Source organism: Eleginops maclovinus, chromosome 12 (genome assembly GCF_036324505.1).
Source record: "Eleginops maclovinus isolate JMC-PN-2008 ecotype Puerto Natales chromosome 12, JC_Emac_rtc_rv5, whole genome shotgun sequence".
In the NCBI taxonomy this organism is placed as follows: Eukaryota; Metazoa; Chordata; class Actinopteri; order Perciformes; family Eleginopidae; genus Eleginops; species Eleginops maclovinus.
Window position 1 is genome coordinate 19,700,413 of NC_086360.1, and position 283,443 is coordinate 19,983,855.

A 283,443-nucleotide genomic window follows, 5' to 3' on the forward strand; every position below is an offset into this window, starting at 1 on the left:
TTCCTTAAATGAAGGGAGAAAAGGGAAACCTAGAGATCAGTTAAAGTAAAATAAAGTAAAACAAAATGTAATTAAATAAAAACAGCAGCCTTCCTCTCTTACCCCTCACACATTTTCTGTATTTCATTTCAGCCTTCAACACTTAATTATAGATACTATATATATATATATTTATTGTTAAATATTCTAGCACAATGCATATATTTCTAACTCAGATATAAGTGATTGCTGACATATCAATCTATCTCTTGGCACCCATATGAATGAGCATACAATACACACTGTATATATTTGTTTCATTAACTACATAATTATCCAACCCATCTCAACAGTGCCAACCCTCTCTGCTAAGGGACATAATCATGGAAACCTGTTTGCATTTTACTTCATCAATTCATACAAACTGTAATTTAAAATGCAAACATTTGATTGGAAATAATAACTGAACAGACACAAAACACTGATCACTGAATAAAACAGGGCCAAGTGCAAAATGAGAAAGTGGAACATTTTCCAGGTTCTAAATAAATGTAAAAAATGTTACCTGTTTCACCGTAACTTGTTTTTTTAGTTTTAGAGAAGAGCCGTTATAGGCACAACTGGGAACACTTTTTGATAAAGAAATCTCTTTGCCCTGTGGTACAGTGCTGTGCCATAGTGATGCATTATGAATGAGGAAATGTCCAACTGAAAATAAAATAAACAGAGTTGCAAAAAAAAATGAACCTTTACATTTGTGATGCATGCAGGAGAACGCTCATTTGGAAGGAACTATCAAGTGGCTTCTTGACGCAGGATATGAATGCAGAAGCCCATTATCATCATCTCTATAATGCATTACCAGCTGATCCTCACGGGGTTCTTCACAGAACTGTGTTTTCTTATGCATGAGAGCACTATTTGAAAAGTTAAACCTGCTCTAACCTACTTTTATCGGTTAACCTAGTTTAACTTTGTTCACCTTTGTTTAACCTGTGCTACATTTAACCTGTTTTTAATTTGGTTTACCTGTGTTTTACCTGTGCTAGGTGCAACCTGGGAGGCTGAGGCGCAGTGAGATGGTGCACTGATCTTCAGGGGAGAGCAGGTTTGAGTCCCACTGTCAGCATGTCGTTGTGTGCCTGGGCAAGACACTTCACCCCAAATGGCTCCTGTGGGGATTGTCCACTGTATTCAATGTATCCATGTCGCTTTGGATAAAAGTGTCCAACGAATGACATGTAATGTAACCTGGTTTGACTTAGTCTATCTGTGTTTAATTTGGTTTACCTGTGTTTGAACCTGTAGTTAACTTGGTTTAATCCGGTTTACTCTATGCTTAATCTTGTTTATCTGTTGAATTTGTGTTTAACATAGTTTAACCTGTGTTTAACCATGTTTCTCTAATTAAATGTATTAATTGTGTTCCACTTCAATGTGAGTTTGTCTTAAAAGAGGGGATACTTTTGACACATACTGAGAAAATAACTTGATGTAATGAAACCGGATATGAATCCAACTTTTAGTTTTCAGTCTTGAGAAAACTTCCTCCTGCACTTTAGGTTTTCTGAGGAACTAAAAAAACACACATAGAGACATCATCAGTGATTGCTAAAGAAAATTCATACAGACAATAGGATGCAAGAGCAAAGTCAATATACAGTCCTTGGTTTTTTCAAATAACGAGTGTGTGAAGTATTTTTCATTCGACTCTTTGAAGCAGCAGGGGATTAAGTGGCAGATGTGTTGGGACTAACCCTCTGTCTCCGAAATACTTACCTGCTGCTTGAACACTTTGTAGGTGTTATTATTTGTGAGTAATTAAGGCAAGTTACATATTAAGGAGTCAGGGTCAGGGTAAATAAACCTGCTTCAACATGCTTTTAAGTCTTTCTTTATTCTAATTATTTTACAAATACGTTTCTTCATTCTGTTTCAGTGGGAGTCATTATGCTGCAAAAAAGCAGGTGCTTTGCTTGCTCTATTATTCAGGGCTCAGTCAGTCACAGACAGTCATTAAAGTTTCATAGGAAGCAATTTGGTTGCAGTATTATTTGCAAAGTGAGGTGAGTGCATATGGTGGCACCATACCTTTACCGTTTACGGCTGGGGTTTCCATGCTTTTCATGTGAAGAGAGCGGCATGCTGTTCTCTTGAGTGGAATTTTACTTGATGACGCCTGTGGGAACATTACAAAAACCGACAGATGATCATCAAGGAGTCAGCGGGGCGACAAAACACAACACATTTTATTTGAGGAATGTTTTGACAAGCAGTCAAATTTCAGCTGTACGGCAGATAAAAAGTACGAAATATTACACTTGTCAGAGCTTTAAAAAAGTCGTGTCAGTGCTTCTATTTGACTGTTAATAATTTAATTATTGATCCATACAGTTCTGAGTTGTTCACATATGCTGGGAGAAAGCAAAAGATGAATTGTAAAAGTGAAAGTGGGTCATGTCAGATTTGTTTGACAACACAAATAGGAATTGATACACAGACCACAGGGAATAAAAAGAAAACTGAGCATAGGAGGATTGCACAACAGCGACGTGATGTGAAGTGATTATGAATGGAGATAAAAGGCAATACATCGCTTACAAATGTGACAATATTCAGACCAACAGCTATCACACTCTGAACAACAGACAAGAATCTTATAGAATATTTGTACAAAATATAGACAGGTTTTCTCAACCATAAATACTGTATACCAGGGATATGTGCATTTCTGCTGTAAAGGCAATACGTGTTTAGTACAATATTACACTTTCTACATTGTGTGTATGGCACAATTTAATGTAAGCAACAATAGGGTGAGACCATTTGAGATGATATATTTCTTTGTTACTGTACGATTTTCTGATATATTTTCTGATTATATTAGGACTTTTCTGCTGTTTCCTTCTTATATGATGTTTACACATGTATGGTCATTTCTGGAAATGTTTGTGGTACCTTATGGAAATATCTATCTAAAAGTATGTATTTTAATTGTAAGTATTGTAATACTCTATGCTGCCTATTAAAATCATTAATCATGGAGCTGTAGTGGGGTGTGTGAATTTTTTATTAATAAGCCCCAGAGGATTTAAGGTGCACCTGAGGGCAATCAAGCACAAACGCAGTTCTGATTAAGCAACAAGTGAAACGTGACGTTTTTAAAAATAAGTCTCTGTACAAGTGTCATTGTGTCTGCTGGAACTGAAACTCCTTTGGTTCACCTCAAAAATAAATCTGAGGACACTATTCATAATCCTCTGCATGTGAAATCAATCGCCGTCTTGAGAGCCGACAGTGTTTTTTTTTGTTGCGTAAAATCGTGACAAACTAAGAACGTCACAATTGACACAAATCCTGACATAGATGAGGAAAATCTGGTAAAATGAAACTTTTATTTCAAGCAATAATGCAGCTTAAAACTCTCTGTGAAATATGTTGGTTTAAGTTGAATTAATGTAGTCTACTGTTTATTTCTTAAAATGTCACACATCATTTTTTGTCTTTATCTTTTGTACCATATTTAGTCACACTTGAGCATCATCAGACCGTATTTACCAATGTGAATTCACTGAAGGACATTCCAATTTCAAACCTGTGCTTAATGTATGGTAATGCATATGCCATACTTCCAGTCACCTTGGTGTATGTGAGTGGGAGAGTGTGTGTGTAAGGTACATGCTCTGTCCTTCAACTCCAGTTAGCTTATTGATCTAACAATGGAAATTAAATCAGTGACTGACGCTAAAGTGCTAAATGGATCAGTTTTATTTTTGTTGCCACTGATTTCACGTCAAAAACTGTCTTCACTCTGAGCTCATTAATGTCCATCACCCGTAATTAGGCTACTCATTAAGTAGGAGCGCAGAGGAACCCATTAGAAGTGATGACTTTGATCCTGACTGAAAGTCCCATCATCAGGTCTTGAGAGCACCCTTTGTTTACACGTGACGCATTTCAGTGTCAATAACATCAGCAACGATGAGCTGTGAAAAAATACCAGCTGAGCTTTCTTAGCTTATTTTCTTGGCAAGAATTAAAAAATGGCTTTCAAAACCAAATAAATGAGATAAAAATACACATGCTTTGCAACCCATCTGTTGTTTTCCTTGGTTTGTTAAATCTACAACTGCCAGTCAAAAGTTGAGTTTTTTTAAAGCATTTCTAATTAAATGACAAACAATGTGCCTATTGTCAGAAAATATATGAAAGCAACATAAGAAATGTGGTATAGTTTAATTAGCTTACATGTTGTTCCTACCTGTAGAAGATAATTTACATTATTAGTCTTGCTTGTTACTCTGTTCAATGGCGAAACAAATTTGGACTTAGCTGACATTTTCATTAGAGTGTACCTATGAAACACTGAAGAATCGTAACAGCTGCTACCACTCTAACCAACACTGTAACTTTGCAGACAGGTGAGATAATCATAATTATACACTCCTGATAAAGTGTCAGGTACATTTAGGGTATACAGTTATAGTTGTGAATGCATTAAACCATGTTAAACCACAACAGCAAATACAGTGGAGGAAATAAGTATTTGATCTCACACCAATTTAGTTAGTTTACCCTCTTAAAAATAAATGAACAGTCTGTCATTTTTATGAAAGGTTTATTTTGACATTGAGAGACAGAATATAAACAACAAAAAATCCAGAAATGTAGATTAAAAAAAAGATATCAATTAATTTGCATTTAATTGGGGGAAATAAGTATTTGATCCCCTTGCAAAACACAACTTAGATCTTGGTGGAGAAACCCTTGTCGGGCAGCACAGAGGTCAGACGTTTCTTGTGGTTAGACACCATGTTAGAGCGGCACATCTCAGGAGGGATTTTGGTCCACTCCCCTCTGCAGATTCTCTCAAAATCCTTCAGGTTTCAAGGCTGATGCTTGGCAACTGGGAGCTTCAGCTCCCTCCACAGATTTTCTATTGGATGAAGGTCCGGAGACTGGCTAGGCCCGTCCATCACCTTAACGGGTTTCTTATTTAGCCACTCCTTTGTTACCTTGGCCGTATGTTTTGGGTCATTGTCATGCTGGAAGACATGTCCCATTTTCAGTGTCCTGGCTGAGAGAAGGAGGTTATCAGCCAATATTGTATGATACATGGCCCCGTCCATCATCCCCTTGATGTGGTGAATCGCCCTGTCCCCCCCAAAGCATAATGTTTCCACCTCCATGTTTGACGCTGGGGATGGTGTTCTTGGGGTCATAGGCAGCATTTCTCTTCCTCCAAACATGAGATGTCGAGTTGATGCCAACGATCTTGATTTTGGTCTCATCTGACCACTTCACCTTCTCATAAGCCTTCTCTGAATCATACAGAGGTTCATTGGCAGACTTCAGACAGCCTGTACATGTGCCTTCTTGAGCAGGGGACCCTTGCGGGCGCTGCAGGATTTTAATCCATTACAGCGCAGTGTGTTACCAATAGTTTTCTTGGTGACTGTGGTCCCAGCTGCCTTCAGATCATTAACAAGTCCCTCCTGTGTAGTTCTTGGCTGACTCCTCACTATGGTTGGGTATCGTTTGAAATGTATCAATTCCGATTCCGATTCTGCTTATCGATTCCGGTTCTTATCGATTCCCCGTTTCGATTCCAAAATGGTAAAAAAAGAGGTCAAATGTTTAGATAACAAAAATATCTTTATTCTTTTAAGCGTGAACTGAAAATTTCACAAACTAAATAGTATATACTAAATGCATATAATACAAATGTGGACAACACAATGGAAAGCAGAAGCGGTTGAACCATTTATGGATAATAATGTTTTGAGCTGCATGTTGTGTGTTTATAGGAAACCTACTGACATAAATCATACAAGTCACATTCGAAGAAAATAAAAGTCCGTCCGAGCAGCAATAGGGGCCAAATGCTAGAACTAAAGTGCATTCGGTGCACAGTAGGGCTTTGACTTTTGCCCAAAAATCATATTCGAAGTTCGTTTGTTTATTAATATTAAAGTTCGAATGTATTCGAATATTTATTAATAATATTTTGACCATTAAATGTCTTCAGTAAGACCAATATTAGTATCACACTTCAGTTCGATGTTCTGTCCACCAGAGGGCAAAGTATCAGTCAATGGCGGGTGTCCGTAATATGTACAACATTAGTGTGGGTCCCACATATGACAGTTAACGCTCCATCGGAAATACACGAGCCTACAGGAACCTTTCGTGACGTGCACCTAGTCAGTCAATGATGCTTTCGGAAGAAAAACACAGTCACTTGTTTTGGTTTTTTAAATTGTATTATTATCAGACTCTGGATTAAACACAAACAGTTTTATCCACTGTTCTCATCAAAAATAAATAAAAAAATAAGCCAGTCAGGCTAAGTAGGTTAAGGCTTACTCCTCGTCAGGCGTAGTTGTCGTTGGCGCGGCCATTGTTTTAGAATATTGTTTTAAAATAAGCGCGATTGCGCGAACCAGGAGGATGCCAACGTCATAGGTCTACAGGAGCCCAGATGACCAATAATAGCCTTGATAATGAGCTCGCGGTTTTACTTCACCAGGCGTGAAAAAAACCTTGGAATCTGAATTGAAAACAACACTAATAAAAAATAATTCCCATATAGGTTCGAATATTAAGGGCTCCCTAAAATTCGTTCGAATTTCTTTATTTTTTTAAACAATCGAATTATATTCGAACAACGAAGTTCGAGGTCAAAGCCCTAGTGCACAGCACCTAGCTGCCAGCAACCAAATAAACAAAGTCAATAAAACAGAGGGTATGTTAAAAATGTATGCAACTCAACAGTTCTTGTTAAGAAAAATCAGCATATCAGCCTTTTCTGGTAGTATAAGTGATCTTTCTGGGCAAATAGTGTCTCCAGCATTGTGTGTTTTTGAGCCTTGTCAAATATATATTATATATATTTATATTGGTTTGTAGACAATAAAGTTATCTTGTCTTATCTATATAAGAAGATCCAGTTTTCATATGGTGTAGTTACATAAGACATACTAAGATTTATGTTATGTTACTTGCGTTGTGTTAACAAATCAAGACCTTCAAAATGTACATAATGCAGTAATGAGCTGTCCTATAAAAGGGTCAAATGAAGTAAACTGAGGGATGCTTACTTAGGACTTGTTGCTTCTCCCGGAGCACAGTCTTTCCCATGGATGAACGCTTCATCCAGACAACAACATCCCTGATCTTGGCGGTCCATTTTGCCACTGATGCCAGAGAATAGACACTTTGTGCCCCGAGATTGAGTGTGTGTGCAAAACAGCCTAGCTTTATGAAATGTAGCCTTTTTATGGCCACATCCATGTTCGCTGCGTTATCAACAGTGACCGCCACTATTTCATTGACTATGCCAAATTCCTGCAGAATTTCACCAATTTCTTCAGCCACCACTTGTCCTGTTTGTGCTTTGTAGGGTGCTTTTGTTTTGAGAACTTTTTGTCTCATCTTTCCCTGAATTATATAGTGTGCAGTCACTGTTAGGTAAAGGTCTTGCAACATGCTTGTCCAGCCGTCGCTGGTTAAAGCAACTTTGCTTACACCACTTAGCTCAGATACAATGTTTGATTTTTCCACCTCGTACCAGGCAGGAATCAACTCATTGGTTAAGCTATCTCTGGAGGGAGGCGTGTACTTCGGATTTAGGGCCTTGGTCATTTCCCTGCAAAAAACGATACAACATAACAGTATCTGTTATTGTACAAGTACCCTACAATCCCACAAACATTTTTTTTTAACCTTGCATACCTAAACGACGGAGTTTCAACCACAGAGAAGGGATGAAGCCCTTTTACTACAAATGCCGTTACCGCTCTGTGACACTCCGTTTTTTCTTTGGTTAGCTTTCCTTTCAATGCTAAAGAGAACGGTGTGTCGCGGTCAGCTCTACCTGTCTCTACTGGACATAGCGGGGTGCTACTAGTGCTAGCTGTTGATAGCATACTCGGGCTCGGAGACCGCAAGACATCAAAGACGGTACATTCTTTGATATCGATGCCGTGCTGTCTTAAATGTTTGCTCAAATTCCTAGTGCAACCCGACGAACACCTAATTAACTTCCCACAGGCATTGCACTGTACCTTGTTGTCTTTTTTAGGGCAGTGAAGCCACACTTTGGAGCGCTTACCGCGTTCCATTTTTGATAGTATTGTTGTGACTGGGCCATGCTGCATGCTGGTATCTAAACAAATCACACGTTGCGTTGATGCATGACGTAGTCACGTTAAGTATACAAGTCCTGTCAGATAGCCTATGTCCGTGCATATATGTAGCCTTTCTTTGTAATACTAACGGGTTTACCGCGTTTAAGAACCGTTAAGCAGAACCGAAATTATATTTTTTTTATGGGTACCCGGTACCCAGCATTTTGTTATAGGTTCTCATTTGGAACCGAGTTTCGGTTCCCAACCCTACTCCTCACCTTTCTCATGATCATGGATGCCCCAAGAGGCAAGATCTTAGATGGTGGAGACCCAGATTGAGGGTGAATGATGGTCATTTTGTGCTTCTTCCATTTTCTAATAATCAAACCAGTAGTCTCTTTCTCACCAAGCTGCTTGTTCCAGCCTTGTGCAGGTCTACCATTTTGTCCCTGATGTCCTTAGACATTAGTTCCACCATGATCACAAGACCTGTCTCTGGTCTTGCCATTGGGGAGAGGTTGTAATCTGATTTATTGACTGTGGACAGGTGTCTTTTATCCAGGTAACGAGTTGACATCAGGAGTACTTTCTTAAAGTGAGAGGACTTATTTAACCGGTCCGTGGGAGCCAGAACTCTTGTTGGTTGCAAGGGGATCAAATACTTATTTCCCCTAATTAAATGCAAATCAATTTATATATGTTTTTTAATGTACATTTCTGGATTTGTTTTAATATTCTGTCTCTCACTGTTAAAATACACCTACCATAAAAAATACAGACTGTTCATTTCTTTGTAAGTGGGTAAACTAATTAAATTGGCAGGGGATCAAATACTTATTTCCTCCGCTGTATATGTCTGATTAAAGTTATTATCAATAGCAAAAGTAGTTTACAGAAAGTAACTGTACTATACTGTAATGTAATTAAATTCCTTCTTAATGAACTTTTGGTTTATGTTACTTCTGTTTCACTACATTAAAATGAACGAGATTGCTTATTTTAATCCCCTGTTAGCATTTAGTTATTTGTAGTTAAGTTGTGACAACAAATATAATGAACTTCTGAAGAGTAATGCATTCTTATATAGTCTACCACCCAATAGTATGACGACATACATTAAGGCAAGGCAAGTGTATTTATGTAGCATATACAAATAACAAGGCAATTGTTGTGTGCTTGACACAAAACATGAAAAGTCTCAGACAAAGTGAAAAAAGATACACACTATAAAAGAAGAATAAATTGAGATGGTTGAAAAGCCTGTACAGAATGTAGAAAATTAAAACAAGCTGAGATAAAATGAAACAGATACATTCTAGAATAAAAGCTATGTGCAGTGTGAGAAATCAATAATTGTATATACTGGAAGGGAGCTGCATACAGAAAAGTCGTATGGACAACAAATGGACAATAACCAGTGGCTGCATTCAAATTAAATGTTGATGCATTAGTAATTATATTCCAACAACATATTGTATGTATAGAAACATTAAAAGGTCATTTACAGCAGCATTAAAAAGGGCCATTCGGTATAATGAGTACTTATACTCTTGATGCTTCAGTGGTCATGTGTATAATCACAATTAAGATCATAAAAATGTAACGACCATTCACCAGTCATTTGTTTTTGTACCTTCTATTTAAGCATGAGATCACATTCATATGAAACTGCTCAGATATAGGCTGTTCAGAGGCGTTTGACTGGCAGCTCCTCACTAACACACAGACTACCCCCCTGCTTTAATTGATATGCAGGCTCTGCTCACGAGGACAATGAGGTGTACTTTAGAAAGGGCTGCGGAGTGTCACACATTGACCAGGAGATGGCATCTCAAGTCCTGAAAAGAGCAGCATTGAGCTCAGTATAATCCTACACCAACATCATTCCTGTTGCTATACTACTGATGTATTCTTGATGCCACGGTCACCGGGTGAAATCCACAGGAGACGGCGCCTTCTCCTCCACATATCCATCTGGATACATCCACTTGGGTTTGGACTTGAGTTTATTCCTCTCTGATTTCTTCACTTGGTTCGGTTTCTGGTATCTTACCTGGCACTTAACCTTAGCAATTGGCGACTCAAAATGTATCTAACCTCCCAAAGCATGCGCTCAACAGTGTGATTCTCATGAGGCTATGTCAAGCTTGAGTGCATCCACCTAAACGTCTTTGAAAGGTGGCAGGATGAAATATGCATTATCCAGCTGATGTTGTTCGGTAACGTGGGAAACTATAGACGGGGGTTGATGCGCACCTCTTGGAGCGACTCACATCTCCGACAGGTGTGCGGCTGTGCGCAAAACGGATTTGGCTGCGGTGCAAAGTGCTAATATTCTCCGGGCAGACATTCGTCCTGGGTGCGTGTCCAAATGTTTGGACTAAACGCCGAGTGCATCTAACATGTGGACCTGGGACGCATGCAACAGAGAGCCCTAACCATGAGGAGGAGCAGACACCGCGCAAATATGGGTATGTTCACCGTTCCGCAAGGTACTTGTGCATTTCAAAGTCGTTTTCCTAATTACAATTCACTTAAAGCCAATGTCGCTGGTGTCTTTGCCCCCTGTGGTGTACGAGTGATGACTGCAGGCTGGGGGATCTGACGGAGGTTTTTCTCTCAGCAACTATTTTACGGACAATGCCTGATGCATGTGGTTATCAATCTCCTTTCCAATGTTCAAGAGCATGACTTTGACTGTGCTCGTGAATGTAAGTGTGTGTCTAGATGCAAATGAAGTATATGCTGCAAATAACCCTTCTGATAAAAAAAAATCATCCAAGTATGGGGTTATAATGTTTGGTCCCCTGATACAGATAACATTTTATTTTATGTATTCTCTTCTTGTTTCTTGTATCATATATATTTGTGCTCCTAAGTCTATCACTTCTCTGTGTGTCTGCAGGACTTCTCTTGCTATTCAGATGGCTTGTATTCACGGTGGTGGTGCCCGCCTGGCTGCTTGCTGCTCCAAGTGGCATCCGTGAGCGTCCCTGCCCCCAGAGCTGTAGATGTGATGGGAAAATAATATACTGTGAATCCAATGCCTTCCGTGATGTGCCAAACAATGTGTCTGTAAGCACCCAGGGCCTCTCCCTACGTTACAACAGCCTGGTAAACCTCAGAACACACCAGTTTGCGGGCTTGAGTCAACTAGTGTGGCTCTACCTCGACCACAATTACATCAATGATGTGGATGGCCAGGCTTTCCATGGGATACGGAGGCTGAAAGAACTGATTCTCAGCTCAAATAAGATCACTCTGCTCAAAAACAACACTTTTCATGATGTTCCGAATTTACGCAATCTAGACCTCTCCTATAATAAACTGCAGGTTCTCCAGCCGAATCAGTTTGTTGGTCTTAGAAAACTGCTCAGTTTACACTTGAGGTCAAACTCCTTAAAAACTGTCCCGATGCGAGTTTTCCTTGACTGTCGCAACCTGGAGTTTCTTGATATTGGCTACAACAGGCTACGGAGCCTCACACGTAATGCCTTTGCAGGACTCCTTAAACTCATCGAGCTTCATCTGGAGCACAACCAGTTCTCAAAGATAAACTTTGCTCATTTCCCCCGCCTGACTAACCTGCGGGCTCTGTATTTGCAGTGGAACCGTATCAAAGTGCTAACCCAGGGACTGCCGTGGATGTGGACCTCCTTGCAAAAGTTGGATGTCTCTGGGAATGAGCTCCAAGTGTTGGACCCGAGTACATTTCAATGCCTTCCTAATCTGCAGACTCTTAACCTGGACTCCAACAAGCTCAGCAATGTGTCTCAGCAGGCAGTGGAGGCTTGGATCTCCCTCACCACCATCAGTCTTGCTGGTAATTTGTGGTACTGTAACCCCAATATTTGTCCCCTAGTGGCCTGGCTCAAGGCCTTTAAGGGTAACAAGGAGACCGCTTTGATTTGTGCCGGCCCAAAGGAGGCACAAGGAGAGAAAGTGACAGATGTGGTGGACACTTATAACATTTGCACAGCAACACCGGCTCCCATCCCATTAACAACATCGGCCCTCACTGCTGCAGTTCAACCTGAGCTGCTGCCTCTTCCCACAGAGCCTGTGGTGGATAAGAAGCAGATCTGGAACAGGACAGCTTCCCCTACTCCCTCCGAGGCCTCCCCCACCCTCCCTTTGCCAGACACTGAGTATGTTTCCTTCCACAAGATCATAGCTGGTAGTGTGGCACTCCTCTTATCCGTGGCTATAATTCTGCTGGTAATCTATGTCTCGTGGAAGCGCTATCCCAGCAGCTTGAAACAGCTTCAGCAGCGCTCTGCGGTCAAAAAGCGCCAGAAAAATGCACGGGAGACCGAGCGCTCCCTTAATTCACCACTGCAAGAGTACTATGTGGACTACAAGCCTTCACACTCAGAGACTATGGATGTGCTGGTTAATGGGACAGGACCTTACACATACACCATCTCAGGCTCCAGAGAATGCGAGGTATGACCGTTGCCCTCCAAAAATCCATTTCCACTGCGAGGCATGAGAGGTAAATTTTCTAACAATCTGTGGAGAAAAACACTTTCTTTTTTCTCCTCTGCACTTGTCTGTTTTGGGATAAGGAAGCAAAGGTCAGTGCATGGTGACTTGTTTTACAATATGCTAGGTTTGTTCGGTTCCTTATGATTACCCAGTTGTTGTCCTGAATCATACAGTTTTGCTTCTAAAATATGATTCTCATTAGCTCAAACTGCAGAGCCAGCTTTTCTCCCTGGAGAACTTACAGTAAGATGCATTAGGCACAAAGTAGACCCATCTTTTATTTTTGACATATAACAGCTCATTGATGAATCTCTGTATTATCAGCCAGCCTATTATTTATTCACAAATGGCTTGCTGTCCACACAGGAATGATAAAAAAAAACAAGTCACTCTGCAGGTGGTCCTTTCCTCTCCTGTGTGTTTGCTACAACAACTGTAGTGGCAAAAACATGAGTGGTGTGAATTTGTTTCTTGCTGTATTAAATATGTTAATATTTACTATCATACCAGCCGATCATACGTTCCGTTCTCTTTGTCTGCCCTCAGCAAGCATGTATTTAAGATTTTACTTAATCTACAAAGTTCAAACAGTCACCGCAGGCTAGAGAACACTATAAAGGCCTGCAGCCAAATACAAGATTAATTATGCATTTGGGCTCGATTCCTGTCTGGCTTTAGCGTACTAATGCAGTTTCAAACTTCAATATGCTGCTTTTGTTAATCTCAAAAAGATAACGACAATATTCGGCATCACTCGTGAAACTTTTGTCCAAAAAGTTTAAATTGAAAAGTCATACTCCTTCACACAGCAGACTCTGAACCACTGTATGAAACAGAGGGATTAAGACAAAAAGCCTTGACAGAAGGACTAATCAATCTGCTCATGCTTAATTAGGCACTTTTTCGCCTGTGTAGTCTTTTTTCCCTCAATGCTACGCATCTGTCTTCCTCTGTCCAGTATCTTTTTTTAAATTGGCAGTATGGTTAAAGTGTGATTAACAAGACACGTTGTGTTGAGTGAAGATAATGTGTCACTGGAATCTTAGTTGAACCTTTTGTCGGACTAACCCAACACATTGTAAAGTCCAGAAGACATCTTTCTTCTTAGTGGTATCTGTCAGTGCAGCTCAGGGACAACGTTTTATCTCCCACTCCCACACAGCTCATTAAATATATTCCATGTGAATCATTTCATTATATGTTTTAAGTCAGTGGATTTCACTGCAGCCTGACACACATTCTTGTCTTGTCCTATACTGAAGACACTGGAGAGACCAGCTGAAATGTGTCATTGTTTCTAGTAATGTCAGATGCTTTGAGGTACACAGCTAGCTAAATCAGCTCTTTGTCAGATTATCTGTGGCAGGGCATTTCTCAAACACAAAAGCGGCTTTAGGTGAGATGGTCAGCTCATCAATCTTATTGCTTTCATGTGAGAATGTGGCATGGGAGCATTAAATGGCAGACCTAATGGGGCTTCTGCTAGCTAGAATAACTAATAGCCCATCAGAGGTAAGGAGCTGAAACTTCTCTTAGCTTTGTTATTCCTTGTCCTCTACAGTTCAAGGGAGCAGCCTTAGTTGTGAAAAATGTAATGGGATTTTTCTACCCCTCTCTGTGTTTGTGCATATTGGGCCAAACATTGCAAGGACACATAGTACAGCAGGAGACTTTCCAGACCAACGCCAGATTTTTTCATGGAGGTAGAAACACTTTCAAACTCTTTGATGAGCTGCATTGTTTTATCTAATACAGTGTAATGTTTATTAGCCATGAAACCTCATCAGAATTATCAAGTCGCAGTACGGGAAGCCCATAAGTGATAGAGCGTTATTAGCATCACAAAACAGGCAATGTCGCACGATCTGTGCATATATGAAATGAGGGTGCTCCTCAGTTGAATTGAATGGCACACAGTAGATAGTGTAGAGAAAGATGGAAGAGATAAAGATATATCTGAAAAATGCTTCTTTAGAGTTTAAACCCCACAGTCAATGTAGTAATAGCCCCAACATAGTGAGCCCCCTGCAATTTTTTTTTTAGCTATCCCAGATAGCAAGCACTTAAGCTATTAGCTGCATTTTCAATTAGGAGAAAGAGCTTTATAATTGAAGTCTGTTATCTTCTGCACATGCCCACTCCAACAAACTTGTATTAAATTTGTTTCTATAGATTTCCTCCAGGACAGCTTAGCAGGTTGATTTTGCGCTGCAATACAAACCCGACAAGTGTGAATTTCTATGAACACTTCGAACTGTGCGGTTACACGGCCTTCCTGTGGCTCATTATTTAAACAAAAAAAAAGCCCTCTTTTCCTGTGAATGCCATCCACTTCTGAGCTCACAGAGCAGCTGCAGTCGTTGACGTCCGCCCACGGATCATCCCCAGCAAAGTTAGCTCAGAAAATATCACGGTGCAAATCCTACTGTCTTACCCAAAGGCGATTCTTGTACTTGGGCAGAATTTGCAAGCATTAATAAGGTGAGGAGTTCTTACTCACAGATAATTTAAGTGTTCTGTGAGATCAGATGAAGTGGGGAGAATTGAAGGTGTGCCACTGCTGATACATCTACTGACTGATACAAAGCTGTCTGAACTGGACTTAATATTATTACAATTTTCAACTATACTAATTTGTAAGGGTCAGGAGCTTTGTAAGGTTAACACTGTGATGCACAAACTAGTATTTAAAGAAACAACTTAAGCCAGCACAAGCCTTAATCATGCATTAAGTGGTTATCATTTTTCATTGCTCTCTGAAATGTGGCACCCCACAACTTCCTCGTGGTTATATTTCAAACTAATGGGCTTCTCTGGATCTATCCTGCAGCTGTGGGTACATTTCATTCAACAAACATTTATTTAATTTTTAGGATTTAGAAGCTGATCCCTGTCTTGAAAATGTCACGAATAAGAAACAAAGATGATAAGCGATCAAAATATACTGCTTTGTCTTGCCAACATGGCAGCTTGCATTTCATCTTTGCGTAAATGCACAGACGGCAGGCTTTCATCCTGTGAAGGGAGTTTGACAGCCTTCAACATTTCTTCTTCACTTGCCAAATAAATGTTAACCACATGAGTAGAACAGCCTCTTAAAAAAGACGTGTCATTTCCTGACACATCTGTTTTTGCGTATGTTGTGGGAAGCACGTTGGTGTAATTTATTCATGCTGTGATGAAAGGTAACACACTTACTGTATGATAAATGACACATCATTTGTGCTTTAGTCATTCTATAAAAAAGCAATATCTTATGCCATTAATTCTAATTTTTCTTGGTTGCCTCTTGTTTGGTGGATTTGAAAATGACTGTAACAGCAAGAGCGTATGGCAATGATCCATGGGTCTACAGAAGTAGAGTACTTAGCTTTTATCATACCTGATGATTTTCTGAAAAATGGGCTTTGGCCATCTTGACTCGATTCAAACTCAACTGCAGCTAAATACAGGGAGAAACCGCCTTTTAAGTGAATTGGCTGTAATGGCTCTTACAAAACATCATTTTTTAATGTCATGTATTATTTTTCATCAGTTGGATCAGTGTTCACATGTATACACTCACTGTATGGAAGCTTTACAGCAACAGGATAATGTCCAAATCCTATTTTTTTTAGATGTTGAAATCAATAGTTTGATACTTTGGTAAATACTCTTTATCGCTTTTTGTTAAGAGTCAGATTTATACTGCTTTAATACTTCATTTGAATCCAATCAGCATAGCACAAAGACAAAACACTTAAACAGCTGACCCGGTTCTGTACAAAAGTAACTAAAGCCATATTCTGTACTAAAATGGCTCAGTTTACTAACATGCTAAAGGCTTATCTTGTTTTCATCTCGGCAAACGTGTAAACCAGCATGCCCGTGGTGTTATGGGGCGTTATGTGCCAGACTTGCCTGGATTCCTTAACAGTCATAACAAAAACGGAATAAATGACTCCTTTTTTCAATTCAAATTGAATGTTGAACTTCTCCTCGAATGAACTATCCCTTCTTATCTGCTTTAAGTTTAAAACATTAAGCATTTACTTAATCAATAGAAATTCTAAGTCAGTCTTTGAATGTAGCATGTAAAAATGTCTAAGGCTGTGAGTCAAAACACTGCAGTGGGATTCATTAGCTCCAATGATCATAATCAAAACTGAGGCCTATCTTTGGTGTTAAGCACCTCTCAGGTTGCTCTGTGTGTGGGGTGAGATCAACTTTAAATAAACATACACTGCTATATTTATGATTCTGACTTTTGGCAGACGTTCTCTTTTAGAGGTGTGATGTCTGCTGTGGTGAGGAGGTGGAATACATTTCACAAAGCTAGCAGCAGGAAGAGGAGACACGAGCCTGTAATCCAACATGGTTTGTTTAAATGAAGACGGCAGTTCTGTTGCTTCATAATAATTAATCTTAGCATCTCCTCTTTCATCCAATTGATGTTTTCAGGATTTTATTATTCTCATTATGATGTACTAATAGAGCATGCCCCAGCCTGCTAATAGCTTGATCTGGCACAGGCGGAAAATGTGATGTTCTTCCTCCCCGCTTCGACACAGACAATATTGAATTTCACTCCGGGTTAGATGTACTTATTTACAGAACATGTACAATGAACTGCTTTTTGTGTCTCTGACTGAACATCAGAGGCTCTCACAGAGGCTTAAAGCCAGATGAGTGATAGTCGCAGGTAGATATCTGAGAAAACATTTTGCCGCTGAGGAAAAATAAATGGAAGTTATTGCTTTGTTGACCTCCAAACCTCCAATTTAAATTGAGGTCAGCATTGATTGACAGCATCATTAACTCCGATATGCACTTGATATTACACAATAACCGGGCCCTTCACTTTAAGCCCAAGATCAAATTAACTTGTCTGTTATAAACAAATCAGGTGAGTCTGACATTTACTACACTGTCAAATACATCGTAACAATGAATTGTTAAAATTACCAAATGGAATTAGATGACCCATTTTTACCAAAAGTAATTTGTGGGAAAATGACAAAGACCACTGAGATAAATCAAACTAATTCAAACATTCCCATCACACAATCTGCAGTGGTCCTTTCCTCCTACAGCCACGCATAAACCATGATGAATATTTAATGGGATATTAAACTTCTCTTCTCTTTTGTGTTCATGGCCATTTTGTTCTGGCGATTGTGAATGAGCTAAAATCAATTTTGTGTTAATTAAAAGTATGTTTTAATGGAAACCCTCTCTGATACTGAACATCTCACATTCGACTTAGTGAAGACAGCTGATGTCAATAATTAACTGGATACATTACTGAAAACTACAATGGCATGCGAAGAGTGCAGACACTCCGCCAAGACACTGGTGCATTCACTTACAGCTCTGATGGTCCAATTTTCCTAATTGTGAATTCTTACTTAAGATGTTGGTGTGTTGATGGACTTTAAGTCATAATGAGGAAATAACATAGACCTTTAAAAAAAGGTCACAACATTTTCCAAGTCAGGGACTCGTTTTCCCACATATTCTGACACCAAATGAATACAGCACAACCAAAGAGAGTATTAGATATTTCTGATGAACCAGCCAACAGTCTGACATTGACATCCATTATAGTCATTTTTGCTATCACAGCTAAAAGTGTGCTTAACATTTGCAACTGCTTTTCAGAATTTAACAGACTATAATCTTCCTGGCTTGAACTCTCCCAATGTATAGGCCAGTTAAAAAAACCCTGTAACTAATAACTGTAAATAAAAATAAAAGTTTTCTTAGATCTATCTATTTATGTAAGGCAGCATAAGTTATATTCATGTATATAAACTATAGATGTTTTCACTCACTTATGACCAACTAGCCTACATGTCTGTACCCACAGAGAATCTGCCCTCTAGCTAACATTTTCCTATTTTGCAGTTTTTGGGACATTTCTTGTTGTCAACTTCTAAGATCATAAGAGTAATATTGCTGAGAACTCACAAACATAACGAGGTGAAACCTGTTACAAAAAGAGAGTGAATCTTTGGCTTTCACAGTCGGGGGCGAGCACTGCTGGTGTTGTTGTCCCAGGTAGGGGGTCTTTTTGTTGCGTTAACAATGCACAATCAACATATCCTTATTTTATTTTTTAAGGTTTGGTTAGGTTTAGACATAAAACAACTAAGGTTAGGGAAACATTTGTGTTTCTGTTGAAATCAATTATTCGTAATAAAAGGGGACCTTGGCCAAGTTAAAGTAAAAACCAGCTGGTAAAGGTTATTGCAACAATAGTGGTCATTGTTAACCATCTTTGAGTGTTGATAAGCGACATATGAAATGTTATAGACCAAGCTAACCTCTATAACTTCTCCACTGTGGTATTGGTGGCAAAGTCCATAGGGAGTCCATAGGGACTTGGCCTCGGAACTGGAAGGTCACCAGTTCAAGTCCCAGAAAGACCAAGTGCTACCGTGTTGTCCCTGAGTAAGGCACCGTTCCTTACACTGCTCCCCAGGTGCTGTACATATGGCAGCCCACTGCTCCTAACACTAGGATGGGTCAAATGCAGAATGTAAAATTTCTCCTCTGTCTTCTGACTTCGTGGAGCTTTAATTGTGGAGCTTTGTCCCATGACAAATACTGTTGCTAAATGTTGTGTAATGCTTTTATGGGGGCATTTTTCAAAACAACTGATGCTGTATTTCTCTTTCGCTGTTGGGACGACAGTCTTATATTTTTTTCTTGGGAGGACAGTCTAAAAAAAGCTGAAGTCTAAAGCCTTAAATTGTCTATTTGGTCTTATCTGAGCAATAATTACAAATGCCTTAAAGGAACTGCCTTATCAAACAGTTTTAATATTCTGCTATCGGGCTTGTACCTTGCTAGTGGATGGAGTTTGTTGTTTGAAGATGTAATCCACTGCAACATTATAACTTCAGGGGTGAACATCTCGTTTTGTTGTCAGACACTCTGAAAGATTGGCTCACAATTTCACTCCGGCATTCACCACTCCATCATAAAAGAGAAATGTATTATAGAAGAGGCACAGAAACCAATTTCTCTGCTGACAGCAGCCTTAACACACCACAATGCAATAAAGCCTGGTGATATGCCGTGGTTTGAGTGAGTGTTGTGACTATTTTGACTCTCACTATATGTTATCGCTCAACACATACGGCAGAATGCAACAAGCTCAAGCTCTCTTCCCTGGCAGTTGTCGAAAGGCATTTAGGGGAATGCAAGGAAATCACTAACTGAAGTCGAAGCAGGTGTGGCGAGTTGGGGGAAGTTGCGTATCCGAAAAAATAATTTATGTCACCTCAATGCTAAATCACTTCTGGCATGCACCAAGCACCACAGTTGATAACAATGTAAGTGTATCCAAGGGAGGATTTTTCCATCAGGTCTTCAGTGAGAGTTAGAGCCGAGGAACAAAGGCACTATTTCAATTCCCAGGGAGTCGAGACCAATGTTTCCCTTGAACAAAGTATTTGGCACAATCTGTAATTTTCAAAAAAATCGGACTCCCATATTGCGTGTCCTATTATTATGGCATATCTATCAGTGATCACATGCCCTGGATTCCCTCAGTTTAAGTTTCTGCTCACTCTGTCAGTGATACTTCTGCTTTAATGGGATTTGACAGCTTATCTACCACTTTATGAAACGTCGGGCAGCACTGACAGTATTAATACTATAACATGAAAACGTTAGACATAACATTTAATGCTGTTTTATGGTCACAGCGTCCGCGTTCATTTTTCCTCTCAGCTTGAAGCAGTTGCAGCTTAGTTAGGCCTTTATTGTATTATGATTCATTTAATTAGGGTTATTAAGTTCATTTCAGTGAGATGCTGTAGTTTTGTCTACTGTGTCACTTTCATTCCCTGCAAAAGAACTTGAAAGTGAAACTTATAATGTTGAGTTGGCACATTTTAACAAATGCCAGTAAGTTGGCGGATTGCAATTTGTATCTTCTCCCTTCTCCGCATAAAGACAGGACAGTTTCTCTTTCTCTGTTTCCGCTGGGAAGGATTTTGATGTAAGTCTACCTCAAGAATAGTATTGTGATTTCCCCAGAAACTAAAACCCCTTCATCATATACCAATGTCTCAGTGTGTCTGATGGGACAAAATGGTGAGTCAGTGAGCACCAACTGAGAATGGTGCATCTCTGTCAACTTTTCCTCCTCCTTGTTGCGAAATGCCTGTCAGGCAGCTGCATGTGTAGGTGGAGATTTTTTCCAGAATAAGCACAAATACAGTGCAAGGCATCTTTCTCTTACAATCTATTGAGCTGTGTTCTTACTTTTGTGTGGTCTGTATAGACACTGCTAACACAAAAACTGATATTTACTTAAACATTTAAACAAGACCAGGCGTCGAAAGCCCTGCTCACAGCTCTGTGAGACTGCATAGGGCAAGGCATGTTTTGTATTAAATTAAAATGTCCACATGCGATCGTTTTTACAATTAGCCTGTTTACACCTCCTGTTTTTGTGCATAAGTTCAATTTTCATTAAAACAAAACAAGCGAAACACTGGAAATTGGAGAATTTCAGTTCTCTATGGTCGCAAAATATTTGTATTGCTTGGATGAGGTGAAAAAAATGGCCACAGTGTGGGCCAATGACTCTTGATTTACTCATTTTTTGTCCGTCATACTTCTGCTTTACTAGAGAGATGAAAACATCTGTGTGGAGCATTTAGAAATACAGAGCTTAAATGTATTTATTATATAATACATGTTTTTCCATTGTCTGAGGTTCTGGTTGGCAATCCTTTAATTAAGTCACCTCACTGCACTCTTCTGTTCTGCAATTATTTAATGGCACTTAACTCTAGAAGTATTGAAACCAACTCTTTATCTTGTTGGGTCCAAACTTTGCATTTCGCTTTGACTGATCTTCAGTAATTTCATAAAAAATCCCTACTATGATTGGATGCAAACTCTAATACTGACAATGCTAACATACTAATGTTTAGCAGGAACAATGTTTACAACACAGTTTTAGATCAGTCCATTAGCATTCTAACTTTAGGTAATAAACACAAGTACACAAAATACAACTGACTCTTAACGGGAATGTCCTTTTGGAAGTGTTTGGTATTACATTATTTAACAAATTAATAAGTTGGCTTGATAAATAAAAAGTTAAGAGTTTACACAAGTTGATCGGAACATGAATGCCTGAAACACATTTCAAGGCAATGCATCAACATTGCATATCATTGACAAGATATTACACTCAAAAAATAAGGAACTTCATCTTATAGTGGTGATAGAGAAAAAGTCAGGGGATATGGAAAGCCATTAGAATTCAATATCTGGCAACATGAACACTGGAAGGAAGTGCATTTTGTCAATATTGAGATATTTCACTGGATGAGTGAGAACTTTGCCTACTGGTGGCATTAGATAAAGAGTGGAGAATCCCCATTTTCCTCTGAGTACTATCTGTAGTGCATTGTATATCTACTGGCGCATAATTTGTTGTGACATGTATTGTGCACAGGTGGAAAAAGAGAAGGGAATCATCTCTCCATTTTCCCTCCTTATGCCAATGTATCCTTTTCAAATCACACAAATGGGTCAGCCCTTTGTTCCAGCAGAACGTTTTTACTGCACGAACTGAAAGACATGTAATGTTCTCTGAACGGCGAGGGCAATATAAATCTAAAATGCTTTCTGGATTTGAGTGGATATCGACCTACAATTTAATTTCCATGGTGGGTGAAATTATAGCAAATTTGGTCAGTCTCAGAAAAGACAAACAACGCTATCTTCACAACACAGCGGGACAAATAAGGGATTTCTGAATCTGATTCAGTGGTTGAGGCAGATCATCCTGTCAGGATTATATGTTCTCCGAATGAGCAGAATTTAAACACACCTCTGCTGATGTCTTTTCCCTCAATTATCCATTTCCCCGGGTACCATTTGCTACCATTAGCTACTTCTAGTCATGTTCTTTTACTCAATGACGAAAACACACAGGCCAACAAAGCGAGTATCCTGCCGTCTGAAGACATGACAGAGACAAGAATACAGAAAGCTGGTAACAGCAGGATTTCAAATGTGAGGTTTTCTCGACGGTACAATGTGCTGGGGGAAAAAAATCCCTTTTACAGGTAATCATATCAACATTCATATTAAAATAAATAAGAGAGCAACAGAATTTTCCAATTTTTTTGGAAATGAGCTCATTTTGTTCTTCCAATAAACTCTCCAATCAAATACGTTTCAGAGTGACATATTGAGATAACAGTCTAATTTGGTTTTAATGTTGGTAGATGGGCCAGATCATATTGAGATTACTGAGTGCCAGTGTAGAGGGAAGTTAGTCATGAGGTGAAATTATATATCCATGTCATCCAATAATTCATTCTCATCAAAACCATGCCATGCATATTAGTTTTTGCGATATGAGCCACATGCTGAAAGATCACTTAGAATCTGAAAAGTCACATCTTCTAAAGTAACGCTAAAGAGTTATTATCCAAACATGGTGGTAGTGTGTAGTGTATTATAGGGAATAGCTTTAAGGTGCTTCCACTCACAACCGGTTATGTTCAGCTCAGGAGCATTTGCAGTTTGTTTGGGCTGCAGTGAAAGCTGTCCATCAAACTCTGGTGCAGACAAAACAGTAATCCCTAAGAAAAAAAAAGGGTCTCAGTCGACTGTTTTCATTTGGACTCTGGTGCAGTTCATTTTGGGTCTCAAACAAAACATACCAACATGATAAAAAAGAGGAAGATATAGGACTTCAGTATAAACTCTGGGAAGCAAGTTAAAGTCATAGGACAATCAACAGTAGTTAAAATGGTCGTATTGCACTTCTGACAAACTGTGCATTTTTGTAGTTCATCAAGTTCTTTGAAAAGTGTGCAATGTAGCAACCTCACTGACAAGAGTCTTTCTAATACTAATAATGTTCATAATCACTTATTTATGAGCTTTTTGTGACATCAAAGAACATAAATACTGTATACACATTAGAAGTGTCACAAGAGTGTGGAGCAAAAGTGCACCCGAATGCTATATGTTATGTGTCCGAAAAGCTTCAATTAACTTGTCAAATGAGAAAAAGGTGTGAAATTGCCGTGAGTGCTTCAGTACTGCACACATGTTGTTCTCCAAACTAAAACTGAATACACCATTTGTCATTGCCTTTAAAATTATTTCAAACTCTCCCGCCCCTGTATTCATAACATCAGAGTGTCTCATAAATGTCATAAATCACAGTTACTTTATAACGTTATAATGTCTTTTCAGACCACATTCAAATATTTAACTGTGCTTCGTTCCCTGGTGGGGTCACCAGTCAGTGTTCTCTAAAGAAAGCAGAGCGGAGTTTAACTTAAACAAACCTTTGAATGTGATAATGGTAACATATTGTTTAAAATCCTCATCCAGTAACAGTTGCTGGTAGGCATGGCTCAAATCCAGCTTTGTGAATGTCCTCAAAAAAGAGAAGATCATGGTTTAGATTTAAATAACTACATTGTAACTTTCATGTAAACCAGCTTGTTTAGGGTAAAGCAATGATCGTTGTCAAAGCTTTTTTCTTAAATTCATAAGTCTGTTTGTATCTCATGGGATCTAATCCCAATGGAACAAAACAATTTGAAACAAGAGAAGACCAGTCAGGGATACTGCATGTTCTGCAGAGTATTGCCACAGATAAATCAGTGGATGAGATTATCCCTGGAGCCAGGAGAAGAGGCATTTCATCAATTGGAGATCAGGACTTTGTATTGATCTCATAGCTTATGCATGTTTGACATTACTGAAACATCTCCCTGTTTTTCTGTGACGCTTGGATCTCAGTCAATCCCCATTTCCATAGAGCGCAGAGGTGTTACCTCGCTGCAGTGGCAGAACGTGTAGGTTTTGTGCTTCTGAAGTGGCGTGTGGCCTTTTTTCTAGTGTCTTGATTTTGTTGTGTAATAGTTTCTATTGCATAGACAATGTCCATGTATGCCGAGGAATTGTATACACTCCTAATTTTTTGGTTGACTGTAAAAAAACAACAACAACAATTAAACTTTTTAAATGCAGATTTAATCCTGAATTATGAATGCATAATCTGTACTTTTTGGCACTATATGGATCTCTCAATGAAAACAATGACAAGTTTGGTTCCGTTGCAAAGTGACGTGGGTTATATTATCATCATGGGAGATATTGCAGTTTTCTTCTGTAACAAAGTGACATCACTGTGTAACACTCACAGTCAAACACATTGCAAGTGATAGGCTATGGGGCGGGACATCTCTAATCGGTTGACCAATCACAACAAAGCTTGCCAGCTAACCAATCAGAGCAGAATGGGCTCTGGTTTCAGACGGAGGGTGAAAAGAGGTGCCGCAGTACAGGCAGTCAGAGAAAAATAAAGACCTTTCTGAACATTAATGCATGTAAACATGTCACAGTAGAGGCAAGAAATACAAAATATGAAAAGGAAAATAAGCATGGTAGGGCCACGTTAAAGTAGCTTAACAAAGAAAGAAAAAAAGATTTTTTGGAATCAATGATAGAAGCTGTTTTCCCCCTGCAGAACTATTAATGGCCCACATTGGATTTGGTAGCAATGTTTTTCCAGCATTTGATACAGCAATACAGCAGCATTCATTGTAAGATATCTGTTTTTGCTCTAACTTTACATTTCTGTGCCAGGACACGCTTGAAAGGGCCTTCATGCATTCAAATGTCTCAAGTGAACAGAAAACGAGGCTGTTGATGTGAATCGTTATGAGCAGCAACATTTAGTTCAATCTGAATCATGTCAACCATCAACCATCGATTGAAAGTGAGGCACATTCGCACATACTGCTGGAGTCATGCAAGGCTTGACATCTCTCTTACACTCTCACAGACACACACACACACACACACACACACACACACACACACACACACACACAGACACACACACACACACACACACAGACACACACAGACACACACACACAGACACACAGACACACACACACACACACACACACACACACACACACACACACACACACACACACACACACACACACACACACACACACACACACACACACACACACACAGTGCCATTCATTATCAAAAAGTGGTGTGAAGAACATGGTGGCGGTTACGTTCTCCAGCAAAGTGAGGAAAACAAGTTTCAATGTAGAAATTATGAATAAATCATCATCTGTTTGTCAACAATTTACAAGTCTGGCAGCTTTTAATGCCTTTTCCCAATTCAGTGAAAATTACAGCAACAAATACTGGAAACCCATGACAGGGACGCTAAAGCGTGTGTGTGATGGCTGAGAGCCTGTCATGTTCCTGTTAACGTACTTGAAAGATTATGAATGGGGAAGTTTTCAGTCCCATGAATTCTTCTCTTAGTTAAATATGTATTCATATTACTACAGGTCTCATACAGTGAAAGGTTTCTCCCATTTTATTATTAGTCATTTTACAGTCAATGCAGCAAAAGCCCATTCATGGTGGAATTAGTTTTGTGGTAATGATAGAACTTTTGCATAATGTACGGGAATTAATTGCATCCTGATTTTTTAGGACTATAAGTAAAAGAAAAACCCTGACTGTAGTGATATGACAGTACAATTGGAGAAAAGCAAAATCCTTAAGTTGAACTTCCTGGCATCTCAAAATTACCTCCATTAATCATAGCTTATGGAAGCCAACAACCATGGGACTATTTACAGGAATCAATGATGCGGACCTCAGCCGACCCTCTCAACATGGCGGAGAGGCGGCAGGACACTGGGCTTCACTAAGATCAATGAACTTCTCACCCTGTTATGCAAAGTGAGTCGCGCCGCTCTGTGAAGGAATCTCATTTGACTGCTAGTGCCGGTAATGACGACATTTCAGGCTCTCATAGCTCCGGGTGGAACAAAAATCCACCAGTGAATCCGGAGCTTTGCTTTGCAGCTCAGATATTTATTCAAGTCAGTGTCATTCTAGGTAATGTGAACTCAACATACCTTTCCCTTCTTGCTTTTTATGCAATACAAGCAAGAATGCAAAAACAATGTGTGGATTTTCCTACCTTTTGTAGCTAAGGCGCACTCACTTTGGGTACAAATACTATCTGACGCAGTGTTATCTGTATATGGCTCAGTAACAGAAAGGAGTTTTCAAATAGGTGGGAAAAAAAAGTGGATAACTTGATTTTGAGACGACTGTGTCCGAAATAATCGCCCTTGTTCAGTCAGCCACGATACTGTGTGGTATTGTTTTCGCCTTGTGAGTTTGGTTGTTTGTCATCATGGCAAAATATGGTCAAGTAGACACCTACTGTGGTGAGAACTACCACAGAGGCAGTTTTGAGTCATTTTTCAGTTGTTATTACTATATTTCTGTCTGTTGGTCTGTGTTGAGTGCAATGTTCCCCTTTTTTGTGACTGATTGCAATCAGCCATGTGGAAAAGTGTAAATGTTGCAATGCTAAGAACACAGTTGGCGCAAAACTGGAGGGGAGAAAGCTACAGGTCCTGACTAAAGAAGTGAAGACCCTTTCCTCAAAACTTCAGGCAAGGAATTTAAACGTGACAGAGAAAAAAACTTTTTGGGGGATTAAATATCCCAGTCTTTCAAACACACACATTTGGACTTTGAGTAATGAATATAATATTGAGAAAATTGCTTTTCAAATCAAACCATCAAGCTATATTATGGATCACTTCATAAAGGTAAAGTTACTTATTCAAAGAAGATGTCATATTTGAAGTGGAGAAAAGTGTGGGGGTGTTGATTTGCATTTTGCTTGTTTTTGTTACTAGACTGTTGTTGCAATGATGCTACTTTGCATAAAAAAAGTGCCAAAAGCAATCCGTTTGTAAATAATAATTGTAATAGTGAGCAGTAAATTAATATTTCTGACACATTAATCACATTCATTTTCCATCCTCACTGACAGATGCAGTGTTACAACACTGTCATTTTTGCATCTACGTTGTAACACATATTTTGAGAGTCCTTCATCATATTTACATTTTACGCTCAGTCATTGCTTAACTGTTTCATATAAGCCTAACATGTTGTTATATCTACTGTGTTACCAAACAGCTGCCTACCCACTCATCTCCAAAATACAAACAAAGCTGCATGTGTTTCCTATTACAGTTCTCCCTCACACTATAGTTGAAATCAATCCAATGCATTTTCATCTACAGTTGCAACAAATGTGTGGTTAAAGATATATGCATTGTGGAGAATTACACTTTTAATAGTTAAGTTTATCAAGATATTTACATTAAACACTATTAACATAGAAAATATGTTGAAAACCATATAGAGGCAGCAGTAACTAATATCCTGTACAGCCATATACATAACACACAAAAGCCAACCAAGGAGCTGTATCCACATTGTGGGTGCTTTGTTCTCTCTTTTCTCACTGAACGTTGACATGCAACTGCTTAAGAGTGGCAACATTACTGAACTGTACCTCGTTTAGGAAAAACATGTCACTCGAAATAGGGTATAGCAAAAAAAAGGATCCAATTGTATTCCATGTTGCTGTACAAACACATGAGTGATATTAAAGACTACATACACACCACCCACACCAAGCCAGGTGCATTGATGACTCAAAATTGCTTCAACAGTAGGTGTGTGTGTGTGCGTGCGTGCGTGCGTGCGTGCGTGCGTGCGTGCGTGCGTGCGTGCGTCTGTTCTTCTGCCTTCCACTTAATGCACACTTGGATTGGCTCCAGCTATTGGACATGAATGAGATGTACATGCAGAACAAACAAAACAGATGTTTACTGCCATTGTGGTTAGGTAGTTCTGTCCAAGTAACATGTATTTGTACACATATGACATGGACTAGATGCATCTGAATACAACCCTGATTATGTATTAATCAAAATTGGCTTAATAGAAATGGAAAATGCCAGTGTGAACATAATTCGAAGATAAAGCATTCCGTGAAATGGAAGCCAAATGTCTGCAACGTCTAACAAGGCTAGGATGAAAACAGCCCTCAACTAACTGTGTTCACACCTCCTGTTGTCCACACACTTTCATCACACAGCTCGGTCATGAAAGTGAAGTCACACACTTGCAGGCGGTGGTATTCTTTTTAAAAAAAAAGAAAACACAAGCTGGATGGCCATCAAACACTGTTGGTGGTGTCTGCTTCTCGCAGGCAAGTGAGAGTTCATGTCCTTGTCGACACAATGCCTAATTCTTGTTGTTCTGTGCAAAAGCGGCCTTATCTAAGGATATAGCTCAAACTCCCAATGCTTATATCCTCCTGCTGACAGGAAACAAAAAAAAGAGGCAACAACATTGAATACATTGAGAGAAACACCTGGTTTTCTACAGTTTGTTTGAAAAAGGCTCATAACTAGGAAACAGCCCATTGGTTAATTTTCTATACTCACACTGGGCTGGCCAGATCACATCTCTGACTTGCCCACGCCCCTCCCCCCTTTGCCCACTCTGTTTCTTGTGTAAGATGCCGAGGCACAGAGCCAAAAATCTGTGGATGGATAAGGCCATCAAAAGGGATAAACCAAAGCACAAGGGCGGTCTGGAAAAGCTGCAGGCCAAGAAAGTGACGCAGATGCTGCGAAATGTGCAAAAAAAAAAACTAACAAGTTCAAAATCCACAGTGCCTGACTTTGAGAAGCAACAGGTTGATCTTCAAAGAGTAGAGATTGGTGACCGTGCCCACTGACAGGCAGAGGAGCAGGCTTGTGATTAAGAACTATTGAATTAATGATAATTCTATACCGTAAAAATATAGAAAATACTATATAAAAAAACTTGTATTCAGTCAAATTAAAATATATTTAAATCAAATCGAATCAATTAAATTGTATTTATGTAGCCCAAAATAAAAAATACACAATTGTCTGAGAGGGCTGTACAGCCTGTATAACATACCAAGCCTTATGTCCTTAGACCCTCCCAGAGTAAAAATACTACCAAAAGAAACCTGACAATAATAATGGGGAAAATAAAGAAGAAACCTCGGGGAGAGCAAATGAGGGCAGATACCTCTCCTTGGATAATCAGATGTGAAATAAATGTCAGGTGCAAGAATATAAAACATGAAATTAAAACTTACACAATCAAAGTGTAGAAAGTAATAATCTGTTGCCAAAAAAACAATTTTAAATGAAGTTACAGTAAAAGCTTTTCTTTAGTGTTTGTACTTGAGTATGTAGATGGTGTGTTCCATGGCCACCATATGATTAGGGAGTCAGTCAGAGATAAAGAGCACACTGGTCCACTTGTCCAGAGCTTTGTAGTGGATTGGGGGAATAGTACAGTCTCGCATATTAAGGAGGATGGAAAAAGATGTTGTTCTTGAGGATTGTGACCGACTGCAAGTCGGTCAGGGCCGGAAAATGCCAGGGGCAATTTTTTTGCGCAAGTCCAAACCTGCTTTTTGGATTGTGTAAGTGGTGACTAGAGGAAAGATAAGTCAGTTCACATCTTTTGAAGGCTACTATTCACCTTTGCTGATTAAAATGTAGCTAAGAGAGCGCCAAGACCACAGGGCTAATTAGTCTTTCTTCAGTGATTGATATCAAGGATGTAAAGACACGCTGAATGAGTAAAGCCTGTGATGAGTCATGATGCAGGATTAAGCAATAAAGTCTGAGGAATAGTTTTTGGAGTACAAAGATGTCAGATATGTTGGCAGAAAATGTTTTGATATCTTCTTTTTTCTTGATGACGGACACAGCTTATGATGGATATGGAGAGAATGATAGCATGTGTATGAATTATAAATGATACACCTTTCTGCAATGTTCATAGTTTGATTTAAGTCAAATGAAGACAACAGGGATGCTGGCGTTCTCAGATTTACAATGACTGGCTTACGTGATTGGTATTTAAAAAATGACACCGAGGATGTGTCATGTTGAGAGCTTTATTTGTGACACTGCTGCCATCACTCACAAAAATACATTTCTTATTCAAAGCAGCACATGTTCCCAACAGCAGGAAATCAATTGAATTGTGGGTGACCTATGACCCCATGATTCACCTTAGTGCCACTTAACCTTTGTCTTGAACAAAGAAAATCTTAATCTGTTTACTGTTTTCCACAGAGCACAGTATTGACTATGAGAGAAATGGTTAACAGGGGAAACTATTGGACCTCGTCGAAGATCTGCTCTCTCAGTATTTGATTACATATTGGCTTAAAAAGGAGGATGCATCTCATCATTGATGAAACATCCTGAAGCGATGTAAATGATCTGTTCTCTCATATAGTTGCGAATCGCTTCACTGATCCAGACCCAGGGAAATTATTTCCTCTCTCTGTCGAAAATCAGCATTTCAGATAACACTTATTCAAAGAAGAAAATCATAACAATCTTACTTGCAATTTTGTTTCACTTGCACTATTTTACCTCCCTATTTTGTATGTTGCATTGTTGGTGTAGCCTGGGACATAATATTTTCATTTCCAACATCTATTAGTGTTGCGCTCGACAATAAAGCCTAAAAATCTATATAACCCATACAGTAGCTTTGAGAAATTCTGTATTTTTTCTACAGCATAGATGAACAATAGTTAAGCCTATACTTAATGAAGATGACCAACAGAAAAAGGTGGGATATGTGTTTTCTGTAACATAGTATGAGGGTACAAGAAACCTATAGGAGCCATTTTCCTATTCTAAAGGTGAGCAAAGGATATGCTACTGGGTTTGTTGTTATTGTACTGGTAGTCCTCTTGAGGCAATTGCATCTCCTTCACTTGTCATTGTTCTAGGTCTATATTTAGTAACACCAGCACTGGCTCTGGATGGAGCCCATTACAGGCTTACATTACTATCCCACCTGTATGGGATTAGTGTCAGTGGTAACCATTCATCTTTGTCCATTCTCCCCTTTCTAATGTGGAAATGAGGTGTGTAGGGGTCACAACATCACTGAAGTTTGCTGCTGTTTCTTTCAACTGGGCAATGACGAAGGTATCGCTTGTAGTGAGTAACCCACAGATAACAAGAATGGTGATTGGACAGCTCTGCCAAGACCAATGGTGCATAAACATTCTCCTCTGATGGTCTCATTTCATTTCATTCTTCCAGTTATTTTTCATAAACTTGGAGTCATAATGTTTTCCACAGCAGCACGCTGCAAGGAAGATGTTGTATTTTTATTATTGGAGAGTTTAAACATTACATTGATACTTCTTTTTCGGAATATTATGAAACCACATTAAGCACAAATGCCTTGTTTGAGAGTTACAACAAAAGACAAACATTTTGCGTATCCAAACCAGTGCCAGATTTGTTCCATAATTTCATAGGTCCTTCCTCCGGCCCATGCTAAACCCCTTTAAAAGATTTTGAAAATCTGACTTGTTGTTTTTTTTGTGATCCTGATGACAAAAACGACCCAAAATGTCACTTTACTGTTGCCTCTTTTTAAAAAACGATACTACCGACTGTATGCTGATTGTTCAGCACCCAACAAGTCTCCTCAAGTAGTAGCCATTCTGTCAACTTTCTACCATACTGCACGTTCACGTTTCAGACAACCTTATTTGTGTTTATTATTCAGCTTTGGATCCTGGAGGGAGTGTGGCTTTAAGACATAAATATGCCAGCACTTGTACAGTGTAACATCTGGCTGCAAAGTCTCAGACCACTTCCTGCAGTAATTGGATTTCAAACTGTTCTTAATATGTCTTAAGTGTTTTTGCACTGTTTTTTTCAGTGTTAATCCCCATCCAGATATAATTTGATTGCTCAAGATGCATGAAAACATTAACTGAACGGGGGGAATTGCTGTATAGTCGATATGTTAGTTTCACAGTCAACACTGTGTAGTGGAGATGACAGAATAATTAAGGGACTGCGCAGTCTGCCTCAGTGATAGTGCTGCAGGAAAGGTCAACAGCCATCAAAATCAATAGATTTCTTTCTGTTTGCTTCGTGTAAATATTCATTTCAATCCAGCCTCTTTTTTTGAGAACAATGAGTTGGTCAGAGGATAAACCACAAAAACAAACAGATTGAACAATGGGGTCCCTTCTCTGCAGAAACAGTACATTATCAGGTCAAATATTCATCTTTAATTCATTGCATCTTTATCTGATTCGCAGTCGCTTTCATTTCCTGGTGCATGATATTTGAGATTAACACCCACATGTCTCCCATCTGCAGCTACACAATTAGTTTGTGTGCTTATCGTCTGTTATAAAATTTCCAAAATTCACTTATTTGAACAATTTAAAGACACAAAAAAGGTTTTCATCACATCATTCCTTCATTTTTCAAAGCTAATTAAACTCTCCAATGTCGCATTTTCTCCTCTTTCTAACCCCTTTACTGGGGACCAAAGGCATGTGATAAGCATTTCAAAAACCCTTGTGGCATGGATATATACTAAACATCCCCTTGCCCCATCAAATGAGATCTGTGCCCTTATTTGCACCAAGGTCCTGAAGCTCCATTTCCCTCACAATGAGGGGAAACGGCCACAAGGCTGGCCCTTCTCGTCCATGGGCAAGAGAGGTTCAATTACTTCAGTTGTCATGGAGCAATAAATGACAAATTAAGTGGCTGGCACCGAACACTGCTTGAAGGGGGCTGTATCAGAATACTAATGTCAGCTGTGTTTGACAGTGGGTAAAGAGAGAGACAGCTGAAAAAAAGTTTAGCAAAGGAAATTCAAACAACTTTTTTCAGTAGGATATGTACTCCCTGACCTCGTAGCAGAATACTTATGCCTGTTTGTTCCCTGAATGACAGTACGGAGATATTTAATTGCAAAGAACGTATTTAGATGTACCATAGACAGCTGTGTTCATTGTTTAGTTGTGTATAAATAAACTGTGCAGTCCATGATCTCGCTGCAACAGACTGTAACAGGCATTGTAATCCTGTAATTAGTGTTGTATGTACTGTGCACACACAATTTAAACACTGGCTAATGGAAGTGCTCTGTTGTGCCAGTTTTCATCACAATAAAAAGCCAAAAGTCTATAGCTACACTTAAGACTTTAATGCTTGTTACACACTAGACAACAAAATCATTAGATAAAGCATGAAGTCATTTTGCTACAATCAGATCCTTACGACTAGTTGGATAAGATAAATCAAGTTGGACCTTATTGTAGTGCTAAAGGCAACACCAGGTACGGAAAGCCTTTAAGATAGGGCTCTTATTCTCCGACTTAAAGATGTATTAGAACTAAATCTCTGTTCTGGTACTATTAGCAAACGTTTACTATTTTCTTTAACTTGGGTGACCTAATAAACATACTTATAAAAAAGCCAAACTGCGGTTTCTTATTTTGAATTCAATTTAAAAAACCTGTTACAATGAAGCTCATCTGGGAGAAAAAATACATTTAGATGGAAACATACAGTCATTAAGAATGCAGTAGTTGGATGGGAACGTAATTTTAACTCTAGATGACTCTAAGCTTTTCACCCACACCTTCCTCACCCGCCTCATTAGATCAGGAGGAGGAGGACAAGAGAGAGATGAATAATGTACGCCTCAGACACGCTTTTGCCAACAGAGAACCAAACACACACCTCCTATCCCTCTGCCAGCTATGACCCACAAGCTAACGGTCAAATATGGTTATGATGGGGTTTGCTATTGCTCCAAATTACATTTAATTACATAATTGTATGAATAAACCCCAAATTCAATATGACTCATCCACCTTTTTTCATTTTACATAAAGAGACGAAAGAAAGGACTTTAAATATATACATTTAGAAAGATATACAGAATAAACTGGGACACAGGATTAGAGGTCTGTTAATATATTTTTCATTTCATCTGAAATGGATTTCTTGTTAAGAGGACTACAGCCAGGTCACTAGCATTGATAAAAGCCCCAGCAATGTTTCAAGCAAGTTTTTGAGTTAATGTGATTGTTGAGCATAGTAGATTAATAGTCAACCCTGACCTGCTTGTTGTTTATTCCCTACGTTATGCACCGACCTAAAAAAAACAAAGTGAACCTTTATATCATGTTGTCAATTATATTTGCTCTATCCAATCCTGCAGGCCGTAAAGAACAGATGTAGGGTTGTGCTTTTTCCCAAAAGTCATGAAATATCACTGCATGAGGCCGACATCTTCTATGCCTCCCCATCCTTCATAATATCAATGAATGCAAATGCATGTTGTTCAGAAAACATTGGGGTTGCTGACCTCGAATCCCCTGCTCCGTTCATTTTCTCCCCTTGTTTTTCTTACGTGATTTATCACCGTGCTTTCTCAGCTGGGTACATTTCACCCTGTTCAGCAAACAGACAGTGTAACTGAGTCATGCCGCTGCAGCTTTGTGAGGGTAACAAAACGTTTGCACTGGCACTGTGAACTTACATCCCAAGGTCATCTCCAGGGAGATCCTGTCAGGCTATCCAAGGTGACAGCTGAGCACCTACAGTACAGTCAGCCACGCACACGGGAATGTTGTGCGGTAAAATGAAGGAAGGCGTCACACAGATGAGATTCATTCATCTTAATAAAGTTGACCATCAAACTGATGTGTCTGCAGCAGTGCTGGTTAGACAGAGGAGGAAATGCAGGAAGACAGAGAGAGGAGAGGAGAGAAGCAGACAGGCTATAGGAGAGGCTTTTCCGCTGTAAACACAATGTTCTTTTCCCACCATCAGTCCTCTGAATAGAAAACGTACCCGTCTACCTGTTGGCAACATCCTAACAGAAAAGCTAATTTTGTATAAATGCTGCAAAGCAAGCGTTTGGGCGGCGTTTTAATTTGACACTCAAATGCTCGAAAATTAATCTTTTGAGTAAAAATCAATCACACGTTCATATAAAAAAAAAATGTTTTGGCACTTCAAATCATTGGCTGACCTCATAGTGTAGTACAACAACGGTTCAAGGTATAGTCATTTCACAACAGCTTTTATAATGCTGTTTTAAAAACTGTCTGTGGGGCTTTACCGTGTAATGGAATAATGCAGCAATTTCTCTGTAATAAATTCTAGGCAGGTAGTTCCCGAAAGAAGCAAACCAAAAGAGGCTAAAATGTCATTAACTTTAACAGAAAATAACCAGAGAAACACGGATGTTTGATTGACAAGTAATATCGTGCGGGAATACCACAGCAGTGACAGCTAATGCCTAATGCCGATATGGCATTGTCGGCCTGCAGAAGTGGAAATAGGTATACTGCAGAAAATCTTTATCCTACCAGCTGCTTTCTTCTCTGTGATATTTAAAAATCTAACTAAATAGTACCAACCAAACTGAGATTTGAATAAGCAGTCAGTCACTAACCTTGGCGATTGCAGTCAAAGGTGAAGGAACTTGTTGTAATTTACTCTTTTTGTGTCTCAACTTGGAGAAATATACTACTTTTGATAGTAAATGTAAGAAGAAATAATACCATATTTACGATAGTACTGTTGTCAGTCATTTGGTCCTCTAGCCATGTGGACAGTTGTAATGCTATTCCAGCAGTTTTAACATTGTTATGTGTGTCTGTAACCACCAATGATTTCATTACAGTTACTATGGCACACATACAAGTGAGCAGTGATGATATTACCTTTAAGATTAAAGATCAAAAACAAAGGAATTAAACCAAGCCACAGAACCATATGTCATTGCTGCCTTAAGCTTCCTGTATCGCATCATAGTGAGATTTATAACAGCTATCGCATGACCTCACATGTTAAGCAGGTGGAATCAGTATTGTCCTGCTCCTAATAAAATATAGAAGCACAGATGTTACCACTGCGACAGGGGTGCAACTGCCCACATGGACTGCATGATGTAGGTGTGCTTTATATCATGCCTTTAGGAACAGCCTGGTGTACAAGGATGATCCCATACAACAAAATGCATTATTTTCCAACAAATGTATTATCCCTGGATTATGACTGTATTCGACATATTAGAAATGTTTGATCGCTGGTAATCAAAGGTATTTTTGCCTTCTTTTTCTTTGCTTTCTTTTGTTTCAGTTCACAACGATAGCCACGTGTTTAAAACTGAGACCGTATTCCAGGAAACACATTTCCCTCCAAACGTTACCAAGGTTGTAGTTTAGTTGTGAAGGAATGCCTTTTTTTAGAATACATATTTGGTGGCGAGGAGGCAGACTGCATGAGCAGCAAAATTACATTTAGTAAAACTATAATAAAAACATAAATCAGTTCCAAGAAGTTTGAGACAACCTAAAGTAGGTCAACACAGTTTCATCACCATCAGTCCATTTGTTTGACAGAGGGAAGAATAACAAGGTAATGCATGGGTCAATGCAGCAGCAGTGTGAAAGAAATCACTGGCCTCATGCAATTTCACTTGGGTTGAACTGCAATATTCACATCTCATCACCACAGATTAGATTAGTGCAGATCGTCCCTCTGTGGAAAATCATGGCATGGCCAACAGCTGGCAGCGGTTCATCTCTTGTCGCCTTATATCTTCAGCCACATCAATATTGGACAAGTCTGTTCAAGTTTGGAGGCTGTTTGAGATTGTAGCACTCAAACAGATGGCTGATCTACTTTAAAGGCGGACATACAGAACATCGATAAATTATATTAGATTTTTCCCGCTGCAGATCATTGTCTTAAATATCTAGTGCAATCAGTGTTTTCCTGATAGATATGTTCAACCAATCATGAATGGAGCAAATCCTGAGTAGGAAAATGATGTGGGTGCGAGTTTCTCTCTCTGAGTCCATGAGATTTCTGGTCAATGTATTTAAAGATTTAATATCAGAGCAGAGACTAAAGTAGATATTCATAATGACAGAGCACATAAAATATCATGTGGCACACACACACACACACACACACACACACACACACACACACACACACACACACACACACACACACACACACACACACACACACACACACACACACACACACACACACACACACACACACACACACACACACACAATCTTCCCCGGCATTAAGAGTTAGACATACAGCCCATTCTGTAGAGTTATCACCATGGAAACTGGACAGGAGTGAAAAGCCTGTAGTGTGTTGGATGAAGCAATGGCGCGACAGCATCCTGAGTCTTACACTCTGACATTTATATGAAATGGTTTAGCACCGTATATAAACTTCATCTGTCAACTCCTATGAAACACAAAAATGTATAGATTAATTTTACTACATCTTTTGTTTTGCTGTAGCGACACTGAGTTAATGCAGCTCTGATTCACTGGATGGGGTCAGCGGTGTATCAGAAACCAGTGACAGTGATGACAGTAATACAAATTCCTCAGCCACAATATTCAGTACATCAGTAGCCTAACAGTTTCACAAGTTGCTTCAACTCTGAGCTTTAGCATGGATTAAAGCCACTCCCATGGGCAGCGGTGGCCTCAAAGGTTAAACAAGCGGGTTTGAAAGGTTTTCAACAGATTAATTCCCAGGACCGCCCAGATAAATAATCTGGGTGGTAAATGTGAAAGAGGGAAAGACACTTGCAGCTGCTCCACTATAGCTGCGCAGTGGCTGGCAGATTAGATTGTAATGTATTGGGAAGTTTGAGTGAATGTGATAAGGGTGTTCCTCCAAAAGAGAGAAATGCTCCTTTAGAAATTTCCCTGAATAAAGGTCATAAAACACACAACGAAATGTATCCTGCTTCATAAAGTTATCCTCCTCGCCAGACATGTTTTAGGAAACAAGCTGTAAACACTCATTGACACAATAAGCAGTCACGTTGTTAGCAGAGTCCTGACTGATCCAAACTACCATCACAAAACAAGGCTTGTATAAGTTGTTTCTCATCTTGCTGAAAATCCTGACAAAACATTATACAACGTTTGTCCAAATTGGTATCATGATGTAGTTTTGAATTCTTTATTGTAATTAAATAACAGCATATTGTGTTTATTTAGATATAACAATCTCTGATTAAAATTGTCGGATATGTCCCCTTTATTTGTGATTGTCCAATGCTCTTATTCAATTAACAGGCACAAAGTAATAACTAATGCTGTTCAAAGACAAATTTCAGTTTGCGTTATTCGTTTCAGTTTGTTTCTGTTTATTCTCGCCCCTGTACTCACTTTAGCGTAATGAACCCAAAATAAACACATTTTGCTGTAATTTAATTAGGAAAAAACTACATAAACTACATCATGATGCCAATTTGTAAAACTCTGAATTAATGTTTTGTCATGTCAGATCAAGAAGAGAAGGAAACAACTTATTGTTGTTTCGTGATTGGAGTTTGGATCAGCCAGGGCTGTGACGTAATGATGTCATGTGTTATTCGTGTTTTCGGTTTGTGTCCTCTGCACACAAGTGGCCAAATAATCTCTACATGAGCCTTTTGTGTGCATTAGGAGAAATGTATGTACTGTATGTTTGGATCTCATTTTTGATTGACAGGAATCCAACCATTATCAACAGTTGCTTATCACCTTACAATTCTACCATTTTTTTTTTTACAAACTAAGTTCCTTTTTTGGTTGGCTTCCATAACTGAAAAAAGTTTGCAAGAAGTTGTAAACACCCCCCCTCAAAAAAAAAAACAGTTAAGAAAAGGCTGCCTCAATCCCAAACATTCAGATGTGAAAAGTTATTTCAATTACAGATTCTTCAAATGCAGAACGTTTTGGAGTGCTTATTATCTTAAGACAGTACTGGAGTAGAAATGTTACCGAGGGAAAGTTTATATATAACTAATTATCTGCCTTTTGCGGAATCCAGGCTGTGGTCAGAGTTTTCCTTAATTAGCAGATCGCTTGCATAGCTTGGCTAATTCATGTTGTTGTGTCTCTCAGACAATTGCAACCGAGACTGGAAATAGGAGTGGAAGGAAACAGAATAAAGTGAAAAAGCCAGCAGGGAGGATTATAACGGCGGCGCCTCTTGAGTTAAACCGATGTGTCCCCCAAAGCTGAGTTAGGTTTATCCCAACCCAATGTTTAATCCTAGACCCCAATCCTTAGCCTCTCCTTATTTTCCAATTGAACTGTAATCCTCTATTTAACCCCTACAACAAACAAGCACTTATCCTATTTACATTTGAAGTTATGGCAGACGTGTTTCTAATAAATCTCTTAATTGGACTCAAACTAATAAACTGTGGGCAGATTAACATATCTCAGATATTTTAGAGGACTGCATATCCACCCGGATTTAAGTTGTATTCTTAAATTGAGCCCAACTCGACACTCTATCTGTAAAATCTTCCTATCAAACAAAATATTTTCTGAAGCAGTCATCCGCAAAATCAATGAGCATTCAATCTGAACCAAGGTGAATGTATTTATTACAATTTCCCTTAAACACACGTCTGTCCGTCTAGTTTTCCTATCCCTTTTTACCTTACAGCACTAAATTATCTGTGATTTGCAACATTAGCTTGGTATCTCATCTGGACAAAGCAGGGCTGATAAACTCTGGAGATCCATTACAGAATGAAATAGCTTGGCCTTAGATCACTGAACTCCTTTAGGTATTTCTTTTAGTGCAACCAACTATGTCTCTCTTGACAAACCTCTTTTATTTGGAGAGAAAAATGAGTCTAAGAAAACCTCTCATGTAAAATGATAATTACTATTATAATTTTTTCCTTTATGAATATTACGTTGTATTTCTATTATGAGGGGTGGGCTGCTCATTCCGGCTTAACTTCCAGTGCATGCTGGGCTAGGCGCCATCCATCTGAGGTGACGGCATTATCACCTTTTAAGTTGATATGTCTCAGTTGTTAGCAAACACCGCTTACTGTACAGAATTACTACCTCAAGCTGATACGGAGAAACATTAGCCGTCATTTGGTGTGTGTTTCTGGCGACCTGATGAATATAATTCCAATATCCACTCGGCTTTTATCTTTTAATCTCTACCAACTCCTGAGGGAAATATCTGCCTCTAGCTGCTAAATCATCCACAGTGTTTGTCAAAGGTGCTTTGTGGAGAGTAACTAAGTCCATTCACTGAAGTACTATAAAGTACAATTTTAGGTACTTAACTTGAGTATTTCCCTTTTCTGGCACTTTATATATCTCTATACCATAAAAATGTAGAATACAATTTGATAACTTTCAGGGTAATATTACAACATATAAGCAACATATATTTTGATGTGTTATAAGTTGAGATAAGACTTTATTCATCCCTTTGGGAAATCACAAGCTACCTGAAAGTACAGATGCCATAGTCAAAAACTAAAGATATCGTACTGCAAAATGTATGTGATGAACAAATCAATGCATACATCTTCATAATCCAATTATATAGTATTCTGAAATGGGCCTTTGACAGTATTTTGATGCTGACACTTTATACTTCTATTTAAAAATCGTTTTGAATGCAAAGACTATTTTTTTTTACTGTGGTATTGTTATTTAGACTGAAGTAAAGGATATTTGCACTTCACTCAGTTCTGTCAGTTTGGCTGCTTACCGTTTGGTGATGGGAAAGTAGAGTACACTTGAGTTGTTTCCCCTAAAAACAAATAAGCTGCAGCTAAAAAGATTACAAGCAGTGAGTGTTAACCGAACAACAATGAACTGAAAAGCTCCACAGAGCTAATGGGGACTGCAGGGTCAGGCAATTGATTTCTTTGTGTTATCATTTAAAGTGGTCATGTGATGTATTTTAAATATCCACATTTTTTATATTCAAAGATGTTTTTAAAATACATCGGAAAACAAATGATATTTTCCTAATAAAGCAATTGGTTTGCATGCAACCATAGCCCAAATGAAATCATACCGTCATATAGCATTACAAGGCATGTTACCTGTTGTACACTGTGGGCATGTAAGCAGGAGCTCTATTCAATTTAATTACTTAAGGTCTCAGAATGAAAAGCAGATTTATTTTTCTTATCATTATATTATTGGAATTGCATTAAGGACGGCAATTTCAGTCCTCAGTACAATGTATGTTACAGAGTAAAAGCAGCGTTTAGAATAGATTTGAAAGAATAATTACATGATACCTTCACAGCTCCAAGTAAACAGCTGTAGAAGCGACATATATATATATAGGTTTTTTTTTTAAGGATTGGGGCATTTAATGGCTGTTTTGAAAAGCAGCACAAGGACACATTGTATATGTGTGTGTGTGTGTGTGTGTGTGTGTGTGTGTGTGTGTGTGTGTGTGTGTGTGTGTGTGTGTGTGTGTGTGTGTGTGTGTGTGTGTGTGTGTGTGTGTGTGTGTGTGTGTGTGTGTGTGTATGTGTGTGTGTGTGTGTGTGTGTCCGGGTCTGTGCACTCAGGGACGTGTGTGGGAGTGTAAAAAGAGAGAAAAACAGTCAACGAGGGAGAATGAAGCAACGCTGTAGCGCACATCTCTTCTCATATAGGAATTCCTCATGCATCTCTATTTTCTGGTAACCATATTCAGGTTACTTATATACATACATGTGGAAAGACTCATAAACTGCCGATCCAGTAAATAACATAATCTCAGCGTGCATTGCCAACATTGATGAGCAGAAAATGGGATGAGCTGCATTAGGAGAAGATAAATCCCCACATCTGAAGGATTATGGTTATTTTGACAAATGCAAAGAGCTTTTCAAATAGAAATGTAATTACATGGTGAATATTAAAGTCAGCGAAAAGATGATCTTTTTAGAGTCCCATCCCATGCGGTCTTACAATGAAAAACTTCGAGTTTTAGTTCAGATACAAGTCAGTTATTTCACTTCTTATTTCTGACGGCATGCTGTGCGTAATATTTGTTCAAAGATGTATTTAACATTAGGAGGAGGACAGACTACAGGGGAAACGTTTTATCTTGTGAAATCACCAGGAAAGTTGAACACACTTTTGTTTCATTTAAAATTTTCGGAAATGGTTTTTAGAAATATGCAAAAGGGACCTTATCTTATTAAATTTGCTCTAATTTGCAGACATTTCCAGAACAGAAATCTGAATATTAGATAAAGCCAGGTTTGAAACTCATCATTCATCCTTTCTTTTCAATATGCAAATAGGGGATTTTCTTATCCTTACTTAATCTACATACACAAAAGTGTAATAAAAAAACACCTAATTTGTATTTTAGACTTCATTATTCTGAAGTAAGACATGTTATTGAAGTAATTGGGCCAACAGTGCAATACAAAATTATTCCAGGCTTTTATGTGTGCATGAACTCAACTTAATAATTAACATGTATAATAAACCATGTCTGATTGTATATTCACCTACAGTGCAGTATGCCTCGCTTTATTAAGCTAAGTTGTTATCAGCTTCATCTCTGTGTCATTCAACCTGAAATCATTTCTTAATTTATCCATACCAAGCAACAATCAGGCAAGAGTGTCTTGTTGCCATTAGCATGCTATTGAGCATCCGTGTGTGTAGTCTAATAGACAGCAATGATAATAGAGGCTTGTCTGTGCTCTCCCGCCGCAGCGCTGACCACTGAGTGAATTATCTAGCTGACAGAGAGCAGCAGCACAGCGCAGGCGGAGGATGTTGTTAATATGCCAATGAGAGCTCATGCCTCCCTTGCCAGTCTGAGGCATGCTGGCATGGTGCAGCTGCCTATAACCTAATTGTGAATCATTTAGCAGCAGCTTGACCTACATTCAGAGCAGTGCAAAGGGGGACCACCCATGTGAATGTTTTTATTAGCAATCGAAAGCTAATAGCTTGGGAATTAGAATTAATTGCTGTGTGCTGTGTCACACAAGTTTATATCATTGTCCTTTTCTACAAGTGCTTCAGAGTGGATCAGTGGAGTGCTTTGAAGATATGTGCCTTTTGTTATAAAACACTGGGATTACCAAAGAGCCAGCTTCAGTTCAAATTGAATGTTTCTGATATATGGGCATTGCAAAGTGTCTGGAATAATCAGTTTTATTATTTTTCAATGACCAATTTAGAATATTTACGTTTTTGAACTTTCATGTTTGTAGAGTGAATTCGGAGCTGCTTAACTTAGCATAAAAACTGGAAACGGGGGAAGAGCTAGCCAGAAGTAACAACAACCTACCAGTATCTCTAGGCTCTGTGGGTGTTACGGTGTGGTACAGCATAGCTTTATATTTACGTTAAGAGTGGTAGCCTATAATCCCATCTAGCTCTCTGCAAAAATTAAAGTGCACATGTGAAAAATATCAACTATTCTTTTAAAATTGTTTTCATTTAGTACTGTGTAGCTCTGTTTCACCGGTTTCATTGATGTCGAAATAGCTTAGAAATGTTGGGCAGAAATGTTGACTGCACCCAGAGGTGAATAATGTTTTTGTTTCATTGCCTGGGGTAAGGATTTCATATGTTTTGCTGAGGCTGAAAATCTTATAAAACCACACTCTCCTTTTCTTGAACTTTCTGTCAATGCTTCAGGCTTGCTTTTTTTGTCATGACATTCTTACTCACTATTAACACAATTGTGTATTATACATATTACCAACGAACCAACATTAGAGTAGAAATTTTAAAAAAAGAGAAGTAATAATAGCAGTTTAATAAGCTGTCACCACTCAAAGCCTGAAACCCTTTGCGGACCAATTAAGAAGATCACTTCTTAACACTTTAAACTCTTGAGGTTTCCTGAATGAGTCATTCTAGTTGAGAAGAAGATCCAAAGTGTTTCATGAAATCAACATGGGATCTCTTAACCTGAGATATAAATTACACACAGTTACAACACAGCACCTGAAGTGTGGTTTCAAAAGGTAACAGCCTTTGTACTCAGATCACTTTGTTCTCTTTAAATTAATTTCAGGATAAACACATTGAGCTGCAATTTAAACAGTTAACATAAAGTGAGGACAAGATCAGGCTGATGCCAGATGCCCGCTTTATTACTTTGGCTTGACGCCAGTGACTCACTGAATACCGACTTACACTTGTCAAGAGGAAACAACACTATTCTTGGAAAGCTTTTGTAATCAAGAGATTTGAATTCATTTGATATTTATCCGCTTAGGTTGCACACAACTAGATTGTAAAGGACTTCCTGAGTCATTAAAGTCGAGGAAAGATGGTGATCATGCCTCAGGCAGAATCCCACTGTTTGCAGCACTAAGCAGCTCGGTTGGCCACAGTCCAAGATCTGCTAGCCAATGACTCACCTCTCTAAGAGCTCCAACCATACCAGCCAACGTTTCCTCAATATTCCTGATTAAACCTGAATGCTCACTCAGCTCAGTTGGCCAAAAAGGATTTCTTCTATTCATCTGTGCTAATACATGAAACTGATCCTTTTTTCTAGTTTACTGACTCTGAAATGCAGATATATTTAAACTCCCCCTCAGACATGAAGAAAAGAAAATTCTGCATCTGCACAGTATGAATTGAAGATGTTATAGGATATTTGGTTAAAATAATGAGAAGTACTGCCAACTTAAAAAACAACATTACCATTAAATCAATTAAATGACTCTCAACTGCATCAAACCTTCATCAGACTTATAAAGAGAGCTGGCATTAGGTTAATGGACTTTCTTTTGACATTTCGTATTTTAGTAATTAGCTGATGCTTGTTTCCACAAGGACTGACAGTGAGTTGGAGAAGTTTTTTTTAATTTTAAACAAAAACACCGGAGCTGTGGTAATGATCTGTCAGCTAATTGAAAGACATAAGGATGTTGTTGTAATTAAAAAATGTGACCTTTTGGTTCCAAGAAAGTTTTAATTTTTTCCTAATAACTAGAGCAATATGCTATCCGTAACACACTGCCTGGCAAAAAAAAAAGGTCACACTCTAATATTCGTTGGACCGCCTTTAGCTTTGATTATGGCATGCATCCGCTGTGGCATCGTTTCCACAAGCTTCTGCAATGTCCCAACATTTATTTCTGTCTTGCATTAATCTTTCGCCAAGATCTTGTATTGATGACGGGAGATTCGGATTACTGCGCAAAGTCTTCTCCAACATATCCCAAAGAGTCTCAATCGGGTTCAGGTCTGGACTCTTTGGTGGCCAATCCGTGTGTGAAAATGATGTCTCATGCTCCCTGAACCACTCTTTCACAATTTGAGCCAGATGGATCCTGGCATTGTCATCTTGGAACATGCCCGTGCCATCAGGGAAGAAAAAATCCATTGATAGAATAACCTGGTCCTTCAGTATATTCAGGTAGTCAGCTGACCTCCCTCTTTGGGCACACAACGTTGCTGAACCTAGACCAGAACAACTACAGCAACCCCAGATCATAGCACTGCCCCCACAGGCTTGTGACCTTTTTTTTGGCCGGGCAGCGTATAAAAAAACAAGCATGTTAGTTTGCAATATCAGTGCAGATTCAATCGTCCTATAGTTACAGTTTATAGTTTTTTTCAGCCTGACTCTGTTGATGGCAATGTTGGCTTTTTTGTTGTCCAGTTCATCTCTTTGGCCTCAGCTATAAGAGAGATTGCAGAGGAATTCGGTTCAGATATTTATGGGTGAACTCTACTGACTTTGTTGTTTCCTCTGGCTTTTCCTCGAGCACTACCACGACGTTCACATTTGTTCTTTGGACTAAAATGTCACCGGATGGATGTATCGTCATAAAACATGGTGCACACATTGATGTTGTCCTCGGAATGAATTGTTATCACTTTGGTAGTCTACTGACTCTTCTTTTAACCCCAACATCAAGTCAACTTGTATTTGTCCAATATGTTTACCACCTGCATACTCAACCCCTGCTAAGCATCTGCATTTTAGCATTGTCTTTGTGAGCATGTTAGCATGCTAGTATTAGCATTTAATTCAAAGCACTGCAGTGCCTCAACACAGCTTCATACAGTCACTTGATGGCATGGCATTGGACAAAACATGATGTTAGCAAATCAAAAGAATATATTATGAACTACAACAAGCAGTAGGCCTATACTTTTTTATTAGTCGATCAAACGAAAGTTATTCGCTATCCCTGCTTGTACTGTATCTGTGTAAATCATATTACAATTTAAATCTAGATACATTGTAACTTTGTCAAAGTCTTCATTGCTGTATAACAAAACTACAGTGCATCGTGTTGGCCTTTAAATTACCGAGTCATACTCAAACTGGACTTCCTGGATCGTATTTAATTGTCCTAACAGTACCTCCAAATCTCCACTTTCGCAGCCCATTGCTTTGTTTTCAGGAAGGGCTGATTTCTATCTCTCCGCATGGTTTGTCTTGGTAAATTGAATGAATATATGGAAGAGAACAGATTAACTCAATATTACATAGAGCAGAGGAGATGACATAAAACGAATGCCATTAGAACAACTTGTACTGTAAGTGTGAAATCCCAGTTTCCCTCACTTGCTGTTTCACATCCCGATGCTTCACTCACAGAAACTCAGTCTCTATGACGTGTGTTAAAGAGTTACACATTAAGTGATGTTTCTGTCTCTCTTCAAATCATATTTGTGAAATGCTTGAGAGAACTAATCTGGAGCAAGTCATATGGGCTTAAATGTTTCTGTTCTACTTTACGATAGTTTCAGAGAAAAAGTTGCATGTATCCCCCTGATATCAATGAAAACATTTTGAGGAGGACCTTACTAAAAGATGATAGACCCAATGCAATGGAAATGATAGGTTTTTCCATGGTAAGCAGCTCCATAATAGTGATACAAAATGTTGTGAACTGCAGGCTAAGAGTGCACTTTATGTAAGCTATACAATAGGGGACAGTTTAGGCAAAGTGGTGGGAAAGGCAGCAGCTGACTAAAGTGTTTGAGGAGGAGGCAATAGAAACAAACTGAAAAAGGTCATGATGCAGTGAGGTTGTTTTTAAACCAAACTTGCTCGGGGGGATATTATGTGTTCATTTGCGTGTATGAGTGTATCTCTGAATATTGGTGTGCTTTTTCAATTTCTAAAAATGTGCATAAATGCGCTTATGAAAATTAGCTTTCAGTGCATTCACTTTTTCCTTAGAGATGTCACTGCGTTACAGCATTATGTCTAAGCAGAGGCATTACCACACTAGTTGCATCACAATTTACCTCCTGGGCCAGCAGAAAAATGAGGTGGACATTGGTACATTTAGAAACTGTGATCCATTATTAGTCCTTGTTAAAGTTAATGTATGGAACATACAGTATATAAAGTAATGTCCCTTCTTTTGAGTCTAAAATGGTCCAATTTAAAACACAAATTGCAGACACAGATGAAAGCTTTAACATAAATGCATTAGCCACAGACTTGACATTGATAAAGAAACAAGGGTCTTGTTGTGGCACCTTCTTTGAGCCGGTTTAAAGGCATTGGTAGCCTCATAGCATATTCAAGTCATATTTTGGCCAAATGAGATATCTGCCTAAATCTGCTCCTCTTACACTGCTGATTCCCCGTGCATTATTGCCTATGCCATCAGCCTGCTTGTTACGTTCCAAAATCACTATCTGCCCAATTCATCTCTTGTAAAACATGGCTCTTCTGACCATAAGTGAAGCATAAGCTCTTCTCTTTGATTCAAGAGAGAAAGAAAACCAGTCAGGAAGTGACATGGACACCGGGCGACAGATTGAAAAAGAAATGGGAGTTAAAGCCTCCAGAGCAGCGACTCATTTGTGGTCAGAAATTGACAAACTGAATTACCTTAAACTATGACTTAATAATGCTATGAGGCTAACGATATAGAGCACATAAATGGTGTTTTTGGCCATCAGCAGAAATAACCTGACACAACTGGCAGTCACTATGAAAAGCTTTTCATTGCTGTTAAACTATTTCACACTCTCTTTCGATGATTTTGAACCACACAAATCCTTCGAAGAACAACATCCTATTTTAGTCCAAAACAAAGGCTCAATGTTTCCTCATAACTATTTAAGAGGTTATACTCTTTCTATTTTAAGTTTATTTATCCTTTCTGGACTTTTCATGCAGTGAGGAGACCTATTTAATAACAGCACCTCGCCTTTTTTAAAGGTGTATTTATTTATGTATTGAATGATCTGTGGAGGGAAGGCAAAACATGCTTTTATTGTCTCAGTAACTGCAGCTCGGTTTATTTTATGGCACCTTTGGCTTTCAGCCGTGATAAACTGGCAGTGTGGAAGTTAAATAGAGGATGCAAGAGATGTTGAAGAGACAAAGGTTGCAAGTGCTCTGCCAACTACTTCTGTACACACAGAGAGAGGGCTATTGGTTCAACCAGCCAACCGACCAAATTAATATGGACTGCGCGTACATGTTGGACTCTTCCTATTGCAATAATTGGAGAAAATAAATCCTTCCCCCTGACAATTTGCACAGAGAACTCAGGGATTCAGATCGACCCTCCCTTCCTTTTTAAGCTCATTTTGCATCCTGAGCATTGTTTAGTATATGAATCTTTTATTAAGGTCTCTGAAGTAGTGTGCAAAGTTCATCTGTTGAAAAAAACAACAGCCTGTGTTCAATTAATCATCTTTCTTAAAGTGAAAAGCAAATAGATCCTGGAAAACATAACCTTTTGAAAGAGGTGACTTCAATTGTAAGGTTCCAAAGGGTGAGATGTTACCTAACCAGAAACAGAGAAAACATTCAATCTGACAACCATTTTTGCAACAAATCAGTTTTTAAGTGTAATCCTTTTGTGGCATAATAACATAATCCAACATATTATACAATAGTTCTGTCCAAAACACATGACGGATTTTCAAGCTGGCACTGAGTACTGTTATATATTCTTGTATAATTGTCTTTCATGCTTTTAAAGGGGCCCTATTATGCTAAATTTCAGGTTTCATAATTGTATTTTGTGCCTCTCCTGTTTGTATGCTTTAATATTTCAAAGGTGCTTTATTTTTCTCATACTGCCTGAGTTGCAGCACCCTTTTTCACCTGTCTGAAACCAGGGCCTAGTCTGCTCTGATTGGTTAGCTGGCCGGCTCTGTTGTGATTAGTCAATTGCTTAGAGATGTCTCGCCCCTTAGCAATTCACGTACAATGTGTTGGAACAATAGAAGCACGAGTGTCACATAGTGATGTCCCTATCTTACCAAAGTAAACCAAGGAGTCCAATGGAGGCAGGGTGGGGAGTGTGTGGGAGATAAAGTATTGCCTATCCAGCCCATTAACATGCACACAAACATATATAGCACACTAAAGAAAAGGGAAAACAACAAAAAAGCATAATATGGCCTTTTTAAGTTGTAGAAAGTCTACTTTACAAATACAGACGTTATTTTGTATGTAGGATTTGTTTTGTACATTGAGATCAAAACGCTGTTCAATGGTACAACCCATCTGACCAAAAAACTATAACGTTATCATGATGTGTTCAAATGTACACAGCAATATCAAATAGATATTACAGATGAAATTATGTTTGATTTAACTTCAAACAATAACAGTATGCAAACGCAATCAAGCAGTGTTAGTTGAAGCTTTCCACATAGGATTTATTGTTTTTTTAAATATTATTATCAAATAGGTACAAAGAGAGGAATTTTACTTGAACTGATATCGTCTACTAACTGTATGGTATCATGACATCTTAACTATTGACTGACAAATCAGAGTTTAAACCTATTCTATACAGCCACTGAGAAAATTGCAGAGGGCTTGAATACAAACAGCTTCCAACAAATATATAAAGCCCAACAAAAATGTTTCCATATGAATATAAAGTGTAAAGAAGAAAAATGTTAATACAACAGATAATTCAAGTTTCTGAACAGCAGTGTTAATGTACAGTATATCTCCTTGTGGAGGTGAACTCTACATAGTGCACTCAAGTCCTGCATGTGTCCTGCATTATCTCTCATATATGAATGTTTGTATGCACTGTATAACGTTGCTTTGTGAATTTCAAGAAGCATGAGTGCATTCATATATTGTTTGAAAGCCTCTACAAACAGAAGGATATTAATATCAATATTGCACAGGCCATGATGCAGCTATATTCCTTTTAATTGACATAATTCAGACCACACTAACACGTAAAACCAAGAGGGGTCTTTGAATCAGCAAAGTGCTTGTAATGTAATAAGCACTCTCTTTCTAAATGGAGCCTTGACTCCATTTAAAAGAGGGCAGAAAATATGTGTGCACTCTTGCTTAAGGCTTTCATCTTGCATATAAATCACTCCCGCCGAAAGTGGGTGTTTGAGCACCACAGATTTCAGGTCTTGGGGCGCGCCAATGCTGTATTAATGACAGCACTGAGCCACAACTGCATGAAGTAAATTAAACCAGTTCCAAATATTCTGAGAGCTGATAAAAATGTTGAAACTAAGGCTTTTGGGATGATTTTGAAAGCTTACTTGTGGTTCTCTCCTTTCCTTTTCCTGCTTCCTGTTTGTCATAGATACCGCGGCAGCTGAGTGCTCTTACGTTGTATAGGTGCGAGCAGTCGGCCCTGGATTACTGCCATGCCCACCTGTCGCTGCAACTCAACATGGGCATGGAGCCCCCAACTCAGGCGTTTGGAGATCCAAGGCCAGCCAAGTACCACCCCGGCCTAATGCCTCCCCTCCCCTCCGAGCCTGTGCTGCCTTGCCCCCAGACCCGCTCCCTCCGCCAGTGAGCTGTGCACACTGTGAGGCTCTGTGTCCGAAATACTGTCTGCTTCACAGAATCAGTGCACACATGAAACACCAGGCTGTGTGGGAGGGGACTGGTAAAGAAGCAAACGAGACTATTAATCTACTGCAGAGCATCCTGGACCCAGGGTAATGAAAATGAAAATATTTCTCAGTGGAAATAAAGGGATGCTGCCATATTGATTAGTAAAGGTTCTGACCTACCTGACCCTCAATGTCCTCAATTAGAAAAGGAGGCTGAACAGCAGCATGACTTTCCGCGTTCTGCTCTGCCTCCCAAGGAGTATTAAGGCTAATAATTTAATGATTTTGTTAATCTTATTAAACGTGTTTCCTCGGCTGCTCCTCATCTGGACACCTCTCTGCTGCATCAGGGCAAATTATCAAATCCAAAATGCTATTAACAGAGCAGAGAAACAGTATGAGAAGCATTTGAGAAGCAGAACAAATGAAAGATCAGCCAAGCTAAAAGATTTTCTGATGCTTTCTTCTGATCATGCTGTCAGTCAGAGGTCTCTCCCTCATTCAGTCCCTGTGGCGTTTTTCATCTGGAGAAATGAACCAGCCAAATAAAATTAAACAAGACAAGAGAAAAGAGAAAATAACGGACAGTAATTGTCATAATGTACAGCCTACACATCTTGCCGGCAGTAAGTATAATTTACATGGTGACTTTTGATTTCCCTAATGATTTTGGGTGTTGATCACATTCAAGTTAATTGAATCGCGCTGAGAAATAAACTGATGAAAAATAACACCAGACCTCTGTGCACTCGGATGTTCGGATATTTACTTTTCATCATCCATTTAAATCACTCTTGTAGTTAATGTTTATTTTTGGTTTTTGAAATGTGTTCTACAACCAATAATCTGATCGTGCTTTTTACAAAATGTTGCATTATAATATATAGTAAATAAACTGTGGTAAATGACCAATAACAGTGTCTTTCATCAAGATCAGTGGTGTCAACCCAACACACTCTCTGCTGTATTTAAACAGCTGTGTAATTGGTTAAGAATGGAAAGCACAGCTCTTAAGGAAAGCCTGATTAAGAATCATGTGTCTGGTTTTTGCCTTAGTGATCAAAACCCTGATGGGAACTTTCACTTGCTTTTTCCTCTTCCTGTGACTGTATGTGAAAGTTATCTGACGTAATACAGTATACTACACTCTCTGAACCTTGTGGTCTTTTATGTTGCTTCCTAAGGAAAACGTGTGTGCAAAATAATACCCAATTAAGGTCTTGGGGAATAATTCCCAGGAGTTACATGTTCTTTGCACACAATACGTGTGCCTGTTACATAACGGGGGGAAATGCTAAATGTAATATAATTGAAAACTTTGTCAGAAATTGACTGTTAGGTATACCTTGCTATCCACAGCATTATTTCCGATGGAGCATCAATTAGTAAACTACATTTTGTGGGGTTACTGGTTATATAAGACAAAACTTCCTTTTTTAAACCTCACATGCACACTGTGCACTATGTCCCCAGAACCGACTGTATTGGGATCCTATACTAAGAGTTTAGGGTTATATAATTGTTGGATTTGGGGATATTTACACACAAAAAACATGATTAGTTATCATGTTAGTGCCATTGCATTATTAAGAGGCGACAGGGGACACTTAAAAACTCATTTTTCTAGTGCTTTTTAACATACATGAGGTTATCTGGAGTGCCTACCAACCCACAAGCTGTGACATAAAACATAATTAGACCTTCGGAGGCACTCTGTCAGAAACCATGGGATCAAAAAGCAATCAGATTTTCTACCTTATATGTCAAAAGTAGGAGGATCAAAATATAGCGGCATCTTTTAAGTATCTTCACCGGGGCTAGTGAACTTTCTTTGCAAAGGTGCACCATATTTTCCTCTGAGTGTTTTTTTAACATTAAAGCTTGTGAACGTTTTGTTGCAGAATCCCAATATACCATATGAACATAAAAATAAGTACGATATGTCCCCTTTAACATGTTTTTTTAAATAATTTGTTGGAAACCGTTACATTTTAGCTGGACACAATGTTTTTTTATCACTTCATGAGGTCAAATTTGAAGGCTTCTGAGCTAGCTGTAGGTGAAACAATCTGCCTGGAACAGTTGCCATTTAAGCTGGGAAAATCAATAATCACCGGATAGGAATGAGAAGCTTCTTTTGAGTACTACTGCATTTTCAAATACAATTACTAAGAATTTCGAGTGGTAAATTGTCCCTGGTTTTAGAGTGCTGTGCGTCAACACAGAGCTTAACAGACATAGCAACTGTAACTAAGGGGCAGGATTTAGTAAGCTGTCAATGTTGCTGAGTGACTTTTTATTTGATAATCAAACTAAAAGCTTTTGGAAATGTAACACAAATGAAACTGTCCTCAAAAAATGTTAGAGTCCAATTGTATTTGCTTTTTATGTTTTAGATTTTTTTAGATTTCATTTATTTAAGTTATCCTTTCATAATTCTACATATCCAGTAATGCAAAAAAAGCTGTAATCTGAATACTTTCCAAACTAAAAAATCAGCAATCAAACACCATGATTACAAATCAATAACACACTGTGCTCTATAATTCCTGAATAACAGACATTTTGTAAAGGCTCCACCTGGTGTTTTCCTCTGTAAAAAAAGTAAGGCAGTGCAGAAGATATATCTCCTTATGACAACACGTTGTGACACATGACAGATTCACGCTGCTCAAGGATTTACTGCTCTGCAGCCGCACACACGTAACAGTTTAACGACACTGATAGATTGCATACAGTGCACTCACTTCAAGTGTTCAGATGGTTGTTCGGGAAGAGCGCTGCCCGAGAGAATAAGGACATGGAGGAGCAGGCAAATGCAACGGAATCATTCATACTTACGTGTTCACATATGTTTTCACTAACAGGCTGATGATTCATGATGCTTCAATCAATAACCACTTCTGGAGCAGTGACGTCCCTACAACTTTATATACTGGGAAAATAATAAGCACCTCCAGCACGTCTTGAATCTGTGACTCTGTGACTCATAGAAACACAACAGAAGTTACAGAAACCAAGAAAGTTAAAGCGAAATCATTTTTGGGATGTCATAAAAACTTTGTGAATTTAGAAATGCTATAATCTGAAGCCTTGAAATGAGTCAACATGTAATACATATATATATATAAATATATATATATATACACAGTGGAGGAAATAAGTATTTGATCCCCTGCCAATGTAGTTAGTTTACCCACTTACAAAGAAATTAACAGTCTGTAATTGTTATGGTAGGTTTATTTACAGTGAGAGACAGAATATAACAAAAATAATCCAGAAATGTACATTAAAAAACATCTAAAATTGATTTGCATTTAATTGGGGGAAATAAGTATTTGATCCACTTGCAAAACATGCCTTAGGGGAATGAGGTTATCAGCAAATATGTTACGATACATGGCCCCCTCCATCCTCCCCTCGATGCAGTGAAGTCGTCCTGTCCCCTTAGCAGAGAAACCCCCCCAAAGCATCATGTTTCCACCTCCATGCTTGATGCTGGGGATGGTGTTCTTGGGGTCATAGGCAGCATTTCTCTTCCTCCAAACATGACATGTCGAGTTGATGCCAAAGATCTTGATTTTTGTCTCATCTGACCACTTCACCTTCTCATAAGCCTTCTCTGAATCATACAGAGGTTCATTGGCAGACTTCAGATGACCTGTACATGTACCTTCTTGAGCAGGGGACCTTGCGGGCGCTGCAGGATTTTAATCCATTACAGCGCAGTGTGTTACCAATAGTTTTCTTGGTGACTGTGGTCCCAGCTGCTTGCTGGTGGTCTTGTAGCCTATGCCAGCCTTGTGCAGGTCTAAAATTGTGTCCCTGATGTTGGACATTAGTTCCACCATGACCACAAGACCTGTCTTTGGTCTTGCCGTCGGTGGAGAGGTTGTAATCTGATTTATTGTGTCTTTTATCCAGGTAACGAGTTGACATCAGGAGTAATTTCTTAAAGCGAGAGGACTTATTTAACCGGTCCGTGGGAGCCAGAACTCTTGTTGGTTACAAGGGGATCAAATACTTATTTCCCCCAATTAAATGCAAATCAATGTATATCTTTTTTTAAAGTACATTTCTGGATTTTTTGGGGGATATTCTGTCTCTCACTGTTAAAATAAACCTACCATACAAATTGCAGACTGTTCATTCCCCTTAAGTGGGTAAACTAACTAAATAGGCAGGGGGTCAGCTTATTTCCTCTACTGTATGTATGTATAAATATATATATATAATATATATTCATACATACAGTAGAGGAAATAAGTTGTATTTGCACTTTGCATGTGTGCACTTTAAGCCATTAAAATGGTCTTTGAATTTAAATATATACTTTCTCTGTGTTTATTCTACATTAATTTGATGATTCTGCATAAATAAATATTCATTATAAGCTTCAGTCTTAAATAGAAAAAATGCAATTAATTTATGGATAGATTAATCGCGATTAATTAGAGAAATTTGTGCGATTAATTAGTTAATTTTTTTTAATCGATTGACAGCCCTAATATATATATTATATATATATATATATATATATATATATATATATACATATACATGAATTGTTTAAGGCTGGTGTCCAAGCTTGCACAGTGTCTATTAACAAGCTCTGTGCTCCTGACTGACTGTACTTCATATCCTCTTCCATCACAGGCCTATTTTACAGGGATTTAAAATGTGTAAAGTGATAAGGTAGTAGCACCAGATTTTTTGGTTGGTTATTCCCATGGCATTTTATCTATTTGGACAACGTATTGGTCTCTCTGACAATCTGTTGGCACTACTTTGGAAAGCAGAGACAAGCTATTTCCTCCATCTCGGGAGCTGTCAAAGAAAGCCAGACAATGGAACATGTTTTTTATTATGTTGGCTTAAAATCGTCTCATCCCTCACTTTGTTCCATTGATTTCTTTCAGTGATGTTATTCAGGATGTCATCAAGAGAGCTCTCTACATTTGACAAAACTCATAAAAGCAGAATAAACTAGTAGAAGTGTAAAGAGACACCATAGCTCCAAACAACTATTTCACTTGGAATACCCTGTATTCCTGTTTGCCTATCCCAAATCCAATAAAATTGGGCCAGATGTTTTTGCTCTTGGCATCTTGTAACCTATATTTCTCGTCTGAATGCAGAGCAGATGGCATAACAAAAAACAAGTGGGAATGTTTACTTTTTATTTAAAAGGAAACAGATGTACGTTTCATTTCAAACTTTAAGGGTGAATGCTATACACGCTTTCATTTTCAGCTGCACTTCAGGCAGCAGAATATTTATCTGGAAACACGCGGCTTTGTCTCACCCACAGGTTCATGTTGTATTTGAAGTATTTCGATAGAAGGTCAAGCTCAAGTTTCTGTCTGTCTTCGTCTGCTAGCCGTGTCATTTCAGAGTTGTGTTGCCACTGCTGGCGGGCAGGGCAGCTGTGAAAGCTCCTGATTTCCCCGGGGGGGTACACTGCTGCTATGCCCACACTTTGAGATTACTTACCATCTCACAAGCTCTCTGTGACACTGGTGCTGCTTGTTTATTTTTAAACTGTCTCTTGAATCACAAGCCAATCAACTACCTTCGTAATACATTTCAGGTTCAAAGATGTGAACCCTTTTTTAAAGCTACCAATGACTCATAACTCTGTTTGTCTCGTTATAAAGTTGCATTCATCAGGCATCCTTTTGAAGTGAAAAGTTTTATGACTCCCACGGGCTGTGGCTCAGGATGTTAGGCGGGTCGTCTTCGAATCAGCAGAGGCGGAAGAAGTACTCAGATCTTTTACTTAAGCAGAAGTAGCAATAAAAAGTGTAGAAATACTGTATACACGTAAAATTCCTCCAGTAAAAGTACAAAAGTATTAGCTTTTGGATTATAATTACTGATGCATCATTGTTTTCATTACTTCAATGTAGCACCTGGTAAAAGTAGGATTTATTGAAATAACCTTACATACTGCCAAGTAACTAAAGCTATACTATTGTATCATAATGTATTCATTGATTTATATGTTGTATTAATAATCTGAATCTGCAAATAGTTTTTTTTAAAAAGGTGTAAAGTAAGGTAGCATAATGTGAAAAAAAGTAAGTGCATTGTTGTTGTTTTCTTTCTCTTTTTCTCTTGTAAAGCATCCTTGAGCAGTGGGAAAAGCGCTTTATCAATATTATGTATCGTTATTATTACTATTATTATTATAAAATAAGTAAAGTACCTCAAATTTCAGTACAGTACTTTAGTAAATGTACTTAGTTACATTCCACCGCTGCTAATCAGAAGATATAAGTCCCTTACCCATTGTCTTCTGCTAATGCGGAAAGAAAATCTTAATCAAAATTACATCTTTATAACTTAAAGTCATAAGCAGCAATTCACAGTAGGATTTCAGCATTATGGATGAAGTTTTAAAACCTAAATCCAATAAGCAACACAGGCTTTTCCTTGATTCCACAGATTTACTGTGCACAATTGGACTCCAACAAAACACAATAGGGAAAAGAAATGTTGATGCACAAAAACAGGGTTAATGCAGGATAATGCTTAAATGAGAGCATATTTGGTTGCAGTGTGGAAGGGAATTCACGACTGTCTGTCACAAAATAAACAATGAACTGAAGTTTAAAAACCATGGGCTGAAGCCGCAGCTGTGTCAGCCACCGTCGCTGCTCTGATAGCTGAGGACTGAAAGCCAGGATAATGCATAGTCAATTGCAGCTATTTAAATAGAATCCATTTCTCTCAATGCTGCATTCAGCGTTAAAAACACAAATCAATTATGATAAATAGAGAGCCAGTTAAGCTGGTATTGTTCTGTGTGTTTTTTATTAAAGACTGAATGCCACTCACTTTACTAGACATTTGTTCGCTTCCGGATTATGGTTGTGGAGCGTGCTATATAATGTGGAAATTCTCCATCCAGCACTTAATGTAGTTAATCTAGTTCACATTCAGCTGCAGTTTAGATGACAGGCAATTTGGTTGGCTTGCTTTAAGGATGAACTACAAAATATATATTTTCCCCAGTGGCCTCTATGCAGACTCACAAACACTATATTCAAGATGTGAAGTTTATGTTCACACATCATTTATTTCCTTCAAAGCTATAACACAAGGAGGAAACATGTTGCATACAGCTTAATGGCCTAAAATGAAGCAAAAATAACGTCATTCTCTAAAAATATCAACATTTAATGTGTTGATTAATGCGGCATATGTCTTCGAAGATTACTTTAACCAGATTGTTTCGTAAGGTGCTACATGTCTGGTAATCCGCCCTTGCATAATAAATGCATGGGTCTTCATGAGCTGCTGGGAGCACAGATTGGTGTTTGTACTGAGGAAAAAGGTTGCTAGGCAATCCATTGAGATCTAAGAAAAGGTCTGTATGAGATGTGGAGAAGACAGAGAGCTGGCAGTTGCTGGGTAAATTGCAAGTAGACAATCAAAGTCATATCACACTGAGCTGGGGAAACAAGACGGGAGGAGCAAGATGCTGAATGAAGCTGTTTACCTCCTGTCCTCATCTGCGGCAGCAAGTGGTTGGGATCAACAGTTGTGTGAACAATCGAGTACACCCTATAAATTAGTCAGTGATTGTTTATTTTGGAGGAAAAAAGAAAAGAGAAACATGCCTGACAGTCTTTGCAGGATATTACATGCTTGTATCTGTGACCGACATAGTTAGGAAAGCCTGGGATGTGGCTTTGAGCAAGACGCTTTGATTAGGAGTGAGACTCGTGAAGGAGGTGGCATAATTGGGTTCACACTCTGTGGAGACTTAGTGACTCTAAACCCCCCCTCCCTCTCCTGAGATTCTGAAGAAAAAAGAAAAAGAAGCCACCTATAATAAATAATGTGCTGTTGATGAAACAGCACAAATGTCGTACACCCGACCGAGTTCACCCACTGACATGGCACGACGGGGCAGATTGAATTTAGCTGTCTTTCAACTTAATACACAGGTGCGGCTGTGTGCCCTGCGGAGTGTGGGGGGATTTATGGCTTGGAAGACTGTAGCTGTCATGTCCCTGCAGCAGCAGCACCACCACCACTGCTCAGCATCTCTGCCAAGGCGCAGTTTACTCTGCCAGCACTGCCCCTTGCATCCCAATGAGTCTGCATGCAGGAAACGGCTAATGTTACAGCCTCTCGTCATGTATCCTGGGATGTGAGCTCAATTAACTAAACATAAGCACTGTCAATGGGGAGCTAAACAGATGCAGGCCTTGTATTTAGCTGTGTCCATATTTACAGTTAAAAGAACAAACCAAGAGTCACAAAAAAAGGAGGATAGGACCAATGTGATTTATAGCGTTTATGGCAGATTTCTTTGTTTCACTCCCCTTGTTTTTGTCTGTAATCCATCTTTTAGTGTCGGCAAGCAACAGGCGGGGCATTAGGTGAACTCCGGGGCCGGGAATAAACCAGAAGATGCTCCATCAATTTTACTTGCTATGCTGATTTACATCTCCCTGGCAGAAGTCAATTCATGACTTGCGGAAAATCCAGCATTTTTCCCCTATTTTTCCACATGGCTGGAAATCTATCAAGGCAGATCTAATCAAGAACTTCAAGAAAGGATACTGGAAGGATCGCTTTGCATCATGTTTAATCAGTGAGCTCGGATACTTAATCAGGAATGAATCAGAATACTGAACCTACATGTCAATCTTTAGGTCTGAGACAGTTAAAGAAATAAAAGTTATCCAATAGCTCAAATCCCTCCAAAATGGTGTGGTAACACTCAAACTTGTAATATCATCAGGTGACAACCTTCAGTGCTGGAAAAAGAAGCCAATGCTCTGCCAGTTCAAGTGTCTGAACTTGATTTCTAAATGCCAGCAGGGGGCAACAAGTAAGTCAGATTGTGTAAAAATTGATGGAAAAATGACCCCAATTCTCACCTTTTTTTTTATCTCGGTTTACAACTTCCTAACATTTCTGCTATTGTCCACTAGTTCAAAGCCCTCTTGAATACATTTGACATTCATTTTGTAAATGTTAGTCTCACTTAGAGTAAAATAGACGCTAACGCATATATTTAGGGTGGGAGTACTTTATGACCGGCAAGGCGCTGCCAAGGCGTTGCACGGGTCTGGGGGGTATTCGTGTTTCCATGTCAGCACTTAAATAATATCACAGTGTGTTTTTAGGTTCATGATTTTTGTAGCCTATGAATGACTTCTTCAGCAAATGGTTGTACTAAACTCCATACTCAAAACATCCAAAATCCAACATTGCAACGATCTAAATCGGTGTTCAAAACCGTAGTCCACAGACCAAGGTGTGGCTTCACTTTGACTAAAATCACTTTTTATACAGTTACAGGTTTTGGCTTGGAATAGATTATGTTCACGCATTTTGACGGAGCTTTCCTCAGCCAAAGAAATAGCATAATTTAATTCCAATTAAGGTGGTATTCCCCTTTAAGTAAAAGAAAGCTCTGTTTCGTTTGGAGCTTGTATGAGTGACAACAAGAGGAGCATGAAAAACTCTTTGTTACTGGCAGGGTTTCACTCGTGAGTAGTGTTTTTAGGTTAAACACAAACACCTGGCAGGAGGGAAAATCCATCCGATAGCTCTGAGCTGGGTGCACAGCGCTCCTGTCTCTCTGTATCATTTCGTGCAGCTCTATTCTTTTATCCCTCTGAAAGCAGGTCCATGTTTCAGTTGTTGTTGTATTCATAACAGCCTGATGACACATTTCATAACTCATTCAGGAATTAATTGTTAGTGTCACGTGTTTTATATTATCTAACTGACTACATAGAAAAAGGTTCAGGATAAAAGCCTTTGTATACAAATGAATGAGAACTGTATTCAGCAACCAACATGTTTTTCTGTATGTACATCACTCTTCTCTTGTATAATGAAAGTGTAATAAAGCTTTTAAACATGACTATTGTCCCATTATAAATAAGCCTCAAGCCTTAAAAAGACTATTTTAAATATATAAAAAAGATTGTAAATGAGCAAATGCTGCAGGAAATTATAGTTACAATTATAATTGTTGTTGAGTCTAGCCAATATCACAGCTATAAGTAAATATTTCTTCAAAACCATCCCAGGAATACAAGTGTCATGATTTGCTGTGGAGTTAGAAATCAGCTTTCCTTACAGAGAGTGTTTTCTCATTTGCCGCTTTGAGTCTTGAGATGTTATAGTATGTTTTTTGGTGTGTAAACCCAAGGGGCACTGTGTGTTCTGCAATGATTTAATAAGCTGTTCGCCTCTCAGTAACATCAAATGTCAAATTACAGGAGGGCTGGAAGATCTTGAATGGTGTATTTGTGCTGCAAAGGGATGAATTACATCTAGAGTAGCCTTGTACACACACACACACACACACACACACACACACACACACACACACACACACACACACACACACACACACACACACACACACACACACACACACACACACACACACACACACACACACACACACACACACACACACACACACACACACACACACACACAGTCTGACGGAGGAACACTGACTTTAACTTTTGCACCCACCTGAACAAACAGGACTTTAAGAGTTTCCAAGATAACACCAAATAGAGCAGTCCAAATCCTGTTGTTCATGATAATACATTTTTGATTTTTTTATTTGAAAAGGAAAATCATAGTGTGAGAACCGCAATATTCAAAGGCGTGTCGATGCAGCTCCGTGTGCCGGTCTGTTTGGACGGTGGATCAGTCCATAAAAAAAATAACTGGGTTATAAGAAGACTAAAGGGTAACTTTTCTCGATTCCGCAAATTATTAGATGTTAGGTTAGTGGTAGAAATTGTTGACTATTTATGTGCTATTTTAAACAGAATAGAAATTTCCCTCTGTACCACTTTTTTATACAAACTCATTTAATTTGTAATTAATGAGTAAGTTTACTTGTTAGGTATATTCAGCCTACAATATTTACAAACTTGTGACACTTTTAAGCCTTACTTGCAATGGTGTTTTTTTCATATATATATAATTGTAATATAAAGGCTTAATTAAACAACATTAAATAATACATATAATAAATAAATAATAATTCAATATGTCTTTTTATACTTGATTTAATTAACACTAGGCACATGAATTGATCATCTCCATTCAACCAAGCCATCTTTATGACTGCGTAGAAAAATAAAGAATGAAAAGCAAGCAGTGATTTTCCAAAAGCGCTTTATTTAAATGTGGGTGGAAGAATTTGGAGGAGACATATGTTGGTGTTGCTCTACGGTGCGAAGACAAAGACACATCTGCTGTATGTGAAATGCAGAGATACTGTCAGCGTGCCCCAATTCCATCCCACATACTTATTGTACATAAAATGTCCTTGGATGTTGTTTTTGCTGTAGTATACAATAGATCAACACACTTAACCGTTTCATACTAACAGGAAGGGACACAGAAGCATGTCAATCAACCTTCAGAAAGTTACCACGCATCAAATAAACATATTTTTCCATGGATTTCATATTTATGTTTTCATTTCTGGGGCATTCACAAAGCTGTTTCACAATCATCCTCAATTTCCTTTTTATTTTTCACAGTCTGTGGGAAGCTCCACAACTGTCTTTGTGCATTGCACAGTGGGAGAATAATGTCAATCAACAGCACACTTGGAAAAATAGGCCTCCTGTAAACTTAATGAATTATTCTGCTGCAGTGTGAACACAGCACAGGGGTAGATATAAAGTGGTGTAGATTTTGGGGACAGCTTGGGACTGGGTTTCTGTTTTTTTGGCATCACAACACCTGAGACCAACAGGCACTAACGAGGGATTAAGTGAGATGAAGCATTCATTTTTAAACTACGGTTTGGCTCAGCACTTGTTTTCTAATGTTATTGAAAGATTAAAATACAATGATCAGGGACAATTTGTTTTTCTGCATCTGTACATGCAGTTAATAATGAATTGATAAGGCGTCATTTAGCAAGAAATGACGTATTAATAAAACATTTTGGTGAGTGAATTGAAGACCGGGAAAGTTGGCATAAGCAGCAGCGTTCATCTTGGCTGAACGGAGGAATCAAAGAGCGACATCTCCAGAAAACTAAACTCGACAAGAGATCTTTGGATGTGCAATGCATAAACGCCACAGGAGTCAGCATCAAAGATGAAGCTAAATCTGAAGGATTACCACTCTGTGTCCATACCAAACCCAATAACTGTGAAATGCTTTGATGTTTGCTCAGGTGGCTGTTAAAACAATGTGCTCCTCTCATACTGTTTGGTTTTGTCTGACACTGTGTACCAGAAAATGGCTGTTTAAATTGAAATGTAGCACTAAAAAGAGACATTTTCAAGATATTAATTCAAATTGTAATACTTTATTCAAGCACCTTCAACATGTTCACTCAAAAACAACGTTTGTTCCCTTTTTAGTCACACACATCAATATCTTACAAGGATGGCGTCATGCACAACGCAAACACATAATAAAGTCGCAGCTGTGCATGCCCACACTGCTAAGAGGCACGAATGAAGAAAAATGCATTGTACACTGTCAAAGAAAGAAGATCTAAATTGTCAATCCTCTCCTCTGCTGACATTTTCTATTATCTTGAATCTATTAAAAACGCTGCTGCACAAAAAAAATCACAGAACCTCTCACACCTGTCAGCTCCAGAGATCACCCACAAACTCTGCCTTGTTTGTCTGTGTGCCCTGAACAGCTCATCAGCTACCAGGCTCTGTGGACATCTACAACACACACACACACACACACACACACACACACACACACACACACACACACACACACACACACACACACACACACACACACACACACACACACACACACACACACACACACACACACACACACACACACACACACACACACACACACACACACACACACACACACACACACACACACACACACACACACACCACCTCCAATGCCACCCAGACCTATTCACATCCATCATAATTATGCACAGCAGGAATTCAAATAGCTCTTCGTACTTGAGAGCAGAGGAACATTGCACCAATTTCCTCCACATTATACAGCACAAACAAAACAAGAACCATAAAAATCTATTTTTGTTTACCGGCTATGACATTGTAAATGCTTCAGCTAATTTCAGCATAAATATGAGGGGAAAAAATCAATTTGTGCTTCCTGTGGTGACTTTATCCCCCATATACGCATCACTTTTGAAGTTGGTGCACACAAATTTTGAAATACCCAGAGGCTATATCGTGTTACTATGCAAAGCCTTCCCCACCGCTATAACCTGTGTCGGATGTGTCACATTTTCTGTGACATTTTTCACTCGTATAAAAAACGGCATCAAACTGTGCTTCCTTCCAAGCATCTTTTCCACTTTCACAATTGCATCTGAGACTGAGTTGACCTATGAGCGGTCTACATTAATCTCTACCGCTGCCACACGGGCTTGTGCGGCCTTTGGTGTTACAGGGGTAAAAGGTAAAGACAAAGCAGAGACAGATAAGGAAAACAGATGGGGGGCACTAGAGGAATAAATGGTGGATCAGCATTGCTGTGCACTCTCTGCACTCAAGCAAGTCTGTTTTTGTTGAACAATTTCATTTATGTTAGAATCCATTTACTTAATTATATATCCCCTTTGAAGTAATATCATTTGGAACGAAAATGAACAAATGATTTGATTTACAGGCTTCACAGACCAACGTCTCCGGTTGTTTAAGGAACCCTTGGATCTGTGGGTGGTTGTGCGTGTCTTCTCTCTTTATATCGTATGTGTGCTGTACATGGCCTTGAATATATGACGCTGTTTAGTGCAGGGGATAACAGGATCATTCTAGTGTCGACTAAATGCAGCTCTGTGAGATTCAATCAGCTTGAATCGTGCTGTGTATGTGCAGAGTTTGGCTACTGCTACTACAGTTATGTCTTCAAGTCTTAGGGTGATATTTCGGTCATGGGGCATCACACAAAACACCCAGTGATGAAAAAAGATGCGATTATTTCTGTTGAAGATGGGATTATTTTCAATCTAATTTACTGCTTATTCATTTGAATTTTCCTTTAGCGAGACCAAAGTGTTACATGAGATTCAATAATTAAGAAAGTGATTTCCATGTAGGCCATGTTGCAGCATGTCGATAAATAGAAAAGGAAAATGCACACTTCAGGTCACCTTAAGGGAAGGAAAATTAAAGAAGGGAAGATGAGAATCGTGAACAAGTATCACAAATCATAAAGTTTTAACTTTTTCAAAGGGGAAGGTTGGTTGAAACTCGTGGGAGATTAAGTGAGATTAAAAATGCCTAATACCTGGCAGCTCAACGTTGGGCAGCTTTCCATGAAGCTGTGACACGAAAGGTGACTTTGACACAAAGAGCAGAGCTGTGGATGACATGTTGGAGCGAGGCTATTTTTTCAATTTCAGTGCCTCAGCGTCTAAGAAACTGGAAAATATGTGGCTATTTGACTGTTTTTGGACTCAAACATGGATCCTAAAATCTTTGTTGAAGTAGTATTTTGATTATAAACCCTGCTGTCCAAACACTGCGATGTAATCTTCCTCATTATAATAGATACTGTGCGTTATTGAACATTTTAGGCTTGTACTATTAACACCAGGGAGGTTTTCTCCACTGTTTTTCTAAAATTGAATTTATGAAAGCAGCAATCTTCCTTTGTGAACCAAGCCACCCTCTATTTTTTTGTTCTTTTATTAATACCCTCTGAAACCTACAATACCTGCTATATGCTAAAAGTGTCGCTGATCACAGGGGCTGCGGAATATTTCCACACACTGTCTATTTCTTAAGGTTTCATTCAACTGGGCGCAGCGAGTCCATGTTCAATTTCCCCCCACAGTAATGTTCCCCTGAATTAAATGGGTTTGTCAAATTGAGAATATAGGAAACTCTTTTGGAGAGATATAAAATATTTTTGGTACAGGGAGAGCAAAGCGTATATCCTCCTCTAAGTGATTTCAGGGCTACGAAAATCAATAGCTCTCTAGTTGCATTTCTGCCAAGTTGATGGAGGTGGTTGAGTACAGGTGGAAAGATAGATCAAGTTGGAAATCAATCAAATCCGAAACATTCCATTTGAAAGGCGAGAAATGTAGGGCACTGAAGTGAGCAGGAGTCAATTTTCCAACTCTAAAGGTTCAGTTATGTTGGAAAAGCATACAGCACCCCCACTATGAGGAGAGAGGGGTTAGTTTTACAGTGTCACTGGTTTAATTGCTTAAAAGCCTAATCATGTTACCCTTTTTGTTTCCTAAAAACTGTAATCTTTGGATTACTCTCCTGCAGAAAATGTGAAATTAAAGCATTTTAAGGCAATAATACATTTAATCTACTTAACTGGTGGGCTGATATTAGTTTCAAAGGTTCAAAGGTTCAGTGTTTTAGTGTGTAATTTAACATCCAGAGCACTTAAACTGTCTCAAGTGGAAATGGAAGGTTTTTTTTGTTATTGTTTCAGTCTCGAGTGCAAGAAAGTTTCCTTTTCTCGAGGCTTTTCCCCTTTGTTTTGATGTATTTCAGACAAGAAAAATGCCTTACGCTGTGCTGATACCTTTATCACTAGATGTGACCTTTGGTGGGTTGAGAAAAAGACCAACACTTACCTGTGAAATGTCACAATACTATCCTGGATGTCTTTGTAATTGTATTTTGGGGGGGAAAAACAAAGAAATAATAACAAAAAAGAATAGTGTATAGCGAGACCAGATGTGGTAACTTGGAGGGAGGAAGTCATCTCTTCTGTGTGATAATTGCAAACATTGACATATGAGATCCTTTCTGTTAATAGGCAATTGTTTTAATATATGATGTATGAAGACATGTTAAAATGTTGGTATTTTGTTACATTCTTCCAGTAAGAGATCAGTTCTATATTATTCTCTCCTGATCGTCATCCTGGGACAAAACACTTTACTGTAAGTTCTCTGGTGGCTTTTGATAGAATCAGTGATGTTTTATGACTGAATTCACAGGGTTTGATGGGATGCTGCTGTTTTATGTGAGCAGAGAGGCTTATCACTACACAAACAACCACAAACACCTTATACATTTGGAAAATATGCTCGGAATAATATCATGTAATTAACCAAAAAAGATGCATGTTGGTATTTATTATGGAGCTACCAGGCAAAATTGATCTGTCACATTTTAGTTATGTGAAAGCAATGACGTAGTTAATGACGCTGAGAAAATTGGTGCCAAAAGAGTTTTTTTAATGTCAATGAGCTCTGTTTAAAGCAATCTTACTGCTAAAAGTCACAGAGACAACAAATAACAGCAGATGAACACTAAGGGAAAAGGCATGATTTATAAAATGATGCACAATTATGTAAAATGCCTTACACAACAATTACCGGAAAGGTAAAACAAGGATCGCAGCGGAATATGATGAAGCTGTTAAAAGAAATATCATGCTGCCCTCAGCATGATAGTCAGTTGTAATAGAATAAAAACAGGATGTTATTTAACCTACAAGTGCTGTTTAAAATGTGCATGACTGGAGCTACAGTATGTGGAGAGGGTTTTCTAAAATACTGGGAGTAACCTGAAAGTGTTTTGTGACTGTGCCCCCAGGTCTGCGCCAGATGTCAAGCTCCACCACTTAGCTCCCGAGGTCAGAGAAATTGAGCAGATATGTACATGACAAGTACGAATAGCTGTTTGTGTGAGCAGCCATAATTGCGCCGATAGGAACCATTACCTGTCCTTCCCAGGTGAGATTATCAAGTCAATGGTCTTGAACTAATGACCAGAACATTGAGCCCAGACCTGTGCGAGCTGCTCAGTGCCTGAGTGGCAGAGAGGAAATCTGTTTGAGATGAAGCACCAATCAGTCTTTTTACTGCTGGGAAACCTATGACAAATGAAATGCATTCATAACAGCAGGAAGTGAAGAGTCATACACTGCAAGAATAATGATTCACAGCTCCACTTGAATCATGTTATTAAATATTGCTGGTGACATAATCCCTCTAAAAACCGTCATACGCGCTTGTTGATATTCCTTGAAATGTTTCTGCATTCTCTGAAGTTTGAGCGTAAAGGATATTTGAGAAATACAATGTTAAAGGAATACATTCAAATGTTTCCGCAGACTAGCTCTACTTTTATACTAGATAATGTTTGCTGCCATGTTGGCCGTATGAGTATAATAATAATAATAAATACTTTTTGTTAAATGTATGAATGTGTCAGGATGAATGAAAGTGACAAAATGTATGGAATGAAATCCTGACAATGAAGTAGTAACAATTAGAAATAAATACATCTATGGAGATTCCATGTCACTATGTTATGTTTCCATCTTAATATCAAGGTGAGTAATAAAAAAGGTGTATTTGTAAAATCATTTAACCTTTTAGGTCTTAAGGATTAAGAATTATTAAGTATATTGAAGCTAAAACCTTCTTTATTTGTAAAAATGTTTCAACATGAGTTACCTAGCTTAGAGACAGGATGTAGTACTTGCCGTTTCCATCTTAATGTGGTGTCCTCGGGGACATACAGTAGCAATGCTAAGCACTTAGCAATGTATGCGCAAAAACAAAGAAGACTGCTTAGTGATAATAACTTTTAAAACTACATTCATAATATAGTATAGAAAATTGTGTGTGTCCCATTACAAAGATATTCAGTATATTACTCAAATGTTCCCCAACACTAGCTCTGGCTTTTTATTAAATATTGTTTGTTGAAATGTTAGTAAAGATAGTAAGCAAATTCACATTTCAACCATGTTACTTAAGGTATTTTGTTAGCTAAAAGACAGGGTGCCATTCTTGCAGCTCTCCCTATAGATTGTCCACCAGTGACATAATAATGCTTAGCACAAAAAACACAGAAGACTGCATGCTTAGTGATAGTGAACTGTTAATCAAAGTCCTTCATAAGGATGTCCTTAAATGCCATCATATATGTGAGTAATACGGTTTAAGATCTGCCTTTACAAAACAAAGCTGCCATCCCAGCTGCCTCATCTCATGCTCCAGTCCTATACGTGATTAGAGGGATGATAAGAATGATACAAAAGAGCAGCTTTTGTATTCGGTAAGGATTTAATAGCAGCACATCTGCTCACCTCAAAATGAGAGCGAACCATAATCTCACACCTGCTGTTAGCTTTCGCTCAAGAGCACCGCGGATAAATCTAACAGACTGGCACACAAATGCAAGCGTGCAGACACTCACCCGCACCCGGTCTGTCAGTGTGAATCCAAACGTCTGAGGCCAAACATCTGGAACTAATGCTAAAGGAGAGTCTCTCTGATTTTATTGAATCATTTTCCTTCTGAGGAGGGACTCAATTTCGACGACACTTTAGTGGGGGGAGGGTGCATCGCCTTGAAGCTGAAATATAGCCGTCCTGTTTATCGGGACTAAAATGAAGATCTAGTTTCCAAAGCAATCCTGTTAACACTGTGTAATCCATCTCAGATTGACAGACTTGAAGACTGGTCTCAGAGGCAGTTTGAGGATTACCCAGATCGAGTTTTATAGACCCCACACTTACTGGTTGCTATGTTTCAGCTATGATTACAGATTCAGAGAGGGAAAAACTACTTTGGACAGTGACATTTTCATTTTTACGATTTTTGCTATTTACACCACCACACATGAAGAGGAAAACAATGAAGAAAAACAACAGAAAGTGAGCAATCAATTCCACACAAGTAACATGTGTCATCCATCTGTAGACAACACTCTCGGGGCCCCCAGTCTCACATGGCTTCTGAAGGCTGTCAGTGTTGTTATTTACTTGTAATTCTACATTTCCTCCTCTTGTTTTTGCAAAGTCGGTTCCTTTGATGTTTAGATTTCATTTTGCCATCATTTTTTCCATGACACTCCGTTATAGTACATGCATAATCACTGCTATAGACACTGCTGTGTCACTTCTCTTCAATGCATTACCAATCATTATGTATACGTTTGGATTTATTGAAATACCTTACTGGTTTATTCCTTTTGTTGTTTTCCATTAAGACGTGGATTCATAAGCACTCAACTTAAAGGATTACCCAAAGCAAACCGGGAGATTAGTTCAAAAATACTTGTTGGTTTATTTGTGCCCGTGTAATAAGTGTTTTGTGCTGTGACTGGAGTTTCACTTTTCACTCTCCAGCTTTGCCAACTTGTCTTTCTGTCTAGCTTCCTGTTCTCCATTTTCACCTCCCAGAGGAACAACAGTCTGTATCATGTCCGAGTCTAAGGTTGACACAAAATGAAAAAAAGTTGGTCCGCCAGCACTGCTGAACATTCCATTTTAGGTTAAGTCATTATAGGTAAAACGCTGCAGATAAATTACTTCTTCCTCATCCACTTACACAGCATTCATCAGAGAGCAGAATACATTAAAGCTAATTGAGCATTTCTGCCATTTGGGCTGTATTAATTGAAAAGCCATCACTGCCAGCCATGCACCAAATGACCACATTAACTGTCAACATTATGTTTGACATCCTACTAGATGAAGTAGTGCTTGGGGAGCTCTCAGTGGGCTCTTAGAAGCACCAGACAAGAAATAGAGAGAGAGAGGAGCCTTGCAAGGTTTTTGTGTAGGTGGTCGGGCCTAAAGTCAAAGAACAAATTGCCATCTCTTTGCGTCACTGGTGCTAATCACTGATGGATTGATTTGCCGTGTCATCCAGGATTTGTGTCTGCTGAGATGAAACAGTACAAACTTTTCACAGAAACGAAACAGAAAAGAGAAAACGAGCCCTGCAGTCTATTTAGAGACGAGCACTTACAAGTTGTTTTTCTCGATTTGCACCTCATTCTGTTCGTTGAGCATCTATCATGTCATATTTTCCGCCTGCAATATATTTTCACCCTTGTTGCTCCTTGGGTCTCACCCTGTTTGAGTCTCTGAGCCTGTGTTCACAGTAGGCAGCCTAGGGATAAAATGCAGATTCCTGTCTCCTTTGGTACTCCCTGCACGGCACTCAGTCATGCACAGCCCTGTGTTGCTTGAGAGATGACAACAGTGCTTAATTTTAACATAAAAGGTATATGCTAGATCCCTCTAGATATTCTTCGACTTGCGTATTCGCTCAAGGATTATGTGGCATTGTTCTATGTAAAGAATGTACTGCGGACAAAAAATAGCTGAAGCATTACATTTAAAATTGCTTAGCTTTTTTGAAAAACAAATCCAGATGAATAAGCACTCTAACCCATTTTACTGACATAGACAAGCAAATAGGGCTTTCTGAATAAAATGCAAATGTGTACCCGTCAATCATACTACATACAACAGCTACATACATAATGTGATGATCGTTTTTTAACAAAACATTACATACAAATAACTCATGAATGCAATGACGCATTTTGAAAAATCATATGTTTAATAATAGATTGTGAGGTTGTCTTATATTCATAATGCTGCACATGGTGCCCTGCGTGATTGTACCCCTGATGTGCAAAAGAAGTTGTCCTTAATCGCACCGTGAGGACATTCCTGAAGCTGCCAAAACTCTCAAAGGATTCTTTTATCTGAATATACCTCGGGGACATAAGCCTCTGATGAGACTTTGTCTACTGGACTTCATTTGCATACTGGATTCATGGGCAACGAAGTGGTCACTGCTAGAGAGACAGACGGTGCTAACATGGGAAATCATAGTGCAGGATGCACATTGGAGTTGTATCACAGTACATTATCAGTAATTATCGGTGGGTAAGTAAGGCTGGGAAAAAATGATGGCCAACATACTCAACCAAAAGAACATCTCCCAGGAGGAAACCTGAGTGAATGTCTCTACCTGAACTATTTCCAGCCTATTAAAGTCCTCGTCATGTCTTTGTGTGAAATAGCTTCAAAAGAAATAAAATAACTTATTATGTATATTATAACCTGTCTTTCTTTTTTTCAATATTTCAAATAATTATGTGTTACGTAAATGCTAATTATGACCCTTGTCCGATAAATGCCTGGTACTAATTGGCACCCAGGGAATCAAAGCTTTTATGATTTTTTATTTTGCAGGTTGCCATGGATCATGGCTGCATCCGTATCATGAATCATTCTCTATCAACCCAAGGCAGATGTCGATCCACCCTGATCCCGGTTCTACTCAAGGTTTATTTTTGACATTAAAGGACTTTTTCTTCACACTTTTGCTCATGAGAGAATGCTTTGTTTGATCTCTATACATTATAATCAGTCAAGACCTGCTTCTGTTTTGATTTGGTGCAATAAAAAGTTGCATTTTTTTCAGCTTTACGTATCTTTTTTGAGCTCATTTTTCTTCCAAATAAATTCAGATGAAAAAAAGCTAACTGTGCAAAACCCTAAAGCTGACAGACAAAGTTGCAACTACTAATTACAGCTGAGCATTTGGCATCTAAGGTTTGAATAAGAACCCTTTGACTCAACTTGGAATGGATAATCCAAGTCAATAACAGATGATTAGTGACACAGTTCAAAATCCCTGTCTTAAAAATGTTAATTCATGCGTATAGGCTAACATGCATGATTTAATGTACAGTTTACTTTCAGGCCACATTAATCCCTGGAACCGAAAACATGATGATGCCACCATGGGCTTAGTGACCTGCTCAAACCTTCTGAAACACAGAGGTCCACAGACAATTTTACAACAGCCAGATTGTAATCCTATTACATCAGGCACTCTGCTCAGACAAATGAAATCATCTGCTGAAACTGGAGGGAGGCCAAGTTTACATAAATAAATTAGGAAACAGATTCACTTCCACCCCCTTCGGTGATTGCACCTGGATTCCCTAAACAGAAAAACAGTATAATTTCACTGATAAGGGCCTCTAAATAAATTGCACTCAAATTGTATTTGATTCAAAGGGGTATTCATATGTTGCCCTTTAAAATTTGAGATGCATTTGGCATTGTCTGCATATAATCTATTCCTTCAAAGTAAATACCGGCAGAAAGCAAATACTGTTTGAACTCGAGGATAAATCTGTTTTGTGAGTGAAATTATTCCAACAGTTTCATTGTTGAGAACCTTTCACAGATACAGTAGATAGTAATAACCAATAGTAGGAGCAAAAAGTAATGGATAAATAAATAGCTTAATTGAACTAATAATCTGTTTGAAAAGTTAGGTAAAAGTTTTGAATAAACATTTATAATCAACTTAAAGCAATATATAAACTAGAGCTTTAATAGTGAGCTAAAAGAAGTGAATTGATAAATAGCGATAAGTAGCTTAGTAACATTATTGGCTAAAGTTTGCTACGTAATAAATAAACAATTGAAGTATTTAGTGGGACGATTTAATAGCAATAGTTAACTCATTACTCACTCTATTCTATTCTATTAAAATACAAATACCTATTAGCTAGCAAGGGATAAACAGTTGAAATAAATGGATTAAAGAAAAGGATAAATGTTGAAATACAAATGGGTGGCTTGAATAATTAGCTGTATTGAATGGAAGTTCAACAGTAGGAAAAGATATATTGAAACAGCAGTGTTATATAACATTCAGTTTCAAATCAATTTAAATTAGCAGGATGGCTGGTGCCAGTAGACAGGTCCTTGAATTAATCTGACAGGGATGTAGCGATATAGCCTATGTTCGGAAAAAAAAAAGACCCATGTTAATGGCATGGTATTAATGCGTGAACACACTCACACTTGCAAAGTATCAAAGAGGGAGTATATAGCAATGTGTGAAAGAGTTAATGAGCTTGAGCTTCAAGGTAGCAGCCTGTTACAACAGTCGAGTGTGGATGGATGGGGCTGTTTGATCACTTGTTATCCAGGTGCGCTGCTTCAAGGTTGCAGTGTTATTGCATCTTGGCTAATTATGTAAAGTCAATACCAAAGTCTTTTCACATCCACATTCATTAGGCCTGGCAAGGCCCCTTCCCCACTGCTCCAGTCGCTTAAGCTAGACTATAAAAAAAAAAGTTGGGACTTTATTACAATCACATTCACTCTGTCTGATCTTTGTTCAAAGTCCTTGTCAGTGAGTGTCCCTTAATGGCAGGATATCAGGACAGCTTTGAATGAAAATACATTTTACTCTGTTTGTTTTGTTGGGAAAGAATTTGTTTCAATCAAAAGTTGAACAAACTAAGACTGAAGTCACATTACTTCTGTGTGTGTGGAAGTCAGTGTGCACGTGTTTTGGGGGATAAATAGGTGTGCAATGCTAGCCTTTGTTTTCTAATATCAAGTCAGTTTCATCTGCCCAAATGACCCAAGACCCCTAAAAACATGATGAATATTGTGGCAATATGTCATTATCCTGGCCCTGCAGAAATGAGAATGAATGCAGAGATGAATGAATTAAAAGCGGGAATTGAAATGAGGACTTCGCTGCCCCTTTGAGAATTGCCATTAGTGGCCAAGAAAATGAAAGATATTTCATCAAAGCCTGAGATGACAGCACTGTATCATTCACTTCGAGCAGCTGTGTCTTTTTTCCCCACACGAACCTCGGATTAATGCTTATCTGTAGTTCTTCAACATAATACTTGAGTTTTCTCCCTCTTTTTAATCTGAAGAAAATCACACCTTCCTTATTCCTCTGAGAGAGATGGTTTTTCCTGATTTGAAAAGAGGATTTCAGCTCGAGCGTAAACATTGTTGGAACGGAAGCACTTCTTTTTGTTCTCTGTTCTACAACACTCAAAATATATCAAATGTGAAGTAATGATCCCAAGTGTATTACATTTTAATGATGTTATTTAAGCATACGAGAACAATTAGTTCATCAGCAGAAAGAGGAGATAATTTCCAATGGCTCAGCTCCATTTAATAGCAGTCCCAGGGATGCTGGCATAGCAGAATAAGACCCTGTACAAGAGGACTGCAACAGTGGATGACATTTAGAACCATAAACAGCTACTTTAAGTTGTGATTGTGTAGGCAATTTACCTGAAGAGCCACTACACTTACAAAAAAATTGGTGTGAGAACACTTAAACGAAATATTGCGATTGGTTAATTTATTCATAGAAAATATGTTAACATGCCATGCTAAATCACCCTTAAATTTAATGTATATTTTACAGCATAATTCACAATAACAGCAGGCATTTCTACAAACAAGCTGACGTTGGATGCTGATGCTTAATTATATCCTGTAATGTAACATCATTAAAGAAAAAGGTATCGTTTGTATGATGTATAGCTTCAGTGAAACCTATCCCATGGCATCAATTACTCTTTGACAGTGTCACGGTTGCAGGGCCACCCATAACGATATCCGATGGGTCAGCTTGAAATTGGACAGGTGGGACGGTATGTCATCTTGACATAAGGACAATGGGAGCAGCATGAACGTTGATAGCCAGAAAAAAGAAAATGATCAGAAATGATAGATTTTTGTAAAACAAGCTTCAAGGGATTATACTATCTATCTTTTTGTCTCAGATATTATTATGGGAGAAATATTTGTTAAAACCTTCACATAGTGGAAGAACCTCTGTGTTTGAATATAATAATGTAAAAAAGTAATACATGTAATAAATGTGATGCTGTTCTAAAAAAAAAAAAGCCAACCTCCAACTGAGAGAAGCTTGACACTCAAAACAGTCATACACATGCCTGAGAGAGATTGCCGTCAATGACTGAGTTGCCATGGCTGCATAGCATCCCTCATATTTATTTTCCCTCAATGCTTTGAAAAACGGCAAGACAGGAGATACTAATCATACTCAAAGTTACTTTATTACCGTGAAGCATCATGTAGCCTTTGCTGCCGCTGCCATGTTCTTGTCACTCTTTAAAAATGATTAATGATTTTGCGATGTGTTAAATAAATTACCTTGAGCGCTGCAAGACAAGGAGAGTTCAGGTCTATAGGTAGGAGCTGATAAAGGTGTCCTTGGCATATTTCATACAAGAAAAAATCACAGTGGATTAAAAAAAGAAAGGTAGACTATTGCAAATAGCTCTGTTCTGTGAAGCTGAAAATGCTTCCCATGATTTGCCTGCAGTATATTTTTTTGCCACGTCTACAGATACCTTGCCCACAAAAGATGTGTTTAAATAACTATAACTTTACTTTATGAGACCCATATCTCCCCTATGAGCGTGCAGACATGTTTGTCTTTTGTGAAGGGATGAATGCATTTGGCAGCCGTTATGGAGATAACCAGCTGGATCCCAAATGGAAACCCCCAGGTATAAATAATCATTTTACTAATGAATACATTTATGATCTCAATCGCTGGTTTAAGTTAAAACAGCAGGAATTAAATGAGGGTCCCATTAAGAGGTAAAATAGACAATTGACAGGTCATTACCTGCTTAGTGTCTTCACTTACATATAGCACACATATCTGATTTATAGTCCCAATGCACATTTTTATACCGTTACGATGACAGATTTTTATCCTGTACAGCATTCTGCTCAACATTTCATTTACAGTTTTCATTTCCACTTTTATTATTGCATTATTTTTTTTCTTTATTTCTTTTAAAGTACCCCAATGTCACCTTGTTGGAGGTCCTTGGGATTTTTCATTGCTAACGTATGACAATAAAACCTTTGAATTTTCCAAGGTTATATCTGGTTTGGGTTCTTATTGTGTTCTCATCCTCAAACATAAACCCTTTAACAGTAGCTTTGCAACAAAATATCTGTTTCCACGTTTGGTTGTACTTAACCATGTTGTTCTCTTTTTGGCAGCACTTGGATCTCACTTTGACTTTGTTTTGCTTTTGAAGCTTAGTCTATAGTCTGAGCTCTTATCTAAAGTTAGTTCAGTTGCATTTTATTTACAATGATAGCAGAGACGAGAAGAAAAACAGAACGTCGCTTCACACAACAGCGTATTTAAGACAAGTGTCCCTTCGCTCTTTGATGAAACAACCAACCTTAACAGATAGTTATTTAAATAATACAATATTTGGTTTTATTACTTTAAAAGGCTACTCAGATCCTCTCTGTGGGGATTAAACCTGTACAACAGAGTGTTTAAGGATGTGTACATTTCTTTTTTGGATGTTATGGCGTTATGTAATAATTCAGATTTAGAAAACCATTTGAACAGCTTAAAACCAGATAAAAATGTCTTTAGTTTAACTTTAATGTCTGTACTTGAAGTTGAAAACTTTTCTAAGTATTGTATTGAAGCAGTTTGGTATATGACTCTGTCAGGACCCAAAGCTACAGTTTCAAGTTATTTTTGTGGTATAAAAACACCCTCACACACACACACACACACACACACACACACACACACACACACACACACACACACACACACACACACACACACACACACACACACACACACACACACACAAGCAAAAGTAAACAGGCTCAGTAAACCAAACACTTTTCAGAGGGAAGGAAATCCATGAATACACATAGACAACTGACATGTTTCTCTCTGTGGATACTTAATGTGATGAAATCGGACCAAATGCACTGTCAGACTTCATTCTATACTAAAGTGTTTACAATCCCAGCACTATGGACAGTACTTCAGTACCATGGATAGAGGTAATCAGGGTCTATTCAAAGTGATTGAATTCCTGCAAAGAGGCTGAAATGGGCGTTTATTGCATACATTTAGAGGTGGGTGTCATTTATGCTCCAATGATCTCTGTGTCCTCTAGCTTAAGGTCAATAAGCTTCTGGTCGGTTTCGTGTCTCTTCCCAAATCTATTAAGTCCTCAAGAGTCTGCTGTGTTTCTTTTACACTCTTATCTACCTTTTTTGTTATGATGATTTTGATTTAGTGGAAACCATGGTGGAAACAACATAACATGATGAAGTTAGGCAAGGTAGGCCCTGTTAAGAGCTGGTATTAACATGTTACTTGTGTGATCCAATCACAAGTGGACATCTTATTATGCACCAAAGATGTTTTGAGGCGGCAAAGAGATGTGACTGCTCAAAACCAACTTCAGAGGGTGTCTGGGCAACAATTGACCATCTTATTTTCAGCAAAGTTTACGGATAAGGGCCTTTAATGTTGCCGGAGATTGGATTCGCAATAACATATGAGTCTTTGGCTTTTGGCCATCTCTTTTGTTGAAATTAGCATTTTGAAAGTATTTTTCATGTCAGAAACTTAAGAGTCATTCTCCTGTTTTGGATGTTATGATCAAAGTGAGGGTAATTTAGTTTGTTGCTCTAAATATTTGACACCCACCTAAATGCTCTTAGACCCAGATTTTTGGAGGTCTTTGCACTTATGGAAAAGGAGATTGTGTTGGTTCCTGGAAATCGTCAATAGACAATATTCAAATATCAAGGTTTATAAAATATATCAGGAAAATCATCACTTAATAATGTATTTTCTATGTGAGTGTAAGAACTAAAGTGTATACATACACACAACAAACCAATACCAAAACTACTTTTCAGTATGTGTTATATGCAAACCGAAACGATGTTCATGTATATTTTCATAGAGCAGGGAAGTGAGATTCGATCAAGTGGTCACTTAAACAATGTGGAGCACAAATATGCATGTTTGTGCGATGTTTGAACCAGGGTGTAGAAGCGGTCATGATTTCTCTACCACACATACGATGCAATACATTTAAACTATAAAACATAATATTCACTATGGAGTTCAAGGAATATATTTTTATTCATCTCTTCAATGTGTTATTAATGTAAAAGTGAAAAACCCTCAAGGAATCATAGAGGGCATGACCATATCTTAAATGAGAAAAGGAGCAGAGAGAGAGAAAGTTGCAATAAAACCGAGGCTAATCCCTCTGATACCATTTGGCAGACGGTTGCTTGATATACCTCAGGCTGGATATTAAAAATCTCAGATGGGCTGTCCAACTGACAACTTAATCCATTTAGGGACATTGAGTAAGCAGCAGGAAGCTGAGTCAGGGTCAGTGTACACACAGGTCTGTCATTTCTCACACAAGGCACAATAAGTTTATCTCTGGTAATCTATTTGGAAAGAAGTCAGACAGAAACAGCAGAGAGGCAGGAGAAAAATGCAATCATCCACTTTGATATGATGATGATTAAACGGTGTCACATCATTAAAGCCTAATCAGACAGCAGCTACACAAGTACTTCAAAAAAGAAAACCTGTGCTGTTTATTCTGGCACTGTCAAATAGGAAAAGAAAAAGACTGTAAGAACACCATTGTCAGGTGTGAAGATATGTTATGCAAAATCCTTCAATAGCGAAGGGTACTGAAAATGACCTTTTGAAAACAGAGCAGTTCAATATGTTAATTAATAAGGCCATGATTCAAGGTAGAGCAAGATTGGCTGGGGGCAAAGCAGTCTCATAGACTTTCCTATTAGTATCTGCAGAAAAAGTATAGAAGAGATTTGGTCAAATAAAAACAGAATATAAGCCGAGTGTGGTGGCTTACGTAACAAAGACGTTATGAGTTCTTGAGAGACAGAAAACGTTAACATAAAAAAAAGTGATGTAGAGACTTGTAATGTGTACTGGCTATTTAAGAAAGGTGCTATGATTGAGTTTCACAAGAACAGTTCTAGACAGAAAATATAAAACTTTATATGACTTTACATAATCTTGATATAGCATCTTCAATTTTTGTTATGAATATATATATATATATATATATATATATATATATATATATATATATATATCTTAATAGCCTATATTTTAATATTAGATAATTAGCTAATAGCTACACAGGAGTTTCTAGTCTTTATGCTAAGCTAAGCTAGCTGTCTGCTGGTTGTAGGTTATCAATCTTCCCGTCTTACTCTCTGCAAGAAATGCATATTTCTTTTAAAGGTCAAAACCATTTTTTCAAAGAAAATACTGAGAAATCAATCATGGTAAGTATTTGGGGCTGATGATGTGCCAGCTTGTAAGCAGAGCAATTACTGAACCTACTCAATATTTTTTAAAGAATATTTTTTATGAAGATCCAGGTAGAAAAGAGCTGATTCTGAAATGCAATATCCTCATTTAAGTGGCATCTATTGAAGTGATAGCAGGTAATACAAATACATGGCGCGGGGGGTCAATTCATTGAACTGGGGGCACTTAAATCTGTTTTTGAATAAATATGTTTTCCTATATGGTAGCTGTGCAATGTTGTGAATAAAGGTTTGGATGGAATTATTTACATCAAATTCAAACTCTTTGTAGCCATTGCTCACGAAACCTAGAAAATAAAGACAGGCGCATGAGACGAAAGACACAAAACAAAAGTTTGTACTGATTCTTTAAATATCAACAAACTGTGCAGTCATGCAGTGACTCATGCATTGACACAAGCATTTACAGTCAATTTATTCAAGCTTTTCAAAAATATCAACTCTGACAGGTGTCATTGTGCACAATCTACCAAATTCACATCACCAAGCAATAGAGTGAGAGAGAGGGTGTTGTGGGCAGAGGGGGCTCATTGTTTGTCTCCTGAGCCTCTCAAACCTGTTCCTGATGAGATCAAATTTTAAACCAGACTGCATGAGCTGCTGGTTCAATACTGCCATCTTCTGGATTAAGTTGTTTATTGTACCATGAAATGGGTCCTCTACCTCTTTCCTAAGAACCTGTTTAACATCCTTAGTCCATCCAATAATGATGTTTCCGGTCCCCAATCATAAACCAATAACAAACACACTGTGGATACTATTCAAAGGATAGACAAAGGATTTGTGTTTGGACTACAGGAAAGGATTATCTAATTTATTGAATCCCTGTTTAACTCTAATCCAATTAACCCTCCAATTAGTAAAGTCTTATTTCTATTGCTGCTGATGGAGACACACTGCATGTGAACTACAACATGTTATGTTAGAAATCTTAAAGTTTCCTCACAAAAATACATCAGATTCCAAATGAGTGAGCAACACTAAACTCCTCAGAAAGAGGGCTTTGTATGGAGTGTATCATATCCACACCATACAATATATGTTATTGTAATAGCAGAAGTGTCTCCTCTGCATCCTTAAAGGTTGTTTTCCTTCAGAAAACGTATGTGAAAACATAATCAAAATATCAGCATTGATTCGTTAATGTGCAATAAACCCACACCATATTTCTCGATTAAAAATGATTTGGTGAAAGGTAACCTGCAAAGATGTGGGCTAACCTGCTATTGCTAAACAGCTATGCAAAGGATATCTTATTATTTTATAATAAGATGTATTATTTTATAATAAGATGACAGGATATCTTACTATTTTATAATAAAATATCAGATGACAGGATATCTTAATATTTAATAATAAGATATCCCGTCTTATTATTTTATTTCATGATGTACTATATACAGGGATTAGCAGCTGCAAACAACTTTGTAATTGTGGAATATTCAGACAGAAGAAAAGTCTACTGTAGTAAATGTGCACATATTCACCGGAAGTACTGTATGCCTGCCACTCGTTATCTTGTGTCTACCTTGACACTGACGGATTCAACAATTGGCTTGGAGTTTGTTTAAATAATAACGACTTTTTGCTTTCTATCTGCCATAATCGTGAGCATGATGATAGATGTGCTCCAGTTCTGCACAATATTTTGCTTCCAGAGTCAAGCTTAGATAAGATCATATAACCACTTCCGGTTAATACCTTCAAAATAAATGTGTACTTACTGTGACAAGCCAGGGTAAAGGGTCATCTTAAATCCTTCTAGTGCCTCAGTATTGACCTTTGAAAGCAGAATATCCCCTCCGGCCCATTTTGATTTCTTTGTTCTTCTTGCTGTTGTTATCCCAGCGTTGCTTGATACCTGCAAATAAAGTTTTATGAAAAACAGTCGGTTAGTGACGTATAATTAAGGGGACAGAGGGAGGGCTGTTTGAAAGCAAAGAGGCACTTCTTTCAACATGTTTTAAATAAAAGGAATTACCTGACACACGGAAGAGAGCGTTCAGAGTCAGTAAGATGCCTTATCTTCAAATGAGATGATACAATGTTGAAACATTATTGCATTTCTGAGACGTTTAATCTGGGGGTAAACAAACTTGAGTTGCTAGCTTACTGTTAGCCAGCTGCTGCTCTGTTTAGCTTATTGGACTTTTCTTTCCGCTAAATGTTGACCCAGTGTGCCTCAAAATAGGGTTATTTCTTACAGCAGCTTAACACGACCTGACAACATGGCGAGCGTGCATGAGAGTTTGTATTTCAATCCTATGATGACGAACGGAGTGGTCCACGCTAACGTATTTGGGATCAAAGACTGGGTGACTCCGTATAAAATATCTGTCCTGGCGCTGCTGTACGACATGACTGCGTCCAAAATCAGTCTACCGGAGAGAAGGAGACTTAACAAACTCATCCTACCCTTGCAGCAGGTTGGTTTTTATCAATGTGTTATCTTGCATACTTCTGTGTTGTGACCAGAGGTGGGAGAAGAACTCAGATCTTGTGTAAGAAATACTAGAGTGTACTCTGTTACAAGTAAAAGATCTGCATTCAAATGTTACTCGAGTGAAAATACGAATGTATTGGCATTTACGTATACTTAAAGTACCACAAGTTAAAGTAGTCATTGTGCAGATTGGCCCATTTCTCAATCATATATTGTATGTTTTAATTATAATTAGTGATGTGTGGTAAAGGTGGAACACATCTGAACTACTTTATTTACTATTGGGTAGCTTGTGGATTTAATCCAGTTGGAACTAAAGTCTTATTTAAGTGTTGACCATATTGTTTATCAGTAATCCATATCTGCATATGAACTAAAGGTACTACATAAATGTAATGGAGTAAAAGTACAATATTTACCTCTGAATTGTGTTGGAGTAGAAGTACAACATAGCATTAAATGGAAACACTCAAGTAAAAGACAGGTAGCTCGAAATTGCTCTTAAGTAGTTACTTGAGCTAATGTACTTAGTTACTCACTCAGTGAGTGTAATGTGTATTATCTAGCATACACTGTGTTTTGGAGCAGGTGTTTCATAGTTGTTTACATTTTAATACTGGCTGCTTTTTCGTTTTGCACTAACCAAGACCTGTAACAAGAATGTTGTATACATAAATCTATGCCAAATATAGTATTTACTAGTGTCATTCTGCAGTTACTTCAGTACTTTCTATTTTCTTCATTCATTGCTTTCACCTGGTTTTGTATAATGCTGCTACTTACCTTTTACTTGAAATTTGTAATTATTTTATTTTACATTTTTTATGTTTTATTTTAAATGTTATGTGTGTGCACTTTACTAAATGTAGTTTTTATACAGTTTTCATTTGTCTCTGTCAGTCCTGTAACTATGTACATATCCCCTGTGTGGAACTAATAAAGGGATTCTGATTCTTTACCTTATTTCATGTGATCAGGGTCCAGACCTGAGTCTTGGCCAATTCCTGAAGACTGTGGAGGAGTGTTGTCCTCAGACCGCTTATGCTGTCAAACAAAGGTATGCTGCTTCCATCTGAAACACTGGGACTTTATTTAATTACTTAAGTAACAGACAATGCCGTAGCTCTGCATACAGTGGGGCAAAAAAGTATTTAGTCAGCCACCAATTGTGCAAGTTCTCCCATTTAAAAAGATGAGAGGCCTGTAATTTTTATCATAGGTATACCTCAACTATGAGAGACAGAATGAGAAAAAAAAATCCAGAAAATCACATTGTCTGATTTTTAATGAATTTATTTTCAAACGATTGTGGAAAATAAGTATTTGGTCAATAACAAAAGTTCATCTCAATACTTTGTTATATACCCTTTGTTGGCAATGACAGAGGTCCAACGTTTTCTGTAAGTCTTCACAAGGTTTTCACACACTGTTGCTGGTATTTTGGCCCATTCCTCCATGCAGATCTCCTCTAAAGCACTGATGTTTTGGGGCTGTCGCTGGGCAACACGGACTTTCAACTCCCTCCAAAGATTTTCTATGGGGTTGAGATCTGGAGACTGGCTAGGCCACTCCAGGACCTTGAAATGCTTCTTACGAAGCCACTCCTTCGTTGCCCTGGCGGTGTGTTTGGGATCATGGTCATGCTGAAAGACCCAGCCACGCTTCATCTTCAGTGCCCTTGCTGATGGAAGGAGGTTTTCACTCAAAATCTCACGATACATGGCCCCATTCATTCTTTCCTTTACACGGATCAGTCGTCCTGGTCCCTTTGCAGAAAAACAGCCCCAAAGCATGATGTTTCCACCCCCATGCTTCACAGTAGGTATGGTGTTCTTTGGATGCAACTCTGCATTCTTTCTCCTCCAAACACGACGACTTGAGTTTTTACCAAAAAGTTCTATTTTGGTTTCATCTGACCATATGACATTCTCCCAATCCTCTTCTGGATCATCCAAATGCCCTCTAGCAAACTTCAGACGGGCCTGGACATGTACTGGCTTAAGCAGGGGGACACGTCTGGAACTGCAGGATTTAAGTCCCTGGTGGCGTAGTGTGTTACTGATGGTAGCCTCTGTTACTTTGGTCCCAGCTCTCTGCAGGTCATTCACTAGGTCCCCCCGTGTGGTTCTGGGATTTTTGCTCACCGTTCTTGTGATCATTTTGACCCCACGGGGTGAGATCTTGCGTGGAGCCCCAGATGGAGGGAGATTAGCAGTGGTCTTGTATGTCTTCCATTTTCTAATAATTGCTCCCACAGCTGATTTCTTCACACCAAGCTGCTTACCTATTGCAGATTCAGTTTTCCCAGCCTGGTGCAGGTCTACAATTTTGTCTCTGGTCTCCTTTGACAGCTCTTTGGTCTTGGCCATAGTGGAGTTTGGAGTATGACTGTTTGAGGTTGTGGACAGGTGTCTTTTATACTGATAACGAGTTCAAAAAGGTGCCATTAATACAGGTAACGAGTGGAGGACAGAGGAGCCTCTTAAAGAAGAAGTTACAGGTCTGTGAGAGCCAGAAATCTTGCTTGTTTGTAGGTGACCAAATACTTATTTTACCGAGGAATTTACCAATTAATTCATTAAAAATCCTACAATGTGATTTCCTGGATTTTTTTTCTCATTTTGTCTCTCATAGTTGAAGTGTACCTATGATAAAAATTACAGGCCTCTCTCATCTTTTTAAATGGGAGAACTTGCACAATTGGTGGCTGACTAAATACTTTTTTGCCCCACTGTATAAAGGCTCACCATTGGGTGGCATTTGGTATGGCATTTAAGTGACATAATAACCGACAATAATGTTAAAGTTTGGATATGTGTAGTTGCTGAGTCCATTGTTTTTTTCCTTCAAAGGCTGCAGGAAATGGCAGACGGAGAGCTGAAAGACATGGAGTACTTCTTTTCCACTCTTCCCACTCCATTCACTGCTTTTGATTCAGAGGCTTATAAAACCAGTGTTGTAGGTGAGAAGCACACTTTCTCAGCTTTTAAAAGGTTACTTTGGTTTTGTTGAAATGGGGTTGTATAACGTACATTTTTTATTATTGTGACTGTAACCTGCATTGGATGTAGTGGAGAAGCAGGAAGGAGTTTCTTTTAAGTGTGTGTTTTATTTAGATATCTTCACTGATCTGCCTTACGCTCTTTTCAAACACAAAAGCAGTCATTGGCAATAAGACAGTAAACATTGTTCTAAATATAGCATACTTTTAAACTGATATGATATGTGGTTAAAATACTTTTTGCTACTGCCCCTGTCCCCAACAGTACATTGCTTAGCCTCCAGGCCATTACACCTTTCTGTTTCTCTAAACTGGGGGCATGTCCACCCATCTATTGTAGATTCTCTGGATCTCATACAACATTCATTACATTTAGATTGTCCCTTTTTACAGTCTTGTATTCATTTATTTCCCTCCTATTTCTTAGGTCTTTTTATGAGACACATGCTTCTGGCCTACAACAAGCTGTCTTTCAGTCAGGTTTACAAGCTGTACAAGTCCCTGCAGCTCTACTACCACAGTCACTACGCCAAGCCTGCTGACGGGCAGTCTAGTTTGCCAGCGCTGGTCGCTGACGATTCCGACATGGACCTCACCAGCACTGAGGATACTGTGGGAGACAGGATCGACAGAGAGGAGCTGGACACCCCGATGCATGAGTCGGAGCTCCGGTAAGTGAATTATATATTTGGGTTTTTCTGATCATTGGCACCTACTAATTAAAATGTATTCAATGTGTGTATGCCCAAGGTGTTCAGATACTAACTGGTCAAACTTTTGATTTGATGTTGCGATCAGAGGGATTTAAAAAAGCTGATCTTGTGTTATTTTTGCCCCACTGTAGGAGTGACAATGCGCCAAGCAGAGGCCCCCTGTCACAGAAACAAGCTGAGTACTTTCTTGCAAGACAGGTGAGATGTTAAATCAAGAAACTTTATCTGACTGTATTGATGCATTTTTTGTTTTCATTTGTAGATTTGCTGCCACAATAAATAACAAATGAACCAGGCATCCACATCCTGTGTCTAACCTAGATATGGTCATATAGAACCTTAGGGCTCTTAACAGTGTTTTAAAAAATCTTTCTGCAGGCTTATCTTCTGAAGAACGATGAGAACAAAGCTCTAAAGCCAGCTGCGCTGCAGGAAGAGCTCAACAACATGCTGAAATTTAACCCAGATTTTGCTGAGGCTGTGAGCTCCGTCCTCTAACCTTTTTCTACTTTGTCAAAAATGTTCCATAGCAGGAATATCTTCTTCATCAACTCTGTGATTTTCACTCTTTCCTCAGCATTATTTAAACTACCTGAACAGCATGAGAGTCCAGGACATCTTTCTCTCCGCCCACTGTCTCTTACATTATTTTGACCGGCTCATCTTGTCTGGTAATGAAGGAAAGAGCAATGGGGACGAGGGCTACGGCCGAAGTCTCCGCTACGCAGCTCTTAACCTGGCAAGCCTGCATTGTCGCTTCGGCCACTAGTGAGTACAAGACCTGGTCAACAGTGAACATGTTCCACAAACAGAGTAACTGTATAAAACATGGCTAAAATATCTGATCTCCATCAGTCAGCAGGCTGATCTGGCTCTACAGGAAGCCATCCGCATTGCCCAGGAGTCCAATGATCACGTGTGCTTGCAGCACTGTCTGGTAAAATACTTTATTCTCTACAACTATACGATAATACTTTATTGTGAGATCGAGTCTCATTTTTTTATTTCTTGCATTACCATTTTAATGTAGGTTTGATCTGGAATTAATATCTATTAAACTTCAGAAATGAGTAGTGCATAAAGAGTGCTTCAGTCTAAATTAAACGTGGCGCCCTGCACAACACTTTACATTTGCTGTTCAGGTGGGGTCAAATATTTTAACTTTAACAGGCTTCAACATAATATGACATTTGCTATGTTATTATTTGACTTCATGTCACTGATGAACTAAATGGTTCATTATGTCTGAATTTGAAATAAGTGTGCCTTATTGTATTCCTCCCTGTCTCTGTGTCAGAGTTGGCTGTACACCCTGGAGCAAATGAAGGGATCTGACAGCACTGTGCTGACGGAGGACTCCGTGAAAATGGCCGCCCATTTCTGCCTGCCAGTGAGTGCCACATAAGGTCTTTAATAAGAATACCTATATTAAAGTGGCTGGCAGTTAATTTCATTATGTTTTAATTGCTTTGGCTCACTTTTTTCAAAGACACCTGTACTAAATTGCTTTGTAAATTGGGATAAAAACGTTGTTTATGTTCATCTCTCATTGCATTTTTAATGAAAGGTTATTATTAAATAATTTGCTTAACCAGATCCTTTCATAGGTTTTATTTTGACATGTGTTGTCCAACACACTGATGATAATCCTCTCTGCTGTAGTACCTGGCATCTCTGGGCAATCAGTCTCTGGTCCAGCAGGGGGCGACGCAGGGGGAGACGGCCCACAAACTGATGGATGCTCTGAAGGACACAGACATCCTGCACTGGAAGCACAGCCTGTCGGAGCTGATCGAGATCAGTCTGGCTCAGACTACGTCCATATGGAGGATGTACGGCAAGAGGTCAGGCTCTTCAACTCGCTTCCCCCCCATTTGTCAGTTGTGTTCACTTACAGTGAACTGCATGCTCGCAGGCAACCGTCCCTTTACTCACATCAAATCATGTCTGTGTGAAATGTCTCATGTTTTGACGCATGGATTAACATTTCTCACACCTAATGTATAAGACAAATTTGTCTTGAGTATAAAAATACTATTACAGGTTAAGGTGTATAAATACATGATTCAGGACCAGCCCTTTTATCTGCCTGTGTGTCCTGCAGCACCATGGCTCTGCAGCAGGCCCAGCTGCTTCTCAACATGAGCAGTCTGGAGCCAGTCAACTTCGGAGTCCAGCAGAACAACACGGAGGCATTCGCTGTGGCTCTGTGCCACCTGGCCGAGCTCCACGCTGAGCAGGTAACACATTTAATTTGATGTCGTCAGTCTGCTTTCTGCCCCGCTCCAGCACATCCATTAGTCAGGTGACCCAGCATTGAGGGAAAGGTGGTAAACATGGATCAGGTGTTCTTTACAGCTCCTTGACTTCAACATGTCTGTCTGCTTCTGTTGCAGGGCCTGTACTGTGCAGTTTCACACATTCTCCAGCATCTGAAAGAACAGTTTCCTCCTCACTCCCAGCACGCAAAGGTGCGTTCTCTTAACCCTAATGTAATATTCAGGGCAGACAGCAGAATCTGCAGACGTTGAGAAAGGTTTTAAGGCTGGTTGGCAAATTGTAACAAACAAAAAGTTCTCCATTTTGTCCATTTTACCTAGTGTGTTACACTACATGGTTCATGGGGATTTCATATTTTCCAGTTTTCAAGTTGTCTGTCTGCTATTAACATTTGTATTAAAACGAGTTCAATGTTTTAATGTACTATATTTAAATATATCATTAAAAAAAAAAGGTTAAAGCACACTAAATAACGGGAATTCCCCTTTAGTCAGAAGCTTACTAACGAGGACAGGTACCGCCATGCTAAGCTTAAGCAGCGAAATATCTCAATTCAAAGTGTTTTCAATAAATGTTACGGCGTAACAATATGTGTATGGTAAAACAGGTGTCAAAAGTCCGATTTATTTACTCGGGTCTTAAGACAGGTGGGAGACTTTGCTTGATTCTTGAATGCATGATAAGAAATCTACAAAATACTGATATTTGTTTACGTTTACCTCAATCTTTAATTCAGCTCTGGATGCTGTGTAATCTGAAAATCCAGTTTGAGAGACACATGAACGAAGGAAAATACCAAATGGCTGAGCCACTAGTCACGGCCATTTCTGCCTTAAACAAAACAGAAGGTCTCTACAGGTAACAACAAGATGCTTTATTCTAACAATGGCTGTCTCTAACGTGTGTATTTTGTGTCAGAGCTCTAACAGTGTTTTTTTCTGACAGGAAAGCTCAAGTTCTGAAGGCTCTCAACCGCAGCACTGAGGCGTACAGCGTCTTACAGCGGCTGCAGGTGCACTGTGAGACGACTAAATGCACAGAGGTGGTCATCAGGTAGACAAATGATTCATTCTGATGTTTCCTGGAGTGTAGAGGACTTCGAACTTACTTCAACTTAGCTGACATTCTCTTGTTATTTGTGGAATTGAATTGACTCACTTATTTTAGTGCTACCATAAATATTTTATGTATGACGTTCAAGCTTCAGTATGAGCTTCATTTTTTTCTTGTCTGCGTCATTGCCCATTTCTCTCTCGTACAGAGTTATGCTTTCCACCGCTGAGCTCCACTGGGAGTCGTCTGGCTTCTCCACAGCTCTTCCTCTCCTCCTGCAGGCCCTGGCTCTGGCTAGGAAGCACCACCTCCAATCCCTGGCCTCAGAGACCATCCTTCACCTGGCCTTCACTCAGGTCTGCAACAAAAAACACTAAAAATGTTCCCACACATACAAATCATCAAAGCCTTTTTTAAATTGCATTACGGCTGGTGTATAAAATCCCGAAAAATACAACATGCTTGGTTCCTTTAGTTGGTGCAAGGCTATATTTTTTGTAAAGCAACAAGCTTATTCAACGTGCTTTACAGGAGCATATAATTATATTAAACTTATGAACCTTCTTTACTGCTCTGTTTATTCAGCAGGATTACAGAAAAACTGCTAAACCAATTTTAATTGAACTTTTTTCAAAGGGTGTAGCATAGGCCAAGTAAGATCTCATCACATTTTGGAGCTGATCCAAATCATGGGGAAGATACACAAAAGTGCATGTGTGCTGCATTTCATAATCTATAACAACCCTTCACATTACGACTTAAAGCTCATGAACACATCAGTCGGGAAAATGACCAGCCAAGGAGCATGTGAATGCACCATTGGCCTTGGCAGATGTCTTTGCTGTGAGTGCCGTTCTAGCTGTCTCGGTTTTCTCTCCTCTCTGCAGCTGATGTTGGGAGTTCCTGAGCACGCTCTGAGTGTTCTGCATGAAGCCATCGAGCCTGTTCTGGCCCACGGATCGGTTATGGACAAGGGCAGAGCCCTGCTGCTGACCGCACGCTGTCAGATGGCAGTGGCTGGGTTCAGGCTGAACGGAAAAGGGCCGGCAGGTAACTGACCACATTGCAGTACATCTGATCTCATAGACATTCCCATTCAAAGAAACAGAGCAGCATGCACTCTGCTTGGGTCACTTTCTTTTCAACCAAATGACCACAACGAACAATGTCTGTCCTACTATCATTCTATTTTATGACTGATCTATATCACAGGTCTGTGTGGCTGTGCACCTTCTATTTACACTCTGCTTCTTGTTGTCTCCCTGCAGATTTTCACTTGGCGGGTTTGGCTGTTGACACGCTAAACGAGGCAGCAGGCTATTTCTCCAAGCTGAACTGTAAGGAGCGGCTGCGGGACGTCCACTACCTGCATGCTCTGCTCCACCGTTCCCTCGGACAAACCTCGCAGTGCCACAAAAGTGCGATGCTCTTCAGGCTGCTGGACCAGGAGCTGCAATCACCAGCGCCTCCGGTCTCCATGCGACTGTAACTACTCTCTGTCCAACAACCAACAGGAGTCATTTTGACTGATAAGGACACAGCGCCTCCTCTAGTTTCTGAGTTGAAAACCTGCTGCACACCACTAGATGGTGACAAAGATCTGTCCTGCTCTGTCAGCACTAAAGCATTTCATTTGCAAATATTTAGGCATGTGTGGACTCTTTGCACGCAGTGCCTGGGTAATAATTAGAGAAGACAATGTCAGTAGTCATATACAAGGCTGAGTTACCGGTAGACCCAAAATAGATCGCCTCGTCTGTGCACTCGGGTCCGTGTACAGATTTGAATGATGGCCTGATGATAAACATACCGGCTTAATAACACTCCATCCACAGCAGCACTCCATGTTTTTCAGACAGACATAGCATGCCTCCCCACGGCATGGTAGAAAGGTTAAAAGTTTATCAGGTGCTGTCACGGCTGTGCTGATTTACCCGCCGCTTTATGATGAATGAGGGTAATATCACAGTTAGCTACAAGATGAATGTGTTTCACTGGCCAGGATGATTCATATTTCGGCTGAAGAATACAGATGAAGTTGGAATCCCAAGGAGAAAATCGTGACCACATTGATAATGCAATAGCCCCTCGATGACATAACATCAGATACTATCCGTATTCCACTTACGTCTGTCACAATTTGAGATAACGGCTTTTTGTATGATGACATTACATTTAGGTGGCCTGACGGGCCTGTAATCCATTACACGCTGCACTTCTTTCAGGAAAATAAACGGCTTGTTTCGTCTTATTTGGTTCTCAGTTCATCTGGCTCAAGTAGGAATAATAGGAAAGGGTAATGTATCTGATGTCAGAACATCTCTCTGTGAAAGTTTGTTTTTAAAGGAGCCCTATTCTGCTTTTGGGGGCTTTCCCTTTCTTGTAGTGTATGATATTGGTTTCTGTGCAAGTAGTTATAGTTGCTGCACAAGCATATTAAAGGAAAGTAGAACCCTCGACATGGAATTCTCTTCTTTCTCTTTTAGCATCTGTGCAGGCTCCCTGAAAATGCCATGTTTGGCCTTGTGTCATTCACTGGAAACACAGATAGATAACAGTGGTGCGTAAGAAAGCAGTCCAGTTTTCTATGTAAATATCACTCCGTCACGTGATATACCACGCTCTCACCAGTCAGGTTTTTTTCAGTGTTGCTTGTTGTATTCTGGCTTCAGTCCCAGGGCCAAATGGTGCCTGTATTAACATGAATGTCTCGATTACAAATACCAGTGTGTACAGTATGTGGGCCAGATCAAAGGTTAGGATTGACTAATGCTCTTTATAACACACTACAAAAGAACTGTGTTCAATAACATAGTGCGGAGTGTATTGCATTCAGTTTATGCATTTGTGCAAGGGTTTTTATGTCACTTGTATAGTTTGCTGAAGTGGGATTCAAACCAGCTATTGTTATTCATCAAGTTCCACTTAACCATTTACAGCGGAAAAATATCTATCCGAGTCGCTGGATGCGGAGAGCTTTTCAAGCAGCAGAGGAATTTACATGAGAAAAAAATATCTATCTCAGAGATATTGTATTTCCAATGCAGCTTAAAATATCTTTAAGATTAGAAAACTTAGGAATGATAACAATTTCAATTGAGATTGAGCTTTGTACCCATTGGCAGCTGGTTGTTGGTTTTTCATTTTCTCCAAGAGCACACATGAGTGGAGATGTTTACCGAGTGCTGATTGAAACTCACCAGACAGTGAAAGTAAAACAGGGTCCGTTTCTTCAGGGGTCCTGAGTGCTGCACACGTTTTGTTTACAGTCCAATGAGGTACAAAAATCATTCAACGTGTATGTTTAAGTGCTGAAACAGTGAGTTAATTAAGTCAATAGACAAAGTTAATTGACAGCTAATCGTAAAACCAGTGAATCTTAATTCATCAAGACAAAACGTCAAACAATAATTGAGCCAGATGCTTTTTTGTTTTTACTGTTTGTGCCCTGGATTAAATGTATTTACCACACCACATTAAGTTAAGGAAGAGGATTAGGCAACTATTTTAATTTGAGTATGAAGTCAGACTTTTGACTTAAAAGTGGCAACCCTTAATATTTCAGTCTGGTTGCTTTAGAATTTGTCTTTGAGTGACAACAATGATTTTCCAGTCTTGTTGTAAATATATACAAAATACCGCATTTATTAATAATAATAATAATAATATACCCTTCATTCTCTCACAGAGGGTACTTTTACTTTCTACATTTGACCCATCCTAGTGTTATTGCTAGTGCCATGATGTGCAGTGCCCAGGGAGCAATGTAGGGAACGGTGCCTTGCTCAGGGAGACCTCGGTAGCACCAAGCCAAGTCCCTTTGGACTTCGCCACCACCGCCTGTCTTGAAATCCCTAAGACACTGTTTTAATATTGCAAATATATATAAATGGCAATACTTTCCTCACTGCCTCACAGGCTCAAACCAATCTTTCCTCCTCTGAGGATAGATAGACTCAACAGACATTTATTTAAGTGCAAATATTCTGGATTGCCACAAAATGTATACCTCAAATCCATTTCTCACATGTGTCTCTAATCATCTTCGTACCAGATTTAAAACACAGAAGTACAAAATCGGACTGAAAGATTAGGTTGCAGTGAGCACAGAAATACCCAGAGGGTCCGTGTGGTAAAATAAAACATCTTTGTTCAAAATGTTTAATAACAAGCATGGCATAAGAACATGGCATAAGAACAATGCATGTTTAGAAAAATATATCTGCAAATGTATTTTTCAGGATACACTATACTTTCACTTAACCTCTACTCGATATTAAACATTTACAATTCAAAAAGTAATAGTTTCATTAGAGAGTCACGGTAGAAAACAACACGTTCAGTTCCTTCTAGATAATCTTTGTTTTCAGGATCAACTTACACCAGAAGAAAAGTTTAGGTAGACATTTTAGTAAAACAGGCGAACAACCTGAGGTGTTTTTATTTATTTGGTAAAGCTCTAGTTTGTAATTGATGGTTGATAACAAACTCCCCTCTTTTTCAGACAAATTGTCCAATTATTGACAGCAGCTTTTTTCCTTAGACAATAAAAAGAAGGTACAACATTGACAACCTACATCCCAGATTCTTACCTAAAAAACATTTATTTTATTTTTGTAATTATTCATACTTATTCGTTTCTTTGTTTTTTTTTATATGTCCAATACTCTGACATACTTAAAAAAGGTTTATTTTATAAAGCAGAATGTGTTAAAAAATAAATCACCAGCTCTCAGTAGTGGTGATCCAAGAGTCAAACTACCTCTTATTTGACTTAAAAACTCAAAAGTGATGCCAAAAAGAAAGAATATAAAGGCTGAATTACTGAGTTTGAGTAAAAAAGGTTTGGGATTGGAGTTATTTTCCGTGTTTGAGTAAGTGGTGGCTGTGTCTCCATGGCTTAAATACTGCTTGAGTCTTCAGTGCAGGCACCTGTTTGTGTTGCGTCTCTGTCCGAGTGTCTTTGAGGAGCACAGAAGGACCTGAAGTCACGCTCAGTATCCCGCTGGATAGCCTCCTTTCCTTGGGTCGGACTCCGCACAGAGACGCTCTCCCTGCCGTACCACCGCCTGGACCACGGAGTCTGGAGTCGGCAGCAGCTGTGTGATGTGGTTCTTCTGGACCAAACCATCCAGAACACTCTGCCATATTACACAAACACAAACATGTTACAGGTTAAAGAGACGGCTCATGCAAAAATCAGACATATTTTTCCTCTTTCCTGTTGTGCTATTTATCAATCCACATTGTTTTGGTGTGAGTTGAAGAGTGTTCAATAGGTTGGCCTTACTGATGGGAGTAGGGATTGTTTTTGCCTTGTGACGTTTGAATACAATTTCAGACACTAAAGCCAAATCAGTTTCAAATAAGTAAATATTTATGTAGGTTTAAAGCTTGCCTGTACGGTAGTAAACCACTCGAAAAATACGTGGTATGCTTAGTAAAATACTGTTCATTTCAAATGAGCATGTCCTGGCTCTTTTATGCAGTTTTCCAATTATTTTGCATTAAATGTCTCCATGCATAACCCACCTTTTCAAAGCCCTGCTCCACAACTGTCATATTTGGGTTGAGCTGATTGTGAACGCGCGGTTCTGTCACAGCTTTCTTTAGGTCGTAGTTGAAGAACAAGGAATTCAGGATGACCTGTTTGGGTAAGACATGTTCTGTTCATTTCAAATAACTGACTGTGGGTCTGCTGGATGGGGTGTGAATTAATCAGACTTACTAATGCAGTGGCTGTGGTGATTTTTGTACCACCGGACGCTCCTACAACCATTTTGACTTTGTTGTGTTTGTCGAAGATGATAGTAGGACACATGGAAGACAGCGGCCTTTTGCCTGCAACAGACAGCAAAAATATGGCTAACAATGCTGGCGCTGGCAGTTTTTGGGAAAATGCTAAACAAACGCACACAAAATACAGCCCTTTCGGCTCTGTCCTAAACCCCTCCACCAGACAAGCGCTGTCACATGTGAAAGCACTAGTTATTTGTTTTGAACATCGTCCCTTTTATGGTAATCATAAAAAATATTGTTTTATTTTCATTGCAAGCAAACATGTCTGTGACGCTCTTTTCAGTGACATATTATACCCTCGAGGCTCTAGCTAGCCATATTGCCACAGCCTGGAGCCTTTGGTTAACAGTTTACTGAAGTAAAAACTATAAGTAACATTTTTCTCCATCTGGACATGCTTTGCCGATGTTGACACAAGTTTTATTGGGTTTATTGTATATCAAAAGTGACCTGTGATTGGTCAAAGGCGAGATTTTCTAAGCCTGAAAACAGATCCAAAAGGGGATGCAGCTGCAGGCTTTTTCAAAGCTCTAAGTGCTAAAGGTTTATTGTGTCATTTTTGACCAATAAGACCATTTGACACCATTACACTTTTACCTTTGAATAACCATTGATTTAATTATTTATATAATTAATAAATCCATTTAAAGCTTAAAAATGACTGTTAAGATGTATCAGCAGTGTTACACAGTTTGAAATGGGCTTACGCTTTGAAGTGTAACAAGAGGAGACTGTTAGTGAGCTAAAGCTATCAGTGAACCTGACACTGACAAATGCAGGAACAAAGAAAAGGCTGGTAAAAGCATCACTTCTGCATAATCCCCAACAGAGAAAGGGTCACCCTATTTGTGGTTGTTTAAACACTACTATCCATCAACAAAGATGGTGTAGAGGTGGTAGCCTAAACCATTGATTGGTGTAAAAAAAAAAGTGATAGCTTAGTCCATTCACACCTGGTTGAATGAAGTTGTTTGGTGATGGAGGGATCCCAAACCCGTTGGTCATGTGTGGCGAGCTGAAGTCGTCCATTTCATCGTTGAAAATTATTCCAGTTGATCTCGACATGACTTTGGAACCAAAGCTGGAGAAATAAAACCGCTTTTAAATGGTGATTAATACAAAAAGGTCACAGATGATAATCAGACGAACGGTTTTCTCTCTGAAGGCAGCCAAATGAGCTTTTCTGAAAACTTGACTTCTTACTACAGATTAATGGTGCTTGTGGCCGCCACAGCGCTGCCATCCTCAGCTATGACCGAAAGGTGAGCAGTCCCATGGTTGTCTGGGACAAAGTAGTCTGGCTCATAGTAGCTGTCTGGGTGGGTAGTGTCATCTGTAATTTTACTTCTTATGCCATCAGCAAAGTAGTCTGAGGTCATGTTTAGGATGAGCTGAGGAGAGAAAAACAAGTCTGACTCAGAGCAGCAGTTCTCTGAGCGTTTCATGTAAAAATCCTAAATGGTACAACAGCATAGTTACAAAACAGAAAAAATGTAATAATTAGAAGAAATATAATCGACTTTGAAATTACTCTGGCAAAAATGATGTATTAATACTATTAATTTCAATATATACATACTGTATATATTCTTATTTTAAAAATGAAGCCCTTATAATGTGACCCAATTTCCCCCAGGAGATCAATAAAGTATTTCCAAATCTGATAGCAAATGCACATTCTGCCCCTGAGCAAACTGCAGAGTGGCAAGCAGCAAAAAAAGTTCCAAAACAAATCTATAACGCGTAACAATGGTACAAAAATAAAGGCTTACATCGGTAATATTAAGATAACGTGGGTCCCCGAGTCTGCTCCTCTTTGCATAAGCAAAACGAAAAGCCTCTACGATTCGATGGTAGGTCAGGGTCTTTTTCTCCGCTGTTGACACACTTGTGCCTGTGAAGTTGTACCCTGCAAAAATAATATGAGGAAAAAACGTTTCTGCATTTTATAAAGAAATATTTTATCTTTGCTTAATCAGTTATTCAGTCGTCTCTATCATTATGCTGAAAACTAATTTCAATCAGTGGCAACCGGGAACTCTTAATTCAAATAACAAAAAAGCAATAAAAATATGGGAACATGTTCCTACAGATTCATTTATGAACACATTAAATCTTATCCCCAATTTGAAATTAATGATGCCACTCTTTATTTAAGGCATGACTAAAGATGCTCTGCCTGAACAGATGGGGTGTCGATGGTGAATTAAATTTGGCAAACAGGACTGAGTCGTAGCTCTGTTTTCTGCGTCCAAAAGAGGCGGAGAAACATTCCCAGGGACAACCTGGGGAAACCTGACATCCTTTCTTCTACATGGCTGAACAAGTACTTGGCCAAGCTCCTCACCCTCCACTATATTGAGGATGAGTGCCAGCACAGGGCCACTGGAGGGGGCATCTGGGACATGCATGGTGTATTCCCCCACGTTCAGCTTGAGAGGATTCTCATTCAGCACAGGCTGGTACTCCAACAAATCATCCAGGGTGATAATGCCTCCTGAAGAAGAGCACAGAAGTGTCAGAGTGAATTTAAAATAAGGAATGATGAATGATTGACAGTAATTGCGGTATTTCCAATTTCCAAGTCTTATATGAACAGATAAATAGGTTGAGTGTATTCGGTATCTATAAACACATACATTAACAAGTAATAACATAACACCTGCCGCCTGGATGTCCTCGACGATGCTCTGTGCCATTGACCCGTTATAAAACACGTCAGGGCCCTCCTCTGCTATTCTTTGGTACGTCTCGGCCAGCTTTGGAAATCTAACAATGTCGTTTTCCTTCAGTATGTTTTTTTGAGAATCACAAAACACCTCACTGGAAGATGATAAAACAGAAAGAAGAAAACCAGTTATATTGTAGTATTCAGGTCTGTAGAAATATGGTAATGTTCTCTGGCACTCCCAGTGGTAGCATTAAAAAAGCCACTCTTTCAAACAGAAAATACACACCTCTACCTGCTACCCTCTACCTACCTACTCACTGAGAAAAACAAAAAGACTGCACCAAGCACTGTATGTTTATCAATATAGACAATTGTCACCAAAATAGTCGCATTTGTCAAGAAACAATCATGTTTCCTTCACATAGAAATGGCCAACATTTCGTTTTTTTCCAGGAAAGTAAATTAATAGATTGATACATGTTGCTCCATTAAACGTTAATCTACCATTGACGTATTTAAAGATGTTGAGAGGCTTTCCAGAGTCCTGTTACAAGCTCTAATTGTCAATATAAGCTATAGCCAGGGGAAGTTTAGCCTAGCTTAGCCTAAATAATGGGGATATGGCTATGATGCCTTTGTCCAAAGCAGGCTACACGGGTTTTTTTTATGCATCTACCAGTAGTTTTAAAATGTAATGACATGTTACCTTGGGAGAGGGCCGGGCTAAGTTTTACCCTCTATTTTTTAGCCTGTATGCTATGCTAGGATAACCATCTCCTAGCTGTATTACATATGTTATATATTGATTTTAGTAATTTATTTTATTTAACCCTCAAGACACTTTGTCTGCCAGTTGAAATGTTTCCCCCTCACCACATGTTGGCGTCTCCTTGAATGGAGTCTTTGCTCTTGGAGATAGCATGAGCCAAAGCTTTTCCAATAGGAAAGCCATCTCGAGCCAAGGCAATGCTGGGCTCAAACAGGTCCTTCCATGGCAGCCTGCCATGCCTCTTGTGGGCCATCTCGTAACCTCGGATCTCCCCAGGAATGGCTATGGACAATCCACCTGTCAAGTAGAAACAGCAGCACCAACTGTCAGACTGGTGGACCAGAGAAGAAAAAACTCTGTAACCAGCAGCAGGCTCAAGGGAAGATATAGAAAGGTTGTTAAACATGAAGGAACATTAGGGAGGAGGTTGATAGATAAGTTTGAAACTGAAATATGAATCTCTCTTTATCCATATGATACAACTTTAGAGTCAGGTCATACTAGATTAAAAAGCTTTAAAGAACACAGTCCACATTGTTTGCCTATTTTTCCTGGGAAATACTCGAAACAGCTTGAAGCTAGTACCTGTACGGGAAAGTTTTGTGTTGTTGCCAAACATGTCTTCAGTGGCGTTCATGGGGGCCGTTTCCCTCGCATCTATGGTTTCTACCTTTCCTGTTTAACAGAAATGAGTAGACATAGCAGTTTGTGTTTCTTTTCAATTAACTGATTTTTTTGTAACTAATAATGCACACTTACCTGTGGCAGCGTCATAGATTACAAAAAAGAGCCCTCCACCGATGCCCATGCTGTGAGCGTTCAGAAGGCCAACACATAGCAAGGCAGCGATAGAAGCATCCACGGCTGACCCATTCTTCTTCAAAATGTCCCTGCAAACACAAGAATATACTTGGTAGAAGCATGGACTCGCATATAGACATGTAGATACACAGAAAACCGCTGTGTCACAGTTGGAAAACAAAAGTCTGAGTCGCCGTACCTTCCTACTTCTGAACACTTTCCAGCATCAGCAGCCACAGCGGCCTTTGAGTAGAAGTGGTCCAGGGGAGGGGGAGTGTTTTTCTTCCCCAGGCCCATGAACACCCCCAGGAACAGGCTCACTGCAGCCACCAGAAGGACCACCAGACCAGCAATCAGGGACTTCCCAACCATTTTCCTGCTCAGGAAATCAACACCCTTATGAGTCAAACTGAATTTGTCAGAAATTAAACTATTGACACATTCTCCATGATTAATATATTATGCAATGCAATGCAAGGAAACGCAAACCTGACATTAATGAATGAAATATATAACATCAACAAACATATTTATCAGCTTACAATGTTAACATGTGGGCTTTCTAATATACCCTGTAGGTGATTGAATTGGAACATTATCCCCCGGATGAAATAGTTGTAAATATTTGTAAATGTGTGTGTCCTTTGCATAGCCACTGTAACTTGATTTGTTGTTTTCCATTATATGAGCCAGTGGAGGCATGTAGATGTTAAACAGAGAAGAGGCCCCAGGGTGGAGCTTTGAGGAACCCTTCATGTCATATTTGTCCTCTCAGATGTTTAGTTACTTATAGAAAAAACGTTTTTCCTTTCCTTTAAAGTCAGATTCAAACCAGCTTATAAGTGTGCCAGAAGGTCCCATCCGATTTTTCAGTCCGGTCTAGTAATGTGTAGTGGTCAATTGTGTCAAATGCAGCACTAACAATTAATAATACTACCACTGCTACTGTCAGTGTTTAAGTGGATGTCATTGAAGTCCTTGGGGAGAACGGTTATTAAGATCCTGGAAGTTGTTCCTAATAAGATAACCTAGGAATGTGAGATTTGATATTGGCCTGCAGTTGTTTAATAGTGAAGTATCTCAACTGTTCTTTTCAAAGAGTGGATTAATGATTTCAGTTTTTAAGGCCTGTGAGAGTACAGGAATAGACGGGTTTAGTATTTGTCTGCGGCCATGCAATGTGAAGCATTATTGAAAAAGTGTTCAAACCTTTAAACAAACAATTACAAGACAACCAAAGAATGCCGACCTCCATCAAGGCCAAATACCTTATCATGCAATATTGAAAACGATTTGTGTATCCAGCATATGATTTTTTTTGTCCAAAATGTAATGGGTTCTTCTTTAGCCAATGCTACACCCTTTCACCAAGATAAAATAGAATTGGACCAGTACTTTTTTTTTCATAATCCTGCGTACAACCAGTCAGACAAATCAAAAAATGTAAAGCCCAAAAAACAACAATCATATTTTTCTGTCAGAAAGGGAGAACTGGAGTTGGACTTACCTTCGCTGGAGATTATTGGTGAAAATGAAACGAGATGTAGGAGTTGGCTAAATAAGTACATGTCAGCAGTGATGACAGGGTGTTTACCAGCTTCCCTCATTGCTGATGATGTGAACACAATGTGTTACCTTAGATCAGGTGTCACAAAAAATAATAAGCATGTGCTTTATTTGCACATGTTTATGAAATGTATAGACAGTTAAACATGCAGATAGAAAGTTATAGAGGAACTGGAGAGAAAGTATGGAGGAAGATTGGGTATTGGAGGGTAAAGGTCATGAAAGCTTTCTTCTGTAACTTATACATGTACAAGGCAATAGGTACGCAATGACATACGGCATTGTGTGTTTTGGGGTATTAGGGGTTAAATTGTTTTTTAAAACCAGATGTCCCCCTTTTTCAAATTATAGATGCATCCCTTTCCCCATTTTGGAGTGAAAATCTTGAGTTTTTCTTCCCCTTTCTTCCATTTCACTCTGATATCTATCTGGCAGACTACGCCAAAATAAAGGTGAGATTGAATGGTTTACAGATACCAGCAGCCTTCATACCGACTCGGGGCTGTGTGTGATTGGCTCAGCCGGCGTTGCCATGCTCAGTGGCCATGTCACAGTCTATTTGGCTTATTCTGCAGGTGTCCTCAGAGCGATTGAGATGCCTGAGCCTTCTCCCGGCAGCGCAGGTCCAAGCTGTCTGGCAGAGACAGGAGCTTCTCAATAGCACATACCCTTCTGTGCTGCCTCAGCTAATCCAGTTTGCACTCCTGTTGCTGGCCCACTCCTATAAAGCACTGTCAAAGGAGCCTATGGGCTGCTGCTGTGTCCAAATCTAATCACTTCTATCCTGTTCTGGATCTCCCAGGTTCAGAGCCGCCCCAATGAGGAGAGTTTATCTAATGGACAGACCTGATTCATAGCGGAAGACAGCAATTACATATCTGTCTGTTGCATATCACAAAAGCCTTCCTTCAGCCTTTGTACGCAAGTCACTGTCACTGCATGAGGGTGGCTTTATGAAATATCCGCTGGAGCTTGTTCATATTTTTGTCCCTCAGCTAGAGGTTTCATTTTCACTTGCTAGGAGGGATGCAGTCCTACCCACCAGGGCTCCTTCTAAATGTTTTCTTACAATAAAGGAAAAGGCTTGTACTCAGCAGCAAATCAAATCACCCGCTGCTGTTGTTCCTCGGTGAGAGGTGAAACGCAGCCTGCAGAAACACGTACAGTCAAGAAATGGCCAAAGTTAGAAAAGGAGGTGATGTCATGTGTTATTAATGGTAGGTGCACTTCTTTGATTATAGGGAGTCATCAACTGTGTGTCTACTTCAAGTTGGAAAATTCTGGATATTGTTCTTAGCAGTGAAAGACAGATTTGTTTTTAGATACACAGTTTTGAAAATCATATGTTCTATCCCAAATGTTCCTCAAACTTGTTTGCTTGTTTCCTTGCCCTGTCAATTGGGTATTCAAGGGCTAGGGACTCTCAAGAGATGTATCTTAAAAAGAAAGGTCTACATGTAAATATTCTGACCTGAGTCTCTAGTTTAGTTTAAACTCCAATAAGCTTGTATCATTATGCTCCTATAATGAGACTTAATAACATCTATCATCAAATCCTGTTTCCTCTAAAATGTCTACATTTGTTTTTAAAACTGAAACCTCTAGTTTGTAGCACAGGATTTCTGACCAAAGGCTATGAACTGAAGCCAAGATAACCCTGTCGACATTGTTTCTCCCTCCACAACTAGAGGATATTTTACAGGTTTTTTACAGACTCAGTAATGCACTGAGTAGTGCATCTGTAAAAGCGATGAACCCCCTTAAGCATCTCAACAACACCAGATACATTATAGATCATAAAACATTTTACACATAAAGAAAAGATCCTCTTAATTAGATTTCAGAATGCATAAGGAAGGAAAGACAATTATGTTTAGTATGTGTTGTTAAATGAGTCATTTTTGCAGCATTGCTTGGAGAATCAAAGCTCTGACAAACAAATATGTAGCATTGGAGTGAGAAATTGGGTTATACATTGAGTTAAAGGTGCCATGACAATTATTATTACTACCTCTAGGAAAATGTGCAGGCCGAGTCTGGAAGGATATAGGGCAGCTAGGGATAACATTTATTAGACAGCATCAACCACCCTACTTCACTAAACAAGGGCATGCCTAGATCAGGTTTAAGTCAAATCAGGACACAATTCCTAAAGACGAAACTAAAATAAATGAAAAAAAAAACACTACATCACAATCCCCCCCTCATTTTAATATGATTGGGTCCCATGAAGAAGAAAAGCTGCAGGTGTAGACCTGTGTCCTTTTACACATACTTTGTATTCTGTTAAAGCATGAAGAGTAATAGGAGGAGCAAAGACAAGAGCCTGTAAGCCCCTGACCAAAGTATTCTGTCGTTTTACAAGAGTCCTCTATCAATCATAAAGATCTTTTTGATACTGATTCATATGAGATTAACATACATGAATGCTGCTCAAAGAAAAGCGTTGATTTAGTGGAGTTCTAACAGGTGCAGTTTACAGCTGGTGCAATGGCTGACTGACAACAGGATTGCCAGAAAGATAATCAACTCATATGTTCAAAGGGCCAATGGCAATGCACACTTGCTCAACTGGAGTAAAAAGCTAATGGTTCCTATGAAACATGTCACTCAAGACTCAAACTCACGCTGACACGTAGGGGTTTTTATTTCTAATTATTTCGGTGACTTCTTGGCACTTCACAGCGTGGCTTATCACATTGTAAATTAAATTCACGATTCAATTTGCACTAAATTGTTAATAACAACACTGACATTCTTTCTTTTAGATGCGTTTAGCAGAGGGGTTATTTCAAGCCTGGGAGGAGAGACGCGTAGTGGCCACCATGATGCGATTGGTCGGACGCTCCACGTTGCTGAAATCTAAACAGCAGTGTGAAGCAGGCACGGCTGGAGGATGAATCAGCCGGAGCATCCTCAGCATCTGAGCCAGGTGCACGTATAGCCGTGTGGAGGTAAAAAAAAAAAAAAATCAAAATAGTGTAGCGGTTGCATGGGAGAGAAGTGATAAATTAGACCATCGAGGGATAGTGTGTGCACTGGATCCAGACAGCTTCGCAGCGCCAGACAACACGGCGCTGTTTTCCATCATCCAAAAACAGAGACTGATCATGGGTTTGTCCTCTTTGTAATATCGTCTGAGCTGCGACACACATTGCCTGCATCTGTAGCGACAACAACACCATGGGTTCCAGACTGAGCAGGCAGAGCAGCCTGGACAATGAGAATTTCTCCAAAAAGAGACGCAAGCTTCAGGAAAGCACCGGAGAGAGCGAGAGGGTCAGCCGAAGCGGTGGGGGGGACTTTCTGTTTGCATTGATGCTGAAATCAGACAAACTGCCTGGGATGCTGCGGAGGACCAACCACAGCCCGTACATCAGGCGAGTAGCGTGGATCAAAGAGATCCAGAAGCTGCTCCGTGACCGCAGGATAGAACAGGCAACAGACGTGCTCAAATTACTGAGGAAGGTAGGTGGAAACTGCATGTAGCCCGGCCTGACAGCAGGACAATCAGACCTGTTTACATTCTTCACTACTGCTTTCAGCCTGCTTTGATGCGCACACAACCATACATCCTGAAAACATAGATCAGATGGAGAACAAGCAGGAGCTGCTTATGTGTGCACTGACGTGATATCCTCAAAATGTTGTGGTGCCACAGGTGCTTTAACCCCCTCTAAACAGCTGACATCTGACCTCAAACCTCAACCCACCTTGAGGTGAATACTGCACTGTCCCTCTTTCACTTAATGGACAGAAGCATTTGTCTATATAGAAAGTAGGCCACTGGCAGAGGTTGTACCAGTGACACGTTTCTTTTCAGACAGCTGTGACTCACCACACACTCTCACTCTGTGTGGATGTGCTCCGTGTTGACATTTCAACTGACAGGACTACTAACACTATAAAAGAGGAAATGGTCACACTGTGTCCATACATTAATTAAAACGTGGTTGTCTTTGGATTTGGTTATGGTAATATATGGATATAGATTCTACAAACACAAATGTAACAGACCCCTCCTCTTCACAAACCTCCCTACATATGTCCATATATCCTCGACTACGGCCAGTCTCGCCTCTCCTCAGGCTGTTTCTCCGGCTCCCATTAGAGCAACCTGCCCCCTCCATCCCTCTCCACTCCTAATGTGTCTTTCTGTAATGGCCTGTGCTCAAGCATTAACAATGTAAGCCCTGGAGTCCTGTGTTCAAGGATACACAATATTATTATTCCCCAAAAGGTTTTATTAACTCTAAAAAAAAAAGAAGGTCAGAGAAATGAACATTTAGACCGCTTTATTGAAGTGTTTGTTGTGCACCTCGCTGTGGTGATGTGATATGGATTTTTTTTTTTTTTGCTTTCTAGCTGATGAAACATATAGCCAAAAACAACAAAGCTGTTTTCATTGTTTTTCAAAAGGCTTTTTTTGCAGTAAATAAGATGCAGTCTTCACTTGGTTGTGACAATATTAACAAGCAGGTATTGTTGTTGTCATGAGCAGGAATATGTTAAGACCAGCTTTACCATACTGAATAAAGGAAGTTACATCTCAATCAAAGGCTTGTTTTCAAAGGGCTTTTCCCACCTGCTGTTGGATATCATTAAAACAATATGTAGGTGCATGAAAGATGTAGCAGCAGCCTTGGAGATTTAATTTGTTTGCTTGGCCCCCTCTGTCTTTTAGCTGTCAGCAAATCCAGTGTTAATTACTGTGAAGCCATGACACAGGAGAAAGTGGAACATCCTTAATCAAGGCGAGGAGATAACCTTGTCGGCCTATAGGCTTCATGACAGCCACGTCACAGGGGACATGTGTTCTAAATGAGCTCCACTTTCATTAAATAAGCCTTACTTACTTATCTTTACTTGCAGCATTGCAGGCAGATATCTGAAAGATTCTGTTCAGTGATTTCAAAAGGAGTTTGTGGCAGATTTAATGGGTGAGTGTAACAGTGAGCCCTGCTCTAAATGTGAAAAAGATCTGAGGTTTGCTGCAGATATGGGAAGGATTCATGGCCTCATGCTACGCTCACACATTACAATTGATCGTGTCTAAACTCAGAGGGGAGATATTTTTAAACCTTGTTTTTCAGAAGGGCAGAAGCAGCTTGGGTTCCGTCTGTGTTTACTGTTGCCCTTGTTAAGAGGGGAGTCAGTAATGTGAATCTGCCAGCCTCCCACTCAAACTGTCTATTACAATCAATGCCGATTGTGTCGGAGAGAATAGAAATGTGTGCGTGTGCAGGTGTGTGCACACAGTATGTGGCTTACTTCTCTCATTAAAGGTGCACGGCTGTACAATAGCTCCTCATAGTTTGCCTCGTAAGACCTGGATGGTAAGTGTGTTTTTACATTTCAGTACACAGAGTTTTCTCACCGCATTCAAAAGGTCATCTGAAATGTCCTTTTTATTCCAGTTGGTTTGTTTTTCTTTCTTTATTATTGCATAGCCTTTTGAATTTGTCATATTTATAAGTTTTTTCATTTTTTACCTTTTTGCGGGTGTATTCACATTTACTTAAGGTCTTACATCAAAAGGGGCCACTGCCATATTTCTATGAAGTGAAAAGATTTATGAGCCAAGAAAATGCGTATGTGTAAACAGCATACGGAACAGAATTGAATGAATTTTTTTTTCTTCTTGACGTCTTTTTATAGAACATATCCTCATCTCATAACCAGGCATATTTCTGGAAATGACCTCGCAAATAACCTAAATCTACAAGGTTTTCAACGAATTGTCTGTTGTCTGCAGACAGTACTTGCTGTGGCATGCCCGGATACGTTTGGCCCGTTGCCATGATGTTATGCCAAACACAGCATATCCTACGACACCCTCCAGATCTCACTTTCCTTCAGTAGATGAAAAAGCTCCTCTCGTCTATAATGAATATTTAAAACAAAACACTTCTTTTATCTTTCCATTTCGAGTCACATTGCCCTTGACACAGCTGTGCCTGGCTGCCAACACTAATGCATTTTTTTCCCTCAGGTCGAAAGTCACATGTTCAGATACTTGATTGAAATTATGGCACAATGTTTTGTTTATTATTCCATTTTGGTGTGATTGTGATACATATAATTTTTTCTGCTTTGCTAGGATCTTGGTTTGGAAGGCACCTCACTCAATGACATCTTATACAAAAACGCGGCCTTCCTCAACCTGGTGGACCCGATCTCACACGAGCTGCTGCTCAGCCTGGCTCGAGAGATGCAATGTCCTAAGAAGGTCAGCTTGCTTTGCTCTCCTCTCTTTAAACCATTCAGCGCATATCCACAGAGATCCAGTTAGATGTTAGTATTCAGCTAAAGCATTCTCCTAAAAATAATCCCCTTATGGTTTCCTTTTGTTAAGTAGTAAGTTCTCAAGATCAATGAAAATCCAATCTGAGGTTGTCATCAACTGAAGTTTCAACAGACGGATGAAAAAAATCCTGCAGACATGGGCTTCTTATGAGCTGCTAGAAAATAGGAACAGTGTTTTTTTGCACAGCCCTTTTATTGTGGTTTGGTTTTCTTTCAATGAAATTTCATGTAACTAATGTATGTCTTGAGATCTAAAACATGAAACCTCATTGAAATGGATTTGCTAGTTAATATTTGCTATATTTACATACAGAAAAGGAATCAAATGAAATGACTTTAGCTAAATAAATATGCTGTGTTGCACGGAAGGGAATCAAAGGTCAGCTGTGAGTATTAGATTCTTTTTGATGAAGCTTATGGTCATCTGCAGCCACAATATGGCTAATAAACTGAAATTTCAAGTGTGTCCCGGTGGCTGCGTTGCAACTCACCTCTTCTGTGTACTTCCTGTGTTTTTCCCCACCGATGCACACTGCATGTGATTAGATTTTCTTGCTCCACTAAATCAGCTAAATTGTGTTTTGTTCAGGAGTAGCTCAAGGCATCGCAAATAATAACAAAGATGTTACACTGTTGATAAGGTTGATACATTTTATAAGATGTAGGAAACTTAAAAACAAGATAATTTGAGATGATGAATAGTAAATACATTTTCTCTTGGAACACACAGGCAGAAAATCTTTCATAGAAATGTGCTGCGTCACTACTCTTTGTCCTACTTGTCATTATTAATATTATCTCTCTGCTCTGTTCTACAGGATGCAGACACCATAAAGTCTTCTGATAAGATTTGCAGACAGCTGATCTACCACCTGACCCCGCACTCAAAGTGGCTGAGGCAGAGCATGTCCAGACGGAAATCCCAGGCCTGGTAAGCCCTTCTGTCCTGAAGTCCAGTCTGTAATAAATCTGCAGCTCCGCACAACAGAGAGCAGGGCTATAGAGATTTCCATCTTTGTAGATGACATTGAGCTAGGGCGGCGCTGGCCACAGGCTGACCTGATGGGAAGGCCGTAGTAACCACAGCTGTCAATCATCTTTCTCTTTTAAGTGCCGAGGTTCGTGTTAGCGTTTCCACTGCCTTCTCTCTCTCCAAAAGCGGCACATCTACAAATCTGTCCATCTGCTCGCTGAAGAAAAGCAGGGATGTAATAATGTTATAATACATCGTCTTGATGAAAGACTGAACTGCTTTTGATGTGCAAATGATGAATAGAGAATTAGCTTGTGTACAAATAGGCTTTTTTTGTGTGCTCAGGTGTTTATTAGTAATCCTCTTCATAAACCCTACAGTAATTCTTCCTCGTGTAATTGCTTATTCAACAGCCAGCTAGACTCTGCAAATAACAAATTCATTTTCTGAGGGTGAAAATAATCCCAGCATTGAGACAGAGACAATGGGAACACAGTGAGATGAGACAGGTTCATTATGAGTCAGTCAGAGGTATCACACGCAGTATCAGAGGAAAGGGAAAAGATGTATTTGAAGGATCAGTTACTTCACCGTTGAGCTGTACAGGCAGGTTTTGGTTGCGCTTGTAGACGTTTAATGCGCCACAGACAGATTTAACTGACAGCATCTCTGAAAAAATGTGCAGATACATTTGATCGCTAAATTGCCAGCCAAAGGAGCTTCTTGTTTTTCACTTAGTCTTGGTGTTGTTTTCCTAAACCTGCAGAGAGAGGTAGACTGTCTGACATTGACTGAGACAGCAGAAGCAACATGAATCATTAAAAAGAAACCCACCCTGAAAAAGAATATTAATACAGTAGATGCTGTGTTCACCAACAAATACCTGTCAGATAGAGAGATGAGACAAGGGCAGGCTGACACTTTCTTTTGATAGACAACTCAATTTCTCAAGATACTTTTTAGATTTGGCTCTTTTATAAAATCAGATAGTTACTCATTTAAATTCTGGCACAAATATTTTCTGCATACACAGTTTTTCTCTATGTTGATATTAAACACATTTGTTGAGCTCACTTTGTTGTTTACTGTAGCCTTATGACTTTGGGGGTTGTTAAAAAGACAGTTTCACATTTATGCAAATACACTTATTTGCTTTCTTGTCACATGTAAGGGAAGATCAATACCAATCTCATGGCTCAATGTAAATATGAGGGGAAGAGCCTGCTGATGGCTAGCTTAGCTTAAAAGGATACTGAATACAGGAGAAACTAGCCTTGCTCTGTGTAACCAGTCTTTCCTCTGTAACCAGTCTTTATGCTAAGCTAATCCAAATGTCTCCCGTCCAAAGGTACCAAAATCAGCCTACCAGTGAATCTCAAGCTCTTTAAATCACTCATTATATCTATTTATATCAAATTAAAATATTTTCAGTTAGAGCTAGCTGTTTTCCTCTGTAACCAGTCTTTATGCTAAGCTAATCTAAATGTCTCCCGGCTTTATAGACATGAGAGTAGCAACCATCTTCTGATTTAACGTTCTGCAATAAATAAGTTAAGTGTATTTCCCAATATTATGATGTCGTCCTTCATCAAAGAATAAAGGTATCCACATTCAAAATAAATGAATGTCATGGACATCGTTTAAGGGTGGATTTTACCTCTTTTTAACTTGCTTCTTTGTTCAGCTGCAGGCAAACTGCCCTCATCTGTGCAAAAATGCAACAATCTCACCTCTGAGAGGTTTCTCTGTACCCAGGGGAAACAGAGAGGGCTCAGTCCCTTATAATGCCACCGGATTGTTCATCCCTTCATTATCCAGCATTAGCCCTGCACACCGGTCCGTCCAAATGCTGTACACACATTTCTGACTGAAATGCCACACCGAATCTCAATAATCCTTTTAATCTATCTAACTAGTTTATTTGGCTTTTGCTAGAAATGTTTTCCTTTGTCTTTTTTCCACATTTAATAAGATCTTGACCACCAGCTTGATAGAAGCAGTGACCTAGAAAATGCTTCAAAGGCGCTCCAACCTTATGGGTAATTCTTGTGAGCCTAAAACGCATTTGTGACCTTTTTCTTTCAATTTTCACACCACAATCTTCCTGTTCCATCAGCCTCGTGTGACCTCGCATTCACTTTTGTCCTTTGTTACCTTAACGCTCGGAGAGAACCAAAACTACCATTCTGCTCTCGATGGCTTTTTAGTTTTCACATCTCTTTATCTTCATTGCAAGCAGCAGAAAATGTCTGTTTTTACACCTGATCTCATATTCACCATGAAACATTGCATTGTGCATTGTAGCATACTACACCTGTACTACACATTTTTACTGAGTGATTCGGCTTCAGGATGCCACGAAAATACAAAATGAGACACAGAAAGGGCAAAGTAGTCAAAGCAGCTCCTCAGGTTGGGTTTTTGACCAAAACATCCATCCAACTAAAATAATTTGGGGGTAGTATCTATGTGCAGGATATGCTTTGATTGATATGGACTGTGAGCTGTGAGGTTGGAGTCCCTGCACCGTGAAGGTCAATGCCGTAGTGTGTGTCTGTGTGTGTCACATTTGCCTACTCCTTTATCGTCTTGAGAATTTAATGCATCAGAATTGAAAATATAAATGAAATGTCAGCGAGCAGATGTGATTCGGCGGCTCATCTTGTGTCTCTCTGTGCAGTTTCAGCCATCAGGGGGCCGTTATGAATTATAGAACAAAGCTAAACTGTAAATGACTGCAAAAAACAAAACGGTACGAGAAAATCTGAAATAGTCAGAGGGAGAGCGAGTAGCAAACAAACTCCTGTTAACTAAAAAGTTCAAATAAAATGGGTTTTTTATAACAGATGCCACTGGTTAACATGTACTATTAAACTGACATTTTTTTACTTTTTCTAAATAGCTTACCCTCCAGACATGAATAATTAAAATACTAAATATTAACAGTGATTCAATTACACAGACTGAATTACGCAGTCTGAATTCGAATGCTGCCTCATTATATTAAATCAATGACACACAGAGACTGATGAGCCACATGTGAAGACAAGAGACACACTGTACTTCATCACTCTTTAAGTGGGTAATTAACAGAAATCTCCATTATGAAATATCAATTTAATTAATGACTTAACAGATAATTGATTGTTATATATTAGACTTCTTGATAAATTGATGAACGACCACTACTGACTAACGTTAGCGCTATCTTTGTCCTAAGGATAACCTCAGGTATTAATTGTTATTTTTTCTCAGCTGGAAAAGGTTAGGTTTCTTAAAAAAAAAAAAAAGGAAAGGCTTGAATTCAATACTGTGGTGCTATAGGGATTATTTCTTTCTGCCTGCTGCTTTGGACATCTTCTAGGCAACATGCAATGAAAGTGATTTGTTCATAGTCGAGAAAAGCCCACCACTGAATGATTGCTTTTTTAATCTCTTTTAATCGCTTACCTCTAAACAAGTTCTGTCATTTAAACTGAACCCTGCTGACAGTGTTCTCGAGGGCATAGAGACGACAGAAAGCAGTCTGCTGGAAGTTATCAGCGACACCTTTGTTTTCTGTCACATTAATCTGGAGGAAGGATGGAAGAGGCGACTCATACATCCATTTTTTCCTGAGCTCAAAAGGCTGATTCTGTCTGACAAAGGAAGGAGCTGTGTGATCAAAACCTATTCACACCTGCAGAGGAGCCTCAGCGGCCATTAGGACTTTTGTGCCTCAGGAGAAAATGAGGGTTTTTTTCATATAAAGAGGACAGCCAATAGAGAGGGGAAGGATTGTGGCTCACAATACTTTGATAAAGATACAGCAGGTAATTGTCTTGATCTTATAGAGTTTCTGCTCAACCGATGATTAAACTCCCTTGTTGTCTGGCTTCATGAGTGGGTTTTATACTCTTTTTTCCCCCCTTTTTTGCAATTACTAATGCTCCAAAGCCTCTTCTCATCAACACATCAACTACTTCTTAAATGAAGCAGTAAATGCCACTCAGGGCACATCCATTTTCAGTACCAAAAAACATTCTAAAGCATGACAAGTGCCAGGTACCGCGATGAATGTCACAGTAAGTCACTGGGTGCCGGAGGATGTTATAATTCACTCCGACACTGAAGACCTACAGGTTACAGACCTCTTCAGAAACAGCTCAAGGTAGACATATTGCATTCTCTCGGGGATAGTAGAGGGGCTGACTGGAAACACAAGGGCAAATAAGTGTGTAAATAATGCACACATCATTTCAGCAGCAATGTGAAGAGATAACTACAGAAAGGTTTCAATTGCGTTCACATTGAGCCTCAAATCCTGCTTGTATTACATGATATGATAAGAGCTTTCTGGTTTCAAAGGCTTGTGATGTAAGAGCCAACACCAAAACAGATGTCTTGCACATATTAGTCCCTACCTACATATAAAATAATGCTTCTTTTACTGTCATTTGCTTTATAAGTAACCTCCATATATTCCCAAACAAGGAGGTTGGTTTTAGGACTTTCTGAAACCAACAACAGCTCCTATTTTAATTGAAAATGTATGTATTTATCGTTTAGTGTGCAGGCACTGTTTTTGATGTTGATGGACCTACATGCTTGTGGAAAAAACAATACTCTCGGCACATTTATTAATGCAACTTGCTCTCTCAAAGTTTTTTCAAGATGCATATTCGGCACTTTGTGTTTCATGTGTGCGTTTTCTCAAATGCAGATCCAAAGACTCATTTCAATTATATGCAAATCTAGTGGACAATAAAGTCATCTGAAATCAAAAACCAGCCAAAAAAAGCAAAAGTGTTGGAAAATACTTCTTGCATCTGCACTTCAGATACAAACAAAACTAACATTTCCTTACATTATGTCTACAGCTTTGTCTCTAGCTTTGAAAAATGCATTATAGCAACCGTGACTTCTTTGCTGTAGATAAAAGCATAATCCTAAAGAAGCATTTTAAAAACGTTTCTTTCCATTCTTATAAATAAACCAAGTATCTTCAATTCAAGTTTTATCTTTTTCTAAAACACATTGCAGTTTATCTTTCAAGCAGCAATCTGTTCTGGCCCTGTGCTGTAAGGAGCTCCGTGCTCCTGGCCGGCAGAGTTTTGGGCACAAGCTGTTGACTCATTCGGATGTTTTGGCTCTTCTGTTTACACGAGTAAATCCCCATGCTGGAGTCTGTATGTCAGCCTTCCGCTCCATGCTGGCCCTGTCACCCCCTCTTTTATACAGCACAGGAAACACAACATAAAACCAGGGCCTTGTTCCCCAGTTACATCCTTTCAACCCAAAACTAGTTTCTGTATTTCCAGTTAAGTAATCCATCTCTTTTTTTCCTCTTTGTTACTAACAGTCTCAAGACAACCCTGCAGAAAAAGCTTTCCGGTGACTGTGTCGACCTGTCAGGCATCCCCCTATCCACCCGTGATGTCCGCCAAGTCTTCTTCTACCTCCAAAACAACCGAGACAGCGTTGTTGGTGTTGATATTAGCTTCACCGACCTCCAGGACGAGAACCTGAAGATTCTCCTGCCTCTGCTCGCCGTGATGCCCAAACTCAGCACCTTGGCTCTGAACGGTAACCGCCTAACCCTGGTCATCCTCAAAGACCTCACAGAGATGCTCAAAGACCCCAAGATGTTCTCCAGCCTGGCCTGGATCGACCTTGGCAACAACGTTGATATTTTCACCATGCCGCAGCCGCTGCTGGTGGCGTTGCGTCGGCGCTGCAGCCTCAAGAGCAGTCTACCTACTATCTACGAGTACACAGAGGGGCAACCATACTCCTACCACCTGGAGACCTCCATCGAGGAGCCCAGCCACTATGAGGAGGAAGAGGAGGAGGTGGAAGAGGAAGACGAGGATGACAAATTTGAGCTGGAGCCGTGGAGTTTAGGGGAGAAGCAGCTCTCCAAAGACTTCACTCTCCACTACTGTGAGAGGTGATGGGGTTATCCCACTCCGAGGCTCTTTCAACGGGGGTTGAAATGCGTCCCACAGCACTCTGTTACCTCCTTTGCCCTCTCGCCCTCACACCACGAGCCCTGTCACCCTTCGAGGCACAAGGGAGACATGTACCCACATTGTGAACTTCTCGTCCCGACACGGCTACCAAGCTATCCCTAACCATCTCTGAGTTAACGCACACAAGAAGAAAGTGACGACGGTGGACTTACTGTGTTGGTGGATGGTGCTCTTGGGAACAAGGTGCGGTTTCATTGGAGGGGGGCTGGAAGAGTTAATGAAGCGGTGTGCTCTCTCTCTCTTTCTCTCTCTATCTCTCTCTCTCTCTCTCTCTCTCTCTCCCTCTCTCTCCCTCTCTTTCTCTCTCTGATAGTGAGGAGCGAAACCCAAGGAGATTTAGTTCAGTTGGTTGTATGGATGAGCAGCATCCCGGCGGTGGCTAAAAGTGGAGCTGGAGTTAGTTTGGAAACAGAGGGTCGCTGTGGTCTCTCGACCAGGACTGAGGCTATCTCTGGCAGGCAGAGCCTAGCTCCACATTGTGTGTTCTCTGTTAATCTCTCAACAAAAGCTATGACACAAGTTCAACAGACTATACAGCCGACGACCTGTCACGTGACACCGGCAAAACTGCTATGTCAAGACTTTTCGCGTATTCCCCCCCTTTCCAAATGTCCACTTGTGAATACCCACGCAGCCCTTGTGTTGATGTAAATGAGGACACAAAACATGGTTCTCTTGTGTTTCCACGGGCTATCTTTGTGCACTTTTGGTGAACAAAGCAATCTTAGAAGACAACAGGTAGGACTCAACAATGGATAGCTGTCACTGATTGTTTTTGTACTAGCTTAAATGCTGATATTGGTCATTACTGAGCTGTTGTAGCCATCACCACAGTGTTTTCAGTGCGTTTATGACACCACAGCTAGTCTGAGTGGTGCTGTTGGTCCTACTGCCATTTGTCTCTACAAATATGTAGTCATTTCCATTTATTGACACCGTACTTCAGTGGCCCTGTGTTTCTTATGAGACACAAGCATGACTGTTAAATATCGGTTATAGTCCGTTTACCTAGCACATAATGATAAAGTTAGACTGACTGAAAGCACTTTAAGGAGACGTTTTTCTTTATATTTCTGTTTCTCCATAGCATAACCTCTGTGTACCTTGTTTTTATGTTCGAAGCTGAACGCAAACCTCTTTTAAGGGTGAAATGATGACCAAATGGCTATTGATTGTTAGAATGATCATAGAAAAATCACCAGATATATAATAAATGTTTAAGTGTGTGTTATATGTGTGTGTAACAGTAAAATGTCTGATTACTGCTGTAATTATTTGTGTTGTTTTGGTGTTTCGTCTTTTGTCTGACTCTGTAATTATAATAATGACTCTAATAAGGAAACTGACCTCCAGTTGTAAGCTTGCAGAGCAAACTGGAAAAAAGGGATGTGGCTGATGGGATTACACAATAAAACGGGAAGTAAATGCAGAACACTTTCAAGTTGAATGTTTCATTTGAATGATGGAACGCACTGTCCTTTGTTTAGTATTTTATGTTTCTGTGTGTCAAACTCTTCTTGTAGCCTGTGTGTACTTGTCTCATGCCAAACACTGACTGCCAATAAAAGAACCAATCCCAACTGAGAAGTATGGATTTGTTTTATTTTGCAGATCTCCTCGGGGAAAAAAATAAGTGCATTAAAGTATCTGGGTCACAAGCAGAACCTGCAGCTTCTGAAAGAAACAGCTGAGGGTTTATTTTATGCAGATTAGTCTGAAAATAGATGAATAAAAGAGAAGGCTCAAAGCGTGCTGTTTTGGATTAGACGTTGGAAGTGATTTACTTGTTTGTGAGCTGGCAGATATTTTGCAGATTTTTAATATTAATAAAACGTGCAATAAATAATACATTATTATATATTATACGGTTAAGCTACCAGGTAGTATATATAGTAATTCAACTAAACCGTATCTTTACCTATTTTAACATAAAGTGATGAAAACATTAACGTATCACTCTATATATTATAACACAATCACTTAATATATGATTCTGAAATTCTGCATGAGTACTTTTAGTTTTGGTACATTTTGATCCTAATGCTTTTGCATGAAGGACTTGTACTTGTGCTTGTACAGAGTATATCTACTGCTCCTTTACTTAAGGACAATAAACGAGTACACTTTTTCGACCACTGAGTGCTGTCAGGAGAAGGCTTAAGCTGCCTCTGTTCACTAAAGGCAGTGTGCTCATCTACCCATAATGCTCTCCTGGCTACCTTTGTTTCTGCTGCCAGTCATGGTAATGTGGCATTTGCTACAGGTGGCTCCTATAAGGTCAGAGCACAGTGTGACTGTCACACCCCCTGAGGTCCAAATACCATGTGAGAGGGCACGAAGCACACCCTTAAAATAACCCGGATCCTATCTGACCTTCTCCTACAGGGTTGATTTGTGTCAGAGATTTTGAAGAAAAAAAAATATATATATATTATTTCGCTTTAAAGTGTGAATTGAAAACCTTCCCCTTGTGTGCCTTCATGCAGAGGCTTAATATTTATCAGAATTTCTTCACAAACTCTCTCCCTTGAAACGGTTCTACTGAGTCACTATTTGATCTGATTATCCTGCTCCAGCTGCTGCATGCTCAGGCACAAAAGAATTTATTAAAACCAGCACAGAGAAGTCACGCAGGTTTTTCAGAATGCATTATGGCACAGAGCTGAGTATTTACAAAAGCAGTGACTTCAGGGCTAAAAGCCAGGTGAGGGTCACTTTGGTGGTCTATTGGTTGTTCTGAGTCACAGGTAAATTATGCTTTCATTTATTACAATATAAATGCAACACCAAAAAAATAAAATACTTGTACATACATTTTTGTGTATACATACTCTTTGCAAGACCTTTATAATAATAAGTCCATGCATTGCACATCTTCAGCTATTAAAGTGTCAAACACAAGAATGGCAGAGATTATGTCTTCCACACATGTTTGAAGTATAAATCCAAACAGTTTTAGCTCATTTGTGAAATTTCTCTTTATGGTATAAACTACAGATATCTTGCAGGAAATGTGCATCTAAAAATGTAGATTTCTGGATGTTCCTCAATGTTTTAACACAACATTCAAAATAGAATATAAAACAAATTAAAAAAAGCTTTACTTCATTATCATACCTATAACCATATTTCATTTGCTGTACATTCAATAAAATGTTACCAAATATTTTTACAGCTAAAGATACAACTAATGACATAAGTGGGACGATGTGTACGAATAAGTTGATTCACAGGAGCTCACATTCAGTCACAGTGGTTTCTTCACACACGGTCAAATCCATCATGTCGCTGTTACAGTCATGTTCCCACACCACGTGTTTAACTGCTGCTAGTGAGTGTTCATCTGCAGAGGCCTGGTATTTGGTGATATGTTCAATGATTTAACACCATCTGTGTTGCAGAAGGTCTCCATAACCTTCATGCCCTCCTGCCTAACCAATGTTAGCCGCTCTTGGTCTCAGTACCCGGCTGCCTCTCCCATCTTCCTGGCGTCAGACACGGCGCAGATGCAGCCATCCTTCTTCTCCACAGCATTCACTACGTTATAGAAAATCTTGTCATCGTACTGTTTGTGTCCAAGGGCATTCAGAGCCTTGATTACTTCCTGAAAGTCGAAAAGAAGGGACTCAGACGGAGCTAATATGATGCAACCAAGTACTCAGGTATTCTGCCCAAAGATATTTGTAAAGTTTTTTACTCGTTTTTTTTATAATATTCTTTTTACACAACAATATTTGTTACTTGTTAAGATTTTGCTAATTAAATTGTCAAATGTAAATGTATAAATATATGATGATGCATTGTTAAATGTCCAAATAATCAGCAGTTTATATAGCAAATACAGTTAGACCCATCTTTATTAGCTGCAATATTGAAATACACATGGAAATACACAACATTATTAATTATAGCTTGCTGATATTTTAAGAATTAGACTGAAAAGGGTCATTCTGCAAATAGAGACGTCTGCTTTTCCTTTAAATAGATTGAGTACATTTTGATGGGGCCCTATTATTCTTTTGGGGGTTTCCCTTTTCCTGTAGTGTGTGATATAGTTTTTGGTGCATGTAAATGGTCTGCAAAGGTTTAAAGAGGGATTGTCTCTCCCATACACTCCCCCCCTGCCTGAAACACCTCCATTGGACTCCTTTGTTTACTTTTGTGACATAATGACATCACTATGTAACAATTGAGCTTGTATTCAGTATGACTTTGAATGAAAGTGTGAATTGACTGAAATAAACTAACAGATCTAAAACATAATTAAACTTGAAGTATGTATTACCTGATCGAAGTGGACTTCAAACTTTACTGAATTCATAGCATTGACAAAAAAAACCGGAGCAGCAATCGCCTCCTTGAGGCTCTTCCCAAACCAGAGGTGGTTCATGAGGGCCTAGAAGGAAAAAGCAGAACAATATTTCGCAATATGCCAGATGGGACATTGAGGAGCACAGAATGGATTACAAGCATTGGAAAGACACTCCTGAAGATAGCACTTGCTGTGACAACAGTGAGGGGGCATTAGTATGCAGCCATTCATCTTAATAGCACTTAGTGTGATTCCCCGAACATGTACCGAGGCCATCCCAGTGGTGATCATGCTCCCACCCGTCGATCCAATCACCAGAGTCCTGGACGGAGACTTCAGCACAGCAGGGGCCATGGAGGAAGGAGGCTGCTCCCCTGACAACACAACAAAAGCCTTCACTGACAGGAAACACGCCTTCAATTCAGACTCATCAATGTGAGAGGAACGAGAAGGAAATTATTATAAATGCAATCAGTGTCTCCGAATGATTTGGATCCCGGGTGGACATTGAGGGAGAAGGGCATTTATTTCATTGTTTGCCTTTGTTCAGCAGCTGGCATCAGACAGGATTGAAACTACTCTGTTCAACTGTAGTTTAACTGGGTTGTAGTTTTCATATTACAAAAAAATGATGTGGAACAGGGCTCAGACTTTAACATTAGCATGCTAAACACACAATAACATGCACATTTTCCACATGTATGATGTTTAACATTCATCATCCTAGCGTGTTAGCTTGCAAACCTTTGCTTTCTTAGCACTAAACCGTCTTTTTTTTACTAGTTCCACATTTTGTTAAAACAAAACAAAAACCAAAATACATACAGTATGTATTGGGTGTAATCCTTGCCTGTAAGACATGTTTTCACTGTCACCAAAACAAATGTCTTGCATTACACAATCATTATCTGTTTACCAGTAAAGATTTTATCAGCTCGCCCACAGAAGTCTGACAACTCGTTGTTGAAAATGACTCCAGTCCTCGGAGAGAAGACCTTGGAGCCAAATCTGTGGGGAAAAAACATTGGGAACTTGTTAGACATATGCTCTTCTTACAATTATGGAATCTCTGTGAAGCCAGTGAGAGAAAAAGATTAACTTTGGTTATCATTTTTCCATGTTTTTTAACTGAAAACGGTGGGGGAGAAGTTTTGGCAGTTGAAATTGTCACCAAGATATTTGTAGGTGTTTTTAATAGTACTTTCTGCCAAAAGAGGCTGAAGTGCACCAATACCCAGGAGTAAAGCATTCATGTCTTCTTCCATGTGTTGACATGTCAGTATTGTTACATAAACTTGCTAATATGCAATATGTGTACTTAATGAAATACATCTCATCTGTGGTAACGTAAACTTGACCTTTTACTGATTAAAATCATCATCAAAATGCTTAATAATAATATATTAATATATTTATTAATATATAATAAATGTGTTTTACAGGTAAAATGTAAGATTATCCTGGCATTTGTTGTGTCACTTTATCTAAACCACAGAAATTAAAATCATTTTAATCAGGATAAGAAAATGGTTTGCAAGAATATTTTTTTATTTGCTTATCGGGACTTCTGTAGTAACCAAATGTTTCTTTAATTCTGCTTTTGGACTGAACTGTTTTGAAAATAGAGATTTACTTTTAAATTCCTTTTACAATAACACATAATCTCCTAATTATTCCTAATCCTCTACCTTCAAGCCAACAGTAAGACTCAATAGTTGATTCTCCCTGTAAAGCAGAACGCCTTCAAATACTGACATGTGGTTGATGGTGCTGGTGACAGAAACAGCGGATCCATCCTTTGCTAGCACCGACACATGGGTGGTGCCCATGCTGTCCAGATACGGGGTGATGTTGTAATACTGTGGATCATGAGTCCCGTTGCTGCTGATCAAGCTCCTTATGTGCTTGGCGAAGCTGTCCTCTGTGAATTTCTTGGCTATCTGTAAAAAGTGAGGAGCTTTCAAAAACATGTTCATAACATAAAACAGTTATTTCAGACCTCTGGATTGTATTTCACGCCTTTAGCTGCTTTGCAGGGAGAGCGAGAAAAAAGTAAAGTAATTTTCAAAATGAGTCGGAGCCTGATTTTGAAACATTAAGTACCTGTTTGCACTACTTCTATGTATCCGCCTCTTAAACTCTTCTTTTGTATCAAACATTTTACCTTTTCTTTTACAGAATAAGTATGCTTATGCCATTTGTTGCAACCAAGATGTATGATGGGTTACATACATGTAGACTTAAGCTTAGCCTACAATCATCCAGGTACCTAATGCAGTCGTGACAGTTGTAGTCACATATACAGTTTTTTTACTACAAAAACATAGGATCAACAAATAAAATGTCATGCATTAGTTATAAATGAAACCTTTTAACAGTAAATGGAGAATTTAAAATCATTTCCACCTCCACCAAATATTCTATAAAACAATAACATTTGTATTTGAAGAATGTTTACCAAACAATACTTTTGAACTTCTTCTAAAGCAAACGATCTAAATACTTCTTCCATCTCTGGGTATAAACCATGAGAGACTTTTTAATTGTATTTTTAAATAACTTACTTCTTCTGAGCTGAACGCTGGATCACGGATGTGTTTCTTTAATACATTGGCAAACTTAAAAGCTTCAACAATGCGATGATACGCCAGTGTCTTTTCTTCCTTTTGTTCCAAAGTTGCAGGAGTCAAGTTGTATTCTGTAAATAAAATAAGTGATTAAGGTTTCCCACAGAGTATTCAACTAATAAAGACATCTGGTATCTAGATGATTTGGCATTTAACAATCTCATTCATGCAGTCATTTAGGTAAGACAATGTCTTATGTAACAACCAATGAAAGCATTCATTTCTCTTCTCAGCAAATGAACTAAGAAGCGTTTTTAGGTAATTTCAAAGTGGGGATGCACAGCAACTCTGCAGTGCGTGTGCAGGAGGAACCTTTCATGATGTTCAGGATGAGGCTGAGGATAATTCCTCCTGCAGGGGGCGGGGGGAAGTACATCTGGTACTCTCCCAAAGTAATCTCGTACGCATCCGTCACTGTAGCTTTATACGATGCCAAGTCCTGCGCCGTGAGTGTTCCTCCTGAGCAAAACACAGAAAGAAATAGTCGTGCTCAGCAGAACGGACTGAAAATGCATCTCAGCTCCACATAGTTAAGACTTGTAATGGATACAGCAGATAAAACTGGAGAATTTGAGGGATCTCTGCAGTGGTTAACAGTCCCATTCATTTGTAACTAGATCACTTCGAGGAAAGTTGTTGAAAAATGATGATGAAATCTGTGTAACAATACCTGCCTCCTGTATGTCACGGATTAAATCCTCTGCTATTTTTCCGTTGTAGAAGGCGTCTGCTCCCTCGTTTGCAATCGTCTCTAGAGTGTCAGCCAGTTTCTCAAACTTCACTATATCACCAGCCTTCAGCAAGTTCCCATTCTTATCTGAGAACAACTTTCTGGCAAATACAAGGAGAGAAAACACAATCTAAATACAAATCTTTTTGCGTATCATATTTGTGGGTCATTTTGAGGGAGTGTTTTTGTACCTTAGTGGCTCTGTGTTGTTGGTATTAATGTGGGGGATGTATCGAGCTTGGATCACAGGAATAGGAAAACCTTCTCTGGCCAGCTTGATGGTTGGCTGGAATAGAGAGGCCCATGGCAACTTCCCATAAAGCTTGTGTGCCTGCTCATAACCCCGAATTTCCCCTGGGACCCCGATCCATGAGCTACCTGTGTGGATGGAAAGATAAATAGTTACAGATTTTATAAAGTTCAGAACATTTTTTTTTATTCATGTAATTTACTTGTGTATAGCATTCCCTCACTCTTTGGTTCCCTTTTCCTCATTGATTTTAGCTAAACTGATTGGCAGGTTAGTCAGATCCCCTACAGGGTATGGAGACTGGCTCCTCATTAACAATTGAGAGCATTTACTCTCTCGGCCAGTCATAGTGTGGAGACGCCCTTTCTCTAGGGCTTAAGGGAAGAGGGGAAATACACACCCACTATTCTGATTCATCGACTTAATGCACATCTCATTTCAGCAGATATTATCTGTCAGAAAACTCTGGTTTCCCTTTTGACACTTCCTTGTTGTCAACTGATTTTTCACAGGGCAACCTCACACTATTAGGATACATTTGTTTATCAATAGAATTCAATTGGATTACATTTTTATATTATTAAAGATATTAAAGGCAAAGAAGTACTTCTCAGGCTTCTTCCCAATAAGCCGTAATATGTCCCCACACTATTTACTACTCATTTTATGCCACTTACGACTTCTAGTCTCACACATTTTTTTTTAAAGTATTATGAATTGAAATAAAAAAGTAACTATGAATGTTACAGATTCATGTTTTATATTAGATATAAAAATATCATAAGCCCATAAAAGACAATAGATTTAAAGTGGACTCCAACCCTATAGATTACAAAATAGCTGAGAATAGTTGCGGTAGTGTTTTAGTCTTTCCACAAAACTCCTCATATGGCTCAATTTTAAAACCTGTTCAAGCCTGAAAGATCATTAAAATCTCATGTATTTCACAATAAATGTTATATTTATAGCGTATTTTCATGTTTTCTATTCTATCTTTATCTTTCTTTAACTTTATTTTTGTATAAATTTAAAAATAGTACATTTATTGGTCATTAAAGCTGATTACGTTATTTAATGAAGTTAATAATCTAATAACTCTTTCCTCCGTATAGGTATCTAACAAAAGCAATCAAATACTCATTTTAAATTACCAACAGAAATGTATTTGTGGACTCTCTTCCATATTTTTTTTCTTTTTACATTTTAAATTGTTTTTGATTTTACATCTTATTTCACCGAACAAATTGTTTTTCTTTCTGTGATATTGTTTTCAGTAAATCAGTTACAGAAGTCTTTCAGGTTTACTTAAATAGCCTCACAGGTTGGATGTCGCAACAAGATTAACAGCTAGCTTGAGACTCCTGTTCCACTGTGTGTGGTCCTGGCTGCTCAGTACCTATGAGGGGACTGTTGGCCCCCTGTGTATATACAATCACAGTATACTGTTTGGGAAGCAAGCATGACAAAGAAGAAACAAAGATGCATGTCCAATAAAGGTCTGACAGCAATTCAGTCCTAAACCTGACACAAATCTTTCACCTTAAAGTCCTTATTTGGTAAATGCTTTTCTCCAGATGTGAACCATTATTCGGCAGAAATAATAAGTATTATTCATGGTTCCTCTAGCATGATAATGCAAAAGCCTGGTGAACAAATACCTGGAACAACAGCCAGAGCAAGAAAAACAGGGAATTCTCCTAATGCAAGATCCAGGAATAGAAAACCACAAATGGCATGTAACAGGATGTGGCAGACAATTGAGTATTTCTATTTCCTGCTACTCTATATTTCTACTCTACTATATTTACCTGACAGCTTTAGTTACAAAGTTTCAGAATCAGATTAAAAATGCAAAATATAATCAACTAGTTATTAATCATGTATTATTATAAGATACAATTGAACTTCCACAATTCACAAACCACACTGCAGTGTATAAATCTGCAATATAAAAGTGAAAAACAAAAAAAATGTTAAAATAAAACAGGCTAATACATCTTATACCGAAATGGGCTGTTGTGCAGAATGAGTACACTAAGTTTAGTTTAATTACATTCTGATGGCAATACTTTTATACTACTAATACTTAATGCATAACTTCTACTTATAATAGAGTATTTTTAAAAAGTTGTATTACTACTTTACTTTGTCTAAGCCATAGCAGTACCTGAAATCATCTGGAAGGTCTTGGGACATGTCTCCAGCAGGTCAGGTTTAAACTTCCCCGGGACAGTTTCTCTGGAGTTGATGATTTTCACTTTGCCTTTAAAAAGAAAAGAGGAGATATTATCAATAAACATTCCCCAGATTAGGAAACTCAATAGTCTGCTCTATGAATGAATGAGGCTGTTACCAGAGCTGTCCATCACTGTGAATATTGACCCCCCTCCGATTCCCATGCTCTGCGGGTTAATGACGGAGGTGCACAGCAGCGCAGCAATGGCGCCATCTACCGCGGATCCCCCTTTCTGAAGCATGTCCCTGAAAGACGCATCACAAGTTATGCCAATGAATTTCGTTTTTGCTACATGTTGTACCTGTTGTCGCGTCACTATGTCATAATTAGTATTACGGGATGAATACAAAATGTAGATTTGCCCGTAATATAGACAGTGTTTGTGTTGTATATGAATTCTTGAGCTCTTCATAATAACTTTATTTTATATATAACAGAAGTGTAAAATGCCACTTACCTTGCAATTTTTGAACACGTTGCTGAGTCTGCCGCTACTGCAGCGGTGGAGAAAGTATCATCTGGACATTTGTGCCTCGCCAGTACAGTGATAACACAAACAATAATAGCCACCACGCACAGCATCACCAATACACAGCAAGTGTACACCCTCGCTTTTGACCTCGCCATGGCTGATGTGATCCAGTACATTCGCGGGGAGCATTAACGTCTAATTTCACCTTGACAGGTTAGCCTGTCTCCTCTGTAATGTTACAACTTGTTGTTTCCAAATTTGGAGTCTAGTTGGCCCCATCTGAAGGGGGTGTTCACTTGTCCTGGCTCCACCCTCCCCCCGCCTGCAGCCCTGAGGAGTTTTCACTTAATACTCTGACAATATCTGTTATGGCCTTCGTACCATTGGGTGACGTATGTAGCAGGCTTTAGGTGTAATAGGCCTACTGATAGAAACTCAAAAGGCAAAAATAAAGCAAATGAAAACCAAAAGATAACCCCAGACTTTACATTCAGTGGTTAGCAGTAACCACGAAGCGAATAATAAGTACATTCTCAAATACTTGTTTTTTACCCCACTTATCATTTTAAAGCTCAAGTTATTTGGATTTATTTATGTTCTATCAATAATGTAATGTAAATAGATTACCCTATATTATTCTAAATTAATCCACTCATTTATAAAGTCATTCAAATCCCCTTCCTTTTATTAGAGATGTGTCTCTTGACTATTTGTGTTGTTTGAGTGTCAGGATGGATCCCTTGTCTTTTTATTTGCAAACCAAATCTACCTACGGGTATAAATAAATAACCTGAGCCTGAACCTGAACCTTTGCCAGCTACATGTGACGAACAAATTAATGCATCACTATTTTAAATTATATAATATAATATAATACATCGGTATGCTATAGTATTTTTACTCACAAGCGGGTAGTTCTACACTGTAGTATTAACACTTTTACTCAAGTCAAATCTTAATACTTTTGTTTACTATTGCAAAAAAAGCTTTTAAATGTGTGAATTTACTATAATTGGAGAAAACAGGCAGTGAAAAAAGCTGGTGTAATTACGTTGTTTCCATGGTTCGGATTTTTGAAATGATTATTTTTAATCAGCAAAGTATCTGATAAACCAATGAGACAAGCTTTTGGAACAACTGCAGCAACAGGTTTAAATGTTATGATAAACTGTTACCTTGCTAAATAAACGCAAAGCAGCTGGAATTCAGGACCAGTCTGGGCCTGTCAGACTGAAAATAAGCATAACAACACTGCTATAGTAACGTTGTGCTGCTTTACTTATTCTATGAGTATTGTTGTTCCAGGTAAAGAAAGTCCCACTTACGTGATCTGGACTCTGCAGTTACATTTTTTGGAAAATATTTCCATGATGCCATATAATGTTTGATACACCTTACCTGTCAAAGTACTGATCTGTGATTACTGTGAACAAAACCCAGGCACGTTGCAATGCATCTTGGGAAATGCTGTCTGCAGTTAAATCAAACAGTAGTCTATGGGCGAGCCATGAGGCATGAGGCGGAAGAGGGGGGCTCTCAATTAAGTCAAGTCAAAGAGCAATACCGGAAATAGGGCAATTGTGCCTTCAAAGGAAAAGTAATTGACCAAGGTATATTTTGGAAAACATAATCACTAGTCTTTTAGCAGGGCTGCCAATATTGGTGATTCTCATTGGCATTAACAATTCTAGGTGTTTTTTGTTAAAAAAATATATTTTTTAAACATTCGGTGTTTTAGCTACAAGTTGTTGCACAATAGCCTCAGCATTGGCATTAGACGGGGTGCGCACATTCAGGAATGTTGAGGGTCTGTCTACCCAGCAACTCATATGCATGCATCTGAAAGGTGTCTAATATGGTAATTTGATAGCTAGATCAACTTTAATTACATTTTGTTAATTGTTGTGTTTAATTCGTGTATGTATGCTTCTGTGTAATGTACATTGAGTGCAATAATAACCAGAGTTAAATTCCCAAAGGAGGTGATCTCAATCTGCCGTTACTGCTGAAGCTTGCACTGGAAAATATTGGCACATTTGTAAAATAATGAGACCAGCTTATGTTGCACAGAACTTTATTGGATGGTTTCATCAGCAGGCACTGTTCTTTTTAATCAAAGTTGTGCCAGGTGGCAAGTGTGAGTAAACAAAACAGTCTTAAATACAGTTTCTCAGCGTTGTTATGTATTAAGGTAGCCTACAGATATATTTAACATCAACATGTACTACACTTTACCTTGCTCTCCTGTTTCCAACTCCCGAGGTCCGCAGTTAAAAGATTCCCCAGGGAAACAACACTTTTTCATCTTATTGGAGGGTCCACAGAGTAGAGTGAAGTAGGGTGTGGTGAATTTATGTCATTTTTCCATGTTCTAACTTAAATAATCTATTCATTACATAATAACAATGTTGATGTAATGTTTATTATTGTTTGACTTTGTTTCAGTGTTCTACGTTAACAGATCTGACTCTAGCGCCCCTGTTTTTAGTAGCACCTAAGGTTGGGGCCTATAAAAGATTACTTTTTGTGCCTTTGTTTGGTGGTAGTGCTGGCAAGGGAGCACACATGTATATTAACATTTTAAATAAATGCGGTATCTCCTGGCTCCAACACATGACATGCCTGGCCAGTGATGCTTACTCTAATAATACATTTCGTAATGTGATTAATAACTAAGCAATGACTAGGCGAGTGTATAAACCTGCACTTTCCTCGGCAAACAAGGTACAAATTGAATTATGGGCTGAGTTTTATTTTGAAAGGCTTGACCGGAAATACCGTTGCGTATTCATCTGTGTACTTGTCGCTGGGTGGCTTCCGCTGGTGGAGCTTCAGTATTTACAACATTTGTCTGAAGCCTTCGCGACGCTGCTGTCCATCACAGACAGACAGACAGGGAGTCAACCCGTGGGTGAGACAGCTTTTTTATTTTCCCTCTGCTACACCATGGCTGTTGCTTCCAGTTCGGACTTCTTTTGTGCATTTTGGAGATATATTTCCCACAATGTTGGCGAGTGAAATCCGTCTACCTTGTGTACTGCAGTGGTGCGCAGCTTCGCCTGGAGAAACACCTGTACGCCTCTTCTCTCCACTGGCCCCACAGCCATGAATGTTGAATAGGTATGGATGTAAGAAACCTGTGCACGAATCAAAGAAAAAAATCCCATCTCTAGACAATGTGGTTAGGCTACTGTGTTGCGCTTGTTTTCCACGGCTTATTGAACGATACAGCCCATCAATGTGTTGGTCATCACTTTGTGTGGCATCTTGGCCCTGGTGGTGAGATTGCATGGATACAGTGGAGGAATAAGGCAGGGTGTGTGTGTGTGTGTGTGTGTGTGTGTGTGTGTGTGTGTGTGTGTGTGTGTGTGTGTGTGTGTGTGTGTGTGTGTGTGTGTGTGTGTGTGTGTGTGTGTGTGTGTGTGTGTGTGTGTGTGTGTGTGTGTGTGTTAGATGATTCATGGTTGGGTTGGATTGTCAGTCTACCCTAAAAGCATCGGGGGATGTGGGGGCGTCTTGGTGCTGTCAGACAGGATGTAGGGGAGGATCTATTGGAGTAGGATTACCCGACCATTTTTGGAGAGAGAGCATCGTGGAGTTCTGATCACAGTTGACGCATTGCACTCCTCGCGTTTGGGCTGCTGTTCCATTATCATTATATAATCATGTAATTCAGTCGTTTAAAAACATAGGTTTAACCAGAGCCCACTTGCTTTCTGCCTCCGGAGATCCATTTATGCAGCTCCTGCTGAGCAACCTATGAATGCCAATTATACTGTACATGTGGGTGGGTTTTAACACTGTTTAAGTTTACATAATTCACTGTGTAGTGCAGGCTTCTGTATGCGTGGTGCACTAAAATATAAAAGGGAGATTTCTGTGTTAAATTCAGCAATGTGCCAATGACTCATGGTTTTTTTATATAGTGCAGTACAGGAGTGTGTGAATTCCAAATTGTGCGCAAAGTGTGTGTGTGTGTGTGTGTGTGTGTGTGTGTGTGTGTGTGTGTGTGTGTGTGTGTGTGTGTGTGTGTGTGTGTGTGTGTGTGTGTGTGTGTGTGTGTGGGGGGGGGTGCAGTCATTTTGAAGTCCACAGTGTGTGGGTGAGTTTCAGCAGGTGTGCTGCATACAGGATGCTCAAACTCTGAGAAGGAAGACACAAAGCCGATCGTTATGATCGCTCATTCTTCATGCCAACTCATTAACAGTTAATAGAATCAATCATATCAATTGCAGCATCCATCCCATTGCCACTTAAAGTATCCTCCTTTCTCTCATCACCCCTCTTTCTCTGCCTCTGTCTTTTGTTTTTCAGGCAACAGATTACCCCTAAGGCGCGGCGTCTGTCTGCATTTATCTAAGAGAACGAAGCAGAGAGGGAGCAGCACAAATACCGCACAGCCAGACATCATGCAAGGCGAAACCTTCCCTCGCTGCAGAGTGCTGAAATGTTAGGACTGAAGAGCAAGAGTGTCAGATCGAATCAGCAGACTGTTTACCGTAGGGGGAGCAATAAGAGCTGCTTGACACTATACTCACTAACGCCCTGTGTGTGGTTTAATGCCCCTTTCAATCACAATCAAGAAAAGACGCGTTAACTGATCTTTCATCAGCAGTTTTTTCAGCCAACGTCAGATTCAGCAATCTGAGCCGAGATGGAGTGGTCACTGGAGAACGTGAGGGAGATGGTGGCTGGAGGCATGCAGTCCATAAGGGAGTGTGAGATCTGTGCTTTTGCCATAGCCATGTGTGTTCTGCTGCTGTTTATGTGGTACTGTTACAGGGTAGGCCGGGAGCACGGCTCCAGCCCTCTGCGTGGGAGGTATCTGTCTGGGCCCAGTCGGATCGGAGGAGTGGTGGGGGGCTTCATGAGTTCAGACTGTCGCAACAGGGGCAAAGGGAAGCAGGGGTCAATGTTAGAGGAACAGAACGGCTTCGCTTTCTGCCAGTCATCAGAGTGCTTTCGATGCACCAGCGCTGGAGAGAGTCTGAACCAGAAGCTCTATCATAGCCTGCAGGACTACGCCAAACGCTATACCTGGTCAGGAATGGGCAGGGTGCACAAAGGAGTCCGTGATCAAGGCCGATACCTAAACAGCAGACCCACCATCCAGCGGCCAGAGGTCTTCTTCCTCCCAGACCTGCCCTCAGCCCCGTTCTTCTCCAGAGAAGTGCAGAGACATGACGTGGAGCTGCTGGAGCAGAGCTTCCCCGCCCTCATGGCCGAGTTTGAGAGCATCTACCACCAACCCCCGGCCCGCAGCGGCTCCTCCCTGCCACCAGGGTGGAAATCCAACAACACCCCGCGTGGGCAGTGGTGGACCTACTACCTGGTCAACCAAGGCACCCCCCTGGTTCTCAACGTGAGGAGGTGTCCGCGGGCCTGGAGGGTGCTGGGCCAGCTGCGCACCTTCATCGCCAACAACGTGTTTGGAAACGCCTGCTTCTCCGTGCTGACTCCTGGAGCGCTGATCACTGAGCATTACGGTCCAACAAACGTCCGGCTGCGCTGCCACCTGGGTGAGAGAGTTAGCGGTTTACTCGTTCAACCATGTGATGTGAGGGCCTCTTTAACTACAGAGGAGGGGTGACCCAGCTGTTGTACTGTTAAGGCTGGGCATGTGGATCCTCTTGGGTCATAAAGGCAGAAATTTAGTAGCTAATGTGATGATTTTTATCATTTCTACTGCATCTGAGCTTTGATTCTATTTACAACTTTGCACCCTGAGATAGCCTATACATAGTGATGCTTATTCTTAAAGAAAGAGACTTGGTAGGATGATTTAAAAAAGCAATTATACAGGACAATCTCAGCAAAGAGCATTTTTCGTGATGTAAGTCACCCGGGAGATTTGTTAACAAGACCAAATTAGTTGTTGAGGATTAAGCAAGTCTTTAAAAGTCTTCAGTTCAATGTTAAAAAAGTGTCAAATTGTTTAAATTCAATGTTTTTGGTTTAAAGTTTTTGCTATACTGTTATCTTAACTTTCAACATTTATTACATTGTTGCTTGTCTGACAACAGAACCCCAATTGAAATTAAGGTTTTTCACCCCGATCAGATTTGAATCTAACACATCAATAAAGCGTGTCGCTACCCCCAAGCTCAACTACCAACCTCTTCAGATCTAGATTTCAGATATATCTACATTGAAACTTACATTGCTCTTATATGTTGCTATTGTATTGATTGAATGTCAAAACATGAATGTGTGTGAAGTAATAATAGGACTTATTCATATTCATTCCAATTTTCCCTAAACCTCTGCCAGTATGACAGCCAAATACAAGTAGGTGTTGAATTACATTTATATGGTCTTAAAAAGGTCTTAAATGTAACTCATTGAAATCTGGAGAAACTCGTTTTGCTGTCCCATAATGACACGTGGATGGACCTATTATTTTTTCTCTGGCAGGTCTCAGAGTGCCCCCCTCTTGCGAGCTGGTGGTTGGTGGAGAGCCACAGTGCTGGTCTGAGGGCAGCTGTCTGCTTTTCGATGACTCCTTCCTCCACAGGGCCTTCCACGAGGGTAAGAAAGGATTCAAACTGAATATTTTATTGCGCCTTTTTTATTCACTTCTTCAAAAAAGGATTGACCTAAAAATGGTATAATCCGATACCAGCAAAGTGAATTGAGGGCCTTTTTATATGAGATTGACAGGGTTTTATATCGAAGATCATGACAAAATGATTTGTTTGTGTGAGCAGGAGGTGCAGAGGATGGCCCCCGGGTCGTCTTCATGGTGGACCTCTGGCACCCTAATGTGGCCGCTGCTGAGAGACAAGCCTTGGACTACATTTTTACTCCAGGTCGCTTAGAGGACAAAGAAGGGAAATAGGTGTGAGTGAGAAACCATGTCTGACCGAGAGACAGATGGTGTTTTAGGGAGGTGTCTGTAGGATTGGGGAGCCACTCTTTTTCTGCCTCCAGACCAGCTCTCACATCCACTGTGTACATATTCTCTGTCTCCTATCTCATAACTCTTTTAGCAGATGACCAAACATTGGGCCTCCTTTATCATTCATGTTTTTGCCTGTATAATAAAAGGCAACCACAGATTTTTTCAAAATTTAGCAGGAGCACGATTGTTCATGCAGCCATCTAAATAACGTGGCAGGGACATTTTGCATCGTTGAATGTTAATGCATTTGTATATAGATGAATGCTGTGAAAGAACGGTCAATAAAAGCTTTTCTGTTCCATATTTTACCCATATAAGATTATTTGGACATCTCATATTAGTTTAAATTCTGCTTGAAACAGTTCAACAGTAGAGAGCAAAGTACATTACAGATTTGATTAATGGCTCAAAGCAAGCCAAACAATATCTGTCACCATCTTGCTTTTCTGCTTTACAGTATGTATGGAGCCATGAGGCAAAATATTAATTTAGCTCTACATGAACTGAAGTCATTGGGGTAGCATTTCTGGGTCCAGAGATATCCCAGCTTGTGTCTCCAATATTGGTGGTATTACTTTGCACTTAACATCTAACACTGATTGCTTTACACTTACTGTTACACCTATATCTTTGCAAGGGCTAAAAATCTGATCGTTAGACTTTTTATAACTCAACACATCCGGTCACACTTCAGATGCATTATTTTATTCAAACAAAAACGATTGTCAGTGATGTTACACATTTTTCATTACTGGTACACACTTCTTTTTTTTACTGTTTTCATGACGAGAGGGTAATTCTCTTGGTAGTAAAATAGTGACATCTTCAGTGATTGTAGTGCCTATGTTCATTGCTGGATGACTTAAAGCCTCCTGTTCAAACTATTGTCATAAACACGTTAAGCCATATCACAGAAATGTGTAGCTTTCCTAAAACTGATTAATGGTAAAATAAACAAATGCAGTGTCCTTCTGCAAGTGTCCGTTTAGTCACTTTCATGATGCATAATTGGGGCTTCTTAACTGTCAACTGTTAATACCTAAACTAAAGAAATGCTGGACGTGCTTTATCATTAGGGTTAATTTAATTTGTCCTATTCATATGTGCTTTGATAGATATTTGATAACTGAGGTCCAATGTTGATGATGTCATGAATGTTTACAGACGCAGCTAATGTCTTGGTCCGGACTCCTGCCGATGTGGTAGTTTATGGTTTATTGTGCTCCCCTTGGAAAAAATCAATCCTGCTTTCAAAAGACTCGGTTAGAAAAGCACATTTTTAGGTCAAATTGTGTGAGTCGGCCTGTGCTTGATAAGAAGCGTTTTTGGTAAATTTACTAAACTCTTGTAATTTGGTTGTATTTGATATCAGGTTTGTATTTCTGTAAATAGGGTTGAGGTAAAAAAAAAAAAAGCGGTTTGAGATGATTGTCTTCAATGCTATAACTATTGTGTTGTCTTGATTTACAGCTACAGTGAATGCATTTCATTCTCTGTTCTCATAGAGCCAGCCATTAAGTAATTTTGAATACATTTGTATATTCTGTAAAATGTTTATGAAGTACTATCTCTGTTGTTCTGTGAAGTATTTTTTTTTATTTATTAACTTCTCTACATTTGCAGGAGTTTAGCGCCATAATTAAAGCCACAATCCTTAATTCTTCAACAGCACTTCATGAATATATGTGCACTAAAGTTAGAGAAAATTAATCTTCAGCTTTACAGGTCCATCGCAATTCAAGATACCCATCTATTAAAATGTAATGTTTACAAAGTGATTTACAAGCTGTTTACACGACGCCGACACTCACATTGAGCTGTCCATAATTAGGTTTAAAATCAACAGTGCTGTCAATCCTCTTAAGAGTATGAAAACTGTCATTCCCAAAGCATTTGCTTTACATATACAGTGTATGATGGGGCAGCCATTTTGTTTACATTAGAATTAAGAAGTTGTCCTCTAACACATTCTTGTGTAGTTTTTGAACAGTATTTCTGTACATTTAATAAATGGTTGAGTCTCTTATTTAACCAGCTGTTGTCCGATGTGTCGCTTTCACACAGACTTCTTTTGAGCAGAGAAGTCACATGGTTTGAAATCAAGACACAAATTTTGACTGAATCAAGAAAGACTTGAAACTCTACCAATGACATTAATGACTGGTATCTTCACTTGAGCCTTTTTACTTAAAGTACTTAAAACCTTAACCTCAAACCCAAAGACTCAATTGTTTGTTATATACTGTATGTATGCCATGAGTCGATTAACTTACTTTAATTTCCTAAATCTCACTTTTAATCCCCAGCAAGTCAACACTTCATTCCTTAAATCCACATTTACATCATCCAATCAAGTTGTAGGAGAGAAAAACTAACCCTACGTTACTGAGCTCCATTTGGAAAAGGCGTTTACCAAAAATAACTTTTTGAGAAAACTTCATGCTAGTCTCCAAAAAACAAACTACGAATTCCTTCAAACTTCCTCAACTGTAGGATTTGGGACTGGACTTAGCTCCTATTGGTGTTGACATAAGAGTTTGACGTCTTGATTAGTGTCTTAAAAAACTAAAGCTTTTTTGGGATTTACAGAACAATGATTCGGTCCCAGCTCTGCTCCCATTGCATGCATGTTCTGTGTTCCTTTCTGGTGAATCAACCATTTCATTAATTAAAATAACTGCTGCTACACTAAATCTGAAATACTGATTACAATACACTACAGGGCCAATGTTAGAAAATACCGTCTTCTGCAGGATTGCAACTCTGGTAGTGATGAGACGCCTGATATAAAACCAGGGGACAAAATCGATTGTTGTGTCTTGTTCCACTCAGACGCAGTTTTAAATAGTTGGCACAGGGAGGCGTAGGCATGCAATGATGTTGTTGCTCTGTTTTCCACAGCAATTGTTTCTCGTCAGTCTCCCTCTGGAGAATATGAAGCCAGAAGCATTCAAATGCTGAGGCACTTTTACATGATGGGAAGGATAGGTCACAACAACATGGGAAAACATTTTAACAAATGGATATCACGATGAACAACTCTCCGGTTGAATACTTACATAAAATGAATATTCAGTTGTGGAATACTAGTTTTTCTGAAAAGATATATTAAATATACACATGAAACATTATCTAATAAAATGACTAAACACATTCATGGAATTAGGACTGTACATTGCATGTAACAGTCAAAGTTTTTTAACAGAGGGGAGTTGTTCCATGCTTTTAGGGATAAAATGTTATATAAACAAGGTTACCCATTGGACAAATCGCTCCGATAGTATGAAAATAACACATTATGAGAAAAGATGCATACATTTTGCTATACACAACAGGTTAAAGAAAAAATAACAAGAATATTTACTGTGACAATTCATTTTTCTGAAAGATGAGACATGCACATTAGGCAATATGTAATGCTAACTGTCCTGTACAGACTAAAATAGACACTAATTTGATATTTTGGATATTTTTCTTTCGACTAGTCTTAAAGAACACATGTTATAGAAGCAAAATAACCCAACCTCTCAAAAAAAAAAAATTTTTCTAGTGTCTCTACATAAATATAGTCCCTCCATCACGCATACATTTTGGTTTTATGGGTTCATAAAGAATGCATAGGGTTAATATTAGGCCTTATCTGCTTGTACTGCAAAGGATTCTGAACACAAGTCCTCATCCTTCACTGGGAAAATATTTGCCTCTGCTCATTTGAGTTTAAAGATGTTCAAGTGTTGCACCATCTGTAGGCCTGTAATGTCGGTGGATAGAGGCACATGCTGATTTGAGGTTGATGCCAATAATAGAAAGCCCTTACTGCTCATATTTATAAAGTGCATGTTTTATGGGAACATTATTGAATAAGGTAATAGTCGTTATTGTTACAATACTGTTCAGGATATTAAACACAGCAGCAGTATAAGTGAAGCTCTAAGTGTGTTTGAGAGAGACTGTAGCATTGCGAGAGGCAATAACAATATATAGCGCATACAAGTATAGTATGCTCAATGGTTATCCTTTGAGCTATGAGCACTGACATTTCTGCATTTTCTCATAGACTTCTGTATAATCGGACTTCTTTTTGCAACCAGATGTGTCGCCCCCTCCTGGCCATAAGAAAGCATAAAGATTCAATGCACTAGACCAGGAGGTTGCCAGGCACAATCTTGAGGCTCTGTAATACAGGGATGCCCTGTTTCAACAATATAATCCTTAAATAATGCATACCTTTGAACGCATTTGTATTAAAGCATATGATCTGAAGTGCATACCTGCATTACTAATTTCTGTGTAATGGTTGGTATGTAGGGATGGGGACCCATGGTTAATGTTTGCACTGAGGCCCCAGAGCAGGTTAATCTGGCTCTGGATAGACACAATATATGGTTTAAATTGAATGTTGTCCACTGGGAGTTAAAAGCATCATTCACATTGTTCTGCCATATCCTTAACACAATATCATCAATGGCAACAAAAAAGAAAAAGAGTGTATATTGTATTGTTAAGGATATTTTTTCCACACCCAGAATGATCTGTGTTGAATTTTGCATAATGTTGATCACCCCTATAGCAACAATACATGTGTGTTCTTTGGTTTAATGTATGGTTGGTCTGCCTTTGTCATGGGAAAGTTAGCTCACCTCTTATGGTATATCTCACTAAACGTCCACACCCACGTCATTGCCAGGATTCCAGGGACCAGCGTTCACATCAATGAAAGGGTGACGCGCTGCAGCGACGTGTGTGCCCCTCTGTCTGCGCGCGCTGCCGCACAGCAATCAGGTGGTGAGATGTATCCTAACTTCACGCGGGCAGGCTCTGGCAGCTGTGCTATTATGGGTCGACAATGGAGAGGCATCGGTGCATGATGTCGACGATCAACCCACAGACACAGACTAGAGCAGATCTGCAGCAATGAGCGGCTCCTTTCCAAAATCGGAATCCACCACCTCCTTACTGAAGTCCTCCTCTGCGGCGAGGAAACCGACACACCTCCCTGAACGCGCGGCAGAGAGCCGGAGAGGTCACCATCAGCAGCATCAGCACCAGCATCACCACCGTCCCGCCACGCTCCACAGCAGCAGCAGCAAAGCCGAGGAGTCTTTCCTGTCGGCCGAGTGTGAAATCAGTGCCCGCAGACCCTTGTGCCATCCCTCTCTCGTCGGCAGCCCTGACAGTAACGATGCAGCCACTCGGGGAAAGTGTAAGTCCCACACCCCCCACAGCCAAGTTCCCGATCCTCCGGAGCAAAACGGTGTGAAGGAGCGCTGCAGGTCATCTAAGCCCACACACCGGCACCACCACCGCAGGAAGCACCATAGGGAGGACCGTCCCCTGGCTGCAGGTCCGCCTGAAGCTGAGCATCCCCAGCGCTCTCAGCACACACGAACGGTCCCCAGAGTGCCCTCTCTGTCGGACAGCAACGATGACCGGGCTCCTCTCTGTTATCCAAGGGACCATAAAGGGGTCAGCGTGGCTATTAGCGGGGCGCAGGTCAGCAGTCGGTCCCCGTCCTCCTGCTCCCTGGTGCCGCTATCCAGCAGGTCATCCCGCCACTCCCGGAGGTCCAGTGCTGCTTCTTCTGCATCCGACATCAATTTACGCACTATCCTCAATTCACTGTTTGGGCAGGTAAGGCCATCATATGTATGCAAATGACTGGATCTTTAAATGGCTTTTTGTCTGAATTCTACTAACTCTATTATTGTTCAAATATTCTGTAAGTTTAGTTTGTGAAGTGAAAGGCTGCTCCTGGACATTTTGAGGCCCTTTAGACTAGTGGCATCCCAAACACATTACCCAATGTATGGTAAACTTGATATGTTAATTCACCACCATTTGAATGAATTACCATATTAATGTCAGCCATATCTAAAAATAAAACGCAACAGATTCACTAAGTCTTGCCTTGCAAAAAATGTCGTTTTGTTATAAGCATTTCTATAAAAGTGCACACAGATTGAAGTGGTTAAGTGTGGCCTCTGGCTACACTGACGTCCTGTTTACAATCAATATACGTTAATGTGCTCTGTGATGCAGTCTGCAAACACTGTCATTACCGGACAGACTGGGCAGGGAAAAGCTTCTTCTACACATCCACTTCTTATGTAACTTGTAAATACAGCACCACCTCCTACAGACCATCTCAATCAGGCAGGCCTTTCTTATTGAAGTGGATGTGCTCGAGCAGAAGAAATGTACTTGTATAGAGATGTGGAAATCTATTAATATGCTAATGTATATTTGGTCAAAGGCAAAGATATATATTTAAGTTCCTGCGTCATTCAATCATTAAACACTGCAGAGATCGGCGCTGTGTTTGAAGATAAACATTTTAATGTATCTGTCGGTTTTGGAGGCTCTATATTGAGCCTTAAATGTATTCTCACAAAACAAAAGACCTCCGCTTAATATGATTTGATTCTAACTGTGATTTGCATCATTGTGGGCTCACCAAGCTAAAATCTGTCAAAGCAATCAGTTTTGGTTTTATATTGCATATCCTCACAAAGCTCTGTGTTGCTGATTAAACTCCTGATAATTTGTTCTTTATTTGGAGAATTTTCAAGTCCCTTCCTCAGAAGTCAGAGCTTAGTTTGTGCCATGTAGGGTGTTTGGATTTTAATCTGATCTCCAATCAGGAAGTGATTTGAATTAGGAGGCACTCAGCCATGAAATAGACTTAGTGTGGCAACACAGAGATCATCTTTTGTGGCTTCGAGGGAAAAATCTTCTAGTACTTATAGTATAAAAAACAATTCTACAAATAACCTGTGAGTCAGTCTGCGGGCAGCTCTGTGAAAATATTAGCGTGACCTCAAAAAGGTTCTTTGATGAGACGATGAGCTAGTTGGAGTTCAATAATAGACATGTAACACTTGGTTTGAGAGATGCACGCACTATATTGGGCATATTGTATGAAACGATGCAATCAAAGTAAAGTATTTTTTTTTTTCGACAAGCCTGAACGGAAATGAACGGATTGTGAGCATCGATGAGAATTTTCCGAATTCTTTCATAAAGAAAAACATCCTCACTAGTGTTCTGTGTAAGACAATTATAACATCACTATCTGTATTTTGATTTTCTGCAGATATATAGAAATAGCTGTAAATTATAGATGGACTGTATTCTTCACACGTTCGATGTGTTTTTCTTTGGTGCCATGTTGCTGCTTTAGGTCAAGGTGACCTTGGCTTTGCCTGCAGAGGGCAGAGGATGATGTGTGGGGGCGTAGGACAAAAAAACAAAAGCACATGCAGAAATAGTGCAACATATGAATTAAAATGCAACCTCAAGGCGGCAAACTGGCTTTTTTTTGTTGTCATCACTTGGGAGTGCAGGCAAAGAAACTGGAAACACTTCCTTACAGGGTTTACTTGTAAACTTGCATGGAACTGATTTTTACAGAAAAAAAAAAACTAACAATTCACAATTTGTTTGCGTGACCATGCAACAAATGTAATTTGCTTGCAATACTATATTTTCCTGCAGGAAAGCTGACACGCTTTACCCCATTTATCTTGTTTATTCTCATGTCAAGTGCCTGTGAATCTGTGCTGAATTGTCTGTGTTTGGTCGGTGTTACAGTTGGGTGAAATATCTCAAAGACAGTGGATCACCTTCTTTTCCTTTAATAGGCATAATTCTGTTTCCCTTCTTGTCCCACTTCCCTCTCATTTAGTTCTCACTCACACTTACTCCTCTCTCGCTCTCTATGTGTATCATTGGCTGCTCTTACTATTGCTACAGTCACTCTCTCCAGATGCAACAGTGCAGTTCACAGTTTTTTCAACGAGCTATAGATTAGCATCCAAGTCTTCATGGGTCTTGCGCTTGTTTGCACTTCTTCCAAAATCCAAACTGTAAACCTAACGGAGAAAAGGTCCTCATGGTCCTTTTTAGTGCCTCTTTTCTCCTCTGGTATGGGAAACTGCTTAGACTGGCCTCTGAGAACGGTAAGATTTTTTGCAGTGTTATGCCCTTTTACACTTTCACTTTCTCAATTTGTTTGGTTAGTTTAGAAATTGAAACTTGGAAAGCAAACTGGACAGTAGTGCAGTGTTTTAAAGCATTTCTTCATAGCTGTTGCATTTTCTGTTTCTGCTCAAAAGTCAGATATCATTTGGCAAAAACCCTGGATGATACTAGTATCGGTGTGTTTTTAAATAATAAAGTGTTTTGTTGGTGATACCTTGACTAAAACAAGCACGAGTAATGATTATACCAGACTTGGTTTAAGAGTTAGACGTTTATAATATCCTCACTGTTTAATGTTGGTGATTGCATAAAATGTAATCATGAACTGAAAGTTAAACTGCACAGCCGGTACAGTAGTTTGCTCTATAGTGCATTGTGTTAAAACAAGATAGATGAATGGCTTTAGACTAAAGGCAGACCTTTGATGTGCAACAAGAACCATTTTCCCCAAAAATAAGTACTGTATATCCCACGGGACAAAATGTGTCCTGATGTCTTCAAAGCATAATAAGTTTTGTGATTACAACATCTGCAGCCAGTTCCCTGGGACTTTAGCTTGTCTTTCCTCTGTTTCTGAGTATGTTTACTGTTCTTGTGACAGTGTATAGCAGTGAAGTGCCAGTCCCTACAACGTGGCGAGTAAACTGTTATGACTGATGAGTGGAAAGTTGGCAGCACGCTGTTTTATGAATGCGTTTTGCCTTTCTGCCATGCTTTCATATTTCCACATACACATGCACGTCACACTTAGAAGTACTGTTGTCTTAGCATTAAATCCATTGCTGCTATTCAAGAATAGAGAGCGTCTAGATTGACTTCATGTGTCCTATTTTAATTGCATTGTGGTATGAAGCTGCTCAGATCTTTAACACTGTCTCTGCACCCCTCTGGAAAAGATGCTCCAGGATGCTGAGAGGAGGTTCAGAGGGGTGCTGTCCTGTGAGGATATGGGCCAGGCAGTGTATCTGGGGCCTTATCAAGAGTCCATTGTTTCCATGACACAAAACTGCGTTCTCGTGAGCAACATACGGTTGCAAACCTTTGTCTTCCTGAGTAAAGGAGTGGCCACGTGCAGGCAGCCTGTACGTAAGTCTCGTTAAACCTTTTTTGATCTGTCTGTTTTTACATCAGCATTATATCTAACTTGAATCCTCACACTGATGTCACAACAACTATTAATTCCAGGTTGTTAACCCTTTCAATTCCTTTCTATCGTAATATACTACTTTTTCCACTTATGCTGCCGTTGATCAGTGTCTTGTCAGATGTCAGTAGGGAACACCGTGTTTGGAAAATGACTGGACAACTGTATAAAGGAGTGTTTAGGAGCTTGTGCATAAATTGAAGGCCTTGTTTACTTTCTTGCCAAGAATTAGATAAGAAGATTGATCTCATGTCTGACAGTTAAATTAAATTGAAGCCAGCAGCAGGTTAGATTAGTGCCAAAGCTGGAAACAAGGGCAATCCTGCCTCTGTCTACATTTAAAAGACTTGGTCTATCAGCATCTATAGAGCAAGCCCTTTCTCACTGCTAAGACATCAAATACGGCAGTTTAATCCACTCCTTGTGTTGTATTTAACAAATGTATTTAATTTAACCAAAACCACAACATTTCCCTGGAACTTACTAAGTAGTTTTGTTGCTAAACCATGTTGTATCCAGTGCACACAGAAGTTTTGTTTTGAAAATACTGTATGTATGTACCAAGATTAATTTCACAGATGCAAAAACTAACACATGTAATACAGAAGCTAGAGTGTGTGTAAAGCATCAGAATTAAAAGCGAAAGGTTACTGACCAAGCTGCCTTACTGGACAAGCGTTATGCGGCGAAAGGTTTTTCGCTAAAAGGGCATTTCGTGTTGTTTTACAGGCGAGTCACATCATCATGGCATGTTTATTATTGGAGTTTGAAAAGGCTGATCTGCACAGTTACCGTCCAACAAAGTTATGCTAGCTGTTTTCCCTTGTTTCTATTTTTATGCTAAGCTTAGCCAACCAGCTTCTGGCAAATGCTTCTTGTTTACCTTGGAGATATAAACATGGTATCAATGTCATTTCAACTCTCAGAATAAGCAAATAGGTACAACCCAATCTGCATTGCTCATATGTCTTCTTGTCCACTGTTAAATATGATTTCCTATTACTCAGTCTAGTGACTGCATGAAAAGACTGAGTGGGCTTAATGTTTTATTTTCAAGTCTCATCAAAACTGTACTGTTATTGGAGTTTTGTTAATTCCCATTAGTAAATTGACGAGGCCTGGGTCATGTCGGTGTAAGAGATGAGTGTTGATGAACTAACAGTGATGGAATGACGGATTAAAGCGTTGATGGAGCACACATGCTGGATCGGCTGCTCGAGTATCCATTTGCTCACGTGCCTTTCGATGTTTTCTGTGTCAGTGTTTCCGGTCAGACAATTCTTTGAAACCTGACGTCAACACTCAGTGTTGTGTTTAGACTTCTTTTGCTCCTGCTGTTAACCCCTGAGGGCTCTGGGATATGTCTGCTTCTCTCTCTGCCCTTTAAAGGTTACGTTCATTGTAAGCAAGCGCTTAAAAAAAACTGTCACATTCTTCTCTGAACTCAGAGGGTTATGATTCCCAGTCTTGCTTTATTAGGAACAAACTATTCCTGTTTATCATCAAGTTCTGACTTCAGACTACTGCTAACACCTTTTACCGTAAGGCGTCCTAATCCGAGGGTTGTTATGGAGAAGCTTGCTGATTTAGGTTTGTGTATTACTCGAGTAACAGCATTGCCGGCGGTATGTTTGGATGCAGCTCATAGACAAGTTTTGTATGTTATGATCTGTGATCATGATGAATGCTTTTGGTTTTGCACTGACCAATGATTAAATGTCATTTCTCAATAGGACAGAGAGCTGCGGCCGGAGGAAATGGATGGCAAGTTTACCTTTTTTAATTATCTTTAATTATCTTTAAATGTACTTTAAGATTATTAAATGTCACATGTTTTTCAAATTTCATTACAATACGAGCATATTGTAAAGTAAAGTAAAATAAATAAATAAAGGAGTACCCAACGTATTTAAAGTGACAACACTACAACTCATTCGCTAATAATATTTCTGTTGTTCTACAGAGTTGCGGGATGCTTTCAAGGAGTTTGATAAGGACAAGGATGGTTTCATCAGCTGTAAAGACCTTGGAAACTGTATGAGAACCATGGGATACATGCCTACTGAAATGGAGCTGATTGAGCTGAGTCAACAGATAAACATGAACTGTAAGGACTGAATTGTGTATTATTATGTAAAGCATATCATTGTATCCTGATTGTGTATCGTAGTTCTGAAACTGTGCCAAATTCTTATTTTGTTTAAGTGGGAGGTCATGTTGATTTTGAGGATTTTGTAGAGTTGATGGGCCCAAAACTCCTCGCCGAAACTGCAGACATGATTGGAATAAAAGAGTTAAAAGAAGCTTTTAGAGAGGTAAGAGTCTTAATGAATGTCATGTTGGGATGTTTTTTACTATTTGCTTTTCCATTTCTAAGGTTTTTTCTTTTTGTTCTCAGTTTGACACCAATGGAGATGGGGCCATAAGCACATCAGAGCTCCGAGATGCAATGCGAAAGTTGTTAGGCCAACAAGTAAGGGTTGGATGCGAGATATAAGAAAGACCTATATATCATTTCTGCATGAATACCCATTGTTTGAGTTGCTTCGCTAAACGCTGCCAAAATGTTTTCCCAGGTGGGACTAAAAGAGGTGGAAGATATCCTGAGGGATGTTGACCTTAATGGTGACGGGCTGGTTGACTTTGAAGGTAAATCAGCTTTCATACTATTAATTAATGTGTACAGTGAACCCCGAAATATAAATACACTTTTCCCCCTACCGGCAGTGCTTTAAATTACTCTGTATTGTTTTGGTGTGAGCTGTTGAGTGTTGAAAATATGTCTGCCTTTTCTCCAATTCAATATTGTAACCAAATGGTACTTTGTTTGTGGTGCTCAACGCGCCAAAATATACTTTTGAAAAACTCAAAAGCAAAGTATCTTTACGATAATCATGACTATTATTCAAGATAATCCACAGACTTTTTGGGACCATGTATAGGAACTTAACACACAATCCAGGAAGTCTTGCTAAATATTAAGTAGATCAGACAACCACTAAACCATCTTCAATTGATTGAAATTGATCAGCGTTTGACTGAGTTTATACATGTAGGTCAGTTATATTGCCTGTATGGTTGAATAAAACATTTATTTTACCTTAGGATAGTGTGCCTTTTTTCTCCCACAGCTGTATACACCACTTAATATTAAGCAACCTTTCCCGGATGTGTGTTTGTACCTGCACTTGCCTTACTAAAGAGCATATGTTGGATAAGCCATCAGAGCCATTTTGTGCTTCCTTGTTATGTTGTAAACTCTGGAAGGATACATATTATGCATCTACACATGCAGTAGAGGCAAATGCTTGCTGGCGTATAATAGTTAGGTTACTCTGCACCTTAATTCAACTTAACTTAACAAAATAATCTTTAATCAAAAGTGACACAACAGGTAATAAGGAAACTATTAAAGGAAGAATCATCCCTTCAAGGTTTGCTGCAGAGTTCAACTGTTCATTTTTATCATTTTACTCTTCTCTCTTCACAGAGTTTGTACGAATGATGTCTCGCTAAGATCATAATATGATCGGTGCTGAATGTGAAGCTGCGTCCTTGTCTATACTTGACCAAGTACACCAGAGGACATGCTATGATCTCTGAGCCATCCCAATCTGAATGACACTGGAAATAAAACTCCTTGAATGTTAAGGAGTGAGGAGTCGCCTCACACATTCAATCAATAAGTGTTCTTCCTAAAAAGTCTCAAGTTCAACTGAGGCCGAATTTGCTGTAGCCTAGATGATGAATGTCCGACATGTGTTTTTGCACTTTAATTCTCACTAAATAACTTCCTGTGGATATATTGCTGGTGTCTTGTCTCATCTTCTATGTGGTAAAAAAAAAAGATTGCAAAATGTCGCCTTCAATGTACAATAGTCAGAATGTAAGAGAGGATTCCTGTAGAGAGGATGTCAAAAATCCTTGCATTGTTCAACAGTACGTTTTCACACAGTATTTGTTATATTATATTATACACTGTAAGTGGAATGTCCTTTGTGTGACATCGGTGCTCCAACAGGAACCCATGTGGCAATATAACACCTGTATTGTAACTGTGTGATCATTTGTGATTTTTCACTTTGCCTGTCGAGTCCTATAATGTCATCACTGAAAACTACAGAAGCAGATCTCTAACACAACACTTTAAATTACATTTCATATTTTATTTGCTTCAACCTTAGATCAATGGCAGTCAAAACTATTTTCAGAGTTGCAGAGCTCTGGTTTGCAGCATCCTTTGTCTTTCAATGCTCACAGGTTTAAAATTCCTCTTAACCTGGCTTTGGGAGCAAGAAATGTTTGTTTTTAAAAAATCCAGATTGCCCTGTCTGCGAGCATACAGTTGGAATGACATATGTGAATTGTATTTACAGTGGATGTGGTTATGTTGTTCCTGCTGTACTGTGCGTCAATGTATTTGTGGAAATGTTCCACACATTTGTGTTGTCAAAGCCATTTTTATGCATGCCAAAGAGATACATTTATTAAATTCAGTATGCACATTTGCATTTTTTGTCTAACAAAGTAAGCAAAATATTTCGCCAAGTTAACTGTAAAAAAATAAAAGGTGTTTACATTTGAGAGCCTTTTTCTGTGGTGATGTTGCCAAAGAAAACACACTTGCAATAAAGTATATAGTTCATAATTTAGACATTAAATGATATATAATCAAAAGCATGTTAACAAGATCTTTTTTTGGTACACAGACCTTACATTTCATGCTGTACTCCGTAATCTGTACTATTTGATTAAGGGTTGTCAAATGCCAGTATATCAGTAATGCACTGCGCGCTGTCACTGCATGTCTTGAGGACAAACCTCCTTACAACATCTATTATTCATATAGGTCTCTAAGACTGCTGGTTGGATATGTTTTACCTGCAGAAACACTGCAGAACCACTGTGAAAGCCATTAGATGAGAATAACTGTGCTGTGTCTCTGTGTGAACTTTGACTTGTTTCGGTTATACCATAAACATCTTCATAAGTAAATCATTGCTCAAAGCACATTAATAAGGTAATATCTGTATGCATAAAATGCATAGAGAAATACATTGCTTTATTTGGGAAAGCAGGGACAGGCAGTATTTACATGTAAAACAGATGAAACAACATTAATATAACACTCAAACATACAGTGCAATAATAAGTTTTATGTAGAAAAAAAGAGTTGCAGGCACAGCAACACCCTCGATAAAAGGCTGCCCCTGGGCCACTCGTCTTCTGCAGAATTGTTGCAAGCCGCAGCAAAAAGTTGCCAGGAACAAATATTTGCTCATTATGCTAAAGTAGGCCAATACCTCTTTGTAGAAAATGTCCTGACTTTGAAGGAGTTCTCTGTAATGCACCTATACTATTGAAGCAAACAATTTAACTGTAGCATACAGGGCTGGTACAAATGTTTACCGAGTTAAAACCAAAAGCTCACGTAAACCCCTGTCATCCATAGAAGTACTGCTGTTGCCATAGCAACTATCTTCATTCATTAGTCTGGTCATTTCTGGAGTGCATCATGTGCACGCTGCGTTGGACTCTTGTGATTGGACAAGAGCTGGACCATACCATATCGGAAAGAGGGGGGTGTAAATATCTCTTAAAGAACCCGTGTATTATTGTGATACTATATTTACAATACATATTTATAGTTTTCTGTCCCCCTTAAATAATATTGTATGAAATATATCCTTGGGAGTTATTTTACCTTTGGTTGCCAAAGAGAGAAGAACTGGTACCCCTGCTATGAAATAGGCAAATGTAGGTTTGGATTGTTGATTTAATTTGCGTACAAAGAAAAGGACTTTTCTACAATTTAAGACAATGATAAATAATGGAACTACAAATAAAATGTATAACACTATAAAATAACTTTCTTATTCTCTTTATTTGCATATATGTCGTTATATATAGCGTTTAGTCAGTTATTATATCTACAGATGACGATGCTGCCTGAGAGGTTAAACTCAGGGCTTTAAATTCATCCAATCATCATTTGACGTGGAAAAAGACACTGGGGGTTTCACTCTTTACGCTTCTGTCGATCAATGTTACAATATGAAAATATATGTTTACAACCCCGTGCAAGATATATCAAATGCATTTCTCTATAAAAGCCTTTAATGTCGTCATTTGTTCATTTTTATAATAAACTAAGACGTGATTGGGCTGTGTTATGAATGAGTGGATGGATGTGATTGGACAGAGTCCGTGTCACTCATTAGTCATGGGAAAACTGAGGTTAGGTAGCACTGCTCTGCCTCCTGCACACTTGCAGCATGGATAACGAGAAGTGGATACACCGTTGGAGGCGGGACTCCGTTCATTCCGATCAGGGTTGCTCAGTGGCGCCTGAAGGCCTGCATAGCCTGCATCTCGAGAGCAAAACTACCCGTATGTGGGCCCATGGAGCATTCGCAGTTCAGCTTTCCCTTAAGCCCCGCCTCCGATCTCCCGCTCTCTGCTCAGTCAAATGCATTGACAGGGAAAATAACAATGGGTTCTGCTTTTAGCACATTTTACAACTTTTAGACCCAAATGATTCAAATGAGGTATATACAAATGTTCGTACTTGGTAGTTTATTTAGCTAATAAAGTATACGCTGATTTAAATACGTCTCTTTCCCAATGTAAGTCAATGGGGTAAAGTTATTTCGACGTGACGGACTAACACGGAAGTTGTAGTACACCCATTTGGCCACTACGAAAACTTGCTTTAACGTCCGGCGCACTTCCTGGGGGCTTGACTTGCAGTCGATGCTAGCAGAGCAAATGCTGGTTCGGATGCACACATTGAATGAAAGTCAGTGTAGCAGGCTGTTGCCACCAGCAACTGAGAATATCTGCCCACCGTAAAGTTACCTTACATTGTACAGGCTGCTGGTGAGACTGTAGCAGGAGAGATTATCTCACACATTGGCACAGGAGAGGATCAAGGCATTTGTGGAAGGGGACGGTGAGAGATATTGGATGACCTGGGGTTTCATATAAGTATTTCTGGTTAGACAGGTAGGGTAGCTAGCTAGCCTAACCGACACACGGTTATCGCTGCTAATGAATCATTTTCTTGTAGTTTACCCAATAAAATCCGAGGTAGTGAATCATGATTTTGTTAACGATAAGATCAGATAGTTTTTTGTATATTCTTTGTTGCTTTATAGGTCTGTGTGTGCTACAGCCGGTATTGGTACTGTTAACGTTAGCATGATGGCTAACTCGGATATCATGTTGCATGTCATCAAGACAAGCTTGCTAGCTCCTTACGCTAGCTAACCTTATGTGGTTAATGTTAAATGTGGAAGGATTACTTCCTTGATGAGTCTATGGTGCATGCAAGTGGATACCGACACTTTCTTTCTCCGTGTCCAGGACCGGGCTGTGAGGGGCAATGCAGCGGGTCACGGCGCAGCTCGTAGCCAGTCTGGTTGCAGCGGTGCTGTCGCTACTGGCAGATCCGTGCTGGGCGGACGGCGGGGGCCTCAGCCTGGCGGACCGGGTGATCTGGGCTGTGAATTCCGGGGGTGAAGCGCATGTAGACGTGCACGGTATTCACTTCAAGAAGGACCCATTGGAAGGGAAACTTGGCAAAGGTGAGTGGGTGTTAACTGCTAATATGAGCCTTGCTGCGCTTTACATGTAAAGGTGTTGCTGAGAATGACATTGTGAAGGTAAAATATGTTCGTCAGAAACAACAATGTCTAACAGAAACCTCTGCATGGTCTGGCTTCCGCAAGTAACCACAAACTAACGAGGAGTCAGCGTAAAGGACTAGGCTCCGCCCCTCTCAGCATGGAGAGGAAGCAGGTGATGATATGTTCAATTTGACTGCAGAGTCATTCCTGGCTCAAGTTATGAAGCAGAAATCCTGTAAATGTGAGTTAAAGCAAACAGTGTGGTAACTTCTCATTTGAGACAGAAGGGCACTGTGTTTCATTCAGTGCAGGAAAAGGTCAGGGCTTGCACAATGTGGTGCTTTGCTTTGACATGATCCGTTTTCCAGTTATACAGATATTAATGTGGCCCAGTGATCAAAGTGCACTATAACACTGATGCAATTCTCCTTTTTGTAGCGTCTGATTATGGGTTGCGCCTGCCAATACTGCGCTCCAGTCCAGAAGACCAGATTCTGTATCAGACAGAGCGCTACAATGAGGATACTTTTGGATATGATATCCCCATTCGCGACGAAGGAGACTATATACTAGTAATGAAGTATGCTGAAGTTTACTTTGCCCAGTCACAGCAAAAGGTATGGGAATAAATGAATGAGTGTGTTTTGTGTTCAATACATTTGTAATTCTTATCGGCACAGTTTGTGTATGCATTGAGCAAGGTCTGTGATCTTTTCGGAATTATACATATCACTATAATTTCACAACCTTCACAGGTGTGAGTAAGGAAGATGTTAAACATGACTTGAAAAGAAGCCACATTAGGCATTTAGTGAAATGACATGTGTGGTCCGACCAATTGGGTCCACAGGGCCATGGAATGGATAATAAAAACAATAGATCTTCAGATTGGAAAAGTGCAGGTGTTCCTACCAACATTAAAAATGGCTCTATTGTTTTAATTGTCTGAGTAGGGCATGGCAGTGACAGCGAGCCTTCCTGTGATACTAGGACCCTGAAACTGAAGTAGCTGAATGAGATTCATCCGTCAGTTATTTATTATTCACACCTGTCAAAATGTTTGATAAAGGCCTATTTGTGTTACCATTACCTTGAAGGTGAAAACCATGGAATACTAATCGAGCTGCAGGTTTCAGTATAATAAGAGTACTTTATTGATGACTAAATGATGGTTAAGCTGTGTGTTTCCTTGCTGACTTTGGAACTTTTTCCTAGGTGTTTGACGTCCGTCTAAACGGCCATGTGGTGGTGAAGGACCTGGACATCTTTGAGCGTGTGGGCCACAGTACTGCTCATGATGAGATAGTACCCTTCTCTATTAGACGTGGTAAACTGAGCGTGCAAGGAGAGGTTTCCACTTTCAACGGCAAGCTCACTGCAGAGTTCGTAAAGGTGAGCTTTTTTTTTAATTTGGATTGGATGAGAAATGTCTTAACTCCTGTGCCTGTCACAAGGGAGTGTCAGTTTGTTTATTTTACCATGACACCTGTGAATAGCAGTATGATAACCCCATTTTTGAGTTGCTTAACCAGTTCAAACAGGCATGGTGGGTTGAACAGAAACGTGTTATCTGAAAGTGTATTTAATTTGTGTCATCTCCGCTAATCTATGATAAACTTAAATGTGTGTTTTTTGTCAGCGTTTTACACACTAAGATAGCAATTTATGAGGCGGTATTTCAAGAAGCAATTAAGACATTTGTTTGGTTTGCCATAAATATAATGTCATCTAGTCCATTTTTCCAATTGATGTACAAAACTAAATATATAGGTCACATTTTACAATTAAAAAATATATATCTGGAGATTATTGATAACAAATAATATTGTAAGTCAGAGTTTATTTAAGCCAACACCCAACATGTATAAAGGGGTGTGCCAAGGAAGGTCAATTTGCTAAATTGTTTATTTATTTTCTTAATGATCGGCAGCTTTGCTTGATGAAAGGTCAGAAAGAACAAATGATGTTACTTTATATTGAATTTAGTTAAATCAAAGACAATCTATTAATGTAAATTATTTCAGTTACAATAACAACATATCTATGGACAAGATAAAAAAAAATGGTTGGACAATTTAGAGAATACAATTATTGCTAAAGGTTGGATGACATGATTGAAACCTCTTTCTGGTCTGTTAAATATGAAGCTACCTCCAGCAACCGGTTAGCTTATTGTAACATAGGTAGTGGAAACTGTCAACCCCTCTCTTTCCATAGATAACAATATCCACCAACAGCAACTCTAACACACAAATTACCGCGTCATATCTTGTTTGTTTAATCTGTATAAAAACCAGGGTGTGTGCAACAACAGCTTGTCGTTTTTCTAGTATGATAGAAAAACGACACATATTTGTTGGCATTCATTTCCGATGTGTTTAGATATAACCATCCTCATAACTTGTTTGGCCAAAGGACTCGAACCTGACATGTAAAATCAATGGCACATTTACATGATGAGCTCCATGTCTGAAAGGACTTTTCACTGCCGGTTTGAGTGTGTGTGGGCCATGCAAATGACTTAACACGGCCTCACATCTGGCTGCCTTTTATCATATCTGTTAACTTGTCATGTAATGCAACTATACCTTTTCTCTCTAGCAATCATCCATCTTTATACCGGTATTTATACCACGCTTATAGTTAAGCTATTTACCTATTCTTTAAGTCAATGGTTGCTTGCCTTTGTTTACATTTTTCATAGACAAGATTGCTGTTTATTGTGATTTGGAGAGACTTTACTATATCAAACACTCAATACCTGCCGTTTTCAGATATATGTACTTTTTAGCAAGTTAAAGCAGACTAGGAACATACACACACATAGATATTAACAAGCCAATGAGCTGTTGGTAAGTGGGGCAATGTTTTGAGAAATAAAGAAGAAGTCTTCATTTTATAATTATCAGGAATAAATGAATAAGGAACTACTCCACAAGGCATTTAAGTATCTTTTGTTTTTATGGAATATGCAAAGCTCCAGATAGAGCAGAATGGAGGAATTTGGTCTGTTGCCTGGCTCTAAATATTGTAACGGTCTTCTTATCTATAAATACCTTAAACGCCCTCTTATCTATTGCTATCTTGTAAAGAGGTTAGTAATTGTGTTTTCTTGTCACATTTTACTCAGTGATGATATGTATGTGCAGCAGCTCCTGCCCTGGGCCTTCAGGAGTGATTGAGTTTGTGGTTTGGTTTCTCCCCACACGTGTTGCATAATACACTTCCCTTTTTGTCCTCTGTACAATCAATCTATCACCCTGTCATACTGTAAATCTGTACTGTTTGCATTGTCTGGGAAACTGTCTGAATGGTGAGGATGATTTTTATGTCCGCATAAGTGTGATTTATCCTGCTGTAAAAATGACAAAGAACTCATCAAAAATACTTTATAAATTGCCCACAGAAGAAACATGTGTTATATGTATTTATTGCCAGAGATTGACTTTGAAATGATCTTCTCAGCATTTATTTGACACGTATTTGCACCTTTAATTCGATACATCACCTTTGTTATCTTTGTTTATTCTGTTTCTTGGCCACCTGCTGCAGGCCGCAGAAATGTGTATATTATTAGATTGCCCTTTTTAAGCTTTGGGTTCTGTAATTGAACGTTTTTGTCGCTAGGTTTGTAGAACATCTGGCTGTAGGCTAGATGTGCATGGTGGCGTACTTAGAAAAATGCTTTTTCTGCAGTGACCTCATTCTCCCTTTTTTTAATTCCCTTTTTTATTTTTTGCACTTGCACTCTGTCTGTTCTTCCAGCAAAAGGAAAATATTCCAACAATAAATAGACAACAGGGCTCTAGCACAGGTGTTTTGGTTTTCCACTGTTCATTGCATTGTCTGCACCAAATGTTGATCACAGTGTCTGATAAAAAAAGAAGGGAAGCCTTTTTATATAGATTGTGTAAAAGTGAACAAATGACTTGGATAAGGGTTCTCATGCCCTTACTTTGTTGTTTCTTCAAAGCGAAAAAGATCATAGATCGTTGTTTGAAACAAGCTGTGTGGTATTAAATGACATTTTCTGTTATTCTGTGTTTCAGGGTTATTATGACAATCCCAAGGTCTGCGCTCTCTATGTAATGAAGGGGACATTAGACGGTGAGTAATGACACAAACATATTCTTTAGCAATTAGCATTTAAGTACATCACAATGTTTGGTCCAACCAGATGTACTCATGTTTAGTAGAGACGTTGTAGACTTAATGCTGCATTTCAGCTGCATGGTAAGACGCAGCTCTACTCAATAAGCTTGGAACCAATACCATTTGGTTATCCATTAGAAAGGATTGTGGATCAGACTGGTACATTTCTGATACTATTTTGATTAAGGTTAAAAGCAAGCTGAGGTGGAGTTCAAACACTGCAGGCCACTGATTGGTCAGGGAGAATTACTACCAGTGCGGGTTATCCCACACAAACCCACTATTCCTACATTTTCCAAAATTGGCACAACCACCACATTTAACTCGCCACAAATTAATCTCACAGAACAACGTACATTTGACACGTGCTTCTGTTCATCTGTTTGGTTGCCAATGAGAGAATCCAGAAAGTGTTGCATTGAAAATGATGTCAGTTAGCAAAGACTCCGCCCTACACTGAGGATATCCTTTCTGCAGTGTAAAACAGAAAAGGACCTGATACCAAAAGTTGTGCTGACATTCTTTTCTTATTTTGGACTTCCCTTACCCTTTTTCTTTTCCGGACAGATGTGCCCAAACTTCAGCCGCACCCTGGCTTGGAGAAGCATGAGGAAGAGGAGGAAGAAGAGGAGGAAACTGAGCCCGGCGAGGAAGGTGGGAAGAAGAAGATTCCTGCAGGTTCCAAGCCCAGGGTCCAGTCAGGCCCCCGAACACCAAACCCATACGCCGCAGACAACAGCAGCCTCATGTTCCCCATCCTAGTGGCGTTCGGGGTGTTCATCCCCACACTGTTCTGCCTCTGTCGGCTGTGAGCTACAACTATCGGTGGAGGGGACGTCAAACAGAGAAGACGGCAAGAGACTATGGAGGGGGAGAAGGAGGGTAGGGGTTTGGGGGGGTCATCAGCAGAACAGGTAAAGGCATATACACAGGGAGGGAGCTTGGAGAAAATCTGGACGACAGGACAAAAAGAGACAATAACTTTTCGGGACGCCACTTCGTGATGAAGCGATTGCTGCTGTCCAATTCTACCGGAAGAAAAAAAGGAGTTGTAGGAAGTGTGTGCTGTTCGCTTCTTCGTGAATGTGTTTCGCATCCACCTCTGCTGACACTTTTGAACAATGTTAATCATTTCCACTCGGAGAGCGTGCAGGATTTACAGATGCCAGTCTACACGGTTTGTAACCACATTTCAGCAGCTAAGAGATGCTCAGGAGGGATTTGTCTGGGCCTGTTTTATAAGCTAAAAGCATTGCTTTTGTACTGGGGGTAGCAAGGAAGCCCACTCTGTTTAACACTCCTCTTCTGCATCTGGTGACACATCAAATTGGAAATGGTGCTGTTTAGAAATTGGTTAAATAGAATAGGTAAGAGGAAATACAGTTGGCATTTGTGGGGCTCCCATTTTTCCTCTACATTTGATGTCTTTCCACTCAGATCTAGTTGGTCCTTTGTTGACGTGCCATCATCATTGCCATAAGTTGTTTAAGAAGAAACAGGCGTTGAGCCAGATCCGCAGTGGGTGGAATTATTTGCTGTCTAAATCAGCCTGCCTTTTTGCAAACATTTAGGTTGGGTAACACAAATCTGTATGGTGAACATTACCTATTTTGCATTTTCCACCAAATACAGATTTAGGGCTGTTAAAGGTGATCATAATTTTGTCCTTAAGGGATTTTGCTTTCATACGAAAATCCATTTTTAACATTAGAAAGTGAGAACGTGGAACATGTTATTTTCCGTAAGGGACACCAGAGTCAAAGTGTATGCTGTGAAACGCTGTAGCTCAAGTGAGTGGGGTTCTTCAGATCTCTGTATTTACTGTGAGCTTTGCCTTTTCTCTGAAGTCATTTAGTATGCATGCTTACCTTTTTTTGTTTCACCAAAGAATGTATTTCTTATTTTCTCAAAGACAAAAATGGTGGCCTCTTTAATTTGATAAATTGCTTTCATAATACTTTTTTTTTTAAGCCTCTTTGGTAAATGAGTTGACAACAGGTAGATTAGGACAAACATTACCCCTTAATATCAACATTTAACTGATTTGGAGAAATTGTGTTTTGCCACGTTTTACATCAGTGTTTTCAAACACAGATTTCAAAAAGAATGCTGTGTTGGCTCGGGGCCATGGACTTCAGTCCTCCATGTGCTTTGAAATGGAGAGAACAGGCTGCTGAAGCACCACATTAATCTAATAAACTCTGTGCTCGTCAATGCACTTGTTTCACACACCCCCAACGTTGCTCTATGTGGAACCACAAGTTCCTCCCTCTGTAGTCAGACACAAGAAAGCACAACATCAGTGAAAAGTCAAACGAAAGTGTTTATTTCGCGTTTTCTGATCCGTCTTTAATGTGGACTGTACCATTTTGTTAATTCAATGTCAACTTTTGAGTGCAGTTAAGCTTCTGGTCCTTTAATTGATTGAGCAACCTGGGGACAAAATGTTAACTATCTTCAACGCCCTTTTTTTTAATATGGCCACATTATCAGTCCACTTCGTCTGTTTTTTCTCAGCTTTTGAACAATGATATCCTTTTTTTGCTTTCCATGCTGACTGAATAGCAGCTTTGTTCTCCATTTTTAGTGGAGTTGTGTTGTGAACCCTCCTGTTTATGTATCTAGTTACCTCCCTTAAGTGCTTAGCTCTACTTCAAGGACGATTTTGTAACTTTACCTGTTTCACTAATGCGTCTTAAATGTCCCCCGACACCCCCTTGCTAGTATTGCTGTTGCCATATGCAGTACTTGAAAAACGGTTAATAATTCAGGTGTCGTGGATCCCTCCTCACTCCTCGATTCTCCTTCTCATTTTGATTGGTGAGCCAGAAGTTGGCGTCAGAGCATTTTTGGTCTGTTGATGGCAATTTTTGATTATGTTGTTTTTCTTTCTTTTTAAGTTGTAAACTTATCTCATATTTAAGACATACAAGCACCTTTTTTTCCTTCTGAAAAGATGCAAAAATTTCATTTAGTTCAGCACCAAAGTCACCGTGTTCTGTTCCTCTACAAGTCTACACAGTTGCGTGTGTATATAAGGTACAAAAATCCCACTTTTTATCGTGTGACAACCATTTTGTTCTCATCACGTTTGAGTTGTTGCTGAGATGTTAGGTTTTTTTTTTTCCTCTTGAGGAAGACTTTGTGGCCTTTCTTCTGGGGAGAACGGTTGTTGGTACAGAGTTTTAAAAAGATTTAATGGGCAGCCAGATGAACTGACTGTCAGAGAGTCAAATAAATGAGATTTTGTCTGAAAATATGGGATCTTCCATTCTATTATATATAATTTAAATCGGAGTAGGGCTGATCTGGAGATATTTTATAATACGCTTGGATCTGTATGTTTGAATTTTTTCCTCAGGATCTGTTTTGTTTTGAGTTTTTAAAACTTGATATTTTATTGGTGTGACATTTTGCACTGCCTCATGTATTTTAAAATCATGTCATTTTTTGTGTGTATGTCTTTGTTGCCTTGAATTATTGAATACATTGTGCTTTACCATCATTCACCTTGCAGTTGCTTTTTTTTTTGGCTTGCATCAAGTTAGCCTGTTTTTGTTTCCCTCTTCTGTTAAAACACATTTTACTGGGCTAGATTTTCATTCCACGCTAACAGGAGTCTCAGAAGAAAAATAATTATAACTGTAATTAAGTTTTCTAGGAGCAAAACCAGTCCAAAAAAATGGTTGAATAAAAACTGTGTGAAAATGTTCTCCCAACAGTCTTTTTAGCTCATCAGCCATTTTGGGACCTGTTCGTGTTAAAACACCTCACTGTTGAACAAACTAGAGTGGAATGAAGATCTACTCTGTTGTATTCACAGGAGAACCAAAGAATAGCTGCCGTTACATCCAGGTTCTCAGTGTCATTATGTCGCTAACGGTTCCTCATTTCCTTTCAACCTATTTTTTCTCTCATTGGTAAAGCAGTGAAATACTCCCTCCCAACTTCTTGAAAATGTCCTAAAAAAAAAGAAGTAAATTGAATTGTAATTTTGTTTGAGAAGAACATATCAAGCCTGTTGCTATTTCTCCTTTTTTTCCCTCATTTTAAAAAGCAACTGAACATGTGAGATGATTTTAAACAGAGACAAATTTGAACAGCAAAACATCTGCCAACGTGTCATCGTCCAGGCAGTAGACCACACACACAATGAGGTCTGACAGCCACGTTCACACAGTGTGAGTCTGTGAGATAGTGAGTGTGCGCTTAATGAGTCCTACTGTATAGATATACATGTGTTGGATGAATAAATGCCCCTCTGTGCGGGCTGTAGGCAGCAGCAGGTGGACTGAGAAATGTATCCGAGACACCTGATCTTACTCTGATGTGGCATATATCTGCAAAATCGGAAATGCTGATAAATGCTGTCTCTTTTTAATAAATGTGCTATTTTATCAGAATGTGGTGCTGCTGTTTTTCCACTCGACATACCTGACTTATGGTACCTTGGGTATTGAACAAACTATTTGAGCTCAGATTTAAAAGTAACAATGTTTCCTGACACATGAGGTGGTCCCAGCAGGGTCACAGCACTTGTACATGCCCTCTGTTTGTCCAGGTGTTGTTTTTTCCACCTTTTTCCACCACCTGTGAAAACCTCTTGAAATAGACCTTCATATCTAACGTGTTGGCACCAGAATATCCACAAGGGGAACACAGCTGAACAAAGTACACTGTTTCATTTCCACGCACACACACTCTTGTAACAACAAGCCATTGTTAGATTGAGCTTTAATAACCAAAGAATGACTCCATAAAAGTTACAGTGTAGCATATCCATTATTTACATATATATTTAGCAAAAAATTACATTAATAAATTAATATATTTGACATTGAAGTGCATAATGTCCTTGTGAGCTCTCACTCTGCATGTCTCTTAGTCCGAAAATAGAGATTTACTTCAGTTTGACTTCATCTGTAGTAGAGAGCCATGAAAGGTGTGTGTGATAGGTGAACACCGCCCGTTCTACAGGACACCCCCGATCCAGCCTGACTGCAGCCCAGGACCAGGCCCCGCTCCAGAGCAGGCCGTGTGCTGCCAGCCCCCTCCCCCCACACATCACTAGCAGTGTCCTGCTGAGCACCAGAAGTGGGCTTTTCTCCTGGTGCATACCCCATGGAAGCAAACACCACCTGCCGCATGTTCACCAAGCTGGGAACCCCTCCAGCACCACCTGCCGCCTCCTGCAGACTCTGGAAGAGGAAGAGCAGATCCACCCTCAGGTCCACCGTGTTGCCCCGGGACCACACACTGTACCTGAAAGAGGCGAGAGAAAACACAGTTACAACCAGGCAAAGAGGACACAGAAAAGAGGAATAGGTGCAAAACAATTCAAAGGTAAATAAAACCGATTGTAGTGAGAGTGGTCTGTGTATCATCAAAAAATGTCTTTACAATAAGGTCATGTTACAATGCAACATATTGCATATTATTTACATTATTTCAGCAAAACTGTCAAAGTATAAATAACAGACCATTATGCATACAATCTCTGCAAATGTATATGCAATCAAAACACTATATGCATACATTTATTACAGATCCTTCAGTATCCAACATCGTAGGAACACCTTGAGAGGGCCTAAAAAGTATCCACTCTTCTTTGCATGCATGTTATTAGTTTGAGTCCATACAGTGTTTGGAAACGGTATCAAAAAACATAATATTACAAGACAATGTCTATATGTTCTTACACCTCTATATCATGTTTACCTTGTAGGAAGGCCTAGCTTTGCCAATGATAGAAGCACAGGATGGATGTCCAGGTGTTGTGGGTTGGAAAGTTGGAGGTGAAGCTCGGCTCTGATGACCGACAATGATAAAATCTCTCTGGTGAAGAGAAACTCCACATCTGTGCCTGAGGAGAAGGAGGAGGAGAGGAAGGAGTTAGTCACAGAGAAGTTTATGAGCATTTCAGGTCACAGAGCAGCACAAACACTCATGTCATGCTCTGTTTTAATAAATCTCAGGGAGTGAGATTTACACCACAGAGGTGATGTTTTCACTCCTAATACCATGTTAATCTGTCAGCAGGATGTCTCGACACCTCTCTGAGGGGACATTAAGCCAGCTAAGACTCATTTGTATGCAGATAACATTGTCTTCTATACAGATGCATTCATGGAGCCATAAATGTCCTCCGAGCTGCTTTACAAGCACACCAGCTTTCACTTCTGCAGCATGTGACATTCCTGCAAAGTGTCACTTTTTCAACACAACATGAGTTTTATATGCCAGTTTGATGTTGCAACGTGTTCCCTGATTGGCCCTCTCAATGCTGCTTATGAACACAAGGTGCAGAGAGAATTTAAGTGGATTTGATGACAAATGTAAATACTTTTATTGAGCATTGATATTGGGAATATCTTCAATCCATACTGATGAGCATGTTTCAATACTCAAGATATAGAATCAACAAGTAAAGTTATGACATTTGTGTCAGTTGAAAAACGTTTCACTACTGGTTGCATGGCCCTCTTGATGGTGAGTGTCTAGGCCTTCAATTAATCCTGAATTCACCATGTCCCGTGGTTACAGTAAAACATCTTAATCGTGCATTGAGCAACAATTTGTGGAATTAAAACACGTGACAATCAACCTGATCCACTTTTTCGTGTTGAGCTCTGAAGCCTACCATGACCAATACATTTCGGTTATAACGTAGGCTTTGACAAGGCATGCGTTTAAACTCGATCTACTTTGTCTTACCTCCTCTCAAGCGACCTTGAATTCCTTTTACGCTCCTGCAGTCCCGTCCTTCTTGACAGCAATGGTAAACCGATCGCACAAAGCTGAAAAGGGATTTCCCTGGGAAAACCAGGCCATGCGAGGCTCCAGGAGTTAAAGGCAAAGCACGAGCTGCAACAGTGTAGCATTATCCTCGGGAGCTGGTTGTGTATTTTCCAGCCAAGGGGCCGCCAGCTCCGCGCACCGCTCCCGGTGATTATCCGCCACCCCGCGCCTCCACCGCCTCAACGCGTCCGAGCGTAAAGTTGTTCCGGAAGATTCATCTGCAGTTTTATGAGATCCCAGCGTGTCTACTGGGCGGCCAAATACTCCAATAAATCGTGTCATCCCCGATAGAAGAAATAGAGAAATCCAAATGCATCGCGAGGAGGCCATGGCAATTACTTAATCCTGGCCTTTGGATCGTCACTGGTGGATAGCAGGCAGCTTCTCTGTTGTGCCAACTATCCCTCTCTCTGCTTGCTATATACCCCACTGACAATGGGGACATCTTTCCACTTAGAATTTGAATCCTTGCCCTCCTCACAGACCCTGCCCCTCTTTTTGTTCGAGCCCTTAACCACCCATTTGCCCCCCACTGCTTTCTTTTAATGCGCCTGCATAATGAGGCGCCCCTGAGAGCGCCGACCCGAACCATTCAAATTCAGCTACTTAGCTAATGACTCTAATGACTCCATATCTGGAACATCAACAGCGATCTTATTAACAACACATACAGCGCAGAATGTTTCGGGAAAAAACGTGAATAATAACATTTTATGAGCATGTGTTTGCGTAGCTTTGCGCACGTCCTTCTGCGAGCGAGTTGTTACCATTTTGGAAAAAAAGGCATTAAGCCTGAGGTGGGAAACAGTGGGGGCAGGACTGAAGGGTCACATGCAGGCCGCTGATGGCCCTAATCACACCGTGTAGCCCCTGCAGTTTCAAACAAGCTTTTACAAATGTAGCTCACAAGATTCAACACGCAGAGGATCATGTATTCATTTAATTTCCACTAATAATGCACTACAGTGTATCACAGGGGATGTCTTCTAGGCAAACTTAAGAAAACACACGTCTTTTAACAAAGGACACAGTAACTCAATTGTTAAATAACACATGTTCATGCTACCAAGATTTGATTTGAAATAAATAGATATTTTATACAAACTTTTTAGATCATTTGAGAAATTGTGCACTAAATCAACACAGTGATGTATCAAGGAATGATGCATGATAAAATAGAACAAAGATGTCTACATTTCCTATTGATTAAAAAATAAAGGTTAGAGAAATGATTACATTCGATGAGTTGATTATTTGACTGACTGGAAACTGGTTGTAAAAATGCTGCATAATAATGTGTGCAGAGTGCAAACAGGAGCTTGATAAGGCAATTGTGCACTTTTAGATACAAAAAGGTAACATTTAAGACATAACAGAAATAATATTGAGACAACATTTTACTCAAGCCATAACAAATGAAACTATTTATAAAACCTCGTTGTGAACAAGTCTTCCTCTACATTAACTTTAATTTAATCCTCTCTGTGATTTATAGCTACACAAATAGAAAAAGTTCTGCTATGAATGTAAAAGATTCATACATCATTAAACAATCTTCTGTGGGAACAACTGAACCACAGCGGTAAAAAACAGAGGAACCTTCTTCTTCTCCCTACTTTTTCAGGTTACTCACAGGGCAGCTCTCCGCATGTTAACAAACCACAGCTCCTCTCACTGTGCTGTCAGAGCAGGTTAACCCCGTGTTTCAGCAGTCTGTGGCGGGCCTTGCCGGGCAGAGAGAAAGCACTGTCCTGGTGGTTAGGGATGCCAGAGTTCCTCAGCGATCCCCCGTGCTGCTGGAAGTAAGTTTCCTGGGCCACGCTGCGGGTCCCATACACAGCAGCTCCTGCACTCCTGCGGTGAAAATGTCACATTTGCATTTCAAGCATGTAGGATGAGGACATGCAACACAAAAGAGCAAAATGACATAATAAAGACATTAAACAAAGAACTTTTGGAGTGTGATGTAAAATACTTTTACAGGGGAACACTTTCTCCTATGACCCATTCATCACTGTAACACTGATAAGTACCTTATCTACCATTTGTTCTCTAACACAAAGTTTTCAACCTAAATACTTCAGGCCTGTTTCATGGTCAAACAGAAAAGGCCTTTCAATTTGATTCATGATATTATACTTTTATCAAGAAGGTTTTATCATTCAAATTGTATCTTGAAGATGAACATGCAAAAATGTCAGACTTATTGTTTTAAGCCCCTCAAATATGGAGATTTTCTACTTTTCTCTGTTTTATATCATTTGAATAGCTGTCATTTTGTAGACTAATCAGTTAAATTACAGAAAAATCAGCAGACTAATTTGGACTTAATTTGACTGCAAATATATTAAGTGACTGATTCATTAAATACAGATGTGTCAGATCATATTGCCATTTCTATTGGCCCAGTCATGATTGGTAGTAGCGAATATTATTTTTAATAATACTTTTTAAAGATACAGCATAATTGCTTTGAGTGTCACTACCCCCACTTTAAGAATGACTGACCTAGAGGAAGAACATAGGGATTCTTGTAATGTGATCATAGACTCGAAGAACTGACAGATCCAACCCTCAACCCCCGACTTCTCATGAAAGGTACGAGAACCCCCCTCCCAAAACCACCATCACGTCACTGCCGTACTGACCTGATAATAGCCTCCTGCAGAGTTTCAGTGTTACAAAAATGCGAGTGAAGGAGTGATGTGGCCCTCACAAAGGGCTGCTCCGGGGCTCCCCCTGGTCGACCAGACAGGTTGGCTGCAGAGACACACGACAACAACAGACTCAGAACCACTGTGGCACATTAACCTGGACAGGCTGCACAAAGGAATCGCAGTCTGACTAATTAGCCTTTAGATCATGCAAAGACAAATATAAACAACCAAACCCCGCCCCCCTTTAGTCCCCAGTTAGAGATGGAGCAGAAGATACCTACTCTAGAAGAAAAGTGAAAAGTAGAAAAGACAAAAAATACTCTGAAAAAAATCAGCAGAGGGAGTAAAAAACAAAACAAGGAAGAGTAAAAGAGAGGAGGTAGGTCAGAGTATTATAAGGGCCTTACATGTCAGTGTGCTCTGAATGCAGTCAAAATGGGCAAAGATGTAGGGCCCTAGAGCGCCAGGGGCCCCAGGAGAGACACTCCTCAAGTGAGCCTCCAGTCCATTGAGTGACGCCAGGCTGCTGTGATACTGGATACAAACCATAAAGGAGGAGCCGGTTGTTAGCATCACTAAGGCAAATTTAGTGTACAGCTCAAGACATTGGGATGTGTTTGGTCAATAAGTTTACTTCTGTTCCACTAAAAGGAGGAATTTTAAGCTCACAAGCTTAAAGAAATGAATATGAGGGTTGCTTTCTTTCTTACCACTTCCTCCATTGAAGCTGTGTCACTTAAGAAGTGCGGCTCCACCAGCAGAGCCAGCACCAGTCCTTTGACCCTGTGCAGGTACAGCGTCATGGGAATCAGTGGAGTCTCCCCTGGGTGCTCAAAAGCATCGGAGTGAGGAGGATCTGACCTCTCTACCTTATGGCCTGGAACTATCCCAGAGCCACGTCCTCTGACCTCTTCAGAAACCTGGTGGTCATGTGACTCCTCAGTTCCTCTGAAGTCAAACACTTCTCCACAAGCTCCATCATCGACACCTCCATTTAGATGGGAGTTTTCTCCAACGCTGAGGTGTCTCCACCGTTATCTATCTGACTGCCTCCATCTCCGTTACTGTGAAAGCTGTGATAATACGACTCCTCCAGTGCCTCCGGGGAGGGGCACTCCTCAGGGGAGTGTTTCCCGTTTGAGAGAGGAGGCTCGAGAGGCTGCGGAGGGGGTGGATTGGGGGTGCTTTGTGATGGATCTTGGCTAAACATGGAGCTCACTGAAAGGTGAGGGCTGAGGAGCTTCTGGGGAGACTGGGAGTTTCCTGGATCAGACGGCTCTGACTCTGTGGAGGAGGGAGTGTCTGATAACGTTCTTGACAGGCGGGTCTTCTTTAGGGGGGTGTTTTTGTGTGGAGTAGAGTGGGAACTGGAGGGATGAAAAAAGTTTGAGACACTCAGCATTGACCGGAAATATAGCACAGTTTATAGAGCTTGTGTCAGTGTGTGTCAATGTGCCATAGAACATTTGGAGGTCTGTCTGGAGGATCTCTCAGCAATACCCTCAAAAGCCAATAATTGTTTCTTCAGGTGTTGGTTCTGTGAGAGTATTAATCTGTTTCTAAGATTTTCTGTCAGAGTTAATCAATCAACAAGTGAAGACAAATTATAATCATCATTATTTTTGTGGACCCTATTTTGTCTGTGCTGCCAGCCTACGCTTGCTTCTGTCCACATCTCAAGCGAAAATCACACTTCTGCGGAAGTACAAATCACTCTCCTCGCAGTCATGTTAGCATGCTATTAACACATACTTGTGCAGGCAGACCTAAATCTCCTGTGTTTTGGTTCACTAACTGCTATTGGGTCGGATAATTTTTTTGCTGCAGTAAAACTGCACTAGAGCGCATTCACAATTTCCCAAATTTGCAGAAATCCCAAACAACCCAGAATTTGATTAAAAGGGGACTTAATGTTTACCGTAAGAGAAATACTTTATGCTATTAAAACTGATTCTCATTTCGAGCAGACACTACCTGAAATCTTTGTTGACGGGGGCGGATTGCAGGTACCGAAGTTCAGACGGGGTTAGGAACACAGTGGTGGAGCTGACAGCACCGCCAAATGAGCTACTCGGTCCATTGGGTCTCTGGGGCTATAACCAAATTAAAGCACAGACTTGAGATTATTTTTTTAGCATAAATAGTTTGTAACATTTAGGTAAATACAATATTTGGCCTTCCAGTCAAGAGTTATATGAAAAGATCAATACCACTATAATGACTCACAGAATGTATGTGCAGCTTGAGCCAGTAGCATTTTTGCTTAGCTTAGCTTAGCTATTAGTGGGTCTGAAGTTGGCCTTATAAAGGGTCCTTTGCTAGTTTTGAGCAAAATACACATTGTATTCTTCCATATTAATTTCAATTACAATTTATCCAATAATGGGGAAAAATGCCCGCATGATAGGAGATTACTTTTCTATTTCTAGTGTTTCAAAGCTTTGATTAGAAAAGCTTAGGACTTTCCTACCTTGGTGTATGTTGTACTCTCATGAACCATCACCTTCATTGTGAGTTGGGGAGACATCTGTGTGCTTACAACTCTGTGGAGAAAAGTCCGATTTAAGAACTTGAAATGTACATATAAACTATCCGACTGACAGCTGGAAAAAGTGGAAATGTCAGCTCACCTTCCTCTGAAAAGAATACAGCCTGCTAACACCAGAGGGCAGCGCTGACAGGCCTGAAGAATGAGGGCAGCTTTGAGCAGCAGAAGTGGATCAACCTGGGGATAGGAATTAAAATAAAAGCCTTCATGTCATGCAAAAGCACAAACACTGAAAGGTGATAAATATGATGTTTAAGAGATAAAATCCTAAATAGTTTGTGAACATGTTGCTTACAAAATGAGCACATTTTTACATTTTTTCAACCTTACAATGTAATAATACCCCAGAATATCCAGGATTTACTGGCATTTGGTTGGCAGCTTGTGCACATCTAAATGTGTTCTCTAGCTGCAATGATTGTGCAAAAACTTTGTTAAGACACACTGAAGACTTACACAACGCCACAGGACATTGTGACATATTCACATCCGGTCTGAGGTTATCTGTATGCAGCAGGAGCTAATGAGACACTTCTACAGGTTAAATTTAGAATGGTGTTTTGCGTACATTAGTTGAGTCGATGGTCTTCAAGCAGCTGAAGATGTGCTGAAGCTCTGAGGATCCTGACTGCAGGTGGGAGAGGTACTGCGCCCAACGAGCCGCCAGAGTCTCCTGACTGTTCAGCTGCAAAATGCATTTTTGAAAATACACAATTTAAAAATCCTTCAAACTAAAATGAAAAAAAAAAAGTGAAAAGTACCTGCTAGTTGAAACTGGATAATTACCTAGTTTCCCGAGTTATGTACCTTTTTGACAATTCTTTACAGATGTTCTAGTGTGCAAAAATAATTCTATAACAATCTTTTTGTATTGGTCTACAACTAAATGCAAGTTTTCTTTAAAAAAACAAAAACAAATAATCTCTGTGCAACAAATCAGGCTAAAAAAACAAGACTACTATAATATAAGACTATTAGAAAACTAAAAAGTGCACCTGGTAGCTCTGTCTGACCGACCCATTGTAGAAACAGAAAAGGTTTATGAGCTGATCCAGGAGCTCACATACACTGACGGTGGGGACTTCCACTGAGCAGCCCAGAGCCTGCAAAACACACAAAAATCTCAATCAAAAACTCTTATTCAGGGGTGAAAAAAAGTTCGAAACATCCTGAAAATCTCCAGGATTGTGCTCACTCACCCAAAAGAACTCATCTTCCATGCGAATGGCGAACTTGTGGCGGTGCAGGTTCAGGATCCGCACAGGAGAGGACGAGAGTTCAGAGACACAGCGACCCGCGCCTGCCAGCTGACCACAGAGCAGCTCCTGCTCATCTAAAGGAGTCTGAAGAAACACACACATGAATCAATCCTCAAAACAGTGACTTCAAAAACAAACATTATCATCATATCAGTACAAGCTAAAATTAAAAAAGGTCAAACCTCTTCAGGGTAGAAGTAGCAGATTCCCTCTCTTGTTTGGTCGCTCTCTCCTCTGACTTTGGATCCATCGTAGAGGAAGAAATTATTACACCTGCGGAATAAAGAAGCAAATAAATGTCTGAGCTCTTCAGTAAATGACCAAAGAACAAACACAGTGTTTGTCCAAGGTTTTCCTGGACATACTGGAGAATAAATGAATGAAATCCCTTTAATTGATGGCTATTAAAAGGCAGTTGGAAAGATGCTCATGCTTCAAATATGGCTAATGATTTTTATATTATTATTGTTCAGTTGGTTATTTTTCGAGCTGCATTGTGTGAGGAGAATGTGCTAGAACTGTATTACTAATTTTTTTTTTATAAATAGGAGGAACGTTGGTTTTTAACTGAACAAATAAACCAATAAATTGATCTAGAGATTATGGTCAATATAGAGCATAAAAAGTATTGGCTGCACATCAGAATCAAAGATTGAAATGTGTTTCTTTTTTTCCCCTCATTGGGTTATTTGATTTTGTAATAGTATCTCCGATTTAGAATAAAATAAAGTAAAATATTGTGTATAAATCGAAAGAGTTTAAAGTGAAAATTGCATACTGTAAAACAATATAATACAAAATATGAAAAAAAAGTATTTTAGCAGTGGTAAAAAAGTACTCTGGTCCTACTTGGGTAAAAGTATTATTACTCTGGTCTTAAAATACTCCATTACTAGTAAGAATCTTGAATTGCGACTGTTACATAAGTAGAAGTATGGAAGTATACTACTACTTAAGTAATATTAGGAAAATGCACACGTATTAAGAGGAAAGTACTCATTGCAAAATAAACTCACATAATGTTTTATTTTTTAAAGGAAAAGCAGCAAATCTTCACACTTAAAAAGTACTGTGTGTCAAAAACTGAATTCATAGAGTAACTTCATATCTGTGAAACAAATATAGTGGAGTAAAAACTACAACATTTGCTTCTAAAATGTAATAGAGTAGAAAGGTACAGTAGTATAAAACGAAAATACTCGGGTAAAATGCAAGCACCTCAACAATTTACTTAAGTACAGTACTTGAGTAAATGTACTTCGTTACTTTTCGTCACAGCGTACTGTTACCTTCTTGATTCTGGCAGCATGAGGTCAGCCATCACCGACACGAAGCCCAGGAAAAGATAAATGTTCCTCAGTCATCAGTCATCTTTTATCCATGTATTTCCAACCCGACAGACTGAAGAGGAAAGCGGAAAAAGCAAGTGAAGACTTCTGCGAGTCCGAGAGAGATGTTTACTAATCCTCCAAAGTTACTATCTGTTACACGTCAAACAGGCACCTGAGGAAAATGTGCACACTGGGATGGTGGATAAATGTTTTTCTTCCAATGTTTATGTTGTATTCGAAACGAAAATTATCCACTTTGACAGAGCAGTGCTGCGAATTGAGGAATGCGGGTCAGTCACGTAGTGTAAGTCATGTGCAAGTATGGCGAGCGTTAAGGGACAAACAACTGCGCCATTGAGAAACGACAAAACACTCAACAAGTCGGACATTGTAACAAAATAAAGGATATTAACTCATTAATTTACTTTATTTAAATATTCTGTATTAGCAACATAAACAAATAAAGTATATGTAATTGAATATCTTATTTTGCAGCTATTTACCTTCAGGTATATTGAATCTGAAAGGCATCATAGCCTATTTTATGATGACATTATGCTTTCTATGCGAAATCGTGATCATCAAAGCAAGCAATCGTTAGCCTTTATGATCATGAAGCAACATTTAGTGAATATGCTCACTTTAAACTTATGAAAACAAATTGAGTATCACAACAGCAGGCTATTCCCTGTGTGACTGTTGCTTTTATGTAATAAACTGTTGTTAAAATATGAAATGCAATGTCTTCATGACACCAACAATAACGAAAATGACATCTGTTAACAAGTAAAGCTCTACCTTCCATCCAAAAGAATGTGCTCAAGTTTGAGTGTTTATTGACTTTTTCAGATGGACATTGAATACATTTTTAACGGAAACTGAATATGATTGTATAAACTACAGGGGGCTCTATTAGAACAAGGACCCTTTTATTCACAGTAGGATGAAGGTTTTATTAAATGAATAATAAGAAAACAAGTGACTTATAATAGGATAAACGGTATATGTAATTTCTGTGATCAACTATGTTATGCTGCCTGCTTATTTTAAATATACATAAACCAGTAATCCTGCTTCTTATGGAGAATAGATTGATCTTTACCACAGAGCTCCAGAAATATGAATCCTGTTGTCAGAGCTCGATTGAGGATGTCTTCAGATGTTGAGCGTGCCCGCGCGCAGCTCAGTCAGCCAATGCCTGATTCTAAATTGAAGTAGAGTCGGCTGCTCACGAGAGACATCTGCAGACATGTATCAACTAAAGTCGGGTCAGGTTTATACCCTAAATCGACTTTTAAATTGTTGCAAGGTGAATGCGGAAATGTTATTCTTAAAGTGTTGCTAAGCACTCCGCCATCTTGAAAATTGAGCAAACATCCGCGAAGTCATGCGTGCACCTCGGAGAGAACGTGCAGGTCCAGGGCCGTGCACAAGACAAAAACGGTACAAACATGCAACCTTTCAGCCTATTGTTCTTGCAGCTGGGTCAACTCTTTCACTACGGACTTACAACAAAACTGTAACAAAAGTTAGCATAATTTATGTAACATAAAAACCAACATACTTATGGATTATCCGACTAAAATAACATTAATAAGGCTGTCCAACATCATTTTCTCCATAACCATTTCTTGAATAGCAAAAATTAATTGTTACCCATAGATTAGAGTTAAAGGTTCCCACGATTTAATGCAGTTACACTGGAGCACTTGAGTGTAAAGAGGCAAATGTCTGTTCCCTTCTCTTAAATATGTGCTTTTGATGTTGCAAAGGGAGCTGCTGTGATGAAAAAATATCAGACTTGATTGGACAACTACACATGAAACAAACATCTCATACCAATAAACAATCAAATCCGCAGTGTTCAGTGACAGGATGTGTGTATTCAGTGGTCAGATTTTCCTAATTCCTGTTTTCACAATCTCGTCTGCTCATAGAATTACCTACTTCAAGGTGTCTCTGTATCTCTCACAAGAGTAAGGGTGCTAAAACCTCTAACAGCACAGTAACCAAAGACAGTGCACGTTCAAAGAATACCTTAATTTATTTATTTTTTATGAATGTTGCATCTACTGATAATGTTAGGTTGTTGGTTGAAAATGTGAATAAAGAGACAGTTTGTGTAAAAATGGCTTTATAAAGAAAATGCACAGGTGTACCACTCTCATACAACTATAGAGTGATCTTTTTTAAATATCTGAAATGTAGCATTTAGGTTTTTGTACAGTGTTGTTGTTTAGTAGTTCAGACACTCATGGCACATTATATATCAGTTTCTCTTTCATTACCAAAAATAATGAAGCTGGTCAGGTAGTGCTTGGCCGAAGATATGTTTTAAAAGGGTTACATTACATGTAACTTGTTAGATGCTTTTATCCAAAGCAACTCAATAATGCAGGCAGTCTCCACAGGAGCAATTTGGGGTGAAGAAGATCAGCGGCTATCCAACTGAGCCACAGCCTCCCACTATAAAAAAAAATATGGAGAAACACTTGGCTAGTTCACTCGCTGTTGCATGGAGCTGCAACAGAAGTAAGAAATGGCCGACACAATTGCAGAACCGCAAAAGACATTTCTTCTTACACTGCTATGTACAGAGCCTCCCAGCAACAGAAAAATGTGTCATGGGATTTTGAAAATACTTTTGGTACCCACTGTGTTAAACGATTAAAAAAAAACTAGACCTCCTAATTAGGATGAGTGTGTATACGACAAAAAAAGTGTAGCAATTTATTACAATTGTCCAACCTGAAATATTATTAACATATTATAATAGTAAGCTAAAATAAAATAAATGCGGTCAAATAAGCTGCTTATCAAGTAATAACAATTCTTTTTCTATCTTCCTCATCTTCAATGCTCTGTATGCCATCTGCTGGTCCCGGTTCTCCATCTCCTTCTTGAGGTAGCTGCAGTAAAGCGATCTTATGTCTTCTGTATGCCTCTGAAAGCAAAAAGAAACAACACATGTGCTCATACTGGTTTTTGTTTTCTTAAACTCTTATCATACCAAAGCCCAATATTCAAAGTCAAAGTCCACTTTATTGTCAAAGTTTCCACACGTGTTATACATACAGAAAATTGAAATACCGTTTCTGGCAGTCCCACAGTGCAAATATAAAAGAACATAAAACATAAAAAGATAAGAGCGTAGAAAAAAAAGGGGGGGGGGGGAACTAAGTAATATATACATATGTTCGACACAATCAACACAGTTTGACGGTAGTGCAAGTAGTTCTATAGTGCAAAAAATACTTTGTGCAAAGTACATTTTCAGTAGCAGCGGAGAATAGAAAGTGACTGGTGCTGGATGAGGGACGGGTGTGTGAGGGAGGGGGATTCATGTCCTGGTACATTTCCATTGAGGCTGTGGGGAAAGGTGGGTGGGACGGAGGGCGGAGAGCTCAGGGGAGAGATGGTAGAGGGAGATGAGAGAGGGGGAGAGAGAGGGAGGGGGATTGACACTTAACTCACCTCTGCTCTTCTGCCACCACCTATAGCACACGCTGAGTTTGCCCTCTCCTGGAAGCTGCTTTTATGCAAATCCTATAAGAAGAACAAACATTAAGAAGCAGAAGTAGAATTTACTCAAGTACTGTAATTGTACAAATTTGAGCCTGATCCTGTCGTGCCACTTTTCTTGCAATATCTCAAATGTGGGTTGTGGGAATTAATCCATAACGATAAAAATCATTATTACTAGTTCTGTAAAACATGGTTAAAAATGCTTCACCTCAGCAAACAACAGTACAATCCTGCTTGTATACTAATGTATGAGTAATGATAATCTTATGGTGACAATTTTTTACTCTTTAATTTTCTTTAAGCTCATTACATTGATTTTACTTACAAGCTTTAACTTCAGTAACATCTTCAGTGTAGAACTTTAACTTGTCACAGTGTGGCAGAAGTAGTTTAACTCTAATTTGGTATCTGAAAACTTCTTTCACTAATGTGATGTCAACATGTTTAGAAACACTTACCCCTTCAAACTGAGAGTCACTGACGTCGGTCTCATCACTGCTCAGACTCTCTGGTTCTGTCTTAGTTATGGGCAGCAGGAGGACAGGATGGCCTGAGACTGCAGGGGTGGGCCACAATATAGAGTTAGATAATAGAAAATACTTAGCAAGTTTTAATCAGACATTATGTATACTTACCACTGATAAAAGAGCTTTCAGACCCCGTCAGTGGCTCAATAAAGGCACCCCCAGGAAGAACCTCCACTCTCAGACGCCCGTCTTTGTGCAGCAGCTCGTCCTCCTCGGCAGAGGTCAGTGAAGGGGTCCCTGAACCCCCCTCGTTCCTCAGCACCTCCACCTGTCTTCTTTTTGCTTTAGAAGAAAAATTTGAGAGGCAAAACCCCTGGTGGAAGAAGTACTAAGACTTTTACTTTGGTTAAATTACTAGCGCTTTAAGTATTCCTACTACTAGTAAAAAATACTGCATTTAAAGCCATACTCAAGTCAAGTATAATCAGCCAAATGTCCTTAAAACGCAAGTAAACTGTTTCTTATTAGTGTTTTACTATAATATAAGATTCCTCTGGGTTAGTTTTCCTATACAGATATATATAAACATTGCTGTATTCTTATTGTAGGTGTTTAGGGATGTGCTCATTTGAACTAATTTATACAATGTTGGTAAGTTAAATCTGCTACAATGCATCATATACGGGATAACATAAACATTGTTGATGTAGACTTGCAATAAAGTTACCTGTTTGCACAATATTCTTATGTTTAACTTTCACTTGCTGCCACGTTCTTTTGTAGCCACTGTCCGAAACCCTAAGAAGTCATAAAAAATAAGAAAAGAGATTATATATTGTTGGAAAGCTGAAGTACGAAGACTAATATTTCCAATTAAACTCATTCATTCAACCAATTATTTTATAAATATAGACAACAGAAGAGAATGAAAATAAATAAAGTGAAATCAATAAAATGATTAACCCATTTCGACAGTTATGTCTTACATGTTTATTTTATCAGCAATTCTCTGCCAGGCTTCCTCTCTCAGTTTGGAGGCGCTGGTGGTGTTAGATTTTGCTGTCAGTATTTCTCTCTCTTCTTCATACAACTTCAAGATTAGTTCCTGCTCTTTGGAGCTGAAAAAATGTGCCCTCTCGTTTTTTCTCATCATGGAATCTGTAAGAAAAACACATACACAAAGGAAGTGTGAAAATGCATTCAAGAGAGTAAAAATATTATTATTTATATAAAGTTTGTGATGCCATGGGATGATCCTCACCTATTTCTGTGTTCATGGATCGTGATTCGGTTTTCGATTGCTCTCCCCTTTGAGACTGAGCGGATACGCGCAGTTATCCGAGATGTTTCAATGCTAGATTTAGTAATCAAATCGTAACCATGTTCTAAACCTACGGTGATTAAAAGGAACAAATCCGATCCTATTAAAGGCGACAGTTCGTCAAAGCACTATTAACATTATTAAATAAGCGTCAAAAGGACGGAAAAAGGGGAAAGATAACCCGAGTTATGAAGCTGGATATCTGCGAGCTTTGTTAACCCAGGATTTTCTAATTCGGCTTAACGCGCGTTCACGTGAAAGAGGTGGAGTGTAAAAAAGGGCCAGTCACGTGAAGCAGGGACATTCAAGTGCTGCAGATGTAAATGAGTTTTTAGCTATAATCTGGCATATAGCAGTTCTTCTCTTTAAAAGTAATGTATTTGTATGCATGGTCCTTGTTCAAGATATATAATAATGTCATTAAAATGTCAACATGTCAGTTGTGAAAATAATGTATGGTTTTCCTTTATATACAACATAGTTTATGTATAAGAGAATTCATATTGCCCCGAGTTGCACAATCCACAAATGTTACTCCACTGTTTTTTGTTTTTTTTGGGGGGGGGATTACACATTTGTTAATGAGCTGATATATAATTAATTGTGTAATTATGTTAAGTAATTTCTGTTTTTTAAATCTAAAAAGGATGAGAATTATCACATCACTGTAATGCATTTATTTTGGAATGATGGCGTGAAATCCCGTGTGGGTGAACCTAGTTTCTACAGGTTCAGTAAATAGTACAGAAGTCAAAAAGGAGATTGAAAAAAGGGAAAGTGTTACAACACCAAACAAAGGCTTCCTGATTATGTCCGGTTTATATCATTGTAAAGTACATTTATTTTGGTTTTGTGCTGAAGAAAAAAGACGTTTATCACCTTAGACTTATGGGGACTGGGATGGGCATCATACAGTATTTTCTGCATAGACCAAATTATAAATCTACAAAGCAATGGGGATGAAAGACTTGTTAGTTGAGGCCTTAACACTACATCAACACAAACATGACATAAGACAGGAATTGAGGTAATAATAGTTACTTTATTAATGTTGATTCAGTATCAGTCTGACATTTTGTTTAATGGTCCAGAGTAAAATTAACTGTTGGTTCGGGTGCCCCATGTTGAGAGCACAGAGGTAAAGACAACCAAAGAAGAAGAGTAAACTGAGAGTGGAAGTGTGGTCCAGTAACAAACGCTGAGGGATGTATGGTCCCCGGGAGAGTTATGAGGTCTGAAGTGAGGGTTTACTCGTCGTTGCCCTCATAGCCGTTAGGAAGGGCATTCAACTCTGTGTTGTGGAAAAGGGATTTGCTGCCATCTCCCCAGGGGAAACGCTGCAAGAAAACAAATTGAGATAATAAATACATTAAGTTAAAAATATTGTTGAACGTGGTGTCATATCCACACTCTACACATCTGATGTACAGTGTATATAGCATATGTCTAATGTATTATCTAGAATACTTTATTATATCTATATGCTACCCATACTGTTCTTTATATCTCACCATTTATTTACAGAGGTATAAGAAGTACTCTTATGTTATCCTTAAGTAAAACTACAAAAGTATTGGCATTAAAATAGACTTTAGGACCAAAAGTAAAATAAATTGTTAAGCACAATGGCTCATTTCAATTTAGTACATTTCTTATCGTAATTATTGATGCATTAATGTGTTCATCACAGCTGGTAAAGGTGGAGCTAAATGTATTTTTTATACATATTTGAGCTTTGATTTTCACGAGTTTAATTCATATTAGCTAATAATCTGACCCATAAATAGTGGAGAGAAAGAACAATATCGGCATCCAAAACATAGAGTAGAAGTATAAAAGCGTCATAATATGAAAGACTACAGTTAATGTACGTCATTAAATTCCACCACCTTTCATTTCTATACATGTGAAACATACACTGCACTACCGCTTTTAACTGGTTAGATGCTAAACTGCATATTGATCTCTCAGTAGTTTTACCCTGTACAATGACAAATAAAGGACCTTCTAAAATGTTTTTGGTTTTTTTTTAAAGTTACAGAGGCAGACCTTGGTGCGAATGCGGAGGTGGGAATAAGGGACGAACTCAGGCTGTTCATGGTGCAAGGCATGTTGCTGCATTTTCAGGTACATGTTCAACATGCACACAGCAACACCCGGGAGTGCGACAACAAAAGTGACGATCTTCCATGTCCTTGCTGGAAGACAAAAAGACAATAATAATTAGATTGATCAAATATAGCAGTTATAAGTGTGACCATACTGAAACTGCTGAACGAATGTGCTTTGGAAACAATAAAAAATGAAGGTTCAGTAAATTGTTTCTGCAACCACCAAGTTTAACGTTGTGAAATGTAAAGACAACCTATTGTTGGTTAGGAAACCGTACGCTATTACCCCTAATGTGTGCTTTTTACAATAACTAAAGTGTTGAAAGCTTAAATGTATAGAAGCTACTAACAGAAAAAATATAAGGTGTTTTTTTTTGTTCTGCAAAAAAATACACTGCATAAGCTTAAGCTTCATTTTGGACAAGTTGACAGTTATATTTCGTTAAAAAAGATATTGTTATTTGTTAAGTGCTATTTGATGATCATGTATGTCACGGGCAACATCTCAGCATCTTATATTATAGCGTGCCAACAACTATTACCCAAGGTGAGTCTAACTAGCTGAGTATTATAATATGTGATAATGAGTACATAACGTTTTGGTTTTTTCACAATATTATCAAAAATAATATAAAGGCATAATATTAATATGTAAAAGTCGTTACTGAACTTGTGTTTTGTGTAAACACATATTTCCTTAATCCCATTTCTTTTTTTACTTTACCTACTACAGCTCAAAACCTCTGCAACAACTAGTTCACCTTAACAATTGTTCCATCCCTTTAGATATCTGTTAACTGTTTTTGTAAAACTTGATACAAGCTGGGGAAATAAAGATAACCTTAGACAGTTACGAATCTCCAATGACCTGAAGTTTCACTGTTGTTGCTCTTTAGCTTCAGGACGTAGCTTTACATATTCACATCTCCATTTCTGTGGAAAGTATTTAGTACATTATTTAGGAAGGAGGCAGGCTAAAAATGACCACGTTTCAGGTTAGAAATCTTATGTCTTGGGCATTTCCGCTCAAGGATGTTGTGCTAATGCTAATGCTAAACAAGCTAACGTTAGCCCAGCAAGGTCACTGTCAGTTGGCGTTACAAGAAATGACATTGAATAAAAACAGATTATTAAAAAGAGGAGATTCACTTACCTGCCTGCTCGCCGTGTCCTTCAGCTGTAGCAGAAAGCTGACGCCGGCTCTGGGTCAGAGAAGACTTGAGCAAAGCCTGAGACAAACGTCCGAGAGCCATTTTCCTTTTAATGAGACGAAGAGAGACCGGAAGAGATATGTACAGAAGGGTCACGTGGAGGCCCGACAGCGCTACTGGGCGACCACGTGGTGAAACTGTGAACTACAGAGACTCAGGGGGAAAACTACAAACTCCAGAGCCCTTTTTCATTTCTCAATTTTCGCCTCCTGAAGATGATGGCCACATAAAGGAGTTAGCGTAATGAGAAAATAGTGGGACATTCTTAAAAAAGGCAGACATTTGAAAAACAGGTAGACTTTTTAGGCAAAAGTGATAACTTTGAAAAAATAATTGGACATCTTTTAAAGTCGACATTTAGAAAATAATTCACCTTTAATTATGTGTTTTGTTTCAGTTAGTAAAGCTGTTAAATAAATACAGTGGTGTGAAAGTACAATCTTTGCATATGGAATTCAGTGGAGTAGAAGTATACACTAGCATCAAACTTCAAATATGTCCAAATAGTACTTAAGTGCAATACTTGAGTAAAGGTACTTAGTGACTTTCCCCCACTGCTCATAGATTCATGGGATTTCAACCTGAAATTATGTGAGAACTGTCTGAGATGCATTGTTGCAGGAGCCTGGGATTTAGAATGTTCATTGCCAAAACAAAGCTGTAGCTTATCGTGTATATGAAGATAAAGCCTTTGTATCTTTGAATCTTGTAAAAAGTGTAGCTTAAATAAAAACTATATTGGGGTCAGGCAGAAGTTAATGAAATAAGAGGAATATTTTTTTATTGAGAATTACTAGACTGTTCAGTAATGCTTCACTAACAAACGATTTTGACTTTATTCTTGTTGTTTCAACTTAATTCTCTTGACGTAATTCTAAAAATTTGTATTTTGACTGTATTGTTAACATTTCGACTTAATCCTGGCTATGTTATTTTTACTTCATTCTCTAATTTTCTTTCTTTTTCTTTGGAAATGTAATGATAGTTACCGTTGAGTTTAATAAAATCAAATAAAATGTGTGACATCACCAGAGGTAGGCCTACAAGGACAAATGCAAAATAAACTGAATAGAAAAGGAACCTTAAAAATAATTCTTAAAAATTTTTTTTTTTTTAAACAAGCATTATGTTACGTGTACTTTAAACAAAGTGAAGCATAAAACTGTTAAACAAATACGTGCTCAATAATTGAAACATGCAAATATACCAAGAGAGAAATGAATGTGTGCAGTGTTTGACAAAGTTTTTTTATCACCTAAATTATATTTTCCCCAAAAACAAAACTGTGCATTTTGGGTAAAAGACTTACATTTTATAGGGGACAGAGCAAAGTCTTACGTCCTGTGTTTGATTTTTGGATAGTAGATAGAAGTATTCCTCTTTAAAAGGGAGGACTTTGTTTGATTTCATGGTCAGAGTCCAACAGTGAGCTCTAGAGAGATTTTGTCTGATGAAGGTAAGCCTTAAATCTTTCGTTGTTTTTTGTTCTTGAAAGTACTTTGCGATAATTCATTTCAACATTCTTAAAAATCCACGACTGGATTATGTGAATTAATCACTGCACTATGTACAAATAACACAAAGAATTAAAAACTTAAGAGTGAAGATATCAATAAAGACAAGACTTTGATAGCTTACATTTACAATACATGTACCTGTATGTATTTGAGCACGTTCGTTTATTATACAGTATATAATCGTGAATTTTATTTTATTCATCGAGCCTTTAATAGGTAACATACGGCTTAAAACAAACATGGAGTTTTAGGTGACCTCTCAAAAAATCTCAAAACGACTTCAGACTGAATATTTGTATTAACACTAACACATTAGTACATTTGATTTGAACTTTGTAATTACTGCAACATAGGTAGAAATATTAGGTTTTTTTATTCACTTCATTAGAAGTATTTAAAAAATATATATTTTTTCTGAAATATTCGGCTCCTTCTCTTCAGTAATGGAGTCTCAGTATCACCAGTTTGGTTCGTCTGGTAACAGCTCTGTCCATGGAGAGACACAACTGACTGCACAAACAGGTAAAATGTGTACATTTATTTTAATTTGTTTTAAATAAAATGACATTAATCTATTAAAACCAATGTGTTGGTAGGTTTGAAGAGGATCCTGGTGTGGGTCCTCTATGGAGTCCTGGTGCTGCTGCTGCTAATCCTGCTCATGGTCACAGGGATAAAATGTAACATCTCCAGCTGATTCATTATTCATGTAGCTAATTTACACTCTTGTCTTATCGTGTAACTTTACTTGTTTGTGTCTTAAAGTCTCCCAACTAAACAAAGAAATCACTGATGTCAAACTCAACCTCAACAGAATCATCAACAGAGGAGCATCGTCATCGCCAAGTTCTGGTCAGGGAATGTTTTTCATGTCTTTATATGAGTTTCAGTAACTGAGAGAAATATAAAATCTTGGTGATTGTACATTTGATGAAGTTATTTTAAGTAAATAGCTTATGTATAGATTACATGCCATCATGTCTTTATACTAAGGGACTTTAAAATACAGTTTGACCAGTGATCAGTGTGGAGTAAACTATCTTTTTTATTGGTTATTTTTAGGATTGTTCCACTTTATTTAAAAAGTAATGACAATATGGTCAGGGAGGGTTTTCCATGTTTAGATATAAAGGTCAGTTTGGGATGTAACTACATAATTAAATTACAAAGAAATGTAAATAAAAAACAGTTAACAAGAAAAACCTTTGAGACTACAAAGGTGTTGGATGCATATTTTTCAAAAGGTAAAAAGGTTTTATGTGGAATATCATGTCATGTTTTCCTGTTGATGTGGTCGAACTGTAATTCAATTCAATTTAGTTGCTTTTTAGCCTTATTTTCCAATTTAAAATACTTTTTATAAAAGTTATCAAATGTAATAAGTTACAGCACTTAGATTGAACAATTTAAATAGTTACTTATATTAATTTAACAAATTGTACAATCAATATGTAACCTATTACATTAAAGAGTGATGTTTAACAATGATAATGATGAATAATTGCTGCCTATGATTTAACTTTGTATTTTTCGGTTTCCAAAATAAAGGTGCAGCAACTGTGCAGGACGTCGGTTTAACAAAACTTGTCCCAGTTCGAGGTAATCACTGCCTAAAAACAGATTTCAGGGTTGTTGTGGTTTTGAAATAAGATTTCTACTACTATTCATCAAACCAGGAGCCTGCAAGGAAGGATGGGTGTCTTATGAGAGGAGCTGCTACAAGTTATCCATCAACTCACTGACCTGGAGCAAAGCGGAGGACCAATGTCGAGCACAGGGAGGACACCTGGTGGTTCTGAATAATGCAGAAGAACTGGTGAGGTTTTATTTATTTCAAGTGGACAAGCTTTCTTTTGTTTTGCTGATGTAATCTTTCACTAAATGGTGGAAGAATTACTTTTAATAAGTACAAGTAGATATACAATGGATTTAAAATACTCCATTATCATTTAAAATGCGTGGATACAAAATGTTTCTTAAAGGGGCCCTCATTTTCATGTTCCTATTTGTATTTTGTGCCTCTAATTTGACATGGTTACATGCGTTAATGTTCAAAAAGGTCTTTATTTATATAAAAGCTCCCATTTATGTTACTTTTTAAAATACTGGGTGGATAAGTACAGCACTGCATCAGATCACATAAGCATATCTTGTTTTTAAATATTTTGGAAGTGTTGAATAAGCGTAGTGAAGTACGACGTTAAAAAATGTAGTGGAGTAAAAGTATATTTGGAATAAATTGAAAGTAATTTAGAAAAGTACTTATTACTTGCGTACATTTACTTTGGTCCGTGCCACCAGGGACTGTTTGAATGTGCAAATATGGGCTCTGATAAGGAGCACAAAAACAGCAACGTATTTCTCAAAAACAGCAAAGGCCTCAATTAACCTCTTGGTGTTTTTGTTTTGTGTTAATAGGATTACATTTCAAGAATTGTTGAAATCAAATACAATTATTGGATTGGACTTGTGGAGCGAGGGAACGAGGGACACTGGAGCTGGGTGGATGGAACGGACATCAATTCAACCCCAAGGTAAGAGAAGCGTGTAGCAACAAAGGAGTAGGGGCAGTGAATACACAAACAAAGATATGTATCATCAGTGTACTTTAGTCAGGAACACAAGTCCTTTTTCTTTGAATATCTTTATTTTCAAATGAATAAAGAATAAGTAACTGAATTACTAACTTGTCTTGTATACTCAACTCTACTTGTATGGGTTTTAATTCAATCTAATGTTAATAAGTAGGCCTGTATGACAGATGAATCAGATATTAAGATTTACTTAATGCAATCGCTCTCATAAACTTTGACCTTAAAACATTGAAAGTAAAAACAAACTCCACTGCAAATTGATCTATTTCAATGTGAATTAGAAAAAGTTTGGAATGTTACCCGGCACCAGGCTGTGAATTTAGAATCATTGAGCGACACTATATAACATATATTTTGCCCTCCTTCCTCTGTTTGTGTTCAGTTTCTGGGATAATGGTCAGCCTGATGACTGGGACTTCAGAGAGAACGGAGAGGACTGTGGGCAGATTCACGCTTCTGTGAGTCGCAAACGCAAGATGTGGAACGACGCAGACTGCAGCCTGACGTATAAATACATCTGTGAGAGCAGAGTGTGAGAGGCTCACTTTCAGAGGAGAGCGTTTGAAACATGGTGGTGGAGTTGCAAACAGGGTGTAGGTTTTGCAATTGGTTTGTTCCCATCAATTTGTGTATTTCTTTGTCTTTCATTTGTTTGCAATTGATGACCACAATGAAAATAAATGTCTTTAGTAATGATGTAAAGAGCCATCCTCTAAGATTTCTTTTTCAATGCCTAATAAAAAACAAATCAAACACGACTGATGGAAAGTATGTTTTTCCTGGAGTCCGCATAAAATAAAAGACATCGACAAAACCAAGTTAAATTGAAAAAAGTTTCTCCTTTTCATTATGTCACATCGACAGTATGTGGTTTAATCAAATACATGCATTATAATAATACATAAAAGTATCTATTAGTGCACAGTACTAATTGTTACAGACATGTGGAGAGGTAGGATCTCCCTGACCTGCCACACAGCGCAGTTAAAAGGCACTGTGGACACATTGAAGAAATCCCAGGCAAACCACAATCAAATCAACTGTCTCCTGATGATGAAAACCTATTTGTGTTACTTGTAAATACTCACAGGCTTGGAGGCTCTGGATTAGGATGAGTGGGTCAGATTCATCTTGCAGGTAAAGATGTGTATAGCTATAGCCTTACATTACCCTGTCATTTAGAGGTGGTCCTTTTTGGGCCAAAGGTCCTCTGTCTCTTACTCCACATTATGCAACATGTATGCAAGCAATGGGTGCCCCGTAACAAATATATTTTCCTTTATTCAAAGTTTAAGTTAAAGTGTCAATAGCCAAAGTTATTTAACAATCAATAATTCATTACATTTTACATTTTACAATACAATATATTATTTCCTTCTGTGTCAACACAACACACCCAGCGTCAGTAATGCAGTGGAAAGTCATGGGAACTCTAGCAAAAGGGCCAGCTATTTACACAGCTGTGTGTTGCAAGGTTATCTTAAATTAACCTTGTATTTAAAGAAGGAAAAGGAAAATTGAGTTTGGACGGAGTGAACAGAGAGAACCGATTAAATCATTTGATCAGGAAATTGTACATATATCTCCAGGTTAACATGTGAGGGGAAAATAGGGCCTTTAATAATAATAATAATAATAATAATAATAATAAACTTTTTTCCCACATGTGTTCCTTACACAGTAAATAGCTGGTTCTTTTGTGCTTATTTGCATTATACATTTTTTGTGTTTTTTTATTATCAGTCCATAAATCAGAAAAATACTGAAATCAGTCATTACATGTCTTTAATATTTTGCCATGTGATTTGGAATAAACGTGTTCTGAAATGTTATGATGAGGCACTCTAATGCAAACTTTCTTGTAAGTCTTTGTCTGTACACTGGTCCGTACAGGTCTTACAGACTGATTATATGTATATATATACGTTTAGACTTTAGAAAGTTGTCAAGTAAGTCCTATTTAAAGCTCCCGCCTTCTTATCCCCTTCTCTATTTTTTTCTCACCTCCTGTCGTATAAATAACTGGCTGCTCCAAAATTGACGTTCCTCTGACTACAGCCATGAAGCTAACGGCTCTTCTGCTGCTTCTCACTGGTAAGACACTTTGTACCACTCTTTAAAAATAAAGAGTAAATAGGTAAATAGGTCAGTGAAAATATCGTTATCACTGTTTTATGTCTTTCTTTAAATTCTACTGGAAAACCTAAGAGCCTCTTCCCAAATATATCCAAATCAAGATTGTAACAAGAGTACAGGTAGACAGTAAAACACCACATTACAGAGACACTTTACGGTATTGCAGTGTCTGTAAATTGTGTTTCTACAAATGTAGTGTATTGTAGTTTTATAAAATGGAAAGCTGTGTATTTCAATTACACTGCACATGTAGCCCAACAACAGAAAAGAGTTGAACATGAGCTATAGATAGTAACTAATCATTCAGCACCTAATTTCTTGTAACATTTTTTTTATAATCTTTGGGTATTTTGAAAAACACTATATAAATTAAATTATTATTATTATGCTCTGTATTGGATCTATGTGAAATGGCTTTGTTCTTATCAACAAAAATAGATACATTAAACATTTATGGATATTTGGTTCTCACATTTTATTAATTTTCTCAAAAAGGGAAAAAATATATGAATTTACGGTACAAAAAAGGTATGCGAGGCCTTTGTTTGGTGAATAAATGATATAAATAAAAAAATTCTGTATCACTGTAGTACATCTCTTCTAAAGATACTCATTTGTTCATCAAGTGATTTTATTTTTCTGTTTCTCGTGTCTCACAGCTTGTGTGGCCAGTGGTGCGCTGGTGCCCAGAGCCTTATGGCAGTTTGGGAATATGATCAGCTGCGCTCAGCCCGGCACGAGCCCTTTCAAGTACAACGAGTACGGCTGCTGGTGCGGCTTTGGGGGGAAGGGAACGCCTAAAGATGAAGTGGACCAGTAAGCAACCAGCTGTTTTTCCAATTGTTGTTTTCGACTCATCATTTTTAATTTAAATAGGTAATTTGAGTTAGGGTAAATGTGGTTTTCTTTTTTCCTTCTGTGTTCTCAGGTGCTGTAAAACTCATGACAACTGCTATAAATCCAGCAGACTGGCTCCTGGATGCACAGCTATTGCTGACCTTCCCTATGTTCTTGTTTATGATTTCACCTGTTCAAATGAGGCGGTGACCTGCTCAGGTAAGAACACACTAAACAATGAACACATGATTAGTCCAAGGACGTTAAAATCATTGCCAACTGTTTCGATGAGACTATAATTGTAACGTTCAAATATGTGAAATAATGCCATGACAATGTTAAGAATAAGACGAAATAAATCAGGATTGTGTGTGGGGTATTAGACTTGTTAAAAGTACAGCGCTGACAGTATGCAAACTGAAGATGAGCAGCTATTTGTCAGTTTCATTACTTTTTTCTTTCTCCGCAGCGTCCAACAGCAAGTGCCAGGCTGTAGTGTGTGAGTGCGATCGGGTGGCGGCTCACTGCTTTGCTAAGAGTACGTACAACCCTGAGAACAAGAACCTGGATCCCAAAGTCCACTGTGTCAACTGAGTTATACAACACACAAACACACACACCCACGCAAGAAAACGTGTTTCTATTCAAATTTTAATTATTTTATAAGGCTTTACACACAATTTGGAGTAAAAGGAGCTTGATTTTGTATAAAAGCATCAGTATTAAATAAAACAATTCAAATGAGAGCCTCAACCCCTGCATGTCCTTGTGTCTGTTTGCACACATATGTAATAACAGAGGTTGCAGCTGTGCTTATCGCATTGTTAGCTTTTACATTTCTACAGTCACAGTTTTTTTAACAATTCCAGGTGACTTTAATTTGTAAAGCAACAATTTCACTTCAGTTTTCGACTCATGCAGGAAGTGTTTGTTGTGTTTATCAACTAAAAATCTATTGAAATTATTTTTTATTGACATAAAAAAATATGTATATATATTTTTAACAGTGTGTATATATATATATATATATATATATATATATACACACACACAAAAAATAATAATATATATATATAAAAAAAACATCCACCTGCTGCTCTAACATCTTTTGGCGTTTTTGGTTTGTAGCGATACTTTGGTCTTCATAAGAAAGGAAGCTTTAGGTTGTTATTACTAGATCATACATTAACAAACATTAAGCAGCAAGTTAAAATTTAAAATATTAAGAGTACAGGAGGGTAAAAGTAGATTTAGCAAATGTCTTAAATCAATATCAGGAAGACATTTAAAAAAAAATAAAATTAAAAATCAAAGCAGCAGCTGCATTTCAAAATAAGAGTCTGGATCATGGCTCTGTGGGTTATATTGGCTTGTAAAGAAGAGTGGTCACATACTTCTTTTTGTATCGGTGCGTTGCACTGAGGACCATCACCCCATCCTAAGAGATAAGAAGAGTATTTAATTGGAAATTGTTGAATTGTATGATTATTGGCAATGAAAATGTGAGCTACAGCATAAACAGTTTGGATGATAATTTAAAAAATACAAATATTTTGCTCTACAACAGAAACTAAGGGAAATCCAATAGATATAAAGTGTTAGATTCAAATGAAGATGTTATACAATCACATATTAAAGTCTTTTTAAAATAAATACTCCCTTGTCATGTTAGTAGGGTTACATAATAATATCAAAAAACATGTCACGGCAGGTTTTGTTACCTTGATGGAGAGGGCGTACAGGTGATTGAGCATCACGTGGTTCGGCTCTGGAAGCAGCGTTGGGTCACACTGAGGAAGGTCACAATTCAGAAAGAGGAACGTTTTGATTTAAATCTCATACTATCGCTACAAGAGAGGAATGTGTTCTTCTTCATGAAACTTGTACTTACAGAGATGCCTGTGTCCTTGTTGAGCAGAACCTGCAGCAGGTGGGGAGGTAAGATGGGAGGATGTTTGATCTTGTCTTCGGGCTTTATCACATATGCGTCCTGGAGGTAAGGCCCGGGAGGGGAACTGGACAAGTCTGTGGAAGAAGGAGCACACAAAACTATTTCAATACAATCTTAGCTCAAGAATAATATTGTATAATCAATTGCCCTTGAACTTTATTTCCCTCACATTTGTCCATTTCAGTACAAAATGATTAAAGGGGCCCTATTATGGTTTTCCAGTCTCTGTGGTGTGTTGTATCATTTTTAAAGTGATTCAAAAATACAAAGATGATTAAGGTAACGATAGTAATACCTTGCATCACTTTGTGTAGGCTCACTTATGAGAGCATTCTTTAAATACAATGATTGACACATACATGTGTACATAACTTTTCTCAGGACAGCATAAACAATAGGAACAATGCAAGTCACAAACATGTGACATTTGAACCAATTATTATCTAAAGCTTTTTCCTTTTTAATTTAATATACCTGCACTAGAAGTGTGCTATATAGAGCGGAGTACATTAGCTCTGACGAGGGCTATATGTGCCAGTATACTAGCTTGTGCATATATTTTGCAACAAATAATCACGATCCCATTGATCAATATTGATGTTTTGACTCTTTATCTTACTTGGTTCACCAGATTTCAGTCTGCCATTAAAAGTACAATGTTTGCTTAGCAGTACAAATGAATTCTTCAAGGTAAGAAGAACACAATTTATTTGTTCTCTTATGGCCTACTTTCTATATTTAAAGCAGATTCAATCACTTTTGAATAGTATTTGACCAGTCTGAAAGTCGTAAATGAATTTATACCTGAGATATCTTCAGTGTCCTCTGAGTCGATCCTGAGGGCGTCAAAGACTTCAAAGTCAGTCGTCTTCACCTGGATGACATTATTCACTGTGCCAGTTTTAGATGTCGTCACGGCCTAAAAAAAAAGAGTGTAAACAGAAATGTGATACAGGCATTTGAGATAGTGGAATAGGCATTTTTAAGTAAAATGGTTATATATATATTATGTAGGGCTGGGCAATATATTGACATTGTGATAAAGGAAAAGCTTTCAGCTTAAGATTTTTGATATTGTAAGTGATTTTCTTTTCTGGTTTTGAAGGTGAAGTGATTTACCTCACTTTTCTAGCATATCTATTATTAACGTTTTCCGGCTCAGTCATTTAATCCCATAACTGATGAATATTTATCAAAGATCTCATTGGACAAATATTTTGTAAAAGCCTCAATGGCCAACTCTACAATATCGTCACAATACTCAGGTATTTGGTCAAAAATATTGTGATCTATGATTTTCTTCAAATCAAATAGCGCTCAAATAATGTATTATTATATATTACACAAAAGGTGGGTTATTTTTAAAACCTCCACTCACCCCAGTAGGATCCAGGGTCCACTGCCCATCTACAGAGAACTTGTACTGGTGCTCTCCCTCCGGTAGATCCACAATAGCCACAAAGTTTTTCTGACTGCGTTTAAAAAGCAACCATGTGTTACATTTCCATCATAACAAACAAATCCAGGATTTACAAAGCCTGAGTCACACTACCTTTTATTGAGAGGGATCTTTGTGGCCCAGTTGTTAAAGGATCCCGACACAAAGACCTCCTTGGCGGCCCCCGTCCATCTGAAGACAGTGGGTCTGGCCTGCGTGGGACTCTTGCTGTCGCTCTCCAGGTCTTGCTGCCAGGCCAGAAACTCCTGTATTTCCTGTGGAGCCTGGACGGCATGATATCAATGGATTTCTGCCATGTTAACGAGAGCACTTGCAACATAACAACATGTCCTTTCTGAACAGAGCAAGCAGAAGAAGCATTTAAAAATGTTTATTTCTTGCAAACTTAATTGAAAGTGTAAACGCTGTGCAGATATAAAAGAGGTAGCAGGCAACCGAAATCTGCAGAACACACAGAGGTCCATTGTTATGGATCTTTGTAATTTATTTAAAAGGTTTATTAATACGATACCTTTGGAATATTATTTATTTTTGTAAATAGTTCACTTTACCCCTCTACAGTTATTTAACACCTTTAGCCACTTTAATTTGGATAATAATGTGAAATATAATCAACGCTTGAATCACAATTTCTTTACACCTGGAGCAAAATTCACAATCTACCCTGCGGTATTCAAATTAATACAAACTAGCTGCACCATTACCAGCTTTCAATAAATATGACAAAACATATAATGCATTATTTTGGGATGGGCTGATCTGCATAATGAGTACTTTTGGTACATTAAGTTTATTTTGATGTGTTTTTACTTGAGTAACATGTTGAATGCAGGACTTTACCAACAGAGTATTCCCACTCTCTGGGGCTTTTACTTTTGCTGAAGTGCAAGATCTGAGTCATTCTTCTACCTCTGTACCTTTGTATCTTCTCTCTGGAACAGGTCTGTGTCCTCTGAGCTGTCCATCAGGAGGTTGGGACGGGCCTCCTTCCCTCCATGTTCCCTGTATGACCTCTCACCCTGACTCCCGGACCTGTCACTGCTGCTGTTCCCCATCCTGCTGGCATAAGACACTGAACACACACACAAAGTCAGCAGAGAAGGACCACTAGATGACCTAGTCAAATGACTACGGTACTTGAAACGAATGCTAGCCGCCTATTTGCTCTATTTATTTGTCATAATCAGACAATGCAAATACTTACCTAAATATTAACACATGAGGTTTGATTGGAGGTAGTTTTATCAAACAGAGGTCTTTGGTGTCATTTGTTTCTAGTTGTAAAAGCGTCTTTTGTCGCCGTTTCCGTCTTTTAACTGCAGAAGTTTCCTCTAAAAGCATTCAGGCGGAGCTGCGTTCACGGTCCCGCAGACATAAAAGTCACTTAGGTTTTATTTGTGTTCTTCCTTTTTCTTTATGTCCTACCTTTATTTTTACTGCTAATCTCCTGAGGTCTGCTGCTCTTTGTCTGTTTTCGCCATTTAGAAGAAAACCTTGCTGTGTGTGTGTGTGTGTGTGTGTGTGTCGTGTGTTTAATGAAGAAAACACACCTCTTCCGCCTCCTGCCCTCAGAGAGAGTTAAAGTTTAACCCGACAGTCGCCAAATACTTAGATATGAATTGAAACATGATTTCGCAAAACGTAATTTTAAGTCATAAAACAAGAGCAAACTTAACAGAAAGTAGTTGTTTTTTCGTTGGTTACAGACTTTCGAAAACAAAAAGATACGAAATGTCCGGCTGTGAGGAAGTAATCATAGCTGGTTTATTTCTGAAGAAATCAAGAGAAACAACAGAAATCGGGGGCCACAGCTCCACAAAGGGTCACACTGTAAATAAATATTAAAAGGATAGAAGAAAACCATAACATATCCTTTACAAAATCAGATTTATGTTTTAAGATTCTCCATTAAGCTTTGCTTCTGTGTCTATTTGGATCATGTGACATCTTTAGGCCTCCAAAAAATGTATATCAAATACTTCACTTCCCTTTTTTGCAATGAAAAGGGGAATTAGTGCTACCATTAAAAGTGTTTTGGCTTATGGTTTTATGATTTATCAAGATTAATTGTTGTATGTAATAGGCATGTAAAGCTGAAGTCAGCATAGCCTTTTGTCTGTTGCTCAGTAGGAGAGCGTCCTCCTGCCATATCACACTGATTTCTCAGAGGTGTTCTCAGGGCTATCCTGTTTCATGTGATTATAGAGCCTGCAACCGTGAACACTCATAATAAAGAGTCAGCAGTATTTCAATGTTAGAAAAGGTCATTATTTCCCTTTTGGATTGAAAATACAATACAATAAAATAAAATAAGGAAAATAAAGTAAACAAAACAAAATAAAATAAACAACAATGATAACATAAAATAATCTTTTGGGCCTGTAGGGTGAAAAAAAAAAAAAGGATAATCAAGATTATTTGGAATAAGACTGTTAAAAAACGCCTTCGTTGTCCATTAGGCATAAAACCGCATAGTAGCATGTCAGTCCATGCATCCACATTTCCTCACTGCACCCTGCCTGTCCTATTATCTTTAATTCACATTGGTGGTGATGCCAATGTTTTTATCATTGGGACAATCAATATGCTTCATCTTGTTACTCACATTGATGCAACAGCTGCTGTTGGCACTTGACTCAACACAACTGTGTCCTCCCCTTCAGCTTACAGGCTTGAGACAAAAAATGTAAATGTTTCGCTTCAATCTGAAGCTTAAAATATAAAGAATAGAGTTTAACACAACCAATATCTCAAAAGCATCTCATAAAAATGTGGATTTAAAATTAATGTAAGTCCCCAGTGCTGACCCATGCTCACAGGGGATACATGGCCATCACAGGTGACTTAATTTCTACTATCTACATCTCATTCATACTGTTCAACTGATCTTTATGCACTTTATACAGTATAAATCAGCATTGAATGACTCACTAGCACAGAGAAGAGCAGCACCACGATATTGATGGGCCATTCAGGGCAGAAACAGGTGAACATAGTGAGGTTCAGTTAGTTCCTCAGAGGTGGGATCTCCGGAGCCTCCCCGTATTTCACATGGTCTGCACTCCCATCCAGCAAGGACCTCATGACCGGCCGGCGTCCCCCAGGACAGTGAGAGCAGAGAGGCGAGGCACGGGGTGAAGCACCAGGGGTGAGACACTGGGGGAGAGGAGGTGGAGGCAGTGGAGCAGTGATGATGGAAGAGCGAAATCAGCCTGCAAAGAGACTGAGGGACTCCTGCTGGTGCTTAGAAACAGTGTCAGGAAAAAGGGGAACAAATTACAAATGGAAAAGAAAAAATCTAATGGGTTTTTTTATCGTAGAAAAAGATATGATTATGATTTTGTACAAATGCATATGGGCATCTTTGAAGTATATTCATTCATTTATTTAGTACACTTTTATAAATCACAATCGTCGCAAATACGTTTTTTAATAGAAAATGTAATTTAGGAAAAATTGTCAGTAATTTAGTAACAATATTTTAAAATTTTAACATTAACTTTTTTCCACATATAAGTGAAACAAATATTTATAAATATATAAACAGTTCTTAGACATTATTTATAATTTAGCACAAATGTATGGTCATTTTTTAGAGAGAATATAAAGTGTATATAGATTTGAATACACATTCATAGTAATTTAGTACAGTTTTATGCTACATTTTTATCTCAAATAATTTGTTAAGGTGGCCACACATCAGCTAATTCAAATGAGGATAAAACTAAAATCCTAAACCAAATTTTTGTTTTGTTAGCTTCACATGTGAAACGTATGTTCTTTTAGCCAAAACTGCATTTATGTTTATCCCTCCTTTAAGAGCAGCAAAGTTCAAAAAGGTCAAACAGTACGCAATAATGGAATGTTTTAAAATAATTTATTAGGAATTTTAAAAAGTTTTTTTTTTCAAAGAAATAAACATGACAGGAAAAAGAAAATCAGAAAATGTTACAGTGTTGACAAGATTGTTATTTTTCAGTGAAAACAGCATCAAAGTTTGAACTACCATGGTAGCCCGCAGCAGTGTGAGCGAGTGTATCAAAATTAAACCTGGTACTTGGTAGATCGAGAGTGCTTTGTTCTTACGCTAACGTTTGAAGGTAAACACATTTATTGTGATCGGCCAGTGCAAAGTCCTAGTAGCTCTGAACATAATCGTTTTGGTCTAAAAAAAAAAGCTGTCACATTGCTACAGTCTGTGACATCCAGTGGATATGCAGTGATGGATTTGGGGCTAAACAACAGTTAATTAGACCCCCCCCTTTCCTGTTGGAAAAGCCACCTCTAAAAGGTGCACCATCCACACTTGATGTTAATGTAATAATAAAAAAAAAGTCAGATTAAAATTTCACATTTGAAACTGAGGTACCATCCGCCCCACTCAAACAGCACATGGCACATTGGAAACCAATGTGTATAAGACCATATGTCACGCAAACATCAACACAACCTGCAGAGCGGAGCAGTCATAACAGTGACCGCTCCTGCAAACTACTCCTTCATTTTCTTTCACAAACAATCATCACATATTGAAAATCACAGTTAAAACAGCAATATGACAAAGTAAGAAATCAGCATGTTTGAATTTCCTCTTCTGAAAGAGGAGCATTTTCACACGCATTTATCCCCAAAAGTAAAAGTGTTGCCACAGCCTCTCTCCTGCTGAACTCAAGGTGTTTTAACACAGATTAAATGACACATCCTTTACAAAATGCCCGGAGAGAAAGACAGTATGTGGCTGGTTTAACATTGACAAACATACTGACATGTTTTTGACCTTCATGTGAAACTATGATACGTAACAGTCAAGCTTTCCAACACATACGCTTTGATGAAAAAAGCAATCGTATTATCATTTTTCAAAAAACCTCCCACCTCCCACATAACAAACATTAGCGGAGCCCCCCCCCAGAAACCAGAGTCATATTTACAATATTTTACAAAATTGTACAGCTCATTTTGGCCTATTCATGTAACTGCGACTAATGACATTTGACCATTATTAGTGTAACAAGTCTTTGTTAAAAACCTACCAAGATATACACTTTGTGACACATGTTCAAGAAATAGTATTAATCACAAACGTTTTGTTAAAATTCAGTATGAACTACTGACCAATATACAGTTTTTCCAGTACCAATTACAGCTCCTGGAGATTTTTTTTTTCTCCTCTTATCTCAGAGAGATCAGGTTCAAATATAACCCAAAAAAAAACCAAAACAGGTAAAGAAACAACCATCACCACAACAACAACAACAAAAAACAGGTGAAACATAACAACAGAAAAAAACAAGAAGACTAAAAATACAGCATCTGTATGTGTTGCTATTACATGAAGTGAGTTTTCACTCCTTTAATGAACATTTTTTTCTTTTCTTCCTCAGGAGGTGGAGTTTAGTGAGGGGTCAGCAGGGTGAGCAGGCTGACACCGGGGTGGAGGGTGGAGGTTCAGCTGCTCCACCCGACAGGGGGACAGAGACAGCTCCAGAGCAGCTTAACTCCTACCAGCTCTTTGTCTCTAGCTCTAAACCGAATAAAAACACTCCACATTACTCCCAGGTAGGGCTGCGCATTACATCATTATTACATCAATATCTTGATATGAGACCAGATAGGTCTCTGATAATATTGCATGCATTTCATTGTGTAAAACATCAACTTTTTGTCAGCATTCAAAGTTGATTTAACCCGATGAACCGCTTTTAAGTTTCTTTTAAGGGTAATGTCTTCATAAGAAATGTATAACTTCAATTGAAAAATAAAAAACAAGAGGATGACTCACGTCTCAGTGATAGCCGTTAGTGAATGCCGTAGCGATCAAAGGGCCCTGTTGGAGCAAGAAGACAAGTTTTAAAATGTTGTTCTCAGACTTCACTTTTTTTTCGGAAAATCTGAATGTACTGAAGTGAGCTGCTACAGTGTTTTGTTTGAAAGAATAACTGCACACACCCGGATTCATGATGGCACACAGCTGAGAAACACAGGTACATCAATAAATGAGTATCATTCACTATTTCTCATGCAACTTTTGAATAAGGTCACACATTTGACAAAAACAAATAAGGCACACAAATGCAAAAATAGTTTGGGGGTAAAATATGCATCTCGTGTTTTTTTTATAATAGTAGATTTTAAAAACAGCATCAATTCTTAAAACGACTTTAGAGCAAATATTTTTTGTCAATTTGGAAAATAAAGTGATGCACTTTTCATACATAGTTATTTTAAAGACTATTATTGATCATGTTTAAACTCAGTATTTTTGCACAGCTACAGATACATTTGTACTTTATATATTTCAGTGGTGTTGGGTATGACATGTTTATATCCAACTAAATATTCTGCTTTAATTCAGATTTGTTGGCGAAAGTGGCAGTCTAAAGCAATCATGCAGCACCATAAATTGCATTCATATTACCACAACAACAAATAACCCATCTCAGCTCTAATGTCATGAAAAATATCTGCATTTGATGGCATTTCATCACTTTAATCCTAACAACTATTGAAAAATGCCCAAAAAATCGGTTTGGAAACATTCAATGTCAACTTAAATACTTTTAAATTGATGTTTTGGTTTAAAAAAATATATATATATATATATATAAAGCTTTTTTGAAGCTTTGAGTGTAAAACAAAAAAGCAGTTTTAGTATAGCTCTTGAGGTAATAATCTTCTCATCTTACTTTTGATAAGAACGCATACATGTCTATTTCCACTCATGTTAAACAATTGCTTTTAAATTCCTCTGCTGCATTTAGATACTGAAATATAACAGGTGAACAGCAACATGGCATGATGTACCAGAACTAGATAATAATCTATCATTTGTAATCTTATGCCCTTTAAAATTAGAAACAGGGACAGAAACAAATCTAACACAGAGCTGCAAGTTCCTAGACTAATTATCAGAGAGGTTTTTCTTTTCTTACCCCCAAACCATGGCTGAATCCAGTGCTGGGGGCGGGGCTTGCAGCGCTGAGGTAACTGCTGACTGCCGACTCCTGACCAGCGTTCCCATAAAGGTCGGCCATCGGACCTGGGCTGCTCGTACCTAAAAATCCAGCTGTACGAGACGGGGTAGAGCCTAAAAGTCAAATAAAACAATAACTTTCAGATTTTCTTGACAGGTGAAATGTGTGTGTGTATGTATCCATCTTTTTAAATGGGAATACATATGAACATGTAGAAAAATAGTTAATATTTTCTACTGTCGTCTTTCTAGTTGATATAAGGAGTGGCTGTGGCTCAGGGGTCTAATGTGCTCATCTACAAATCAGCGGTCAGTGGTTTGATCCCACAGGGCAAGATACTGAACCCCAAATTCCTCCCGTAGGCATGTATTATACACTGTTAAAATGTATTGAAGCCCAATTAGGGTTGTCCCAACATCTGATTTTTACCAGACCAGGGCCAAAATCATTCCCCATAACAATATCATTGATATCTTCAGTAGTGTGTGTCTCTTGTTTTAGTATTTGTGGAGGCAAGAAAGAAAATGTAAATGTTTTTATCAGTGCATACCTCTAACTACTGCTGCTGCCGCCGCTGCTGCTGCCATTGGTCCATATGCTGTCAGAGGAATGGCTAAAGAGACAGAGGCACAAAGATCCAGGTTAGATTTCTTGCGGTGCATACACATAAAAACTAACTAACTAATAGCACAACTTAAAAATCTCAGGAACTTTCTGATAGTTTTAATTGGGCAATTAACTTAATAATAATCTGCAAAATGGCAGTAAACACATTTACATCCTGCTTTCCTCTGTTATATGTTTATCTTTTTTTAAATAATATCAAACACAAACATGCAGACCAGAGAGTGAACTGTAGCAGACTGACAACATGCTGCTTGTAAAGTCCAGAGGAGGGACTGACTGACCTGTGAGCTCAGGGGGATGGGGTGAAGTCAGAAGGGGAGTCCTCTCTAAGTGGAACTCTAAAACAGAAACATCAGAGCGCTGTTGAGACACACACCAACACACACACACACACACATAGAGCGAGGGAAACACCTCAACATGACGTATGGAGAGAGTACATATTGTAATACACAAGCTTTAAGGGACGCAAACAGTATTTCAAGGATGGAAAAATGCTTTGTATTTAGTAAAGTGGTGTTAAAAATAAGTATTAAATAGCAAGAAATACAGCAAACATTACAATTGTGACATACAATCAAAATCAATATGCAAAACATCCTATTTTGGATTAAGTACCAGATTAATATCATGCACTGCAATGCTACCATGCATTCGAAACACACGCACACTTAAGCTAAGCTACTCCACTCCTTGATATTTACAAGCAGCGACTTACGATCAGAGTTTCATAGGTTTCTATGGAAACATGTTTGTATTAGTGCGTCTGCTGTCAGTTCAACACAGCTGATTTTCACTACAAATTGCTTAATTTGTGAAAAAAGTGCTATTTGTTTTCAGTGCTTGACAGAAAAGGGGACACAAAAGTGCCATGGGAATTTAAAAATAGTTTTGAAGTATCAATGTTTTCTCTTTGCTTTGATGATATTGGATTAGATCACTAATTTGATCTAGATCGATAGCAAATATTAGTATGCTAACATGCTGTAAGCATTTAGCTCAAAACACTGAAGGGCTTAAAAGTGCTTTCACACAAAGCTGCGATGTGCACGGGTTACAAAGACATGGGTCACTTCTAGCTTACGAGAATACATGTTCAGTATTCATGCTAAATTCTGCAACAAAGAAAAAAGACATCGCTGCATGTCATTTAGGATTATTTCCCTACGACAAGCACACATTTCATTCCTGTCTATGTCTTTAACACAGAGTATGTGTGAGTACACTGTTACAAGGGGCACAAGGATGATCTCAGGCAAACTGAATCAACATTCAATACCTTTATGTCTTATTAATCAACATGCACCTGCTTACTAAATATGGCTGTGTTTTGTTTTCTTAAATCATTTGATAAAAACATGTGTATGAGGAGCAGAAAGTGTGTGTTATTACCCGGATACTGGAAGGTATATCCAGGCGTGATGCCAGCATAGCTTCGGCTGGTGTAAGTGGCTGTCTGGAAACCTGGATAACCTGAAGAGAAAAAATAATTACTGTTAGAAATCACAACAGCAAGAACAAACAGAGAGAGCAACATCCAAAAAAGTTCAGTCTGTGAACTTGTAACATTCAAACATGAATCCAACCTGTGATTAAATATCAAAGATGATAAAAATGAGAAGCACCAAAACTAATTAAGTATTTAAAAACAGGTTAACATATCTATTGAAAGCACTGAAATCCCAAGAGAAAGGTGTAGTTCTCAGATTGAACAGTAGGTGGTGCCATGATCCTGGTTTAGGCATGAGATCCAAACATTTTTTTACAGAAAAACTACACACAGATTTAAGGCGTTTGAAGAATTGCATTATGGGAAATAGAACTACTTGTTGATATCTATGCTTCTATTTTGACTTTCTCTGTTTTTTGGTTACTCTGTCACTTGACATGGGTGTCAAAATGTTATGGAAGTACTTTTCAAAAGGATACATTAAAACTTTCATCACATACAGATGATTGGATGTGGAAAGTAGTTTAAATATTGTCAGCATTCTTTTGTTTTTGCTAAAAATGTTGTTGATTTTAAAGATTTAGTTGACTAAAGAACGGGACATTTTATTATTCAGTTTTTTTGTCAACAATATTGCAGGTTGATATGGTCACAGTGATGACTTTTGTGCCATCTTGTTTTGTCTTAGTCATGGAAACAAATATTTTGAAAAACATATTTAGTTTTACTGAAACTAACCCTGCTCTAATGTATCCGACTACTTTCAATATAGTATGTATAGCGGCATGTAATTACAACTAAAAATCACTGCGTATAACCACATTTTCACGGTTTCTAGGAAGCAGTAGGATTTTATTCCTACGTCAGTGAGGTCTTAATAATCAGGGTTGCCTGGCGGAGAGTGGGAACGGTCAGCTTTCCCCCCATGAGGCCCTGTGTGACCTTTGAGACAGCTGCAGCCTTAGTGCAGGAATACTTATTGTCATGTTCATGCATGCCGCCGCTCATCCTTCCTGTGACGATCAATATTAGCTTACCTAGCATACCGATGCCCAGCATGAAGGCGTCCATCCCATAGGGCATCACACGAGAGCGCCCCCTGGCCGAACCCGTGGGGGACATCACCTCCTTGGGCTGAGCTTTCTTACACTCCACCTGTTTCCAGACAAAAACACAAATCAGTGCTTCTAGCATCTACACATAGTGGTGCTATTAGAGTGCTTGTTCTTTCGAAATGCTAACCATTTTGTTGTTGATCTCATGGAAGTGGATCTCGCAGACTTTTTCCACCACATCCTCGTTTTCAAACGTCACAAATCCGAACCCTGGGGAGGAAAAGAAGAATCTTTATTATGGCGAAGCAGTAAAGAGAAAATCAAACGTTATGATATATTTGATGAAATACCTCCACCTATATATTGTTAGGTTGACTATTGGGGCCTTCACAAAGTAAGGACACAATGAAATTCTTGATACATAATCTTATGTGAATATAATGTCCAAATAACTAATAATAGAACAGCTTGAAAAATATGGGCAGCTCAGAAATGTAAATCAGTTTGCTGTCATGCATGCAATTTAAAATCAGAAAAAGATATACAATATAAAAAATCTGAGGTTATGGCAATTTATTTATAAAGCACTTCTCAGACACAAGGGCAACTAAGAGTGCATCTTAAAAGCACTCACAAACAAAACACATGGTTGGAAAACAGAGAGAAGATAGCTTAAAAACAACATTGGAAATACAGCAGATTTAGCAACAAGTGCAGAAAGTATAGCAGTAAAGTGTCTTTAAATGACTTTGGAAAGACAGCAGTTTAGAGAAACTCAGGGGAAGTTGGGGCAGATTTCAGGTGCTTTGGAAGTTTATTATAGATTTGTGGAGCATAGAAGCTGAAAGCTGCTTCCACATGTTTGTTTGTAAACCCTAGGGACAATGACAATATCTAAACTCAGATACATTGCCCAGTCCAGGTTTATTAGTAAGATAACTTCACACAGTACAGTGGACTTCGACAGTAGGGCCTTTCTGTGCAGCAGTACAGCTAATAGTCTCCAGTAATCAGTGCTTTAATAGCCGCTTAACACGTTTGCCCCCCTTTACCCTCTTTCAATTCTGCTACTCTGCACTCATCCTTGCTTCCCTCCCTTCCTGGCCAGAAGGCCGGGGCAAAGCTGGAAGGCTGTCATAATCGATCAGTCCCAGGGTGGGGAGGAGGTGCTTAAGGAGGCTTTATCCTGATCCAGATTAACGGACTGGCTAATTAGACTAGCCCCGTTCCTCTCCTCCAGCTCAGCCCACAGGAAGGAGGCCTGCAGGGGGGTGGAAGAGGATCAATAGATACCCTGGAAGGACTGGAGGAAGAGGAGCAAATCGACGAAGAGTGAAGGACAGACGCAGGCAACAGGAAGTCGGGTCACCCTGACTCACCTCTGTGTCTGTTGGTGGTCTTGTCGAACATGAGCATGGCATCGTCGACCTGAGCGGAGACAAACAACAGTTTTTTTTAAAAAGCGGTCTCTTGCCACGCGGCATATTGCCTGACCTCAGCCCTTCTCAAGTTCTGCAGGGAGGCTCAGCAACAGATGGACAGAAAGGAGGGGGAGGAGGAAGGGAGGGGGACGAGCGACAGGTTACAAGGAGGAGAAAAAATGAAGAAATACTGTTCAACAAGCCTTGCAGCTGTATATGAATAACAGACATAATGAGTGGTATGAAAAGTTGGAAACTGTGTTTGCTGCCCGGGTCAAAATCCCTCTCACAGTGAGTTGCCTTTCTCTGCTCCAAAGTTTGACATTCCCATGGCAACTGTACAAAAAGTCCATATAAAAGAGCCAACATCAAATATGCTTTATGAATAGTGGGAGAGTGCCAGTGAGACAAAGAGCGCCGCAAAGAGAGAAAAGGCACAGAAAGAAAAGCCAGTCACGAGCAGGAAGGTGAATCCTGTGTGGGCAGGTGGAGACTCGATGAGAGGGGAGAGCTGATAGCGAGAGGAATAGCGACAGGTGGAGATATGGTGAAAGAGAGAGCACAGAGAGTCCTGTAAGAGAGGAGAGGAGGAAAAAAAAGATTGGGTCAAAGTGGAGAGGGAGGAGAAAGAAGAGAGACAAAAGAAGAGGGAGAACAAAGAGGCCTGCAGGCTTTGTTTGTTGGCACAGTCAGCCATAATTCCTCCTCCTCTTCTCCCTTTGACCTCTCCCTCCGGCCCAGCCTCCCTTTATAGAGCAGAGACACAGGTGTCTATTCCTCACACACACACACACAGTTTCTTATGTCAAAGTTGACCTACTATCTGCAGATTTTTTTTCTTCGCCCCCCCTCTCTCTTGTAAAAAGCTGACATGTTTATACTCCAGTCCGCACACAGAGGTCCCGAAAAAAACCTTTGGTAAATTAATCTGTGCTCTCGGTCTATAATAAGTTTACTGGATATGGTCCACTGAATAAACTGTCATAATCGCAGAGTGTGAGTTTGTGCGTGTGGACCCCTGAGGGCAGTTTTCCTACAGAAAGGTCAAAGGTGAGTGAGGAGTGTCAGTGTGAAAGGGGACCTGTTACTCTGATGCCTCTCAAGTCACTGCTTCCTCCAAGCCTGACATTTGCAAGACGCCTGCAAAATGGTGGACTCTATCTCTGCAAAAACAGACTTTAAAACATTCTAAGGTTGCCGAATTTTTAGACAATCAATTGTAAGGAGAGCGAAGGTGAAGAATAAACTTTGCGATTCACGCTACAGATCTACATTTAGGAAGCTGTACAATCCCTACGTGAACACACTATCCCCCTGGAGGATGCAATCAAAACATCACAACAACCCCCGTGGTTTGCATTAAACACTGCGCATTGAGTTAATTGCACATTATTGGTTGATATTTCAAACACTGGGCTTTTTAATGGCGTACCGCCGGACAAAATTCCCTCTTATCCTTTTTTTTCCCACCTCTCATCTTCCCTGTTATCCCCTGCCCATCCCTCTCCGCACTCCTTTGTCCTCTCCAGGACGGGACACAAAAGGTCCAGTGAGGCAGTCTAATCAGGAACTTCCATGGATGGCTGGAGCCCACATTTCACCGTCCATCCCTCGATATCTCTCTCGGCAAAATTCATCTAGACGTTATGATTGAGGAGGGAGCACGGGGAAACTCGAGGCCAAACCTTTGGCACTGAAAATAAAGTGCCACAGCAGTCGGAAAAAACACGGCGGCTAAAACTGAACCCTCACGTTTGACTTTAAAAAGTTTCAAGGTCTCGATTTGTCCACCTGCGTTATACTGTAAAACGTTTTTAGGATTTATTGATATGTATTTTTTACCATAAGATCAACCAAACCTCACATGTAGAGTGCAAAGGTTAGTTGATTGGTTGTGAACTATTTAATTAATCCGCAACTATTTTGAGAACCTAATAATTAGTTTACATCATTTAATAAAATAGAAAAAAGCGGATTTTTTTTGGGTTGTTTTACTCATCTATGACAGAATATTCACTGAATTTTAAGTTGTGAACAAAACAACACATATAATGAAGTCATTGTGGATTTGGAGAGGTTTATTTATCAGCTAAAATCATTTTTTGATAATAAAAAAGTAAAACTTCTTAAATTTAATATTTCCGAGTTGTCCTCTTCTCTTTGACAGTAATGTGAATGTATTTGGGAAGTGGGCAAAACAACCCACTCGATTCTTATTGGGCTTTGAGAAACAGCTTTACTGACATTTTATAAACCAAGAAACTAATCAATAATCGACAAAGTAAATAGTCTTTAGTTGCAGCACAGCTGCCCTTGCACACATATTATCATTGATGTTTAGTTTCAGATTTGAAAGCACTTTAAGGAGTGTGTGAACAATCCAGAAACTTCCAGTATGCAGATAACTTCTGAACAAACTAACAAAATATTTGCCCAGCTTTGTACAGAGGCATAATGGCCCCCGTAAACCCCCCTCTCTCAAAACCCCATCTTTGCCCCAGTTCCCTCTCTTACGCCTCCGCAGACCTCTCTCATTCAGGCCTCCCTCGCATGTCGGTGCTTTTGTCAGCCCATCATCTATTCTCTGCCTTAAAAACTTGGAAAAAACGTTATATAGAAATATAAAAAAACACTAAAGAATGCATGAAGATGAGATGAAGGAGTTTGCAGGTTTTCGGGCTTAAGTCGCAGTTATTGGTGCGGAGTTTGAACCCCACCCGACACACACACACACACTCGTGCTAACACCCCCAAACACCACCTCATCCCTCCTCCTTCAGAACAAAAACCCCTTACCCGCAGAATTACTCGGGGACAATGGGCAAGCCGGGTCACCACGGTAACGGGCCAGGAGGGGGTTGTGGGTAGGAGCAGCTGTTACATCAGATTAATTCAGATTCTGATAATCCCTCCTCCTTCCTCACCATCACCACACACTCACTACAAAACTTTTCTCCCCCCCTCCCCTCTCGTCCCCCTAACTTCGCCTGCTGCTCCCGGAGTCTCTTAGCCTCGTTATTTTTCCCTTCCCTCTCCAAGCCTTTTTCTCTCCCTCCTCCTCCTCCTCCTCTCGCAGTAACCCCTTCACTTCAAGGCGGTTGCTCGACTACAAAGTTTTTTCTCAGAGAATTTCTGTTGAATAACTTGTTTGAGCCGGTGGGATGTGGTACCATTTTGTGTGTTTCTAAGCAGTTTTGTGTGATTATATGTTATAACCAGACAAACACTATCTTGATTTCCACTCGAATCAATATTGCTCTCCGTTTCCACCTCAGTGTAACAGTTTGAACTCTTCTAAACATCACTCACCTTCCCAAACTGGTCGAAGTACTGTTTCACGTCCTCGATGGTCGTGTTCACGGACAGGCCTCCCACAAAGATCTTCTTGGTTCGAGTCACCAACTGTAAGAGGAAAGGCAAACATTTGATATATTTTTCCTACTGTATGCTATTGTTTTTAAATGTTTGCTTAAATAATATAGTATCTACTAGGACAGAAGCTCAAAATTATTTACAGTTGTAAGTCACTCCCATGGGGGTGAAACAATCGATCGACTGAAAAATAATCAGCACCTATTTTTATAATGGATTAATAATAAACGTAATTGTTTATCCGAAAATTGAGGAAAAGTGTTGTTTTCAGCCTTAAATATGGAAACATCTTGCTTTTCTCTTTTTGTTTTACAATGAACTGCATTTCTTTGGGTGTTGGACTGGCAAAACAAGACATTTCAACGGTTCAAAAAACTTCGATTTATTAAATGATTTATTGGTAGATTAAACTGAAAAAATGATGTACTTAACTACTCTAATACTGTGGAATAAATATGTTGTATTATAAGTGTCAAATGTCTATTACTCAGTGACACAATAGTGCTCACTGTTGCTGTAATTGTTACTACACTACAACAACACTGACCCCAGATTCACAAGTACAAAAGTCATTATCTCGTGAATAGACGTTGCCAAAAAACTTCAATTTATAAAAGGTATCAATTCAAATTCAAAGTCCTTTTTGAAGGAGTTATTGCTGTCAATAATGAATCACAACTTTTTAGGGAGGTAAAAGTTGTATTTTTTTAGTTATTCAATGACAAGTGTTATAAAAGCTTTGGTCTTTTTCATGAATTTGTTTTACTATTAATTAAGTGTGTTCTAAGCAGAGGCTTAAAAAAATCCTCAGTTTTCACTGATCGTAATCATGTTAAACATAAAACAGACACATTTAATGACTACATGTTTCACTCTGGTGAGGATTAGATCATTTTTAAGCAACCAAAACCGACAAACAAATATCATTTCTTAATGTAACCTATCCCTGTAGTGTATGGTATGTATGTACAGAACACTCAACCTTTTAATTAAACAACAAACTCCTTATTTCTGATCTCCCTAAAGAGAGAAACAGCCCGAAGCGTACAATCATTTTTTAAAATAAGGAATCAATAAGGAAATCGGCTAGATTTCGGACCAATACGCAGAATCAAAATTGGCATTGAAGACAATAGATACATTCCCATCATTCTGCACTCGCTGTATTACTTCAAGCTGTTAGCTATCCTTTTTTATTTCACACTGTTATTGTTATTGGAAGAGACAAAACAGACTAGGATCAGGACACAGTGTACTTGAAACACAATACAGATGTTTGAGAAGTTCAAGAAGAATCAGTGTCTTTTTAAAGTTGTGAATGTTTTTGTTACACACAATTACACAACGGTTGAGTGATAGTGTTCAGATTATGAGGCATATTAGCTTACAAGAGATTGAAATTAAACTAGCTAAAACAAGAAGACGTTTTCTTAAACACACCTTGGGCTGAGCTCTGCGAGGGAAAGCCACCTTTGGGTCGATCTGTGGGGGAGAATACAGAAAAAGAAAGGACGGGTTAGTGTTGTTTCATGAAGCCTTCCCTCCGTGTGATCAGACATCACACCCTCATCTTTGATTCTTTTACATCTCAATAATGAAGGTATCATATATCCATGCTATCCTTCTTCTGGCCACGCACCAATCCTAAATCAAAGCAACAGGATTTCTGCAGGTTTAGGCAAGTGAAATAAGACTTTTTTGCAAACAAAAAGAAAATATGTTGCAGTCATACTGGCACAAATGAAAATAAGTTTACAATCAGTTCAATATTTATTTTGACTAGGGACAGATTAACAAGGCACTATCGCATTGAACAGCACAGTATGATAGTAAGCACCCGGGCTTTGTACAGGCTACCCTCCCTCTGGCTTAAATCATGTGTTAAACATTGTATTATTTATATATATTTATTTATATATTGGTTGAACTGGTTCGCACGTCCCCTTCACAACGAAATAGAGCAGAATTAAATCTAAAATCTAAATCTTAAGAAGAATTCAGCAAAATATGGGAATTTCCATAGAGTGGAAAACCTTGAGTTCACCTAAACCGAGGAAGAAATACTTCATTCTGACTATTCTCTTTATGATTTGCAGTTAACACAACAGTAGATAACTCATTTTAAGACCTGAGAAGTTGTATTTAAGACAATTGTAAACCTTTTTTAGAGCTTAACTTTCAGAAATGCAAATTTGAAATCTGAATGATATCAAATCCAAAAAAGAATGATAAAACCTTTGTGTGTGTGTGCATCAATCTGAATATGCTACCCCCCCAAATATTTTAAGTATGAATGATGTAAGAAATGTACATTTAAACATCTGTGTGTGCATGTGGTTGTGTGTGTGTGGGTTGCAGCTGTGCTCAGGTGGACGGCCTGGGAATGTCCAGTGGACCTCTGCCTCTCTCGTCACCACCGTGTGACATGTGATCTCCTGGAATCTCACACGGGCTCTACAATCACAAACACGCCTCACCTCGGGGGGGAGAGCCCCGCGAGAGAGAGGACAAGCGTGTCCGAAAGAGAGGGAGAGGACCGAGGAGGGAGAGGGAGACAGAGGAGTGAGGGGAGCTGTCAATCAAACCACACTGACAGCAATATTCACCCACATTTTGTTTGTTTGTGTTTGTTTGTTTTTGCCTCCCTCTGAAGTTTTGAACAACAGGGATCATTCATCCTCCTGCACGCTTTTAGGTGATCCGGATCGTCCTCTGCCCTGCTGCTGCTTACGTTTACACCCAGGAAAAAACACTTTTTGATATTAATCCTAACACCAGAGGTGGGAGTATGTGATGCACGTACAAGTCACAGGCAGGTCATAAGTCCTAACCTTCAAGTCTCGAGCCCCAAGTCCCAAGTTAGTGGTGAGAATAAACCGAGACAAGTCAAATCTCAGCTGTAACTCAAGCAAGACAAGTCAAAGCAAATGAAATTCTGATGATGTGCCACAATATTAAACCGTCCAAAAGTCAATGCTGAAGGTCACTGTAATAAAACTAACTTTTCTACATAGAAATTATTTTTTTAAAGTGAAGCTTAGGCTTTAATAATACACCATACATCAATTGTAAATTAGCTCACATATACAATTCTGGACTATACTTGTCAGCCTTTGCTGCACATTACATAAAGAAAATTGGTAGGCTCAGACAGGTTGCCTTTTTTTCTCAGAAACTTTCCAATTTCAAAAGTAAATTGCTTTGAGAATAAAACCGTAGATGGTGTTTTGTGAGATTTTTTAACAAATCTCATAATGCTTTGACTTGATGTGCAGGGTAACTGTCTATCATAAGCAATATCAAGGCTATTTTGGAGAAAGATAAATCGATGTTTGGAAGTTGTGAAATAATTTAGAATCGTAGAAGATAAGGATCTCAATTATTTCATGAATCTATTTTTTCCCTAAACTCTTCCTATAAGGTGGACGGTGCATTACACTGGATATCACTTGGGTCTTTTCAAGCATCAAGTCTTCAAATTTGCTGCTTAAGTCTGACTTGGGTTTGAATCTTGTAGCTTTAGTCCCCCACCTCTGCTTAACACTACAACCACATCATTAATGTATACATAACGTGGTGGAGCCCACTGAATGTCACCACGTTTAAGATTGGAGAGAGATCCACACCATGCCATGAGGATGCGATCATAGACAGGCTGTAAAACTGGAATTTGAGACCTCTATATTAGTCTATGCTGGTCTAATAGAGCTAGAGAACAACTAGACTACACCACACTGTACTGCTGTTACACTAACAGATGGTGAGACAGTACAGCGCTAAGATTAGTCCGTAACCATGAGAGGGTAGAGTTGAACTACAGTAGAGAGCTAGAGAGCCTCTATGGTAAACCGCATGCGTTTACCAGAGTAAGGGTAACAAAAAAGTTGACTTCACCGCAAGTTTTGTCTTTTCTTTTTTCCTTCTTCTTTTGTTCTAGAGAGCAGAGTGAGAAGACTATAGGCTAAGACTGGAGGATCAGATGCAGAGTCTACTGTTTAGTGTCTATGGTGGCTAGACTACTCTGATAGTCACCTCCGGTCACCAACCCTCCTGATGTCCAACACTCCTGTGCACATTCAAAAACAAACAAGACACACAAACAAACAAACAAAATCAAACACATTGCAGCACATCCGTGGGGAGGAAATTGTGGATGTTATACAGGTAAAGTGGCTGTATTGAATAAATAATCGAAGGGTTTTGTGGAGAGAAAAAAAAATCCTGCTCCGCTCAAAAAATCTTACTTTACCCGGATGTTTGAGCTTCACTGTGCAGTGTTTGACACTAAAAGGCTGTTTCAGGGAGTCTTCGTACTTACCTAAAATCAGAATTTAAAGGAGTACTTCACCCCCAAAATGACCATTTGCATATCAAAAACTCACCCTGTGTTATCTTGTATTCATGAAGCAAACTATCATTCTCTTGCGTCGTAATTTGTGACTAGTCTGGCAGTCAATCACAGCGCAGTCTGGAACATGTGCAAGTGTCACGAGGAAATTCAAAACACAAAAATATTTTTTTGTGAAGTGTTAGACATTTTGTGTCCAGCATTTAAACCTAAGTATATTGGTAGCTTCTAGATTTTAAAGTGAGGGAGAAGCAGTAGCTATTATTATTATTATTATGGGGATTTTAAATGATGTTATTCATTTTTTTGTAAGAAAACCATATCAGACACACATTTTATATCTCAATAAAGATGTCTGGAGGGGGTCTTTCACATAAAAAACAACATTTCTCCTTTATGAAGACATGTGATGGCGCTCCAAGATGTCAGTGGCCTGACCCACCTGCACTCACAGCAAGGTAACAGGGAAGAAGCTGAACGTAATTCCAAGAGAGGTTTAGGAAATCAGGGCAATCCCCTTTTGAGCAACTACATCCCAGCTATGCAACAGTTGGTCGAGTGTGCTGCCTGTCACAGCCTGAGCTGGGAACGCACTTAACGCAATACGCCAATTGGGCCGCACTCAACATCTCTGAGGAACAACTCAAGCTTGTTGACTCCAATCCTATTAGTTAGGAGAGCCATACTAATCACAGATGGGGTTATTCTGCCTTCCCCCCTCGACCCTCTTTCCAGGTCAGCATGGAAATGGTTAACGGAGAGCCTGATGCAACTCTGCAAAAGCTGAGTGACTTTGTTGTTAACCTCTCCGCCATGCACCTTGGAGCTGCGATTGAATGGAAACTTTGTCCCACAAAGGTGCATTTTGCATCGGCCCTCACTAACTTTACAGATAGCAGGAAGCTGGGAGGGCATCCAAAGGGGCAGTTACGTAAATCACAGTAAAACCCACTGGTCAAAACCAGGGGAATCTGTCCTTTAACACAATAAGAACCAATAAATTCCTCTGCAGCACTGTATTTGCTCTTTAACCTCTGGGCCGTGCAAAGCTCTGTTAATTCCAGTGCCGGAGAGGTTCAGTCGGTCACAGCATGGCACATTCTTTCTGTTGCCACTGGAGAACTTTTCTCTCCCTCTCTAACAGGATAACCTGTTAGCATGAGAGAGAGAAGGGAGAGAGGGAGAGGGGGCAGGGTGAGCCGTCTAAAAAGGCCTACTCTACTCACCATCCAACCCCTGTGGCTGATCACTGAGCCCTCTCCATGCCAAACACACACTCTCTGAGGCTGCCTCCACTAAAAAATGCCACCGACACACACAACCAGCCACAAGGGGCCCTGCCACGGCCCACGAGGCTGCGCACATTTAACACAACTTAAGAGGAGGAAGCTCAAATTAAAAGAGGGGAATCGTCATGTCTTGGGTCTTAGAGGAAACTTTATAAGATTCCTATCAAGAGAGGCAGCGTGAGGATAAACTGTCAGTACCATGGCCTCCACTTACTGTGCTATGATTTCTTAAGTGTCCGAGAAATGATTGTAAACGATGTGCATTGTTATCTTCCTTTTTTCTTTTGTGACAGAGCCATTCTTCAACTGTGAAGGGTATGTTGGGGGGGGGGGGGTCACTATGGAAACAAACCCCATGGCGAGTTAGTGGCGTCCAACCATGATGCCACTACTTGTCATAGCTGTTGTGCCTGCAAGTGACACTATAGCAGTATGGCACTGGGGAAACCAACAAAAAACAAACAAACACACAGATTCAGTTTGACTCCTCTTTTCCGACCTCTCCTACATTTGGATCTATAATAATTTCCTTGCAATTTCAACAGCAAACAAACTGATTTGTTTGCTTCTCCAACACTTATCCTCCAAAGATTTTTAGTAAGGTGCATCGTGCAGAGCACAAAAGGGGAAAGAAGAAATAGCTTCCCCTCATTTCAATACAGTGACTAACCAGCGGCCATCACCACTCCCACAGAGGAGAGAGAGAGGCGGGGGCAGTTGGTCCCTATGGCGACCAACGGGCCACATTGTTCCCCGACCGGCCCACATTCATTACTGACAAAAAGACACACACACACACACACACACACACACCAACACAGGCAATTAATGCATTTTAAAGTTACATTCACATATGTGAAAAGGCCTGGCTTCATCATAGCTACAGTTTTATTCTTCCTGAGGATCAACAGGAAACTGCTTTCACAATTCACACCTTGATGGTTTCAGGTTGCTTTTGCTCCATTTAGAACATTTTTTTTTCAGGGGGTCAATTCTATCCCTGGGGACCATTAAAAAGAAGCGGAAAGGAAGTTTTAGTTCCTAGAGAACAAATCAAAGAGTGCCACTTAGAGCAGTCCTGTCCCGCTCCCCTCTTGTTTCTATGGAAATTGACACTGGGTGACATTTTCTTCCCCTGCAGAGCAAACTCTCCCATGTGTCTCGTCTGTCGACCACTGACTGAATCAACTAAAGTGCTCACATCTGAGGTGCAGCAGTAGACATGGTTTTTGAAAATAACATTGGTGTTGTGGAACCTTAGTAAACATACAAGCAATAGCGGATTATTGGAAAATCCACTAATTAAACACTGAGCAATAGGATTAGCTGGAGGTGGGGAGTAAATACAGAGAACTCACTGTTTTTGAGTCCAACTCGTGCCTGGTTTGGGCCAAAACTTTATCCACGCCGGCCTGATCAACAAAGGTGACGAATCCAAACCCTCTGCACACACCAGGGGAGGAGGGGGGGTATTAATGACACATGAACCGATGTTGACATGCAATGATACGTTATGATGAGCAGAGAGGAATCAGGGAGGTCAGATAAACTTTCAGCTGCACAGCTCTCTCACCTCGAGCGCTTAGTAACTGGATCTCGCATCACCATACACTCCTTCACCTCGCCGTACTTGCAAAAGTACTCCTTCAAACCCTCTGAAAAACCAAACAAGGTGGGGAGAAGACATTTGAATTTATAAAACAAGAAGTTAAAAGGAAATCCAAACTTTTTGATACAGATTTTACCGCTCTCAGCAGAGTGCAACGTTTGCACTCTGCTGAGATTTCCCACACAAAGTTCATACATTTTGCAATCAGACTTAAAATGATTAAGACTGAAAAGTTCATAATAATTCTAGTTGAAACTTCTTATTGCAAGCTATTTAATCAAATTCAGCCTTTTCAATGATCCTTTTAAGAATCACTCATTCATTATGTGGTAGTTCTGAATGGGTGCATTCATTCTGTTGCACGATCCACATTCAACACTTTAAAAAAAAGTAAAATAACAAGAAAACAAATAAACAAATTCAGGGTACGCAAGCAGGACTATTAAGAAATACAGCTTCTAAAATAACTTCCTTATAGTTCCATAGGATCCATGCCAGGATTTTTAAAGACATAGTGGCATTTTGTTAGAGGTAGCAACTGGTGGAAAAAAAGATTTACCTTGTGTTGTTTGCCAGCTGAGTCCACCTATGAACATTTTGCTGTGGAAAGAGAAAAAGAAAATTAAACTTATTTGCATATTCATTAGGGGGTCTCAAAGAGAAGTGTATACACAGTAAGACAACCTTGTTATTGAGGTTTTGAAAGTAATCCTTGAGGTAATTTGAGAGTGCACCATCTCTGATTTTGCATGAAGGCTCTCTGTGTGGAGGTGTGTGTGTGTGTGTGTGTGTGTGTTTGTTGGTGCAGACCAAAGTCCCTTTATAGAATAGCCAATTTAAGTTTTTTTTTTCAAAAGTTAGTTTTTTTAGTTACCAAGGGTCGTGGGGGGAGTCCGTGATGGACAAGCTGCTCTGGCTCCCTTCCGTCTCCATTGCGTATCCGTGTGTTGTGCGTAAGTGCTGCCTGCTTGTGTCCGAGCTGAGCCGTGCGGGAGAACAGGCGGAGAGTGAGTGAGGGACGCTGGGGCGGGTTTGGCCCGGGGTGACAGAGAGGGGAGCGGGCCAGATGCAGGCTGGGACAGACTCCTCCCCCTCCAGTCAATCCGTCCGGCTGCTGTCGCTCCCTCATCCCGCACCGAACGAGCAAGCTGTAGCTATTAAGCACCCCGCTTCCGGTCCAGCCTTTCAGAAATAAAACCTGGTGGAATGTATTATTACACGGAGGCAACAGCAGTTTTACCAGCTACTTCTATAAAGACAAAAGACAGGGTAGTACATAATGGTGATACCCAGGGCCAATTATCTATCCTGTTCAAAAAAGTGTTTTTGGTTTGTGTTTATTTGAACACATGCATAGATTGCATATACAAAAACTAAAATAACACTAAGAGTCTAAGTAAACAAGTAAAACATTGTGCAGGAGGTAAGAAGCCTTATAAACATATCACCCCTACTACAAAACAAAAGACATTCGAAATGGATAAATGAAAGAAAACGGTTCAAATTATTTGTGGATAAGCTCATCAAGTTTAAAGACAAAACAACAATACAATATCGAATGAAATTTGGAAGTTTCTGTTTACAAGTTACTATTTTAATAAATGTTTACGTTCAAATATGTATAGAAAAGTGACAGGCAGTACTGCATAAACTGACTTGCATAGGCTATTCATGAATTTGCAGAATTTCGAAAAAATCGGGATTCTACTTTTTTCTTCTTTGGTGCTGAAATATTTAAATGTCATCTGGAAGTAAGGTAAATTAAGTCCCATAAAATTGACTACTGATTACTCTTAAACTGAAATTTGGGAACTTATTGTCACAATGGCACAATATATGGCATCAGACCAATGCTCATTCTATAGCTATGCATTTACGAAATGAGTCGTGTTGCTGTTTTAAATGTTCTGGTCCTATTCTTTTTACTTGAATTAACTTTTAGCCATGCAATTTGGCTGCATACTTAAACAAATAAGAATGTCTTACATTGACAGCGTTTAATAAAACAAACAAAAACAAATATCAACGCAGGTACTGAATTCAAAGAAAAACATCACACAAACAAACATCTATGTAATGTCATATATGATCATGACAACTAACAAAAATATCATAAAATGCAAACAATATGTAATTTAAAATCAGTTCCTATATCCTTAAGTTTCATCTAACCCCCCTGCAGAATCTTTAACTGACAAACTTCAAGCCTTTATTATGAAAGCAGAACTTCCTGTCACATATTGCCTTACTTTGACTGATTTGACGCAATGCCCCTCCTAGTTTGGATAAAGTGTTAACAAGCACACTTTACAATTACAAAAACTACAATAACTCATTTGCATTCTGAATATCATCTGTTTTGGGAGGACTTAAGAAAAGAAAAAAGTTTACAATGAAGTGTCAGAAATCTATGCCAAATTGTACTCTGAGGATGAGTTACCTCATTTTAAAATAATTTCTATTTCCATTTCCTACTTTATACATCTAACACATTTCCAGACAAATATTGTAACTTTAACTCATACTTTAACTTAAGGTACCTTCCATATTTAAAATAGCATTACAAAATATACATCAACTTATAAAGTATGATGTATTATCATAGGTGAAGCAATATAATACGTAATAAAAACGAGCCCAATGTTATACGCTGCAACATTGAAGTGATACGGCATATAGTGTTTTCTTTTCTATATTTATATGTAGTGTACATATGTTCTTTAGTATTTTTTCGTATTTTATTGGATTTTTCTCTATTAGTTGAATACCTTTTTATGTAGAATTTTAATTTCTCTTACTATGTTTATGTTATGGACCAATTCACCAAAGCAAATTCCTGGTAAGTGACAATGTACTTAGCAATAAACCCAATTCTGATTTACTAATAACAGAGTAGTTTAACATTGTGGCACTGCTACTGTATCTTTACTCAAACATGTATTGAATACTTATTCCAACAGTGTAATATAACTTCCATATTGCAAACCGGCTTACACGGTGTGGTGAAACAGGAGGTTTTGTGTGCTGTGTGCTCATTCATTGCTGGGGTTTAAGTATTTAATTAGTAGCAAAGCCAGCTCCAGCTAATCTTCTCAACACTGACTCAACATGTGACCTGGTGACCAAAGTTAGGGACAATCAATAGGCTGAGCAACTCAGAGACAACAACAGATTTGACTCACAGTGAATATAAAATGGATGCTGTTCTACACACAGTTGCAAAGTTTTGTTGCAAAGTCTGGACAACTTTTAGTGCTAGTGTCTCCGAAATACACACATAATCCCAGCCACCCTACAATCTCAGAGTGTGAAACGCAGGAGGTTTTGGTGAAGATATAGATATAAAAGGACAATCACATTATACAGAATACAAATAAAAGGCCTTCATTCAAAACCTTACTTAAGCAAAAACGCAAGTATAAGGATCAAACTGCAATTGCAAAAGAAAAATACTCATTCTACGCAATGGCCTATTTTTAAATATTATGTGTTATATTATTGAAATACAATTATGGAAGCATTAATGTGTTTCTCACTTTAATTTTGCAGCTGGTAAAGGAGGAATTGTCTTATTGCTATGTCACCAAGGCAATAAAGTGTAATTTATCCTAGGATGATTCATGATACATTATTTTCGGATTATGTTTGGCATCATTAATCTGTATCTTCCAAGTCATTAAAGTTAATAAATACATGTAATAGAGTAAAAAGTACAATATATGCCTATGAATCTTAGTGAAGTAGAAGTTTAGAGTTCCATAACATGGAAACACTCAAGTAAAGTACATCAAACTTGTTCTGAAATACTTGAGTAAATGTAGTTAGTTACTACCCCACCCTCTGCAGATGAGCCAATGAAGCTCTGGAAGTGGGACAGGGGCTATTTGGACAGGAATTAAGGGGTGTGTTAAATTTCTGCATGCATGATCAATGGGGTTGAATGGTGGGGAAGGCGACCGGGTTGAGAGGTGGTGGGGGGGTCGGCTGAAGCAGAGAAAGAGAGAGAATACAGCCAGCAAAGGCTCACTAATGAGAGATGGACAGTGTGGATTGTATCTCATTATCAATCAACATAGCTTTGAGTTCTCTGGACAGGGGAAATGCAGGAGCCCTAATGTGTGCTGCATGTGGTCCATTTTGATAAACCCAGCTTGTGTGGTGGAGCATTAGTCACGGCGGTATCTGAGCTGTTGGAAATCCACACACATTGCCCTGTGTCCGTTTTGGTGAGGAGTTTCCTCTGAATGGTACAATGGGACTTAATTACAGGTCAGTGGCATGTCTCAGGGAGATAGAGGGAGCTCTGTTACCCTTCCAAATACAGTATAATGCCATCTTCCCAAGGGTGGGGTGGGGTAACAGGAGCTCCACACAAAAAGGTGCTGATAGGCTGAACCTGAGAGTGGTATAAGGTGATCCAGGCAGAGAAAGTGAGCGTTTTACACTGAAAGAGAGAAAAGATAAAGGACTACATTAACTCTCAAAGGTTTTCTTCCTTTCAGTCTGCCCTCGTTCCTTTCCCAGTACACTTCCAACTTATCATTCCTGCCAACATTTTCTTTAACAAAAAACAACAGGGTGATTCAATGATAAAGAATAGAATCTGGAAATAAAAACATTGACAAAAATCTACATAAACAGTTAAAAGTGTAAAGTTTAAAACCACCTTTGGGTCGAGCAAAAATACTACCGTTGCCTTTCACTAAAAGAAATCCAAATAAACTGCAAAGAATGTACATTATAATCTGCATTGTGTCTTTTAGACTGCTCCACACATAACCCATTAAAAAAGAAAATATGTGTTATTGTGGAGATTGAGAAGAAAATATCAACAGGTGAGCAAATGGACAAATAATATAAAATACAGCGGTCAAATCGGTTGGTTACTTATGTTGCACTGAGATTACAACGTTCTTGAGTAGGAAAACGGAAAGTCATAAGTACAAACATACTTGTTACCACTTTTTATATTTGCTCAAGTACTGTAGTTTAGTTGAATTTTGAGTTACTTACAGTACCTTTCCAGTTTATGCTACTTTATAAATTAAAAGTCCAATATTTAACTAGTTATTTGGTAAAATAATTCATCTAAAATGGAAAAGTAAATAAAACCAACATGAAAAAGAGAATGGTATAAATGTATAAACTGTAAAATAAGTAATACTAATACCAGAGCAGAACAATTTATCATAAAATAAACATCAAGTATAATAAAGGAAAAAAGTGGCTAAATATCTAAAGTAAAGAATGTGAGTCAAGCTTTTTTTTTGCTTTTCACTTTCGATACTATGAAAGCTGAGTGATTGAACTCATTCTCCAAACAGCAAACACTGAGAACACAATGGCCCCTAACGCTAAGTAACTTTTGTCTGGGGACACATCCTGAAACTGGGCCGGCACATGTGAACATGACACAGCAGCGCTCTCTAGTGGCCTGTAGGACAAGATCAAACCATGTTTATGCCCAGTTAATATAAGGTTCCTATGTGTGTTTATTACTACTTTACAACAGCCTGCTTCAACATCAAAGTTTGGATAATATCCATGATGCAAGCAAATGGTTAAGAAGAGTTTCTCTCTGTGTCCCAAAAGTCTGTTTCACTGTGAAATCAGAAATATCTACATATGCAAAAACACAACATTTCTGTTGTGTTTTCTTAACTTGTCTTCTTAGATTGGAGCCTATGCTGCCCTGCATGCAACTCTTACATCCCCTCACTTTATTTATTGTTGTTAAATTGCACTTTGGTCACTGCTGGGGACTGAGAGAGTGGGGACAAAGTTCACAGGGCTCATGAAAGGAGGAGGGGGTGAATAGGGAGAGAAAAAAAAAGAATATTGACCTTTGAAAAGCAAAACAGCAGGTGGAGAGCTAAACCAGGCAGCTCAGGACACATCGGGAGGAAATTTAACACTGGGAAAATTAAAGTATCTGTTATTTTCAAACTGAAGAGGGACTGTTAATATAATGAGGCCCAACGCTGCCTGTGTTTGAACGTGGCAGCGCACATGACAGTAGTGTTTGTTGGCGTGGCGGCAGCGAGGTAAGGCATCAGAGCAATGGAAGAGAGGATAGAGGAGAGGGCCGAAGCCAAGCCGCGCAGTTTGACTGCCCTTCAGGAGCAGCTGATCTGGGCCCTGCTGGGATCTGGCCTGTCCCGGGACGTCCTGGTCCAAGCCATAGGGGAACTACAGCGAGACAGGTCGAGCACTGGTGGGGAGAGAGGAGAGAGGGGGGATGGAGAGAGCTCCGAGGAAGGAGAGATGGATTTCCCACCGCCTATATTCCGAGAGCTGGAGAAGCTTTCCCCTGAGGAGACAGCCAAACTGAGGGCTGAAGTTGACCGGCTACTGCAGTGAGTAGATCCCAGCACTGCTCTAGCAATCACCGTAAATTGCTATTTTTGCACAGCGATTTGTCTGTGCCTAGCAAAATAAAAAAATACTTTGCTTACTTTGGTTTCCCCCCTTTATTCTCCTTTACTTCCTGTTTATCAAAACTGCCTTTTTTTATTCTTCTTTGCTCCTTTTCCCTCTTTAACAAATCCACTCTCCTTCTGCCTGCTTATCTGCCTGTCTGTCCGCATTGTGGCTTCTGAGGCGAATTTAAAGCAGGTTCCTCCTTTGCTAGTTACTAATTACCCACCCCCATCATTATTCTCTAACCATTTATTAATAAATAAGTTACATGCATAGGTAAAGATTAATGGAGTATGGCTGGTCATGTGAGGTCATGTTTACATAAGGGAGGGACATTTATACATCTTTTTAGGGGTGTTTTCTGATATTTAGAACATACTGAGCACGTTATTATTAGGACACTTTACTGAGATGTGTGTTTTTATTTCAAAGTATTGAAACTCTCACTAAACTCTCATTTTTTAATATGGTTTTAAGCTAAATCAAAATACTGTTTGTGTGCTGAATTCTAATATGATAAAGTCTGAGAGTTTTTTTTGTAGTTTTGTGTATTTATCTGCTGCCTTCCTGACGGCTAGAAGGCGTTAAATTAGGCTTCATAAACCTTTTACACGGTCCCCCTCCAGTGTTCTAAAAAAACACTGGACTTTGCCCCTGTGTGCTTTCCCTTATCTCTGTCTGTCAATAAGCCTCTCTCTACTTCCCTCTAAATGGCCACGTTTAATAATGTTGTGACAAACCATTTAGCACTCTACTAGAAAGTGTTAACCCAGAAATATAATGGAAAGGATAATGGGATACAAACTAAAGTCAAACAAACCACAATGTGCAACAGATACACAATAATATAAAGTTGGGCAAGAACACACAAAAATAAGGTATTTTTCAAACAGGGAGGACCCCTGGCACGTTGCTAAAATTGTGAAAAGCTACATGCAGCAGCACAACCTTCCTCAGAGGGAGGTCGTGGAGTCCACAGGGCTCAACCAGTCCCATCTCTCCCAGCACCTCAACAAAGGCACGCCCATGAAGAACCAGAAGAGAGCGTCTCTGTACACCTGGTATGTCAAGAAGCAGTGCGAGATCAGCCAGCGTGAGTACAAGGACGAGCTGCAAAGGCTCTTATTTTTACTTTCAACATGCATCTTATATCAGCTCTTTAAATGTGTGATACTGAATGAGAGGAATTTCAAAAGTTAAAAACAATTACCTTACAGAATTTACCAATGCCAAACATGGCCTTGCATCTGCAGAGGAGCAAGGAGAGGAGACAAGGAAAGGACGGAGGAACAGGTTTAAATGGGGTCCAGCCTCCCTGCAAATCCTCTTCCACGCCTACGAGCGACAGAAGAATCCCAGCAAGGAGGAGAGAGAGGGGTTAGTGGAGGACTGTAACAGGTGAGCCTTAGTGATGGTGCCATTACAAAACAGGATTATTTAAATATATCAGATTTTTTTATGGTTTTGATGTGTGTCAGCCTGGACACAATCCAAGTTTGTACATTTATATATACTTTTCAATCATAAATCTCACTATAAGTATTATTCTTCTGTTGTATTGCTTTTGTACAGGTGTGGTTACAGACTCTCTCTTTACCTTCCTACTATTTTGAGTGCAAATAATTTGCCAACAACAAACGAGACAAAACCCACAATAAATTAAGTTAAATAGAGATTTGATTGAAGATATCGTGATATCATTTATTTCAACGTTTCTATTTAATGAAAAAATCATTTTGGTGGATTCCCTAGGCCACAATAAAAGTGTGCACCGGCCCATCCTTTACCAAAAGAAAGATAATGCTTTCCTATTGATTGGGGCAGAAACACTTTAACATCCAGTTGTTGATAGATATGAATACTGTGAAAAAAAATGTGATGATTGTGTTTAGAGAGGAATCCTTACTTTAATTAAAAAGCATTGAGTTTAATACTGTAAGAGAAATATACTTTCTGCGGTGAGATCAACACTGTCTTTTCTGAAGTCCTTATGAATGGTCTTCCACGTCTTTCCTTTAGCTAATGACTTTTTCAATTCATTGTCAAGGAAAAGTGGTTAGGGAGAGATATATGATGTCATTTTCTGTTAACGTCTTTAATGCAGCCCTGCCTTCAAAATAAAAGCCATGTAACAGTGTACTGTTCCTCCCTCAGGGCAGAGTGCCATCAGAGGGGGGTGTCGTCCTCGCAGCTTGCTGGCCTGGGCTCTAACCTGGTCACGGAGGTCCGGGTGTACAACTGGTTCGCAAACCGCCGCAAAGAAGAAGCCTTTCGCCACAAACTGGCTCTCGACACACCTTTCACCAACCAATCTGCCTCCTCCTCTCACCACAACATCCCGCCGAGTCCAGAGCATGGTAATACACTTACAAAAAAGAGAGAGTACACATTGAAATTCAAGAGTGGAATCAAAACTGAGAGAGAACACAAGATCGAGATTAGACTTGCCTTTGAAGGATCTCTTTTCTTTTTGATCCTATGGTGTAAAAAAATAACCAGACGACGCATCTAGACATGACTGGACAGGTTCCAGTCCGAGGCTAATTTTTCTCAGTTCCCTTATGCTGCCATTTGCAATCAACCAATGTAAGTGTTTGATGCAGTGGTGGAAAAAGTGCTCAGAAATGTTAAGTCCTAAAACCACAGTGTGGAAGTAATGTGACGTATTATGTCAAAACCTTAAATATGCTCAAGTATAAAAGTATCATCTACCATTTAACAGCATTTTATTCTCAAAATAGCCCTTTTTCTAATACTATATATTGTTTTACTGGATTATGATTTTTCCTACAAAGGATGTAGTAACTCATTTTGTCATACAAATAAAAAACATCCAAAATGTAGTGCAAAAAATGGAAATCCTCAGCTAAAATACCTGCTTAATTGTATAAAATAACATTACTTGAGTAAATGCACTTACTTACATTATAATATAAACCCCGTCAGTGTTGTGGGGCCTGACTTCTTGTTTTCCAGGTGTGAAATACAGCCAGCAGATCCTGTGTGACGCGGTGAGCTCAGCCCGGGGGAGCGTAGGGGAGAGAGTGGGACGTCTGGTGGTCAGCCCTGCACAACTGGAGCCCAGCCACACACTCCTGGAGACGCACAACCCCAAACTGGTGAGTGCTGGTGTCCAGGTGCTAGTTTATTTAGTAAACTACCTGTATATGCACTGTTGCCATCCTGACCACGCTGTCCTCTACCCACAGGTGTCCAGTGGAGGCCCTCTGCCCCCTGTAAGCACTCTGACCTCACTGCACAGCCTGTCTGCCTCACCTGCTTCCTCACAGGGCCTCATCATGGCTTCACTGCCCAGCGTCATGAGCCTGGGGGAGTCCTCGCTTCTCATTGGTAACATTGGAGCTCTATTTTCTTTTCTTTTCTGTGAGAATACAAAAAAGAAATTCTAGCAATGCAAGATATTTTTGCCAACACTTGGCTTTGATTTCCTTTGCATATAATGATGCATACTCCAAATTAGTATTAATGCTTTACATTCGGATGCTTAAAGTAAATCATATAATAACTTTGATTAATTAATAGAAAAATAAGAACCCCTCACTTTAAACTGTAAAAAAACAACAACGTTAAAGTAGGGTCAATCTGCGCCGCACTCGGACCTCGATTTAAAAAGAATATACTTATGAGGCTGTTTTCATAAAGTCAAATTGGTTATCAAATAGTAGACAGCTTACTGACAGCATATTGGCAAATTTCAGATCGAAAATGTGATCACAGAGCAAAAGAAAAAGCACAATGCAAAAAGAAAACTAAGATCTATCAAAGGAAAACCCCAAATTGAGTTATATTTTAATAATGGCTCTCCCTATGTGTGTATATGCCATTGTTCGTTGAATGTGGAAGGGAAGGCCACGTTTTATTCCTAGTAAGTGTAGCAGAAAGGGAGGGGCCCCACATAAATTTACTGGGTGCTGCCGACGACCTGAATCTTCACCTGGCTGACAAATGTTAAGGCACATGAAAGAGGCTGACAATCCATAGGCCTATATACTCAGGTACACAAACTCACCAGGTATGAAAAAGGTGACAAGAATTTGAAATCCCTTTAACAGCAGATACCAAATGACATGACAATAACATCGTGCAGCTCTAAAGAAAACCTGAAAACAATGTGTTTGGACTCACAGGTTTAGCCTCATCCCAGGCCAAGAGCGTGCCTGTTATCAACAACGTGGGGGGCGGGTTCACCACTCTCCAGCCAATCTCGTTCCAGCAGCAGCTTCACGGCTCTTCCCAGCAGCCAATATCACACCAGCTCCAGAGTCACATGGGGGCCAGCCCCTTCATGGCAACCATGGCACAACTGCCATGCCACAGTAAGACCACAGCAACAATCTGATATGCGTTTATGTGTTATGTTGAGAAAATGTTCACCATGTGATTCTCGTTACAGTGTACAATAAGTCCGATTCGCCCCAGTACCACACAGTACCATCCAGTCTGTTGTCTCAAGCCATGGTGATCACTGAGGGCAGCAGCCTGGGGACGCTGACCAGCCTCACTGCTGTCAGACAGGTAACTGAGTCTAGGGGTTCAGGACGTTTGAAGAGATAGTTATTTTTGTTATTAGATTGGATGAGGTACTTATTTATAGTCAGTGTAGTAACTACAGTGAATCAATAGCTTCCCCAGTTAAAGCAATGTACTTCTGTGGAGGGAGGCAGCAGCAAAATAAAGGCACATCTAAACAAATAAATGTATCAGTTAACCTGTATGCTATATATAGAATGTTTTTACCCCCTTAACCTATTGTTAGACGGCCATTTCCGACAGGGAACTGAAGCTGACAATGTATGCCCTCTTCAAAGCCACCAGACTCCATTGACAAAAACAGTCATTTTACCTGGCCAAACACCGGAGACCTCTAGCTGTGTGTTTGTTTGTTGTATTGTGTGACTGTGGTGAGCAGAAGTAACCCTTTCAAAGAACAAAGTCACACAAAAACTAAAATAAACTAACAAATGAGCAACACCCATTTCCTGCAAGGTAAAAGGATTGTTCTCTTAATGGAGTCTGTTGTTCAAAAAGCGGGGCATCACCTTAAATAATATTGTTTGTTTTAGGTGGCCGAAATACGTTTTTTGCTGCTACTTGTGTGACGATAAACTGCTGTTGATTTCATGCCGATTATGGATAAGTACTTCATATAACCTGACTGTAAAAGTAGCACGAATAATAGTATTTTGGTAAAAGCTGTCTGTGATTTTCTGGTTTGAGTAGATTCTAACAGCAGATCCTGAGGAACTGACAGACTCTCCTTTACAAGAAGACTCTCTACACATGCAGCCACAAACACCTGTGCCAGGTACACAGCAGGGTTACTTTTTGACAATTATATTCTACAAAACCTTTAGGTTAAGCCATTTCTTGTCACAACATTTCAAAGGGACATCTTGTAATCATTTCTGACCATTTTGGAGTCATATTTAACATGACACAATCAAGCTGGGCTTAATCCAATTAGATCAATTTGAGAAAATGTAATGTCTGATTTCGAACCCAGTCAAATTTTTCACAAATTTCCCTAATCCTTTTCCAGGATTTTGAAGCCCAGGTAATGAACATTTATATTCTGTATTGTTATTTTTTGTCAACAGTTTCATCTGAGAGCCTAGAGCTGTATCCTGTTTCTCAGACGACAGAGAGTCATCAGTCTCACATCCTCTCACCTTCACCAACAGACATCGGCTCCTACATCCCTACACAAATGGTCTCTACTGCGCAGTAGAAGTGCTAAAGCGTGACGGTGTTTTGGGTGGAGGGTTACCTCTGCTGTAAATTTCCAGAAAAATACCTGGAGTCAGGAGCCATAGGGACGATTCAGTTTTGATGTTTTAAAGACTCTCCGAAACCACTGTTGTACGAACAAGGATCGACATTAGAGAAGATTAACTTTTGATACAAAAATCAACAGAAAAATCAACACCAAAATGTATTTTCATTGAAGTGTATAGTGACTTTCATAATTTGTAAATGAAGTTGTAACTTGTAAATTGCGTGTTGCATTTTTGTTTATGTCACTGCTTTGAAATGCTTTTTCACACTTCTTTCAGTAAAATAAAGATTATTTCAAGAATAAGCAGATTAGTTTGAAAAGATTTTTTAATGAGAATTAGTTTTTTGTTCAGAAACAGTTTTAATGTTATGTAAATGATTCAGGTTCTGAAACACAAAATATACTCAAAACCTTTTCAAAATATATTTCAAGCTTGTGAGGGAACGGATAACAAACATCCCAAAACAGTGGCGGATAAGTCATAAGAAATTCACTTCATACTTCTTCGCCTGTGTGTTGCTTCTTTTTCTTTTTCCGCTTTACTTTGACCTGCGTGTGTTTGTGTTCAGAGTTCCCATGCTCACCATTAACAGAGGAACCTGCAGAGTCTACCTGCTCAACCTCCTGTTGTTTCTGTTTCCTCTTTTTCTTCTTCTTAACAACATGGTCCTCCTCTTCCTCTTTTTTATTTGTATTTATATTTTCTGAGCATGGAAGAGCAGATGTGGGAAGAGGAGAGTGTAGAGGGCAGCGACAAAGAGGGCAAGAGATCTTTGACAGACACTGCCGCCTCCCTTAGCCTAATTTCCATCTCACTGTCGCTGTCACTGCAACCAACAGAGAAATGTACAAGTTACAGGGATAGTCAGGATGTTTTCAAGTGGAGTTGTATGTGCTTATCCATAATCAGCATACTAGCCACATTGCATGGTTGTAGGCATAACCCCAGTTCTGAGAAGCAAGGAAAAATTATAATATTAGTTCCGGTGTATCCTACATTTAGAACATTTCACCGCTTTACCTTGCCTCGAGACAGCTCTTTGTGACAGGAACTGATGGCCTTTTTAATGTTCCTTCAAGCCAACAAAATCAAGGGTAAAAAAATAGTATTTTTGTCCTTTAGTCTAATTTGTTAGTTTTATTGGGTTACTTAGGTGTTTTAAAGCGTTAGTTTGGATTAAGCCACACAATATGTCTGGACATTTATGAAGAGAGCTTCGGTAGCATCTTCAGAAATGGTTTTCTGATGGCAAGGAAAAGCATTCTAAATATTGTCGCTTTCTTTTAGGTAGCTTAAATATGTGTTGTTTTGCAGCAGTACGTTTTGTTTTGTTTTTAAAGCTAGAGGTTAAAAGGACTAAACACTAATAAATGACATTTTAAAATGTAATAACAAGAACCTTGAGCTGGGAACAGGCCGACGTCTAACAGGTGCTGGGGCTTCTACAGCTGCCTGTCCCGGGACTGATGTAGAAAACAGCCGAAAGCCTAAAAAAAGGGGGGGGGGGGGGGAGGGAAACGTGGATTGGCATGCATTTAAATATAGCAGTATACCCTGAAAAGCAATAAAAACCAAAATAAAGAGAAACTTCACCCTCATCATCATCATCATCATCATCACATTTTCCTGACTCCACACAGGATGAAGTTTCAGTCTTCATCTCTGTAAAGCAACTGACAGGAAAGGGGAAAATATAAGTTAAGTCTGAAGATATGTGGAACTTTTCCTCACATTAACATGAAAATGCCAAGAAGTCAAACTACCGACCTGTCAAGAAGATGTCCCAACTTTTTAGCGACGTGTGTTCGAAACCCTTGGGTGACCTGGAGCTCGTTGCCATCGTGATCATGGACAGAGACAACAAAACTGTTGCACAACAAGACAATATTCAAACTTACTTGATATCTGATTAATTGATTGATTGAACATTTTGTATGAAATTCAGCCATTGGACTACTCACTAAAGTGAAGCAGCAAAATTATAATTATGTGCAAAATTAAGTTACCTAATTCCACAGGCAACTCAATAGAAAACCATTGTTTATTGGGCTGGTTAATTGTGCACATCTGGTTCGTTAATGGTGCTAATTGTTTGCCCTTGTTGCTCGTTCATAATATAACCATAGTGGGACGTTTGAACTATTTAACCTTAATAGCTGAAGTGTTGATACAAAAATACAATACACTAGCTCTTATAACTTAAGAGCTTATTTACGTTTATAAAAGGCTTACCGCTTTGACTGTTGCACATTGCTGTTCCCATCTATAACACACAGATAGCAGCAGTCATCATCATCAGCTAACATGACACTGTGTCTACATTAGCGCTGAATGTTTAAAACAAGCATGAAGTTAAAGCACGTTAATGAGCTGTGAAGTCTAATAACAATATATATTTCTGACATTTCGACTCACTTAAGCCAACGTTTACTACCACCTCTGTATTTAAATGAGTGGTGGGTTTATCACCAGGCTAATGTCGTATTTCTACAGGAGTTTTTCTCTCTGTCCACTTCGTCTGTCACTACTCACACAACAGAAACATCTTTACCTTTCTTCTTGTCACTTGGTATTTCCCAAACGGCCTCCTGACATCTTCTCAACACTTCATCGTCGCTGCTGCTGGAGTCTTCAGAAACACCAGCCATCTTTTTAGTGGGGGCCGCCATGCTCAAACACGTGCCACTGCTGTTTTGAGCTGAGAGTTCTGGGAAATGTAGTCTGTTCGTCAAAGGGGAACTGTGTGGACCATACATCCATGATGTGGACAGAAACTGTTCATCACGGTCTTCATAGAACTTTGAGAACCAACTTTTGAAACAAAAAGTCAATGCGATTTCTTTATTATATTTACAGAGACAAAATCAAGAGCTGTGCAATAATGTTCATTCCATAAAAAGTGAAAGCAATGTCACATATTTCCCAGTTTCAATTTCTGACATTCATTTTAAGACTATGAGTAATATTCATGACTTTTCCAATATGATGTTTACAACTTTTACAAATGATACAGGATTTCAGAATGTCGGTATAATTTGTTGTATTTTCATAAGGTGCCAATACATCGGATTTAATCTAGATAAACACAGACAAAAGTTTCCCAAACTCCCTGATAATCTACTTAAAATAAGCACCAGCTCATCAATGATTTTTAGTCTAATTTTTTATTTACAATAAATCTGAATGAACATGAGTTTTTCACTTGTAAAATGAGACAATATAAAAGGAGGGGTCTATGCAACAGGTTACAGATTTGATCCAGAAAGTCTAAAGAAAAAAACAAATTTCATTTTCAGATTTTACAGCAAAATACCACTGACTGATACTGTATGGCATAGCAACATCAGTGCTGCTAACCACTAGACCAACTGAAATACATCCATTGAGTTCAATTGTCAAATAAATGGAGGTGGTGTCTGGTCAAAACGTGTTTAAAGTGTGTGCCTGATATAACACTTCTTTGACTTATTAATGGGAATATGAGTTGTCATTGATGCTTCAAACTTTAAAATCCCCAAGATGAAATAAGATTATACAAAATGACTCAACACAGGCTGTAAGACACCTGTTTTACAAAAGGCAGTATACTGCAAGAAGTCAGAGTTGAATTATCTTTCCTTCAGCTTGATGCAGCTGTTGCCTTACAGGCGGATGATGTACAACGTTTCCTTAAATAACAAACAACCTAACAATGAACACCTGGATATAAGGCACATGGAGTCACGTTACAGAGTACATTAAGAGGATCTTTTGAGTTTTGGAAATTAATTCCAGACTGTTCAGGTGGTTTTGCATGATTTAAAAGCATTGCATAATAAAATTAAAGCAACGTTACATTTTGCAAGGTGTTATTGTCTGCATTTCAGTAATACCCATGACTGTCTGTTCAAAAAGGAAAGAAAAAAATGGAACTAGCTAATCACAGCAATATTTTTGCAAAACAACTTACCAATTCATCGAGAAAATAATTAACAAAAAGGAACGGGAAGTTTCAGCTCTAATTGCAAATGAAAACAGCTAAGATAGGATTAATTGCAGGGTTGTTGTGCAAATTCAATGACACTGTACAGTTGTAACTAATACACATTACACCATTTGTAGTGAATGGCCAGCAATATGCAAAACTACCGGTATCGTCCTTAAAACAGGTCAACTACTGTGTCTGTCCTACCGCCTTATTAAAGAAAGATCAACTACCAAGGAACATAACTCTGTATTGTCCTGCTTTGTGCTTTATATCATTAGTAGATTGAGAACCTGAGCTCAGAGCAGCAGAAGATACACTCAGCGACCTGTTTAAAAAGGCATAACACACTGCTCATATTCTGCTCAAAAATAGTTGGATTTATAGTACTATTGTGCCAAATAAACCAGGAAGACAGACATCAAGGTATTAAAAACGTGTATGAGTGGATAACGTGGGAAGACCAAACTCACTGAAAGAAATGTAGTTTAATTAAATGTATTATGTGAACAAGTTCCACAGAATTGTATTTGGTTAGTTGAAAGCAATAGTATTAAGTTGAACCTATTATTCCATATTCAATTAACCTAATACAATTATGTGGAACCTGTTGACATAATAAATGTATTGAAGTAACCTTTGCACATTTTTTTCAGTGCTGTTTTAGACATGGATGGCATGTATAGCAAGTCTAGTAACTCAGATTCTGCTGATATCTTTACCTTTTTGTATTTTCTAGTTCACAGAGTTTGATATAACAAACAGTAGATTCCAAACTTTAACAGATTTTAGGAGGGTGAATATTACACCCAACATCATGAAAAGAGCTCATGCTTATCTTGAACCAAAAAAAAAACTTCTCCTTAAGACGAGATTGGTCAACCAATACAGGTACAGGTACATTAGTACCTCATAAAACTAACATCTATCTTAAATATCTGACATAAACGGTCAAGGTGGCTCTCGACTGATAGGAGACATTTAAGCAAGAACGAAACTCAAACAATATCACATAGTGCTATATAATCATCCTTGACTAACAATACTGGAAAACATCTAGTTAATGCTCGTTTTTCCATATGGGAAACACAATTGCTGCTTTGTAGTTCAAATAAACATCAATTGATAACATCTATATACTAAAGCAAATGGATTTATAACTGACACAACCTAAAGGCTTCTCCATGACAGGTCTGTGACTCAAAGTGTCCCTTTCCAGCAGAGACGGCAAAAAACTTAAGGCAAGAATGTTACATGATATTTGAATGACAAATCAAAAGACAGAGCAAAAAGAGTTTGAGTCAGATTTGCCAAAAAAGCTTTTTGACAGAACATTCCTCGGAGTCCCAGAAACAGAGGTCAATGAGGTACTGATGAATGGATCCATGATTTTGTACGGAGGCAGGTGTGGTCCATTGTGAAGAATGTTGTCACGCTTGGAGGAATGATACCAAAGGAAATATGACTTCTGCACCCCCCCTCAAAAAAAAGCTTTTGGATGGTTGTAATGCAGTGAATGCAATATTTCCCTCCTTCAGGTATTACAGGCCACCGTTGTAGGCATAGTCTGCCTTGTTGTGCATGATGAGTTTGTTGTCCACAAAGTAGAAACTGTCCGATCTGGTCTCGTAAGGGTGCGCCACCATTAGGCGAACTGACAGGGAGAGAAGGAAGAAACAAAATAAACGAAGATCAAGTTATGAACTATAATGGGAAAATATGTATACAAGTTGCCAGATGTATGATAATTGTCACATATGTATGATCATTCTTCCCCCCCGCACAATGTAAGACCACCAAATTGCCAAAAAAGCCATACATATTATTTAATTATTTCACCATCTGTGACACAAATGAGTAGTTAGTTTGAGTCTGCATTCGGCGTCCTATTTTAATTCATTTCAAAGGAGCAAAATATGGATCCTACAGCTGTTTACGCATCTTTTCTTCTGTCGCTCATTTGAAGGAAACTTGCATAAGTGATAACTTTGAATCTACCAGTGAATCCAGTTATTTATTTAATGAACTTATGGCCTTAACTGAAGGCAGTAAAAAAAACTAGCTTCCAGTTGTGCTGTCCATGCAATTTAAATGATGTTATTATATTCATAAGCATGCCGAAAAGTCTTTTAACTATGTATTTTTATGAAGTTCACTCTCGAGGTTATGACTCTAGTTTGATAAATATGATCATTTTCGAATATGACAGTTAAACATTTCCCATCTGGCAATGCTTAAATGCTTGCAACAGCATTTACATTATTGGCTGAGGAAAATAAACTCACTGAGGTCGTCTGGAAGCTGTGGAAACTCATAAATGTGTTCACATGTGTTGCGGCTGTTGGGAATGCAAAAGCCAAAGTCAAAGTCAAAGTTCTTTAGAAGGCGTCCCTGGAAGTAATGCCTCTCAATCATACGGAAGCTGTTGATAGGCCTGTCTCCCACGGTGAATTCAACACTGGGGTTTAGAAACAGAAATAAGAAAGACAACATGTACAATTAAGTTTTGCACTTTAAAGTCTGATTATTATGCATTGAGTTATTACAATTCAAAGTGTAATGGTTATTTGACTTACGTTGCACCAACCGTGCACAGTTTCAGGAAGGCCGGTGTAAACTGATATCGCACAAAACGCCCTGCACTGGTGTCTACATCCCCACTCTCCTCTTCCCCGTCCAGAGGACCTTAAACAGAAAACATCTTAAGTTGTCAATCATGCAATTATCACAGGATCAGCACTCAATAACTTTACAGAAGGTTGGCTGTCTAAGAATCATGTTGAGGGAAACAAATCTCCATGAACAAGACTGTGTGAGCTTTGTGAATGGTTGCATCTTCAAGGGGTAGACGTTAATGTGTCACTTACCGCTGTTAGGAGGTTTGGCAATCTCAAACAGCACCGTTCCTGTTTCCAGATCCCGGATTTTGAAACGTGTGAAGTCAATGTTGAAGATATTGTCTTCAGGTTTGCAAAGATAGTCTGGAATATGAAATAAAAGTGTGACTTCGGAGAGACAAACTTTTAGTAGAAAAGTCCAACAGTCGTATAGGGATCAAGCACCCATTGGTAGGCTTGTAGATTATCGTATAGGTAAGTCTCTTAATATAAAAAAGAATCCATCTCAGTTTCTCAAGTTCTAAGGTGATGTCTTTAAATGACTTATTTTGCCAGCCTAAAAACAAAGATAACCACTTAAATAACTGATTATTTTCTGACGATGGACTAGCAAACCTATAGATTCAGCACTACACTCTAGCAAACAGAGGCAACTCTTTGATATCTAATTAGCTTTACTAATACCTACATGAGGAATTTAGAGGCAATCACAAAGTTTTGATCCACAAAAGGGACACCCTTACTCTGACAATAGAGACAGCACTAAAGGAAAAACTAGGGTATCTTTTTTTGGTTCCTGCACCTTGCAGTAGTGGTGACTAATTCCACTTATCAGGCTCACGACTATTCAGACAAGTGTTGTGAGAAAGACGGGAAGTAGTGCCATTGTTGTCTGGTCCAGGGAAAAGGCTAAAAACAATGGAAGGCGTTAAGCATTAGCTGCAACTTAGGTAGTCTGGGTTTCCAATACCAAACACTGGTGTTTGATTCAGAGTGCATTTACTAGTGTGGAACACAGTGACAATCCCATGAGATTAAAAGCCAAAAACATCAGAATCTATTACTTAAATCTGCACGAGTGACCAAAAAACATAGCATTAGTGAATAGACCTGCATTTGTCGATAAGAAAGAAGCATAAGTGCAAATTAGTTTTCTTTTTTGTTGTATTTTTAAACATAAACCATGACTACTTCACATGATTCTGAGTACTTCTGATTAAGGACAGGGGGCTTTGAACAAATCCCTTCTGGGGGGCTCCAAATTCCTTGCTACGCCCTTGGAAACATCCTACTCTGTTGGTGATCGACAAACAGGAAAGATGAAAACATAGTTAACTTGGATATACAGTAACCTGCCTGCCTAATTAACTAACTAACAATGGGATTCAGGAACTTAGTGGAAGTCAACTGGTCTGACTCTTCACTTAGCCACCGTTAGCATAGGGTAAATGGTACCAGTAGAGCAGTGTGATTTTACCGGCATTAACTCAGACAACTCTTTTATAACTCACCCTCCGTGACTGCCCGGAGACCCAGGACATTGTCCGGGGTAATATCTTTCCCCATAGCCCGCAGTTCATCCTCGGTGACCACAGGCCACTTGTCCGGCTGACTGCGCCTTGACTTCAGTTTCTTCAGCATTCCTCCACCGGTCTTTCTTTCCCTCGCCTCCGATCCGGACTCTTTCTCTGTCTGACTCTTATTGACTGTCGGTGCCGGTTTGTTTCGTGAACCGTTCATAACGGACACTTAAGTTGCGAAATAAAGTGTCGTTGTGTTTTTCCCGTTTATTAATTTGAGAGCGACTTACCAAACTGCTGGTGTTTTCAAGATGGCGTATAACGTGTATGAGAGACAAAAACATAAGGTTTTCATTGGCTGAGAAGGAGGGAGATTGTCATAGTTACCGAAGGGGTGTGAATTGTTTAAAGACCGGGACGTCCTGTTTCTTGGTTTAAATTGGTTGTAGCGTGAGCAGAGGTGGAACAAGTATTTAAATATTTTACTTGAGAAGAAGTATTAATACTCTCTTGTAAAAGTACACTGTTACAAGTAAAAGTCCTGCAAAGTCTTATTAAGCAAAAGTACAAAAGTATTGGCATCAAAATATACTTTTATATATCAAAGTAAATAAATGTACTAAAAGTATTCGTTATGTCTAAAGCCCTTTAATCATATGAAATACTGGCGTAAAAGTAGCAATAAAAGAATGTCAAAATACACATTCTTAAGTAAAAATACACACGTATTATTACCAAAGTGCACTTAAAAAACTAAAAGTAAACTAAATAATTATATATATACATGTATACAGTATGTCTAATAATATATTATCAGTAAGTATTACACTAGTTACATGTTTAGAGATGAAGTATTTAAAAAGTGTATCACATGTTTATTGATGCAAAATCCAAAGTTACAAAAGCTGCTTGATAAAAGTGGTGGAGTAAAATTACATTATTTCCATTTGAAATGTAGTGCAATAAAAGTATAAAGCTCAACAAAAATACTCAAGTTAAGTATACACAAAATATTCCCGTTTTAAAAAATGTGTGTTGATGAATAGACGAATTTCAAATGGTGCGGCCCAGTGTCTATAATCAAGTACACCCAGCATCGCCTTTAATCTCCAGTATGTGGCGCTCTAGTGCAACCTGGTTGTAGATCGTTTTGTTGACGGAAGTTCACACGGAAGAAGAGAAGGGACCGCGATGGTGCGTGTGAAGTCCAGGTAAAACGTGCTGATTATTTACCATGGTAACACTTTTTATGTGCTCACAATTACTTTTCTGACGGGTTGTCTTCTGTCTGCAGGTATTTACTGTGCGAAATCAACGTGACGGACAGGAGCCGCCTGTTGCTGCTGGATGACCGAGCTGTGGCAGCGGCAGTGAGGGCATCAGTGGCCCGCATGCACGGAGACTATGGGGCGGCTCTCTGCAGCATCAGATTCTCTGGTAAGTTCTTAAACATAACACATTTAAAGTAAAGCAACATTACACCCGAACACGTACCTAAACAGTTTGTGTATAATATGTTGAAAATTGGGTTTAGAGACAAACTCAGTGCCATACAATTGAAGCAACGATTCTTGTTCAAAACTAAATTTAAAAAACTGAGTTATCGCTTACAACTCCTCCACCATATGCACAATGACTTTACTGTAGATTGTTGCTTTATGTGTTGCCACTTTATGCATAGTTAATGCAACCTTCTTATTGTTTTTTTTTTTAAGTTTTGAGGAAAACATTTTACGATATTGTAGTGTTGACTGAGCTCTCCCTTTTCTCTGTATTTTTGTGTCTTTTTAGTGAAATATCTGAATGCTCATACTGGAATAGTATTCCTGCGTTTCCCCAAGAAATGTTACAGACTCCTCTGGTCTGCATTGCCTTTCATCACCTGTATTGAAAATCGTGGGCAGAAAATCCCATGTTTTCTGAACTGTTTGCATGTGGGAGGTAAGAAAAAAGTCATTTTGTAATGAACCGACGTACCTCTTAACAATTTAAATATAATTTAAACACTTATTAAATGTGTTTTGTTTTCCAGGAACAATAAGAACATGTCAGAAGTTTCTGATCCGATACAACACCCAGCAGCTCCATCGAATGCTCCCTAAATGTAAAAACGAAGGTACAGGAATTTTTACTATACTATCAAATGTCTTTCATACTAAACTCTGCCATGAGAGTCATTGGAGGTCCATTTATATATTTATCTTTTGATGGGATTTTTAACTAATCATGTACTAAAATCGTGATTAACAACAGTGTTGAAAATGAAACTGTCTTACCAGATGTATTGAATAATTTCACTTAGCATAAGATCTTTAGAATTTTGCAGGGTAGTTTTTACTTTATTGGAGTCCATAGCAATTAATTTCAAGCTATTCAAGATAAAAAAGGAAAAGTTTTTATGACCTGTTTCCTTTTTTTTTTCATTTGTAGAAGAAAAACATGAGATTCAGAAAGCAATTCTGAACTGCACTCTAACAAAACGAAACAAGGAAGCATTTGAAGATGAATTTGGGAGTGACAAAGAGGACGACAGTGATGATGATAATGATGAAGAAGAAGAAGAAGAAGAAGAGTGACTTTAGTGTTTTCATCAAATAGGCTACAGACTATTTTTGTTACAGGACATTTAAGCGTTTAATGAAATGCATACCCAACACTGTGGGTAATACTGTTCACTGCAACTGCTCAGCAAGTTTCATACTTACAGGGATAGTCCGGCGAAAATTGACCCCAGGGTCTTTTTCTGCATGAAAACTGATCAAGTAAGCCCTCCAGAGAGTTTTTTTCGTTCATCAACCAGTATTGAGCTTGCCTGGAAAAACCGGGAACAACGCTAATACAGTGCATTCGATCGGGGCAGTGCACAGAACGCTTCCAAAACGGCATTTTTTAACCACTAACATTGCTCGAAATAGCACCAAACCTCTGCAGTAGCATGACTAGGGTCCCTACACTTAAAACGGAGCACCAACAACGTAGTTTGCAAACCCGAAGTTTATTAAAAAGAACTGTTTTAAAAGACTCACCAACTGCCCCCGATACCGGCTCCTCTCCAAGGAAAGTCTGCACAAGTCGGTTATCAAATGCACCGGAGTTCAGTTCAAGGAGGAATGTTTTGGAATGTATAATACCAATGAAAGGAGTTGCATGTAAGTTACAGGCAACTCCTTTCATTTCCATGTCAACACTCACTAGATATGAATTGCAAGCTCAAAACTGGTTGATGAATGAAAAAAACTCTCTGGAGGGCTTATTTGATCAGTTTTCATGCAGAAAAAGACCCTGGGGTCAATTTTCGCTGGACTATCCGTTTAAGAAAACTGAATGAGTGTATAAAAAAAAAATACTATGGCCTAATTCTAAAGGCAACACCACAGAGTTTTTGTGTTTTTGATGAACTTATTTTGTATGTATACTATGTTTTGTGCACAACAGTATTTTGTGTTCAAACAAAAGCACTGTTTTTGATTATGTTGTATGCTGTCTTAAAAATGACATAAAAGTGATGGTTAAAATATTTTCCGAAAAGCTGCACAGACATTTAGATTCTATCGACATTACACAACCTTTAGCAATTATTGGCAATACTGCATCAAACCATGTAAGGATAATGTTTTTTGTTTTTTTTACTCCACCCAGACCGCCATGGTCTGTGCACCATCTCAGCAAAACCCCACACAATTTCCCCATTTCAGCTCATGTTCTGTGAAGTAGCTGTCCATAATCTTGAAGAGCTCCTCTGCCGTGGCTCTTGTTTGCACAGATTTGCAAAAGAGCAAATCCTCATTTAGTGACAGTGACTCTGAATTTACAAAGCGGACATATGAAATGAACAAACATTTTTTACTGCTGTCTGTGGCTTCGTCCACTTGTATTGCAAAACGATTTTCTTTCAGTTTTTCAGTGAGTTGTGCTTCAATGTCATTGGAAATGTCGCAAATTCGTCTCGCAACTGTGTCGTTTGACAGGGGGATTGTTTTTAATTTCGCAACGCTTTTCTCATCAAGCATAATTGACACCATGTCAACAGCAGCGGGGAGAATAAGTTGATCAGCTATCGTGTGTGGTTTTTTGCACTGGGCAACTCTATATGCGACTCTGTATGGTGCCATTTGTGCTTTACTATTCACTGACGCAGCTTTCACCATTCGCTTTTCCTGCCGACGGTATTCGGTGAGTTTTCGTTTCGTTGATGGGTTTATCAACGTGAGTTGGGTGTGATGTCTCCAAGTGTCTGCGCAATTTGTCGAAGACACAGAACACACACGGGTCGCTCCTCATCACCCACCTCAGCTACAGTGAATCCTAAAGCAAGATACGCTTCATCATACTTTCTCTTTGGTTGGCATTTCGATTGGTTTGGCCCGTCTGTCTTCTCTTTCTCTGTTGTCGCCGAATCGCCAACTTGTGTTGCCCTTGTAACAAACTTGTCCATTTTGAACCTTAAACGATATAGCCTACACACGTCTGCTGCCCTGTTGTTCTGTTGTCATTATTCCGCCGCAATTAACATGCCGACGTCTAGCCTATTATTCGCACTATGGTTCCAGGCAAGCTTTTTTTTTTTTTTTTTTTTGCTGGTTTCCTATCTAATGTTCTTTTAACATGTTTAGGACAATTACGGAATCCATTGTGAGTGCGCTTTATCGGCAAAACAGAAAGGAATGAAAAAAAAAAAAAAAAGCAATTTTCTTCTGATTCCATGCGCCCCACCTGCAGTACCTCCGCGCCCCACACTTTGAGAAACGCTGTACTAAAGTCTTATTTAAGTGTTGATCATATTGTTTATCATTAATTCACATCCGTAAAGAAACTTATCAATGTAATGAAGTACACAATTAACTGAATTTTTGGGATTTACTTAAAAATGTTATTTCAAGTCGTTCCACTCGTTCGATTCAAATTTATTTTATTCATTAAAATGGACTTAATGATGTCAACATAAATAATACAAAGTGATTTAAGTATATTCAACTAAATTAGTAATTACCGTAATTATTTTATATTATTGTTGGAGGAGCTTGAGAAGATTTTCATTGTCGTTTCTACACTGTAGTACTTTATGTGTACATGACATTCAAACCTTTGAATGTTTGAAAGTACAAGTAAAAATATACTTAGTTATTTGACACCACTAGTTAAATACCTGAGTTCTTAGTTCATTTATGCTTAATCTTATTAACGCTGTTTTGTTTGTACCAGATAGCAGTAACTTTTATAACTACATTCCCCACAAAGCTTAGCGGGGTCTCTTCTAAACAGCTTTGCAAACTACAAGAAACATCCGGGTCTCTCAGGTTCCTATCTGGCGACCCGTCGCCATTAGCACAAGCTCCGTAACGGAAATATTTTTTGGGTCAAAATCTCCCAATTGTCGTGTTTTCCAGACTTTGGGAAACATCTGACGCCTTGTTAAGGGCATTTTGTTTCCCTTACCGACTAAACAACCTGAACTCGGGGGGTGTTGGCCCCGCGTGTTGAGCTTTCGTCCTCTCCTCCAGCAACCTCCATAACTTGAGACATCGAAATCGTGTCTCTTCTTTTTTCTCGGATTGTTTACTGTCAAAATGTCGCCGTGATGGGTTCTCCGCGTTTGATAGAAATGCACCAGGGCCTTCGTCGCCTGACCCGCACTCACCGCAGCCCGCTTTCCCCCTTTGTTTTCCCGTGTGGCGTTAGAGAGCTCGGTGGCTCTCTACCCGCAGCTCGGCCCCTGTACCACGCACTTCACGGAGACAAACATGGAGAAAAACCCCAACAGCAGCACCAACAGCAAGGTTCCACCACGGTCCAGCTCCACAGGCCCGACACCGTGCGATTCTAAACCCAAAACAGGTGAAAACATAATATCTGCACATATGGACACACTCTGTGGCCTGCTGGGGCCTAGCAGTAGCGCAGAGATTGTTTATCTGGTATGGCTGACGTCGCTGTCAAAACATTTGGCCCAGTAACAGGCAGAAGAACATGCTAACATTTGCACACAACAGTGTATTTGTGTGACGATATTTACCTGTTTGTAAGCATGGATGCAGAGTCACACTGACCTTTTATCAACCTAGAAACTATGCATGATTTAACATTTACATCCTAGCTAAAAAACATTTAAGAAATCAATCATCAATCTGACTGTGACTTTGCATGCTTTTTTCTATACGATGAAATAGGTTTAAGGATCATACATTTGTCCTATTAAATGAGTAAAAGTTGTTCTTGGCTTTAAAACAAAATGGTTAACACTCCACCATGAAGCTAGAAATTGATGACAAAAAGGTTTATCTTTACTACTTCTAATTTAATGGTGTTGTATTCTGCAAATACTGTGTGTGGGTTGCCTATAAGCACACTCATTTGTGTGAAAGAGTACAAAAAGCCTTACTTTTACCCATTCTAATGATAGTAAATAATGAAGTAAATTTAGCACCTGCATCACATCAGGTAAAAAAGTACCCCATATTAAAATGTTCTTCCAGCGATTTCTGGTTTCATCAGCAAACTGAAGATGTTATATTAAAGCATAATATGTGTGTATTCATACCATTAATGAATTTTCATAATGTTTTTTTCAGAAAGTAAAAATAATGGAGGCTCCAAGCGCTACAGCCGCAAGCGTGAGCCTGCCTTTCCAAAAACCGATACTTTTCAAGGCCCTCGTCACACCAATTCACAGAAAAGCAAAAATTATGACAAGAGACCCTCCCAGAGAGGTGGAGGAAAACAATATGGCATTGCAGGTGGAGGACGACGTGAGGAGGTTGGTAATTCTTAATTACAAAAGAAAAAACTTTAAAGCTCAAACATGCTTTACAGAATTGTATCCACTTCTGCCTCCACAGGTAGCAGAGACCCGCCGGGCCGAGTTTTGCCCGGCTCAGTTCGCTGGACCTAAAAAAGTTAGCCTCAACCACCTGCTGAACTTTACCTTTGAACCTCGTGGTGCTATCGGAGAGGGAGGCAACTCTGGTTGGGGCCGCCGAAACAAATGGGGCCACAAGCACAAGCCCTTCAACAAGGAGCTTTTTTTGCAGGCCAAGTATGTTATACAGATAAACATTGTCTACTGGATGTGCATGTCACCTTATTTGCAGATTGGCCAATACATCTGTCCATTCCTACCTTAAACGCTTAGCCTTTGGCATTACCAAATTTTGTGTGTTTCAGTTGCCAGTTTGTGGTGTCTGATGACCAGGACTACAAGGCTCACTTCACTGATCCAGACACTCTGGTCAACTGGGACTGTGTGCAGCAAGTGGTGAGTATATGTCCTCTTTTAAGATGTGTGTTTTGAAAATAAAGCCAACATTCATTTATAACCTTATGCACGTAATGCCAATCCATTTGTGTTTGTCTACAGCGTATCTACAGTCATGAGGTGCCGTCTTGCCCTATCTGCCTCTACCCTCCTCTGTCTGCCCGCATCACCAAGTGTGGACACATCTTCTGCTGGCCGTGCATGCTGCACTACCTCTCTATTGGCGACAAGAGCTGGTCGAAGTGCCCCATCTGCTATGAGGCAGTTTCAACCGCTGACCTGAAGAGGTAAGTCAATAAAAGCCTTGTAGGCTAACTAAAGCCACCTTCCCACTGGATGAAAACAACTTGAACATCTGCATTGAATCTTTAATGCCGAGGTTACAATCTGCATTCAGTCCTGGGAGAAATTAATCAGTTGTAATCACAATTATTTATCCGCTCCAGCTCTGATTGTTAGTGATGGTAACAGGACACCCAAGGTAGATGCACTTTGCAATGTGACACGTAGTGAATATATAAACAATTAAAAGAGGTATTTGGGGACCTGTAATCATTTAGTGAAAAACATACCAAACATTTTCTTTTCTCAAACCACCAGTGTCCTTTGACAAAAAGAGTCATTAAACCTTGCTGATTGCCATCAAACACCCTTTGATTTAAACTCATTTTTTTATCTTCCACTTTCCAACAATCATCAACTCTGGTTTGAGAGTTTGAAAGAGGGACTAAGTAAGTAACAGATATATAAATTAGAAGTAGTCACTGTATATTATTAATCCTGCGTTCAGTGCTGGCAGTCGTGACATGACACACTTGCTCAAAACAGGAAGACAAACATGTCTAATTGTAACGGTAAGGGAATTTCTCACCTATATTTAGCAAGCTTTCCTATGTGCACAAAATATGCATATATTCAGTCATTTTGGTTATCAGGCAGCAGTAGGAGAGAATACATGAAAAGGGTTAACAAGGAAACCACTGAAGCCTTCACATCTGAGTCTTAGTTTTGTTGAATTCTTCGAGAGTGAATTCTAACAATCCGTTTCTTGTTGCAGTGTTGTTGCTATGGAAACCAGGCAGTATGTTGTTGGTGATGTAATCACCATGCGCCTGATGCAGAGAGAAAAGGGGGCTCTGGTGGCCATGCCTAGCTCTCACTGGGTGAAGGTGGAGGAGCCTGTTCGCTTTGGAGGTGAGAGAAAGCCACCTTTTGTTTATGAAGGAGATCAGTGACGTCCTATAAGTGTCACCGTCTTCAAAGTTATTTTATATGGCTCAAAGTAACTCTAAAGAACCATACAGACGTTTTATTGTCCTCAGACAAGTTGGGTTATATTACTTGAAGTTTAAAATACTGTCCTAAAGGGGATGATTCTCTTACTTGGTATTCACCGTTCAATGATGTGTGTTTTCTAGATGTGTGTCTTAGCCCGTACTCCAAGCTCCTGCTGACCTCCCCGGCGCAGGTCCTGAGCCTGGTGGCCGAGGAGAAGGATGCCCTGCAGGCTCAGCTCAGCCAAGAGGGGGACGCCCAAGGCTGCTTCATCCAGAGCGCACTTTGCCTTCTGCAGGTAGCTAAACCTGCATTCCTCTCTGACAGGAAACAGTAAAGCAAATGACAGCACATTCACAAAAAGTGAACTGGATGACATCACCACTGAATGTGTAATCAATGTTATGTTCTCTTGCCGGTCTACAGGTGGAATATGAAACCTACTTTATTAATCAAAGTAAAACTATACATGGATACAGACATATATTTACCTCTTTTATGCTGGCCCCAAACTCTAGCAAGTCACGTTATATTTTCTGTCAGATCCCATATCCCTTGAATCCCAGCTCCGAAATTGTTTAATATGAACGTCAAGGTTGCGGTCCTGGGTCGTGACTGAATTGTTTTGCCGTCTGCGGTTTAAAAAAATGTATGTTCTTATGGTTTAGGAGCGAGAGGAAATGCTGCTGAAGCAGCAGAAAGCACATGTAGGAGACCAGCTTGACCTTTCCTCTCTGACTCTGGAAGAACCTTCTCCTGTGGACGAAGTGGTTACTATTTCAAGCATCGCCCAAGTGAGTCTAAAAACAGTCCTTTCAACATTCTTGTTTGATAGTATGTTATTTATTAGTAATGGGATATTATTTTACTTGCATGTTCTTTCTAAACATTGTAGCTTTCTACTTTTATATGGGAATATTCAGGCTTTTCTGTTTAGTAAGCGGAAGTGGTGTCTCTTCCTTTTGCAGCCTGTGCTGCAGTACACCTCTGCATTTGATGACGAGGTGGCGGAATTTGAGGAAGTTGTGGAGGTCTCAGAAGTGCCTGAGGTCCAACAGGATGCTGATGAAGAGCTGCCAGGCTTCCCTGAAAGTATTTTGGAGAATGTCCCGGAGGAGCCTCCAGAGGCTACGATGGATGAAGCCCCAGAGTCCCAGCCTGAAGAGGAGATCCCCTCCAAGCAGGCAGATTCAGGCCGCCCTTCGACCAACGTGGTGCACGGACCCTTCTACTATTTCTACCAAGGTAGGTGATACCCTTATCTCTTGGAACCTTTCTTATTGTTTGCTGTGAGGAAAATTTCCCTTTTAGCACACTGAATTGCAACCATATTATTACATAACATTTGGTTGGTTGAATTCAGAATGTAATAACATAAACCGACCTTTCCCAGTTAGAAATTAATTTACATATTAGATTAGAAGCCTCTTTTTCTCAGCTGTGTGGAAAGTTGTTGTTCTTTTCACTCAGTCAAGTAAAGTTTCAGTGTTGGCTCTAACTGTTTGTCTTCCCTCCCTCGCCCATGTCTCTCCCTCCAGCTGATGACTGCCAGCAGATGTTCCTGCATCCTGTGAATGTACGCTGTCTGTTGCGTGAATACGGCAGCTTGGAGGCTAGTCCGGACTCCATCACTGCGACAGTGGTGGAGATAGTGGGACACCAAGTCACTGAGGTAAGAAATAAAAGAAGAAACCAAGAACATAATATTCAGATCATTTTGGTTAAGCTGTTTCACAAGAGAGATTTCCGGAAATGGATTTTAAACTAATAATCTCCTGTAACCAGAATTCAGTTGATTTGCTTATGTCATAACTTTAACTGTTGCAGGATATCCGCCGACGGCATCGCTACCTGGCTCATCTGCCGCTCACGTGCGAGTTCAGTATCTGTGAGTTAGCGCTGGAGCCGCCAACTGTGTCCAAAGAGACTCTGGATACATTTGCAGGTAAGAATACATTGCATGTCTACACAAGTTTTAATCTGCAGTTACAGGAAAAGGTGACATAGATTTTAAGTGGTGTTTTTATACATTTTCCTCCCAAACCACTAGATGACTTGGAGAAGAGGAAGCGCCTGAGGCAGAAGAAAGCCAGGGATGAGAAGCGCAGAGAGAAGCGAATTGAAATCGAGGAGAACCAGAAGCAGGGCAGATGTAAGTACAGATGTGTAGGTGACAACTGGAATGATACTTCGAGAAATATATTTATTATATACATCTGAGCGTTATCTGTACCCGAGGCTGTAACTGTATTTGCTCTTGTGTGTTAAACAGATCCTGAGGTGCATATTGGATTGGAGAACCTTCAACATTTCCCCGCATTCGGGTCTCCTCCTCACAACAGCAGCCCCCTAATGCAGCCAGACTTCACATTTGCCCCCCCGTCACCCCTCAGCACCAGTCCTTCCTCTGGTAAGAGCAGCTCCTTCCTCTGCAGAGTTCCGAGCTATATACGTGACCTCTGGCTGTTTATGGCTTATGTTTCGGCAGTTGAACATTGTGAGTTGAGCATCCCTTTTGTTGTTTTAGATGGGATGAGATTCCCAAGTCTGAATGGGCAAAGCTCTTCCCCCGTTGTGGGTAGTCTGGAGGATGACTCCCACTGTATGTCCTTTGCACAGGTGTGTATTGAAAATGCACCAATACCAAGTTGGCAACGTATTTTATTGAGATTTGTCATCTCAGGGAAATGGTTCACACATCTGAAGTGCAAATGTGGTAGCACATAATCTAAATACATGACGTGGTCCTTTGTCTTGTAGATGCTAAGAGACGGGAAAGCCAGAGGTGATTCTGGGTCCTGGATCGCTCCAAAGAAAGGTACATTTTAGATGTTGTGTGAAAATGTAATGTCAGAATTTTGAAAGCAAAAGTAAGATTGGAATACTTGCATCAAATATGTCCTGCACGTTTATTTTATTTTACTGCCATCACTTGTTAATATTGAAATGTCAATACAAAAGTATAAATTCTCTGAACTCTGTAGTTTTAGAATTCCTTTGTGGACATGACTTTTGTATCAACATTGTAGTACCTTCATGTATAAATCTACACAAAGAAACTATCTTGATAGTGGGCTGCAACATTCTGCCGAAAAACTCATTGGAACCATTAAAATAACAGCAACAGGGTCAGTCATAGCTGCTGAAACAGATTTATCCTACTTAAACAAGAGCCACTTTTAAGATGCATTACATTTGCTGTCAATAGTTAAACCAGTTAAAATGTATATAAAACTGACTTTGACACAATGCTTCACTTTTACACGGTCTGTTATACCGCTGTTCACAACATAATACACTAAGAAAGCTTTTTACTTGCATATGTGCTTGTGAGGTGGTACATGTTGCACATACTGACAAGGTGTGCAGGGGAAGAAACTGGAGCTTTGTAGTGTACTGTATTTCTTGTACAGCCAGTTTTCAGCAGTGTAACTCCCTGAGGGCTTCCTGACATCAGTGTTGTGTATTGTGCCGTGCAGAGCTGCTTGCTCCCCCAGCAGCAGACAGCGACGGAGAGAGCGACGGGTCCGACCGCGTCCCGGTGCCCAGCTTCCAGAACTCCTTCAGCCAGGCCTTTGAGAAGGCTCTCCTGCAGCTGGACTCTCCTCCACAACATGTGGTTGTCCCAGGTATGGCATCTATGACTTAACTATACCCAAGAATTACCTTTCTGCAGTTCAAGTATGTGTTTAACACTCACCCTTGGTTGTCTTTCAGATGAAAAAGGAGGAAAGAAGAAGAAGAAAAAGCAGAAACTTCTATTCAGCACATCCATGGTTCACACAAAGTAGACAACACTGAAGTTCATTCAACCATATTTCTTTCTTGAGTTGATCTTCCTTTTGCTTGTTTTAATTCCATACAGACCTTTCTTAGAGCTACAAGCTATTGAAAAAAAGGTTTCAGTAGGTAGCTAAAGTTCATGCTGCTTTTAGTTATTCTCTTTGGGTTCATCAGTTTAATTTATATACATTTGTCGGTAGTTCAAAGCTTTGCAGCGCCCTCCTCTCACACAGCAAGCCTTTGGGTAACATTCTGATCAGATGCTAAGTAAAGGAAGGGATAAAACATGCTATAGGCTTTACATGGCTTCAGGATGACTTGCATCACAGTGGTTTCTCCATAATGTCCAACTTTTATGAAGTAGACTCTGAGCATCTAGGTTCCATGAGTTACGTTGATGAAATAAATCTGGGTGCTTGAGATTAGAGTAGCAGTCAGCCAGCTGCAGGTACGTTACACCTTTTTTAAGAAATCTTTCCAAGATGCTCAGTGCTCGGACATTCAGTTGGAATTTCAGTTTAGATTAAATGGAAACATACCTCTCAGTGTTGGCTAGTACTTCATGACCATTCAAGAAACATAGATTTTAGAAGTGAAAACAATGCCCTGGTGTTTTGTAACAACGACATGAATACATAATGTTCAAATACCATTGTGAGGAAGTGAAAACACAGTATTGTATTAAAGAGATTAGGTCTGTTGGTTCAACCAAACTCCAGTATATCCCGTGGGGTTAAACTATATGTACGCACTTTCTTCCGTGTTTAGTTTTCTCCTCTGTGACCTTAAAGGATTACTTATTTTTAACTTTTACTTCCCTAGCTTGATTTCAGTGTTGAAAAGCTTTGAAACTAATGAATTGCTGACATTTAACGAATGCTTTGAAGAAAAGTGGATTGAGTTTGTTTTTGTTTGAGGGGTCTGTAATGAACTTTTAGGTTTAAGTAAGTTTAAAGGCTAGTGGACCTTACTAGTCTGATGAAATGAATAAACCATTATGCACAATCAAGAAACTGACTGTTTAATGCTGCTCTTACTGCCAAGGCTAATAAAGGTTCAGGTTTGGTGAGGTCAAACACTGGAACTCTTAATCAGGACAGGCGCTGCCATATTTCTGATGCAGTATTTCGTTTTCTCCACATGGGGGCAGTCCTATACAATCAGTATGATCATTATCGAAAAGTTATCTCAGGGGTCAAGGTTGTATACATTTAATGCCTAATGTATACCAAGCTGTCATAAATACCAAGCATTAGCTTTTTAAAATGAAGCCTTATGCTGTTTTTAATTGTGGTTTTTATGCCAATTATTTTCGATAGTTCTTTTCTTTCTGTAAAATATCAGAAAAAAGCAAAAAATGATCATCCCACTTTTCAAGTCAAAGATGATGTTTTTTCCAGTTATTGCATTGTCAGTTGACAACCGAAAGATAGTCATTTAAATATTATATATATGTATATATAAACAGGAAGTATGAAATCTCCTTATCAAAGAGGCTGAAAACTTTAACTATGAATAGATTTTGAAAGTTTTTGGAGATTATTTTTCTGTGATCCACCAATGGATTAGTGTAGATTTATCGGTGCGGCTCTTATTGAAATAAATGAATGATATGCGTTTCCTTATTCCCATATCAACAGGTCTGTTCATTTAAACAGGGCTGTTTATTAACACTGGCATTAGGCAACATTATATTCTTATGTTTATAAATGGTTAGTATAAAGGTTTGAATGTTGTCAATTATTTCTATATAGCTGGAATGGGATCAGTCTCTCAGAATCGCATTATCCTATGTAGTGTCAAGCAACAGATACGTCAAGTTATCCATGTTAAACTCGAATTCGTCCCGGAAGTCAGGGGGATTAGCTTTTAAAATACGAAAGTTGCGCGAGTGATAATGTTGATTCGGGACTCAACAGCGGTGAAATGTAACTAGTACTTAAGTATAATTTTAAGACCTTGTTCATTACTTGAGTAATTTTATTTCACATCATGTTATACTTCTACTACTCGGAGGTAAATATTGTAGGCTACATTTGACTTGACTAGATTACTACATTAAGTATTCTCATTTTGAATATTAATATCAAGAAATACAAGATGATACAATATTGGTATTATATATAGCTAAACTGCAGCATACTGTATAAAGCAATTGGAACCACCACCTTTACCAGTTCTAACATTTGTTCGATAACTTTAGTTAGAAGCTTCAGATTAATAATACAAATATAATCAATGATTCATGTATTATGTATTCTGATAGATATATAGCTAAATAGTAACATTCTAAATATGTATTATATTTATTGTAATAAAGTAGTTAACACATTAATGCATCAATAATTTTAATCCAATATATTTTAATATATTATTATACAATGGGCCAGTGTGGAGATCAAGCCATTTCACGTTTGAGAATTTAAGTACATTTTGATGCGAATACTTTTGTTCTATTACTCAAATACATTTTTGAATTCAGGACATTTCTCTACGCTTTAGTGGGCTATTTTTCTTTTACTTGAGTAAATGATCTCAGTACTTCCTCCAACACAAGTATTCACAAATGTTTTCATCGAGGTACATTTCGACCCTTTTGTTAACGAATGTACTTACATTTGGTGACACTGACAAGCTAGCTGGCAGTAAATGTCATTTAAAAAAAAATTGAACTTCCTTCTTTAGCAGCTGCAACATCAAAGTAAATAAAAAAATGAATGCATCTCAATTATAATCCAATTACCTTTTAAATAGACATTTTTTGTTTATCTGCACTGCATTACTGTTGCTTTAACTTGATTGAAGATATCATAAGTTCTTTTATCACTTCTGCTCGCATTCCTTCCTTGAAATTGACTCCTTAGTTGTGACAACAGACTGTATTAAGTAACATTAAAATATTTCTACAAGAGCAGTGTGTTTTATTTTGAAAAGAACAACCGGAACTCACCTACGTCGTGCTTGCGTACTTGACGTCTCTTCAGAGGCTAACCACTCGTTGAACACTGTCTGGTGTAAACAACACTGCAACCTGAGACGGGGTAGCCAGCCAGTCGGCTAGCTAAGTAAACTAGCTAACTTAGCTACTCCGCTAGCCCATGTATTAACCTCACTGTCACGACGACTGGTAATATAATAATTATTCAAAGTAGGAATATATAAATTGTGTGTGAAGTTGTTTCGACACAAGAAAAGGCAAAAGGGAGGACTTTTTCATCCCGGTAAGTTGTCTTTGGTTTGAATCAGCCATCAGTGTTTCCATTTTGCGAGTCTTGAGTTGTTAGCTTACTGTTGCTAGCCAGCAAGCTGTTGATGCAGTTAACCTTTCCTCTGTGTAACACAGTTGGGACTCTATGTTTACTCTGATTATTTTCAGTACTTCAGGATAGTTTTCATGCTTTAAATGCACTCCTGTTCTGAGCAGGCCAACTCTGTTTTGCTGATTGGACCGGGTACTGTCCACGATAAGAGGTGTTTTAACGTGAGGTGAGCGGACAGGACAGCACAGGAGGAAGAGCTCACACTTGTTGCAGACTGACAAACAGATTTGAATGGCAATAGCTATTATAGATCTAGTAATGGTTGTCTTTTTAACATCCACTTATCAACCACTTTTGTCACATAATTGAGATTTAGTAGAATAATGATTTTTATCAACAACACTTAATCGATCTGCTTGTAACATATTGCATATTTTTAATTAAGCTTGCCCCTATTTTAGACTACTTTATTGCAATCTACTGAATCACGTCCTTATTAATAGCGTTACACATTATATGCAACTTTTTAATGTTTTTATTATTAATAGCACTTAAAAAAGTCCCACACTAAAGACAATACAATAAATAAATATGCAAGGGGAAGCAAGAAGTCATAAAGACTCATCGTGTGGGGACACTTACAGTAACAACATACTTTCCAATAAAGCTTAACCTAATTCAATACAAAGAAGAACAAAAAGTCATTATACTGGGAAGGAAGACTCGCACACATAGATACTAAAAGTACAAAAAAAACTTATTAAATAAAATAAAGCTTGTCGTGTCTTTTACGTTAGCAGACATCTGAGGTTTTAAAAATGAGCTGTGTAATGTTTATTAATCCACAAATATGTTTTGTGGAGTGAGTGACTGTACTTCCTCTTTAGGCTGTTAATAGATCAGTTGACATTAACTTGCATTGTCTATGTTAGGAAATCTGTGTAACTGGCCAAACCAGGTTACTGACTTGATATCTTTGCTGGTAACATTTTGTGCTAAGCGGCTCTCCCACTCCTGCTTCCTGCTATAAATCAAAGACATAATACACTAGTACTACAGCTACTTCTTAAAGACTCACTGCTAAATGATTTGAGTATTCAACATACAAATCATGCTGGAATTTCAGATATTGGACTTGTTGACTATGTAGCTTCGGTACTGTGTCTTATGTGGAATACTAATTTGTTTTAGGTTATAGCTAAGGCGGACACTTTCCTAATCCCTGCTGTGCTGCGCAGCCCACCATCAGACACAGTGAATGTTTGGCATTCCATCTTTGCAAAGCGTTTCCTAATTTCCCAACTAATTATCAACTTATTATTTCCTGCAAGTAAAAGTCAGTGGTGTTTTTTGGTTTTGTTTGTATGATTCCCCATTTTTGACACATTGAATTTCTGGTTAAAAATATTCTTATCACACCCGAAGTAGATGAAACTTAGCACCGACCATATGTCAACTAAATCACCTGCCAACATGGAGGATTGAGTTTCCCTAATATGAAGAAATGCTGGTTTTGAAAGGCAAGTCCTAAATAAAACATAGCTAAAAAAATGTTTGCTGAGCATATTTCTGCTGGTTCTTCTTCTTTAGCATTTCAAATAGATATAGATATAAAGGAGGAGACATAAACCAATGGCTCACATAAATTGGCAGTTTCCTTTACAGTTTTATAGTTGCAAAATTCACAGATTGAATTTAAAATGGCTATATTTAGCAGTGCGTGAGTGATGGCAGGCTGGCAGTGATAGAAGCCATAACGTAAATACAAGAAGAGGAGAAGGTAAACATAGCAGCATTCAGATAATGACTTTCCTCATGCATTTTGTTGTTATGTTGGTCTGGGCATAAGCCATTAGCTGGAAATGTAAGGGTGTGACTATATTTACTCAGGTCTGTCTGTGTCAGAGTAAAAATGATCATCACTTTACTTCTGTGTGGAGGCGTGAGAACACCACAGTATTTGGCCAACCCTGTAGCCGCTCTGCTGTGATTTCTCTTCCACAGCCTGAATCACAGCAGTCTTGATGAGTCAAAGCTTATTGACACAAAGTATGTTCTTCTTAGGCTCCTTCAACTCCCCCTGTGTGATATGACATCGCTGCCTGGTTACTACAAAAGCCAGAGCTCGACAGCAGACGGTTGACATCTGGTCAGGTAAGATATTTGCAGGGATTTACCTCGTAGCTGCTGGATCCAGCATGTTATTTCTCCAGAACCAACTGTTGCTTGTCTGCAAAGCAACATGTGGAAAGCATTACCATTTGTGAAGGAGTCTTTTTAAAAGGCTGACACATAAGTGCTTGTTTTTATATCTTCATTTCACTATGGAAACAAATTATACAACTGATTGACGCTGTGTGTTAAAAAGGCAGACGACCTCAGGTTATCTCTTATTCGACTGTTACGACTTTTACATTGTACAGTCGCTGTAAGACAACAGGGAGGAGCTGAGCCTTACATGGCAGTCTGGTTTGTTTCAGTGGAATCCTCCATTCACTGTCTGAGCCTGAATTGCCTGTGTTTCAACAATATGAAAATGAAAACAATGACATTGTACAGTTGTCCGGCCCCTCCCATGTCTCAGGATCTGCCTTAAAGCTACACAGCCCTGCTCACTACAACACCACACATTCAGCTTAGTGATGCAAAAAAGGCAATAATTGTACTATTTCCAGTCTAAAGCTTTTAACATTAGGCTAAAACATCGACCATATTAAGACATCACAGAGCTTTTTTAAGCTTTTTTAGCTTTATAATCGTTTGTTAGAACAAAATGAGTGTATCCCCTGGAAGAATATACAAAGTACGTAGCCAAACAAATATAGTGTATGTAAAACTAAAGGAACAAATGTAAATAGCCGTCACAGCTGAAGCGTATGATTATGAAAGGGGGGGGGGGGGGCTGAAACAAAAGTCCTTTTTCATGGCATTTGCATATGTTGGTAAAGGAAAAGCACAGGTGTAATTAATTAACAGTAATGATTCTCCCGAGCCCTCGTTAATGTTATTAAGTCCAGCTGTTCTCCTTCTGCTATCAAAATTGTGGATAGAGAGATTTCCAGTGAGCACTTCATGAATGCCGTTTTGAGTCTACGGAGTTTCATTCAATTTTGTGCAATGTATTTCATTCTCAATCACAATCCCACCTAATCTATTCAAATGATTATTTATTTTATTACGTTTTATTCTGACTGGTCAGGTCTGTCAATTTGAATATGGATAACAAAAAAGTAATTGATTAATTATATCACCCCATATTTAGCTCTCAGCAAGTGTACTATAACCTGCAGGAACGTGCGATAACCTTGTGTAAATATCTTTCTCACTCGTGTTGCTTTAAGACACTCCCAAGACAAAGTCCACAGTAGTGGCTAGATAGTGTGAGTGCTTTGAGTCTAATAAATACAAATCAGTTTTGTTTTGCTGTCAGACATTTTTTCTTTTACATTTTGAAGGTGCTGTTGACGATGATGGCTGCTCAGGTGGAGGTTCAGACTGGGGATGTAGGGAGGACGGTGGGTGGAGGACGACTCCACCTGAGTCCCCTGACTGACTCCAGCAATAAGAGTCTTATCGAGATCCCTTCCATCAACCAGTCCCATATCATCCCTCAAGAACCTAACAAACCTGCCCCGGGCCCCAAGCCACGGCTCACTCCTAAACCTTTCGCCCTGGAGAGAAACCCCACCATTAAGCCCATACTTGCTCCTAAGCCCCAAACCAAGCCCCGGCCAGAGTCCACTCGCCTGGCTGGGCACAAATCAGAGTTTCAAAGCAGTGTAAAACCACAGCAACCAGTTGCCCCTAGCAAACCCAGGCCAGTATCAACCAACCTCAACCGACCCGCCTCTACCTCCTTTAAAACATTGAATAAGTTGAACAGTGGACAAACAACCAGGCCAATAGTCCAGCCATTTAAACCGGCTCCTCCTCTTGACCCCGGAGATCCGAGCAAACCCATTCCTCCTATCACAGCAGAGAGGCGCAGATCCAGTTCATCAAGCTTGGCCTATTCAAAGAGCCTTAAACAACTTCCAGCTGCAGAGTGGTCGGGAACCACTAAAAATGAAACTGCAAAGGACTGGAAGCCATCCAGTAAAGCTGGGTCCTCCATTACCAGAGCCAAGTCCATGGGTTTTCTAAATCAGGTAGGGCAGGAGGAGGAAGAAAAGGAAAAGCCAGAGAAAGCTGTACAAATGCGACCGCAGCCCAGAGGCTCCAGGCCCAGACCTGTGTCGGCCATTTTCCTTGAAAGTCCAACCAAGACAGAGGCACCAGTTCCTGCCCCTCGCTGGGCAAGAAGACCGCTCTCAGCCGATCTAACATCCAAGTTTGAGTCTATCGGTCTGTCTCTGCACCGCAAATCTCCCAAAGCAAACACTAAAGAGAACACTCCAGAGGAGAAGCCACTGCCAGAGAAGAGAGAGCAGGAGAAACCCCCGAAGAGCGCCCCGCCACAGAGTACTGATGGTGCAGATCCAGCTGTTTTAGACCAAAGCAATAAAAAGACAGAAGAAATAACAGTGAATGAGACTGATGAGGAGAAGCGTGCAGTTAGCATCAAGTCGAGAATCAGTCTCCTCCTCGATTCGTCCTCCTCTCCTGGGCCAGGTGTCACAGTACAAGGGCCAGAGCCTCTCTCTCCAGTGCTTACAGTCCCTGAAACTGAACCAGCAGTGGGGGTCAAACGGCTCATCAAGCAGCTGACTGAGGACACATCACCAACTCAGAGCCCTGCTGTGAGACCACCTCTGAAGCCCCGCCCCTTGCCCCTTGACCTCACTCAAAAGTAAGAGCCGCTCCTATTCTGTCTTCAGCTTGCTTTTGTCCCATGTCTTTGTCCATGAGTTCCATTGTCATGCATGGCTTTTTGTCTCGTGTGACGTATGTTCATCAGGTTTTCATCCGAGAAGTCGCCAGACATTGGCAGTGTTTCCCTCAGTGAGGCGACAGAGCGCCATGAGATCAGCAGAGATCCTCAGAGGAGGGTAAGAAAGGGACTAAGCTTCGTAGAAAGTGGTTTCTGTCGTGCTCAGTCTGTGTTTAACGGGCAAATGTGAATGAGAAACAATCTCCAAGATAAGGGATGTCACATGCTCTCCTCAAAACAATGTCATCTCTTTGCCAAAATAATTCCAAGGCCAATATAAAGTAGATTGAACAACATGGAAGTTGACATAATGAGCTATATTGTGTGCCATATATTTTCCACGGGGAATACATCTATAGCCTTCTGTCCTTACAAGAGACATTTGGGGCTTTTTATGTTTGAATATCAGATCATTCTGGCTGTGTTAATGCATCTGCCCTAAGTTTTGGCAGTGGTGTTTGTTTTGTTCATGATCTCATCTCCTATTGCCTGTCTATGATAAACTTTATAGTAAAAATACAGCCACTCACACCCTTAAGCAGAAACATTTCCCCATTCAAACTGTTAAAAGAAACATTTACATTCATTAAATCGAGAGTTTGTCTTCAAGATTATATTTTATTGATTTGATTACATTTATTTTACACATTATTTGATTTTCTTCTGAATTTTCTACTTCAGATTTTGCTGCTGTTTATGTGTTTGACGCAAAGCATGACAATCAATGTTAATCTATAAAATATCCCAGTTCGTAAAATAATATTCCCAATAACATTTACAGTAAATAATTCAGATTTTGAGTTTTCTTTCTTTTTTGCTTACAAAAATAAAATGGGCTTATGTTAAAAAACTAGCATTTAAAGGGTTGAAAGTTAATTAAAATGAATGCATTTTGGATTGAAGTTGGTTAGAATATTCAAAATAGTGAAAAAGTAGAGAATATATGTCATTGTATGAAAGTTTATTGACAGAGACTTTTTTTAGTAACTTTTAGTGACACACAGGTTAGGAAAATTGTTGCTGTGGACCCCTTGTCTCTCAGTTTAAATAAAAAATCCCTAGAGGAAATGGGGCATTGCAGAAAAATAGTTGTCACTGCCATGATTCAGAGCTGTGTAACCTGAGACAGCCGCCACATTAATCATCCCCCGTGGCTGCCAGTTATGAAACACACAGAGAAGAGATCAGTGGGAAAAGGTCATCACAGAGAGGCTTTCCTTACCACCTCTGCACCACACCCACTGTTAGGAGGCCAGCATAGAACAAGGGGATATCGCTACCACACCCACAGTTGTTATCTTAATATGTTAGACTCACTTAGGGATTGGGTTTTCTCCTCTAATGTCAAGGCACATTTGTTTTTAATGGTCATTTGTCAGGTGTTGCCATAACAAGGTATGAGAGGAAAAAGCATGATTGTTAAATGAATCAATAAGTGAACATTTTTCTAATATATTTGATGGATTGACACATGATATCTCTGACTTTCCTTAGACTGAAGAGTCAGCAATCACCCCCAGTGACCAGAAGACGTTTCTGGATCCAAACGATTCACAGGAGCTGCTAAAAAAGCCCCCCACGCCTGGTCCCGGCAGTGACGTGCAGACAGTCAGAGCATCCTTGTTTGAAAATGTTGTGGAGAGGCACAGTGTGCACATGGTGGAGGAAGACAAGCCTGTAAACAAGGCTGATGATTCGCTCAGCAGCCCGTCGTTTGAGAGAGGAAATGCAGAGGACGAAGGAACTCTGGTCACCGCCACCTACAGGGAGCCTTTATCCCCATCAAGCCCTATGAGGGTGTTGCACTCCTTTGACACCGTGCAGGCAGTGGAAGAGAGCAGGGTGGTGAGTGAGGACATCCCTTCAGCTCTTTGGGAGGATAAGGCCATGACGCTTCGCTCCAGGCGCTCAGAGAGGAGCAGGCCCGGGCCAGAGAGGACAGCACAAGGGGAACCAGCTAAGGCTCCGATGCAGGAACAACAGCCTCGATATCTGAGAGTCGGGGCTTTATCTAAATGGAGCCCTACAGGTCTCGAACAAGAGGCGAGCACGGAGATTGGGATGTCAAAGGAATCCCAAAGGGAAGGACAAGTGGCTTTTGATCAGAACAGACAGAAAGAGGCGGAACAGGAGGAAGTGGCTGCAGCTCCTAAACGTTTTAAAACAGAAGAACAGCCAAAGCCCAGGGCAACCTACTTTGCTCTGACGGGACAAATACAGGAGCCAGCTTCTCCTGTAGAGGCATATTTAGGTGACATGACTGTGCCGTTTGATGATTTCTCTGTGCGGTCTTCACCGGGCAGCTCTCAAGGAAAGGTTCATCCAATGAAAAGGAATCCTTCATTAGATGCAGCTATGGTAAACAACTCTCAAGATCTAGGTGACGACTTGAAGATGAAGAGCCACAGGGAGATCAGAACAGCGTTTGATGGACAGATGGCGGAGGAAATGATGGAAGTGGAAAACAAAAGAGAATTAAAAAAGGAGACAGAAAGACACATGGCAAAAATGAAGGAGCTTGAGAGGGAGAAACAGAGGCATCTGGAAATGGAGAAAGAAGCACATGCAGAATTTGCACGAATGAAGGACAGAGAAATGCAAAGAGAATATGAAAGGCAAAGACAAAAAGCCTATGAGAAGGAGATACAGGACTTTGAGGAGAAACAACGTAAACTGGAAAGGCAAAAACAGTTAGAGCTTGAACAGCAGAAACTGCAAGAAGTGGAGAGCGCAAGACTAAGGGAACAGGAAAAAGAAAGACAACGAAAACTTGAGAAAGAAAAACGACGAGAACTAGATAGACAGAAAAAGCTTGAAAGGGAGAAACTGCGAGAGCAGGAAAGAGAGAGACACCTTGAACAGGAGAGGCAAAGACAAAGGGAGGAAGAGATGCAGAGGGAGCTGGACAAGGAGAAACAGCTGCTGGAAATCCAGAAGGTCTTAGAGTTTGAAAAACAGACTCAAAAAGAAAAGGAGATGGAGAAGCAGAGACTCAGAGAGAAAATGGATAGGGAAAAAGCAGAGAAACTAAAACAGATGGCATTAGAACAAGAGATGTTTAGAATGAAAGAGCTTGAGAAAGAGAAGGAACGACAATGGGAGATGGAGAAGGAGCATCAGAAAAAGATGGAGAGGGAAAAGCAGAGAGAGGTGGAGAGGCAGAAACAAAGAGATTTAGAAAGGGAGAGACAGCGGGTGTTGGAAATGGAGAAGCAGAGATTCAGAGAGAAGATGGATAGAGAAAAAGCAGAGAAACTAAAACAGATGGCATTAGAACAAGAGATGTTTAGAATAAAAGAGCTTGAGAAAGAGAAGAACGACAATGGGAGATGGAAATGGAGCATCAGAAAGAGATGGAGAGGCAGAAACAAAGACATTCAGAAAGGGAGAGACAAAGACAACTAGATTATGAGAGGCAGGAAATAGAGAACCAAAGGCTGAGACAACGGGAAATGGAGAGGGAAAGGCTGAGGAAGGAGGAGTCGGAGAGATTTAAAGAGACTGAGAGAAAAGGGCTCTTGGAGTTGGAGAAGCAGAAGCAGGCAGAGAGGGACAGACAACAGATCATAGAGCTCGAGAAACGCCAGCTGAGGGAGAGGATGGACAGGGAGGAGGCAGATAATATGAGACAGATATCCAAACAGCAAGAAGCAGAGAGACAGAGACTAAAGGAGAGACAGAAGAAAGAGGAACAGGACAGGGTGAGGTTGGAGTCTTCACATCTCAGACCTAAAGTGTTGGATCTGGACTCTGTGCGGAGGAATGACTCCATTTCTAAGACTTCTCCGCACCGCAGTGACCTCTCAACACGATGGAAGGAGCCATCCCCGAGAGCAGAAGAGTGTTACAGACCTGCCATCCTTGACTTGGACTCTTTCACGTCCCCAGCTCAAGTTTCCCCCAGTAAAGACATGTTTCCTGTTTCTGGTATTCAGGGTGTAGACGCCACATTTGGAGCTAGGCTGCAGCCTGAGGTAGATGTTAGCTGGAGGGTGCCGCCACAGACTTCAGGAGGTATATCGAGTCCAATATGGACGATGTCTCCTCAGGACCCGTGGGAGCTGCGGCCTGTTGAGATGTCTGTGGACAAACCTGAACCCAGGAAACACGCCAGCAAACTGAGCCCAGAGCAGCTGCTCCTCAGGCAGGAGGAGCGGCTCTTGGCCCCGCAGAGGAACTGGTCTGCAGGGCAGGAGGAGCCGCCTCAATTGGCCTCTCTCTCCCGGACAGAGTCCATAAGTGGAGGCTCTCCAAGCAGAGGCCCCAGCAGCGCTCCTGCAGAGCAGATATGGCTGCCCAGACAGCCCCAGCCTCCAGTGGGCCAGGTCGACGTCCGCAGCCAGAGGAGGTCGCAGGGGTCGCAGGTGAGATATCTGTGAAATACTATGAGGCAAGGGTTACTAATATCATACGGAGAAGGGTTTCATCTTGAAAAAACGGTGTAGGAAGTTGTGGGGGATGTTGTTTTTCCCCCACCGTTGGAAAAATCTGGAACTAAATATAAAGTATTTAATCAATAAACCAATCAAAGTACAAGTTACTTAGTGTTTATTGAATAATAAGGGTTGAACCTGCTGTGCATCAGGTTAAACAAAAGCCTCTCTAGGGATCGAACTTTGCATATTGAATATCTCTAGTTTTAATACAATTATCTTATTATTGTATATTTTTTATTTAGATGGAGATATCGTATAAAATATAACTATTGAGCCTAGCCTCCCTTTGTATCTGTTATCTTTGTTGCTGCATATGATTTACTTTCTCAAATAGCACAGGTATCAAAGACAGTGTGGTCACTCCTAAAGCAAATGTGAAAATCAATTTGAAAAAGTAACGACTTCTAAAACATGGGAGCAGCTCTTTAAAGTACACATAGACATACATATACATAAAGGCAGACCTGTGCGTCACTTTAAGCAAAACCAAATTCTTTTACCCACCCATATTTGCTCTCGCTCTCTGCTTCGAAAATGTTTTATGTTAGTTGTTGTTTCCTGAGTGAAAGGCAGGATCAACTATCTGGCATCCCTATAATACAAATAGCCTCCAATGCCCATTAGATAGAAGAAAATAAACTTGCACCCACTTGTGAAAGGATCATGGTTCCCAGCAGAGCCCCCTGCCACAGTACACTGCGGTAGCCAGCATGGTTATGAATAGCTTCAGGAAACGTGTGTACAGCGTATGAAGATATGAAGTTGACTGCTGTTCCTGTTTGTGTGCTAGGAGTTGAACAGGATGCGGTCCCGCAGTGTTTCTCGGCGATCGACTCCTTCAATCAGCGCCGTGGAGGGAAGTCTTTCCAGGATGAGGAGTCGCAGCGCACACCGAGAGCTGGACGACAACAGCTGGGTGAGTCCTGGGCCTCTCATGGCTCAACTCCCTGAGAGGAGAGACGGCTGCCTGAGTCTGTGCTTCAGAGTGATGGTTGGATGTGAGATCTTTATCATAAACACTGGTTTCACACGGCTCTGTGGAGACGGGGAGGGAAGTACGTGTGTGCTGAGTTTGTACTGGATATTTGTCTGCAGTGTTAGGAAGGTTGCTTTAGAAGTGTAGTTTTCATTAGTTAGTTGTCCAGAGGAACGATACTTTGGTGACCAGTGGTGGTGATGGCGGTACTCCTTATTTCCCTACAGATCTCGGGGACCAAAGTGCAATAATACCATTAGGGTTTGAGACTAACTGTTTCCCATAGTGCCATGGACGCTAGAAAACGTGTGAACTCAGTAATTCACTCTAAATACCCTATCCTGAGTTAGAGAGCTAGTTAACAGTAGGTCTTACCAGCCGGTGGAGCAAGCTTCTTTAGAGTTGCAGGATGGTGAATACATGCTCTATTCAGTAAAAACAAATACATGTTAATCATAACGTTATCAGGATGTATTCAAGTATAGTCTTGTTGAACTGAGTTTTTCCAGAAACTTAAATAAATACTGTTTTCACATCAATATAAAAGAGATGTCAGGAAGGGAAATACATAACCTGTTTAACTTCCTAACAAAAAACTGTTAAACGGTTAGAAATAAGTATACATGTCGAGGTACATGAACGGTAACTACTTACGCTTAACACAAATGTTTCATATAAAGCTGAAAATCCTAAACTTAACTTTTATTAAAAATGTATTTAATATAACTTGAGTTCAAACAGAGCAACAATATTTCAAGTTTTTTAAAGCCTTTTACAGAGAATACAAATTGGATGTAAAACCTTTGTAAATTGATGAGAGAGGTCATCTTTAATTGGTCCTGCAAAAGGGGATATTTCTAGTGTTACAGCACCAAAGGACCGTGCAGGTTAAGTACTTAAGTAAAATAAATAAGTTAAAGGGGCAAAAACAAAACAAATTGGACTGACTTTTGATGTTAAGTCATTGCACATTATCACCCACATTTTTATTAGTAACTGTAATTTAATGATATTTTATAAAAACAACAAGTGTTTTTATAAAATATTTAAATACTTTTCATGTGACCGAATATTTTCCAAAAACATTGTATTGAAGGTAAGAAAGGGTAGAGGAATGCAGGTAGATGCGTGACAGCTGAGTGCTGCTGTGCTGGCGTAGTTAGGAGTTGTGACGAATGTTGATGGCACACCTCCACCCATCCCAGGCCTGTAATTCAGGATTGGATTAGCCAAATGGTTAATGAGTACCTGTCCTCAGTGCTCGTTTATTAGAGGCTTGTCAGCAGGCTCAGGGAAAGCTGTGAAGTGAAATGGAGCGTAATGATCAAGGGCCACGCAGATAAGCAGACGCGTCACAGATGTGTCACTGTAGTCCTTTGAGCTGATTTTCCTCATATCCGGATTTTCTAACTTCTGACTTACATCTGTTTCATAAATGTTTAAATCAGGGAAAAGTCAAATGTGTCCTCATATTTACACCAACACACATTACACACACCAATATATCATCTATTCAATCATGTATAAAGTCTATTAATACACAGGGTTGGGCTCGGCTGGCTCTTTGCCATTGAGACTGTAATTGTAGGCCCAGGTTGAGGGCATACAATATGAAACCAGAAGTATAGTTTATTGTGTCTCATAATTGCACACTGCGTGACTGAGAGCTCAGATTAAGTCACTGTGAGTTTAAGGTCACTACCGCCATCTAGTGGTTTGTTTTTCAGCTCGTGAGTGTCACCAGTGTTTGTTATTCCTCATTCACACTTTCACTTCTTGTCTTCTTTGTTTATTTGCTATGCTTTGAAAGGATGGACGACACTATGCACTGTACAGACTTTGGTGGTAGAATGGCACGTACGCTACCTAGCTCCACGTCTTGGTTTTGTTTCTAACCATGGGACTTTAGTTGTGATTTTAGATGTGTTCACATGAGACTGTCTGTTCCTGTTTCCAGTCTGCCATCATACTCTTCAGCTATCAAGTAAAGGCAAACAGTCAGTGTAATATCATATGGAGCTGCAACTACAGACCACAGCTGTGGCTTCGATGTTTTGCGGTTGTCTGTCTGTGTGTTATCGTGAACAGGGTATCCTGGATTACCTTGAGGGGATTATTTCAAATTTGGCTGAATTTTTTACTCAAATATTCACTGATTCTATTTTGTTATGGTCAAAGGTCAAGATCAATCTGATCTCAAAAAACATAACATAACTGGCCAGAACTCAATAAGTCACATCCTAATTTCACACACATTTCTTAAAGGATAACACAAGGGGATAACATTTTGACTGACATGGATTGTACCTGTAAGAGGCACTCAACCGCAACATGGTAAAAAAAGGCATAAAATACAGAAAAATATTTACTAAAACCAGAGGTGCAGTCCAAAACCCAAAGCCATTCATATTATATTAACAAAATAAAGTAAAAGCTACAAGCAAGCGACAAAGGTTGAACCAAAATTCTTGACTTGAACCATTAACCCTCTGAAAATAATGATTTGAGAATAATTTCGTCCGTCTATAGCAACTGTTTCCTCTTTAAAGTGGCAATGCTTCTTGGATAGTAGCAGGAACTTAACATGTTATATTTTGTGTTTTAGATATGGTTATCCTCTGAATCGTTGAAAAATAAACATCTCTGAGCAAAAATATGTTTTATTTGGCTTCAGGTTTCATTTAGATATCCATCAGCGTGGACAGATATACATTATTATACATTTCCCTATGTTGTATGTACTGGTGATGTCACGGATGAGGTAATATCGATGTGGTGACCTCATAGTTTTAGTTGGAGGGTCTGAAGCCGTAGAGAGGGGCAGAGCAGCGATGGGCACCGGGCTGAGAGCTGTGCTGTACATGTGGTCATGCTGCCTGTGGGTGAGTGAATGCACTACTCTCTCATTTCAGAGGTTTCTCTGTAATATTATATTATTATATATAGGAAGTTATCATATATCATATGGACTATTGGTGGTATCTGATTTCAGCTTCTTTGTGTTGTTGCTGGCTGGGTTTACTAGTGATGTCAGCAGAAGAGGGGAAGTGATGAGTCGCCGTGACTCACTTCCCAGTCAGTGACGTTAAGTATTAGGTGGGGGGAATATTATAGAAATTGGGAGCAGTAGTAAGATACGTCTGCAATATAACTTGTCTTTGTTTTGGCTTCTTTCATTTTAATCTTATTAATTTCAGTAGAGGGAATACTTCCTGCTACAAATGTATGCTCGACGATGAACCCTGCATACATGTTGGTAGATTTGAGATAAAAAAACATTCTGAACAGAATTGACATTTTCAGGATAAAATGACTCTCATAGGGTACTTGGAGAAGATTTCTAGCTTGCCATCATGGGAGAAAAGTAAAAAGACAAACCTGATTCTGTAAGTATACAGTAATTACCTCAATAAAGGAAGAGATATTCACAATTTAATGAAAGTGCTGTATTTATGCAGGGGTTAGTTGGATTATATCGTGAATAACAATTAATTTGGCCAGAATAATCATGACATGATATTTTGATGTCTTGTAACTTTTGGATGATTAAAAAACTATATAATTTCAGTAAAATTCTGCAACTAATGATTGTATTCATCTTCGGTTATACGTTTTATATCATAGCATTATATATTTTGTACCTTTTAATAAACAAGTCAATAATATTGCTACACCCAATACTTCCTGAACTTTATCAGGACTATGTTGGCTTTCTTCCGGTTGTGTCACTTTGTGTTTTGTATTACACATTTTTGGACAGAGCCATACAGGAGAGTTTGTGAGCCGCTGGAAACTGAGACCCTCACAGCTGATTGCCTTTAGCACAGCACTTCAAAGCCAAGTGAATCAGATTACCTGTAGGGGGCATATGTGGACAGGGATTCAGTTCTCTTTAGCTCCTCATGAGTCCCAGATTTCTCTTGTGTTTAACTCTCTGAAAAGCGTCTGACTCTGGAGTCACCTGCTGCGGCTTTATTCAGGGTGCACGCTCACCCAATAACAGAGATTAGGTTGGGAGCTAGGGAGTGTTTTCTAGTCTGTTTGGCTATTCGCATGCGTCTGATTTAAAAAACATTTGACTGCTGTGATTGTTGGCTCCACTGTGCGGACAAACTGGTTGATGAGCCTGCGAGCCTGAGACTGGTAAAGCCACACCTGTCTTTTCACTCTACCCTCATGCATGTCCAATCTATCTATTTATAGTTTACTCTTTAACATGATCATGCACTTGTGCTCATTCCTATCTGAATGTGTCATCTCCACTTTCTCCCTGGCTTTCTGTTTTGAAAGGAGTTGCATTTTACAAACATGCAATGTTTTTCTGTGTCATCCTTCTTGTTTCCACTGCCTCTCTGTTTCCTGACTGGGACACTTCCCTGCGTTGCCCTGCAACTGAATCAGGCTGGAGCAATGGAGCACCGCAGGACATATATCACCCTCCCCTCTCCCTCCCGCTCTGAATCAGGGACCTCCCATTCTCCCTCCCTGACTCTGTTCCACACTCCCTCTCTTCACTCAGTTTCTCCTTGAGGTTGAGTCCTATAGCGCTGGCTACAGAGTAGCACTCCTGACGCATTTTCTCCTACCTGCCCATACCTGCAGAAGAAGGCGAGGAGAGAAACATTTTCTCTCTGTCCGTGTCTTTTATCCTCTGGATTTGACTTTCCCCCCACAGTGCTCTCTCCTGTTTCCTCTTTTTGGCACTGCGTTGGTTGTCCTCTGGTTTTTCTTATGGAATACGAATGACTACAGCAGCTTTCCTTTTTGCCACCGGCTGTCCTGCACCATTTCTTGCCACAGATTTTTGCCAGAGGATAGCACAGCATCGGGCACCTTGAAAATGTAACCTTGTTGGATGGATGCATTTTTCAACTTTCAGCCCTTGCCTTGTTTTTGAGGAAGTGCATTATCGTTGGCTCTGGGGCAGCTGTCAGGTCAGCTGTAATTGAAACTGGACAGGGAAGCTCACCTGCAAAATGTACAGAGTTCTCAAGGAGCAAAATAACAAATCTCATTCTCAGTATTTCTAGCAAGGTGGATAGAAATAGATAGCTGAATGTTATGCCAAACAAACATGTTATGTTAAGGATGTGTCTCTTTGATTCTAACTACTTGAGTTTGCACTTGGATTACCTGAAGCCAGGAAAACATGGATGTGAAACCTGTTGGTAGTAGTGTCCCGCATTACTAATATTTAGTGTTGGCCTTACATAACCTTTACATGCCCTCTCAGTATCATAGCTAACATAACTTGTGTGCATTTAAAATAGACGTATGAAAGCTTCACAATTCAGTTCAGACCGACAGGCTGGAGCCCCGACAGCGATGAGTTGAAATAGAGTTCCGACGGTTCCAGTGGGACTGCACTGAAGAAAGAACATTTAGAAGCAAACTAAGGAGAGGCTCGATACTATAACAATCTGGGACTGACTGCCCTTTATTGCTGCAGTGCTGTAAGCAGCAGACGCCAACATCCTCACAACTTTGGACTCGCTGAGCTGTGTTGTTGTTCTGTGTCACCCTCCTCACTGCTGCAGTATTGACCCAGCAACAGTGAAAACCTACGACACCGTCCTGGACTTTTACCTCAACAGCGTGACTGGACTCTAATGATTTCCTGAGTCACAGCTCGGTTCAGACTTTTTGACACGGCAAGACTTGACATCAGTGGGTTGCGATGGAGTATCTGGGGGACAAGCTGTCAGTGGCCCAAACTCAGATGTCAGGATGGGTGGGAAATGTTCGTCGCTCCCTGCACGGGGCACTCGGCTTTTTGTCCAACCCGATGGAGCGGGGAGGCCGTGGAGAGGACGGGACCGGGGACTTTAAAAGGACCAACTCCCTGCGCTCCCTGGCCTCCCGCAGCAGGGAGTCCATACGCAGGTTCTCGCTGCGCAGCCAGCAACGTCTGTCCTTACGCAGACGCACCGCACCCAACACCCCCACCTCTGTAAGATAACACACACATTTAAAGTTGAAACACTCAAGGAATGCACCAGTACTGCATTTCACTTCTGATACCCATCACAAATAACCATGTTTGTGGTCAGTATCAGTAGTATCAGTATGATGTGAGTTAAAGTTAATTTAGATTTTAAGATCCTGACAGCAATTAATGCTAGGGCGGGGAATGTGTTTTAGAAAGTCTTTTTTATTTGTTGAAATACTGCTGAATGAAATAATTGGATAGATTTGTAGTTGAAAGTTGTGACTTATAACAATAGCAACATTAGTTGATTACATTCAGAATTCAAATTTTTGGGGAGGGAGTTGTTTTGCTAACTTTCACCTAGCTTTAGAGACTGTTGGAGCTAGTGCTGCTAGCTATTTTCATTTGAAAAGAGTTTGTAGCATTGTGTTGGGTTTCCTCAGTTTAAAATCGAGCTTACTCTTGCTGTCTTCTCCCATGTTACCTAACCAAACAATAACCTGTAAAATAACATAAAAGGCAAAATGTTATGAACTATAAAATGCATTTTCCTTTTAGCTTGGCGCTTCCAAAGGGCGCTTTGACTCAACACGTTTTGGCACTGAATCTTGACGCTTTGTTTTTCTTCTGACTTTATTTTCTGCTTCTAAAAGGTTTATTACTGCATTTTATCAGGTCGGTGTTTCAAATGAAGGGCCATCAATCTTTATTGGCCGATATTCGTTTGAGATAGTTTGGTGGTCTCAGATAGGAGAGTAGATTAGACATCTCGTTTCAGAAGTACTGCAGCAATGTGGTTTGTTACTTTAACTGACCCGTAGTCAGTAATCTATATGTATGAACTACATCCATTCTTCTGAAGTTAAATAAAGAACAAGTGGAATTCAAGTCATTTTGCAGCGATGTCCATGCAGTTCTGTACTGCGCCCGTATGAACAGCTGCCTCTATGTCAACTATTTGGTCTCCAGCCAAACATGTCAAGAACGTATGCATCTGCCTTGCTACTCCCATCCATCTCTTTCTAGGCTTTCAGCACTTCTCCAACCTAAGTTGTCCTTGGCAAAATGTAAATCTTTTTTTGTCCGTCGCACTTTGTTTAGCAAAGCTGTTGTTACACTCTGTTTGCCTAGCAACGCTGTTGTTAAACTGGTTCTTCGGGTCATTATGCCGCAGGACATGAGTGGTAAAATTAGAACTGTAGGACTGACAAAAGAAGGAAAAGTCTTATTCATATTAGAAATGATTTATTATGTTTTACTAATTAAACTCTTAAAGAAGACACATCTGATTGCTAGGCTTCCTATCCCTTGTCTCTGCCCTGATACCAATCCTGGTTCTATATAAAGGACAGATTTAGAAATCCATGTAGGGATACAGATACATTGCAGTGAAGTAGTTCCTATCTTGAGGTTACGCCTGTTTGCTGTGTAACACTCTTAATGAGTCCACAACTCCTGTAGATAAGAAGTGGTTTCATGACGTCTGTGCGGCTGTCCGTTGTGTAGGCATGTCTTTAGTAAGATTTGGACATCCTCAACTCTGGTTGTGGTCTATGGGGGTAACATGCCTCCCCACTGGGCCGATGTTAAGTGGATGAATGACAGTAAGAGGCCAGTAATGACTGACTGGTAATGGACAGTAGCCAGTAAATCAAAGTGAGTGGGCAGGAGATCCGGATATCAGTACTGCCCGCTTGTCCCTTAGCAGAAAAGTGTTAAAACAGCATTGCATGTCCAAAGATGGAGGTTTTTCTGTGGAAAATATTTCCTGTGTCTGAACTTTGATGTGCATCTTGACATTGGATAGTCTCCCTACGAATAAGTTATTGAGGATTTGTCACATATCAACAGCCTTATATTTAACAATTGAAGTGTTCTGCTATGTCTTTAGATAACAGAGTATCTATTGAGTGTACCTGACAATTCAATAGCATATCTACATTTTTCAGAAACCTTAGTCGAACTTGAACTCACTTACGTATGTTCATTATGAAGTATTTAAAGGTGTATTTAATTGATGATTGAATAGTTAAAAACCCAGCAACATTCACAGATGCCGAGAGAGAACAACATACTGTGTTTAGTATGACATCACTTTGAATAGCTTTGATTGTTATAGCAGATAATACAAATCTTAAGGTGTGTATGACAGTTCAAAGTGATTAATTGTTTTATTTGTGTACTTTCCACATGAGCCTGTGCCGTGGAGTGACGGCAATGCCAGAAATCCCGGCAATAGAGTTGTTCAATTTCATATTGGGTGTCGATTGTTACCTTACCAAATCTCACTTTGAGGAGTTGAATTGGTGCTTGATGACATTTTCTTTGTATGGCTTTTGTAGTATATAAAGATGGATCTTCAAATCTGGTAGCAAACAGTCACTGATAACATCAAATCATTTTGAAAGATGACATGTTCTCAAGTCTCTAAAACCATTTAGACATGGTATTTGTTTTTTCGTTTTAGATGTCTGTGGTAATAAACTACATACTTCTACACACTAATATGTGCCAAAAGCAAGTTCAGTGAAACCATCATTATTAAAATAATACAAGACCACACATGAAATGAATAAATCAAAAAACATGCTCGGTCAGGACAAGAAACATCAGCTATTAGGTTAATTTTGGAGGGATCCAGTCACCTGATAACAGGGAAAACGCATAGGAGATATAACATAATTCAAATGTTAAGGTAACTCTGTAAGTATGGAGATGTAACTAACTGCAGTGTATTGGTGTTTTTGTATCTTCAAATATGTGTGTGTGGGGGGGGGGGGGTCAGCCATTAGCTCCGTTTGTAAGTGTGACAACAGCGCCTTCAACCAATGTGAAATGCATCAATCTGGTTGTGGAGAAAGACGTTAAACTGAAACAATCTCCTTTTTGGCAACAACCAGAAAAACAAACACCGGGCTGGAAAGAAAGGAGATTAATCCTTTAAGTCAGGTCCAATGCTCTCTGAGCAAAATTCTTAAGCCAAGTCAGGTTTTTACATTCTTTCTCCGTATTCCTGCTCGATGCTTTGTGAGGCATAAATCCTGAGTCTGAACAAACCAGTTGTGTAATGAAAGAATAACTGTGTTGGGTTCGCCCAGCAGAGTTGGTCTGAATGTAAGCCCGCTGACATGCTGCGAGAACGCCCATTTGTTGACATGAGATCAGTGCTCGCGGGAGCAGTTGTTTGGAATATCTATAGGATATTGATATTGATTACTGCTGTGTGCTTAAGTGCGCACAGAGCATTTTTCCCACTCCACCCGAGCCAGAATAATGAGAGCAGAGAATGGGGAGTGGTGGCACACTGCATGTATAATGCTGCGATTGGAAGTATTGTCATGGCTGTTGATAGTATAACCGTATTGATGTGGTCCTGTAGCATTGTATTTATCCTGGATAAGCTCAAACCAAGATTATGAGCAGAGTGACACCCAACTTTAGCCATAAGCTGATGTCAGGGGCATTACTGAGGTATAAAAACACCTCAAAGGGATAATTTGAATGGAGTTGTGAAGGCACTTTTATTAGCGATGTGTCTGTTGTCTGTATTTGTGTCGGGATGGATCCCTTGTCTTTTTATCTGCAAACCAAATCTACCAACGGGTACAAATAAATAACCTGAACCTGACCTGTACTTATAGTCAAAATATATTACCTACAGTTGATGCCTGTTAACAGTACCCCAGTCGAGAAGAAGGTATTACAGAAGAGCAAGATGCTGCTGTGGACGTGTGAAACATATTTAAGCCACCCAAAATTAAGGCCCATCTATTTGTATCCGTTGCAGTGTGTGTCATGCAAAGTCATGCATCTCCTCACATGCTTTCAATGGAGTGGTGGAGGACAGAGATAAATGTTTATTTCCCAATCAGACTGTGAGGTCTCTAGACAAAGCGGTAAAAATAATCTTGTCGTACAATTTAAACTGAATGAGCTTTTTTTTTATGGATCAGCCTCTCTTTCAGGATGTCTCTCGGCAACATTTCCTTCTTTCTTTCATGCTATAACTCCCTATCTGTGGTTGGCAATATACTGACTTTGGAAGTAACACGTACAACACTACTTTTAAACATGCAAACTCTTCAACAAATATTTCTATTGTTTGCGAGGTCTGAGTGACTATCAGAACACACCATGAGACTGCAGATCTGATTGAAACCCCAAGTAACATTCTTTGATGGTGCAGGTAACTGGGTTATTATTGGCTGTGTTTATGTAAACATATAATTATATCTCCAGTATCTGCTCACTCTGTTTTCTCTGCTCTGATGTAAGACCATCTGTTAGGTGCTTTACTGCAGAGCCCTTCCCTTTTGAAAGAACAGCAATGCAATCACTCACTTTCCTTTTAACTGCTGTGGTTGGAGCAATCCATACACCGCTTTCCCTCCATCCTGTGTGAGTGTGTCGTCGATCAGTGTGTTATCAAATAGTAGTTTCCAAGGCCTCCATCCAGCCCTTTCTTCCTCAGATTGTCAGTCAACCTCATTTAGTGATCAACTCCTTCTCTCCTTCATCCTTTCATTCATCCGCTCTTTGTTAGGTCGTTTCCCCCGACACACCCTTCCTGTCTCTGGAAAGCTGGCTACAGCTAATGTTATTAAGGTACAGCCTTCGTCCTGAAAGCTATAAATCATTGCTCCTGGGCCTGTTGGTTCAGTAGGCCTTACTGAGAACCATGTTGTCCGTGTTTGTGGTTGATAACTGAGCATACACCTGTGAGAGTCCATTCAGCAGAGCTTTAAAGGTATTGTGGGAAAAGAAACGTGTCTAAACTGGCACTGTCTGTAGATTAATGCATACTAAATCAACAGAGACGGTAAAAAAAGAGTTCATTTGAGGTTCAATACTGAGGCTGTTAAAAGCCTCTATTTTACTGAACAATAAGTAAAATAAACGGTATGAAAAAAGAGCCTCTAAAAGGATTTAAAACTCCTGCTTTGAGCGGTTGTGTAATGGTGCCTCTCTTCAACAAGTTCCAGCAAAGTCTGTGTTTGTCCTCTATGCTGATCAGGTGAGGGTGTGTTTAGGGTAACACACACACACTCACACACACACACACACACACTCACTCACTCACTCACACACACACACACACACACACACACACACACACACACACACACACACACACACACACACACACACACACACACACACACACACACACACACACACACACACACGATAGATGGAAGAGTTTACGAGACCTGGTTTTAAGATTGTTTGGCATTTTGACAACAGTAATAGCAGTTTATGACAACAGCTAGATGACAGAGGGATGACATAACCCTGAGGTTTCCAGCTGGATCTAAGGTCAAACAGGTCTTTACTCAGAAATCAGTGAGGAGGTGAAATTACATCTGTGTTTTTACCACCATAGTAACATTTTGAATCCATTTCAGGAGAGACTTTTTGAAAATGTGCGACTGTACCAACATATTTACCTGATTATTGGACCAATGCACATCCAAACAGGTGGCTGAAAATGCACCTTATGGCGGACAGCTGTTTGATATCAAACCTGTGGCTTCTTGGAACAGCTATTCAGTTTCGCCCTGAATTTAAAGAATACTGGGTGCTTTTAGGCCTCCAAATCAGACTTCATACATTAAGATTTACAACTGGGCCATGATCTACTGGACATACCGTTATTGTAGGCTCAAGAGATGCTGCTGTTGTTGGATCAGCACCAACTGGCTGTGATCCATAGCTTCTGTTGATACGTTAGTGAATTAATAACTCGCTAATGTTTCTATAATGTTTTTATACATCTTTCTCTCTTTGAGAAGACCTACTAATCTTGCTGAAATATCATTTAATGAACCCAAAGATCACTAGATAAGTGAAGCACGTTGCTAGTGTTTCTGCATGTTCCACCAACGGCCTGATCTGGAGGAGAGGTTTTGTTCGTTGTCAGTGGCAGCAGCACTCTGAAGTGTGTGTATTTTAGGGTAAGTGGTGTGACCCCGTGGTGTCAACATGAAAAGTGTGAGTGCTACAAATCCTTGAGAAGAGGATGAACTTGAGAAGAAGTGTTATTTTCCGACCCAGGGAGCCATTCTCACAGTCCTCTGTTTTCTTTTCTCCTGTCAGGAAAGGCTTAGCTGATAAAGGACATCCTGAACTGCTGGGGTTTTTCTCATCTCACTCTCTTGTCTTTAGCAATCCTATGGTCTCACAATCCAAATGTATCACAGTCACACTCTTCATTGTTTCTCCCGTGCTCTTTTTGAAGTACTCTTGTATCTCTCCTCTCACATTCACAAAGAAAACAAGGAAGGCATTCATGAAGCTCTAAGAATGAGATCTCTGATCTACCCCTCACATAAACATGGACTGAACTCTCCTCACAGTTTAGAGACCCGGTCAACATCAGAGCCAGGTGTATCACATTTCTCCCTCCACTCTTCCAGCAACATCTGAGGACAGAAGGATTTTGTATTGTTTTTTCCCTATATAGGCCAGGCTTGTCAGTTCATGCCGTGTTTCTATTGAGACAGTATGTCCTCTGTACCGGCCTCATTAAAAGCGGCATGGTTCAGTACACAGCAAACACACCGAGTCAATCACCCACCCATCCGTCTCCCTTAGTGTCCCTGCTCTGGTCTCCATTAACTCATCCTTTCACCTTTTCATTACTGTTCCACTGCTGGCTCTGTCAACCCAATACTACAATAGCTTGACTTAGTAATGATAATGTAAATACACTTTTTGCAAATATTTACGAAACCTATGACACGTGGTCAAATAAATATCCTGAGGTTTTATTTATTTTGTAAAGAATTTTTTCCATAAGCGCCGTCACTTTTGGCGGGTTAAATCTAGTTGTACATGGCAACTAAGGCCGCTGTTTATATAGGCAATGACAAGAAATATGAAAGCATTTTTCCCTCTGCGGCAAGCAAATAATATAAAAACTAATAAAATAGCCTTTTGTGTTTTTTTTTCAAAAGAATGTTGGCTTATTTTAAAACACTTTGTTCAGATCAAATTTTAAAAAAAACACTGCTTGGTGGAAAACTTGCCCAGTATGCAATATGTGTATAATAAAAATATAGTAATGCAGTATTAACAGTAAACATCGATCTGTATTTGTAGTTTAGTTACAACTTATTCAGCGGAAATGGTCATTACATAACTAAGTATTTTTTATTACACCATGTCTCAATAATGACTCTGTGATTAGGTCTATCCATTTCATCGGCCAATACCTTTTTAATAACCAATCACAGCATTTTAAAAGGTTCCACCACACCCCATCACTTCGGAAAAACCTGTCGTTGTTCACAGTGACTTCTCGGCTTGGATCCTTTGCTTGAAATTTTCTCTGAGAGTATTTTCTGAATGTCAAGTGAGGGCAGCTGCTGCCGTCTCTCAAGCCGGTCTGTTATATAACTTAGACCCAGTTTGATTCCTCCTCAATAATGAATGATTGTTCTCCTCTTCTCGCTCCAGGTGCAGCAGAAGCAGAGTGTCAGTGGTGAGGAGGAGGACTCGGGAACACCGGTCCGAGACACTGACAGTCAGTATGGGACCTGGGAGACAGGACTGCGCACTGATGACAGGTAAACACACTGTTTTCTTTTGTCTCAACACATAGCCACACACACATAGCCACACACACAGCCATGGTGTTGGGGAAAATATCACCTCATGTTCAAAATTAATTATTTGGGTATTCTTTATTTAGATTTCCGAATGAGAGTCCTTCAAATGTAACTAAACTCAGTTGATGTATACTAAAGTCTGTGTCGCAAACAAAATTTAAATTCATACTTTTTTTCACTTTTAACATCAATGTTTTGCTATGCAAGCTCAAAGAAAACAAAGAATGAAAATTCCTTCTTCTTAATGTATCAGACATCTTCTGTCATTGTTTAAGCTCTGGCTAAAATGACAGGTTTATTAATACAGCATATTTAAAAAAACAACAATCATTAACCATACTGTTTTACAAAGACGCTAACTAAAACACAAGAAGGATCAGTTAAAAACACAAACTAAATAAAAGTATAATATAAAGCAATACAAACATAGAGTATTTTGATCAAATCACAGCACAGCAGCAGTTTTGCAAGAACAAAATCAAAATCGACGATCTTTGTTTTTGTTTGCACTACCCTGAAACTTCACTGACCCCCTGTGGTCAGAAAATATCATTACAGTGTTAACCAATAGCAATAAATATAGATATTATATCAAATTTGTATAAATATAAGATGTAGTCTATTTTATATATAATATATTTATGTCCATCCTTCTTGTTTCACCTTTACCCTGTTGTTAGGTGCGTCAGCTACATCTGTGTTTGCCACAGTTGTGTCAACAATAGGGAATCAATGACTCACTCTGTTTGATTGAACAGTAGGATTGTACCTGCGGTTAAAGCAACCACACATTTGTGTTTCGGACATGTTTCCTATTTTTTTCTTGTCTCAACTTCAGCCTCAGTCCTGCCACTCCCAGTTCAGAAAGTAATCTCAGCCCCTCGCCAAGGAAGCCAACCCCCCCGCACACGCTAGCTGATCCCGGCTCACAGTTTGACGCACCGGACGGCGTTCCTCAATCCACATTTGAGAGCCAGCCGCTCCCTTTCCCTGATGTAAGTGTTTCTGAGTTAACCACAGCTGCCGTTTAAACCCCTATTGCTTCATTAGAGACCTGATTTTTGGACTGTGATAATACATATGAGACATATTTTTCCATTTTCTGTTCCAATTTTTGGTAGTTAATTCTCAACTCCTATATAAGTCTAAAACTGTAGCCAGAGAGCAGAATCATCAATGGTGCTGCCACTGCTGTTATGTTAACAAACAGCCTTTTAAAGAATTACAGTTCTGCAAAGGAATTCCAATTTGGTAGCCATGCTCTGGATTTCTATTGGTTAAAAGATTTGCCTTTTGTTACGGTGGAAAATAATAATAATATATAATGTTATGCCACTATTCACTAAACCACAATTAGGTGGTTTTAACAATTCTCGTCATGACACCTGTGCATTTGTTCCTACGGATATGTTTACATGTTGGCTTATGTGTTTCTCTTGTGTTTGGATGTCCAGGCCCCGACCACTCTGTTGGACACCAGCGCTCTGCGCTCCAGAGCTCACCTGGTGAAGAAGCGAGCCCCGAGGACCCGCCCCTCCAAAGCCACCCATCAGACAGCAGCACTGTCACCGGCTGAGGGAGGAGCCACAGACGACTGGCTCTACAGAGACTCCACAGGTGAGCAGCAAACACAAGAAGATCTAGTGACCATGCTTTATTTTTATAATAAAACCAATACCTGACAAAACAAACAAAAAAGCATTTGAAATTGTTAAGTGTGGCCAGGAAACAAGATTTAATGTTCAATTAAAATGTGCTACAACATGCATTTGTGTTTGAAGCGTAGCAGCAATATAGCTACAAACACAAAGAGCTCTTTTTTGTCTCTCAAATGTGAGTGCAACCAATTAAAAAGACGCATACCATATTTCAGAAGGGGTGCATTATTGAAAGCGTTTCAGAAACACTGGTAGAAAATAAGCACTTTATAGTTAAATTGTGATGTTCAAACACTACTGTCTAATGTTTTATTCTGTATGTTCTCACGTGAGAGTGAAAATATATATGTTCCCAATGACAGAGGTGAAGGTTGAGAGAAAGGACGATGACTCGGACTCTGAGGAGCAGGCCAGAGGAGGAGCCGAGGCCAGCCCTGCTGTTTCCTCTCAGCCGCAGAGGATCCCCCTGTTCACTGGGATGGACCCTTCAGCTTTAAAAGTGAGCCTCATCATTTATAAGATTAGCTAAAATCTATATTACTGTTCTGTCAATACCTTCGACTAATTCCTCAGATATCCAAGATGGCGCCGTGGATGGCAGCCTCAGCGTTGTGGTCTCCTGTTCTTTGTTTTTAGCTCCGTTTTCTATTCTCCTACTTAGCGGATATTTAAATCTATTCTTAGTGGTCAAATGTTTATGGGAATCTTTTATTTCCCTTGCTTTTAACTTTGTTTATTTCTGTTACATTTTTAGAGCAACCAAATACCAGGGTCGAATTCCATGTTTGTTTACCTACCTGCTATGTCATCTTATTATGAATTAAAGTACCTAAATCTGTCCCGCTCCTGTTGTCAGGCCCATCTGAGGAAGAGGGGCGACACTGACAGCCAGATGGATGGAACAACTCCCTCTCCTTCACAACTCTCTCGCTCTCCCAAGTCCCCCTTCCTCCCCAGGGCAGCGCGAGTACTGCCCCCTGCTGGTGGGAAAGAGAATGGGTAAGCTCAATAATTATTATAAAACTTGTTTTCTTTGCAGAGGGAATCTCATTGGACCGAGCCAGGGGTTGGGTTGCTGATTGACTATAACATAAATGCTGCAAATAAGAGAGCAATGCTACTTTTGTGAATTCCTAAGTAATGTTTTTATTTTACCATTCTCTGTGACCTCTTTTTATTTGAATTGCACATTCTGTAAACGGTTTTCTTTTAACTTTAAACTTAACACAAGATTTAAACCATAAACTCAGTAATTGCACTGCTAATTGAGATTTTCCCCTAAGTTTCCGTTTGAATCACCACCACTACACTTTGTATTACAGTCCTCTGTTTGTCCTGCATTCATTCATCTCCTTTTCTCTGTGCAGTGAAGAGGACTCACCCCAGTGGTTGAAAGAGCTGAAGTCCAAGAAGCGTTTGAGTCAGTATGAAAATGAAAGCTAAGATATTAATGAGGTGAGTTAGCTTTTGAACTTTCTCGCCATCTTTTAGTGTGTATTTAACTAAGAATACAAACATATTTCAGCTTTTAACACCTGTCATCCTCACTCCCCTTTAGGTGGCCTTATCAGATGAATCTATATGAAATAGAAGCCTTAACGTTGGAGAGAGTAGGAGAGAGGAATCTACAGCTGCTGACCTTTTCTTTTTTTTTCTCTCTTCCCATCTGGGTTTATAATGTGCATGGTGCCTTTTTTACGGAGAGTCTCTGTCTTTTGGAAAAAGAATAAAACAAGCAAGGAGGAGAAGAAAAAACATCGTGCTGCTCTGCTTTATCCATTTCATGCTTGAACCTGTTGAAGCCTTTCTGCAGCAGGAGGCTCTTCACATGAACACTTTACTAGGGACCAGGAGAAGACACGAGGGGACGGGAGGAATTATTGGCAATAGTGCTGCAACTGATGATTCTTTTCATTGTCGATTCATCTGTTGATTATTATCTCGACTGATTGGTTAATTGTTTGGTCTAAAAATGTCAGAAAATGTCTGTGGTGATGTAAATATCTTGTTTTGTGAGTCAAAAACCCAAAGATATCAAGTTTAATATGATATAAAATAAAGAACAGCAAATCTTGTCCACATTTGAGATTTAAAATCTATTTTCTGACATTTGTTACTTTAAGGATGAATTGATAATCGAAATTGTTCTGTTTGTATACGAACCGTTGCTGTGCTACTGAACAAATACTTCGTACACAGCAGCTGTTAAGCAATGTTTGACTTGTGGGACCATGCAACACTTTTGCTTCATCACAAGCTGGAGGACAATCCAGAAAATCCTCTTGTGTTTCCTGACCTGACTTGTGTGTACAGGTCGGGACATAATGTGTGTTTTCAGTCTGTTGAGGGGAGTCACACAAGCATTGCCGTAGGACGTCAATTCAGACACTAATGATCTCCTTCTTGAACATAGAGAACAAATCACTGCTGACCTGATCTGCAATCAGAAGATGTTATATTTGTATTATGATTGATTTAACAGAGAACTAGTTTTGCGTTGCATCACTACAAAATACTTTTTTACACTCCACACAACCCTAACAGTGTCAGAGTTGCTGCATCTTGTACATATGTTTTTGTCTAAGTATATTTTTGTTTTTGTGTAAGAGGGACAGGGGACTCTGCATCTGTCAATCATGCACACTCCTTATCAGCACAAATACTTTTATAAAGAAGAAACACTAATCAGCCTGTCTTCCCCGAATGATTGTAGCGTACATCAAAAGCCATATGTTCACCTTGTAGCCCTTGTTTCACAAACAAATGTGCAATTCTTCCTCGGTTTTTGTCCCCATTAATGTGCATGCACAATCTTTGCTGTCAAACTGAAAGTGTTGGGCGCTCCAGTGGAGGGATTATTTGTTCACTACTTTGTTTAAATCACTCTATGAAACTCCTAAAAGCATATGAACATTTGCACCTGCTTTCCACCTTTACTGTAATCCTCCTCTTGATGCTGCCCTTCTATAAAGCACTTTGTCACTTGACGCACTACGGCACTGACCTCTGCCCCTCTTGTCTCGTCTCCTGTGTTGTCGGAGTTTTTCTCATGCAATGCAAGTGAATGTGTTGAAGTCCTCTGGGGGGATTGTCCCTGGTTTCTATGTACATGACGTTTTACTTTGTCATAAAGATTTGAGGGTTTATTTTTTGTCCTTTTCTTATTTCAAAGTACAGATGAATATTGCACTGTGTTGTACTGGCCAGTGTCCTAAAGTGACTACATTCTTAATAAAATGTACTTGACTTGATTTAAAAATCGGTCTAGTTTGTCTCCGGCAGAGTTTAACCCCTGTGGGGAAAAAAACTCAATTATATTTCTTTTTAGGAAAGATTGGTTGCTCAGTATTCTCAAGTGTAGATTAGGATGTATCAGGTGCTTTTGGAAAACAAGGAAAAAACAGGAAGTCTTTCAGGCACAATTTTAAAAAAAGGAAACCACAACGAAGAAAATATATCATAAAGATTGTATTATGAAGGTGTATTTATTAAAAAGCCAACATGTTTGGACCACTGTCCATTTTGTATTCAAAGCTTTACTTCGTCAAAAGAGGTCCGAATAAATTGACTGGAAATTATTATTAAAAGGGTTTTATATTTTCTATAGATCCCCTTATTATAAATTATTTCACAATTCACAGATTTAATACACTCCCATCCTGTGAATGGACATATTTTTGACACTACTAACCTAACTTTGGGATAAAAGTTTGAGGAAGTTGTCTAACACCAGAGTTTAATCCCTATGTGTGTGTGTGTGTGTGTGTGTGTGTGTGTGTGTGTGTGTGTGTGTGTGTGTGTGTGTGTGTGTGTTTGTGCTGAGCGGGGCTGTTTGCTGAATCCTCTTGGCTCTCTCTCCCCGTGCCCGCACACAGTGCTTGCTGGCAGCCGGGCGGACAGGCATGGCAGTGTGTGCCAACACAGCTGCCTATTGAGAGGCAGCGTTACGGACACAATGTGAGCGACAGACTTGCTGTATCAACAGCTCCCCCTTTTTTGCTGTTGTGGCCAGAAATAAACCATAAATACCCCCCCTATCCCTGCCCTCTAATGGCTCAACCCCACCAAACACCAAGTGGCACCGAAAAAAAGAGGGACAGTACCATTTCCTAGCAGGCATACCCAGGTAAAAAGCTCACTGTGGACACAGGCGGGGTAATAAATCCAATGCAATGGAGTTAGATGATGCTGCGTCAAGTGGAGACCAAGGTTTGGATGATTTCTTTAAGGGATGATATCATCTTTTGTATCATATTCAGTTAATGATAATCCTTACTTCAGGTCAAAGGAATACAATCCAACTACTTGAGTCATAAATTGCAATCTTGACATTGACTTTTTTCCTCCTGTCTGTGTCTCTGTCCCTGAACATGCATGCATGATGGATGGTGCATTGCCTGTGTGTCTGCTGCTGGCCCAAAGTGGAGGAGCAGTGGATCAGGAGGATGTCAGAGCAGCAGAGTGCCCCGGAGCAGCAGGCTGCAGGGAAGAGCCAGGGCGGAGTCGGAGCCACGTATAAGGTACTGGAAAACAAGAGTGTGTGCAGGGCTAGAAACCTCAGTGGTCAGGGATGGATCCACAATGTCCTACTATTTGATCAAAATCTCTTAATTTATGAAAAGTATTATAATTTCACATTTATTTCAGATATTTCAGTATTTATTTTTTTAAAGATTGTTTTGCATTTGCTACCTCTTCATTTATTATTTAACTACATTTTGCTGCTTTCACTTAAGTAACATCTGCAATGCAGGATTTAACTAATAGACTAACAGAGTATTTGAGTATATTATGATGTATAATATATGTTTGGTGACACCACTTCTTTATGACCAATATGAGCCCCTTGATAAAGGCTTATATCCAAACCACACTTAATGAAGACTGACTACTCACTGTATTTTTAAACAGGTAGTAAATCTGCAGCTTTTTGTCATCCAGGTGTTGCTGTTTGAGTTTGAGAACTTCCAGGGCTGCAAGGCGGAGTTTTCTGCAGAGTGCAAAGATGTGATGGAGAAGGGACTGCAGAAAGTCGGATCTGTGATAGTCGAGTCCGGACCGTAAGTACTACTCACTGTTCAAAACATATGTATCTACATTATAAGGAGGGCCGGGCGGTTTGGAGTAAATCGAATATCACAATCATTTTATATGACCTCGATAACAATATTGCAACAGTGTTGATGGGCTGCCTATATGTGTTTTTGTTAATAATCATCAGTAGTGCGATATAATGATTTATTGGTTAAAGAACAATGTAGAAATTAGAAAGGAAAAGTGTGTTAATTTACTGTAACACAGCCTTTAAAAGGACAAAATAATCAACCAAATATCCAAAATCCAAGGAGTAACAGTATAACAGTCTTATAATACCAATTTGATATCCATATATTGCCGTGCATTAGCAGTGAGAATAACGTTTCCTAGACAACTACTTAAAATTGTTTGGCTTATCTGAAGCTGATGTATTTGCAGGATTCTTGTTGTTTGAATCTTGAGACTTTGTATCTTCATGTAAGTTGCTTTGGATAAAAGAGACAGCAAAATGAAATGTCAGGAAAAATAAACCTCCTTTTTGATCTCTTCCTTCTCAGCTGGGCGGGTTATGATCGGCATGACTTCACAGGGGAGCAGTTTATTCTGGAGAAGGGCGAGTATCCGCGCTGGGACACCTGGACCAACAGTCAGAACAGCTACTCCCTCTTTTCTCTAAGGCCACTCAAAGTGGTGGGTGAACAGTATAATACAAAACGGACTCTGCAGCCTTTACACAAACACTTTCATTATCGATTAATTTTCCTATTGTTTGCTATTTGATTAATTTGTTGGTCTTTAAAATGTCAGAAAATAGGGAAAAATATCCATCCCCATCCAGGGTCTTTAAATGTCAATTGCTAAATGATATTCAACCTAACATGATATAAACCAAAGAGAATCAGGAAATCATCTCATGTGTAAGGCTCAAAACAGCATTTCCTGACATTTTTGCAGGTATAATTATCTTTTATCACTTATCACAAAGATGTAGATTGAATTAGATGAGGTGTACTTCAGTTTTTTTGTTACAAAAGCATGTTAAGGCATTGCCCATGATTTAAAAATCTGATGAAAAGAACTTTAAGTATAAACATAACAACAGTCGAAATACAAATATCTATGGAGTCTCTATAGAAATACACAATATACATTCTAAAACAATATAAACACAGTAAATTGAATGTAACTATAAATGCAATGAGGTTAAGAGTGATAGTAAAATATATACAAATTGTTGAGGGTTATTGAAAGAGCCACAATAGGAGTCATATGAGCTGCACAGCTAACATCGTTGGACACACTGGAGACCTTTGTAAGACTTGTCCCCATGTCTGTTTCTCCTCTACAGGACAGTGCTGATCACAAGCTACACCTGTACGAGAACCCAGGGTTCACCGGCAGAAAGATGGAGATTGTTGACGATGATGTGCCGAGTTTGTGGGGACACGGTTTTCAGGATCGTGTGGCAAGTCTGAAGGCACTTAACGGAACGTAAGACCTTCACTAAATCCCCACTTTCGTAGTCTAGTTTTTCTATATTACCTACCCAACTCAAAGCAAATAACTGTTCAATGTGCTTATTTGTAAGGGACAGGTATATAGGGAAACATGCACAGTTGCAGAAGAACGGTCCGTTGTACTGTGAATGAATAGTGAATAGTGTGCAGTGTTGGGAAATTATTATAAAATATTTAGAGTTGCTAGTTTTCTCAAAACTGCCGACTCTTTATGATCAATCAAATCAATTTACTTCATGCAACATGGAGAGAAAAGCTGTATGCTTTTCTTTGTACAATGAGGTTTTTTGGGAGGTTTTCTGTTATCTGCTGCCAAGGTTAATGACTATACAGATAAATGACACAATGCCTAGACTGACTCAAGTACTCAAACAATGCCACGTAAAAAAAGACATTATAAAATGCGGCTTGGAGGTAGCCTTGTTTTATATGAGACATGCTTACTGTTTTCCTTCCCTGCAGATGGGTGGGCTACATGTTCCCCGGATACAGGGGGCGCCAGTTTATCTTCGAGAGAGGAGACTTCAAGCACTGGAACGACTGGGAGGCCCCTGTCCCTCAGATCCAGTCTGTCAGACGTGTGAGGGACATGCAGTGGCACAAGAGGGGCTGCTTCACTGGCCCTGACCCCGCCCCGGCTCCTGGCCCTGACCCTGATCCGACCCCAGCACCTCCTGCACCTCCTGCCACAGCTGGAGCCAGCTGAGCAGGCCCTCCCCCCCTCCCCCCCACCCCCCCAACCTCCACCACCAAATACCCCCCTCCCTACGCCGCCGACAGTGCCTGCCCTTTGCCTTAACCTGAGCATGGCAAACGCTTGTGCCCCATGAGGAGTGCCATGTATGTTTCAGTGGCGAATAAAAGTTTGACCTTGAGCTGTTTGTTGCTGCTGTTGTGCTTTTAAGTCAAAGAAACTGAGGCATTCAAAATTGGAAAATCTGTGACGTACAACAACTGTTGGAAGAAGGACACAGATCCTTTACATAAGTAGAATTACCATAGTCTTTAAATACTCCATTAAAAGTAAAAAGCCTGATTTCAAAGTGCTACTTCAGTAGGAGTGCCAAATTATTCTTGGCTAAATGTTCTTTAAGGTAAGATAAGATAACATGGCCCTTTATCGATCCCTGTAGGGAAACTCAGGTGTTATAACAGCAATATATTAGGAGAGAAATACAGATATATACAGATAAGTGAACACGGTTAAACATACATATATATACACAGTTAAGTTTTAAACGTATAAGTACTCACTATGCAGAATTCCCTTTTTCCTAGTTTTGTACAATACAAATATGCTGTCTGTCTTAAGCCAATTTTAGTTACTTTTCAAATATTGTGTACTTTAGTACTACCGTGCTACATCTTACCATAAAAGTATTGATGTGTTTTATACAAAATAAAAGGTCACTAAGAGTGAGTATACTATTTTTTAACAATATTTTATAGGTCTCAGATATGCAAAACATTTCTCTGAAGTGTTGGCTCAAAATACCAAACAGATCATGCACTGTAGCATGCCATCAACCCCTCTGTTACAGCCTTGTTCCAAAAGTGCTGATTCTGTATCTGTAGCTTTAAATGCAAAATAGGTGACCTTTAAATAAATGTAGTGGTGTAAAAAGTCAAATATTTTCCTCCATATTACTTACTTGATTAAATATACTTTGTTACTTTCCACCAATGCGTAAAACTGACAAGTCATGTCAGCCATTTTTTCTGCTTGTGTTTTCCACATTTTAGTCACACATCTGAAAGCCTCGGGCATCTCTAGAGCACATGACTTATTCAGCAAATATGTGGAGAGGCATCTGCTTTACAGCAAGTGAGCTGATGTCATACTTTATTCATGCTTCCTATTAAAATAGAGTGCACTGAGTTTTCTCTGATAGTCATTATCATTGTGGACTTAGTGGTTTATGACGATGAATTGTCTCCAAGTTGACATAGGAAACTCATGTCAACATTAATCTATAATAAAGTATAGTTTTGGTCGACTGCAAAGGTGATTACTTTTAATGATTTTACGATATTAAATTTAACCGGCAGGCTATTATTTAGCAGATGTTGATTTTATATTCCCTAAATATAAATCCTTCTCCTGGCAATTTTATTAAAAACAGAGATAACGTGACACAGAACAGCTCCCTGTGTCTCCTGCAGTGCTCTACTATACTTTCTCTCACATGCCAGTAATGAAAACGTACAAAAACAACACATTCATGTGAGCACATCTGTAGTTTACCAATGAAGAAGAAGCTCTCATTGAGGATTTTAGTTTGAGGGTTGAGTTAGTCCTCATACACATTTTGAGGATTTCTGGAATATTTGAACTTGATGTGTATTTTGGAGTATTTCTGTGTGATATTCCTGCATTTAAATCTGTTGTTTTCATGAGGCCTTGGAGGCATGAGCTCTAAAATCCAGATCCTTGTTCAGATTTTCTCAAATAAGTTGCAACAAATTGATTTAGCACCCTTAAATACTTAAAAGTGGGCTGTTTCTTTTTGCACTTCTTCAACGGGGTCAGTGCAAGGTCAGTTCAACATGCCTGGAGCGACGCAGGTGGCTATTTTCCTTCTAAAGAGATGTTATTTTAGACTCACTCCCTGAACATGCGCACCAGCAAAGTCTTTACTTATTTATAATAATACTCTATTTCTCTAACAAAATAGCCGTTTTCAAAGGCCCTGCAGGTGAAAAGTGTAGCAGATACAGTCATATTTCATAAATCACTGGTTTTAAATCTGTCGAAGAACTAGAATATTATTAATATAATTTCAATATTCCTCTAAATTACATTGTGTATTGACAAAACGGTATACAAAATACTTTGTCATATGTTATGGCCTCATGATTGAGATCTAAAACTTTGAAATCCAAGTTAGAAAGTGCATGACATGTAGAATTTCAAGACCGTAATAAGGCAAGAAACAACAGATAATTAAAATAATACAAAAACTAAATGAAATGAAATATCAAACAGTGTTGTAAGATAAAAGATACGTTACAGATATTTGAAATAAATGCTGTACTGGAATCAATGACAAGCTCCAGGTAGTGAACAACATATTAAGGCTAGCTTGATATTCAAATGAAATACTGGTAATGCAAAATGATGAATGAATATAAAACTAAAGCAGCTAATTAATGTATAACTCTGCTGCAACATGAAACCTCTCATTTAAAATATCTACAACATGTTCTAATTGAATCAACCCATTTTACTGCAAGCAAGAGAGAGGCAGCATGTACAGTAAACAGGTTGGACACATAAATGCATGCTTTGAAGTTTTCAAACAGTAGAGGCAACATATTTTGACATCTATTCCTTATTAGTGAATTATATATCAAATAAACCCACTCTTGTGGAAACATTTAGCAGTGTTTTGGGATTGTTATTCAGTCTCTTCAGCACTGTAACAAAGATTTTTTGACAATCCTTCTCTCTCTCTCTCTCTCCGCCTCTCATTGTAGGTGCAGGACTCTTGGCACTGTTTGTGCTGATTCATGTGGATATCGAACAATGACTGGCTGCACAAAACTGACAACTAATGAAATAACTTTGTGGGGGTGTGACACCCCGGGCTGGGGTGGGGGGGTGGGGGGGGAGGCTACACGGTCACCCCTCATCTCAGTCTGCTGGGCCTATGGCAGGGCGACCTGCAGCCGGTGTGCACACTGTGGGTACTGTTGGCAGAGTTTCCAACCCTGGGTGTCCCGTATATATTGAGCTCATCGTGCTATCACAAACACACTGGCACAGACAGGTACTGGTAAGAGGTTCATGTCCGTTGCACTGTATTTTGTCTAAAGTATATGAGTATTTGTTTTCATGTTGATACTGTGTTTTTGTATTTAACTTCTACGAACTCTCTTCCATGTTGCATTATTGTAGTTTTGTGTTAAAAGAATATAAACTTGCTTTGTGAGGGAGAATGATTTGCATTTTTGCATGCATTTTAAATGGTAAATAACATGAAACTAAATATATGAAAGTAGGTTTGACCTGCTTATGTTTTGTAATTTCAGTTTCATCATTGCTGATCCATTCATTATGGCCGCAGACCACCAGAACCCTGCATCCAAGCAGCAGCAGCCAGGCACCAGTGCATTTAAGGTGAGAGGAAATTAGATTAAAATACCATTTACAACTTCCTCCTCAGAGTAAGCACTTGTTTGTTCTGGATCTTAGCCTTCTCCAAACATAAGATTGGAAACAGTTTTTTATGTTTTTTTATTGAGGCGAGAAACTCACCAACACTCTTCCCCTTTTCTCTCTTTGGTGCACAGCTGGTTATCTATGAGCAGGAAAACTTCCAGGGACGCTGCCATGAGCTGACTGGTCCCTGCAACGACCTCCAGGAAGCAGGCGTGGAGAAAGTGGGCTCCATACTGGTGCTGTGTGGACCGTGAGTGTGGCACAAAGACAGACAAAGCCTAAAGCTGCAACAAAAAAAAAACAGTGAACAAAAAAGACTATTTGATAGGCTTAAAAGCAGTCATTTCTGACGTTGCTGCATGAAAAATTAATTTGACTATTAGTTGGTGGTTTTTCTGTCAATTGTCTTATTGACAAGTGGTATGACCTTTGCAGCTCCAGTGATTTGGGGTAGTATGGAAAGGAGTAAAATGACCAAAAACGACTAAATGTGTTCTTTTTACTGTTTTTCACACAACCGTCTCTCTCTTTCTACTCACGCTCAGATGGGTGGGATACGAGCAGGCCAACTGTAAGGGGGAGCAGTATGTGTATGAGAAGGGGGAGTATCCTCGCTGGGATTCCTGGACCAACAGCAGGCGCAGTGACACCATTGTTGCTTTCCGCCCGATTAAAGTGGTAAAAAACATACTTACAAACAAAAAAAGACACAAGTATATTTTCCGATCAGTTGTCCCACAAAGTTTTAATTTATTCACCCCATGCTTTCTTAAATTCCTGAAGAGGATTTTATTTCTGTACGTGTACAATGAAGATTTCAAATATAGAGAAAGTTCAAGATGATTTGAAGGAAACACAGGCAGCGTTTAACAACTGCAAAACTATACCAAAACAACAGTTTACAAACTGTGCATTATAAATCAGATCCTTAGTTTGTTTGTAGCACGTTGTATGTCACCACTTCAAACACATGCAGTTTTGCTGAAACCTTCCTTTAAAACTTTTCTGACCTGCATATAGTCTGTTTACGCAGAAGTGCTTTAAAAGTATGTTTTTAGTGAAAATGTTACTTTCTTTCATCAAGACCATTCTTTGTTTTTTGACTCTTCATTCACCACGGAGGCCTGCGAGGTCAAAGTTCACAGGTTCTAAAATTGATGCTACAGGCCAATTTATTGATGAAGTATTCCTGTAATAAGTTATCCACTGTGTGAATACCTTGCTCCTCACTTACAGGACAGCCAGGAGCACAAGATTGTCCTTTACGAGAACCCCAGCTTTGCTGGGAAGAAGATAGAAATCATAGATGATGATGTCCCCAGCTTTCACGCACACGGCTACCAGGAGAAGGTTTCCTCTGTTCGGGTGCAGAGTGGCACGTGAGTCCATCGGATACAGATGTTATGTCATACTGCAAATACCTTAGTGAATGTCTCTTCTCACCTATAACTCTTATCTGTTTTCTCTCCTTGTGCTCCTGGTCCTCCAGTTGGGTGGGCTATCAGTATCCAGGCTACAGAGGCTATCAGTACCTGTTTGAAAAGGGGGAGTATAAGGACAGCTCTGAGTTCGGAGCCCAGATTCCTCAGATCCAGTCTGTCCGGCGCATCAGAGACAGCCAGTGGCATCAGAGGGGTGCTTTTCATCCCGTCAACTAAGCTTGTGACTCTTTCCTGTCATTGAACCTGTAACTGTAGCATTGCTCCCTCCCAGCCTCACCCCCCCCCTCCCCCCTTTTTGTCCTTCATTTTCACCTTAAAGCATTTTGATATCTGTTGCAGCTGTTGCAGTAGTGACATTCTTTCAAGCCAACTAATAAATCCTTATTGCTTACATTTGGCTGTGTTGTATGATATATTTCTGTGACTTTGCAAGACTTCTTAACAATATCTTAAGGAAACATCAGGAGTGGAATTAAAGTTACCTTTATTATGTCCAGAGGTGGAATAAGTACTCAGATTGTGTACTTAAGTAAAAGTAGAACGACCAAAGAGCAGGAATACTAGAAGTACTCATTATACAGACTGCCCAATTTTAGAATGATATATATTATATGTTTTGACTATAATTATTGATACATTAAAGTGTTTATCACAGCTGGTTAAGGTGTAGCTAATTTTGATTACTTATTATACTACAAGGTAGCTTGTGGATTTACTTCAGGTGTGCCTCGAGTCTTATTTAAGAGTTGATTACATGTTGTATCATTAATCCAACTCTGCAATGTAAATAAAGGTATAAAATAAATGTAGTGGAGTAAAAGTACACTGTTTGCTGTGAATTATAGTGGGGTATCAGTACAAAGTAGCAGAGTACAGCAGTAAATTTTACTTCAGTATAGTACCTGAGTACATGTAGTAAGCTACTTAACATCACTGATCATGTCATTAAAATGCTCTATAAATGTACATTTGAATTAGTTTTTTATGTTGCACTGGATAAGGCCGACCGCTAGGTTGTGCTGAAGGGGCAAATAGCACGTGACGTCATTTCCTGTTGTCCAGCGAAGAAGAGCAAACGACACATGATGAAACAACATGCTACTCTAACTTGTAGCCCTGTAATTCTTACGTTCTTTAAATAGGAAAGGCTTAATTTTAAGTATTTTTCAACTGTATCTCATCCCTGCATTCTCATTCCAGACATCGGTTCTTTGGAAACGTTGGTATTATTTGTTTTACCTAATATACATTTTTAGCTTTGCAAGGCTAGCTATCTAACTTAGACCTGTTAATGTAATCATGTTGTGAAACCTGTTAGCTCTTAAAACCATCTGCTTTAATTATATTATGTGTTTTCAAACAAACAGAGCTCAAGTTTTAGGGGTTTCTGTTTTAACTTTAGTTTGATTGTATACCTTACTTATTAAGCTCCGAATTTGACAAGTAAACGTAATATGCTGGTTGCCAAAAGGACATTACTGTTTAAGTGTTCAAAGAGGTTTT

The 283,443-nt window shown here is 39.3% G+C and overlaps 25 protein-coding genes and 1 long non-coding RNA gene across 41 annotated transcripts in view; 15 read left to right on the top strand and 11 right to left on the bottom strand.

The window, feature by feature from the left end:
• Positions 1-892: 892 nt before the first annotated feature.
• Positions 893-81,556, bottom strand: LOC134873874 (uncharacterized). The gene is made up of 3 exons (XR_010166997.1): positions 81,453-81,556; positions 2,071-2,158; positions 893-1,546 (listed from the first exon to the last, which is right to left on the bottom strand). It is a non-coding gene; the product is annotated as an uncharacterized LOC134873874 (long non-coding RNA).
• LOC134873937 (leucine-rich repeat transmembrane neuronal protein 4) lies at positions 10,043-50,923 on the top strand. The gene is made up of 3 exons (XM_063897856.1): positions 10,043-10,579; positions 11,014-12,603; positions 50,706-50,923. The coding sequence occupies exons 1-2, from the start codon at positions 10,528-10,530 to the stop codon at positions 12,558-12,560; spliced, it is 1,599 nt and encodes a 532-aa protein (XP_063753926.1). The 5' UTR covers positions 10,043-10,527; the 3' UTR covers positions 12,561-12,603; positions 50,706-50,923.
• A 95-nt stretch (positions 81,557-81,651) lies between the features above and the next one.
• On the top strand, positions 81,652-91,469 carry anapc5 (anaphase promoting complex subunit 5). 3 transcript variants are annotated; one of them, XM_063896408.1, is made up of 18 exons: positions 81,654-81,735; positions 81,920-82,154; positions 83,149-83,228; positions 85,024-85,133; positions 85,600-85,843; positions 86,017-86,083; positions 86,264-86,365; positions 86,463-86,653; positions 86,741-86,822; positions 87,183-87,275; positions 87,548-87,729; positions 87,990-88,125; positions 88,282-88,356; positions 88,902-89,023; positions 89,111-89,218; positions 89,427-89,574; positions 90,106-90,268; positions 90,487-91,469. In XM_063896408.1, the coding sequence occupies exons 2-18, from the start codon at positions 81,957-81,959 to the stop codon at positions 90,705-90,707; spliced, it is 2,322 nt and encodes a 773-aa protein (XP_063752478.1). In that variant the 5' UTR covers positions 81,654-81,735; positions 81,920-81,956; the 3' UTR covers positions 90,708-91,469. The 3 variants fall into 3 exon arrangements, with proteins under 3 accessions (XP_063752477.1, XP_063752478.1, XP_063752479.1); XM_063896409.1 differs by having other exon boundaries at positions 81,935-82,154; XM_063896407.1 differs by having other exon boundaries at positions 81,652-82,154.
• Positions 91,470-93,365: 1,896 nt separating this feature from the next.
• On the bottom strand, positions 93,366-114,696 carry ggt1a (gamma-glutamyltransferase 1a). The gene is made up of 13 exons (XM_063897710.1): positions 114,267-114,696; positions 99,458-99,634; positions 99,217-99,347; positions 99,043-99,132; positions 98,562-98,754; positions 97,680-97,840; positions 97,365-97,514; positions 96,790-96,926; positions 96,221-96,408; positions 95,971-96,098; positions 94,947-95,059; positions 94,751-94,864; positions 93,366-94,359 (listed from the first exon to the last, which is right to left on the bottom strand). Exons 2-13 carry the CDS (start codon positions 99,628-99,630, stop codon positions 94,213-94,215), a joined length of 1,725 nt encoding a protein of 574 aa, XP_063753780.1. The 5' UTR covers positions 99,631-99,634; positions 114,267-114,696; the 3' UTR covers positions 93,366-94,212.
• Positions 103,720-115,805, top strand: lrrc75ba (leucine rich repeat containing 75Ba). The gene is made up of 4 exons (XM_063897712.1): positions 103,720-104,292; positions 106,925-107,053; positions 107,949-108,061; positions 113,445-115,805. The coding sequence occupies exons 1-4, from the start codon at positions 104,008-104,010 to the stop codon at positions 114,034-114,036; spliced, it is 1,119 nt and encodes a 372-aa protein (XP_063753782.1). The 5' UTR covers positions 103,720-104,007; the 3' UTR covers positions 114,037-115,805.
• A 1,057-nt stretch (positions 115,806-116,862) lies between these two features.
• ggt5a (gamma-glutamyltransferase 5a) lies at positions 116,863-126,197 on the bottom strand. The gene is made up of 12 exons (XM_063897711.1): positions 124,727-126,197; positions 124,387-124,514; positions 124,201-124,296; positions 121,975-122,161; positions 121,724-121,884; positions 121,366-121,512; positions 120,991-121,124; positions 120,182-120,366; positions 119,343-119,434; positions 118,694-118,800; positions 118,400-118,510; positions 116,863-117,718 (listed from the first exon to the last, which is right to left on the bottom strand). Exons 1-12 carry the CDS (start codon positions 124,915-124,917, stop codon positions 117,572-117,574), a joined length of 1,686 nt encoding a protein of 561 aa, XP_063753781.1. The 5' UTR covers positions 124,918-126,197; the 3' UTR covers positions 116,863-117,571.
• A 1,355-nt stretch (positions 126,198-127,552) lies between these two features.
• Positions 127,553-133,673, top strand: asphd2 (aspartate beta-hydroxylase domain containing 2). Of its 3 annotated transcripts, XM_063898164.1 has the most exons (5): positions 127,553-127,652; positions 127,785-127,861; positions 129,056-130,260; positions 131,156-131,269; positions 131,449-133,673. In XM_063898164.1, the coding sequence occupies exons 3-5, from the start codon at positions 129,396-129,398 to the stop codon at positions 131,577-131,579; spliced, it is 1,110 nt and encodes a 369-aa protein (XP_063754234.1). In that variant the 5' UTR covers positions 127,553-127,652; positions 127,785-127,861; positions 129,056-129,395; the 3' UTR covers positions 131,580-133,673. The 3 variants fall into 3 exon arrangements, with proteins under 3 accessions (XP_063754234.1, XP_063754235.1, XP_063754233.1); XM_063898165.1 differs by lacking the exon at positions 127,785-127,861 and having other exon boundaries at positions 127,576-127,652; XM_063898163.1 differs by having other exon boundaries at positions 127,577-127,861.
• A 2,762-nt stretch (positions 133,674-136,435) lies between these two features.
• cabp1a (calcium binding protein 1a) lies at positions 136,436-145,333 on the top strand. 4 transcript variants are annotated; one of them, XM_063896470.1, is made up of 8 exons: positions 139,385-139,600; positions 140,519-140,704; positions 142,500-142,530; positions 142,730-142,873; positions 142,972-143,081; positions 143,165-143,239; positions 143,343-143,415; positions 144,257-145,333. In XM_063896470.1, exons 1-8 carry the CDS (start codon positions 139,466-139,468, stop codon positions 144,280-144,282), a joined length of 780 nt encoding a protein of 259 aa, XP_063752540.1. In that variant the 5' UTR covers positions 139,385-139,465; the 3' UTR covers positions 144,283-145,333. The 4 variants fall into 4 exon arrangements, with proteins under 4 accessions (XP_063752539.1, XP_063752540.1, XP_063752541.1 ...); XM_063896469.1 differs by lacking the exons at positions 139,385-139,600; positions 140,519-140,704 and adding an exon at positions 136,436-137,273; XM_063896471.1 differs by lacking the exon at positions 140,519-140,704.
• A 2,184-nt stretch (positions 145,334-147,517) lies between these two features.
• mlec (malectin) lies at positions 147,518-156,949 on the top strand. The gene is made up of 6 exons (XM_063897180.1): positions 147,518-147,718; positions 148,132-148,352; positions 148,833-149,011; positions 149,610-149,786; positions 152,444-152,501; positions 153,114-156,949. The coding sequence occupies exons 2-6, from the start codon at positions 148,151-148,153 to the stop codon at positions 153,356-153,358; spliced, it is 861 nt and encodes a 286-aa protein (XP_063753250.1). The 5' UTR covers positions 147,518-147,718; positions 148,132-148,150; the 3' UTR covers positions 153,359-156,949.
• A 355-nt stretch (positions 156,950-157,304) lies between these two features.
• si:ch211-170d8.2 (uncharacterized protein LOC571755 homolog) lies at positions 157,305-159,626 on the bottom strand. The gene is given in 5 exon segments (XM_063897487.1): positions 157,305-157,808; positions 158,265-158,409; positions 159,261-159,369; positions 159,372-159,383; positions 159,594-159,626. Coding segments are annotated over 5 exon segments (645 nt in total). The 3' UTR covers positions 157,305-157,462.
• Positions 159,627-160,264: 638 nt separating this feature from the next.
• On the bottom strand, positions 160,265-168,317 carry hps4 (HPS4 biogenesis of lysosomal organelles complex 3 subunit 2). The gene is given in 14 exon segments (XM_063898161.1): positions 160,265-161,198; positions 161,993-162,104; positions 162,409-162,535; positions 162,712-163,016; positions 163,019-163,368; positions 163,976-164,094; positions 164,472-164,544; positions 164,632-164,726; positions 165,118-165,234; positions 165,545-165,652; positions 165,749-165,892; positions 165,991-166,081; positions 167,098-167,209; positions 168,242-168,317. Coding segments are annotated over 13 exon segments (1,845 nt in total). The 5' UTR covers positions 167,130-167,209; positions 168,242-168,317; the 3' UTR covers positions 160,265-161,026.
• An 843-nt stretch (positions 168,318-169,160) lies between these two features.
• On the bottom strand, positions 169,161-173,312 carry si:ch211-107p11.3 (GT1 domain-containing protein). Its single transcript, XM_063897705.1, has 7 exons — positions 172,393-173,312; positions 172,118-172,289; positions 171,859-171,929; positions 171,300-171,473; positions 171,123-171,220; positions 170,614-170,685; positions 169,161-170,083 (listed from the first exon to the last, which is right to left on the bottom strand). The coding sequence occupies exons 1-7, from the start codon at positions 172,406-172,408 to the stop codon at positions 169,940-169,942; spliced, it is 747 nt and encodes a 248-aa protein (XP_063753775.1). The 5' UTR covers positions 172,409-173,312; the 3' UTR covers positions 169,161-169,939.
• Positions 173,313-173,474: 162 nt separating this feature from the next.
• On the bottom strand, positions 173,475-175,900 carry LOC134873827 (cytochrome c oxidase subunit 6A, mitochondrial). The gene is made up of 3 exons (XM_063897706.1): positions 175,717-175,900; positions 174,502-174,650; positions 173,475-173,789 (listed from the first exon to the last, which is right to left on the bottom strand). The coding sequence occupies exons 1-3, from the start codon at positions 175,814-175,816 to the stop codon at positions 173,700-173,702; spliced, it is 339 nt and encodes a 112-aa protein (XP_063753776.1). The 5' UTR covers positions 175,817-175,900; the 3' UTR covers positions 173,475-173,699.
• Positions 175,901-177,019: 1,119 nt separating this feature from the next.
• Positions 177,020-180,643, top strand: asgrl1 (asialoglycoprotein receptor-like 1). The gene is made up of 8 exons (XM_063897787.1): positions 177,020-177,230; positions 177,733-177,813; positions 177,888-177,971; positions 178,057-178,143; positions 178,840-178,890; positions 178,968-179,107; positions 179,710-179,825; positions 180,268-180,643. The coding sequence occupies exons 2-8, from the start codon at positions 177,735-177,737 to the stop codon at positions 180,419-180,421; spliced, it is 711 nt and encodes a 236-aa protein (XP_063753857.1). The 5' UTR covers positions 177,020-177,230; positions 177,733-177,734; the 3' UTR covers positions 180,422-180,643.
• Positions 180,644-181,840: 1,197 nt separating this feature from the next.
• Positions 181,841-183,611, top strand: pla2g1b (phospholipase A2, group IB (pancreas)). Its single transcript, XM_063897950.1, has 4 exons — positions 181,841-181,979; positions 182,681-182,837; positions 182,950-183,077; positions 183,328-183,611. The coding sequence occupies exons 1-4, from the start codon at positions 181,946-181,948 to the stop codon at positions 183,450-183,452; spliced, it is 444 nt and encodes a 147-aa protein (XP_063754020.1). The 5' UTR covers positions 181,841-181,945; the 3' UTR covers positions 183,453-183,611.
• Positions 183,491-187,828, bottom strand: prkab1b (protein kinase, AMP-activated, beta 1 non-catalytic subunit, b). Of its 4 annotated transcripts, none has more exons than XM_063897948.1 (8): positions 187,694-187,828; positions 187,186-187,327; positions 186,362-186,531; positions 186,188-186,281; positions 185,614-185,728; positions 184,750-184,883; positions 184,580-184,648; positions 183,491-184,296 (listed from the first exon to the last, which is right to left on the bottom strand). In XM_063897948.1, exons 2-8 carry the CDS (start codon positions 187,321-187,323, stop codon positions 184,219-184,221), a joined length of 798 nt encoding a protein of 265 aa, XP_063754018.1. In that variant the 5' UTR covers positions 187,324-187,327; positions 187,694-187,828; the 3' UTR covers positions 183,491-184,218. The 4 variants fall into 4 exon arrangements, with proteins under 4 accessions (XP_063754018.1, XP_063754017.1, XP_063754019.1 ...); XM_063897947.1 differs by having other exon boundaries at positions 187,186-187,340; positions 187,694-187,818; XM_063897949.1 differs by having other exon boundaries at positions 186,362-186,522; positions 187,186-187,340; positions 187,473-187,814.
• A 2,300-nt stretch (positions 187,829-190,128) lies between these two features.
• On the bottom strand, positions 190,129-213,185 carry msi1b (musashi RNA binding protein 1b). The gene is given in 16 exon segments (XM_063898082.1): positions 190,129-191,792; positions 192,051-192,095; positions 193,201-193,355; positions 193,793-193,855; positions 194,151-194,207; positions 195,262-195,342; positions 196,357-196,474; positions 196,562-196,644; positions 197,754-197,802; positions 201,105-201,197; positions 202,608-202,649; positions 208,163-208,247; positions 208,378-208,459; positions 208,973-209,013; positions 209,288-209,439; positions 209,441-213,185. Coding segments are annotated over 15 exon segments (1,245 nt in total). The 5' UTR covers positions 209,543-213,185; the 3' UTR covers positions 190,129-191,792; positions 192,051-192,053.
• A 1,028-nt stretch (positions 213,186-214,213) lies between these two features.
• hnf1a (HNF1 homeobox a) lies at positions 214,214-220,933 on the top strand. Of its 3 annotated transcripts, none has more exons than XM_063896984.1 (10): positions 214,216-214,769; positions 215,727-215,926; positions 216,051-216,231; positions 216,988-217,190; positions 217,780-217,952; positions 218,043-218,184; positions 218,982-219,170; positions 219,248-219,369; positions 220,075-220,159; positions 220,452-220,933. In XM_063896984.1, exons 1-10 carry the CDS (start codon positions 214,474-214,476, stop codon positions 220,580-220,582), a joined length of 1,722 nt encoding a protein of 573 aa, XP_063753054.1. In that variant the 5' UTR covers positions 214,216-214,473; the 3' UTR covers positions 220,583-220,933. The 3 variants fall into 3 exon arrangements, with proteins under 3 accessions (XP_063753053.1, XP_063753054.1, XP_063753055.1); XM_063896985.1 differs by having other exon boundaries at positions 214,217-214,769; positions 217,810-217,952; XM_063896983.1 differs by having other exon boundaries at positions 214,214-214,769; positions 217,810-218,184.
• A 5-nt stretch (positions 220,934-220,938) lies between these two features.
• c12h12orf43 (chromosome 12 C12orf43 homolog) lies at positions 220,939-223,372 on the bottom strand. The gene is given in 7 exon segments (XM_063896986.1): positions 220,939-221,341; positions 221,343-221,457; positions 222,031-222,118; positions 222,225-222,304; positions 222,399-222,497; positions 222,864-222,894; positions 223,183-223,372. Coding segments are annotated over 7 exon segments (747 nt in total). The 5' UTR covers positions 223,301-223,372; the 3' UTR covers positions 220,939-221,125.
• An 86-nt stretch (positions 223,373-223,458) lies between these two features.
• Positions 223,459-229,072, bottom strand: unc119.1 (unc-119 homolog 1). The gene is made up of 5 exons (XM_063896987.1): positions 228,725-229,072; positions 227,463-227,576; positions 227,172-227,280; positions 226,881-227,053; positions 223,459-226,249 (listed from the first exon to the last, which is right to left on the bottom strand). The coding sequence occupies exons 1-5, from the start codon at positions 228,951-228,953 to the stop codon at positions 226,137-226,139; spliced, it is 738 nt and encodes a 245-aa protein (XP_063753057.1). The 5' UTR covers positions 228,954-229,072; the 3' UTR covers positions 223,459-226,136.
• Positions 229,073-229,833: 761 nt separating this feature from the next.
• pop5 (POP5 homolog, ribonuclease P/MRP subunit) lies at positions 229,834-232,251 on the top strand. The gene is made up of 5 exons (XM_063897182.1): positions 229,834-229,944; positions 230,028-230,170; positions 230,525-230,674; positions 230,766-230,849; positions 231,164-232,251. The coding sequence occupies exons 1-5, from the start codon at positions 229,925-229,927 to the stop codon at positions 231,307-231,309; spliced, it is 543 nt and encodes a 180-aa protein (XP_063753252.1). The 5' UTR covers positions 229,834-229,924; the 3' UTR covers positions 231,310-232,251.
• A 1,762-nt stretch (positions 232,252-234,013) lies between these two features.
• Positions 234,014-242,056, top strand: rnf10 (ring finger protein 10). The gene is made up of 17 exons (XM_063897181.1): positions 234,014-234,568; positions 235,303-235,487; positions 235,570-235,766; positions 235,895-235,985; positions 236,088-236,272; positions 237,043-237,179; positions 237,404-237,558; positions 237,929-238,054; positions 238,229-238,505; positions 238,799-238,932; positions 239,088-239,205; positions 239,311-239,412; positions 239,533-239,670; positions 239,788-239,879; positions 240,021-240,078; positions 240,740-240,889; positions 240,978-242,056. The coding sequence occupies exons 1-17, from the start codon at positions 234,475-234,477 to the stop codon at positions 241,049-241,051; spliced, it is 2,313 nt and encodes a 770-aa protein (XP_063753251.1). The 5' UTR covers positions 234,014-234,474; the 3' UTR covers positions 241,052-242,056.
• Positions 242,057-244,056: 2,000 nt separating this feature from the next.
• si:ch73-138n13.1 (calponin homology domain-containing protein DDB_G0272472) lies at positions 244,057-272,926 on the top strand. Its single transcript, XM_063898152.1, has 14 exons — positions 244,057-244,264; positions 246,368-246,457; positions 247,759-249,092; positions 249,201-249,291; positions 250,668-252,323; positions 252,527-253,537; positions 254,400-254,525; positions 267,973-268,082; positions 268,963-269,119; positions 269,579-269,741; positions 270,145-270,281; positions 270,639-270,781; positions 271,150-271,237; positions 271,341-272,926. Exons 3-13 carry the CDS (start codon positions 247,771-247,773, stop codon positions 271,223-271,225), a joined length of 4,992 nt encoding a protein of 1,663 aa, XP_063754222.1. The 5' UTR covers positions 244,057-244,264; positions 246,368-246,457; positions 247,759-247,770; the 3' UTR covers positions 271,226-271,237; positions 271,341-272,926.
• Positions 272,927-273,783: 857 nt separating this feature from the next.
• LOC134874138 (beta-crystallin B3-like) lies at positions 273,784-277,211 on the top strand. Of its 2 annotated transcripts, none has more exons than XM_063898154.1 (6): positions 273,784-273,908; positions 274,205-274,302; positions 274,724-274,842; positions 275,377-275,509; positions 276,168-276,310; positions 276,799-277,211. In XM_063898154.1, the coding sequence occupies exons 2-6, from the start codon at positions 274,228-274,230 to the stop codon at positions 277,040-277,042; spliced, it is 714 nt and encodes a 237-aa protein (XP_063754224.1). In that variant the 5' UTR covers positions 273,784-273,908; positions 274,205-274,227; the 3' UTR covers positions 277,043-277,211. The 2 variants fall into 2 exon arrangements, with proteins under 2 accessions (XP_063754224.1, XP_063754223.1); XM_063898153.1 differs by having other exon boundaries at positions 273,804-273,991.
• A 2,738-nt stretch (positions 277,212-279,949) lies between these two features.
• On the top strand, positions 279,950-282,333 carry crybb2 (crystallin, beta B2). 2 transcript variants are annotated; one of them, XM_063898157.1, is made up of 6 exons: positions 279,950-280,106; positions 280,369-280,456; positions 280,630-280,748; positions 281,044-281,176; positions 281,735-281,877; positions 281,988-282,333. In XM_063898157.1, the coding sequence occupies exons 2-6, from the start codon at positions 280,394-280,396 to the stop codon at positions 282,154-282,156; spliced, it is 627 nt and encodes a 208-aa protein (XP_063754227.1). In that variant the 5' UTR covers positions 279,950-280,106; positions 280,369-280,393; the 3' UTR covers positions 282,157-282,333. The 2 variants fall into 2 exon arrangements, with proteins under 2 accessions (XP_063754227.1, XP_063754225.1); XM_063898155.1 differs by having other exon boundaries at positions 279,966-280,112.
• A 628-nt stretch (positions 282,334-282,961) lies between these two features.
• ctu1 (cytosolic thiouridylase subunit 1 homolog (S. pombe)) overlaps positions 282,962-283,443 on the top strand; it is a 3,187-nt gene continuing 2,705 nt past the window's right edge. The window contains exon 1 of one of the 2 annotated variants that reach the window (XM_063896328.1): positions 282,962-283,163. The gene's annotated coding sequence lies outside the window, so the exon portion shown is untranslated. The remainder of the gene's footprint in view (positions 283,164-283,443) is intronic. The other variant, XM_063896327.1, reaches the window with a different exon arrangement.

Excerpts from the sequence above, each read along its gene's own strand:
- unc119.1 (XM_063896987.1), bottom strand. The coding sequence starts at position 228,953 with ATGAACGGTTCACGAAACAAACCGGCACCGACAGTCAATAAGAGTCAG. Across the intron at positions 227,577-228,724 it reads TCTCCGGGCAGTCACGGAGG|ACTATCTTTGCAAACCTGAA; the intron begins GTGAGTTATAAA and ends TTCATATTCCAG. Across the intron at positions 227,054-227,171 it reads CTGTGCACGGTTGGTGCAAC|TGTTGAATTCACCGTGGGAG; the intron begins GTAAGTCAAATA and ends TCTAAACCCCAG.
- LOC134873827 (XM_063897706.1), bottom strand. The coding sequence starts at position 175,816 with ATGGCTCTCGGACGTTTGTCTCAGGCTTTGCTCAAGTCTTCTCTGACC. Across the intron at positions 174,651-175,716 it reads AGGACACGGCGAGCAGGCAG|CAAGGACATGGAAGATCGTC; the intron begins GTAAGTGAATCT and ends TTTGTCTTCCAG. Across the intron at positions 173,790-174,501 it reads ACCTCCGCATTCGCACCAAG|CGTTTCCCCTGGGGAGATGG; the intron begins GTCTGCCTCTGT and ends GTTTTCTTGCAG.
- hnf1a (XM_063896983.1), top strand. The coding sequence starts at position 214,474 with ATGGAAGAGAGGATAGAGGAGAGGGCCGAAGCCAAGCCGCGCAGTTTG. Across the intron at positions 217,191-217,809 it reads CCCGCCGAGTCCAGAGCATG|GTGTGAAATACAGCCAGCAG; the intron begins GTAATACACTTA and ends CTTGTTTTCCAG. Across the intron at positions 218,185-218,981 it reads GGAGTCCTCGCTTCTCATTG|GTTTAGCCTCATCCCAGGCC; the intron begins GTAACATTGGAG and ends TTGGACTCACAG.
- cabp1a (XM_063896469.1), top strand. The coding sequence starts at position 136,557 with ATGAGCGGCTCCTTTCCAAAATCGGAATCCACCACCTCCTTACTGAAG. Across the intron at positions 142,874-142,971 it reads TCAACAGATAAACATGAACT|TGGGAGGTCATGTTGATTTT; the intron begins GTAAGGACTGAA and ends ATTTTGTTTAAG. Across the intron at positions 143,082-143,164 it reads TAAAAGAAGCTTTTAGAGAG|TTTGACACCAATGGAGATGG; the intron begins GTAAGAGTCTTA and ends TTTTGTTCTCAG.
- ggt5a (XM_063897711.1), bottom strand. The coding sequence starts at position 124,917 with ATGTACTGGATCACATCAGCCATGGCGAGGTCAAAAGCGAGGGTGTAC. Across the intron at positions 119,435-120,181 it reads ACCAGCACCATCAACCACAT|ATTTGGCTCCAAGGTCTTCT; the intron begins GTCAGTATTTGA and ends TTTTCCCCACAG. Across the intron at positions 118,801-119,342 it reads AGCTGATAAAATCTTTACTG|GGGAGCAGCCTCCTTCCTCC; the intron begins GTAAACAGATAA and ends TTGTGTTGTCAG.
- mlec (XM_063897180.1), top strand. The coding sequence starts at position 148,151 with ATGCAGCGGGTCACGGCGCAGCTCGTAGCCAGTCTGGTTGCAGCGGTG. Across the intron at positions 149,012-149,609 it reads TTGCCCAGTCACAGCAAAAG|GTGTTTGACGTCCGTCTAAA; the intron begins GTATGGGAATAA and ends ACTTTTTCCTAG. Across the intron at positions 149,787-152,443 it reads TCACTGCAGAGTTCGTAAAG|GGTTATTATGACAATCCCAA; the intron begins GTGAGCTTTTTT and ends TCTGTGTTTCAG.
- si:ch211-107p11.3 (XM_063897705.1), bottom strand. Across the intron at positions 171,930-172,117 it reads ATTGCTGATAAAATAAACAT|GGTTTCGGACAGTGGCTACA; the intron begins GTAAGACATAAC and ends ATGACTTCTTAG. Across the intron at positions 171,474-171,858 it reads TAAGAATATTGTGCAAACAG|CAAAAAGAAGACAGGTGGAG; the intron begins GTAACTTTATTG and ends TTTCTTCTAAAG.
- prkab1b (XM_063897948.1), bottom strand. The coding sequence starts at position 187,323 with ATGGGGAACAGCAGCAGTGACAGGTCCGGGAGTCAGGGTGAGAGGTCA. Across the intron at positions 186,282-186,361 it reads AAGATCCCTCTCAATAAAAG|TCAGAAAAACTTTGTGGCTA; the intron begins GTAGTGTGACTC and ends TTTTAAACGCAG. Across the intron at positions 184,297-184,579 it reads TGTACGCCCTCTCCATCAAG|GATGGGGTGATGGTCCTCAG; the intron begins GTAACAAAACCT and ends CTTATCTCTTAG.
- lrrc75ba (XM_063897712.1), top strand. The coding sequence starts at position 104,008 with ATGGGTTCCAGACTGAGCAGGCAGAGCAGCCTGGACAATGAGAATTTC. Across the intron at positions 104,293-106,924 it reads TGCTCAAATTACTGAGGAAG|GATCTTGGTTTGGAAGGCAC; the intron begins GTAGGTGGAAAC and ends CTGCTTTGCTAG. Across the intron at positions 107,054-107,948 it reads AGATGCAATGTCCTAAGAAG|GATGCAGACACCATAAAGTC; the intron begins GTCAGCTTGCTT and ends TCTGTTCTACAG.
- pop5 (XM_063897182.1), top strand. The coding sequence starts at position 229,925 with ATGGTGCGTGTGAAGTCCAG. Across the intron at positions 230,171-230,524 it reads CTGCAGCATCAGATTCTCTG|TGAAATATCTGAATGCTCAT; the intron begins GTAAGTTCTTAA and ends GTGTCTTTTTAG. Across the intron at positions 230,675-230,765 it reads GAACTGTTTGCATGTGGGAG|GAACAATAAGAACATGTCAG; the intron begins GTAAGAAAAAAG and ends TTTGTTTTCCAG.
- ggt1a (XM_063897710.1), bottom strand. The coding sequence starts at position 99,630 with ATGGTTGGGAAGTCCCTGATTGCTGGTCTGGTGGTCCTTCTGGTGGCT. Across the intron at positions 99,133-99,216 it reads AATCTATGACGCTGCCACAG|GAAAGGTAGAAACCATAGAT; the intron begins GTAAGTGTGCAT and ends TCTGTTAAACAG. Across the intron at positions 94,865-94,946 it reads TCACCACAGCCACTGCATTA|GTCATCCTGAATTCCTTGTT; the intron begins GTAAGTCTGATT and ends TTACCCAAACAG.
- crybb2 (XM_063898157.1), top strand. The coding sequence starts at position 280,394 with ATGGCCGCAGACCACCAGAACCCTGCATCCAAGCAGCAGCAGCCAGGC. Across the intron at positions 281,177-281,734 it reads CTTTCCGCCCGATTAAAGTG|GACAGCCAGGAGCACAAGAT; the intron begins GTAAAAAACATA and ends CCTCACTTACAG. Across the intron at positions 281,878-281,987 it reads GTTCGGGTGCAGAGTGGCAC|TTGGGTGGGCTATCAGTATC; the intron begins GTGAGTCCATCG and ends CTGGTCCTCCAG.
- asgrl1 (XM_063897787.1), top strand. The coding sequence starts at position 177,735 with ATGGAGTCTCAGTATCACCAGTTTGGTTCGTCTGGTAACAGCTCTGTC. Across the intron at positions 177,972-178,056 it reads CATGGTCACAGGGATAAAAT|TCTCCCAACTAAACAAAGAA; the intron begins GTAACATCTCCA and ends TGTGTCTTAAAG. Across the intron at positions 178,891-178,967 it reads AAAACTTGTCCCAGTTCGAG|GAGCCTGCAAGGAAGGATGG; the intron begins GTAATCACTGCC and ends TCATCAAACCAG.
- pla2g1b (XM_063897950.1), top strand. The coding sequence starts at position 181,946 with ATGAAGCTAACGGCTCTTCTGCTGCTTCTCACTG. Across the intron at positions 181,980-182,680 it reads TCTTCTGCTGCTTCTCACTG|CTTGTGTGGCCAGTGGTGCG; the intron begins GTAAGACACTTT and ends CGTGTCTCACAG. Across the intron at positions 183,078-183,327 it reads TGAGGCGGTGACCTGCTCAG|CGTCCAACAGCAAGTGCCAG; the intron begins GTAAGAACACAC and ends CTTTCTCCGCAG.
- asphd2 (XM_063898164.1), top strand. The coding sequence starts at position 129,396 with ATGGAGTGGTCACTGGAGAACGTGAGGGAGATGGTGGCTGGAGGCATG. Across the intron at positions 130,261-131,155 it reads CCGGCTGCGCTGCCACCTGG|GTCTCAGAGTGCCCCCCTCT; the intron begins GTGAGAGAGTTA and ends TTTCTCTGGCAG. Across the intron at positions 131,270-131,448 it reads CCACAGGGCCTTCCACGAGG|GAGGTGCAGAGGATGGCCCC; the intron begins GTAAGAAAGGAT and ends TTGTGTGAGCAG.
- si:ch73-138n13.1 (XM_063898152.1), top strand. The coding sequence starts at position 247,771 with ATGATGGCTGCTCAGGTGGAGGTTCAGACTGGGGATGTAGGGAGGACG. Across the intron at positions 249,093-249,200 it reads CCCCTTGACCTCACTCAAAA|GTTTTCATCCGAGAAGTCGC; the intron begins GTAAGAGCCGCT and ends TATGTTCATCAG. Across the intron at positions 268,083-268,962 it reads GGACTGCGCACTGATGACAG|CCTCAGTCCTGCCACTCCCA; the intron begins GTAAACACACTG and ends TCTCAACTTCAG.
- anapc5 (XM_063896407.1), top strand. The coding sequence starts at position 81,957 with ATGGCGAGCGTGCATGAGAGTTTGTATTTCAATCCTATGATGACGAAC. Across the intron at positions 86,823-87,182 it reads TGTGCTTGCAGCACTGTCTG|AGTTGGCTGTACACCCTGGA; the intron begins GTAAAATACTTT and ends TCTCTGTGTCAG. Across the intron at positions 87,276-87,547 it reads CCGCCCATTTCTGCCTGCCA|TACCTGGCATCTCTGGGCAA; the intron begins GTGAGTGCCACA and ends TCTCTGCTGTAG.
- LOC134874138 (XM_063898153.1), top strand. The coding sequence starts at position 273,955 with ATGGAGTTAGATGATGCTGCGTCAAGTGGAGACCAAG. Across the intron at positions 275,510-276,167 it reads CTCTAAGGCCACTCAAAGTG|GACAGTGCTGATCACAAGCT; the intron begins GTGGGTGAACAG and ends TCTCCTCTACAG. Across the intron at positions 276,311-276,798 it reads CTGAAGGCACTTAACGGAAC|ATGGGTGGGCTACATGTTCC; the intron begins GTAAGACCTTCA and ends CCTTCCCTGCAG.
- LOC134873937 (XM_063897856.1), top strand. The coding sequence starts at position 10,528 with ATGCAACAGAGAGCCCTAACCATGAGGAGGAGCAGACACCGCGCAAAT. Across the intron at positions 10,580-11,013 it reads CAGACACCGCGCAAATATGG|GACTTCTCTTGCTATTCAGA; the intron begins GTATGTTCACCG and ends GTGTGTCTGCAG.
- rnf10 (XM_063897181.1), top strand. The coding sequence starts at position 234,475 with ATGGAGAAAAACCCCAACAGCAGCACCAACAGCAAGGTTCCACCACGG. Across the intron at positions 235,767-235,894 it reads GAGCTTTTTTTGCAGGCCAA|TTGCCAGTTTGTGGTGTCTG; the intron begins GTATGTTATACA and ends TGTGTGTTTCAG. Across the intron at positions 240,079-240,739 it reads CTGGATCGCTCCAAAGAAAG|AGCTGCTTGCTCCCCCAGCA; the intron begins GTACATTTTAGA and ends TGTGCCGTGCAG.